Here is a 272,176-nt window from a genome sequence, read left to right as displayed (position 1 = left end):
TTAAAAAATCGACATAAATCTGTCTGTCCACTGAATCATCATCTCAGGATACGTGATGTAGATAACATCTGCTTGTTTTGTGGAAATGTTGGTAAAACATTAATTATTTTAGTTTCAGAATTGAATAATTGAAACATTTTTGATAACACTATATGTAAGTCATATTTGTTACTATGACAACATATGTAAGACTTAAGAATATGTTATAATTGTTTTCATCAATGTATCTATTTACCTTTTTGCTTATTTTAATAGTTTTTTATTTTATGTAACTATTACTTCATTTTATATATACTTTATATGGTGTTCAAAATCTTATCAGCTCATATACCTACTGTATTTGATACATATGTGATAGGTGCACTTTATTTTATAAAGTTATGAAAAAGAGAGAGAGAGAGAAGCCAATCAACAGCAGTTTGGCAAACAGAGTGACAACTTTCACCAAATGAAAGTATTTCCCGGTGAGTCTGTGGCATGTAATACTTTGTATGGCTATGGAATATAGAACAGAAATAGTTAGAGCACTCCCTCCAACCTGTTATCAAATGTTTTCCTATCATCATCACTGTAAAAATAGATCTCATTACCTTCACACCAACACAGCCATGTTTCCTACAATGGTTGTTAATTCAGTCTGAGGCCCATGCCTTCCTTCTTTGCCAAGTTCATTAAAAGACCTACATTGTTTGGCTGAATTCCAAATAGCATGTTGATCCGTCATAACATTATGCGGGTCCAGCCTACTCATGGATAGCCTCATACTTCTCATTCTGTCTTCTGATGTTCACGTCTGTCCTCTAGCACCACCATGAGGTTCACTTAAGTTCTTAAATCCCAAACTCTTACAACCGATATTTGATGTGGAAGTAAATAAAATAAAAAATAAAATAATTAAATATATATTTGCCTTTTGCAACTTCCTTAGAGTCCCTTTTAGAAGATGTAATGTCTTTTAAAATTTTACGAATATCATATTGCATTTATAAAATATAAGGTGACCGCTTGTCTTTATAATCATAAACATATTAGAGCACTGAAAGTTGATAATTGTAATCAGTGCTTGATAAACTGTACAGGGGATGGACAAATTAACATAACTACGAAAACACTTAATGAAGGTGTGCTTATGACAACAATGCAAGTTGTGTATGTGTTTGACATAATGTGATTTTCTAAAGTGTTACCTTTCTCAAATTTACAAACGTAAACTTCTTTGACTTATGCTGAACTGCAGTTTATGTTTCATTCAAAAAATCAAATATTGAAGAAGCGATTGACAGATTTCAGTTTGACACTTGGCTGCAGCCTGAACTGCTTCTAAGCAAACCTTGCAACTGCTTTTAAGTCACTTTTTAGATTTCACCCACTGCATTAAACAATAATAAATAAAATAAATAATAGGGGATTAATGGGAATCCTGTGGAGCACATTGCATGATGTGAAGCTGAATGTAATTTTATGGTTGATATGAAATTTTGAAATTGCTTCTTAATGTGTTATCAGTGTATTTTGGTTCACTGTGCGTGCCACATGTCAAACCCTTGGAGCAGTCTTTTAACCTTGAAAACAGAATGGACCTGTATCACAGAGATGATCTGATAGGTACTTAGGTCTCACTGCCCACTCTATGAGCCTCTCCACCACTCAACACATACACACTGGACCATTAAATATAATCCATCGTCTTTACTCTCTTTCAGTATTTACACATCATCATTTTACAGCAATATTACTTTAGATTTATGGCATTTTAACCATCTTTTGCCTATCAAAAATATACAAAAATAAAATGGCATCTGTCTCTTCCTATATCACAACTGTCATCAGTCCGTTTTTCTGCTGCATGTTAGGAAGAGGTATGTGATTTCCTGTTCCGCTTTGCTCGCCGTATGGCCGGAAATCGGATGAACTCAAAGTGTTTGCTTTGGTCCGTGTTGGGGAAGGGAGGCGGGCCCGTGTGCAGCCTCTTGATGAAATGGACCTCCCTCTGGTTCTCCCTCGTCCTGGAGGCTTTGATGGGCCTCCCTTTCCTGGTAAAAGCCACATACCGGCCCTCATACTTGGCATTCTGGAAGGCTGTGTAATTGTTCTCCAGTACGATCTCAGTGAAGATACAATCCCTGCTCCGGCCGTTGGGCTGCGTGAGAAGACAGAGAAGGTTTCTTTTGTTAAAACTGGACAGACTGCTGGACACAACGATAAAAGCATTCATTCCGATTCAGTCATACACACATCAAACTATATAACTTCTAAGTCAAAAAGCTAAGTTATATGATCTCAAATAAGCCAATTAACAGAGTTTTATATTAATACAAACCATCTTGAAGTGAGACTACTTAGTTTTAGAAAGAGGAAATGACACATTCTTTCCGTTACAAACAAATAGTTGAAGTTGGAGGCAATAAACACAGAGCTTTTGGAGGAAGTTGTCATGGGAAATATACAAAAGATTCTTTAGCACACCAAAAACACAATCAATAAAACCTGAAAAGAAAGCAAATCATTCACATGTATTCTTGTTCTGCCCATTATTAAAAACTTACTGCCAATTAATTAAAACCACTTTCATGAACTTTTTTTAGAACCATAACGTATAACTAGGGGTATCACAGCCTGAACTCACAACAGAAATAGACAGATATCTTTCCAGGATATGTAGGATTGCAGCTATGAAACAGATGGCAAGGAAGTGGTTTAAACCTGCTCCACCTCCATTAACACCCGGAAGGTATATATAAATATATATATATCGTTGTTTGTTTGATTATGATTCTTTGTGTTTAATCCACTTGTTCCACATACATACATCTCATATGTGTACTTGCACCAGCTCTGTGCAGGCGTTAATTTAGGATTAGATTGTATCGACAATACATGTGAAAATTAGAGCTGATGATGCAGAGGCAGAGCAGAGGCAGAGCGGCGGATGTTTGCTGTTAGCTGATCAAGTGTTGAAATGTTTTTTGAGAAAGTGTGAGTCGCCCAACCACCAGAAGTCCTTGAGCCTGCAGCCTTAACCGGCAACCCAAAATATGATGCAGTTAGCAGCAGCAGAGTGTTAGGTTAGCCATGGACAGACACAGAGGTGCACACTCACTCACACACGTGCACGATTAACCTGGCAGAGATAATAATATAAGGTTTCAATTGATTGGTGCAGGCAGTGGACAAACTACCAGGATCCTATTGACCCAGAGCAGTGTCTTACAGGCAGAGGATCACCTGCCATGATCTTATTGACCCAGAGCAGTGTCTTACAGGCAGAGGACTCACGACCAGGATCCTACTGACCCAGATCTTTGTCTGACAGGCAGAGGACCAACTACCATGATCCTACCGACCCAGAGCAACGTCTGACAGGCAGAGGAACAACTACTACTATGTCTTTCTAAAAATGAGTAATTTCATCTGAACTTATGTTCTGTCTCTCAGGCTCTCAAGACTCAAGAGCTGTTTGGCAGAGTGAGTCTCTCTCTGAGTGTAATTGTTCTATCTAGTAACAGACATTACAGCAGCCACAGTTTCTACACGTCTGATCCACTCTGAGAAATAGTATGACATGTCACTTTTGGCCAGATGTGTGAATTCGTCTTTTCCATTTCCATGAAGGAAGTGGAGAGTTGACTTATGACCAAACACACAGGCGATGCATGATGGGCGGGTACATTCCTTTTACTTCATTTTGTCATAGCACTGATTCCATGCCATCAAAACTCAATAAAAGGATTCAGCCAATAGTCACCTTGTTTCACAAATAAAATAAATCCAGAAATGAAGTTTGTACCTTTCCAACAAGTTTTCCCTTCCGGTTCATGCAGAGGTAGCGCCCACTTTCTGCACCTCTGATTCTCACTCGACTGCCAAAGGTATCCGTCTCCACGAAAAGACGAGCTGCCAGAAAGAAAGAGAGGACAAGGTCAAGGAGCTGAATGGAAAAAAACTGTGAAGACAAACAACGTAAAAACATAGTGACATCACCAACTGCAGACTAAAGTCTTCAATTTAAAATAAGATTATTTTTTTTTAAGGCTTCCTTGTTACATCCCATACAAAACATACAGCCAAATAATAGCATATCAATACTAAACACTAGCAAATATCATTCGGACTAGGCATTTACCTGAAATTTAGACCATGCAGTCCGTGTTACATGCTTGTCATTTGGGTTATTATGTTACTATAACAATTAGCTTTTACTTTGTAATAGATATAATTTAGTAAGTGAATTGTGTTTTTTCAGTGGATGATATCTATGTTGAGCTGAAACTACCGACTGACACTAGAAACCGTTGAGTCAATAAGAGCCCAGGAAGCCTCTAACAAATGACTGAACAAATGTTATCACTGAACATTAAAGAGCAGAATATACATTCTCAATTGAATTCGTCCTGCAGTCAATTGTAGCTTTTGGGCGTTGCAACAGCCTTGTGTATTGGGGCTGTAGAGACAAAGGACTTGTCTTAATCAGCCGCTAATTCGCCAGACGATGGCTTCATGGATACAGCAGGGAGGCCGAATTAACATAGAGGCCTGAACACAGCTCACAGAGGGAGGGACGAGCAGGCCGGAGAAACTGCTGCTTGTGCCTGAGGACATCAGTCCACCGCAGGGGCTTTGAGGCTCTACTGTCAGGGACAAACACTGTCTCCCATCCAAGATTTTCACTTAACTACTGTAAAGAATCTCTTAAATATGTTGCCATTTATGGCAGGACAATCTCTGTTCACCCAGTTAGTGTTTGTTTGAAAAAACACATCAACAGATTTCCTTGCAGATTTGACATTCTGGCAGTTTGAGACTGGATCAGTGAGATTTGTCCTACTGGGGGTGTTGACTGGCAGGTTAGATAAAAAAAAAATCTACCATTACATACATGTCACAGAGCTAAGCAACGCAATTATGAAAAAGTATTTCCCATCAATATCTGAAACTCAGAAAGGTCAATAGACAACTCCAAAATGTTTCCAAAAATACTCCTCCAACTATCAGGATGAATTAATAGTACGTCAACTGCATGATGGAAAGATTTTAAACCAGACAAAGATGGTGGCTGGAAATGTCACATACCTTTGCCCAATTTGTACAACGTGAGTTACATGGACATTTGTTATTTTTCATACACATAATTAGTTATGTGATTATGAGATTATGTTGTGTTATTTCCAGCTCAATTGATTATGATCAGTTGCAACTTGAGAAACAGGTCAAACATATTTAATATATTTTGTAAGATTGTGTAAATGGCTTTAAAGTATGGGTAGGTGATCTTCCTTTAGATTTTCCAGTTCAATGAAGCACAATCTCGTGTCCCAAATAGAAATAAAAAAAGCTGACTGTATCTTTAGATATTTTATAAGTGCAATTTGGACATGCAGTGGTGGAAAAAAAGGACCCCCCTGGATGTACAAATCCATATACAAAAAAAAATGCATAGCCATACGTCTACCAAGGTTAACAGCGGGTCTCGGGTCAGCACTTACCGAACATATTTCCATCCTCAGCTGTGGCGGTGACCCTTTTGCCCTGAATCTGGACGTGTTTCCCGCTGGTGCGACTGTAGAGCTGGTAAACCCTGACCTGCCTGCGGCTGAGCTGGTCCGTCACTGCGCCCTGCGTCCTCACATACTGGTTAAAATTAGGAGACGGGTGATTCTCCCCCTTTTTTTATGCAAAGGGAAAAATGAAATACATAATTTTTTTCTTTCTAATCTGATAATCTGGGATAAAGAAAGGTGTAGCCAATTGTATAACTTCCTAAACAGGCTGAACAAATCCAATTCTCTCTACAGTAAGATTTTAGTGATATCCGTAATATTCATATTCAAATGGGATCATCAGAATGTAGTTATCACAACTTTTGTTATTAACTTTTTTTTCCCACTTCGTCAAGCATTCTCAAATTGTAAAGTTTGAAGTGCGCTTACCTGAGCATGACACCACAGCACGAAAAAATTAAATGATCTGCAGGAGTAACAAGAATGAAGAGTGGTTATGATGAAGAAGTCATTATGTGGCAATCATACAAACACAGGTGCAGCCGTTCGGTCGTCTTACATGTAAATGCAGCGCTGGTTTATTCCATACATTCTTCTGTTTATTTCATCCGATCAATAGAACGCGTTCTTGAGTCACACAAGTCCCAGGAGGATGCGGTGAATAAATCCCAAGGAGCTCCCACAGTGTTGCATATATGCACTCCTGACCTGTCCATCCACCCCAACAGAGGCTGAGGAAATAACCACCTCGGACTTATTTCACCTCACATCTATCAAAAACCTGATCCGGCGGTCTGAGTGCTGAAGAGCTCTTCAGAAGATCCGCGCAACGCACCGCAAGCAGGTCCATCCATCACAAGGAGCTCGTTAGATCGTGGAGGACATCAGTGCGGGGACGGAACGATCCTCGGCTCGGTGCAGGTCTGCTTGGGGTTACTTCCAGGTTTTGAAAAGCCCTCTGTCTCACCGGGATCAGGCTGCTCACTGGTTAAATGTTGAAAGGCAAAGTCCCTCCCTGAAAGCGTTCTATTGTGGGTGGGCACAGCAACAGGACCCTAATGAGGATTCACTGGAACAGGGAGACGCAGATGTGCAGAAAAAGCTTTCTGAGAAACATCTAGATGAGCAAAAATAAAAATAGAAAAATGTGAATTCCAAATCCAGATCCTAAAGTTACAAAAAGAAACGAAACTGAGACTGAAAGAGTTTGATCTCAACTTTCATTCAACACTATCCCTCTGTCTGCCCTGCTTTAATGTAGGGCATTACTGCAGCATTGTATTTAAAAGTGAGTAGCCTAATGGCACCTTATGGGTGTGGCAATTACGTGTTAAAGAGACCACTGCCCCACCACCACCACCCCCTCCCCTTTTATCTTATGGTAACTGGTCACACTTCCAGCTCATGTTAAAGGAGGCCAAAACAAATCATGTAGACAAAAGGCCTGTTTCATCTTTACATAATACACAATCAACATCCAAAGATGAGCAGGATACTGTCCTTCCTCCGCCTTTCAGAACAATCCGTTTACAGACAAGAGAGGAGAGGAGAGGACAAAAGAAACGAGGAGAGGAGAGAAGCAAAGAGAAGAGAGCACAAGACAAGAAAAGAGAAGAGAGGAGAGAAGACAAGCAAAGAGAGTAGAAGACAAGAGGAGAGAAATAGTCCATATGATTACAAAAATCTGTTTCCATTGTGGGAGCTGCTGAGTCCAGATGAGACATATTTTGTGTCCATGGACAGCAGTGTAACCTGAAGCTGCCTCCTCGTCGTCCCCTTCTCACGTTCTCTTGACCCGTCGCTCCTTTCCAGGCAATAAAGCTGTGAATGCAGCAGTTAGGCATTTGGGACATGTTGATTAGCTTTAGACTGGCTGACAGGAGGCAGCAGCAACTGAGTCCACTTGTTGATGTCACTTACTGTGAGACACAGTCAGCCCATCTGGTTCTGTACTGAGGGAGCCACGCTCTGACAGCATGACGGTGCATTTAGCTCACTGCATGATGCAGCAGATAGACTTCCCATTCTGGATAACGTTAGGTACTTTCAGGCCAAAGAGAATGTGACGAGCATGGTCATATCTGGTTCAGTCTGTACAGTTAAAGATTTTTAAAAATGTACAAAACGCTTTATGCAACAGTTAATGTTAACAACTTTATGTTCTTCTAATGCGTCTTTATTTTTAGTAAAAAAAAAATATTAAAACTGAAACTATACTATTAAAATATAGCAATGATGAAATTCAAAAATATATGTATATTTCCAAATCGTCAAATTTTTCCATTTTGACAACTGGTCAACAATGAATATTTGTATCTTTTTATGTGCATTTACGTGCAGGAATGTATATCACACTGAGTAGCAGCTTCAGAACACCACCACCAATAAGCCTTTTTCACAGCAGACATCAAACATGTCTTAGATAACAAGATAACAAAGGTGCAGTCCCAATTAGGTGTCCCAGTTAGTCTCCATTACAGTGAACCACAATGCACAATGGGTCCTGGAACAGGCTCACCCAAAAGGAGTACAGTCAATACTGATGTTATTAATTACACCTATACTTTTGTACCTGTACCTGCTCTGAAAAAAAAGGACTATTTAATATTAGAACATCATCATTAGTTCACCGTCTTTAGTTTATAAAAGTGTTTTTATCTAAGTGCTTTGACAGACAAAGCAGCAAAAGCAAAGCAATAAAACATCAGAACAGTGAGGCCCAACAAAGCAAGACACAAAACTGAGGTAAAAGTTAAACCCTGATAAAACAGTACAATAGATGAAACATAAAACCAATATATGATAATACATTTTTTTTACTAATAAATACAATAAATGTAATTAAATAATTTAGTAAAATAAAATAATAACATCAAAAATAAAATACAGAAGTAAGCGACGACATCACATAAAAGTCAGTCTGTAAAAATGTGTTTTAAGAAGTGATTTAAAAGAGGTTACTGATTCTGCGAGACTTATCTCCTCAGGCAGGTTGCTCATAGCCGAGGGATCCTGATGGGAACAGCACGGTCACCTTTAGTTTTAACCTCGACTTTGGAACAGCCAGAGGAGCCCCACCTGAGGAATCTAAGGTTGAGAACGTCACGTCACAACTCAGAGACCTGGAGCTTTCTGAAAATGATCACTGCCGAGGTCATGACTGCCACTAAAGGGGGACGTTCATATTGACCTGGTAAAAAACCCCAAAAAACAGTACTTTTGCATGACCAAAAATAAAAAATAAAAAAGTCGCAATTTCCCCTTTACAGCTCTGTATTATATCAAGGTAGCTAGCAAATGTGTTTTTCCTGTCATGTTGTGCCTCATAGGGATCGTATTAATGGTTTCATAGAAAGAGGGAGAATTGAGTTGATATTGTTAGCATGTCCTTCAGCACGTTACCAGCTACAAGCTCGTTCATTTCCCTCAGAATGACAGTCCAAAACCGTTTTGGAGCTGTAGTACGGCTTTGCTCCACACCATCCAGTGTTGTGGAGCTCTGTGTTTACACGTGCTTCTTTGTCACAGTGGACGCTTTGCCCACAATTTACATTTCACTGTGAAGTTATTGTAACGTCTGCTTATTTGAAAATGTGACGAAATAACTGATTACTGCAAATTAAATCAAACTAAAAAGTACTCAGAGTACTCGCTTTATCCCCAACACTGTTTGTTTTCCCCACATTAACTGTGCTTAGTAACTAGAGCTTCACACATAAGCTTAAATAGAACTGGACTAAAATTACTTTACAAGTTACTTTTTATGTTGCTGTGTCTCATGACTGAATAGGAGACTATAGCTGTGTAACTGCTGTGTTTAAAAAGAGTTAAACAACTTAACCGCCATCAGAATCCCTGGTGCAGGGCCCGTTCTGAGCAGGCCAATGGCTTGCCTTCCAGTATTGCTGCTTGCATCATCATGCACATCACTTGTTGCCTCCAGGGTAGTGAAGAAGAGCTCGGTTGTAATGTTAGGATATTCAGCACACAGCAGAAAAAGTGAACTGCAGTCAATGAGCAGCGAACCTGGGGATGTTGGACTCAGTCCACCAGCCTAATGTTCCGCTCATTATCTGTAACCAGTGTAACGTTAGCATGAGAACTTGGTGAGATTAACAAACTAAACTAAAGCACATCGCTGTCTCCAGATAATCAGTCATTATCAGTGAATCAAAAGATGATCTAACGTGCTGATAGCTTGAGGCGAGAGCAGGCTTGAGCTGTGCTGTGGTTGTAATGCTACACTGTAGTTACAGAAACAGTAAAAAGGATAGATACTGTGCAGAGAGGTGAGGAGGGGTCTGATTAGGAGTGTGCTGACTTACTTTTATTTCATGACATAGATTAGTCCAAACGTAAGACTCTATCTCAGAATTGGCCTTGAAGATTAGGGCTGTTTCAAAAGAGCAGATGGTGTTTTGAGACATTGTCAACCATGAAATGCCGATTTTTATAAATTTGTTTAGAAATGTCAATATTAACACCAGCATTGATGTAAATGGTAAATGGTTGTGTGCTTGTATAGCACCTTTCTAGTCTTCAGACCACTCAAAGTAACTAACTAACTAACTCACACACACCATAGGCATAGCTTACAGGAGCAATTTAAGGTTAAGCGTCTTGCCCAAGGACTCATCGACATGGACTAGAGGAGCCGGAGACCAAACCGCCGATCCTTTTTGATTCATGGATGATCCGCTCTACCTCTGAGCCACACACTCTTCACTTTGATGTGTTTCATCAGAGTCAAGTCATATCAATTAGTTTATAGCTGAAATACAGGTTGAAGTGTGCAGTTACTCTGTATTTAGGAGCCTGTGTACATAGCTGCCGTAGGAAAGGCTCAGCCCCTTAACAAATAACTATAAAATCAAGAAATGCTTTCATCATTGGTATAATATTCCAACACCAGTATGACATAATCTGATATGCATATTATGATAGATAGATTTAACCCAATTAACTGATGAAGCTGCTGTCATTAGCTGAAACACAGTGTTTTATGTTGAGCAAAGAAAATGTGAGTGCCTAGATATAGATAGATAGCCATGCAAGATGACCTCTTCAACTTCTCTGTCGCGGGAGCTAATAAGTATATATTTTTTGATTTGAGGGTATGGTTGGCTGTGTCGATTACTTTCTGCCGTAGCTGCTGTCATCTCCATGGAGTTACCAGATCTCTGGCTGTGCTGTGCTGTCAGCAAGATGTTAAGACAATGCCATATAGAAAGGAGATAGGGCCTCGAGAGATGTTGCATGACTCGGCCTCCTACTGCCAACTTTAAGTACATAAATACACTGTGATCAGACACCTGAGCAAACAAATCAACTTTCCTTTTGTAGCATTTGAATATTTTCCTGTGGAACTTTAATGGTTGTCAAACAACTGCACGATGGTTCAAATTTAATTACATAAAAGACACAAAAGGCTAACATGACATGTCGGTAATCCTTGTCCAGCATTAGGGTATGTCTGTCTTTTAGCTGAACCCTACATGTACAGACATCTAGACAAGTGCAATGTGGATGAGCCACCCAAAAGTGCAGCCGATGAGGCTGCCCAAGACAGCCCAGTTTCCGAGGTGGGGCAGGGGAGCAAGGTTCAAACTCAGACCTGTGGGCCTGTCTTTCAGCTAACGGCAAAAGCAAGAAACATTAAGAGGTTTCATGGGTTTGTTTACCGTGGGTTTTCTCTGAATGCTCCTGTTTTTTTTCACCCACACTCCGAAGAGTCAGGTGAATTGGAAACTCTAAGTTGCCCCACCATTGTTTTTCTTCCATCCATCCTTCCATCCATTTACCACTTAGAAGTTATCACGCCAGATGAGATATGTAATCAGTCTTCCTCAGGGTGTCCTTCATATGATCTCCACATCAATGCGTTCAGGGAGCATCCTGGTCAGATGCTCCCTGGCGCTGCATTGGAGCGCTGAGAAAAAGGCCAGCTCAAAAGTTTGAGGCATCAGCTGTAGCTTCATGTCACCGGCTTCCCTTGAAAATGACTTGAAGCTGTTGCTTTGTTGCTCATAGTGTGAATGTACAGCCTCACAAACTTGTAAGCATGGCTGTATTGTCAATTTTAAATAAAAAAATATAACTATCTTCGATGTAAATCGATCACTCCACAGGCGTTTACTCTGTTATGATGTTGTCAACACGATTCCGAGGCAGAACGGATTACCAAGCAGGCGAAGCATGGAACTGCTCCCTTAGGTCAGAGTTTGTCTATGAGGCTATAACTTTGTGGTCATTTTATGAATTACAAATTGCAGCTCACTTTTGCCACAGGATCTCCAGTTTTTTAAATCAACATATTGAAGTCATTTTTTTGGATTCCTTTTAGTTTACGTTTGAAAGATGCGTGAGGCAAATACACCTAACATTTCTTTAATTTATTAGTTTACATGTACTGTTAGAATTCATTTTTCTTCATATCGACGATCATTTTTGGGTGCCATCCCAAGTTTTGATGGAAACAAATATTTCAGTACAGTAATTAAAAATGAATCATCACAATAAATATGTCTGTTTATGAAATTTAATTAATTAACCACATTATAGTTGTGATAAAACAGGGAGGAAAAAGTGCTTTATAGACTTTTGAGCAATTGCCAAATTTCCCAAGACTTCAAAACAGTGAAACCCATTTCCCATAGAGCTCGGGCCTTCCTCGGGGCTACTGTAGCTCCAGTGACAAGTGAAAGGAGAACTGGTGGTCTCCAAACAGCTCTGACCACATCGTAAAAATCTACGCCATAAAGAGCAACTGGCCACTCTTTCTGACCCTGCAAAAATAGAGGCAAGGGTTCAGAAAGTGGGTGGTCCCCTTTATGAATGATCAAAAGAACAGAAAAGTTAAAAAAAAAAGGAAAGAAAAAAAGACTGAAGGATTCACTTGGACGAGCAGCCTGCTCTTCATCAGCAGCAGCGGGGCTCTTCTTGTCCTTCACGCCACCCGAACCCAAAATCAGGTCAGTCTTCAGCGCTCTCAGTTGACTGATTCAGCAGCCTGGGAATGTTACACTCACAATGTGAACATAACAGTCATCTTTGAATGTACTTTTGCACTTTTTTATGTAGATGAACACTTAACTTACACACTGAGAGGTGAAAATGAACAACTCTGTTCTTATTACAAAGGCTGCTGACCCTTAGGTATCGCCCGGCCATTTGCAAGCTGACCATTTGAGCTTGCCAAATTTGACACAGCTGACGCAGGCAATAAATTTGAACTAGTTTCCCCTCCCCCTTTATCCATAATGAGTGCTGCCCTGAAAAGCCTTTGAACAGACACACACAAACACACTCATGCACACATTCCAGCAATGATGTGATAATCATAGGATAAAGTTGAATTTTATGATGAAAGACTCAAGCAATCTCCAAAATCATAAATCTGCTGACGTGTGAAAATGAGTAGTGATGTCTAAAAATTAACATTGCCAGTCAGACTGAGGTGTTTGAATAACTAACGAGGATATGTAAGAGCTATTGGGTGACAGACAACATTGTCAGGGTGACCAGACTGTGCAAATCCTCGAGTCCCTGAGCGCTGAGATGTCCGACAGGTGAAACCCAAGTCGCTGATCCGTGATTAACGCTCGCCAGTTGCAGACAGGCTCTGACTGCTTCATCTACAGGCCAAGAAGCTGAGAACATGTCAGACTTCAAAACTAATAAAGTGACTCACACAACTGCCCTTCTCTGAGCCGCACACACCGACAGAGAGAGGGAGGAGTGGTGGTGACGAAAATAGCCGGACGTACAGCTACACCGAGGCTACAGGGACAGAGTCAGACAGGGCCCAGCATCTGTGTTATTTTTAAGGAGCAAAATGTCACTGAGCAATGAACATGCTCAAGGCGCATATCTAACAGGGTTAGATGCAAGGTCACGCCAAAGACAGATCGCTTTCTGAAGACAGACGCTTTTGTAAATGGTGGTGACACACATGCTACTGCTTTGAAGGTGTAACCGAAGCCTTTGAAAAATTAATTGTTAGCTTTTAATCAGTTGTACTGGTATGTGCACATGTGCCCTCTCTCAGTTGTTTGCAGACTAAAGAAGCTGTAATGATCATTCAGAGCATTGATATAGCAGTAAACAACTATATCATCTATATAAAGAAGTCTACCTGAAATCTCTCTCCCTCTGTGTGTGTTGATATCAGAGCTTCTCCTTCCTGTGTTCAAACAGCCAGCCATTCTTCCCATGCCTTTTAGTGCATGCTAGTGCATGTTAGTGCCTTTTAGTGCATGTGAGCTCACGGCCTCCGCCCCGCACTGCGTAGCACCTCCCCTTCCTGTTCCCCCCTGAGGTAAACCTGTGTAGTTTGCACTGTTAGCACCGTTAGCTGTGAGGCGCTGCCATCGCGTTTGTCATGTTGAGATCCGTTGAGTAGCAATTGAAATGCTCCCAATGTCTGATCTTGCACTTTTAAAGGTCAATTCTGTTTTTTGTCAACATGGTGCACGTTCGTCAGATTTCATCATTAACACACTCCAAGCCCCTAAAATTGCCATATAATACTACCTGTTCCACTCTGTGTGGGATTCATAAAACAAAAATGGTGCCAAAGGCAAAGAAGAAGAATTTCACGCCTCCTTCTGTTAGGAATCGGCAAAACGCTAAGTCAGATGCTAAGGAGAGAATTTGTTACACCGTTTTATAAAGGCTATGCTGAATATGCCATACTAGTTGCAACCTAAAACATCCTCCCACAAGCCAAAAAGTACTCTTGAGAATATGTGGCCAGAAAAAAAGCATGCAAACAATTTGACCTCTGAACACTAGCATTTGGAACTGGCCATTTATTAGGAATTAGTTATGGATGGAAAAACATGTGACCTCCTGCCCCAGAGGACACATCAGCCCATTATACTTGACTGGTTTGGAGTTTCAAGGACTCATTGATGGCCATTTTCAAGATATATTCTGTCATCAGTTGACGGCAGGACTACAGACATATGTTGCTGATGTCACTGGGCCTTGCAGTCAAAACACGCCAAAGCAATTCTTCAGAGAAACCCTTTCAAATAGGAAAAGAGTGTGTATACAACTGAAGCCAGGAGGAAAGTTTACTTTACTACTGGGAGTAGTAAACAACACTAAGGACAATGCTATAGAGTTAGACATGAAAGGGCACCAAACAGACATTTTAACTGTTATGAAAGATCAGAAATGTGCAAATAATAAAACACAAAATGTAGCAATTTTCTTTTATCAACCTGTAGGCTTTACCTCACCCTTAGGCTAACATGTATACCTTGGGATTGAAGTTACCAATAGCAGATTTACAATCTCTGTCTGACTATTTCTGTGGTGAAAACTTTTTCCTACTGAATATTATTCTTGCCATTGTGGAAATCACACTATTACTAAAATTGCAATAATAATCTAGAACTAATCTGATTAATATGTCTCACATTCATTTTAGGTCCAGGTCATTTCATAGCTTAATTTTACTCAATCGCCCCTTAGCTAAGATCTGCCCTTGCTGCTACTCTGTCAAGCTGTCAGAGCTACGTTACCATGGAGCCACACTGTCATTTACCACACTTCATCATGAGGAAAAAATATCAGATTTTTGGAAAAATTCAAAAGTGATTTCAGATAGAAGAAGACAACATGTGTGAAAATGGGCAAAAAGATAAAGGGTAAAAGTGAACAACCACATCACCTGGAGATTGAGACAGAAGACAATGAAATTAAGAAACAACACTGTTTCTCTTTATTCACTGTTACAATCATTAAAATACATGCAGTATACCTTCAGTAGCTAGCATAGCAAAGAGGTGCTAACGGAAGTTAATGATGTGTAAAAATACTCAGCTAATGTTAGCTCCATAGGTGTTTAGGTAAATACGTAACATATTAGAATCCTTTAGAGCAGAGCTGGCTGATGCTATGCTGTGATTAGCCACTCTGAGGGTGGGACTTAGTGAAGGGTAAATACAAAAAATATAAACATTATATGATCTGCATCTAGTGTGGCTAATACTGACTGGACCGTATCTCATTATAAATCATCAGTGGCAAAGCCCCATGCTTATATTGTTCATACGTAAAAAGGCCTTCAACAGGTCGTAAACAATGATGTCGTTCGTATGCTCACGCAGGTTAGCAACAGAATACAGTTGTCAAGCTATGTACGGATATTAGCCAGCAAATATGGCGAATCCAACATAGAGAAACTGTTAGCCGTTAGGGAGTGGATAGAATATGTAAGCAGGTGGCCAAATATTCAGATATAAACATGTATTTGGATGAAAAACCTAGAGTGTAACGTTACACCAGAGAGAGATTACAAGCTACAAGACTAGATGATCAACTCTGTTAACTGTGTTCATGGAGAGAACGTCAAACACCGTGACAGAGACTCAGAGGTTCCACTTTATTACCTTTTAAAATGGACAGTGGTAATCAACACGCCTGATAATCTGCAGGTAGGTAGCTGAACATGTAGAAGTCTTCATAAAAGCTTTCAATCTATTTTAAATACATACTCATCTGTGTTTATTATCTACCAACCATTTAGGTAAGTTACTAAATGAATCCACAGACACATTCGGGTTTAAGTCATCAGTTAACGTGGACACTGTTTAAATTGGAACACCTGTTGCTCTGAAACGGTTGTGATCCTATCAGCATTCTGTAGAACTTGAGATGATTCTGACAACCAAACATGCAACAACCAGACATTTTGCTGCTGGTAACAGTTTTAATTCAATATTTAAAGCCTCCAACTTACCTGGTTGGCTGGGGCAAAACGCCACATCCCTTGCCAAACATGCACTCACATATCTTTGATGATTTGGCTTTTAAAGAGTCAATAGGAATAGTGATGGATTTCCAACAAAAAACATACAATTATTGTCAGCAGAATGATGCATAGAGCCATTAAAACGTGTATGATGTGTGTCTGAGCATATAGAATATTTAGAATACTTTCTTCACTACTACTTGTGGGTTTGCTGATAGTCCAGCCTGGCATGGGGTGAGGTGTCAAATATTCCACCGCTGGGTGCAGATAACACAATGTCAGTCATTTTGTTAGCAGTAATATAAACTTTATTGCAGTGTAAGACATACTGCACAATATATACACATGCTTTATTTTCTTCTGATATAACATATCCCAGGGTGAATTAGAAGTTAGTGTTTTTCGGATCAAAATCAGCATTTAATATAATGCTCACAATTGCCTTAATGGATATTCCACTCTGCATGTGTGTAACTTATGTGTTACATTCACAGAAGCACATATTTGTATTCTATTCATGTGGAATTCAATTTTTCGCAATTGTTGGGCTGCTTTGTGGTATTACAGAGCTGCAACACAACAAAAAACATTGTCATTATCTTTTAATGTGCAGATTATACAGTAAATTCATTGATTGGGTCAAATACAGTCCAAAACACACAGCTACGTAACAAAAGTTTACTTTCACCTAACTGCACATTCTCACAATTCAGAGGCTTGAAATAGCAAAACAATCAAAAAAATTGAACAATCATCATCAAAATAATTAATGGGCCATTAATTAATGCTCGAATGACAATAAGATCAGATGGCTCTGTAATGATCTCTGTGCAACACCACTATTGCTGCAGCAAACAGTCATGTCATCTAATATCAAGAACATGTGCGATTTAACAGCATATATAACAGGTTTTTTTGTGTGTGTGTGTGTGTGTGTGTGCATAAGCTGTTCTTAAGTCCATACACTCGGTCCACAGACGTATTCATCGTACTCAACATTCCCAAAATGCACAATGTATGACATATGTCCAAGTGGAGGAGAATTGACGTAGTTCCCCTGCCTTGCATTCATCTTTCCCTGAACACCCCCCCTCTCTAGCATGGCTGCCATGGCTGGTGTGGTGGAGCCGGGGCCCCTGGTAGTGAGCGCTGGGCCTCAGTCCCAGCTGGTGTGCTGTAGTGGAAGGGCTTGATGTGGGTCTGCAGCAGCTGTCTGCTCCCTCCGCCCCTTCCTGCTCTGATCTCTGCTCTGCAGTTCACACCTGATCAACAATGACTGCACTTCACACAGGAATTTTCCATTTTCTATTTTCTGTCGCCCTCAACAGCTCTCCCCCACCCCTACCACACAACGGCCCCCAGCCCAACGGCAAGACAAGTGGTGCCCTACAACTTGGTGGCGACAGGGACACCCACACCAGCCAGTGACACACCAGCACGGCTGGTATTTACGGACCACTTCCATGACTCGGTTGCTGTGGTGGGAATGGGGAGTTACTGGTCCTCTATCGTCTTCTACAGCCACCAATGTTAAGATATGACATGGAAACTTCTGGAAACAACAAAGATCCAATTGCATGTTAACTTATATAATCAGTATGATTATTACCTGTCAGCGAGGGCTTTTCTTTGCTAACAAACACCACAAATAACAGCTTTAAAAAGGTGAAGATGTTAGAATAACCTTAAACTTTTAGGTAAAGAGAATACTGGTATGTCCAAAGGTTTCATTAAACTAGTGCTTTATGACACCAGAGAACAACATCATTAACCTTTTGTTTGAATGCTTAATATTATCTTTGTTTATGTTTTCCTGACAAACCTGTTGTGGTTTCACAAATAATGATGCCCTTATTCTGAAATAAAGGTGGATGTAGCGTGATGTTGGATGGTGGATGGTTGCGAACCCAAAGCATCTCACACAAGCCCCTTTCACACATGCAATGCAACCCCAAACTTATCTAGACATTATCTTTTCAAGGTGTTGTATGTGACAACGCAAATGTCTGAATCATTCAGACGGGACATTAAACAGACTTTACTCTGTCAGCTCCCTAGTTTGTGTAAGCGAGCGAGTGGGCGTGTTGGTGACGTTTCTATCATGTGACTTGCACGACAACAGAAGACAACAAATATCCGAGGGCGAAGAAGACACAAAAACTGTCTAACCGGAGAGAAAGTGCAGACACATTCAAGGAACAGCAAGAGACTCTGTTGTTTCAAAGATCTTCTATAACAAAGATGACAGAACACAGGCTCCATCAATGGTTTAAAATGGCATACACTTCCTGTCTCCTAAGTGGTCATGATGTGTGGTCATGATGTGTGTGTCCCGCACCCCATCCACCCAACTCGTTTGGAGGTGTAGTGAATGTTGTGTGGATGGATGGTAGCAGATTGAGTTATATTTGGATGAGAGGTTCATATTTTCTGTTGCTAACATTTGCAAATGATCATATTTAGCATTACAAACGTTTTTTAGCTTGTGCGTTTATAAAGGTTAGTTGTCAGATCTTGCAAGAGTGTGTTGCTGAGACATAGAAAGGTTCATTTTGTTCAGATTTCTCTGTCAAGAAAAATTGATTTCAGTGGCAGAATATTGAGGTGATAAGTGGTTGGTGAAAAATGGGTCCAATGTTTATATGGAGCAAAAGAATCCTTCTCCTGTTAGAGTTAATAGACTCTGGACCTGCCCCTGTTCTTCTAAAGAAGGCGGTGCAGAGGTGAAACCCATGTGACACAGAAACAGGAAACTGTCTCTCAGTCACCTTTCTGTACCGTCTCTGGTTGTTTATGACACAATTATGAATCGGCTATTAGGCTGAGGTGTAATCTGCTCATGTCCTGCATCCTGCAAAAAAAATCCTAAAGGTTTTCAGACTAAAATCATCCCTGCATTAAGAAACACCAGAGGCTGCATTGGTGGGGTCGTGTTATCTCAGGTACCAAAGAGATAATGAAAGTCAATCAAAGAAGGCCCGTTTGAGAAACAGATCCATGAGTTTGAAGGCTATCAGACACCAAAACACTGCACAGTGCTTTATAATATAGCAAGGACCGGTTTACAACTCTGGGAAGTCATCACGACTACATTCATTTTATTCTTTGTCTCAGTGATTCCAAAGTGATAGAATTACAGCATTCATATTACGATGCAATCTATTATGAATGTGTGCTTGCATGTTTTTTGTGCATCTCCGGATGATATTACATTGTGTTTTGTACGTATTGTGTACAATATGATGAGGAATTATCTTACAAGGTGATACGGTCGTTGCTCGGTGACTGAGTAAAGTGTGGATGAACACTAGGCTTCCCTCTTACCTGGCTGTGACCTCAGCGAGGGCTGCCATCAACCCCTGTCCATCTCTCCTCGCTTCTCTCCTCTACCGGCCCCTTGTTCCTCTAAAAGGCCCCTTCTCAGCCAATGGGGGCCTGCATGGGCTCAGTGGCCCAGCTAACTGTGGTGCTGGGCACAAATGCATAGAGCCTCTCAGAAAGCCATCAGTCACATGTTCCACAGACATAATGACATAAGCAAACAGGGCCTGGTGTTACTTCAACAAAGAGGAGTGAAAACTGCCATCACATGGTGGTAGCAGTGATTTGGGGATCAAGACAAGCAAATGTCCATTATCATTCTGCTCCCTGTCTGTCTGTAGTCTTCAAGATAAAAGCAGAATTCAGAGCTCCATGGGACACGTTTAGATAACTTTAAGTAAAACCATTCAAAATCTGCTCTATGAAATGTATTTTATTGTTGCAATACTGAAACTTATAAAACTTTTACATAGAGTATCTTACCTGTGCAGGAAGGGGGGGTGGGGTCAGGTGGTGTTGGAGGGAGCAGCGTAACAGGACACTTTCAAAGACAGCACTTAAACACTTAAGAAAACACAAGTGCGTCTCTTGTTTCTGCTCACCTGCGAAGTCTCGGCGTCAATCCCGAGCAAGTCGCTACAGAGCCCATCACAGCGGCTGCAAGCACAGAAGTGGCTTCAACGCACCAGCATCGGCCTCCCATATCATCCCTGAAGGGTCTCCATTAGGCCTTAACAGGACGGCATCAACGCTCTTAGAAGGTTGGATCTCACTTCTTCAGTTTGTGGTGGTCGAGTGGCCTCTATCTGTGTGTGCTCTGATAACAGCGTTTGATCTTGTTTGGTTGAGTAGAGAGCAAACACTGGTGGGGGTCAAAGGCGTTTCAGTAATGCCATTAGCCCATTCAGGTGGGTCACAAGTGCATGAACTAATGCGGTGATGACAGTGGAGCTTCAAACAGGCCTTAGCACACTATTATGCAGCGAATAATTGCTTTTTAATTATACTCTAATTGGGTGAAGCTGTTTTTCATGATAACCATGTCACCTAGTAGGGGGGAGGATTAAGTACCATGTATCTGCCAAGAGAAAAGAGGTAGTTAAGGTAACATGCTTTGTCAGAAAAAAACAAAGGGTTTCATTTTAGATTTAAAGTGCTGACACAATTAGTCCATTGACAGAAGTTCTATCAAGGTTTTTGATAATGAAGTGTATATTTCATAAAATAAGCATCAGGAGGAGTCTACAGCCATGTCTCTGTAATGGTAGAACATTGGTACTTTTAGCTTAATACTATGGTGTTAGCAATGTGTAAGCATGCTGAAAACACAACATCATTTGGTCATAAATCAAACCAAAATGTTGACCTGATGATCTCACACATCTTCTGGGAAGCAAGAACGTCTGTACAGGTTTTCATTGAAATCCACTGCGATGGTGGCATAGCCATTCCTACGGCCATGCTCTTTTATTTTCTTTCATATTAAAGACCCATTTTGATAATGAAAATAGTTATTCATTTAGAAACATTTCTGTTATAAGTGGGATCCCCTGGAAGCCTCTAATGCCCAGTTCACACTACACAAATTTCAAAGTGATCCGATTGCTGTACTGTTCACACTACACAACTTGCTGTCTGGTAATCGGTGGTGTTGAAGTCGTTTTTAAGTCGAACTTTAAGCCTTAATATGAATTAAACATGATATTAGTTTTAGAGACCAAAGCCATTTTTTGTACCAGGCTGTAAACATGTTTATTTCTGCTGTAAAGTTGGGCATTTTAACATGGAGGTCTATGGGGATTGACTCGCATTAGGAGCCAGTCTCAAGTGGCCATGTGATGAATTGCAGTTTTTTGGCACCGCCTTGGCTTCGTTTCTCAACATTGGAAGTTGCTGGTTGGTTTTGATGATGTCGTCATGAACGTGTTCACATTATAGCCTGTTTCCAGACGTTTCCTTTACGCTGATCAGTTACTGTGTTAGTGTGTTATGTTTGTTCAACATCCAACACACAGGTAGGCTACAGGCGAGGTTTCCCTTCAACCCTTGTCTAGCTCTCTCATTGGGCGTAGGTCCCCGACAGTTCCAGATAGTTAGAATGCTAGATGTCTGGAATCCGTCTGCGTGTCACTGGAGAGACTTTAGGCTCGCATCTTTAGCCAGTCCACACATGGCTGAACCAATGCGGAAAAATCTCTGATCTGGGGATATTCTTTGGGAGTTTCAAGACTGTCAGGGAACGGAAAAAACATATAGTAGCCCTGAATATCCCCAGACCCTTAAGAGCTGCTAGAGCAGTCCACTGTAGTGAAACCACAGGGGTTCTTACAAATGTTTATTCATCCAAATGTCCTGATCAAAATGTTTCTAAAGAGGATGCAGGCGGGAGGATGAGCTCTACAGCAAGGCTCTCAGGTTCAGACAGGAGGCATGAACAGACTGAGGGAGCAGTCAACAGCGGAGCGGAGATAAAGCCTGAGATCTGACAGCGGATACGGTTACATGTCACTCTGATAGCTCCCAGCATTCCTGAGAAAATGTCTGCCTATACCTCACTTCAGCACTCCAGCCCCCTCTCCCTCCTACCCTCTCTCAGGTTGACAGGCTGAGGAGCAGACACAGGGGTCCACAGCAGGGTGTGTGTGTATGTGTGTGTGTGTGTGTGTGTGTGTGTGTGTGTGTGTGTGTGTGTGTGTGTGTGTGTGTGTGTGTGTGTGTGTGTGTGTGTGTGTGTGTGTGTGTGTGTGTGTGTGTGTGTGGGGGGGGGTGATGGACAAGCATCACCCCCCTCCCCATAACTCCCAGTATAGATCCAGTCACACTCCAGTTGAAACAGAAGCAGCTCCCTGCTCTCAGAGCTGGCTGGGTGCAGACAGCAGGTCAGTCACAGACAGAGAGAATCAGACACCCGGCCTGACACTGTTTGTCTTTTACACCAACGAAGAAGAAGAAGTACGAGGAGAATCTCTAATCCATCATGGCTGTTTGGGGTTGTTGGGAGAGAGATGTTTCAGAATAGATAAAAGTTTATATTCTTGCAACGATAATAGAATTTAAAAAAATAGTTTAGTGTATTTTATTGTATGATTACAGGTTTTACCCAAGAATTGTGTTACAGATGTTCTATTTCATGAAATATGCATTTAGAGGTGGTCTTTATCTCAGATGAGACAGCTCACCCTGGATCATATACCTACAGTTTATGCATATAAACTACAAAAAGTATAAACAGGAGGGAAATTTCTCACATTCACATCAACACACACAGAAATCTTGAACGGTGACTAATGTGGTCGGATACAATCACCGTTCCTCCCCCTGTGACGGAGGAGTGGTGAGCGTGTCACCTCCAGACAGCTCAACAAGTCACTGTGTTTATCCTGCAGAGCAGCGTGGGAACACAGGTTACGGCTGAATGGCTTTTTTGGCAACAAAACACTATGTTTTAATGTGTTAGTGCTGACTGCATTTTTTAAAACTGATTCATAATTGTAACCAAAACTTCCAGACCCAAGATCAGTTTGTTCCTGCAGGATGTCCCTCTGATCAACACAAACACCAGTCAAACAGTGTCAGTAACCCTCCAACACCAAAACATCCACTGCTGCCATTTACTCATTATGATTCTACAGCCTTTAATGCACAATCTGTTTATATATGTACATTTGAAGTGACCTCTTCTGTCGATTGAGGTGATGGAGAAATTTAGGGTTTTCTCTGTGAATGTGAATGCTGCACCACCTTGAGCTATACAGTTTGTATATTTATATATTTGTTTTTCTTCACAACTAACAGAACACTTTTATAGACCTTTTATTCTTATCTTAATGTTGGTCATTGGTGCTTTTTATATATATTTACATATTATTTTTTCACATACTGTATCTGTCCAGCTTTGTTTCCTTGTTTCTGTAATTTCTATGTCTAAGTACATCCAGAGAGATGATCAAACGGAGTGCACTAAAGCTGATTGTGATTGTGATAATTGAGCAGATACTGTTCTCTGAATGAGAAATAGGAGCACAGCACTACACCTCTCCACTGAAATCCTGATGAAATATTTCCAGAATCACAAAGTCTTCAAAGAGAGACACAGACCCACCCATTGTCCTCCACACAGTTGACAGCACTATGGCCAAAATGCAAGCTTCGCCCTCCACTGCTGCTTGTATGTCAGTGCAACAGGTCCCTTTGCAGGGGGTGGCAGCTAAAATCACACACTGGACATCTGGACACTTGCTGCAATCTCTGATGAAATTCTTGCACCAGGTATTTTACCAAATACATTGAGGCATCATCACCCCCCCCCCCCCCACACACACACACCACACACACACCCTCCATTTGTATCAATGAGGCTAAAAAATAAGAGAAACAACTCAACAGCTGGACAGCACCACAAACTACATCCTCAAAATGATCACACGCTTGAAGCAACACCTCTTTAAAGAGCTGTCCTGAAGACATTTCCAAATTGGAGTTAATGGATGATATCATAGCCTTTGAGTTAAAAAGAAATATTGCAAAACCACAACACAATGACCAAACAAAAATATATTTTATATCATGGAGGACTCTTCATAATATTGGCAGTTGATCGCATTGACTGGCTTGCTGTTATCTGGCGTTAGCACTACCTGCGATAGCAGAACTCTGTATCGGTCCAACCATAGACCAGAGGAACATTATACTCTTGAGAAAAAAGACAAAGTGAATGTTGCCGCTCCATCATTACACACATCTGACAGGCACACAGTCTTTAGGAAAGTCATGCATTTCATGTCTTGACAGTTGTATAAGCCCCCAAAAGAGTTCAGAAAAGGAGAAAAATGCAGGACAGTGGTGAAATCCCCACACATGCATACACACCCTTTTTTAACACATTCCGGAAGCCTCCGATGAATGACATCCTGTGAGGTACTGTATCCGTCGGGCCAACCCACCCACTGCAAATTCTGACCGCCTCAATACACAAGCGCACCTGAACCGTGAAAGGAAGGTGAAAATTAAGTCTACTTCGGGGCATTAAAAAAAAAGCCTGTGGCTTATCTCCCGGCTGGAACGATGCCTTCCCCTATCTGACACACAAGGAGGCAGGGAAGCTGCCCTGAATGGGAAACAACATGGCCCCTTACAAAGGCCTGTTAGAAACAATTAGTCCTGAGTGCCAGGGTTTTGATTTGACCGTCTAATTGCCGGTTCAGGGTTGAGAGAGTGTGTGAGGTGGCTGGGAAGGCCGGGGAGCTGTGAGGGCCCTGGGGGAGAGCCGCTGTCACACAATAGCAGCCTTTATTTCACATTCAGCCTCCACAAAGTGGGTGTGCTCAAAAGATTTAATCCCACATTCAGCCCCGACAAGAAAAGTCATTCATATTGAAAAGGTGGGTACAACACAGTTTCAGGTACCTCCCGTCTACTTCCTACCCTTACCCCACCCTCCGAAAAAAGGAGAAAAAAATAACTCCAGTGTAATATTTGATAGTTTTTTTTACTTCTAGAGAAGAACAAGGTGAAGAGGGAACCTGATCCTTGTCAGGATCACCTCCGAATCCTTCACTGGCACTCCTCTCAATGGGCTTGCTTTCTCACAGAGGCCAAATTGACCAGGATCCCATTCCTGACTGCAGTATGTGTGAGTGATGAGTGGCTGACACAAATAACAGTAGGCCATGCATGTAAAAGGATGGCACTGTGCTACAGGATTACAGGAGCCCCATCCACAGTGGTTTGAGCCTCATACTTTCACCTCTTAGCACTGCTGGGATCCCCCCCCCCTCTGTTTCAAGAAGTCCGTCCTCACATAACAAATCCCCCCCTACTCTTAAATATCACCTGCTTTCTGCTCCTTTAATCACCTCAACAGGCATTCCTTCATGCAGTTAACAGCAGTCTGTCGTGCAGGTAAAAGGGGAAAAAAAATCTCTCTTTCCAAACAAAGGTGAAGCCATCCATGCAAGCTGTAACTGCAACCACTTCTGGACGAGAACAACACTTCACTTTGAAAACATGCATGAAATAGATATATTAGTATGAAAAACCAAACTGATTCCATCATCTTGAGGTTTAAGATAAAATGCCTGTTACAGCAACCACCGCATTCCATGCTTCTTTCATATTAAGGGAAGTTAAGGTTTTGTACAATTTGGGTCTTATTTTTCTAATTTGGTCTAATAATATTACAAAAAATAACATTACTCAGCAGATAGTTGACAAGATCTGTGATAGCTGCAAACATTCCTCAGATGGGGCAAGAAACATGAGCAGAGAGATTAGTCTGGTTTTAAACAACCATCTTCTTTAGAAAGGAAGACCAACGGTGCAATTATAACCAAACTGTGGAAACATCCATCACAGTCAACAAACTGACTTCCTTCTTCAAATTGGACCTATCATAGTAATGAGAAGACACAGTGTCCCTGAGAGTGATTTTATGAGGGATTATAACCCACATTTGGGGTGCTTACAGTTTACCATTAAAAAAGCAGTTTATAACCAAAAGTGTATACCCTGCTTTTTGGTCTATTTGACTCTAAATGGACCGTAATTTACTAAATGAACATCATGCTGTATTGAAGAAGACTTGAAACTAGAGATTGAGACCATAAACTCATGTTTACAATGTTTACTAAGGGAATAAATTAAGAGAGAAGTAGAGTCATTTTCTCATAGACTTCTATACAATCAGAGGAGTCGCCCCCTGATGGACATTAGAGAGAATGCAGGTTAAAGGTACTTTAGTATTGGCTTCACCTCTCAAACTGCGCCGCTCTAGGTCTGCTGTTTGTCAGTTAGTTTGTGATAAAACACACGTATGTTTAAAAAATATGCAATGTATACACATAACATTAACTGAAATATTAAAGGTATTCAAAGGGCAATCCTGACATTTTCTAATGTACTACCATAAAATTTAGGAAAAAAAGAAGAACAAAGAAATTCAAAGTCCCTTGTGCGGGTCCAGCTCCAAAAATAATGGTTCCCTCATTTTCCATATTGCAACTCACTAGCGTCTACAGTTTGTCCCTCACTCCCTGATAAACATCCATGTCTTCAGAAAATTGTTCTGTTCACATTTCAGAACCGGAGGTTGCTGCCTGCTTCCAAGTCTGCTAGCTGTAAATCTTCCTCTCCTTGTATTTCTCAAGCACATTGCTACGTTTCTCTGCACCAGTACACCACACAAACATTATGAGGGCCCTCTTATAAAGAACATTGTTCCAAAGCTCAACTAGTGGTCAAAACCCTAGTTTGAGCCCAAAATGTCATCTCTCACCACATAAAAAACTCTAGGCAACATTTACATCAACCTACCCTATTATTTAGGTGCTCAGCACATGTTCAAAAAATTGTTAGAAACTGACTATACTTAATCACCATTGTCTTTGACTGAATCAGTAACTTCTACCAGTGGAGCTCCTCACCGGTGACTGACAGCTGTCAGCTCAGCTGTGCTTCACAGTACATTGCCTCCTTGTTTAAATCTTATTAAAAGTCAGATTAAGCCTGTCATAGTCTGACGTAATAGGCTGCTGAGCTGTTTATCTACAGACCTTATCTACACTGTTAGTATAGGCTTGTTGTGTAAATCACCATGCCATGAAAAAACTCCCTTTGATCCATATGAAGTGGTGTCATAGTTTGAAAGGTTTAGGAATTAGGCATTAGTTTGGTTATAACTCACAACCCCCATCTGACTTTGTTGTAGTGATGTCACCATGTCCCCAGATCACAGCACTACTGTAATGAGCACAGTGTTATTGTCACTGATAGAAATAATTACTAAAATATGAACCGCGGAGTTATCCTTTAATTTATAGTCCAAGAACGAGCTCCTCACTAATTACAATAGTCTTTTTGACTGTTATCATATTAATGTCACATTAACCCTTACTTGTCTCTAAAGATAATCTCTCCGGGTCTCCAGACCATATGCAGCTCAAGGTGGTGCAGCATTCACATTCACAGAGAAAACCCTAAATTTCTCCATCACCTCAATCGACAGAAGAGGTCACTTCAAAGCAGGGCCGGAGTCACAGGAGCAATAGAAGCCTGGGACCGACAAATGCACCAGTTGTAAAACTTAACAAGGTGTGAATGCCCTCTGTGTGCCCTGGCTCTTCAGCATGCAGGGGCAGTCTGGGGAAGTTCTTAGGGCTGGTAGTACACTGCAAAAAATGTTGATTCTGACTAGATGGAGTCTTTACAGTTGTAATGTACTACTTGACCCACTCCAATTCACATTTGGATTGAAACAATTTACATCCATTAAGCCAAGCTTTTGATCAACTCATCTGCTCTGATGAAAGTCTTGTATATTGAAAGCTTGGCTAAATGGATGTTTCCTGATCAGATGGAATGCTCAATAGATGTCAACTTATCAATTGACATCTATTTGATCATCAATTCACACCTTGAGCAACACAATCAACAAGTGGCAACAATGATCGACTGGTTAAAATAATGAATGTGTGAACCAAACTGTTTTCAACAGCTGTTGAGATATTTCAACTACAAATTTCGACCTCATGGTGGCACTAGAGAAACATAAGGGATCACGAAAGTAACTGGGATTTATCCTCTAGGGAACATGAATATCTGTTCAAACTTTAATGGCAATCCACCCAATAATTGTTGAGTAACATCGCCATAACTGGAAAGTGAATGTAAAAAGAAGTATAAACTGGTTAGGGGTAAGTGTCATAATTAATAACAGGTAAACGGTAAGTGTAATAATAAAAACAGGTTAGTAAAGGTGTCATGATTATAAACAGGTTAATGGTAAGTGTCATAATTATAAACAGGTTAATGGTAAGTGTCATAATAAAAACAGGTTAGTAAAGGTGTCATAATTATAAACAGGTTTATGGTAAAGGTCATAATTATAAACATTATATAACGTCATGTATATACATGTCGTCATGAATATAAACGTCATGAATATAAACGTCATGAATATAAACGTCATGAATATAAACTGGTTGATGGTGTCAAAGTGTCAAACTGATTAATGGTCAATTTAAAAAACTGTATGAAACTGACATGAATATAGAATGGTTAAATGGTGTCATAAATAAAAGATGGTCAACAGAAAAAGTCATAAATATAAACTGCTTAACAGTAATTGTGAGAAATAGTAACTGGCCAACGGTACTGTCATAAAAGTTAACAGGTAAAGAGCAAGTGGTAGAAATATGTGTCCCAATATAAAAAAGGTTTACAGCAAGTGTATGAATGAATAATGGTAAGTGTAACAAATACAAATTGGTTAAACCGTGAGTGTTATAAATATAAACTCATGACTATAAACTGGTTAATGATAAGTGTCACAAATATAAAGTAATTAACATTAAGTGTCATAAATATAAATTGGTTAATGGTAAGTGAAGTAAATATAAAGTGACAGGAACATTATGTGTCATCAATATAAGCAGGTTAACAGTGTCACATATATGGTTAACTGTAAGGGTCATAAATATAAATTGAGTACCAAGGCGGACACCTTACCACAGCGTCCCGTAATACAGCTATATCTATATAATGCCAACATTAAATAGCATTAATATAACTTTATTATGTTGACAAATGTTTGCTTTATTGCTCATGTATGCATTTTATTCATTTGCAAGAGGATGATTGTGTTATTTCCTCATTTAAAAGTCTTTAACAAAAGTACCTTGATATGGGCTTAAATGTCACAATGGTTGAGGTGGACCCTTTTTTTTTTTTTACAGTGTAGCAGCTCCTGGGGGAGGAGCGAGTGTTTGGAGAGGAAACATCAGGTGGCTGCTTGGACCACTGGGCCTGGACACTTCTGATTTATCTGTGTATTCCAGAATTATGTTGCTGACCTCTTCACCTCACTGCCATTTGTGTCACCCCCCAAGTTCTGTTCAGGCAATCACCCCCACCCCCCACACCCTACCAACCACAGAGAACACCCGCCCACTACAAGCTGCAGTGTCATATACTACTCAGTGAACACACATACACACTTGGTCAAAGATAAATACTAGTCATGCTAATTCTGGACACACAGAGTCAGGCTTTGATCACCTCTATCCAGATCTCAGCCAGCTGAGGAACATGCAACACGTTTTCTCTCGTTTGTTTTGTGTTGGGCTTTATTACAATAACCATTAACACACAGAAAACAGCTACCAGCATATTTATTATATATGATGATGAAATGCATTTCAGTTACAGATTTAGTATAATTTCTCAGTTTCAGTCTTCAGTGTGTTTGGAGTGTGTGTTCTTGTGTTATGTTGTGTTAAATAAAGGAACAGTGTCTTTAATATGTAGTTTATGTAGTTGCATATCAGTAAACTCATACCTAAATCTTTAAGAAGAACTATAAAAACATTCAATTCTATGTCCTATTGTAACGGCCCTTCAGAAATGAGACTATAGCACACTCTAGTGGATGTAAATGGTTAAGACCACAAGATCTCACAAAGGAGATACCACCTTTAATATTATGAACAAAACGTCATACGTGTTTTAGAAATAATGTAATTCAAATTAACTGTAATTCATTCAAGTTGCTTTGCAAAGTTGCAGAGCTGCATTGCATGGTAAGAGAGAAGCGCAGAAAGGAACAAACCTAGCCACATCCTGTTCACCCTGCTACGTCTGAAAGTATCAGCACCACCACAATTTTTTACAATGTCAATAAAATGACCTTTGGACCTTGTTAAGAAAGACACGTTTGGCTGGAATAAAAAAGAGGAGAAGAAATGGAAGACATTATTAGATAAAATCGATATTAATTGTGAAAGTTGTACCACTAATCACTTAAACATCAATGTTGGAGGCGCCTGGGAATCGGCCTCTGAGAGGCTCAAAAATGACATTGTCAAACTGCAACCAAAAGTCTAGAACAAAAATAACTAAATTTTACTTTGACAAAGAACAGCTGCAAATCCTCACAGCTAAGGAACTGGAACGGAACAGGGAATTTCTGGCATTCTTTCTCCCAAAAATGGCAAATAAATAATGAAGAATCAGAGCAGTCAAGCCCCTGACATTTACATGCCTATAAAAAGTATTCACCCCCCTTGGATGTTTTCCCCTTTTGTTGCTTTTATACATGAAATCATGGTCAATATAATTTGGCTTTTTTGACAAGAATTTGCAAAAAAAGCTTTTTTCATGTCAAAGTGAAAACAGATTTTTACAAACTAATGTCAATTATTTAAAAATATATAGTGTAAAATAAGTGTTTGCATAAATATTCACCCCCTTTAAAGTGACTGACCTAATTCAACAGAGGTCCAGCTAGTTGATGCCAGCAGTGTCACAATTAGTGAAATGGAGATCACCTGAGTGCAGTTGATGTGTGTCAAGTGATTGTAGTATAAAAACATCTGTGTCTGGGAGGTCCAGCCTCTGGTTCATCAGTATTCCTGCTACAATTGCAACATGATGACAAAAGAACACTCCAAGCAACTCAGAGAAAAGATCATTCATTCTGTACACATGACATCTATTGCATTCTGTCCATCCTGGGAGAAGGATCCCTCCTCTGTTGTTCTCCCATAGGTTTTTTCCTTTTTTCTCCCTGTTAAAGGGTTTTTTTTAGGGGAGTTTTTCCTGTGCCGATGTGAGGGAAGGACAGAGGATGTCGCATGTGCACAGATTGTAAAGCCCTCTGAGGCAAATTTGTGATTCTGGGCTATACAAAATAAACTGAATTGAATTGAATCATTGAAAAGTATAAGTCAGGAGATGGCTACAAAAAGATTTCCAACTCACTGGACATCCCACAGAGTTCAGTTAAATCCATCATTAAGAAATGGAAGGAGTATGGCACTTGTTTAAATCTGCCTAGAGCTGGCCATCCTCACAAACTGAGTGACCGGGCAAGAAGAAGACTGGTGAGGGAGGTCACCAAGACACCTACGACCACTCTGAAGGAGTTAAAAGCTTCAGTGGCTCAGATGGGAGAGACTGTACATACAACTGTTGCCCGGTTCTTCACCAGTTGAAGCTGCATGGGAGAGTGGCAAAGAGAAAGCCACTGTTGAAAAACGCTCATATGAAATCTCGCCATGAATTTGCCCAAAGGCATGTGGGAGACTCCAAGGTCAATTGGAAGAAGGTTCTTTGGTCTGATGAGACAAAAATTGAGCTTTTTGGCCATCAGACTAGAGGCTATGTTTGGCGAGCACCAAACACTGCACATCACCACAAACACACTGTCTCCACCGTGAAGCGTGGTGGCAGCATCATGCTCTGGGGATGCTTCTCAGCAGCAGGCCCTGGAAGGCTTGTAAAGGTAGAGGGGAACATGAATACAGAAAAATATCGCCAAATCCTGGAGGATAATCTTGGGAGAAGATTTATTTTCCAGCAAGACAACGACCCCAAGCATACAGCAAAAGCTACACAGAAATGGTTCAAAGACAACAAGGTGAATGTTCTGGAGTGGCCAAGTCAAAGCCCAGATCTCAATCCAATCGAGAATTTGTGGCTGGATCGAGCTGTTCACGCCCGATCCCCGAGCAACCTGACAGAGCTTGAGCTGTTTTGCAAAGAAGAATGGAGAAAAATTGCAGTGTCCAGATGTGCCAGCCTGATTGAGACATATCCACATAGACTCAGTGCTGTGATTGCAGCCAAAGGTGCATCTACTAAATACTGACCTGAAGGGGGTGAATATTTATGCAATCATTTACTTCACCTTATATATTTTTTATTGACATTATTTTGTAAAAATCTGTTTTCACTTTGATATTAAAGAGTTGGTTTTTTTGGCAAATTCTTGTCAAAAAAGCCAAATTATATTGATCATGATTTCATGTATAAAAGCAACAAAAGGGTGAAACATCCAAGGGGGTGAATACTTCTCCTCCCCAGGTTGTGAAGCATAGTGTGTATCATTGTGAACGCAGCCCTCAGGCTTGCTCCTCCCCCAACCAATTCCCTAATCAAGGCCATCTAATAAAAGGTTTTCAGGTTACAGGTATGTATTTCATGGGATCAGTTAGCAAGCCAAAGTTTGAGATGCAGCCACCTATTTTAACACTGTTGGCTGAAAATTGTTTTAGAAATCACTATCCTTGTCATGCTCTTGAGTGACTACACATGTAAATACCCCATATATGAGGTGGTAAGTAGTCAACATCTTGATTTGTAGTATTTTGCAGCATGGTGAGCCCTGTTAATCATTGTTTTTCATTTGTAGGTTCACCTGCTGCTGTTTTGCATGGTTTGGTTTTGCTGTTTTTCTTGGTCTGTTTTGCCTGTTTAACATGATGTTATATTGTTCAACCAACTGGGTTTGTTTGTTTATTTGTATATATTCTTTTTAGTATTAGTTCCCTTTTTCTTTAGGTTCAGTCGAGTGCCATTGTTGGGAGGCTAGTTACCCGTGGTGAGTTCCCTACACTGTATGCATGCACGTGTAAACACTGGGATAAGAGTTGAGTATCGCTGTGTTGCACCTGAGGTGAGTTACTGGTAGCACCCCTGGGCACGCATCAGTTTAGTCTGCCTCTCCACCAGTGGCCTCAACTTAACTCCCACCATTTATGTTGGATAGGACATTTTAGAATATTAGCTTGTGATCTAGTTTTAGTTTTTAGCAAGGTATTTTAATGTAATAAAGAATAACTTAAAATCCCTTATTGGTTCTAGTATTTTTCCTTTTTCCATTAATGTTTTTTCCCCCGTAGCTCCCTTCCCTGCAAATTTGATTAGTTTTCTTTGATTCCTTAATAAAACCTTTGGTAAATTTTATGAAACATGTCTGTCTATCAGTAACGAATCTGTGTACTTTAATAATTCTTAAACTTGTATTTCCTGGGGTGTAATTCCCCAGGTGGTGTTGTTGGGTTCCTCTCAATTCTCCCCTAAGGCCCTGCCACACACTTAAACGTGTATCAGTAAAAATGTATTTAAGTAAAAGTACTCATTATGAATGGCCCATTTTAGAATACTATTGTATGATTTAATTCCTTAATGATGTCATAATGGGAAGTTTTGAAAATAATTAAGGTTTAAAAACAAAAAGCCTAATAGAGTTCAGAGTCTGAAATCTGAAAAGTGTTTTCTAGTTCTACCTCTTTGGTGAACATTATTCTGTCTGCACTGATGTCATTTGCCACTTTCTTGTAACTAAAATGACCTGGAGTGAAACGAGAGCATTGTAAGCAGCTGATGTGCTGCCCTGCTCACCTCCACACTGCAGCTGACGGTGTGTGGCGCTCAGTTGGTGGAGGAGGGATTCCTTTAAACTATGACAGAAAAGAAGACTGAAAGAGATACAATTATCCTGGAGTGAAAGATTTACTTCACGCTGTTTCATTTTTGTAGCGCAGACTTTATAGAAAATAAATGTTTAATGCAACTTGAAGAACAACCATTTTGACTTAAACGTATTTACTGAAAAGAAACTACACTGTCTGGCAACTGCTTCTAGAGTGATAGAATAAGCCCACCAGTTTAAAGAAGAAAGTGAGCACATATCAATTATTTTATTTTTACAGTCCCAAAGTAAAAATTGGCTCCAAACATGGAGGTAAACAATCAGAGGACAATATTGAGCTGTACTAATGAGTAAATGATAAGAGGGCCTATAGGAGGGAAGTGGTGCCATGATAACGACCTCTCTCTGGATGTCAATACAAAATAAATCATTGTTGACTTCAGGAAGATCGACTCATATTGTCGTCAGTGGGACGTCCATTTTGAAATTGTCATTATCTTTAAAGTTCTCACACGTCTCGGACACCTTCACATGGTCTCTTAACACCAACTCCATCCATCCTCAGAGCCCGAAAGAGACTGAACTTTATTAGGTGTTGCAGGTAGTTTGGTATGAGCACCGGTACACTATGAACCTCCATCACTGTGCCGTTGAGTGTCCCTGTGTGCTTTGGAAAGCTGACTGGTGAGGTCGGGAAAGACAGCAGGAACACCATTTGCACGGAAGTACCTCCATTTCATGATTACACCACTAGCATCAGGAAAGTCCAGCACATCAGAAAGGACACCAGCCAGTGTGCTCATGCATTGCATTGCATTACATTACATTGCATTGCAGTCATTTAGCAGACACTTCTTTTATCCAAAGCGACTTACAGTCAGTAGTATATTACATATCATTCACCCATTCACACACTGATGACAGGCTACCATGCAAGGTGCCACCATCAGACTCTAACTAACATTCATGCAACATCCAGTCCACAACTTGTGGTTAAGTGTCTTGCCCAAGGACACATCGACTGCCGAAGCCGGGTATAAGAGTTAATATGTTGTTGGCATCGAACCACCGACCCTCTGATTGGAGAACTACCTTGCTCTCCACTACGCCACAGCCGCCCCATGCTCTGTTATCACTCCTTCCATGTAAAGCATGTTATCATTGAATCACATGCACTGTCTCTGTGACAGCTTCTTTTCCTCAGACAGGCAGGCTGCTGAACAGGTGACACATTTATCACTTTTAATGATGTGAACAGAATTTCACCATTAGCATTACATCTATTGGTTGCCAGCTGTTTTATGGGCTATTATTATGTCTTTTATATTTCTGGGGCATTTATATTTGTTGGCAAATTTTCGCTGAAGTATATTTTCTATAGTTTGTCCAGCAGGTGAAAAGCAATATAAGAGTTAATATGTTGTTGGCACTAATCAGTCTTAAGTCTATGTGGATTGGTCTGAAGAGGAACTGAACTGACGCCCTGCTACACTGTGAATAACACTGTAACAGCTGACGTTTTCCACCAGTGCAGAAAGTCAACGAGCTCTTATTATGAAATGTCATTTCATTATTCTTAATCTATGTTTTATTTGGTATGTTATGGTCTTTACAGAGTGGTGACCAGAGGATTGAATACGATACGTCATTAGAAATTCTTATATGCCATTATGAATTACTAAATACTTTTGCATGATGACATTTTGAAATCAAAAATGTCTGAAAATGAATTCTCCAAAAACTGAAAATGATGATTCCGATAGATTATAAATAAATGATTAAAGAAAGTATTGTTTCATTTACATAATGTATTAATGTTATTATTCGTGTATTAATGACTGGTTGACTTATTCAATATGGAACCCTTTGGGAGACCCATACTAAACAGCCGTTTCTTCAACATCACGTCCATCACACGCTCGTGTGAGAGGAAGCGGAGCATCACACTGAAGGGTTTGAACGTGTCAAAAGTTCAGACCGAACCAACAGCCGCCAACTTGTCAGTGCACGCCCTTTATTTCTGTGGGTTACTTTACTGAGCATTAAGCGCCTTTACACAGAGCTGCCGCGAGCATCCGAGCGCACCGTCTCCACAGCATGGCTCCCTGCTGCTGCCAAAGCATCCCTGCGCTGGTGCTGCTGTCCCTGGCGATAGTCGGGATTCTGCTGGTGGTCCTTCCAGCTAGAGAGATGGAGACACCACCTGAGAACATGGTAATGGAATAATCTCATAATCTCTACTGTAATATGGAACAATCTCATAATCTCTGCTGTAATATGGACTAAACGAAAATTTAGATTTTCTCATTTCATTGTTTTTTTTTGGGGGGGGCTGAAGTTGACTTTCTGAGGCGAACGTCCTCGATTTCCTTTCTGTTTCAGCCTTCCTGTGCTGTTTAACAGTGTGCTTTGCCATATGCAGAGGTTCTGTCTCTGTGTCAGGCTTTTTATTCATGTATACACGTAGTTAAACAAAGGTTACAGTAAGATAAGAAAGTTTAGATTTGGGTCCATGATTTAGAAAGTTGTTCCAATTTAATAGTGTTATACTATTTTAAAATGTTGCGGGGCAAAAGGTGGGGGGGGTCAAAGAAAGATTGCCCTTTACATAAAATGGTCACAGTTATGAACCTCTTGTCCTGATCTGAACCTGCTCAGCCACAAGTCTGTGTGTTCGCTCTGAATCTAAGGTGCAGCTCTTCCCACATCGTTAGCCTCGACAATGAAAAGATGCTTTGAGGAAGTAAGTAATTTAGAGCACCACCGAGTAGACAAGACAGAGAAAAACAAAGAATGCGAGGTCTGTGTGCTTTTTAAAAAAATAGTCTTTCCGAGAATGTTATTCATGTGCTCTTCCTTTTGTTCATGTTCAATCATTTGGCCTGCCTTCACCCTTTGCCAACAGAATAACGCTTGAATAAAACTTGCTTTGAAGGTGACATTGAAAAGGAGCAGACAAAGGAAGACAAAGTCTACATTGCTGTATGAGTTCGGTAAACCTGTACCTACTAGTCTCATGACAGGATATGGCTTTGCAAAAGGAATGAGGTCAGTGATAAAGGGCCATAATGTGAAAAAGACGTTCAGCGGTTGTGTAGGCAGGAGTCACAATCGTGTCAACACCACTGAAGGTTCAAACACAGTTGTTACATTGGTTTCCACTGCTAATGCAACGCCTTTACTAAATCCAATGTACACAGGAAATTGCACATTTCACACATTATTACTTGTGAAGTCAGTGAAGCTATAAGAGTTGCACTGAGATATTCCGGATTTCAATATGACACGTGAGCTAAGATGTATATCATGGTTTCTTTTTCCAGCAGCATTTTCAACAGCTGAGATGTATAAATGAGATATAGAGGCATGCTGTATAATAATAATAATAATAATAATAATTAAGCCTTTATTAGTCCCACAATGGGGAAATTATTTCTCTGCATTTAACCCATCCCGGAGGAGCAGTGGGCTGCAATGAAGCGCCCGGGGAGCAACTTGGGGTTAGGTGTCTTGCTCAAGGACACCTCGGCATGTTGCTGGTAGAGGGGTTTGAGCCACCAACCTTGTGGTTGCGGGACAAGCGCTCTACCTCATGTGCCACGGCCGCCCCGAACTGTAAGGTTCTGATATATAATGCTTTGTCTGTTTCAGTATGGAATTGTTCTGGATGCAGGCTCATCACACACCGCCATGTACATCTTCACATGGCCAGCTGACAAGCAAAATGGCACTGGTATTGTTACCCAGCACAGGGAGTGTTCTGTAAAAGGTGAGCTCCTCCCGGTGGGTGAGAGAAGGCCGGCTTAGCAGATGTTCCATTGTGGATTTGAATCAAGGTTTGCCTGCTGCAGGTTTAAAAACACTGCATTTGATTGGCAGAGCTAGTTGTGGTTAGCTCGACTTGTTGAGGACAAAAAAAGTATGCCGTAATGCAGGGAAACTTACCGTGTTCACAACGTTGAAATTTGCAAATTCGATTTTCAAAAATTCCATTCACCTTCAATGCAAATCTCAAGATATCTTCTATTTATTTGAAGATGTATTTTTCCAAACATGGTCAAGTTAAAGCAAATTGATCTGTGTAGCTTTCTACCACCAGAGATAAGTGGGGTACCTGAATGACCCTTTCATCCCAGACTGTCCTGGTGGTAAAGACTCTCACTTTCACTTCCACCTCATTCTACAGAAGGTCATCCAATGATCTTTTCATGCTCTACTTCCTCATCACAACATTTGAGACACAGTTCCTCATATGTTTCTGGATTGTTTTCAGAGTTTCCTTAGAAACGCCATTCACAGCCTTAATCCCAAGAGCTCAGTCTTCCTTTGAGATAGGGAAGTTCAGTTTTTGAGAAGGTCAGGCTGAGTTCTTTGTAAGCCGGACTACTTTCTCTTTCTGTCAAGGTGGAGGGATATCCAGCTATGCAGGTGTTCCTGGTGGTGCAGCAGAAAGTCTGGAGGTCTGTCTAAAACAAGCTGTGAAGGATATCCCCAAATCCAGGCACCACCAAACGTCACTCTATCTAGGAGCTACTGCAGGCATGCGACTGTTGAAGTAAGCATAAATTCCTATTTAAATATAAATAATTTACTCTACGCTGTTGTAAGCCTGCAAATTTCCCCGCTGCGGGACTAATAAAGGATTATCTTATCTTATCTTATCTTATTAACACAGGATACTGCACTAATATTACTACCGCACTCCTCATCTATTATGAATGAATACATTGAAATGGATCTTAATACGAATAATTGAATAGTGTTTCATTCCCAATTTAACTCTTTAAAAGCATAGTGAATGCCACAGAGTCCCAGCGGTTACTGAAGGAAGTGGAGAACAAACTGCGGTCTTACCCTTTCAAATTCAAAGAGGCAACCATCCTGAGTGGACAGGAGGAGGGGGCATATGGCTGGGTCACAGTGAACTACTTACTTGAAAACTTTGTGAAGGTGAGCTTTGACTTTTCTGTTCAACACATAGAACGTCACAAACACTGTTACATTAAAACCTCATTGTGGAGAGTTTAAAGTTTCTGACTTGTGCAACATACGTCGTGACAACAGAAGAAGTTGCCAAGGTACATTACGAAAGTTGGTTCCAAAAACTAAACTAACAGGCAGCAAAAAACTGAGGAAGCAGACAGAGGCATATAAAGTACAAAGGAAAAAACAGAACTAAGAACAAACCAGTATGCCACGAGGAACTCAGGCAGGAAATCCGACAAAGAACACTAGCAACAAATGCAGATGGCCTGACATATGAAAGAAGGAACGCACACAGACTAAGTACACAAGGAGAGCACAGTTGTCCATCCTGTCCAAAGTTATTATAGTTGTCCCAAACTGCTATCTGAAGCCTCGGATATACTCACAAACAGATGCGTACGCGGACAGATGTGGACACCACGGACGTATAGTTCTGTTTATACTGTCCACTTGGAGGACATGTTCCATGCATGCGCAATAGATCAAGACAGCTGGTAGCGTAGCATTACGCAGATAACTGGGGACAGTCTGTCAACTGACATTGCCATAGAATCAAGTTGGTTGCACTATTAAAACATTTGACACATAGGGGCTTTGGAAGTTGTTTCTGGCTGTATGTTCTCCTCAGATTAAACTGTTCAGTAATGGAAAATTTATATTTTCCTACATCAATTCAAGTGTTATGCTTTGACCTGTCTTTTCTTGTCATTCAGTGCGGTTTTGTTGGCCAATGGCTGAATCCAGGCAGACAGACAATTGGAGCTTTGGATTTAGGAGGAGCTTCCACACAGATTTCTTTTGAGACCTCTGAGAAGGTGGAGGACAAGGATAATGTGATGGATCTGAAGCTTTATGGACAAACCTACAGACTATACACCCAGAGTTTCCTGTGCTATGGCCAAGACCAGTTCCTGAAAAGACTGCTGGCTCTTCTTATCACGGTACTGTTAAAAAAAGTGTAGAGACTAACTGTTATATATCGCTGTTGTTGAGAAACATCCAGATATTTACAATTTTTTCCTTAAGGATTCTGTTTCCACTTGGACATCTGTGAGATCAAAAGGTCAAGATCAGCTCAATTAAATCATTTCTGGACCTCTTAGGAATTCAATGTATGGCTGCAGTACACTTGCCAATGAGGATATTTGAACCAGAGTGCCCAGTGTGAATTGTGTACTCCACACCTACTCCATCAACCTGCTGCATCAAACCTAGGTCAAACTTAGCTCAAAGGAATAGTACAACCTTTTGGAAAATAGGCTCAGTTGCTTTCTTGCAGAGAGGTAGATGAGAGAATCAGTACAACTCTAATATCTGTCCTTTGAATATTATGCTGGAGCCAATTGCGGTTTAGCTTAGCATAAAAACTGGAAACTTCTCATCAAATTCACTGCATAATTTTTTATTATAAATATACGTATACTAATTAGAAAAAATTGTATTTCCCAAAATGTCAGAAATGTCAGAACAACCTGGTACTGTATAAGTTGTTAAGTTGAGAAATGATCTATATTGTTATATGTTAAGTGCACTTCATTATTTTCGAAAGTAACCCTGTTTATTAGTCATTCTCAAAATGTTGTAGGCTGGCAACGTAAACTCAAGCTGTTTACTGAAATACATAATGTTTGATTGCACATAAGGAGTACAAATATTGCCAGCCACTGGCACTGAAGTGCTGGTACATTGTGAACGTTTTATCTATTCTACCATTTTACTTGGAATTATACTATATTATAATATGTGAATCATATTTACCAGAAGAATGTTTTACTTGTATCTATTGTGGCTCTTTCAGACTGCAGGTGTGAAGCCCAAGGTGGCTCATCCCTGCTACCCAAAACAGTTCAACATGTCTATCAAGCTGGGGACGGATGTCTTTGATTCTCCATGTACCAAGAGCTTCAGACCGGCCCGGTTTGACCCCCAGATGAGTGTATCAGTAGTGGGCACAGGAGATTACCAGAACTGCCTGGAAAACGTGAAAAAGTTGTTCTCCTTCGACAACTGCACTTACTCAAAGTGCTCCTTTAATGGAGTCTTCCAACCCAACGTGAGAGGAAGCTTCATGGTGAGGGAGTCTTTTAAACAATATAGGCAAAAATAAATGTTTTTCACTCATAGACCAGACATTTAATGTTCACCTTTGTGCTATTCCTTTGCTTTTTGGATCTCTCAGTTTTACATCATTGAACGATTTTTTGCGTGTTGTAAAAGTTTCAATGTTTGTTAATTCTCCAAAGCATACTGTATACCTATTTAACAGTAAATGTCAATGTGTAACATGTATCATAACACACACAAAAAATAATGACAATGTTTAATAATGACATAGAAGTAGGCTGTTGAAGATCATATACAATACAACCTGCAAGTATCAAAGTATCCTACCACAAACTCTGGCTTGATGGTCAGTGGTGTAGTGGTGGGTACGCCGTGGCTTCCATCCATCCATACCCCACCACCAGATTTGTGGATCATGGAAAGAAAGGAATAGAGCGGACTGTTCTTTGAGATTATCTGTTAATAGGACAGTGATCTCTACAGGCATGGGATATGCGAAATGTTATCAGTTATATATGGCTAGCTATGCTTGTTAGCCATGCTAAAAGCATGGCTGTAGGGATGTCAGTCTGATGGTCCTCCATTTTGGTTTATGTGCAAATATGTGCAAAACTGATGAGAATCTTAGCATTGCATTTGAGTTATACTTGTGAAATATCAGCATGCTTGCATTGTCTATCTGAGTATATTAGCATGCCGACATTAGCATTTAGCTCGAAGCACCGCTGTGCAAATGTACAGCCTCACAGAGTTGCTAGTTTAGTTTTGGTAGGTAGCTCTGCTGTAAACCGTCGCTGTCCACCTCCTTGACTTCCATCACTCTGTCTCTAACACACTTTTAGCTGTTTATTTGGAAGAGTTGCACTTTCAATTTTGAAGACATCTAGCTCTTGTTCCTTTTGCATTGGATTGCACACATTGTAAGTCACTTTGAACAAGATAGTCTACCATGTAGATGGCAGTATTCTGTATCCCACTCAGTATTTGCTGTCAATTATTTTGTTATTATATGATTTGTTATTTGAATTACTTTCAATCTGAACAAGATGTTTGTCTGACAACTAATCATCCCTCAGGAAGAATGTGAGACTCTGATTGACTCAGTTTCCCATCATGTCCACAGGCATTCTCTGCCTTCTTCTTCACCCATAACTACATCAACCTCCTCACCAACATCGCCATCACGTCCCCCAGTCGACTGAAGGAGGCAATTAGACTCATCTGCAACATGACCATCTCTGAGGTACTCTTGAGAGCCCAGCAGCTAATGAAGAAGGATTCTCAAACCTTTTCATGTTTAAAACCACCAAATAAAACTAAATAAAAATCCTAACCCCATTTATTTCCACTCACAGATGACTGAAAAGACAAAGCAGGATGAGAAATACATGAAGAATACCTGTGCCGTCTCCAATTTTGTCCAAGTCCTCTTACTGCAGGGCTACAAGTTTGATGAACGCTCCTTTCCCTCCATCTCTTTCCATAAAAAGGTCAGGAGTAAAGGAAATCAATTAAACATTTGTATTTCTCATTTGCTGAAATTTCAGTCTGTCTTCTAACTGTCAACAGCACTGTCTGCTGGATCAAAATCAGAGGGCTTGTCCATGCGATGTTGTGGTTTCAGTTGGTCCCCTTGTGTGGTTTTGCAGGCAGGAGGAGCATCTGTTGGCTGGGCTTTGGGGTGCATGCTCACTCTGAGCAATATGGTTCCAGCAGAGAGACTAGGGCTGATGAAGGCTCTGCCCCCAGGGCCCTGGGCTGGCATTCTCTTCCTCTTCATCACCCTCCTCCTCATTGCGTTGGGATACCTACTGTGGATCTACAGAAACACCAGATCAGAAGACATGGTGTTATAGCAAGGGTGACATGCCTTCATATTCCCTTTAGAGAATGCATATGTCTGTCCAAAATTTTCCATATATATTTTTGTTTTTACGTGTCCACTGTGTGTAAGTAAAATCAGCAAAGCGTTAAAGTGAGGCCTTCACTATTTTCTTTGCTAATCCACTAAACTTCCTTCTTTTTTTTTATTGACTCACGTCAGTGTGTGTAACTGGAAACAACAGAATAAACCAAGTTTTTTTGTAATAGTTTCAGATTCAATAAATAAAACCGCACCCACTCACACATTCCACATTAGAGCTGTGCGTTCCCTGTGTTCTCTTGGGGGACAGCTGTGGCTCACGGCTCATCTTCCAATGGGAAGAAAAGCAGTTCCATATCAGTGTATAAATGTGTGTGAGTGGGTGGATGAAATGTGTGACAGCATTTCGATGTGTCCAAAGACTAGAACAAATAGTCCATTTACCAGTTCTCCTTTTGTGACAGATGCCTGAGTCAACGTTAGCAGACACAGTTGCGTAAAAATTGTGTAAACATAAAGTAACAAAACCCAAATTTATTTACATTCTAATGAGTTCTCAGCTGTGGTCGTAGCAAGCTAACTGTAGAGGCAATTTTCTCCAAAAGATGTTTTGGTTTAGTTATTTATTTTAATCAGTTAAATACATCTGTCACCTTTATGTCATGTATGGCTAGAGGTATAACTAGGACTAGTTGGATGCAGATTAATGTTTCTGGGCTCTCAATTTTTAATATCTCAAACCATCCACTGTGGCTGCCAGGACATGTGTGCTGTTTTTTGATCCTCAGCGGCAAAATGGCTTACTGGTCACCAGTAAAGCAATTAGGCTTCCAAAAGGTCCCCAGGTGCTTAAACATATTTAAAACCGCCAAACAACAATCAAATTGTCATCATTATTATTTCTAAACTCGTTAATCAGTCATAAACACAAATACTCCTAATGAGTGACACATTCAACGTTCAGGATTCAGCCAATACAGCAAACCGAGCGCTGTGTATCTCTCTCTCTCTCTCTATATATATATATATATATATATATATATATATAATATAATTATATATACAGTACCAGTCAAAAGTTTGGACACACCTTCTCAATCAACTACTTTGAAGAATCTAAAATATATGTTTGTTGAGCATTTGTTTGTTTACCACATAATTCCATATGTGTTCCTTCAGAGTTTGGATGTCTTCAATATTAATCTACAATCTAGAAGAAAATAAAAAATAAAGAAAAACCATTGAATGAGAAGGTACTATATATATAGGACTGACTCTCGAGTGCTGTGCTTTTACTATAAGGTAGGTACTATATATATATATAAAAAGGACATATACATATATATACACATATATATATATATATATATACATATATATATATATATATATATACATATATATATATATACATATATATATATATATATATACATATATATATATATATATATATATATATATATATATATATATACATATATACATATATATATATATACATACATATATATATATATATATATATATATATATATATATATATATATATATATATATATATACATATATATATATATATATATATATATATATATATATAGTGTATATGTCCTTTTTTCCCGCCAGCGTGAATGAGGCGCGGAACAGATTACCGTCGCTGCTGTTTCTGACGGACTGTTTACACAGTTGCAACACAGGAAGTTTCCTTGACTACATGTAGCGTAATGTGTTGGAGTGTTGTGTAGCGAGCTGTATCTCTTGAGCTAAACATTCATTCACACGTAAATCTTTAAGGCTGATGCTAAACAGAAGCAGGATGTTCGCGGGGCTGCCTGAGCTCGGGATCTCTAACGGAGAGGACCTGAAGGAAACGCTCACCAACTGCACGGAGCCTCTGAAAGCCATCGATCAGTTCCAGGTACCGTTAAACGGGGTGCTTGTGTGTTAACGTTGAATTCCGAATAATAATGTCGGAGAGGACTAACGCTACTCTGTGTTTTGGAATTGTCTTTCATGCTTTTGTCTTGTAGAAAGTCTCTTTACTAATAGATGTTATTTAGTTTAGTAGCTGGAGAACAAAACGATGTTCAATGGTTCAACTGAAAGAGACAAGGGTCCTCTGAGCAACAATTAAATAAGAAGAGAAGAAATCAGCAGTCATTGGTAAAATATACTGGAAGCTTAGATTGAAACAGGAACAGCTTCCTGTTTCAGTGTCAAGTGTTTCACATAAAAGCATCCTAAAACAAGCTGGAGTTAACGCTCTTCTTCAGACTTCACCATAGACATATAGCGTGATGTTAGTCTAGGACTAGCACTGTTATCAGATGAACTGATCGCAGTTGAAACCTCTTCAATCAGAGAGACTCACTCAATACAGTGGGGCAAAAAAGTATTTAGTCAGCCACCAATTGTGCAAGTTCTCCCACTTAAAAAGATAAGAGAGGCCTGTAATTTTCAAATTGAGGAAAAAAAAACTTGTTTGTAGGTGACCAAATACTTATTTCACAGAGGAATTTACCAATTAATTCATTAAAAATCCTACAATGTGATTTCCTGGATTCTTCCCCCATTCTGTCTCTCATAGTTGAAGTGTACCTATGATGAAAATTACAGGCGTCTCATCTTTTTAAGTGGGAGAACTTGCACAATTGGTGGCTGACTAAATACTTTTTTGCCCCACTGTATGTAGAGCCCAGGTGCACCGTTATGCAGTAGGCATAATGGAAAGTGTCCGATGGGAGGCCACTGTGGTCCAGCGGCAGCCACACCGGTATCGCCTCCTGATGCATTATGCAAAGGTCATGCAAGTTAGTTTGTTTTACGACCAGTGGTGCCGTAAATGTATATATTTTCTGACTTAATTGACACTGTAGTGCATCACAGCGTCGTAAATACAGGACTGTATCTATTTTCTTTCGTCCATGTTCTTGTTTGGATACATGCAAGGCTTTTGGAATGAAGATAAAGTGACTTTGTATTTCCTGATGTATCCTTAAACCGATAATAAAGCTAGCATTAGCCTAAGCTAAGACACTTCAGCATTGGCTTCACTTTTCAGAACTGGGGTTTGCCGCCTGGTGTGACCCCTACACATAGAAGAAGCAGGCTGTTGTTATCCTCAGAGACAACCTCTGCATGAACACGAACAGTGCTGTAAAGTGTCCCAAACAGACTTCAGTCAAACTCCAATACAAGTGGCAATGCAACGACGTTCAAGCAATGGGCTGGATGTCGAGAATGTGAGATTAGCCGAAGACAAACAAAGATGGGCACACTCGATCAGTCACGGACGCTGAGAAGCACACAGTCACACACATGACTGAACACATTATCTCTCCTCAGGCTTACACCTTATACTCTTATTTAGGTTTTGCCTTCTTTCTTCACTTTTGTCTTCTCTTCCTCTTTGCGTATTCATTTTAAACTAATATGACACAACGTAAAGACATACAACCTCATGATCCTTTCCTGCTGATCGATACCATCACTGTTATACATGTTCCCTTTATATGCCAAATTATTCAAACCATTTGGTGTGTCAAATGTCCTCATTTGTGTTTTAGCTGATATCTGCCGTTGCAAATAAGCATGAAACATTGATCTGCTGGCTCTAACCAGCCGCAGCTAGAACTAATCCCTGATGAGTGTTTAATGCGTTACGTGACTGCAGATGGAAAATGGCATCCTGCTGCCGACCCTCCAGTCCGCTCTCCCCTTCCTCGATCTACATGGAACGCCTCGGCTGGAGTTCCACCAGTCCGTGTTTGACGAGCTTCGAGATAAGCTGATGGAGCGAGTCGCCACCATTGCTGAGGGCAAGGAGGAGGACAGGTGTGTCATTGGTTGTTTTGGGACTATGAGTAATGTTTAGAAGGAAGCAGCTTGTTGATATTATGATTTGTTTTCCTACAGATATGGGAAGCTTGAAGAGCTGCTGGAGAAGAGCTTTCCTCTTGTCAAAATGCCGTCCATTCAGCCGGTGGTAATGCAGGTGCTGAAGCATCTACCCAAGGTAAGTGTCTTCAGGGCCATTGCTTTCCTGTTGAAGGCTAACAAGAGCAATATATTACACGGTGTGAGCAGTGTGTTGCTCACACTGTGTGGAGGTCACCACACAGAGCTCCACAGAGCTTTGTTGTTTTTTTCATTATTAGGCCTGTATATGCATTACCCCAAAATTCCCAAATAGCCCATGCCATAAGAAGTAGTAATCAACATCACTTATTATAATAGATAGATAGACATCATTATTTAATATGTGGCTATAGTTTACGGTTTATTTATTTATTCATTTGTTCATGATTCATATTGTTAATTCTTCATGAGTAAAGTTTTTATGCGCTATCGCTGTAATTTGTTTGATGTGATTATTGCACATTTTGTAAAAGTCTTCATCTCAATAAAAAGCCAAATCTCTGAAGTTTTAATCCTCATCTCTCATTAGACAATAATAGCAACGTATTAGTCACTATGAAATAGCTGTCGTTGTTGACGCAACACATTAAACTCTCCACTCAACATCATCACAATAAATGGGAATGAGTTTTGGAAAAAAGCTGTTCATCCCTCCATTGGAGATCCATACACTTGAGGAACGTGAGGCTGTTCTAGAGGCCTGTTGTGGAACAACACACTTACATTCATTTGTAACCCCTCTGTATCTTGTCATGAACGGTAGTGACTATACTCAGACCCTCTGTGAACCATGAATGTGTCAAATGTCATTAGGTGTTATTCAAATATAAAGCTTAACCAAAGCATCCCTTAATCTTCATCACGTGCTCCCTCCTGCAGGTGCCAGAGAAGAAGCTGAAGATGGTGATGGCTGACAAGGAGCTGTACAAGGTGTGTGCGGTGGAGGTGAAGAGGCAGATCTGGCAGGACAACCAGGCTCTGTTTGGGGACGAGGTGTCCCCTCTCCTGAAGCAGTACATCGTGGAGAAGGAAGCCGCTCTGTTCAGCAGCGACCTCTCCATCCTGCACAACTTCTTCAGCCCTTCTCCCAAAACGCGGCGCCAAGGCGAGGTGAGTCCGTCATCAGATTAGATGTCTCTAAAACACTAAAGAAAAGTGGATGGATGGCGGTGTTGAGCTGTCCTTATGTTCTAGGTAGTCCTAAAGCTGACACAAATGATTGGGAAGAACGTGAAGCTGTACGACATGGTGCTGCAGTTCTTGCGAACCCTCTTCCTGCGAACGCGAAACGTCCACTACTGCACGCTGAGAGCAGAGCTGTTGATGTCCCTCCACGACCTGGACATCAGTGAGATCTGCTCTGTGGACCCCTGCCATAAGGTGAGGACACAAACGCTGATGGCGAATCACCTCAGTACACCATCATACCACGGAAGAGCCCCAAACCCAGTGCTCTCTGTGTTCTAGCATGTCTCTTCTCTGTTGGGTTCTGTGTACAGTTCACGTGGTGTTTGGACGCCTGCATCCGTGAGAAGTTTGTGGACGGAAAGCGAGCCAGAGAGCTGCAGGGTTTCCTGGACGGAGTGAAGAAAGGACAGGAGCAAGTCCTCGGGTAACGGAGGAGGGGAAGGGTTCTTCAGAGCTGTTCACCTCTGAGGAATGGCTGAATTTATCTTTCTGTGCGTTCCAGGGACCTGTCCATGATCCTGTGTGACCCGTTTGCTTGTAACACCCTGGTTCTGAGTCTCATGAGGAACCTGCAAGAACTGCTGAGTCAGGACGCTTTACCCAGGGTGAGCATACTGTGCACGAGGACGCAGGTGACCCGATGCTCAACCATGACGATGCTGTTATGTTGTTCTGCTGACTGACTCGAGACAGTGATGCAGCAAGAAACTTAGGAGGAACTTAAAGAGGAACTTTGGTATTCTTCAACCCAGCCCCTATGTCGGCCTTTTGCTTCCTCCAGTCTGTTTGCTATTGTGTGTCTTTCCCTCTCTCCCCCCTCTCCCCATTGTGGCTGTCATTTTCCCCCAAAAAACTCTCTGCCTTTTAGTATTCATAGTGGCTGTCATTTTTCAAAGGTGTTATTTTTTTTTCACAGTAGAGTTCTTCTCACGCACACCCCGTTGTAAGTTGTTCTATCTGTGTGTGTTGAACAGGACAGTTCAGACCTGATGCTGCTACTGAGGATGCTGTCACTGGGTCAAGGGGCGTGGGACATGATTGACAGCCAGGTCTTTAAAGAGCCTCGTTTGGTACGTACAGTATACACCTCATACACTCACATCCAATTGCTACCTTGTATTTCACCCTATTCTCATTGCATTCTAAACTACAGAAACAAATTGATCTTGTGTGACCTTTCTGTCAGGACTCGGAAGTGGTGACCCGCTTCCTGCCCGCCATGATGTCAGTGGTTGTTGATGATCACACCTTCATTGTAGAGCAGAAGCTTCCCAGTGAGGAGAAGAGCTCGTTGTCTTACCCCACCACCCTGCCGGACGCCTTCAGCAGGTAAAGCCCTGCAGGAGGAGACAGGAGGACCATCACCTCCACGGTGCTGGGCTCAGAGGTGGAGGGACGCGGGCGTCCTTCATTGGCCCGACCATAGTGTACAACCTGTGATGTGCTTCAGTCCATGTTGCTTTGTTTGTTATGATTACTACTATAGAGGCAGCTTTATGTTAAGACAATATGTCATGTGTGCAGCATTTGAGACCAAGACATATGCCACTACTGGGACAATAAAGTATATTGTGTCATATTTTAAATATCACAGGTGAAAATTTGAGAACGGGCATCAACAACAGATTATTTTATTCAGCTGTTACTCGAGTCCCACAAAGTCACTCATCTTTCTGACTAACTGTGAGACAGCCCAACAAAAGAATAAAAAACTACCATAAACAGGAAACTGAATGCACTCTTTGTAGTACTCCTTCAATTACGTTTTTTTTTTTTTTTATTATAAATGATGAGAAATGCCTCGGTGACAAGTATTTACTTTCTCTCCTTCAGGTACCTGCAGGAGAACAGAGTGGCCTGTGAAATGGGTCTCTACTACGTCCTCCACATTGCCAAGCTGAGGAACAAGAACGCCTTACAGAGGTTGCTACCCGCCTTGGGTGAGTATCACTACCGACCTCAAGAACATGTGAAAACGTATCATCAGACCACAGCCTCTCAAAGGTTCCAACCTCAACCAAAACTGCTGTTTTCTATTAAACAATGTTTACTTTTATTGACCAACACATTCTGGTGTGGGAGTTTCTTGGCACACTGTTTATCCTTCAATACATGTTCATGTTTGTTCCATGTTCCTAGTTAAATTGCTGGTTGTTTGGTCACTGACACAAAGGAGTTGACATGTGATCATATGTGTCCTCGTCAGAGAAAAGGCACCGACACTGTATGGGTTAGCAGATTGACACTTTGAGTAGGCAGTGAATGACACCACTACAGTCAGGAGTCGACTCCAGTAGGAACTACATGACTTGTCAAAATAAGAGTTGTGTCTCTGGTGCTCCCCCACAGTGGAGACCTACAATGACATGGCCTTCGGGGACATCTTCCTGCACCTGCTGACCGGACACCTCACCCTGCTGTCTGATGAGTTTGGATCAGAAGACTTTTGTTCAGTGGTCTTCGATGGCTTCCTTCTTACTTCTTTTTCCAGGTGAGCTGATTCTAGCAGAGCCGATGATATGACTGACGATGGGCATGCAGGTAGACACACGAGTGTCCAAACATCCACACATGGCATTACGCAGAAGGCTGTTCTTGTTATATTTGTCTCCGGCGGGTCTCGTGACCGAATTAATGTTTTCTGTCTGAATATTTCCCAGTAAAGAGAACGTGCACAGACACGCCCTCCGGATGATGGTGCATCTACATCACAAACTGCTGCCGTCATACATGGAAACCTTGGTGAAAACTCTTGAACCTCCAAAACAGGTTGGTTTCATTTCCACCTTCAGCTTGTTCATAGAAATGATCCGTAGTTGTAGAGATGGGAAGAATCTGGCATTGAGTTTCACAATGGCAGTGCATTTTAAAAAACCTCATACACATGAAACATTATGAGTCCTGACAGATCCCTCGTAAGTATCAGTCAACTCCTACAATGAAGGGAAACGTTAAAGTAGTGTGAAATGGTCTGTATCAATCATTTGGTGACAGCTAAATAGGTACTGTTAAATTATACTAATATTAAAATTCATACTGAGCCACCTAGCAACGGAGGTCACATAGTGTTTTCCACAGCAGATCATTGTCTTTAACTGAACTTCTAGGCCATAGGGGGAAATAAGAAAAAGTGGCTAGAAGGTGATTTTTGTTCCACACCCTGGCCATTACTTTATAAATGTGTTTTTGCAGAGACAATACCTTTTTTATGGATTTTGAGTTGAAAGTTCTCCGCAATATAACCCACAGGTTTTTATCACGACCCATAAATGTGAATATATGTGAATAGAAAAAACAAAATACTTATGTTGCTGATTTTGCTTGTACCTTAATTTTCTATTTATCTGAGTAACACAAAATATCTCCCGAACTGACGTACCTAAACATCTAAGACAAGAATTGGTGCATTAGTATACTCAAGTGTGAATTTAAACCATGAAATATGGCAAATGTATTAGAAATATTGCTTCAACTTCAGTGATTGGCATCAAACAAAATCAAGCATACATATGGTAAATTTAGTGGTTCAAATAACCGCCAATAAACAAGCTACGAGGTCAATGCACAGCGTCACTGTAACGTTAAGTCCAGGAGAAGTGCTTGTTGATGCCACTGACAGGAGTCTGTTTACGGTGTATTCTGTTTTATGGAGTCACACAAAGAGATATCCCAAACTCTCTCTGTAAAAATCTTTGAATCTAATATGTCAACAAAATGACACAATCAATTAGAACCTGGCTTTATGTGGCAATGTACCGGACATGTATGCAAATATGTAAAAAAAACATTTAAAAGAAATGTCATCTACATATTCATGAAACATGAAATCTAAGAAAACTTGTAATACACAAAATAATTGTCTCATTATTTATTAGTTTACATTTGACCCTATTAGCCTGTTGTGTCTCCTGTTAACACATTGTATCACATTATGGATACATATCAGGAAAATGATTTCTAAATGACATAATAGAATCAGAATGATCTTCAAACCAGTGAACTGCGTCCTCTTACATGAGAGCACATACTTCATATGTGTAAAATATAATTTTAAATGACAAACTATCACCCAGTCCTATACGTGTACATTGACTCCATCAAAGAGAAAACATACCTGTGGTATGCATAAGAGAAAGTCAGTGTTTAGTGTTGTATGTTCTGACACTCTGTGTGATGCTGTCCCTGGTGACCACAGAGCAGCGAGCCACTGAAGGAGCTCTACACTCAGCTGACTGAGAAGCTGGACGCCCAGAAGAAGAGCCCTCCACCACCAGATGAAACTCCGTCCCTGGACCTGGGGCTGCACCCAGTGACTGTCCCCACTACTGCCTCCACCCCAATCACGCCTCTCTGAGGCACAGCGGGAGCAGAGAGAACCCCAGAGTTCTCTGTCAGTGACTGAGCCATCAGCTGGCTCATATTTTTCAAAAAGACTAGACATTTTACATGATGCTTTGCTCTGTGATTTCTTTCATGGAGGTCTATTATCTTTAGATGTTTGTCTCTGAGAGGCTCTTCCATCTCTGACATCAGTTTTTCTAAACTTTGTGTTCTTGCATTATTGTCAGAATATACGTTGTCTTCATATGTCATTTGACTACCAGTGTGTGAATTGTCAGTAGTGCAACAAACCTGTAAATAAATGATTATTTAGAAAAAGAAAGTGGAGTCATTGTGTTCCAGCCTAAGTGACGAGTTGCACACCACATCTTTCTTCAACACCTCTGTGCTGATTTAGTCACTAGATGAGAAACACTCGACTAAAACGTCCAGTGTCCATAGACCTCAATGGGCAGCTCCACATAGCCACACATGAAGGCAGCGGTTTTAAAACCTGCCACATCATTAAGTTAGGCTCTGTATGAAGCGTGTATATATAGTAAATGACAGGAAACCTCCCTTTGGGTGTGGCGTTGCTAATCTTATATATACAGTGATACATAAGAGACAAATAATCATCTTTTATATGTTCTCTTTATCAGTTCCTCAACAATACTAAGGGTGTGTGTTTTTTGCTGTAAAGAGGGACCAAACGAAACATTTTTGCACTTTTTGTGTTTCCATCGTTTTAACAAAAAGAAAAGGCTCAAATTTAGCTTCATTATGACAAACTGCATATCTGGCACTCCACTCTATCCTCTCACATACCCTACTAATGCTACATTAAACCCAGTCTATTTAAGATAGGCCTACTAATTGATAAACTAAAAGAAAGTTGTTTTTGTCCTTCAGACATATAACATGGTAAAGCTCCTGAATCGTGACTCTTTCATGTAAGGCTTTGCTTAAAGGGAGCAACCCATAATGCATAGCGTTGTAGCATCCAAATGACAATGACAGTGGATTTCTGATCATCAAAAAAGATAAACAAACTAATCATGGAACGAATCGAAAAAAGATGAGAATTTGTTTTTAATTAGAACTCTGTATGTGTCGTTGTTAATCTTATGATGGCAGGATGTGTACTCATTAAACCACACAGCCTCACACACAGACTGAAATGCCTGTGTAGGTCAAATAATATCCCATCATCAAACAGCATAAGATCCATCACACACCAGTGTAGAGAGCCAGAGGTAAAAAAAAACATTGAGGGGGAATCTTTTGGAAGAATGCTGCTCAACGTCCACGATCTGTGACGATCAATCAATCAATCAAATATTTGTATTAAACCATTCATATAGTTTATTGCCATTCAACGTGCTTTACAGATGACTGACAATACTTTAATTGACTGAAGGGAGAATTTTTACTTATTTTTTAAGGTTGATTTTAGAAATACTTTTTAAAAAACACTTTAAAAAGTGTAGAGAGCCAGAGTTAATAAGGAAAATGTTGCAACCTAATGCTTCATCCCCACACACCAGTCACAGAGTAGAAAAGCTAAATTCTCATTTTCTGTAACCAGTGTAACATTAAAGCGTTGGTGGAATAGGCAAGTTAGCTAGCTCTTCCCTAACAATAGAACAGGAGGAGTTTTTTCCTGCATGAAGAGACCAAAGACAACCAGGACAAAATACCAGGAACAACGTACAATATACAATAATACAAATAATACAGAAAGGTCATTGTATAGCTCTTTGACAGACTGTGCATTAGAAGCTATTTATTGAATGGGTATATGAGACATTTCTTGTACACTAGCAACATTCAAGTTATTAAATATTACATTACAATTATACAAAAACATCACAGCTGGGAGGATTCAGAGAATGTCCACTTGAAGAATCTGTGAATTCTGTGAGTTTCCTTCTGCAGGTTAAAGCTGGAGCACAGGGCAAGTTCTCCGTTTCTCCTTCAGGATCCAAGTGTGTTGATGAAAACAGAAACAGCCTATGTTTTTCTCTTTTAGGCACCAATATTGTTTTAACTCCCAGATAAAACAAATATAAGGACTGTCTTTTTCTCATCTACGTAATGTTGCAAAAATCCAACACTGGCTCAAACAATGCAGAACAATGTGTCCATGCATGTGTTACTTTTATACCAGATTGTTCTTAATTATCAGGCTGCTCTGATCCAGAATGCTGCAGCACATGTACTGATAACAACCTAGAAAATAAATCATATTACTCCTGTATTAGCTTCTCTGCACTGTCTCTATGTAAAATCCAGAAATTCATTTTAAGTCCTTCTCCTCACCTACAAAGCCAGATGGCCAGGCACCATCCTATTCTGGTTAATAATCGTGAATACCATCAAACCTTGATGTTTCCTCTGACAATAATCCTGATATCAAAATTCCATATGGTTACATCCCTAATTGCAAATTTAAATAAAACCTTTTGGTAACAATTGCCTCTTCAGTTCACTAGAGGGTGCTGAGTTAAAAGTCAGCCGGATTGAACCCTAGACTGTAGTTTGTAAGGCGCCTGATCCAACAATAATGACAAGATTTTATGACAGTGTTGTTCAGTGTTTGTGATTGACAGACCAAACTATTTTGGTATATATCTTAAATGACTGAAGAGAGATAAACTGAGTGAAAACCTTATCTTATTAGAGAAAGCAGGTGTTGACAAACTGCATAATTGCAGCTAAAGAAAGGTAATATTAATTGGGCCTCTGGTTATTCACATCCCTGCTAGTTATGCTATAACCCCAGACTACCAGGGGACTTCCAGTGATACACTGAGCTCCTCTCTCCTCCTCTTCCTCTCCATCTGTATATATTCATGTTTTCTCCCCTCACAGGTTTGATGGATCGTGGTTCGACCTGGACCTGGTTGTGCTTGCTGCCGTGGCCCTGCTTGACATCCACTGCTACTACTATTATTATTAGTATTAGACACATTTATTTTACATTATTATTCTATTATATCCACTGTTGCTGTTATTATTTGTAGTTATCATTTTTCTATTTTTGTTCTTTCAAATTTGTGATATTATATTGTGATAGTAAGCTATACAAATAAATTTAAATTAATTGAATTTTATTTTATTTAATTTAAATGAAAATTCTCATATACCATCTATGGTCTGAGAACTATCTGCCCGTGCTCAATAGTCTAGTTTCAGATCGATCCATTTTCAGGGTTGTTTGTCAAAAGGGTAAATGTATACATGCGCAATTCTTAAAACAATTCATTATGTGAAATTTGTCAACAGCAGGTTTAAGGTTTGTCATGTAACTCAAGGGCTTATTATTACATTTGTGATTACAGAATGCCCCTGTGTTGTTCTAAACAAACTTCTCTGTCTCTTCAAAACACAAATGAGAAGGTGCTGTGACAAAACTAATTCAGAACAGTTTCTGGATAAGCTCCACAAAAGGTGCATTTAACATATAAGTCAACCAATTTGAAAAGGATTGTGTTACATGGGTAAATGTTATTCAAGATTGTAAAGTGAATGTGTCTGATCTAATTCCAAACACAGAACTGGAAGCAGGGGCGCCGCTAGGGATTTTGGGCCCCATGAAAAGAATCTTTACAGGGCCCCCAACACAGCGGCAAAAAGGGGGAAGGGGAAGGGGGGGCCCTGCAGGGGTTGATGCTTCCAAAACAAATAAAGGAATTGTTACCAGGACATGGAAAATAAAACATGTGTGATTATATGTTAGTTAATAACTTAGTGTCATTATTTTTTCTGTATTATAATTTCATCATCATTAGGGGCCTCTCTGGGCCCCCTCCATCATGGGCCCCTAGAATCCGTCTCCTTTACCCCCCTTTTCGGCGCCCCTGACTGGAAGGGGCATAACCAGTGCTTAAGGCCAGAATTGTGGTTTTCCATGTTTCACATTGCATCACCTCAGTTCAACCTGTGGGAAAATACCTCATTACTGATGCAAACTCTCTGTATTTCAACTGAAAAGATTTGGCTCCAAGGACATTTTCATAACAATACAGATTACCTCAATCATCAACACCCCCTCTCGGACACCTCAATGACGTCACGCTAAAAAGGGGCGGGGACAGAGAGAGGGGAGGAGGGGGGGGGGGTAAATGCGCATGTTGTTTGTGAGCTCAGGTGTTCTTCAGTCACTTTTGCTGCGGTCGGGGGAAAAGCATGGGGAAAGTTCAGGAGTTTGAGATCACGTTGGACAAAAACAAAGTGGTGTACACTCCGGGGGAGTCCATCACCGGAACCGTGTCGTTCAAACTGGGCCAGCCGCTGCAGAGTAAAGGTGAGACCGGCCGCTAACACCGCTCTTAGGAGCACCTTTGCTCACCTGGTGGGAAAACGCCGCCGTCGCTAAACAAGGAAGTAAATGGTTTCCACCGAGATGGGGTGTAACGTAGGCCTCCTGGACTCTTACTTTTCTTGTGGAAATAGCTTGTCTTATTTGAAAATCACATTCATGTTGATATGGACGCGTTTGGTGGTCTGTGTCTGCAGCAGTGATGGGTGAAAAGCGGACTGTTTATGGCATTGTAGGTCATTTTTCCTACAGCATTACTACACTATAACGTTAGTGTAATACTCTTATAGAATGATCATGGGTCGCAGTGAGAGATTCCAATGGGACCGTAGTGACTAATGGGTTGGTATTTATCCGATCCTCATGATACTAGAGACTGGGAGTTTTAAAGAAATATAATCACATCAAAAATAAACTACCAATTACTTTTTTTAATTAGATTTTTTTTTAAATGCTTTTGTAAACTGTTAGTCTGAAAGCTTTCACCTTTCATCTTAGAAAAAAACTGTCATGTCCTTGGGGACATTATGCCTTTCAAATAATCCAAAGTGTTTTTAAATGGTTGTTTTGGTATAAATGTTGGATGAATTTCACAGCCCAAAACAAAATACTTAACCTTAAGGGTTTTTTTTTAAGAACAAAAAGATACATATACACTGTCAGGAATTTAAACATTTTGTGGAAATAATTTGACTACTATTTATTCACCTAAAAAACATTTATAAAAGTTCAAATGTAATATAATATGTTAACTCCCCTTAGTTCTAAAAACTTCGGGATATACTGCATATTCCTCTATGTGGCATGTGATCTTTATATGAGCCTACCACAGCTCTTTGTAAGCGTTGTTTACAGTGTCTTTGTAAGCTTACTGTTGTTGTGCTTTTCTATAGTGTGATGCTCTTTTGGGTTGCATGTTTGTGCCAGTCGGGTCTGCTGGTTCAACTCAATGATCAAATGATCACTCATTTCAAATCTATAGCACTCCACACATGGTACTCATTTACCAGGTTTCCACCTAGTCTTTTTTAACATGTTACTGTGGATGTGCTGGAGCCCATTTTGCCCTAATTATTAAGTCCAGTGTTCCGTCTCTCTCTTTGTTATTTGTTGACATGCTAAGAGCAGCTTTTATGTGTTTAGGAGTTTCGGTTTGAATACCTTCGGCTCCTCCAGCCAGGTTACATTCTTCTTCTGGTAGAGCTGGTCTGACTGTCGCGTCACAGAGGAAACAAACTCACTCCTCATGCAACTCAATCACTGACGGATTATAAATTGGGTTGGGCCCTGAGACATTACGGGGCAAATATTGACAATGCAGTAAAAATCAAATATGATTCAGTCATCGCTGTTCACCTCGGATACAATGGATATGATAAAGGTTACTAAAGGTTACTGTTTCAGCATTCCTTTCAATATTGTTTTTAGACTGAATAGAGCTCCCTTTTAATAAATGTGTGTATTGTGAACATATACTGTTGTTGTTCTGGGTCAGTTTATTCAGGGTTTGTTTCCAATGAAGGGATATCTTCATGCTTCACCCACCAAACAGTACAATGACATTTTAGATAACAGAGTTCCTCCAATTTAGTGAAAACGGCTTGTGTGTGTCCCTTTCCTGTTAAAAACATGGCATCTATTTTTGGACTTATACTTATACTTATCAATATGTTTTAATCGTGTATGTGCATTACACAAAATATCGTCAAGTAAAACTTCATGAATGGTCTTCGAAGAGCAACTTTTACTAATCATCTTGCCGATATGGCAGAGACGACACTGTAGGCACTGTGGATGAACAACGCTCTTTTTACATAGTTTCAAGGGGAAAAGTAGACATAATAACATTAAAATACATAGTGGATCAAAGTAAAGTACACCTTTTGGCCAAAACTCTGCAGTGATATGTTTTGAGTCATGATCACATTGCGGTGTTTAGTTGCTGCAATCAGCACTAAAACGGATCCAAAACCCAAAGGTGAATTTAGTCAAGTTGCTGGATTTATGCAATTAGTTCTTCCTCCTCCCCTAAGACCAGCACTAGTGGGGCTCAAAGATGATTGGAAGCTTCATACAGCAATGTTCTCTGGGACTGGAAGTGTATTTCGTATTGAGCCACTCAACAACTTCATGTTTGGCCTTATGACATCGTTTTCTTATGAGAAGTGTCTTTAATGGTGCAGCTGATATGTATTTCTGTGCTGTAGAAATGGCTCTGTGGGTAACACTCAATCCTTGTATTCTTCTTTGCAGCCATCAAAGTGAACTGCAACGGTTTCTGTGGTATCAACAGTAAGGCAAATGACACTGCCTGGACCCTGGAGGAGCAATACTTCAACAGTACCGTGTCCGTGGCAGATAAAGGTACGCTGCCAAACGATTGAAATGTTTGCTACCAAACTGACCCATCTATCCATCAAAGAGTTTTCCTGCTGTTAGTATTGGATAGGTGCAGTTTACCACATCATAACAGTTCATATAGAGGCAGTCTAATCTGTGTCCAGTCACAGATTGGATCGCTCAGATGGCCTTAAATACTTGCTTGTGAGTTTGTTTGCCAAAGGAAATGTCACAATACACAGGGGGAAAACTATCCACACACTCAAATATTTAACAATTAAACAATCGTTTTATATTCCACAATGTAAAGGTGAAAAAGATAGTGTGGGGAAAATAATTGAAGTGTAAGGACTGTAGTAGTGAAGGTCCCCATTTTCCACTGTGTATACTGCATGCAGCCCACAGGCATATGTGCCTGGTGGGAAACAGCAGGATGATTGTTACTGCTTCAACTGACGGATGTTTCTGTGCTCTCTTTGTCTCGTACAGGAACCCTGAAACAGGGACAACACACTTTTCCCTTCAAGTTTCTCATACCAGGTAGGAGCGTGGAGTGATGGGATGAACACTTGTTGCTGCACATTCTTTCCTATGTTTGTGTATGTTTTTGACAGACATGTCCGGGCATGTCTATATTTACTCTACTTCTGTTGTGGTTCAGCTGCAGTGAGGATGGGGCTCTTATTCCGTCATTCACTGGGGTTTATGAGTGTTGTGTGAAATATTGAACTAATTCAAACAGGCCAAACTTGTTATGCCGTGGCGGTACTTTGAACTTGAGTATTTTATTGCAACACTTAATAACTGCTCTCATCAATAAAACAATGGATCCAATGACCATGTGTAATGGTAGGTCACTTATTTTAAATGACAATTATCCCTACTCTGCAGTTAATCTCAGCTGCACAGAACTTTTAGCCCTTTTTAGCTCATTGTTTTGGTTCAAGAGGCCACAGCAGCAGTTAGCGGTATTCAGTGAAAAAGCTCCGATAAACCCACTGTACACTACCTGTTCTGCATCAAGCTGCAGACGGACACAGTTAGATACTAGCAGGGGAACATAATGGAGCATTTTGCATCTAAGGAGACCATTTTTTCTCAGGAGTTGGTGAAGAACAAAATGGAACTAAAAGGAGAAAGTGCTCCTAATGAATGCCTATGTTAATCTGTGTCTGCTGGATGTAGATGGTAAATGGAATTGTATAGCGCCTTTCTAGTCCTACAGCCCCACAAGCACTGGGTCATTCACCTATTCACACCCAGATGACAGGGGCTACCATGCAAGGTGCCACCTGCAAATCAGACAGGAACAGCCTAAGGGACTGGAGAAGCCGGGAAGCAGACCGCCTATTTTCAGATTGAAGGACGACCTGCTCTACTACTGAGACACAGCCTCCCATTGTTTGCTACATGGTCGCCACATCAACTTATCAACTGATGTTACGTCAGAGTTGTGTTTACAGCTTGATTCACTGTCCCTAAGCAGGAGACGCACCCACAAAGCCATCCCACCGGGCGTTTTTTGGATGCCATCCCCAAAGCACACAAACAGCTGTTTAGCTTGGCAGATGTGGGCCGTAAATTCAGCACAACATGCCAACGCACAAACTGAGTACAGCAGATGTAACTGCCTCCCTGTCCCCCACATGGGGTAGAAGACACAAACTGAGTACAGCAGATGTAACTGCCTCCCTGTCCCCCACATGGGGTAGAAGACAAAAAGCATCCTGTTGTATACCTTCAGCCTGAAAGGACTCCTCAAGTTCTTGGGTACAAAAGGAGGGATTTGGTCTGAGGGTAGTCCTGCTACAGTCACCAAGGAGCAGCAAGCAATAGGTCGACTGAACCAGTTCCAGGAACTTGATGGTTTACAAACAGAACGTCTTGCGGGCAATGCCAGTTTAGGATGCAGCCATGGGGGACGTGAATGGGGACAAAAGACACAGCCTTTTTCTGTAACAGGTCCTGGATCTCTGCTGGGAGGTGATCTCCCTCGTTCTGGGAGGGTAGATTCACCTTCTTGGCGCCCCCATAAACAGAGCAAGAACGCTGTAGAACTGGAGGAATTAACCAGTCTCAGTGTCCTGTCCATCCATTCTGTTAACACACAGTTGAGTTACCACTACACGTTAAACTGTGTTAGAGGACGCAAAGCAGATGATCAGACAGTGGGCATATTATTATATGCTGATGATGTAGTTTTACTTGCTGAACAGGAAAAAGATCTGCAGATTATGCTGAACATTGTTGTGGAGTGGTGCTGGAAATGGAGGCTAGTGGTAAACTAAGACAAAACACGAATAGTACATTTTAGACACAAATCATTACAGAGAAGTTCAGTTGTTTTTAGCTTTGGTTCAACAGTACTATCTTACTCTGAACAGTATAAATACCTTGGCATTACTCTCGATGAGCACATGACATTTAAAGAAGCTGTCAATGTTCTAGCTCAGTCAGCGGGAAGAGCACTAGGATCTGTACTGAACAAAGTCAAACACTGTGGTAATTTAGGATTTCATACATATACACAACTATATAACTCATGTGTATGTCCTGTGTCTGACTATGTTTCCGGTGTTTGGGGTTTTGGTGAGCACACAAGTTGCAACACTGTGCACCACAGAGCGATTGGATCATTCTTGGGAGTTAAAAAATCAACATCAGTTTTGGCCATTACTGGGGACATGGGTTGGGAATCACCAAAGATCCGACATAAATGTCAAATGCTTCGACTTTGGAATAGATTTGTGAACATGTCAGATCAGAGACTTACAAAAAAGATATTTCATTGGGACATTTTGCATGGCCATCCATGGGCTAAGGGTTTGAAATCTCTGTTTTATATGATTGACCTGTCTTTCATTTTTCAGAATAGGTTACTTTGTAATATTCAGGATATTAGGACCAAACTGTTTCTTATGCATAAAGAAAAATGGTCAGTTGACATATGGTGTAACCCAAAGTTACGAACTTATTGTCTCATAAAAAACAACTATAATTCAGAACTTTATGTTAAGTATAATTTAAACAAAAGACAAAGATCCCTATGTGCACAGTTACGCTCAGGAACATTACCATTAGCCCTAGAGGTTTCATTCCAGTCCAGAGGAGGACAGAATCTGTTTGTTGTATGAGCTCGGGGAAATTTAAAATGAGGTGCACTTTTTGTTTTACTGTCCTGTTTACGAGGACATAAGGGATGTCCTCTTCAGTAAAATGACTTCCATTTATGTTGATTTCTTTTGGCTGGATGATTATGAAAAACTTGAGTTGTGTTTTAGGAAAGGAACCTTCTTTGTAGCAGTTTTTATTTGCCAGGCCTGGGAGAGAAGGCAGAATGTTTTGTTTAAGATGGAGCGGTGAAGCAACATGTCATCTTGTAATCAAATGTGACCTGATGAGATGTGGATCCACTGCAGCTGTACTGTATGGTGTCTTGTAAACCCATGAGGGTTGGGCACGTTTTTGTGCATGACACGAAAATAAAAAAATATCTATCTATCTATCTATCTATCTATCTATCTATCTATCTATCTATCTATCTATCTATCTATCTATCTATCTATCTGTCTGTCTGTCTGTCTGTCTGTCTGTCTATCTATGTTCTGTGGAGTCCACATTTATTCACATAGACATGACCTGATTGGCCGGTTTGGCTTATGCAGATTTTCATTGGGCAAAGGCTTGCTTGTGATTGGAGTAGAGTAACACCCATAGAGTCAACTAGAGGGGATAACATTGCTTCGGTGAATGCAATGTCATATGTGAACTGGAGAGAAATATCATAAATCAAAAATAATGTGTTGTTGAATAATGAGGTGTTCTACTTCATTTTCTCATATTGTAATGTGTTCTTTATCCCTCTATTTGATATTCAACAAAGCTGAAAATTGTTAAAGTCCATTGGGAGAATTTTTACAGTGATATTGTCTGTGTCTTTAGAAAGTTGTTCCAGATTTTTTTCCTGGATGACCTTTATTATTTTAGAGACACAAAATAGGATAAGTTATTGAAATGATCTGAAGTAGCATTTAAGTAAAAGAAGTAAGGGGTGTGTCCCTTATGCCAACCTTTCTCCTTAAGATGTCCATCTGCCAACCCCTACCTGTCACCTGATGTCCACAGTGTAAAGTCAGCAACTGTTTGTTCCACTTACTTATGTCACTGCAATCTGTGAGAGCACTCCCTGTTGACATCAGGAAATGCTTGACTCTAAAACAGTCGGATCGTTTTGATTGTAGTGAAACAGGAGTTGGTTATCCTAAGATACTGAGATATTTAGTTATGAAATATTATTATATTATTTTTAATAATTGGTTAAAGATAATGACACAGCTAAGTGGGATCATGAGAAACATTTGTGTCTTTTGGTAATAAGATGTGTACCTTGTGATGTCTAAGTAACTTCCTTTAAGACATTTGAACAAATGCGTACACTTTGAGTTTCTCGCCACAAACATCAAATTTTATTTTTTATTTTGTTAGGCATTTTTTGGCTCATCATGATCATTGATAAACATCATGATTCTTGGATAATAGTACACCTTGTCCCTCCCTTGCTGTCTACACATGGTTGCCATGGTTAAATGTGTGTGTTTAGACTTTGTTAGGCCACTTATCTGCTGGAGTTTATTTTTCCAGGTAAAGCCCTCCCCTTAGTGTGACAAGTTACACCACAAAAACCCAAAAGCAGCCTAACAGGTTTTTCTACTGCTGTCAATCTAAACTTGTCTTCCATCTGATTTGTGTGTGTGCTTTCACCGCTAGAGTCCCTGCAGGTGTATCAGGACACTCTCTAGCTTCATGTTTTTTTTAAAGATTATTTGTTTGCCTTTTATTTGACAGTGTGGATACAGAAACTGGAAATGGGGGGAGAGAAAGGGGGGCGTCATGAAACAATGGTTGCAAGGCTGGAATTGAACCATGGATGTTGCGGTTAGACGGCATGTGCTGTAACCGCCTTGCTCACAATTTTTTATTTTTTTTTTTCATGTTTACATGAAGAGTCAAGATAATAACTGGTAATTTGTCAGGTTTTGAAAGGGTATGGTTATATGGGAGTCTGGACATTTTTGTTGTTGTTCCGCCTGTATAGCATTGTCATGTTGTACACATGTGCAGTAATTCTCATTGATATAACAGTATTCTGTTCCCACGTCGGTGTAGTGTAGTCCATCCTTAACTCAAATTTAATGACATTATCCCCCGGGTATGACGTCATGGCTCTGTGTATATCTGTTGATATTAAAAATATAATATTACATATATATACAACATTGCATACTCTTCTCCCTCGCCTTTCAAAAACTGTTTAACCTCCCACACCCACCTGTATTAACAGGGTGGTTGATAAGCAATCTAACAGTACCATAAATTACATTTATATAACCACAATAAGACATATTTTTCATATTCAAAAACCTCAATATAAGCTTCAAATGTAAAAATGACAGCCCTAGTCTGCATTCTGTGTATAGATAATGTGTGCCTCCTGAATTTGCATCGAAGATCTTTGTGATAGACAAAACTCAGCCTCCATAATTCTCGACCGTGAAAGAGGCAGTCAAATTCACAGAGAAAACTTTGCAAAGATTTCTGAGATACTGATCAGAACTTCCTCTTTGTTTGGCAAAATATGACAGGTCATTTGCTGTATCATTTTTACTTTACAATTTACCGACATGGCAGATTCTGATTATGTGATAAAAATCCCAAACGACCACAGCAATTATTACAAATTATGAGAGGTCTCTAGGTAATACTTGTCCCATGCAAATAGGGCTTTAGTCTCCATTTGCTATATGTGGTACATAATACACATGCTAATACATATTTGACTTCTTTCCCACAGAATCTGCTCCGACATCTTTTGAAGGCAACTATGGTAGGATCGTTTACAGAGTGAGAGCTTTTATTGACACACCGCGATTTGCCAAGGACTACAACACTGAGAAAGCTTTCTACCTACTAAGCCTTCTGAACCTGAATGAAGTGGCAGACATATGGGTGAGATATGATCAGATGTGTGTATATGGTCTATCTATGTATTGTAAGACTGATATAAAAGACTGATCTAGGTCTTCAGAGTTCAAGAACACACCACCAACATTGTTTCTTCTTGTTCATTTGATCCCTACATCCAGAGAAATGTGAAACAACAGTTCATGGTTCAACGGTTAGTTTTTGGGTTGGAACTATTTCTAGATAAGGACATTTTATCTGCCAGAACTTCTGTGGGCCTCTGTCAGTAGTCTGGGTTATCAGATACGTTTGATGAGCCCTGACAATGTGGGATGGATTTAGGTTTTCTGGTGGACCGATCCCATTGTATCAACATATGTGTGTGTTGATAAAATACACTGACATTCATTTTGGTATTTGTACGGGGACAATGGTACCTAACTTGGCAAAGAACCTGCTGACTCAACTCGCAAGTCAAGATCAACAAACAAGTCTCAAGTCAGTACTTAATTCTGTGTTCCGAGTCCTAAACAAGTCTGTATACACCCTATATCAAAATAAATACATTTCAAACAGAGCAACAGTTACTAGAAAATATCTAACAAAAATAATAAATTGTTTTAAAATAAATATTTATCAATTTTAAATAAAATCGAAATCATCAGGTGTGTCTTAATATGTCCTTTTGTCATTTTATCTAATCTGAATCTAGTTTTCATCCCTTTTTCATCCACCAGTCCTCAAATTTGAATAGATTGAACAAATGTTAACCTAAAACACAGGTTTATTTGAGGACTTTTTGTTGGCAAAGAAGGCATTTTGAAATCTCACTACTGATTTGGCATACCTCATTTTCTTTTTCATAACTGTCATGCTGATTAGCTTGATACATTGATTTGACTTGAATGAGTACAAACCTCAGCTTGTAGAGCGCTCATTAACCAGACAGCCAAGCTTTTTATTTTCTGGCCTTTTGGCAAGTTATGTGTGCCATTATGTTAATTAGCTACAGTTGTTAAGATGTGCTGCCTAGGAATTGTGTTATTTAAACTGGTGAAAGATTAGAAATTATAAATCTGCATAGTTCAACATTTTTATCCAACTGTGATATGCACTGTCAAATGCACCTTTCTCCCGTGCTTGCGCAGCTGCCACAGTCAGATTGATATAAAGATCATCCATTGACATGAGCATTGCTGCAAAATAACATAAAAATAGTAGTTTTAAGCTTATGTAGGATGTCAGGCTAGCTGTTTTCCCACTGCCTCTGGTCTTAACTCCATGTCTTGACTCCCTATTTGTACTTAACCCACACACGAGACTGATCTCTATCTTTCTTGTCATCTACCTCGTAATATAACTAGCAAAGAAATCAACAAAGCGTATGTGAATTTTCCTTTAGCAAAAGTGTATAAATGTCAGTCTTATTTAAAGGCCTGGTGCTGTTTTGCTGCCCTTCTCCGTGCAGGGACCCTGTTCATCTGCAGTGAAGCAGCAGTTCACCTACATGCTGATGAAAACAGGCACAGTGGCGTTGAAGGCCCAGTGTGACAAGAAGGGTTACACACCAAACCAGATCATCCAGTTGTTGGTCAACATCCACAACCAGTCTGGGAAGACCACAGGCAACATGGCCGCCAGCCTCATGCAGGTAAACACTTTAGTTCCAACCAAACCTGTGAGGAGCAGGTTATGTTCAGGCTTATGGACCCAAACATACAGTTTCAAAGAACTACCTCGAAATCGTAGTAATCCAAACTCCTATTATAGGCAATTATACACATTTTACACTCAATTGTAATGTATTGAATTTATGATTTGCTTACTGTTTTATTTTCATCTTCTGATATCTCTTTTTTTGTGGTGTACCTTTAAGCCAACGTTCTGTGAAAAGTATACAAGCTACTGTGAGATATCAAGATTAGAGATGTAGTATTCAATATTTTATATTACCAATGGATCAATAAGCCATGTTAAAATTGAATAAAACCCAGAGAGAATTACCACCAACGTTATAAGGTGACTATATGCCAATGTTTTATATGCAGCCAGTAAATAAATTGAAATTAAAATATTTAGTAGAAAACAGATTTATAAACACTGGAATAATTGAGGCCTCAGAAAGCAGCTGGTATCCCGTATGTCCCTTGTGTTTTTCAGATGAACAGCCTTTGTATTCCTGTGGTCACCATGTTCTCCAGTTTAGGAATCTTCATGTCCACATGTGTTTTCAGAGAGTTACCTATGAGACGAAGAAGCCCACCCATGATGTCAGGACGATAGCAGAGGTGGAGGGTGGTGTGGTAAAGGCTGGCAAGGAGGTGGAGTGGAAGGAGCAGATCATCATTCCTCCTCTTCCTCAGTCCTCCCTGGCTGGCTGTGAACTTATAAAGATTGAATATTATGTCAAAGTAAGAAATGCTCATCCTTTGTTACACTTTCAGGACTATTTTCTTGAAAAGTGGTCATGTTTAGCATATTTGAGCCTGTTCCCATTCCAGGGCTTCAAAGAACAACCTTTGTCATTCCCCTCAGTGTCTGATACAGAGGCACAAATCAGCCTTTACTGTATGAGACACAGCAGGCTTTCAAAAAACTACAATATGAACCCATATGTGTCATTATTAGACACTCAGAGAAAATACTCTGGGAGTTTATATTCTTTTTATTTTACTGTTTTACCATGATCAATTTATTCAGTGTTATATTTTATTTTTGCTATATTCTTAACTTAATTTGGTGTGCATAAGTCTCTCTTTTTCTCCATTTAAGTCGTGTTTCTGTATAGTCAAACATTTTTAGATCACTTTTTTAATTTATTTTTTATTTTTTTTAATTTATTGATTAGGATCATAGACCTTTTGTTTATGCACCTCCTTTTGTAAATGTGTTGGAAATTCTACATGTCGGTTTCATGGCTGAATAAGTGCCAGAATCCCTTTTTTCAAAAAAGTCCCAATGGAAACCCTCACCCAGAAAAAGAAAGCAGATAGAAGAAACCACCAATGATGCCATGCCTGAGAATGGCTTAGGTTTGAAATCAATCTATAGAATATATAGAAAATAGAACAAGTATCAAGTCAATACAATATTTGTTAGATGTGCTATCTAGATTCGCTGCTTTAACACATATACATACTGTATTCATTCTGTATTCCTCCAGTAAATCTAACTTTCTCTTTTCCTGTGATTATCAGGTCAGTCTAAAGTCTCCAGAAGTCATGGTGACATTACCCATCCACATCGGGAACGTCTCGCTAGATGAAAAACTGCACTCTTCCAAAAGAGCAGCTCCTCCGTCCTCTGCTGCAGCTGAAGATACACTAGCATCTGCCTCCACCCCCAACACCTCCACCAGCTCCCCGTCTCTGCCCCCTCGTACTGGCCCAAAACCTGCTCCCCGTCCCAACCTTCGCTCCAGGATGTCCTCCCACAATTCCCCCAGCGCTCCTCCAGCTGAGTACCACCCTGGAGCAGAGGGCGGGACTCCGATGAACGACGGCTTCCCCAACAAGCGCCAATCTCAGCTGGTGTCACCAAACGCTTTCAGCTATGCTCCCGGCCTCTTTTTCTCCCAGAACCAGCAGCACAATGGGCCCAGCACCGTACCTGGTGAGCCTATGCTCAGTGGGTCCACAGGAGCCACAGCACCTTACCCCACTGAGAACAGTGCTAGCTCCATGCCAACACCGCTCATCCTGCCTCCAGACTACGGCGCCTCAGCTTATCCACAAGGTCAGTGGTCAGCTGTCACTCTGCACCGCCCAGGCTGCTCAGTGTAGACTGGATAAGGTTGTTCATAGGGAAGAACAAGGCTGTAACTTAGGACTGATTTTAACACTTATTCATCATCTTTAAGGCACACAGTGCTAAACAGCTTTGTCGTAGCTTCAGTTCAGAAAAACATGAAAGCCCAAAACAAATTAAAACGTCGGAAAAGAAATGAATCATTGTTCCTACCAGACAAGTTCTACATTTACTGTTAAATGACAAGTAATACGGAACACAGAGTGATTGTTTATGCATCAGTATGGTCTTCCCAGGCATTATATCACAGACATACACTCAGTGGCCAATTTCTACATTAAAACCTGTACAGTTTATACAATCCTCTACAACAGCTCGGCCATGAATTCAATCTTAAAATGTCCAGCCAATGGGGTTGACAAAACAATAGACACACCTGTCAACATACTGCAAAGGTGAAGGTAGAACTTAAGTCAGATTGTGCTGGATTCCATTAGATTTTTTGGGGCTAACCTTATAAGAGGGCCTTTGTATCTTTTTCTGGCGCTGCAGTTCTTAGGAATGTGTGCCAGCTTTGCTGTGAAAGATTCAATGATATTATGATATCTAAACGAATGATTGGGCCAATGAGAGGCACATTGTTAGGTGCTTTGGATAAAAGCACTACAATACATATATGCAGCACATTAAAAAAAGAAAAACTGCCAACGATGCACCTTTCTATATCTGCACACTGAAATGACACAATCTATAGTCTTCCTCTTTAACTTTGGCATAACGGTTTTACTGCTAACTCCCATAATGCTAAATTTTACTATTTGCCATTTATCTAATGTTTCATCATTATTGATTTATTTGTAATCCATTACTTTCTCACAGCTGCAGTAGACTACTTAAGCATTGCCCTTCCCTAAAGATGGGGTACTCCCAACAATAGTTAAGAACTTTTAGTCCCTAAAATGGGTTAAGCTCAAAAACTTCCTATATTTCCCACAATGTTACTCACTAATCATTTGGTAGACGCCTCTTTTAATTCTAACGAATCCTGACATGAATAAAATCAGCCTAGTGTTATTCATTTAAAAGTTACATGCAACATTTCAGTGAGATGGGCTTCATCAGGCACTCATTTCTTTTCCCCTATGCTAATCCTTACTCTGCTGTAACTCTGCTGTAACTCTCTGGGGATGGTAGTCCAGACGGGTTAATAGTTGACCACAATGCTGACCCTAACCCTAACCGGGCGCGACCATTTAGTGATTTTAGTGCAGTAAAACAATCTTAAAATCTATTCTAAAACTAACATTTACATCACTCAGTGCTGGAAAAAAAGCCAATTTAGTTTTGTGGGGGGAAAACCATTTAATAATTCCAGTTAATGTTCTCCTTAAAACATGCTAGAAGTGACCGTCGGTTAAAGACAAGAAAGTAAAGCTCAGAGGTAGGTCCTGGTATAAAGACACACCTATAACATTATCAGTCACAGCTGTGTACAAGTCGCCACTCATTAGGCTCATAGGGTCATCTGGTGTACCTCCTCACATGTGGAGAGTGTAATATGTAACAATTGTTTGTATAATAACCAGCTCATGGTGACTGTGTGTTACAGAAGCTCCTCCTTCTTATGATGAGAGCTTCAACACATGAAGTGGATGAAGAACCAGTGACCTTCCACCAGGAGGACCATCACTTCTCTCTGATGTCCAACAAAACGCTGTCATGCCATTTTAACAGGTTGTAATTTACTCGGACAAAATGATTGCAAGACAGGAAGGTCAATGTAACCTGGTATGATGAGGTTATTTTAGGTTTAAGTCTAAATGTAAGAGAATCAGCATTTTGAATTGAAATGAACATCTGCTGCCCGGTGAACAATCCCTTCACCTATCTAAATCTCCTAATCTCCTTCAAACCTGCCTCAGCCAATTAACTCTGTTCATTTTAGGTTTACTTTTAGCACTTTGAGTGAAAGGAAATACAAGGGGACTATGCAGAATGGAATTAGCTGTTCTTTGAACAGTAACAGGACTCATGCTTTTAGTTGTGGGTTATTTAGTAATCACTTGGATGGCATCTGTGATGTCAAGTTTGAAAGTTGTATGTATGAAAGCTTGTGTAAGACAAGCCTATCTCATCTGAAGTCTAAGTCTTAAGTCTTATATACTTTTTTTCAGAAACCAAGTAAGAAGTGAAGCAGAATATTTATTATTCTAAACAGGGGAAATACTCTCCATTCTTCTGGAATATTTGGAAAGCCCTTTTTTTACATGGCTTTGATTGGGAGGTTTTAATTTTACGGTGATAATGAACAATACAGATATTTCTACATATAGCTTTGTAAAGATATAATGCATGATCCATGTTTGATCCTTTGTTAGCTCCATGTCCTTGAACTGTGTGGTAGTGACTGTTGTCTGCTTAGAGAATGATGCTTGTGTAATCTTCTTCCCTTACTGAATGTATGTTGTGTATATACCAGACATCCCCTCTGTCTCGTTTCTTTTAATCACTCTGATTTGAGGTTTTTGGGGGTAATTCTTGATCTAGTTCACAAATGTATTTTAATTATAGAGTTCTGGTATTTCTTGATCAAGTTAAATCCGTCAAACATGCAGAGAGACAACGTTTTATTTATTTATTGTTTTGCGTGTTTCCAACTGCTGTCTGGAATTCAATAAATCTGTTCAAATCACATTTGTCAAACAATGAGTTTTATATCTGACTCTGGGTTGTTTCATTAACACACAAGTCTTCTTTCTGATGCTATTTAAGTTGACCCTTGGGTTTTTAAAGGGATGTAACTTAACTTATTGAAATTGATTAGTAACATGTCTGTACATTAACATACTTGTTTGTAATAGTAGTGGTTCTGTTTTGCAAGGAATGTGGCAAAAAGGCCCAGTTTGTGATGTACAAAAGGACTTTTTTCATCTGACACATTGAGAACAGACACAGGCCTCGAGTGCTGTCAGTGTCTCGTTGTAGCTGCTGGAAGCTCTTCAGAACCAGCCTGTAATATCACAGATGGGTTTAGTACAATGAGTGTTATTAGAATCAACTTTGGCCATGTATATTGGCACAGGAAGGAAGTAGTTTCTGGTTGTCCGCAGCTCTCAATGTGCTTCTACACATACGACATTCTACACAAAGATAATCGCATTCACAGTGTAGATAACAGTAGCCTACAGTGTTCCACACATTATACTTGAGTTCACAAATCTGAGCTTTAGTATTCTAGTTTCAGGATTTGGGAGAGAGTTTTTTTTAAACCAGTTAGTTGATTTAATTGCCAGATCTGTAAAACTGAGTCCCTCCACAAAGAAACACACAAAAGCATCACTTTAACTCTTGTGTTCACCCTGGCTATGCTCATGCGTTTCTTTGATTAAGTGATTCAGCATGAAAAGCATAAAAACATGACTAATCGACTAAAGAAATCCTAGTCGACTTAGACCAAAACTACCGATCAGTTGACTTAGAGGAGGCAGTCCTAGCAGGGACAACATTAAAGGATAAAAGTTGATCTACAGGAGAATAAATATTTGAAAGCAATACAGAATACTTGAGAGCCTTACTGCATTATGTGAACAGTGTTACCACGGTGTGGGACTCAGCAGCTCACAGCAGTCTTGGAAAGGGAGGAGTGAGCGGAGAGGTATTCAGTTGGTATTCAGTTTTTTGGGTTTTTTCTGCATAATCCTCTACACCCAATCTCAACCTACACACTCATGGACGCACAGTGAGGCTCACTCCTGCAAAGTCCGTGGGAGTTTAGGTCTGTCGGTCAAATCATTGAGTGTTTGCTCTCTCGCAGACATTGTGAGCCTTTTATTACCACTTTTCGTAAATCCACATTCCTGCAGACTTTGCCTGAGGGAATTACCCACAATTCATAGCAATGTGACGTTAAACATGGGGTTACCAGTGGAAGCCTGGAGACGTAAAAAAAAGGTAAACATAAAAACAGATGAGATCACAGGAATGGAAGCAGAGATTATATTAGACAGAATTATTCATCAAACATTTAATTTTGTTATAGAAGCTGTTTAGAGGAAAGAGCCTGGAAGACGTCTAAATCAGGGAGTAGAAAGTTTAAAACCCGGAATTGTACATCATACTTTTTTATGTTGTCATGGTAATATGATATGTTGCAGCAACGTGCTGTTCCATTGGTATTAACACCATTTCAAGCCCTTACAGTCTCTCACACTCAACCATCTGCCTGGTGATGTCGCTAAGTCCCTGGGGGTTCAGGGTTTAAGGCCTTAAAGGGGACATTGGGATTGAGCCCTAGAGACCCCCATCTGGCAACCCCCTTGAGGGTCCAGACCCCCAGGTTGAGAACCATTGCTTTGACAGAATGAAACAGCAGAAGGGACTTTGCTGCTGCTTCCTTCTGTTGAGTGATTGAGTCCAGCATGACTGCTTGCTGCTATATTGATTAAGTGACTTTACATTAAAGCATGGCTACTTTTCCTTTTTCTACAGCTGATGTTGATAATTACAAACAACTAGTTGAAGTATGGCCCATCGTCACATCAGTCACAGAGAACATACTGCACAGATGTGGTCGAATAATGCCTCTTACTGTTCAAATCAGGGCACTGCTGCTGCACTGTTTGACTCATTTTACTTTTATTACTGAATATACAAGACGTCTTCACGAGAGCTAAAGACCATATCAGTTTTCTGACCCTTTTTTACACACTGACATCAGAATCCAGAAACCTGGCAGTCATCGGTCAAATTTGCAGGGACCCATCTTTACAAAAATTTGAGCTCCAACATACATTTGAGTTGTAGTATTAAAAACTGATTTTCATGTCATGGGGATATAAGATGGAAATAAACAGAAAAGGAGGTGGTAAAGCTGTTCAATTGGTTTTTAGTAAAGTTAAGATGGGAAATGAAGTTAACCAAAAAGAAGAAAAAGGGAAACTCAAGCTAACTTTTTATTCATTTATTTTTTAAATTAAGCACTTTAAGATGCACATTTTTCAAAAGGTTTGTTATGCATTTTATTTAAAATGAAGCCTTCACTTAACTTTAAATGAGAAAAAAACATGCATTTATTAATAGAGGACTTATTATTTATAATCCATCCAGTTCAACGCAAAAATGCTAATAAATATTGTTGAAATATTTATGATTTGTATCATTTTTATTTTATTTGACAGCCAGCTGTTGCTACATACACAGGTCCCTCTGCCCCCTCTGAGTTAAGTCACTGTTCTAAATTATTAAGTTGAAATGGAAAATCAGATGTGGTGGAAGAAGTATTACGATCTTATACAATAAAAGTAGCAAGTAAGTAAAAATACTCTGTTACAAGTAAAAATCTTATTTAAGTAAACAACTAAAGTGTCAAATATGTAAATATCCGCGTTCGTCTGTATTCTGGCAAACGTAATTGAATTATTTCATTTTTTGGAGTAAAACATTTGTCAGATTGTCCCGGTACAGTACCACTGCAGATTTATCAGCTGCTCAGATGAGGGCCATGCACGCATTAATTATACAATATAAAAGCAGCACCAATAATCTATCAGTTACCAATTCAAGCTGAACACCTGAAGAGGTGTGAATGTGTATATACCCATTGGAAAAGAGAGGCAAGCTGTTCATGTGTGTTAAATTCCAGAGTATTAATATTATATAAAAGTAGCTCGCCTTCTTTTCCCCTCTCTCTGGCAATCTCTCTCAAACACACGCATGTGGCGCATAGTTTTCAGTCCAAAATCAAAATGTATTGGAAAAAAGATTAATGTGATCATTTCCAAAATTCACAACATGTTTCTATCTGACAAAATGTTGGCGTTTAGCCTTTTGAAGCATTTTTTCCATGCAGTCATAAAACTGTTTTGCTCTTATTAGTAATAAAAAAATGAAAATTGTACATTCAGCACAGCACTAGTTTCAACTGATTTCTACATTACACTGCCTTTATGAAAAAGGCACGATTTTATTGATGGATATTACATTTTACAAATAGTACAGTTTGTCAGTTGTTGAGTCTGGAGAAACTTTATAAACTTTGTGTAACACTGTCTATGAAAAAATTCATAATTAGATACTTTGTTTGTGTAAAAATTATTATCAGTTGGTCCTAGCCAGTTACAGTACCACAGCAGATGAATCATCTGCTCGGATGAGTGCCGCACACACACTTATTACTTGCTGGAGTAATTTCCCTCCTATATTTCCTTCAGGGTCTCGGTATTTTACAAAAAGCTTCAACATCCTCATGATATGATCACTGAAAGATAATAACCATTAAAAGTAGGCTATGCCCTGAGTGGGCAGCACACTCACTCATACACGACATATTGTATTTCAGGCTGCAGTAAACAGATTCAGCTTTGTGTAAATGCCATAGGGGTGTTATGTGATGGCCCCTTATTAATTACTTCATTGCTGTGGAGCTCCTTTCAGCCAACGACCCGGCAAGGTCCCCGCGAGACCCGTCATGGAGCCGCCTGGGCCCCGGGTAGTAGGGAAAGGTGACTGCCTTTGAAAGATTCATGTAATAATCAATATAGTACCTAGCATCCGATTAGTACAACACTCATTCTTAATCAAGTCAGGTTTAATTCGACATCCATTCATCCGAAAAAATGAATGAACATTTTTATAAAGACAAGCCTATATCTAAATATCAACAATCAATCACAAAACATAATTTAGGCTGCAAGCAGTGATGACCAAGCACGGACGATGGGCCTTACTAGTTTGCAGTTCAGGTATTAAACCACGATGGTAAAATTAAATTATTTAAAAAACCATAAGATAAAAGCAATCCAAGAATTGGTAAAAGAATAGAGTTTAAAGTGTCTTTTAATTGTCCGAGTGGCGTCAATGTTGGGATTTCTATAAATGATTTGAAGTTACAGTCGATTGCTCTCAGTGTCCTGTGTGTCAGAATGTAGGATTGAACTTCAGAATATGCAGTTAACTCAACCTCTCATTTACCAATTTGTACTTTTCAATGAAGCACTGATTGAGGTTCAAATTGATCAAAACTGATTGGTCAAATGTTGTATGAGTGATTATCTGTGAACAGATACACAAACGAGAATACAGACATGAGTACACCGATCACACAACCAAACTCATAAATGTCATCCGACAGACAACACTGTGAGCTCAAATCCCAACGAGAGCTTTTCTCCCTCACAGTCACACTGTCACTATAAAGTGATTATTAGCTGGAGGGCTGTCTGTGCCGCTTTTCTGTGTTAAGAAAAAATAGCTACAAAAGTAAATGCTTCTTAAACGCTGACATGCTGTTTGGTTTGGTAGGCCCATGTACATATAGACAGACAACGTAAAAAACTCCATCACATATTACGTTTTTAGTAACATTCAGCTCATTTGGGTAAAAAGAGAGAGGGAGAGTGCATCGCAGAGTGGCACTAGATGGTGACATGTCAGAATTTATGGAATGACTTTATGACTTATGATTCTGAGCAAATGAATCCTAATGACAAATATGTTAAGTGGTTTCTGTAATTGTGCTTTTGTTAATGTTTTTTTGATGGTTTTAAATATAAATGTTATACATATTTTATCATTTTAACAGAATAGCTGTTAGAAACTGCAGGCTGATTGCCCTCCTCTCCACAAGAGGCACCAAGAGATGTTCACTACACTTATGGTAGAACCTCCCATGTTATAAATAGAGGCCTAGGTGAGGACTTCCTCCTCTTTGTCTCCAAACACCTTCACCATGATAGTGTCTGTGTTCCATGTGTCTTTTGAATTACCTTCAATGTAAGTAGCAATTTATTTCTATTATTGGATTTATGACATATTTCAGATGATGAACGGCTCATCTTAGAATCTAATTTGTTTGTAAGATTATGATTTGAGCAAGATGTTGTAATCTCTTTCTTTCTTCATGTAGAACCATGGAACCATGATCAGCAATAACCTTCAAAATAACTTCCTGGCAAAATAAACGGCATAAGTGACTGCAACCTTGTTTCCTGGTGGTTTGTGGCTCCAGTTAGAACTTTAAATCCGTATCAATAGCATAACACTTTCATACATAGAGTATGGAGTGACACTTCTGCTTATAAAAGCTGAATAATAAACAAACAGGTTTTTACATGAAATTATGGATTTTGGGCTGTATGTCTTTCTGTATAAAAGCTCAGCTGTGATTCTATGACCCTGTTGATGTGAAAATCATATGATGAGTATAGATTTGAAGCTTAGGCAGACACAGATCATTATCACCATGTATAAGACCCTAATTTGTGATGTCTTAATCATTCAACATTATAGCCAATCAGAGGCTATTATGCAGGGCACGGGCATACAAGGGGGCAGGAGTTCTGTAAAAATGTTGTTGCTGCATGTGTTTACGCTTACTGTATTTTGCCGTCAATTACATGGTTGTTTCTCAAAGGCGTGGTTGTGTAGCTGCTCTGTTAGTTAGTGGTTGTGTGAGTGGCCTTATTGTTAACAATATTAGCCTTGGTGATGTGAGTGCCAAACGTGTCTACCCTTTGCATGCATCAATGTTATCTTGTGTATTGTGTATTCAGTCTGTTGAGCACCAGATAGGGGGAGCCCTTGATTGCCACCGGGTATTTCCTACACTGAGGTACCCTGAAGCAACTCATAATGTAATATCTGTGCAAATGTAAGATAACCATGGCTGCATAACAGTTTGGTGCGTAATGTAATAAATTCTAACATGATGAGAAAATCGACTAGTACATAATCTTCACGCAAGCTTTGTATATGTAAATAACATTTCCTATCATGTCACATATTCCCCCTTGACATTCAACATTTATATTCTAACAGTAATACTTTAGTACTAATCCATTAATTCATACTGTTTGTGGGTACATTATGCCCCAAAAAATTAAATGTTTATTTTAAAACAGCATGTCCGGACAGGATTATCTTGCTTACAGGGATATTTCGTGTTGTCATTAACTCATGTTAAGGACCATATCTTAAAGCAGTCTTTTTATGTTTTGTTCACTTTAGAGTTTCATTTTTCTTGCCCACACAACTGTAATTAGTTATGATTGTCAAAGTTTTTCTACATGTCAATTGCAAATGTCAAAAAAAGTATAAGACCAAAGAACATTCAACGTGCTCTTTAGGTCCAGAACCATTTCCAAACAGCCTAGGATATTGTGTTAGTCATAGAAAAGTTTCAGGCCTCAGCTTAATATGCTGCCACGTAAGAAAGTAAGGATGATACAACTGTTTGAGAGTGCCATGATCTGGGAATTAAAAATGTCAATCTCAATAGGAAGAGGCTTAAACAGGCCTTTAATCAACACAAAAAGGTGATAAAGGTTTTACTTTTAACATTGAAATATTAATAAATATCTGATTATCTTCAAACAGAAAATCTACAAATTACTATGTAATTTCTTTACCTTTAAATTTTTCCCATGAATTTGGCTACATTTTTGTCTTTATTTGTTGTTCCTGTGTTTATCACTAATTGCATATGAGAGAACATATACATCAACAACTAAAAGGAAGCGTGGGGATTAAGTGCAGCTGACTTTGAGACGATCACCGCCCACGGCCGACCAATCAGCCAGACCTGCTGGACCAAACTGCCCCAGGGAGGAGAGCCGAGATGGTAGCTAAGCTGACCCAGCTAGGACCTAAGGCTACTCCACTACCCCGCATGCTCCTGGCTGTCTGATGCCAGGTCACAGAAAAATAAGATGGATGAAAGCAGCAAGAGGTTGATGACCTTTGAGCCCACATCTTCACAGAGACCTGGATCCATCGTTCATCTTGGATCAAGCTGCACTTGACGGGCAGACAGCAGGACAGAGAACAGGACTCCGATGGGACCAGAAGAGGTGGACTCTTTGTTTACATCATGATGCTTGGTCCTCAAACACAGTCAAAGTTGATGGACTTTGTTTACTCATGTTTAATTTTTAATGTGAAGACGTCGGCCATATTATTTGCTCAGAGAATTGTTTTTGTGGCTGCTGTTTACATTCCTTATGATGGAAATTCAAATGTTTTGTTTGTCATGTGTTTGTTGCTTGAAAATGGGATACAACTGAATTTGAATTTTAACCGTTGTTAATCCCCGTGTTGCATAATGATCCTTGAATCCTTGAGTACTTATTTCTAAAAATCTTTACTCAACTCTGTGGTTATTTGATAATGTCGACAACTTGAGGAAACCAGACAGGCAGCTGAATCCATGCAAAGCATCATTCAGATAACTAGTGGACAGCTTGTAGTTCAATGCCATCCATCCCAGACATCATCTGAACAATGGCTCCTGTGTGGTCGAGCAACCTTAAACATGGCCAGTGATGGTGGCTAGTTGGTTTCACTTTCACCCCTATACAGCCTATATGTCTTTACTTTATTCACGGACACAGACAAAAATGAAAAAACTGTCAATCAAAGTTCAGCTTTGGGAAGGCAAGAGATACGGGACAAGATGAGGAGACAGAGAGAAAAGAGAGAGGTGGTCATGTCCCTGAAACCTAACTCCAAATTGCTCCCAAAGACTGTACCATCGCTGTGTGAATGGGTGCGTATTGTTAACTAACTCTGATGGACAGGTGGTACCTTCCATGGTAGCTGCCATCAGTTTATGAATGGGTTTGACATGTAGTTAAAGAGCTCTGAGGGGTCTGAAGACTAGAAAGGCACTATACAAGTACTGTGCATTTAACATGCAGGTTGTCAACTACCAACGTGTAGTCCGGGCCCTCGACCCATATATCAAACTCTAGAATGATCAAAGTAATTTATCCAGTCACTTCATGCTAGTCTCCTCAGATTAAAACAAGCCTATAAATAGGTGTTATGTTGGTGTACCACGACAGGGGATCTGCTCTACAGATCAAAGTCCATGACTTTAACAGCGCCCTTAAATATGTTTAAATCCTGTTCTTTATCCATCCATCGATTATCTGTAAGAGCTCATCCTATTAGGGGGCTGGAGCCAATCCCCCCTGACTATCTATCACACATATTGAAATTTTTTTGGGACTGTGGGGGAAAACCTGTGCTGAGAACATGCAAATTCCACTCATAGGGGCCAGCCAACAGGTTCAAACCCTTATTGCTTTGAGGCAACACCATGTGCCACCCTCTGTTCTTTATTCTCTGTCCAAAAACATTGTTACAATATATCAGCATGATGTACATTATACTGGATTTAATTCAGATTAGTTATTCTGAGTTCATTTAGAGGAAGATTAAACCCTGGGTTTGCATAATTCAGTTTTTGTAAATGTGCTGGGAAAAAAAATCTTATTTATTAGTCATTGTTAATGTTAGCCTACTTGACTATTAAGGTTCTGCAAAAAGAGACAGTCCATCTGCTGTTAAGTGTATGCATGAATCCTAATATATGTTTTAGAAAATTATTCGGAGAATATTAATGCAAAAAAACAACATTAAAATCCATAGCGGCCTCTAGACTCACCCCAGGTAAAAATGACTCGAGACTAATTGCAACATCCCCTACATCTATTAAAAGTATGTTTTTCCTTAGATATGTTCTTCTGGTATAGCCCCTCTTTGAATTTACAGGACCATTTTTTCCTTTATTTGATTTAATTTATGCCTGTTCCAACTTTAGTATACAGTAAATGAAGTCCATCAAAAGATCAAAAAAGGCTCCATTACTGTCAAAAATATATTTTGTGCTTATATATACACACACCATTGCTTTATTTAAACTAAGGTTTAAAAGGATAACGTTTTTTAACAGCTATATATTTATTTCATTTGTGTTAGATTTCAATTATTGTATAAATATCAGTATATTATCACCTGCTAGCAAAGAGTGGAACATTGAGACCTCAAACATATATCTTTTCAAGATTCATTTAGTATTTTATTGTTCTGAGCCCTTTTAATCAAATAAATAAATAAATGAATAAATACCAAAGACAGTAAATAAAACCGTTGTGCCGAATCATCAGCTGGCGGCTAGAGCACTCCCTGTTTCCTACTTCCGTTTTCGCTTTGATCCCATTTGTTTTAACCCGCTAAAAAACAAACTTCTGTCTTGTCCTTTTAAAGTTTGACATATCTTGGCGGCTCAGATTGATATTAAAAACTGAACTGGCTATATAGACAACGCCTTTTGCTGCAGTTAACTTTCTGTTGACGTTTTTTCCGAATCAGCGAGGACATGAAAGCGGAGCACACAGTGCGCGTCACGTGTTTTGTCGGTGGGGGTGGGTGCGGAAGTGAAAACTCGTGTCTTCCTGTCCCGTCCCCTCGCTCCACACCTTCCCTCGGATATAGCTACACCGACTGGAGCTGGTAGGATGCAACTCTGCTGCATTAACTTTTTTTTTTTTTTTTTTTTTTTTTTTTAATCACCGCGGCCTGGTCCAAAGTGTCGCTGGTGTTTGTTCGCTGTGCTCGCGCTCACATGAGTCCCCTCTCCTGGTGCACCGGGCTCAGCTTAGCTCTGACGGTCTTCCATGTTTAAGCCACTGCCCGTGAAGAGATGTGATAACTTTGGAGCACTCTTCACTGTTGCATGTAGAATGTGGCATAGATACACAGACTGTGTGCACTGTTAAATAAGGACAGAGCTCGGCGCGGTGGTTTGAACTCGCACAGTTGTGTTCTGACTTTTAAGTAGTAAAACTTGTTCAAACTTCTCAGGTGCGGCCGTGCTGAGTCCTCCTCAGTCTGACCCCTCAGGACCGAAATGGATTACAGCGATGCCGGCGAGCTGCCGGGTCGAGGCAGAAGACCCTCCAGTCAGTCCTCTGGGACACCCGTCGCTGCCGCGGGACAGGCAGCACAGAGCGGCCAGAGGCCCAGAGTAAAGATAACTCCCTTCCACAGCTCACCCATACTCGGTGACGATGCTCTCAGCAGCAGCAGCAGCAGCAGCAGCAGCAAGCGACCAGGACCAGGTTCTGGGAGACCGCTGGCCACTCCGGGTAGCCGGTTTCTTGGCACACTTGGACGGCTGACTGGTCCACATGTCAGGGGGAGACTGTCTGCTGCTGGGAGCTCAGAGGAACGACCTCCCAGTTCAGGCTCTGTACTGGTTTCAACAGTAGAAAAAGCACAAGTAAGTCCTGTCGTTGTCAAGGTAAAAGGACATGCTGAGGAAAGTTTGAATGAGTGTTAAGCAATGGGGAAGTGTTTCCAGAATGACTGGCTAATCTGTTAAAGTTCCAAGCACATGTAGTATTTCTTCTTCTGTTGGCCAGTACATTCTCACTGATGATATAAGAGTGAAAGTTCAGACTGAATCATGTGGTAGAACAAATGTGTGTGCATACACTGTGACATGATAAACAATAGATATTCAGCCAACCACAGCTGTGGATGAATCCGACACAATGCCAGTCCTATGTGATTATTCAATTCAATTCAATTCAGTTTATTTTGTATAGCCCAGAATCACAAATTACAAATTTGCCTCAGAGGGCTTTACAATCTGTACACATGCGACATCCTCTGTCCCGGAACCCCATTATTCATGCGAATGCAAATTATTTTTGAGGAAGTGCAGAGAAGAGGATCCATTTTGCTATACAGTTTGTGCTTTAGCAGTCAAAAAAGAAATTGTAGAATTGCTACCACACTGTAATTGTTCAGTTGTTTTCACACAAAAAGCTATATATACAGTGGGTACGGAAAGTATTCAGACCCCTTTAAATTTTTCACTCTTTGTTTCATTGCAGCCATTTGCTAAAATCGAAAAAGTTCATTTTTTTTCGCATTAATGTACACTCAGCAACCCATCTTGACAGAAAAAAACAGAAATGTAGAAATTTTTGCAAATTTATTAAAAAAGAAAAACTGAAATATCACATGGTCATAAGTATTCAGACCCTGTGACACTCATATTTAACTCACATGCTGTCCATTTCTTCTGATCCTCCTTGAGATGGTTCTACTCCTTCATTGGAGTCCAGCTGTGTTTAATTAAACTGATTGGACTTGATTAGGAAAGGCACACACCTGTCTATATAAGACCTTACAGCTCACAGTGCATGTCAGAACAAATGAGAATCATGAGGTCGAAGGAACTGCCCAAGGAGCTCAGAGACAGAATTGTGGCAAGGCACAGATCTGGCCAAGGTTACAAAAGAATTTCTGCAGCACTCAAGGTTCCTAAGAGCACAGTGGCCTCCATAATCCTTAAATGGAAGAAGTATGGGATGACCAGAAGTCTTCCTAGACCTGGCCGTCCAGCCAAACTGAGCAATCGTGGGAGAAGAGCCTTGGTGAGAGAGGTAAAGAAGAACCCAAAGATCACTGTGGCTGAGCTCCAGAGATGCAGTAGGGAGATGGGAGAAAGTTCCACAAAGTCAACTATCACTGCAGCCCTCCACCAGTCGGGGCTTTATGGCAGAGTGGCCCGACGGAAGCCTCTCCTCAGTGCAAGACATATGAAAGCCTGCATAGAGTTTGCCAAAAAACACATGGAGGACTCCCAAACTATGAGAAATAAGATTCTCTGGTCTGATGAGACCAAGATTGAACTTTTTGGCGTTAATTCTAAGCGGTATGTGTGGAGAAAACCAGGCACTGCTCATCACCTGCCCAATACAATCCCAACAGTGAAACATGGTGGTGGCAGCATCATGCTATGGGGGTGTTTTTCAGCTGCAGGGACAGGACGACTGGTTGCAATTGAAGGAAAGATGAATGCGGCCAAGTACAGAGATATCCTGGAAGAAAACCTCCTCCAGAGTGCTCAGGACCTCAGACTGGGCCGAAGGTTCACCTTCCAACAAGACAATGACCCGAAGCACACAGCTAAAATAACAAAGGAGTGGCTTCGGAACAAGTCTGTGACCATTCTTGACTGGCCCAGCCAGAGCCCTGACCTAAACCCAATTGAGCATCTCTGGAGAGACCTGAAAATGGCTGTCCACCAACGTTCACCATCCAACCTGACAGAACTGGAGAGGATCTGCAAGGAAGAATGGCAGAGGATCCCCAAATCCAGGTGTGAGAAACTTGTTGCATCATTCCCAAGAAGACTCATGGCTGTACTAGCTCAAAAGGGTGCTTCTACTCAATACTGAGCAAAGGGTCTGAATACTTATGACCATGTGATATTTCAGTTTTTCTTTTTTAATACATTTGCAAAAATTTCTACATTTCTGTTTTTTTCTGTCAAGATGGGTTGCTGAGTGTACATTAATGGGGAAAAAAATGAACTTTTTCGATTTTAGCAAATGGCTGCAATGAAACAAAGGGTGAAAAATTTAAAGGGGTCTGAATACTTTCCGTACCCACTGTATATGTATATATATATATAGTCTATATATTTGTTCTGACACCAGTCTGTGCTTCCATTTAGCTTGTTTGTCAATTAATAACAGCACAACCTACTGTTCACAATCTCTATTCTGAACGAATCATGTTCCAGAAGTCAAACATAAGATGTTCCCCTAAACCATGCAAACAGTGTAATAATATGTGCATGGATTGCAAAAGTTCTGAATTTCAGAATAAGTTTGAACTCCTACTCCTCGCTAGAGGTATACTTGTTTTGGGTTGTAATTGTATTGCATTCATTATCATTAGATTATATATTTTATGCAGAATTGAATTATCCTTGGCTGTTTGCCTGTCAAATACTGTGAATCTAAAACTCTAATTCTCTTCATTGATTCACAAGGCAATAATTATTGGAAGACTGTGGACAGTCTTATATATTACCATAGTCAATTTTGGATGCAAATAATAGTTTTCCCTTCATATTGATATGGATATAGTTTTAAATAACTTTAAATGTAATGACTGCTTTAGGCTTGCCTTCTGTTTTCTCATCTGTTCAATACATAAATAAGTATACACAAAAAACACAATTTTAAGCAATACACATGTCTTTATTGTCATGGCATGCTCATGTTAGACCTAAAACCAAACTCTGACACGTTCCAGTATCAAGTCTTTGTCAGGGAGTAGAACAGCTGGAATAAGAGGCCATTTTACAGTTTTATACCTCTGTTAGGAAACATGTAGCTATCCCCTAGAAAGGGTAGATAAGTAAGTATGTTGTCTTCATTTTTCCTCTAAAGCTTCCTGCCATGAAGGCACCGAAGTTAAGTACTGAGCTTCGCCTGAGCCGCGTAGGCAAAGAGAGCAGAGCCGTCTCCACCTCCATCAAGCCTCAGTCTGGTTAGTTACTTTCTTTTTGCAAACTTTATTGATTTGAGTCTAACTAAAGGTGTTGCATTTTGACTACTTTTGAGCTTTGAAAAGTGCTCTATCAAAAAATTGAATCATTATTATTAATATTCAATTTGAACAGATCATTCTCAGTTGTGGTGATCTAAAGGATCCACTTTAGACTGTCTCCAACTGGTGAAATATTCCAACAACTCCATAAATAACGTTATTCATGGTTTCAACCGAATTGCCTTGCTAGGCAACAGCTAGGGACCATGTTTATTTCCTGTCAGCTGACATCATTCAAATAAACTGCAACTGGGACACATTTTGAACGTTCCCGTTTACAGCTGTGGAGTTGTATTCTACTCCAGTGTCTCTCCGACCTCGTTTCTGCTCAGCGTTAGCTAAGTCTTCCCTCTGCGGCAGATTTGTGCTCATTAGTCTCCTACACTTTTCAAATGCATACTCCAGAGACGGCATTATTTATTTATTATTCATCACATGAGCTGAAAAACATTTGCTAGCTTACTGGTCCCACGGAGACATTGCAACAGTGTTCGTCATGCATTATAACGTAGACCCAACTAATGGATAAGGATGCACCGATACTGATATCGGTCCGATACTGATTCAAATAGCTGGATCAGGTATTTGTGACGATGGGCCAGTCATGTATCTGATACCACTTTTAAAATTAAATAACAATTTGAAACATTTGTATCTATGTATTTATTTGCATTGTGTTAAAAAAATGTTTTCAAAGTTAGTAGTGATGTTTAAGTCAAGCCTGATGTTGCCTTACACAAAATATTTATTGGGTCGGCCGATACCCAAAGCCCAGGAAAAAAGTTGTATAGGGGCATCTCTACTAATGTTTGTTAGTTGGGGAATCTCCTTGATTTTTGAAGCTGCAGTTGTCAAAATTTCTCAGTAGGATCAATAATTCTGAATGTTTTAATGCATCATCTTCCCATTTGATAATGTAAGGAGAGACGAGTGCTCTTTATTAAACGTCTGTTGTTTTAATAATAATAATACAGGGGACAAGATTTATTTTCCTTTTAGGTTGTCACCACCTAAACTCAGTCTGTGTGCTTTTAAGCGTCTTTGAGAACTTTGAAAAGCGCTCTCTAAATAAATAAAATGTATTATTATTATTATTATTTCCCTAGCTGTGAAGAGAAGGAAGAGGAAGATGGGAATGTACAACCTGGTCCCCAAGAAGAAGGCCAGGGCCCTGAAGCTGCAGGTCCATTATTTATTTATTTGTTCCTTTTTATCAGACTTCTGACAAGCCCACTATCAGTAACCCAATATTGAAATGTATTCATGTAGCATCACATCATATTATTTTGACACTCTTCATATTGAGCAGGACTACACCATACAGAGACTGGACATTCCCTCATGAACAAGCACACAGGAAACGTATAGAGAGGTAATGGAGAGAGAGGATCTCAGTGTATCAGAGGAAGTCCCCCAGGAGTCTGGACTTATAGCCCTAACTATGAACCCAAGCCAACCCTAAATATAGGAGCTATCAAAGTGGAAAGTCTTTAGCTTACTCTTTAATGTGTTTAATTAGTTCCATGGCAGAGGAACTTGGTAGCTGAAGGCTCCGGGTCCAGTTCTACTTTCAGAGACTTTAGGAACCACAAGGTAGCCTGCATTCTTGGAGTATAGTGTTCTAGCAGGGTAACAAGGTACTATGAGATATGATGGTGCCTGGCCATTTAGGGCTTTGTAGATGAGGGAAAACGTTTTTTAAATTCTATAGAGACTGTAGTAAAACTATGCTTCTATGCTGAATTGTACATGGAGCCAGCACAGATGCTAATACATGGAGTCATATCACTGTCAATATCTGCGAGCACAAATGAGATCTACACGCGTGTAACTCAAACAGCCGCGTACGCAAATTACTTTTGCGGGTGCTTTCATATTTGTAAAAACTGGCAATATTCAAAATCTACACAGTTGGAATTTCCCCTAAAAAAATGATCAGAAGTCTGCCCGACCATTCACCCAGAACTGGAGATCAGTATGGGCAACGTACCGACGGTGAACTGGTGACACATTACACTGACACAAGGTTCAGTCACAGACAGAGAGTGTAGGGATTGTGTTCAGAAATCTTGTGAGTCACTGTTTTACTGCTTCATTTTTGTGGAACATGAGAGTGCATATATGAAGTAGCACCTCTTTTAAAATAAAGACAAATATCTAAATATGATAACTTTACTCAGTAGGTTGCTTTCCTCCTGCCCTCACCATTTTTATAAGTCACCAGCCACCACTGATACAAATGTCGTTCCTTTTTTTTTTTTATCAGAAAGAGGAACCAGGACCCAGTGTGAAGAACAGTGCGGCACCAGATGAGAAACCAGGGATTCTACCAGAGACTCAGAAGGCCAGAGAACAGACAGCCATCAAGAGTGAACCGCTGATGGAGATGGAATGTGGAGAGAGCTACCATGTTGAATACACAGAGCTGGCCTTGGACTGCCTGGATCTGAAAGCTCAGGAAGAGCTGCTCTCGCCTCCCTCGTCAGGTGACAGCAGCATCTCACTGACTGATTTGTCTTTACAAGATTTATCCAAGTTCCCTTAAATCCATCATGTCCCCCCTTTTCTTCTACACAATACCTTTTATAGGTCACATAGGTCAATTTCCTGCTGTGATTTTGGGTGAAATAATGGGATGTGTGTGTGCAGGATTAGCAGCTGACTCTGAAGTGACAGAAACAGACCTGGCTGAGGAGTTACCGCTGTGCTGCTGTCGTATGGAGACGCCTCACAGCGGAGGCAACATGTCCGCTCTGGATCAGAGCTGCATGGCCATGGAGAGCATGGATGGAATGGTAACCATCAGCTGAAGTAACAATGATATATATATATACAACTGATATATTGGCCACTTGTTAGAAATCAGATTTGCAATATCAGGTACATATCTCATCCAGTTATCAGAGAAATGTTCAACTGATTTTACTGCAGTTTCCACAAATAGAATACTTTGTGCGCTTTCATCAGAAATAGACGCATCCATGGAGCAGGACAGGCAAGAGTTGAATTGCTCTTTAAAGCAGTTTTTATGGGGTACTCCTCCAGACAGACAATCATTGCTATGCGTTCCAAAGGAGCACATTTAGTGTCCCATGAACTAAATCTGCTTTTCATCCTGGAAGCCAGGAGTAGCTTTGTTAGGAAAACACTGAAAGCTTTAGGGTATTTTTATCAAACTGGAAAATATATCAACAAAAGATGGGTAAGATTATTCTGAATCCAAATACACCAACAGTACTGGAACCCCATTGGTTTTAATGTTGTACAGTATGATTATTGTTATCTTCTCTCCTCAGCTGATTCGTTGCCAGAGGCGAGTGATGAAGCAGGAAATGATGCGACCCTCCAACACGGTCCATCTGCTGGTTCTGTGTGAGGACCACCGGGCCGGCATGGTCAAGCACCACTGCTGCCCTGGCTGTGGGCTCTTCTGCAGGGCGGTGAGTGGAAAACAGCACACTGACACTGTAAACCATACTTTACGTGTTTGTGGTCATGTATGTACAGTAGAATGGAATCAGGAGTACACTGGTTATCTGTGGAAGGATTTTAAGTAGAACTCAGATTTGACTTCTGTGTGTGTGTTTCAATATCATCCACCAGTTCAAATGTCTTTAAGCTTGTTCCTCCACGACATATGTTGGTCTTTTGAACACTCATGTCTGCTTCACTCACCGACACGTAGTGGGTGTGTGTGGCTGTGGCGTAACTGTCTGTGCCGCTGTGTGCCGACATAAATCTATGATGGGACGGCACGTGTGTGTGTTTATGTGACCGGCAAAAAAAAGGAAACAGCCAAGGCTCTACTGGTCAGTAGGATAAAGTACAAATTCATGAAGGGCAAATTCATATTGGTGTACCTTTTTATACCTTCCACCCCTAGACCCAGTGGTATTTGTTCAGTGTACTGAAGTAGCATATCACATGACATGGCTGAGTTTCAGTCAAATAAATAGAGCGGCTGTAAAAGCCTCCTGAGGACGTCATTAGGGACCGATCACACAGTGTTTCATCTGGAACAAAATGTTGACTTTGCCAGAGCTCAAAGGTAACTAGCATGGTAGTAATCATTGGTGGAAAGTAACTAAGTACATTTACTCAAGTACTGTACTAAAGTACTTTCTACTCTACTATTTTTCTTCATGAGGAAATGAAATACAATGCATTGTGTTACAGTAAATGAGCCAGCCATAAGTATTAAAGAATGAATATTATTTGCTCTATTGCAGATGCAAATTGCATCTTATGTTTTAGTGCATCAATTATAATAATGTATTAACTAAAGAGCCCATGTGGCTGCACAGTGAGTGTGTGACTCAAAGTGCATTTTAATGATTATATACTAACCTACTGGGGATGCGTCGATTTATCAGCCCAACATCACCCGGACAGCTGAAGCAGTGAGGAGCTCTCCATCCGCTCCCCGCTCATGCTTCTACTAATCCACTAGTTAATTGATCCCGGATGTAAAAACTAATTACAAAATGGGTTGCCAAATACTCTTGGGTTCACAGACCTGGGTGGCCCATCCAAGTACAGTCTATACTTGGGGAAATACTACTCATGTTTCAAAATGCTTGCACATTTACCTTACATTTAATTTGTCACAATTTGTTGGCCTATGTACTGAAACATGCTTCTCATGAGAAGGTAGTTGTAGAGATGCTAAAAGGGCTTTGAAACGTTAAAAAATAAAATAAAAAAAGAACCGTATTCATGTGTGTGGTTATATCAAAGTGTTCGACTTCCTTTGTAATCTTGAATTTGTGCCCATAAAAAGACAGTGTAATGAATTGCTGAATAATTTTTAAACAGCTCAGTTATTTATTTTAATATGAAGAGGTTTTTGTGTACCTGACACCAAGGGGGAATAAATAGCAGCACAAACACAGGCATTGACTATTGGCCTAATTGTTATTTTAAACATTGGTATTAACACCGACCTAGAATTTCACAAGCGATGCATCCCTGTGACATACTTTTACTAAATTCACATTTTGAACACAGGGCTTTACTTGAGTGTTCGTTTTTAAATCGTACCATGAATACTTTTACTTAAGTTAAAGATCTTAGTATTTCATCCACCACTGCTATTCATCTTTGACACGGGCTTAGTCACTGTCTTGAGTTGTATCACGGTAACAGTGATGTCTGAGTCAGAATCTCCTCTCTCCTCATTTTGCTTGTTAAAAGAATCAGATAGACCTCTATATATATATATATATATATATATATATATATATATATATATATATATATATATATAATATATATATATATATATATAGCACAGTAACAGCTAAAGGGATCGTTTCGTTTTCCAGTTCACACGCAGAGCACCGCTACGATTACCTGTATGGTGTTCAATGATGAGGTGTGAAAGCATGCAGCACACTAACATCAGACACCTCGCTAGCGCCTACTGAAATCGTATGAGATTCCAACAAACCTCTGACCGCACGGCAACATGTTAGGTGATGCAGTACGTGTGAGAAAAGACCCATCTATTGTCTATAAATATTATATGCTGATTGTGCATGTTTCTTACATCATTATGTGGCCGTATACAGCTCCCTAGCTGTAGCTGCTCCGAGCAGCAGGATCAGCACCTTGGAGAGCGACGCCCACTACTACACAAACATACGACGGCAGCTTGGCCCCGACTCGTAGTGAATAAAAAAACGACTATCGACACTGTTATTAGTTTACTTTGTTCAGAAGGAGGACTTCAATTTAATCTTACAAGTAAACCGAAATATCTGAGAGAATGACAAAATACATCCAAAAAGTCACATACCCCATGGTGTAATAGTGGTGAAAACAGAGCTTTCTTTTAATTCTGGTTTAGGCGTGGAGGCGTTTGCTGCAGTCCACCATATGAAAACATGTTCAGCACTTAGCACTCCTACCTACACACACGCCTAGTTATCAGTCAAACTGTAAGGTTAGGGCTGTGACTATACACGTATTTGTATTAAACCGTTCGGTACGAGGCTTTCGGTTCGGCTGCTGTTTCGGCTAGACGTCAAGGACTACACAGAGCTACCTGGCCTCACCAAGGAATGGGAGATGAAAAGCCATGTTGTTGCAGCTTCATTGTTCAAAGACAATACTTTATGATGCTAGTTTTAATGAATACAAATATTTTAAAAATCCAGGCAATTTCTGTAGCGTGTCTTTTTTGCTGTATTGAAAACCGTGAATATTTTCAACCGTTACACCCCCGCCTATGATGGTGTGCTGAATGCTTTCACATCCCTACGCGCTCACACCTGCTCAACGCTCCCTTGTCAAGTTGACTTTGGAGGTGGGATGGAATAGACAGTGGCTGATGTCTGCTCTTTTGCACGGGCACCAATGAAAATGATCATCATGCACTCGCATGAATGCAACCAGGTGAAACTTTAGCTCCCACACTCGGTTACTGGTTGGAGCCCTGAATAGCTAAAAGCAATGGATGCATTGTGAAACAGACAAACAATGTTTACAAATGGTTGACACTTCTTTCACTCAAAGCTAGTAGTAGTGCCAATTCTGGGTAGACCAAACCTGACCTGAGCATTAATAAATGTGAGGATGTGAGATCATGGCTGACATCAATTCAAATGGACCCACCTGGAACCTGACAGGTGGTGTAGGGGCACTCAGACCGGTTGGGAACCCCAGTTCTAAATGTCTCTGATGTTGTCACTTTTGATAACTCCATATTTATTATATGATATATATTAGAATAGATGAGATACTGCACTTCTAAACCTTAATCCGGTGTTCTCCTGGTGCGTCCCACAGGGCACCTTCATGGAGTGCAGGCCGTACGGCAGCATCTCTCACCGCTTCCACCGCGACTGTGCCTCCATCTTGAGGGATCTCAGGTTTTGCCCTCACTGCGGAGAGGATGCCAGCGGCGCGAAGGAGGTCACGGTGTCCAGGGCTGACCCGTCGCCCTCTGTACCCAGATCAAACCATGGGCCGGCACTCCCAGCTGCGGCCCCTGTGGCCACCCTTTCGTCGGTACCAACCACGCCTGCAGTTCCAAAGATACTCAGAGCTAAGAAGACCAGCGAGCCCCAGAGGAGCAGAGACGAGAGTCCGAGCAGGTAACCTCTTCTCACAGAGAAAACATCACTAATATCACGGCTATTAAAAGGTTAATTCCAAGTTGGAAATCTCTCTCCATTGTTGATAGCGGGGCTGTGTGTGCTGCGGAGAGACAACCTAAAGAGTCACTGGAGAGCATCCTGATGGCACTGGATGATGAGAAGTAAGGTTAACCATGGGATGTTTGGCTTCAGTTTGCTAAAAAGTGCAGTGTAAGAACATAGTTTGCATCTTTTTATTCTTTTTTTTTTAGCTTGAAACCAAAGAAAGTGAAGTACCCTCCACGCCAGCTGTACATCTCTGCAAAAGAAGGAGAGCTCCAGAAGGTGGTTCATCTCCTAGGTAACTCCAATATGTTACTGGACACAAAGCGGCTCCGCTTACACTCACTCATAGTATGTTTTTTAGCATTTTTGTCATCACACTGACTGACCAACCTTTGTACATTGAAGTTGATGGGAAGGACCCCAACTTTTTGATGGAGGGCCAAAACAAAGGCACCCCTCTTCATGCAGCCGCTGCTGAGGGTCACCAGGAGATCTGCCACATGCTGGTCCAGGTGAGGAGACTGACTTCACTACAGGCTGCTCTTCAGGGCCTGGTTTATCAAGCGTCTCATAGTAGAATTATTGCCTATACACATACAGTATTTATCTGTGTCTATCCAGACACATAGAGTTTAGGAATAAATAAAAGCTTTTTCACATTTAGACTTGTATCACTGAGTAGTACTCCAACAGGAACCACAATGCATCATCATTATTTCTCCTTTGCTAATAAAAAGGGTGCAGAACATGTATGCTGTATACATTTGGAAATTGTGACCCCTTTAAGTTATTTGAAAAGTACCCCAGAAGATAAAATGCAATATTATGTAAGTAACACATTTTTGTAAAAATGTAATGTATCCACAATTTTCAATTAACACAAAGATTGTTATCAACGATATTCATTTAAACAGAATCCTAAAAAGATGATGATCACAAATATATTTCTGATGCACTCACAAATATTTCCCGTTTTAAAATTACTACCAGGAACTTTCCTTTCTGCTGATTTTTTTGAGGTACTGGATGACAAATATGTATTTGATGGACATTTCAAATCCTTTTAAATACATATATTTGTGGATTTCTATTTCAAGCAAGAAATGTTCTTGTGTGCATCGGAATGTATTTGTGAATCTTTTTTCATAAGTGGATTTTCTTTACATTCATATATAATGGTCACTATTTTTATGTGCATTGAAACATATTTTGTGGAGAGAATCATTGATATATAAATCCCAAAATACAGTTGTGAATCTTTGTGTGTGCAGTCATTGATATTGAGATGTCTTTCTAAGTGGGGTTGTTGGGATGGTGTGTTTGTGTGTGTTCATACTGTAGGCTGGAGCCAACCTGGACATGTTTGATGAGCAGCAGAGAACACCACTGATGGCGGCCTGTGAGAACAACCATTTGGACACGGTGAAGTACCTGCTGAGAGCTGGAGCAGCTGTCGGCCACAAGGTGGGTCAGGGGTCAGGAGTCCAATCCTATGTCTTCACTCTTCATTCTGTCCAGTCTGATTCTATCACCTGCTGCCACCGCTCAGGCCTTCTGTACTACTCAACATTAATAGTAATAATAGTTATTACTACCTCCTGAAAAACACATTGCTCATGTTGATTGCTCTGATGTAGCAGCATATACTAAGTTTAGCAGTTTACATGGGCACCTTTAATCAGAAGACAAACATCTTGTCTTTTAATATCTGAAATTCAAAAAGGGAAAAGAAAATTGAAAAGCAAAAACATTTCAATCTAAAGCTTGTAGGTAGTTTAGGGCCATAAATGAAGACAAATCAACTGAAAATAAGAATTAAATAGACTATGAGGGCTAACTAGTATTCATTTGTAAAATAAGGTTAAATGAGAGAATCAAGATAGCTGTTAGGATGGGAGGGGTTTGCTGTTAGCACAAAACACTGCAAACCTTTCTCAAGAAGATGAAAGCAAGAAGAAGTCAGAAGAAAGACCGCTCTTCTGCTCTGGATAAAAACGAAGACCAGGTCTAAAGAAACCAGAGGAAGCTGAACCAACTGCCCCATAGGCGAGAAAAGGGAAGAATGGGATCCAAACCAACTACCATCATCCAACAAGATCCAAGAGGCAGAGATGTCCACAGAGGAACAGCCACCACTACACATAACCTCAGATAGTGATGTGATAGACAGATCAGTAAGCTTTAGAGCTAAAGTGTAGGATCGTTCTTTAATTAGAACTCGTATGAAATTGCTTCACAATCTTTCTTGGTGCTTCTCAAACCCTCAACCGCTGATTGGTGCATAAATGATTTGAACCAGATTCAATGCAAATTGAATTGATAGACATTAATAAATGATGTTAGACACTGAATGTACCTGGTCATATGTAATCCTTTTCATTTATATGGCTCATCGTTATTCATTGGACTCTATCATATTCTTTATTAATACCATTCATTTGTTCTTTTTTTTATCGTTTAATCATTAATTTTTGGATTCCATAGCAACCCTGAGACTTAATTGATTAATCTCAAATTTTGAAGTTTTTCCAAAATTGGGTGGTTTCCTCAATTAAATCTTATGTCAAATTCTGTAACTGAACTGAATGGTGTCTTCTAGTAGAGGCTGATTAAGATCATCTTTTTTTATACTAACGGAATGAATCATGTCACCATCCCAGGATATCATTGGTTTCACCTGTCTGCATCTGGCAGCTAAACTGGGACATTATGATATTGTCCATCATCTGCTCTCCAAAGCATCCAAATACATCAACTGTCAGGTAGTCACACACCGCCACATCCACTCACTGCTGCTAACAGCTAATTTTGTGCTATGTAATTATATTCATATGTTAGTATACATCTTTGCATGGGATTTACAGCCTGTTTGTATGCAGGATGACGGGGGATGGACTCCCATCACCTGGGCCATTGAGTACAAGCACAAGGAGCTGGTCCACCTGCTGCTGTCCAGAGGGGCCGACGTCAACATCAGAGACAAGGTCAGTGCACACGGTACGCTGTTCACTGTAACACATGTACCACACACACACACACACACACACACACACACACTCACATACACAACATAATACTGTTTTCCTACAGCATTGTAGCTCATCAAGGTCAACTGTCTGACAACTGTGATCTCATGGATGCATAGTGTTTCCTACCTGTTGGCGGCTGTAGCTCAGAGGTAGAGCGGGTTGTTCTCTGTATCGGGAGATTTGTAGTTTGATCCCGGATCCTCAATCCACATGTCAATGTAAGGGACTTCACATCCCTAACATTGTGCTGTATACCTATGTAGTTGGCATTATTACAATACGTTTGAATTAAACGGGCCCTATTATGCTATTTTCCGGGTGCATATTTGTATCTCAAGTTACAGTTACAACATGTTTACATGCGATAATGCTCATAATCCGCCTTGTTTTTCTCATCCTGGCTGTCCTGCAGCACCTCTTCCCACCCTCTCTCTGAAACGCTCCGTTGTAGCGCTTGCTCCTCCCTCCAGAAAGCAAAGTCTGCTCTGATTGGTCAGCTAGCCCGCTCTGTTGTGATTGGTCAACGTTTCACATTTAAAAAAACTCCTTCCTCCAGAGCTCCAGCTCCGTCTCTCTCTTTTGTTGTTTGAGGGCGGGCCCAACTAGCCGGAAGGAGTTTTACGTAACCACATCATAAAGTTACGGAAGTGAAGGAGAGAATTCAATGGAGCCGTTTTGGGCAGCTCAGGAGCTTCTGAGGGGGAGGGTAACTCCTTTTAGGCGTGGACTTCAGGTTTTACACTCTACGGACCTTTTACATGTACAAAAATATATATATAGCACATTAAAGGAGAGGGAAAAAGTTGTAAAGGATAATAGGGCCACTTTAAGTAAAACATATTATTAAGTTTATTAACTTAAATTAAACAATCCAAAAATAAAATGCTACTTTAAGTGATCAAATAAAAGATTGTGTGTCATCCAGGGAACACTGATACAAAAAGATACTTTATGAAGTGGAACGTACAAGTGAGAAAGTGGAATATGAGGCATTCACCAACTTTCTTGTATTTATGTGAAGGGAGAATGTGATCAGCTGTACTGAAACTCTGACCCACGCGTACCAACAGTTTGGAGACACAGATGGTGAGGTGTTAAACTGAAGCCAGACTGTAGAGATTAAATATGAGAGGCATCATCACAGGTATGATGATGCCTCTCACATTTCATTTCACTTCATCTCTCACGTTACTTTGCACTTATGCATTCTCTTTATCATAAACCGCTGAACCAGCAGTGTTATTACTAGGAGCCATAACTAATAGCACATTTCAGTTGTAAAAGATTTAAACCAACTCAAACCTCAAATCAAATTCACTTAATATTACATCAGCGCTGTCTGCTCTCCTCAGCTCAGAGGAGAGGGCCGGACTACTAACACTGGTGGTCAGCTGTTGAAAACACTGCAGCAGATAAAACGATCATCATCTGTAAGATAACATCAAATATCATTAAAGGACTGCAGAACAGAGTGTCAGTGGTTTTTAATAATCTTCTAATACGTTGAATAAATCACCAAGTACGATAATAGTTCTCATATAGTTTTTGTGAATTCATAGCCGCGTGGAACATGACCTTATCAAGTCCTTTATGGTTTATTCCATTGGGATGGATACAGTATACTGTACACAGACAAACTGAAAACAGCTATATGATGTATCAGAGCTCACTGGAGTTACCATGGTGACCATAACACACTTTCTCCAGTCACCTCACATGGCAAATCTTCACAACCTGCACATAACGATTGTGTGAATTAGCAAAGTGTGGAAATAAAGCCAGTGACCTCGATCTCTGCATATCTTGCTTATCAGTCCTAATCCTAATGCTATAAGAAAACATTCATGTATTAATAAGCTTTGTTCCCCTGTCAAACTTCCTTTATTTAAAATGATATCCAGGTGTCTCAATCATTTTGGATGCTTTGAACGTATGTAGACATTTAGTGTGGATCCTATGCTTTATCAATGAGACTCCTGGCCTGTTCTATTCCTTCTAAGGGCTGTAGTGAAGGGAGCCCTGTGCTGACCCCTTATCTGCTCCTTGTTCAGGAGGAGAATGTCTGCCTGCACTGGGCAGCCCTGTCTGGCTGTGACAACGTGGCCCTGGCTCTGCTGGAGGCTCGATGTGACCTCAACGCTGCCAACGTTCACGGTGACTCAGTGCTGCATGTTGCTGCCAGAGAGAACCACCTGGAGTGTGTGATGTAAGTGTGTAGTCTGGGAACAGGGTTCATTTGGGTTCCACAGACCTGTGTCTAAGTCAGATCAGTCCATTGTTAATAAGAGATGAATACTATACATTCAGGGGCAGGTCTAGAACATTCTGTTGGATGGATCACATTCAGTTAGTCATATCTACATGCTGCTGGTCATGTGAACATGCTTCATGTTGAGTTTGCGTTCTCCTGTACTGAAAGTTTAGAAAATGCTTCATTTGATGAGGAATGTTTTCAAGTGTAGGAATATGCTTTAATTCAAATATACTCTGATTTCACACCGACTGTCAACACAATTAGTCACGTGATCTTTGAAATAAAAGGTTCAGGTAATCATATTTGTTTTTCCTGGCGTCCCATACCAGATGTGGACCGGACAGAACCGGGTCTAGATTTACTGTCATGGGCGCCGTAAAGAAAAGGGGGCGATATTCCGCTCAGAGGCATCCAGAGGCCGACACGTCTCCCAGAGTGTGCATGCACATTAAAGGCATTTCTTTTTGTTCCACCTAGTCCTGCCACACTGCTGGGATAGCCTAGTACTGGCTAGTACTACTGTGCTGTGATAGCCTAGTACTGGCTAGTATTACTGTGCTGTGATAGCCTAGTACTGGCTAGTACTACTGTGCTGTGATAGCCTAGTACTGGCTAGTACTACTGTGCTGGGATAGCCTAGTACTGGCTAGTATTACTGTGCTGTGATAGCCTAGTACTGGCTAGTACTACTGTGCTGGGATAGCCTAGTACTGGCTAGTACTACTGTGCTGGGATAGCCTAGTACTGGCTAGTACTACTGTGCTGTGATATTGGTATAGCTTCAAGGCCCCATTATTGGATCCTTTGATACACCAGTTTATTGTGTTTTCATACCTTGTTATTTTGTTGTTAAGTCACACATAACACAGAAACCTTTTGTAAACCGAGTCACCAGACGTCTTACCTCCTCATCGTCCGTCCGCAGGTTGTTACTGTCTCGTGGAGCTGACGTCACTCAGAAGAACAAGGAGGGAGAGACGGCTCTGGACTGCTGCGTCTGCGGATCCAAGGTGTGGACGGCCCTGAACACCAACAAGAAGCTGACTGATGCCAGGAGAGGCAGGGACAGTCAGGGAGAAAGAATGCTCAGCAGGTACACAGCATTACTTGTGTGTGGGGGTGGGTGGGTGGGCGATCGCGGGCTGGGTTATATAACAGTGTGAATGTTTCTTTTCTTAAACCATATTGCTGCTGTCTGCTCTCGTCTGTGTCTGGGTGTTCCTCTGTGACTTGAGACATGTCTTCCTGTCTTGCTTATGAAACACTTTCAGAACACACTTTCAAAATGAAAAATGGAATATGAGGTGTATGCCTGTGGATTATTATATGAAATGTTTCAGTTAGTTATTACTTATAATAATTTGAATGACAACGCTATGAATGAAGCTTCAAACTATTGGCTACAGCCCTTGTAATAGCCTGTGTAACCCTAATTCTAGCAGTAAAGATGTCCGCTCTTGTTAGCAAAAAGAATGTTAATGAGCCTTTTTGGTGACTTTTGATTTTAAACCAAACCAAAAGGAGAGCTAGAGAACGTGAACACAGATTTTTAAGCTGTGCGATAAACAAGTCAGGACTAAAGCCGTAAACACCATATCTACGTGTATCTCTGTTTTTCTAGACTTTTTTTTTTCTTACAGTAAAGCTTTTGATACTCTAATGAATAAAGTCTTGTCGGTTTTCTTATCATGTTTTCATTACTTTATTGTCCTATTCTCTTGATGCAGACACAGATATATGCTTTTTCTTTCTTTTTACCCTGCATATTAGAATCCGATTCTAAAAACCTTTTCTCCTTCTCCTAGGGACATCTCTCGGGGGTACGAGGCCGTTCCTATCACCTGTGTTAACGGTGTCGACAGCGAGCCAAGCCCTGACAACTTTAAATACATTCCTGACAACTGTGTCACCTCCCCACTGAACATAGACCGGGACATCACTCATTTACAGGTGAGCCTCTCTACATTCTTCATCTGTCACGGTGCTCCAGAGAGAGGAGAACAAGACGCCCTTTTCATATCTCTGTGTATTTTAAGAATAAGTCTGGTGATATTCTATATTAAATCACAAACCAACAATGAATGTATCTACTAACACGTATTGCACTCTTTCCTCCTGTTCGAGTGACACATGATGAGAACTACAGTGATCAGCTGTTTAAGAAAATGACTGAACTAATGAACTTAATAAAATGTGACAGGGCAAGAAAGTATTGAGAGATGAGCCAAGGCTGTGGTTCCATTTATCAGAAGGAACTGCTGTTCACCAAATATCCAATATCTAATTGTTCTTTGTCCTGTCCACATTAAGAGCAAAACACTCCATAGTGTGAGTGAACTGCTCAAAGTAGACTCTGTTTCTGTTTTTTCATATATATTTTGAACATTAAATTACACCAAAAACAATACAGCAATGTAAGCTGCAAGATGTCATAATCCTTATACTTATTAATATCCCCCTCATTGTGTCATTCAGCACTGCAGCTGTACAGAAGACTGCTCATCTAGTACTTGTATGTGTGGTCAGCTCAGCCTGCAATGTTGGTATGACAGTGTAAGTACACACACACACACACACACACACACACACACACACACACACACACACACACACACACACACACACACTGGTTAAGAGATTCAGCTAGATTTCTGTGGCGTTATTTCAATGTCCATTACTTTTAACCATATTACAGTAGCTTGTTCAGTGTCCATTTTATCATAGGTTTTTTTTTTTACTCTCACTTCCACGTTGTCACATGTCTGTTTGTGCCTCCGTGCCGCCCACAGCCCTGGGTGGAGGTGATTAGGTTTCAGCTTGTCCGTCCATCCATCCATCCATCCATCCGTCTGTCCCATTCTCCTGAATGTGATATCTCACCAAGGCCTTGAGCAAATTTCTTCAAGTTAGGCACAAATGTCCAATTGGACTCAAATAAACTTAGATTCTGTTGGTCAAAGGTCAGGGTCACTGTGACCTCACAGACAGGCTTGTGTCCATAAATCTATAATTCAAATGCTTATTCTGAGAATTTTACACAAATGTCATAATATTTTTAAATTCTGAAGTGAAAACATTCTGGACATGGATGTGAACTGCAACTTGGCTGGTTGGCAGTTATTTTAGTTTTTTACAAATATGTTTCTAGCTAGGAATACAAAATCCATCATGTGGTTCTGTGAAAGCACAGATAACTTGTCTCCCCTGTAAATCTGTGTTTCTATCCCTTCTAGCAGTTTGTAACTTGTCCCTTGGTGTGTATGCAGGAGGGTCGACTACCACTGGACTTCTGTCAGAGGGAGCCCCCTGTGCTGTTTGAGTGCAACCACGCCTGCTCCTGTTGGAGGACCTGCAAGAACCGAGTGGTCCAGAACGGACTGAGGTGACCTATTCCACTCTCGGGAGATTTCTCCTGCAGCTCTCCATCCAACAGCTCCCTGTGGTTGTTTCTTATTCTACCTTTCCTTCCTACAGTCAAAGCCCAGAGAAAACAAAGCCCTCTGGTTTCCTGGGGGAAAGGTTTTATATGGAATATCAGCAGCAGTGCACAGTTTGAACTAGCAAATGTAACTCCAATGTGGCTGCTGGGCAGTAGATCAGAATATAGTCAGCAGGGTTTCCTCCAGTCATGGAAAATGAGAGACAAAGTGCGATATCCAGGGAAACCTTGTGTTGTCCTGGAAAAGGAATCAACATTCTCCTATTTTCCTTTAGCTGAGAATGAACTACGGGCTAACTGTCAGAGCATGTTTTGGTTCAGTTGCTAACGTTGACATGCTAGCTTGTTTGGGCTAAGTTTAACGTTTGTGGTTATAGACCGATCAACACAATGAATGGGAGCCCAAAACAGCAGCTAAATACTGGCTAACGGTACCTTTTCCTTTGCTGCATTCATAAAATGGACCGTAACATGGTGTTTGTAGCGGTAGCTCACCGATAGTGTGATTAGCCTTGTTGAAAACTCCACTTCATTTTACAATGGGTTAGTTTGTTTGGGTTAATGTGTTTCAAATGGTTTGTTCGCATTCACTAATCACACAATCCTGTATTAAACCAGCCCTGGTTCTAAATGACAGAAGACCGGAGTATTGATGAGCTCAAACATTACTCTTGTTTTTTATCAGTACTTTATAATGTTTTGTTGTACTTTGTCATGAGGCTGCAGCGTCTCCTCTGCTCTCTGTGAGGAATATTATTTATTTTATTGACAGTTTAGATTTGTTACCAGTGAGATATTAATGACTATATAGACACTTTTTTTTTTTTTTTTTTTTTTTAAACATCACTCCTGCTGCTCTAGAGACAATATTTAGTTTATTTATTCTTGTTCTAAAAAAATATATATATATTAAAAGGCCATAATTTAGACGGAAAAAGGAACGATTAAAGATATTGATAAAGACCCGAACAGTTAAGGAGCACAGATGCTAGCAGTAGTACTGATAGAATGGTGACGACACCCATCCCCACACACAGTAACACTAATGCTGGGCTCAGGAGCAGTGGTTGGGTTCTCGTCACTGTGTGCAGAGGTGACAGTGTGCATACAGACGACAGGGCTGGCACACCTTCATACCAGGCCAGAGGAAACATGACTCAACCTCCTCTTCCAGTAAAGGACCAGCTCTCTAAGTTGTTTTTCTCTCCTGAAACTGTGTTTTCTTGAATCAAATCAATGTAATTTCTTTGTCTTAATGTTCCCTTTGCTGCTGCTGCTGGTCGAGATAATTGCCTTGTTGTGGTTGTTGTTTGTTTCAGAGCCCGGCTGCAGCTCTTCAGGACACAGAAGATGGGCTGGGGAGTGAGGGCCATGCAGGATATCCCTCAGGGAACATTCATTTGCGAGTGAGGAAGGACTCTCATCAGAGAAATGACTGAATTCAGTGTTTTACAGCATGAAATATTGATCAGAAGCTGCACTCTGAGCTCCTCACCCTCTAATGCTTCCACAGGTACGTCGGGGAGATCATTACTGATGCAGAGGCAGATAAAAGGGAGAATGACTCTTTCCTCTTCACCCTCGACAATAAGGTGATTGAATTGGTTTACATGAATTTGGAACGGTGTGCTAGTAGAATGTGCGTGTTGGTTCTGAGACATAATAGAACAAAAAGTGTTGTCAAACATGGCTGTTGTGTGAGGTGAGAGCAGAAAATGACGGGATGTTAGAGACCAGCTGGCTGCTGGTTGGATGCTCAGTGAGTACTCTGATTTTCAGCCATGACGACTCCTACAACTAGTAGACTAAAAACTACTAAAGGACGAGTTAAAATGGAAGTTCAGAAAATAGTAACGTTTAATGTGTGGGTTAGGATTTAGTCGAGATTCAGTCAAGTTTAGCCTGTTGTGGGTTTAAATCTCACTCAGTAGCCAGCCAAATCAAATGATGGTGTAATGTTAGTACTTTAGGCCAGTAAGATAGCAGAAATGTATGTATGTTCTTTTATTCAAGTGTCTCACACCTAAAGGTGTCCAGCCCTCATGGTCTCACCTCACCTTCAGAGACAAGAGAAGACACAAGCAGCTCCATGGTTCTGTATCCATGTCAACGACATCATATCAAATCACACAAAATACAACACTCTCATATGTTGACACAACCTGAGCTACGTCAAACGCCTTGTGTGCAAACATGCACTACAATCTCCATTCTACTGTCCTATCAGACGGACACGCTGCATGTGCTCATATGTTCAGTCAGTAGGGGGCACTGCAGAGCTCCTCATCCATACTCTGCTCAGTCTGTCCTCAGCCAGCAGCACTCCTCATGGGTGTACAGAGTGAGGTTGGTCTGCTGGTGACAGCTAGTTGATACGAGCAGGGTGGACTCGTCTCTGTGTTCTTTAAAAATATCTTAAAGAAAGATGTTCAAACCCGACCTGTTTCATTTATTAATGTTGCCTCCTTATCCTCATTCAGGGAGGTGTGAGGCTGCATGCATTAGTTAGCACAATCATTCTCAAAGACTGGGTCGGATCCCACAGATGATGATTATCAAAGTCAATAAATAAATTAGCTGAATGATTCAAAGTCTTTCGTTTTACATTTCAATCTGCAGTACATCTTTGAGCCACATGGTGGAGCCTGAATTTTCATATTGTTCTGATAACACTAGCCTCCTAACATTGAATGTGATATGAAAGGCCAGCGTACACTCTGTTTGGGAGAGGAAATGAAATAGTGAGACAGCTTCTAAGACTCAAATGTATTTGGGCTCATTTATATAGTACATAACATGTGTTTCCAATATCACACGCACACAACTTATTGTGATTTATCAAACATATATATTTTCTAAATGGCTGCGTTACCTATTCAGGATAAAATAATGGGATGAGGAAATGGCAGTAAAAATGGTTCCCTCTCAGGATTTATAGATGAGGCTTATTGTGAATTGGGTTGCTTTGTCTTTTTTGGATGGATTATTAATGACCTTTCTGGTGCTCTCACTCTCTGTTTGACCTCCAGATAAAGAACGTGTGACTGTGACTCTTTTTGTTAAATCATCTCGTGCAGGTGGGAGACGTGCATTGCATCGATGCAAGACTATTTGGCAACATCGGCCGCTTCATCAACCACCTGTGTGAGCCCAACCTGCTGGCGGTGAAGGTGTTCACCATGCACCAGGACCTACGCTTCCCCAGGATCGCCTTCTTCTCCAGCAGGCCCATCAAAGATGGAGACCAGATAGGGTGAGTGCTGGAGAAAGGACCCACTTGAATCGTTCGACAAAAGATAATATGTTGACTGGTGCCTCTTCCTCACCAGGTTTGACTACGGCGATCACTACTGGAGGGTGAAGAGCAAGTACTTCAGCTGCCAGTGTGGGTCTCTGAAGTGTCGCCAATCAGCCGGTGGCAGATAGACACCCACTGATCCCTCTCGCTGCCTGGACATATTCTGTGGCTTTGAGCCCCTCGATGTCAGAAACACTGTCTTCTGAACCACATGACACGTAACAGTGATGCTTTAAGCATGTGAACACCTATGGGATTTTCTTGAATTCACAGTTTTAAAGAAACTTTCCCAAACATGGTGAACGTTGCTTTAAAACTGGGAATTTAAGAACAGGATCTAATTTATTTATGCACTTAGGGTTAGGTGACCCTCACCTAATGAGGTCCCTTTTTCGTTTGAAGGACCCTATAGCTCTCCACCAGCCAGAATTACTGTATGTCAGAGAATATTTAGCCAACAATCAGGTAAAATCTCTTCTACGTTCATGGACTGTTCCTTTAATACTGCAATTTGTAATATTTGTGGATTGATGAAGTGAAATAATGTTTTGGTAGTCTGATCTCTTCTATGAACGTGCTTTTTACTAAATGTTTAATTACCAATTAAACACATTTTAAAGCTTTTCTCTCTTTTTTTTTTATTTTTTATATTTTATTAATGAACTTTAGTTGTCAAGAGACAGTAGAGACACAGCTTCAGGATTGTCGGTGAGGTCCAACACCGATGCTGGGTGATCAGGTCTGGCTCACAGCCGGAGTTACCGTTTAGCCCAAAGGTCTTGGATGGGGTTGAGGTCAGTCCTTCAACACCGGGCTGGGAAATGATTTCTGTATGGAGCTGACGCTGAGTTAAGGGACATTTTCATGTTGAAACAGGAAGGGGACAAACACACTGTTGACACAAAGTCTCTATTGTCCCAAATATTGTTGTATGCTGGAGCATTAACATTTCTTTTTATTGGAACTAATGGACCCAAACCAGGAAAAACTGACCTAGACCGTAAGTACACACAGTATACTGTATGTCCACATACATTTAGCCATATAGTAGAAACACATGTGACTATATAACTCTAGTCCAAACCAGGAAGAACTCCCCCGACCAAACGTACATAAAACTATGTGGACATTCAGCGTTTACTTACATTTGGCTGTATCGTGTAGTCTGCACATTTAAGTGAAGATATCCGAACAACAGACCGTCTACACTGTGTGAAATTAGTCACTCTTCTAGGTTTTCCACCTTTACTATATTTCTGGTGAAACTAATTACTAATCAATTATTCCTCATTTTAATGACAACTGCTGGAATCCCCTGAAGGTTCCGAAACTCTGCCTGGACCTCAGTGTGAAAACCGCAGATTACTGGTCAAGATTTCTGCCAAATTGTTAGGTTGGCAAATCCAAATGCAGGTCCTTTTTTACGTTGCTCCTTTTTGACATGGTTACTCAGGCGAAACCTTCAGGATCTTTTCATGTCAAGTTAATTCACCATACGCTGGTCTAATCATCATCATCATCATCATCATCATCATCATCATCATCACCAACAATACAAAGCTCCTAACTAATGGACATGTAATTTTAAACAGTTTATCTTATAGTTCAATTACATTTTGCTTTGAGTCTTACAGCATTTTTTATTAAAGTACTTTCATTCCTGTTTAATAATTGTTTATTTTTTATGTTTTAACATAGGATATGTAGTCTGTTAGTTTCAAATTATTTCCATTGCTATTTAGCTACATGCCATTTGCTTGATGGAATAAATTGGCTTTTTTTCATTAATAAAGCTTTATTTTTTATTTTTGTGGTATGGGGCTAACATTTTCCACCAAAAATAGTTTTACTTTGAAAATTGTTGATATACACTAGTTTTACACGAGGCAGATATTTGACATGATGTATTAGTAAACACAAAAAGAAAAATCGATTGGTTTCCGCTCCGTTCGGCATGCTCTTATTTTGAACGTCATCACGGAAGTCCTCTTTGTTCCGTGTAACTTGACCGCGGTGAGGCTCGTTCTCCTCCCTGTTGCTGTGGAAACAGGGCACGGTCCAGGTGGAGCCACTGGTTGGCGTCCTCTCCGTCACGTGGGGGGTCTGGATGAGGAGCAGTGGAGAAAGTAGTGTCTCTGCATTCTCATCAGCGGCGGGTCCCCGGGAACGAGCTGCTCAGCCGGGTTTTCTTCTCCGTTACCGATTCAAAGAAAGTGACGGCGGCGGCTCGTCGGACCTTTATCCGGGGCATAGGAACGAGTCTTTAGGGGAAAATTAAATGTTTGTGGACGTTGTCTGGAGGGAAACGTATCCAGACTCGTCAGGCTGACGTTTTCGCGGCATTTCCTCCGCTGAAGTCTTTGATGTTAAACTGACATTTTTCTTTCAAGGATATTGTGGACTTGAACTGGTGACGCCACTAACATCTGGGCGCCCTCTGAGGACCGGGGCCGCCAGCCGGAGAGGAACACCCATGAAAAAAAACAACAATGATGCATCATGGAATGTGATCATCTAAACTTTGAGCTACATTTTTGACGTCGGGGATGGTGACAGCATGGCGGGCAGCAGAGACGAGCGATAAGAGGCTGAGGTGGATGAAAAAAAGAGACTCCCACTCTTTGTTTACTTGTGAATGTTTGACTCTTCTGTTCGTGGACGTCGCACGCACCTGAAGGACCTGAGGGACCTGTGGGACCTGAAGGACCTGGGGGACCTGTGGGACGGGGCGGTGTGTGTGTTGTGATGCGCCTCTTCCTTCCAGGCTCCAGCTTTGGTTTCTCCAGCGAGAACTGCGCGCTCCCACAATGGCCCGCTTCGAAGACGGGCTGTCTAGCCGCTATGGAGGCAGCTGTCCCGCGGGCCCGACCAGAGGGGCCAGCCGGCCGCCGGGGCAGTCGATGGCCCAGAGAGCCAGGACCATGGCCATTTACAACCCCATCCCGGTCAAACAGAACTGCCTCACCGTTAACCGCTCCCTGTTCACCTTCAGTGAGGATAATATCATACGGAAATATGCCAAAAGGATCACAGAATGGCCATATCCTTAAAGTCCCGTCTCACCATCACTATTATGCATAACGCGAGATTACTACGCCGAACCGCGCGATTAAATATGTCCCTTAAAAGGTCCTCACTACCCAGCAGACGCGTATCCAGCTAACGGTGCATTATCCTAGACGGAACGACAGTATAGACCCGTTAACTCGGCATAAGTACAACATGAATAGAAGTGTTTATATATATATATATATATATATATATATATATATATCACTAAAATGTCAAACTTCTACAGTTGGTTGTCCTGTTGTTTCCACAGGCTTCATTCTACAGCACAGTGCTGCAGCTTATGCCTACATTGAGAGCGCCCCTGGTCAGTTTTGTGAATAATGATGCTGTTTTATTCCAGAAAAAGGTCTTGAAACATTTTCTTCAGTTAATGTCGGCTACGACTGTTGACAAGAAAGAGAAACGTTGTTTTTCATATTTTGAACTTCAATTATTACCACAATGATGCTTATTGTCTTTACTTATGGTTCACTTTAGTTAATGCCAAGTTTTCCATTACAGGGGTCTCCTCTGAAGGTATTTCTATTCTTAGACTGAGATTTGATAAAGAGCGTGAAACCTTAAAACATTTCCGTGGTGGGCTGATGGAGGGGAGCCTCGGGTCAGAACAGGCATTGTGCATTCTATCCTCATGCTAAATGCATGAATTGGTTTGTGTCATAGAGCGCATCAATGTTTAACGTGGCCACCGGTAGATTATTGTCTGTGATACATGTCTGCTGTAGTGAGCAGACGGAGCTGTCCATGGTGCTGAACTCCCAGCAAACTGCAGACTAGCCTCCGCGTCGAGGCGGTGGCATCCTGCATGGGTGTGACAGCACACAAACAGGGCAGAGCAGAAAAATGCAGCAGGATGCAGGCTTCAAATCTACTAACAACCACATCGTCTTTCGCTGCTGCAGATGTGGATACTTTCTGAGGAAACATTAAGTTGTGATGTGGGCTCCATTACTTAATCCACTGGTTGGTTACCCCCCTGTTGCTGAGCAAACATTTATCATGCTTTGACGGGTGCGGTGCATTACTGAGCCCTTTATGCAGAGCAATACTGGCAACACTGCAGGGGGATCTAATGGGGCCCAGAGCCTCTGGAGGCTCAGTGGCTGAAGTCCATTGGCCAGCTTCCTCTCCTGAGGATGTCCTTCTCCTGGAGGACCTGAATGGTCCTGAGGGGAAGCGGAAATACCCAATCACCTACTCAAGTCTGTGTTTAATGTCTTGGAAAAAAAGAGTAATAAGAAAACTCTGCAGAAATGTTTTTTTATCTGACAGGAAAAGAGAGGATGTGACTGTGTTTCAATGGAGGACTGTATCTGAGGATAGATTCCACTAGCTAGCCAACTCGTTTGTGGTCATTGAGATAAAAAGGACACTTCACATTTACACATTCAGTTCAGTTTACTTGGAGGAGTACTAGTCAGCTGGTGAAAGCTGTCTAGTAATGTCTTCTGTGGATCTCCTAGGGAGCTTTCTAATGTCTGAAACATAACCCTGGTGAGGGTTATCTCAGCCTGGGCTCAGGACTTCAAGGAGCTGCATTTAACATTCTGAACATTAATATATCATCAAACAGCTATCATCTATATAAAGATATAGAGATGTAAAGTCTCTGACTCTCTCTCTCTCTCTCTGATATCATCACAGCTTCTCCTCTCTCTGTTCACCTCGTCGGCCAGCAGTGGGTCTTCTCGTGTTCCACTGGTTAGCGTGCGGCTGCCGCTCTGCACCGCTCTCATACAGTGGTCACAGCTGATAACGCCGTCCAGACAGACAGCGTCTTCCTGGAAGCATAGCACCACCCTCTAGTTTCCCCACTGATACTGCTACATCAGCACCTGTGCTGTAGTTAGCACTGTTGTTGCTGTGAGCACTGTTAGCTGAGAGCCGCCGGCTTGCCTCCAACATATTGAGCGCCGTTGAGAGGCAATGCTCCCAATCTCGTACCTTGCACTTTAAAAAAAAAATAAAAATTGACGAAGAAGTCCGTAGCATAACTGTGGCTGTGGGCTTTTAAAGAAGGCAGGGTTAATGAGACAGGATGGGGGCTGATGGGGTAGGATGTGCTATGCAGGATCATGTTGGATTGCAACATGGGAAATGTAGGACCCAGTGTTTTGGAGTTTGATCCATCGGGACTAAAAGTCAGGATACCTGGACCTCTGCTGCTCCCATTAATCCGTTCCTTTTTAAACCGGTCTCTTGTGAATTCTCCAACTTTACATACAAACTGTATACCACAATAACTATATAATATACTTTACTGTATGCTGTTTTACAAGTTATTATACAAGACATTAACATACTTTGCCATTTAATACTAAGTTGTACAATGTGTGCTATTGGCTGTCAATCAAACTCAGTCTTAAGATTGCTACAGACAGTTACAGTTAGCATCCTAACATGAACACTAATCTTTTTTGCTGTTGTTTTCTAAGGTGTTCCTCGCTGTGAGCCGCTGCTCCATTTCATTTGTGCATTGCGGTAGAATGGACGGGTGTTCATCTGAACATTTACGTTCTAGTGTGAACACTCAGCATACCCAGGAGCTGCTACGATCTAGTCTGTAGTAGGAAATGGGAGCTACAGTATGTTCAGGATTTCACCTGGTTTGACTGACAGAATCTGTTCTCTTCTTCTTTGACTTCAAACATCTGACAGTAAAGCTGACATTTACCAATGATGTGTGAGCTAGCCAAAAGCCGATCTGGTGTAAAGTTGAATTGTAGCTTCTCTAAAAATGTGTGTATGTTATACTTTATGTCTTTACATTTGTTGGAAAGATGCACCACCAAACACCATGCAGCACTTGATGTCCAGGAAGTGTGGTCCCAGTAGTGCAGTTTAAGAGTTTAGGGCGGACCTTTCTGTGGTTTTGTGTTTGTGTAGCAACCTGTGAATGTATTGTCCTTAACACTTTCACTCCATTTGAGTACATGATCCTGGCCACCATCATAGCCAACTGCATTGTGCTGGCCCTGGAGCAGCACCTACCGGCCTCAGACAAAACACCGATGTCAGAGCGTTTGGTAAGTAGCATCTTGCTTTCCATTTCCTGCTGTACCGCTCTTCATGTGATGCAGAAGAAAAAGATAAAACACTGTGATGCTTTTGTGCCTTTTTCCATGGATTAAAAAAATGTCGTTGCAAAAATGAATGCTTTCATGAATCTGCCATGAATCCCTCCACGTTAAATTTATTTTAAGATGGTTATGAAAACAGAGTAGGATAACAGCTGACCGTGTTCTCAGCATCAGAGTGGGCTCCTCCTCAGCTCAGCAGGTTGAGCAGAACCCTGCGAAGCTGCCTTTGATTCCCCCTGTGTATCATTAGGTTCGTTCGAGTTGACTGCGCCTCGCCTCGAAAGCGGACGAGAGCAGGCGGCAGCAGCAGGGGGCGTTGAAAAAAAACTGCGATCAAGTCGAACAGTTTTCAGCCGCCTTCAATAAAAACACAGGAAGTCATTGAAATGTTTACATCCTGTTCGCTACATTTTTAGGCTACCTGTTGTTTCAGACTACGTTTGGGTTTTATGGTGTGTCCATCAGTGCCAGTGGTTCTCTCCTTTTAAAAGGTTTTCTGATGCTTCACATCATGAATCTATGGACTTCACACATTCCAGTTCTCTGACTGAAAACATTTTGACATCAACATGGAATTAGGCTTCTCAATAAATATCTTTATTTACAGATACTAAATAAATAACCTTATATATTATGATAATAATAATAATGATTATTATCATTATTATTTTCACACATCATGCACAACGTGAGTCCACTAGCCAACAATCTAGCGTCAAATCTTACATTTACACAGAAAATAAGAATTTTCTACAAAACGTGGTGTTTGTTGTCAAAACTAAGAGCCAATCAGATCTTTGATCAGGAGACAGCCAGGCGTTTCCCATCATGCAGTGGGCCATGCAGTCGGTGGAGAGCAACTGCAGCGCCTGACTCTAAAACTTGCAGCCGCTTCGCTCTCGTGACATTATCGTTGCCCACGTGTTCATGACGTCAGAGCAAGTCGGGATCAAGTCGGACACAAATCTAACCGGGATGCATTGTGCGGTGATCGGTTCTGCGCAGGATTGGCTTATCTCGAACGAACCTATTACCTCAGGTTACCCCTGCTCCGCCCTCCCTCCACCCACCCCAGACCGCCTGTCAAATCTGTCCATTAAAAGACGCAAGTGCTGGGCTCTTCTGCCCAATCAGAGAGCTGGTGGTGGCAGGGGGGGGCGGGGCTGTTATAAGAACTAAATGTCCCTCCTGGAGATGAGACGCTGGAACCCTGTACAGCTTCTCTACCTTTACCCAGATGGCCCTGGTCCACATTCTGTAGACAGATGAGTTTGTCCAACACCTGCCAGGGAGCTGTGGGCCTTGTGTGTGTGTGTGTGTGTGTGTGTTTGGGCTGCACCCAACAATTATTTTCATTATCGATTAATCTGCCAAATATGTTTTCTAATCATCAATTCATTCTTTAATCTAGTAAATGTCCAAAAACTTGTCAGTTTGTTTTATCTGATCAACAGTCCAGACCCTAAAGGGACTGGGATTACTACCATGCAGTTTATATGGCAAAGAAGAGCAACAGGTCCTGTCCTTTGGAGCAACATTCAAACAACATTTTTCAAAATCGTTTCCGAATCATTTTCTGTTGATTTATGGATCAATTTAATGGGCTTATGATTTCAGGTCTACCTCGTGTGCTCCTGACTGCTCTTTTTTGTAACATTTATGATACAACGATACAATAAGCTTGAAGCTTAATCTTTTACTGTTCATTGTTAAGGCTCTAACTCAAAGCCGAGTACAGAACAGTGCTAACATAACATAAATAAAACCTCAGTTTCAGTACTGACACTGTTTTCAGCTCCTTACCAAGCATTTAGATGGAAATAACCTCCAGTTGGACAGAGATATACGAGTACCATCATGTGAAATGTTTTGGCTGGTGAGGCTCAGTAAAAGAAAGAAAATCAATTGTAAATATATAAAGACATATAGAATATAATACAATAAAATATACTAACATATAAGAAGCAATGAAAAAAAATCCATTGAATCAAAAGCATAAAGAGGCTGCATACAGAGAAATTAGTAACAGATCCTTCAGTTTGAAGGCTTATTGATGCCAGAACACTCTCAGAGGTTTACCATGGTTGGAGGAAGGATTTTACAAAAAGTACACATGGTGACCATCATCTTATCCTTCCTCTGAAGGGCTGCAATGTGAATGGTGAATCCAGTTAGCCCGTTCATGTTACATGGTAGCCAGGAATACATACTTGCATGTATCTGATTGGCCAACACAGAGCCTTGCCGGACGACCTTGCATTGCATTGTGGTTAAAGCAGATCCAGGTTCAACAGTTTATTTATTTTTTTCCTTAGCCCCTCTGCGTCAGTATAGCTACTGCAGCGGTCACATTGAAACGCTAGCAGTGCTAATGTCAGTCTGAAAACACACTCTATTAAACCCTCATCTTAACTTAACAAAAGAAGCCTGAGTGTTAAATGGTCCTTTTAATGAGACATTTGCGTATAGAACAGTCTGAAATTGTCAAAGTGATGATTCCAATCAGGGAGAAAGTAATCTGGTTCAAAGTCAGCTTTCACATCTAAAAGTCAGATTAAATAAAATCTCAAATTCTTAGCAGACACCAAAAAGAACGCCTCTAAACATGTGTATGTCTGTAATGCCTGTATCTATTTGTGTTGTTGTTTTAAAAGGATACACACTGAAATACACTGAATCTAAAAATACTGGAATCCCCGTTTAAATACACAGCACGGGTAATAGTTAGATAGAAAATCAGCGTTCGTGACTTCAGTTGTTCCTGAGGGTTCTTCAGGGTGACGAGACATTAGCGACAGCTCAGGAGAGGCTCATGGGACAGTGCATGTGATAGACCTGAAGCTGCTGAAGAACAATCCTACAGACCTTCATTTCATTGGAGGGCCGTGACAATGACTGGCCAAGATCACATTTCATTGTCAGATGGAAGTAGTTTCATGAAAGCTCTCACTCTGCATCTGCTTTTTCTTCACAGGACGACACGGAGCCCTACTTTATTGGAATATTTTGTTTCGAGGCTGGCATCAAGATCATCGCCCTGGGCTTCGCCTTTCACAAAGGCTCCTACCTGCGTAATGGCTGGAATGTAATGGACTTTGTGGTGGTCCTAACAGGGTGAGTAGCACTAGCCTAATGGCTTCCACAGCTGCAAACTGACAGAGCTGATGGGCAGCAGCGATTAATGAGGGGAGGGGAGCTCTCTGATGTGTGTGTGTGTGTGTGTGTGTGTGTGTGTGTGTGTGTGTGTGTGTGTGTGTGTGTGTGTGTGTGTGTGTGTGTGTGTGTGTGTGTGTGTGTGTGTGTGTGTGTGTGTGTGTGTGTGTGTGTGTGTGTGTGTGTGTGTGTGTGTGTTGCATTTCTAATGATCAGTCGAGGCGAGCCAGATGGCTGGGTGTTTTCTTCCTGTCTGAATAAACAGATTCTTGAGAAGGTGGTGCTCTCCACAATGGGTTTTCTGAACACCACATGCAAATCCTTGGATGTTACTGCAACACCAAAATACAGCAAAATATTATTTGTGGTGCCCCATCACACATTTACAAATGATGAAAACCATGCACATTTTCCATCAATAGTTTGGCCTTCAGTTAAAGTCGTTATTTAACTTCCCCAGTGGCTCCCAGCATGCTTTTGTTAGACTCAGCACTGCAGTCCTGCCAGATTAATTCAAGTACAACAAAAAAGTATACATTTTCATGCAACGGTCGCTTTGGTTACGTTTGCATGACCACTCAGAGTGACAAAAGCTGGATAGCTCAACCGTTGAGCAATGACTTTCAGCTACTAACAACATGTATACATTACTTTTATCCAGTGATTGAATGAAACAAAGCCCACTAATGTACTTAAGTACAGATTCAACGTACTTGAATACTATAAGTTATGTGGTTCCATTTGTTGAAACTTTGTACTTCTACTCAAGCACATGTCAGAGCTAAATCCAGTCTTTAAAAAGCCTTTGGATCAGCTGGGAAACGTGTCGTCACAGAGCTGAAAACAGGCTGTTGTTCCCAACGACGCTACAAACATATGATGCTCTGATAGATTACGATGCATTAATGTGGATTAAACCAGCCAACAGGACATAAAGGAGTTAACATGCAACATACACATTAATGCAGCAGGAATATTCAAACTCTGACAGGGAACATTTTACTGCACTATTGATACTTTTCATTTAAGAACTTACATACTTTTACTTCAATAAGGTTTAGAATGCATCACCACAATACTGGCAAACTCTGCACAACATCAGCCCGGCCCTTTAGGGGCCTCATGAGGAACCATTACAGCCTGCTGGGTTGGTTCTCGTTGGCACCCTTATCAGGTGGAAAGGTTCTTATAAGAACCTCCAAAGAGCGTTCTGGTTGGAACCATCACACCATAGAAGAGTTTTTTGTAAACTTATTTTAGGGGGTTGTCAGTGGATCCTTTCAGGGATGGTTCTAGATATAACCCTTTTCTTTGGGTTCGAGGTAGAACCCTCTGAAAGGGTTCCAGGTGAAACTTTTAAAAATACTAATTGTTTGCCAAAGTAATATATTCAAATTTATACACCTACAGTCAAAATCCCCAAGTTAACAAATTCCTATTTTTGAATAACTCCAATTAAATGTATAGTATTTGAACTGATAAACCCTTTAGGCTGTTATCACAGTTATGGTTGATTAATACTACTGAATTATTGTTGCAGCACGTTGTAAAGCTGACGTGGCATGTTTATGATGGGTGTGGACTAATGGAACCAGGGCGATGTTGACTGCGATACTCTGCAGCTGAATGTTTCTGTTCACACCTCTGACACAATATTGCCATGAAATATTGGAGAAATGACAAGCAGGCTTTTAAATAGAGCTAAAGCAGCTGTAAGCTCTGTTTTCATTGGTCCATCTCAGATTGTCTGTTGACTAAACAGAGAGGATCCCTTGGTATTGGTACTGAGAAAGCTAGTATGGGAATTGGGCTGTGTGTGTGTGTGTGTGTGTGTGTGTGTGTGTGTGTGTGTGTGTGTGTGTGTGTGTGTGTGTGTGTGTGTGTGTGTGTGTGTGTGTGTGTGTGTGTGTGTGTGTGTGTGTGTGTGTGTGTGTGTGTGTTTGGGGGTAGTGACAGAGGATGCTGTTACGCTGCAGAAAGTCCCTTGGTGCTGGCTGGTTCCACCAGGAGACGGCCCCTCTTACATAATGATACAGAGATGTATTTGGGGCTCGTGTCAGGGACCTCATTGCGATAAACAGGGCCTCCTCCAATTCCCAGAGCTCTCATCACCAGGCCGGCCCCTCCCACAGGAAGTCACTAGGAGTTGCTGAACCTTTGTTCTTGTTGGCTGAAATAAAAAGAGGAGCAGTCATTTGAAAAACATGATCAATGTTTTTATACTACCTCCCATGCAGTAAAGTGTTTCCATTCAATTCACTAGTGTGAAAATATACTTGCAGCCAATTTCTTTACGCCGATTTGACAGTACTAATAACGGACATGTGATGATTTCCTGCCTTTGACCACTTTTTTTTTCATCTACTCCCATCAAAAGACCAAACCAACAGTGAATGTTTCCACTAACAAGTGCTGTGTGTATCACAGCCTGACTTCTTCTTCTTCCTCTGAGCCATAGATCTCCATTAAAACACACACAGTGTCACTGGGTGACATGTTCCTCCATCACCAGGAACACACACTGTCCTTTATTTTGACTCAATCGCACACACACCGTCCTACAAATACCACATGTTGATAAATCCACCGTGAAAAATAGTCCCTATACCCATGTACTACTTTTTCCTGTTTGAGTAAAGTTTTAATAAAAATCTCAGTGACCAGCTGGTTAAGGAAATGACTGAACCTTAGAAGAAAAATAATGAAACTGTATATTTGTGACAATCAGGTCATGAATATTAGAAACAAGCAGGTGTTATGGTCTCATAATAGAGAGGTGGCCTATATGAGCTGTCACTTAGGTTTGGACAATTTAGAACTAACAGATAAATCCTTCGGGTTAGCTTAACTCGGCCCTCCCAGCAACGTCCATCTGTCGGTGTTCAGAGAGAGCGTCTGACCCTCCAGCGTCTTCCATAGTTTCTCATGTGGTGTAACACAGCTGCAGTAGGTGTCTAAATATTGTGGTGAGACTTTAGAATCTATAGGGTGGCTCCAGTTCTGTCTTTATGCTGAAAGCCTAGCAGCTGAGTCCTTGGATTAGTTGTGGTTGTAGAGTTAGGAGGCTGCTGTTTACAGAGTCAGCAAACCGCCTCCTCTCTGTTCTGTGGCGGAGTGATTATCCAATCAGCTCGCCTGCTCCTGTCCATGTGTATGACTGAGCTTAGTCTACTGCCAGGTCATTCTCTCTGCCAGGAGAATCAAGCAACGGCTCGCAATGTGTGCATGCGCTGGACCGTGACTGGGTGTGTGAAGTGAGTGTGCACCTCTGTGTCTGTCCATGGCAAATCTCACATTCAGCTGCAGCAAACTGCATCGTGTTTATGGTGTCCGGTTCTGTCTGCATGCTGAAGGACCTCTGGTGGTCCCAGTGACCCACACGTTCTCAGAACACTTTTAATTGCCCGTTTGATGCAGCCACTGCCTGCTGACTCCTTTCCTGGCAACCAGGTAGGAGTCTCACTACTCCCTGGGGGGACTGCTTTTGTTTTTGACCGTGTGTTAGGCTAACGGCTAACAGAGCTACACACATAGCTGACTGCTCTGCGGCTGTTTTGCATCTACTCTAAATCTGCTCTATGGTTGCCCTATGGCTGCTCTGCAGCTGCTCTGCATATCCTCTGCAGCTCTGCATATCTTCTGTGGCTGCTCTGCGGCTGATCTAGCAGCTGCTCTGCGGCTGATCTGCGACTGCTCTGCATCTCCTCTGTGGCGGCTCTATGGGTGGTTTTGCGGTTGCTTTGTGGTTGCTCTGCATCTCCTCTCCTTCTAGTTATGGCAGGTAATAGTTCAATCTGATGGTGAATTTTAAGAGCAATCTCTGCTGGATCACGAGGAAACTACTTCAGACGTCATTTCATTTCAAATATTTAGTTTTTTCCCCATGTTCATGTTCCAGTAGATTTTGAATACAAAGTAACAGCCATAGTGTGTGAAGGACACAGTAAACAACTACATGTATGATTTATATATAAAAAAAGAAAGGCTTACAGATGGCCAGGAACATTTCTTCTTCTATGTTTGTGAAAGTATGTATGAGCTGTGTGAGTGCACATGTGTGTGGGTGTATGTGAATATGAGCATGTATGCAGCATGTGTTCAGGCTGCTGAGTGTAGAGATGAGGGCTAGTGACAGTTATCCTGTCTGCAGACAGGCTCCTCGTGTGTGTGTGTGTGTGTGTGTGTGTGTGTGTGTGTGTGTGTGTGTGTGTGTGTGTGTGTGTGTGTGTGTGTGTGTGTGTGTGTGTGTGTGTGTGTGTGTGTGTGTGTGTGTGTGTGTGTGTGGTGTGTGTGTGTGTTTGGGTGCGGCCCAAGCAGGCCTGATTGAATTGGAGCTGAGCAGGCTGACATGATAACTGTAATTGAGGTGCTGGGTGGAGGCCATTACAGCAGCAGTCTGGACTTCCTATCAGTGCCTCGCTACACTGCCTGGTGCAGCCGTGTGTCAGGGTGGATACTGAATAGCTCATATGAAGTGTATGCAGCTGAATGAACTTAAACATGCATGTACACACATGCCAACAAATCACTTGTCCATGATGATGTCCATTTCCTGCAGGATGTGCTGTACAGGAAACCCGTAGCTGTTAGGCATTAGCAATGACTCACTGCATTCAGCTCACTGACAGGACTTCAAATATCAGCTCAGCTACTTGTTTGTAATATCAGTGTGACGTTTTCTTTGGCGTTAAGGAAAAGATCGGGCGGGTCTGCAACCGCTGGGACCAGTAAGAAGAGGGTTAAACATTACACTGTACAGTGGGTTAATCCCAGCTGATACTGGGTACGGGGATTCAGCCTTACAGGGAACGTCCAAACACAGTGAGCTCCATGAAGCTGCAGAGCTGGGGGAAAGCACCCCCTTTAAAGGAATACTTCAATATCTCGGAATACTTTTTAGGACAGAGCAGGAGGCAAGACGTGGGTAGCCTAGCTTAGCATATAGAGTACTGTTATCAACCGCCCTGAAATGCACTATTGAATACGTTAACACATTATTCAATTATACACAAACAGAGAGATGTGGTTTTAGGGTGGAGTTCCATTATCTAGCTGTTTCTTGATGTACAACATCCACCAGAGACAATGTACTCTCAGATAAGAGCAAATTACTATGTTTCACCAAATATTGGACCGTTTGATATACTATATATAAAGAAAATGTTGATCAGTTGAGTTTAACATTGTGCTGTATTTGATCAGCCATGTTATAATCTGATTCATTATACTCTAAAGGAGTGAACGTGTCCCCCAGTAGTGATTCTGCTAGGTGTGGTCACTTTGCCTTTTACAGTAGCCCACTGCTGCTCAGTGATACCTCTGCTGGTCACATGACCCTCATGGTCCACTCCGTAGGGCTCCGTTGGGAGCCTTCCAGGACTTGTTGCATCATGAATCGGTGGTATTCAATGCAGGATGTCTCTCTTATTTCATTTGATTTCAGTCTGCCGTGCTTCTACTTCAGTCAGTGTTTCCATGGGTTTCCCACATCGCTTTTCATAAATCCCCCAAAAAAGGGAGGTGAACTCTGCCGGCCAATCAGCTGTTATTTGTACACATCTGGGGAGAGAGCGACAGTCATGGCAGAGTTACAGGAGGGGAGCAGGAGTTTCCAGGGAGAAGATGGTGAGGGTCATGCTCCTGCTGGTTCTGCTGTACTGGTGACAGCAGAACCAGTATGATAATGGACCAGTACTTACTGCATGTGTTTTCCATAGCATCTGCTGTCATACTCAGCCAGAGCCCCAGCATGACTCTGCCTTCATTCATTAGCTGTCGGCTACTGCAGTATTTCAGGGTGGGGTTTCCTTAAAATAGTAATTCAGTTTCATTACAACTTGAGCTGTGCACTCATTATGATTAATAATAATGTACTTATCTAGTTATCAGCTGAAATCTGGGCACATGGCAACATTAATTAGCCTATAATGTCAATTGCTTCCCATACTCTTTTCTGTAAATGAAAGGACAGGCCCTGTATGTTTTCTCCATCAAATTAAAAAAGGATATGATAGCTGTGTCATATATGTTGATTATGGCCGAATAGTTCGGTGGGCTGCATGAACACGAGCCCTGATTCAGGTCCCTAGAGGCCAGACTGGACCTCTCCCATGCTCCAAAGAGATATAGAGAGTTGCTAATAAGAGCATGTATCTGCCTCTCCGTGCTCACACCCAGATCAATAGTGTACTGAGCTCAATGCACAGGGAATAGATTCTCTCCAGCACACCTCTTTATAGCTGGATGGATGAAAGCAGCTGCTGCTGGATGTCTCTGCAGTGGTCGGGTCTCCTACAGAGCAGCCTGCCCTCCCCACTGCCACACACAGCTTAGGATAGCACTGCTCGGTTCAATGGAAATGCTTTTCAATAACTTATATGTTATTGTCTTGCCTTATCAACAGGAATAAGGTGGCTCAGTTCTAAGAATTTCAAATGTCTTGTGTGTTTAGTGGTTGCCATGCTGTGGCAGACTTTGCACAGACGAGCTGTTATTCTAATTGGGTGTAAGTGAATATTTAACGGCTTGCTATGACATAACTTAAAACATGGCATTTTAATACGTGCTTTGCATTCTTGCAGCAACGCAGAGTCTCTACTCGGATAGATTAAAGTTTAACTCGTACTGACATGTTTCTTCCATAATTGCTTGTAGGATGTGTGGTAGTAGCGGTGCAGTATTTCCATTCAGGCTTCCGAAATCCCTAAAAATAACATCTCAAGGTGGTGCTCCACTTGCAGTGTCTAAGAGATGGTGTGCATGTGTTCCTCGATGTAGAGTCACAGTCTGTTCCTTTGGCTGTCGTAGACTATTCCACTCACCTTACACACAGAGTAAACCACCACGAGGAGAAAGACCATCAGATCTCAGTATCCACTGGACCCAGTCGGTAATTCAAATGATCCAAACGAAGCCTTTTGGCAATGGTTTTGGAGACACGGGGTCCACCTAGTGTGGTGAGAGTAGGCTGGTTGGCCCCCAGGATGAGCAGCTGGTCAGCATCCATGGTCATTCTGGTGGGAACAGTCTTATCTCAGCAGGCCTTGTGGTAATTAACTAGGGACACCAATGTGTTTTCAAAATATGATTCGGTTCCTTTTGGATGATAATTAATCTCAGGGTCAAAATTTGATATTTCTTATTGGGAAGCAAATACAAAAGTACTATCTTACTACCTCGGTGTACTCTTGGCTCTTTGTACAGATCTTGCCACGCAATAATAAAATAAATGATATACATGAATGAAAAGATCAGAGGCAGTCAGGGTTAGTTTTATTGTACATATATGGAAGATTGCAGTGAGGATGTCAACTCTTGTGAGTTGGACTCCTGAGCTCAACTTACCAAATTTGAACTGCCAAGAACAAACTTTAGACAGATACTGCTGGTATGTAGGTGACATTACTCTTACAGTGTGGAACTGTTACACTACACGTTACATGTTACAGTGGTTTTAAATGTGTAATAAAACCGCTGTAACATGTAACATGTAAAGTTAGCATAGCTCAGGAGAACTGTTTGTCGTCAGCCACTTGTAGTTCTACTCCCAAGAGCTGCTGCTGTTCAGATCCCTCTCTTATCATCCACATCAGAGCTTTGTCACTGGTCTAATGGCCCTGCTCTACTTTTCAACAAAAAGAATCATGGCCCAATATTTTATGCTCTGCTTGTCTTTCTTCTAGCAGTCTCAGAGTTGTTGTCCTTCCTGCATGTTTGAAGCCAGACCAAGATGTCTTATTTAAGCTATTACATGCATGGCTACTAGTTTTGTAGTCGGAGCTATCGGGTAGTTATGGAGGTGAGATGTTGGAAGTAATTCCAGCCAAGCCTCAGATTCCACAGCCGTGCTCTCTAATTTCTGGTAGAATTTATTTTTTTGTGTTAAAAGCAATAGAGAAAGCCCCTCGTCTGCTTCTTTCATCACTGTAGTCTCAGACGTACTGTGGACTGGCACAGCCTTAGAAACAGGCATATTGATATGATTATGATAAGAGCCAGCTGGTGTATTTGCTGTGTGAATGCCCTGTGATCACCAGAGGATCCTGGCTCCCTCTCGGCAGCATCCACAGCTCCCCCTGAACCAACACCAGGAACTGCTGGCTCTCTGTGTTTGGCACACCGGCTCACAGTGCCGATGGTAGTGATCTGAGTGTGACACTCCGCAGCTCTGTAAATACACACCGAGAGGAAAGGAAACCAAAGGAGAAAACACAGGATAGCTGGATGCTAATGGCACTACAGTAAACCACTAGGGGGAAAAAACTGATGAAATCAATATGTTTTGTTCCTCTTCTTGAAAATAAAGATCTAGAAGTTATTTGACATTAATCTTAATCTAGGATTTTAGGAGAGGAGACATTGTGCTCATATTTCATTTGAATTCCTCCTATTGGGCTGCTCTCTCTCCCCGTGTATATCTGTCTCTTGGTACACCTTGTGTGTGATCTGCATTTTAACCTAGAATATTCCAACCTGTCGTCTGAAGGCTTGCTGACTTGAATATGAGGCTATACTTTGCTCCTGTAATGTATGCTCGGTTGTTTGACACTGTGTTGTCGCACAAAAAGAACCTTATTCATACCGGTTCTCTCAATGAGACACCTGGTCTCATTCTCAAGAGAGACGTAGTTAGAGAACAGACACATAATGATGCTGTAGCTTCTTTCATTTCTGCTACAGGAATGGGGTTATTTTATTATTTTTGGAATATTACAAGGTCTTGAAAATCAATGTCAGCTGAAGGTTTTATTAGAGATATTTTTATTAAACCCGATAATAGCTGGTTTTAAATTAAGTTAATAAAGTTTGTATCAAATTATACTTCACATTTACAACAAAAATCATATATTACTACTAAATACTTATATTGTAACCTACAAGAGAAATAAAAGTAAAGACTAGTTAAATATTCTATCTTGATTTTGATCAGTTTAAATGAATTGTGGTCACTTGGGGGCAGCGCAACAAGCTGTGAACACAACATTGATAACTTTTAAAGTTATTATAGATAACATGTTGCCAAAAGTTGCCTGTTTGCAGACACTGTGTTGTTTGTGTGCACCAATACTCACTCTCCTTTTAGCTCCGGTTTGGTCTCCAGCAACTCCTGAGAGAAACATCTGGCTCTTTAGCTGCTAAATGTTCCACTAAGTACAGTTCAACATTTATGCCCAAAAGCATTTTTACAAATAAACTGTTTTTCTTTTTTAAGTTGTTATTAAATAAAAAAAAAAAGTTATTTGTCCTGTTAAATCTTTATTGAGGTAAATGAATGTGGAGAACAGAGGTGAGGAGGAAGCGAGGTGTCTCCTTTTTACTCTTTTTGGGCAGGGGAGTTGCTCGATTTACCAGCTGGTCTCTGACTGGCTGGTAGTAGTGGTAGTGTACAATGTTTTTTCAGAGCTTGCTGCCTGCTGCTCCTCAAAATGAGGTGAACACCGGAACAATGAGTAAAAAGAGGCTTTACAGCGATGCAGATCTGTAGGGAACTGAGATAAACACCGCGAGTAACAGCTGACACTCTACACATGAATAGGCTCTCAGCTAAGCCAAGCTCCCCGCTGCTACTCTGTCACTGTCACTAATCGCACTCCATGAGGAAATGTTATCAACATTTTGGAAAAACTATAAAGTGATTTCAAAGAGAAGCCGGCAGACTGTTACAATCATTAAAATACATCAGTATACCTTCAGTAGCTAGCATAGCATAGAATTGCTAACGATAGTTAATGTGCTAACCTTCTCTGCTAATGTTAGCTTAACAAGTGTTTACGTAGAGGCGTAACATTTAAGAGTCCTTTGTCTCCTTTCAACCTCTCTGGGTAACGAGTATCACTATGAGAATTGTCGAGGGGTTTTCACTAATAATGACTCCTTTAATATTCAAGTCATTTGATCCATTGTTAAATGAACACAGTGAAAAGCCAAAACATTTAGACCAACATGTAGCAGATTCCCATAATAAAATGATTTGACAGTAGAGGAAATATTGCCACACATTTAACTTTTATATGAAGAATTAGTTCATTTCAAACATCATTGATTTATTAAATAAAAAGCATAAATGTGCTAATATTGAGAGGTTAAACAGTCCAGTGTGGTGGCTACACTATCATCCAGTGTATTTCAGATCCCATGTGACTGAAACAGTGTCATTCATTTATTATTTTTGCTTTGTGTAGTCAGTTGGTTGAACACTGAACACTGATATCAGCCAGCTAATCAGGTGTTGTGGCTCCAGAGAGATATGGAGGCTTATCAGAATCTACTACTGTCCTTTGTGATGATGGCTCTGTGGTCAGGGCTAATGCACACGGCCCACCACAAACCTCTGGAGAACAGCACAGAGAGCTCCTCTAATCAGACCCTCTCTGAAGAGAGAGACTGGAGCAGAGAAATAAATATTTGATTAGGTTTCACTGTGGATGAATTAGCCCAGTTCCAGAGTGCCTTTCATCCTCTCTGATAAGCGCCGTGCACAGTACGAGTACAGAATACTTTACCTTAGGCACATCATACATTACGCTTTACAGTCTTGTGATATGTCCAGTCTTATCCCACATTATGTACTGGAATGCTAAAATTGAACTCGTCTTTTGATTCTCGTGCCATTAACTTCTTTCAGTCAGACAACTCACCCATGGTCTCTGCTGTCGGCGGTGAATGGCATGTCTCTGGCTGTCCACTGACTCCTGGTTGATGACCTTTGACCCCTTGCCAGTAAATGCTGTGAGCGGTTTTGGTCTGGTGTTCACAGACAGCTGATGCCTTAATATTTATTTTTGGATTTTAAATGAGTTCTTCTTGCTGTAGAGTCCCCTGGAGGACATTAACATCGATACCAAAGCCCATCCTTTAACAGAGACAGGAGTTACAATGTCTCCCACCATGTACAACCACTTCCTATTGTTTGATCCACTTAAGTGATGGGAAAGCAACTGAGTCAGGTTGAATTACTGAAGAAGTCCTAGTGCATAAATCCCAAGCCATGTCGGGAAAGATTGTAGACAAAATATCACAGTGGAGAAAAAACTCCATCCAACATCAGTAAACATGGTTGCTCCTGTTTTCATTTTATAACTTCAACCCTTTCACGGTGTGTTTTCACTTCATAGAAGTAAAATGTGTTTTTCAGCGTTCGGTTGATCTTAGCTCCGCCCTTCCGTTTCACTTTTGACAGTAAAAAAACCAAGATGGTGACGGCCAAAATGCCAAACTCGAGCTTCAAAGATGTAGTCAGCAACAAGCTGGTGACGTCACGGTGCCTTTGTCTACTTATTATATACAGTTGATGGTTACAACATCTCCCTTCCACATTTGACATGAATTTCATGTCAGCTTAATCTCGTTTTTCTAAGCTCTACCTTTTTTAAAAACAAAAACAAACCCTAAACCTAATATTTTCACTTGAAACAAATCATTCACCCCCAACCCACCAGCAGACAGATGGACTTTTAGAGGTTGTCAATTTAATCAATTAAATACGTAGTGTTTCACACTGCATGCTGGACTAGCCTGATCAATGAGCACTGGAATATTTATTAAGAAAATGAATGAAACATTCTAAATTTAGAAAATTCACAGACATGTTCTGACCTTTACGTTACAGGCTTAATGAATCCCATCATGAAACAGATTTTGTATGTAAAGATAGTGATGAAGCTTTTTGTGAGGTCTCAGAAGGAGAACTGTGGAAATTTGTCATTTGTTTTGGAATTTTTGGAATATGAAAAACGTCAAAGATACTGAATATCAAAATGATTGTGAGCTGCGGGATCCGTACTAAAATAATAGCAAATAACAGACAAATTGTATTGTACTTAAACTCTGTGCTCGGAGCAGCGGTGGAGAGCCCTGATGGGAATTGAGGTGCTTGACTGGCATCGATGTACGTGACTTTCCAGCCATTTGTTTAAATGGACTTTATTCTCAGGAAGTGGAGGACCATGCTGGGAAACGTGAGCCGTGCCTCTGACTCCCTTCATCCCCATTCGCCAATACACAACAGCTGTGGGGAGAGATGTGACTGCAACACAACAGAAACCATATCAGGACACTTCCCTTCAGCCCCAGCTTTAGTTTCTGTTCACTGGAAATGTGGCTTATTTAGAGAATACTTCTAGAATCTCTCAGTTGGTTTTATTTGTGAGTGGTGGTGCAATCAACAGAACTAAAAGCTGTCAGCAACAGCACAGATATATTTCACTGCTACTCAAAAAGGTTGGATGACCATATTCATATTATTTCTTCTATTATCCACCGTGTTTATGCATGCTAGTTACTGTGTAGACACAAAGTGATGACTCTTAAGTTTTTAAGGTTATTCTTTAGGTTTGTATTGTTGCTAAATGGACTTGCATTTTATAACTCCTTTCACTCAAAGTGCTTTATACAACATGTCCACATTCACCCGTCCACACACACATCCATACGCTGATGGGAGAGGCTGGGTCCAGAACTTGCCAAAGAACACTTTGACATGCGAGCTGGAGCAGCCAGGGATCGAACCGCTGATCTCCTGAACAGTGGATGACCCGAGTAGCCTTCAAAGGAGGAGATAACATTCTTCGTTGTCATGGTAACTTATAGAGGACCATTCATTTGCAAACTTTATGCTAGGGACCTTATATGTGTCACAAATGATTTATTGGCTAGTCGCTGTTATTGTTGTCATTACTCACTTTTCTTTGAACAAATGTATTATAACATCTCGTTTCAGAGTTTCTTATTGTGATATGTGTTAAATGTGAATCCTCAAGACTTCATCTTTTTAGGCAAAGTCTTCTTCTGGTTGAACAAACGCGTTGTTCTGACAGCATCGGCTCTGGTATTAGCACTGGCTCTGTGTACCTCTTCTACATGGGATGATGAGGCCAGATGAGCTGATGTGTTTCTTTTTTTCGGACTAATGTGTCTGAGACTGCCGATCTATGACCTAGAAGGTGTCTTAAGCCCCCCCCCCTCCATCACCACCACCACCACCACCACCCTCTGCAGAGAGCTGATTGATCTGAGAGCTGGTTGTCAGGGAGGCGGAGGACAGTGGGCAGCCGGGCCCTGCTGTCTGCACTCAGCTACCAGCCGTGTTTCTCTGCATGCTGCCTTGCTTACACTTTCATCTGTAGGTGAGGTGTAGGGTGAGCCACAGCCAGAGAGCATGCTGGGAGAATCAGCTTGAGGCTGCAAAACTTGAATGAGTGTACATATACATACAGAAGGATCAAATGAACCCATGTGTCTCATGTATTCTGGCTGTATTTGAGTGCCACACCCAAGTTCCAGTTCTTGAAGAGGCTCTTTCCAGAACTGGTAAGCCGTGTTATGTTTTTGTCTCGAGGCCAGACAGCGATGAGTGTAGTTTATTGAGCGTCGTCTGTCGTTATGTTAAGCTGATGTCCATTACATGAATACTGGCTTTGGCCCCGAGCTCTGACTGAACTCAAAGCATTGATTTGCACTTACTCTCTATCACAGAGACGGACCGGTCTCATTGTATTGCACCAGCACAAAATAAACAGTATGACATGTTTGACTGAAGAAATCCTCCAGATTTGTGGCCCTGCATGTATGTGATTGGTGACACCAGAGATAAAGGGAGGAGCTTATCTCTCAAGTGGAGCAGAAAAGAGTGGCTGAGAACGATTCACCTCAAACAAAGCAATGATCTGTCAGATCAGGGTTTATTGTGTCACTAATGGTTTAAGTATATTTTATGTCATAGTACACAGCCCCCTGTTGTGTTCGTCTCAGCCATGTGGTCCAGGTAGGCGTGCACACACTTTCACTGCTATTGAGCGGTGACTGCTGTATATGGGCCAGCTGACACGCCTTTGAAACGATGTGCACACTCTGCCGACTAACGCAACACAGGCGTACGCCGGCGTGGTAATGGAGCGGACCCAATGTTCACCGGCTTTGTTTTGGACTTTCCCAGCTGTTCTGTTTCTCTCTGTCAGTTCACCGTGTCCCCTGTCCTGCCCATCTCATCCAACCTCTTATCTACCCTGAGTCCACTTAGTTTATCAAAATTCACAACAAAATCTTTTATTTGACATTTTGAAACAATAGGTAACTAATTGGCACAGTGATACTATCGTAATATGTTGAATATTTTACATCAGGTTTGAACTCAAGGTTTGGCTTAACCAATCATAATCACAGATGTTTTGGACACCTACCACACACACACTCGCACATTTTATTTATGGGGTGTGTGTCACAATATCTGTCAATTTAAACACTTTTGCAGTACAATATTTTGTACAAGAATTAATTTCATATTAAGGAGACCTAATATAATATGAAACATCTCCAGTAGGCAGATATTTTGGGTGCCTTCCACTGGCCTATAGCTCAATACTAGGAGAAATAATAATAAGTCATATTCATTGGAAAAAGAAGTTAGCTGTCTGATGTGCAGATTTGCTGAAAAATACTTGGCCCGAACAGTGAAAAAATGAGCAAGTATGCTAATTGGTCACTATTTTGTTCTTAAAAATGACCTTGGCATCATATTTCACTTTTGTCATGTCATTGGCTTTAAGTATTAAATATCTTAACTGTCTCTTAAGGTGTGTTTTGTCTCGAGATGTCTGCAGCGTTAAACAGTTTATCCATCACGGTGTGGAACAACTAGTTTCCAAACTCTTCAGGACCACATACCCCTCCATGTGTGACAACAAGAAGTAGTTCTCCCTTTAGTTTGGTTCAAAACTCTTTCCATGGCATTACAGGAAAGACACCTGAACTGGCAATCTGATACACCTTAATAGTAAGTGCGAAATGACTGTAATGTAATGTAATGTAATGTAGTAGTCCAGATCATTATCCAAGTACTACCAATCAACAACTGTAGATATTTAATTACACATAGCACAAGAACACGGCGCTCTGTCAGGAGCTGAATAGTTCTGATTGGTCCTAATCTGCTCCCTGACCGTACCGTATATGTGTAGATATGGATATGTGTACGTAGAGAAGCACACAGTCTGTTACCTCTGTGAGCCAGCGTGTGTCTCTTGGCAGTTTGTCTCTAATGAGATCAGTGGAGCCTCCTTTGTTTCTATGGCGACACCTTCAGTCGTCTCCTCTGTGGCTTCCCCTCTCTCAAGCATCCCTCTCTCCCTCCTTCTCTGTCTCTGGGTCTCTTCATCTGCTGTCTGTGCTTCCTTTGTATCCCCTCCTCTCATCTCTGTCTGATTCTCTGTGCTTCATCAGCGTCATCAGCTACTATACTATCTATATCCTCAAGGAAATGTGTGGCATCAGCCTGTGTGACAGTAGTACAGACAAAGTAGTGCAGAGATGTTCAGGTGTAGTAAACAGTGTTGCGGGACCAGCATGTGGTAACAACCACAGTTAGGAACTAACATGAGTTGTATGTTCAGATTGGAATAACAAAGGTTTTACTGCCACCCATAGGACAAAATAACCAGAGTATGTGTAATGGATACATGGATACCACATCTGTAGATCTATAGGTACTTTTTACATTCAGATTTTGTATACATAATATACTGTACAAGAAACATGAATCTTTCTTTAGATGAATAAAAAATCTCTCCACTTTTAATATCTCAAACATTGAAATGTCGTTTACACATTAACGTATATGTAACACAGTGGTATAATATGTGGAGTAATATAATAAGGGGACACACTTCATATTGACTGCTTTTAAAGAAGAAGGCGCTTAGAGACAGCTCTCTGACTCTTGTTGACTGTCCCTTTACTTCTCTGTCGTTGGTCCACTCGTGGTAAAGACTAAATGGATGGAGCACGTCATATCAATCGCCAAAATAAATTCATACGCCACGTCAGGACAAATTCTTTATTTGGGTGTTTCGTCTCCTTTGTCTGGAGTGGAAAACACTGGAAGCTGCTGTCACAAGTGAGAAAACGATTGGCTGATCAGAAGACGATTGTCTGGACCTGACCAATCAGATGGTTTCACTATGTACACTCTTAGTCTGGGACACCCCTACTCTAAGTACACTCTGCTGCTACTACTTTGTCTATATTTACTTATAATAGAACACATTTTACATGGTGCCATGTCTATGTTAATTTAAGTTTAGGATTTGAACTTGATAAATTCTTCCTCCACTGATTTCCTCATCAGTTCCTGTCAAGCCCACAGCAACACGTACTGACTTAATAATAATAATAATAATAATCAATCCTTTATTAGTCCCACAATGGGGAAATTATTTCTCTGCATTTAACCCATCCCGGAGGAGCAGTGGGCTGCAATGAAGCGCCCGGGGAGCAACTTGGGGTTAGGTGTCTTGCTCAAGGACACCTCGGCATGTTGCCGGTAGAGGGGTTTGAACCACCAACCTTGTGGTTACGGGACAAGCGCTCTACCTCATGTGCCACAGCCGTCCCACTTAGAGCCAGACTTAGAGCCAGAGATGATCTGACGCTTTGTGCTGTGTTCAGGTTTTAGCAACCAGCTAGCTAACATGAGCAGAAAGCTGAAACCAACGTAGCTTTAGAGTTTGGTAGTGGTGGTAGGACAGATAAAAGGCCTGACATTGAATGTCTCAATGTTCCACCGTTGGAGTGTAATCATTAACTCGTGGCTGTAGGCCTGCTGTATTTTTATGAGTAAAGCCTTGGAAAGTAGTATGACTGTGATTAATACAGATTTCTAATTACCACTGTTGGTGCAGTGCAAAGGGGAATTCATCTCATCTAATGTCTCCCACTGTGTTTCTATCTGCTTTGGTGTTGTTATCATTATTCGATCCAGTTCTTGTCTGTGATTCTGTCCGTCCCTCCAGACATCGTCCTCTCAGTTCAGATGGAGCTTTCCTTTTCTCACCCTCCATCATTCCTTGTATCCACCTTGTCCCTCCTTGTCTGCAGCCTTCGTCTCTTCTCTGGGGATAAAAGACAAGTGCAGTCAGAGCAGAGCAACTAAGGCACCGTTAATGTGGTCTGTCACCGAGTCTGAACCCTAGAAACCCCCCCCTCTTCTCCTCCTCCCTGCAGCTCCGGGATGATATTTTCTTAGCACCAAGCCAAGTCCCAAGTATGGCGCTGTCATGAATATTCAAAAGAATATGACATTTCGGGGTCAGTGGGGACACAGCGCGCAGCTTTGGGCGTCGAGCTCTGCCGGAATCACAACACTGCATCAGGTTCCAGCTGAAAGGAGATCTGTGTGACTGTAAATACAACTCAGTGTTCAGTGATGGAGCCTGAAGGTCAAGCTGATCCGTCCACAGCTCAATTAGAAACAAACTGGACTTTGTGGGGCCGAATCTATTCTGAGGAGAAACCCTCCTCTGTACAAAAACACAGCACATGCACAATGAAAAACTATTAATCCCAGTTATGTGTAACACGCTAACTTTGATCCGTTAGCTCTACCAGACATGTCATGCCCATTCAAGTTGGGGGTCACATGCCCCACCAGGGTTTTAATATCTGGACGGTTGATATTTATATTTCATTTCAGATTATAATTTTCTATTAAATGTACCTATGATCACTTTAGATGATGAGTCCAAGGTATTCTTCTAATTATGTCAGAGATCATACCCTTTAAAAATCCATCCCTCAATGCCTCGCTAACCAGTCGTGACTTGTGATAGCATGGCATCTTATTTAGTATTGGTAAAGGAGAGCTGAGTGAAGATGAGAGTGTTCGAAACTTTCTCTTCACTCCTCCAACCCCCACCCCCTCCTCCTACTTCCTCCCTTCTCCCTGATGATTTCGCCAACTTCTTTGACAAGAAGGTAAACAATATCAGATCCTCCTTCTCTCAGCCCCCCTCTCCCTGTCCACCCTCTCCCTCTCTACCCTCTCCAGCTCTTCCCCCTCAGCTCCCCCTTCCCTCTCCACACCCCATCTTACCCTATTTTGCTCCCCTCTCCCCTAACGAGGCCCTCGACCTTGTTACATCTAACCGCCCCACCACGTGCTCCCTTGACCCAATCCCCTCCCCTCTTCTTCAGTCTATTGGGACTGAACTCCTTCCTTTCCTCACCCACCTCATCAACACATCTCTTGTTTCGGGATGCTTTCCCTCGGCTTTCAAGACTGCCAGAGTCACCCCCCTTCTGAAGAAACCATCACTTGACCCCTCTGATGTCAAGAACTTCAGACCAGTTTCTCTTCTCCCCTTTCTATCCAAAACACTTGAACGTGCTGTCTTTAAACAACTGTCTTCCTACCTCCACCAGAACAACCTCTTGGACCCCCATCAGTCCGGGTTCAAGGTGGGTCACTCGACAGAGACAGCCCTCCTTGCGGTGACAGAGACGTTTCACGCCGCGAGAACGAACTCTCTCTCCTCTGTCCTGATTCTCCTGGACCTGTCAGCGGCGTTTGACACGGTGAACCACCAGATCCTCCTCTCCACCCTCGAGGGGATGGGCGTCTCAGGCTCTGCACTCTCCCTGTTTGCATCCTACCTGACAGGCCGATCCTACCAGGTGACATGGGGGGGCCGTGTCGGAACCATGCATGCTGACTACGGGGGTTCCACAAGGTTCAGTTCTGGGCCCCCTTCTCTTCTCGCTCTACACAACATCTCTGGGTTCTGTTATTCGCTCGCATGACTTCTCTTACCATTGTTATGCCGATGACACCCAGCTGGTCTTGTCATTTCCCCCCGGTGACACTCAAGTGGAGGCACGCATTGCTGCGTGCTTAGCTGACATCTTGAAGTGGATGGCGACACACCGTCTGAAGCTCAACCTGGACAAAACCGAGCTACTGTTCCTCCCGGGGAAGGGTTGCCCGCACCGAGACCTGTCCATCACCATTGATGATGCCGTGGTGACGCCAACTCGGGCTGCGAGGAATCTGGGTGTGACCCTGGACGACCAACTGTCGTTCTCAGCAAACATTGCATCGGCCACACGCTCCTGCAGATTCCTCCTCTACAACATCAGGAGGATTCGCCCCTTCCTCACTGAGGAGACGGCGCAGGTGCTCATCCAGGCTCTGGTCATCTCCCGCCTGGACTACTGCAACTCACTACTTGCTGGAGCCCCGCGTCGGCCATCAGACCTCTGGAGCTTGTCCAGAAAGCTGCAGCACGTCTGGTGTTCAATCGCCCCAAGTTCTCCCACACAACTTCCCTTCTCCGTTCTCTACACTGGCTCCCTGTAAGAGCTCGCATCCAGTTTAAGACTCTGGTGCTAGCCTACAGGGCAGTGAAAGGAACAGCTCCTTCCTATCTCCAGGCCATGGTCAAGCCCTACACCCCCGCCCGACCACTTCGCTCTGCTGCCCCGGGGCGACTGGTTGCCCCGTCGCTCAGAGGTCCCTGCGGCCAATCGACCCGGTCACAGCTTTTTTCTGTCCTGGCCCCTCAGTGGTGGAATGAACTCCCCACTGACGTCAGGACAGCAGAGTCACTGCCCATCTTTCGGCGCAGGCTGAAAACTCACCTCTTCAAGAAGTACTACCCTGAGCCTTCCTCGTAGCACTTATTGCATTCGTATTAGTTTGTTGCAATTATTGTTTTCGTAGTAATTTGCTTCTGCACTATACTTTTGCTCTGGTTTATGCTTTTAGATGCCTGTTTAAGAAAGGAGATGCACTTATGACTTCTGGTGACTAGTAGTTCTCTTGAATACCTATGTTGAATACACTTATTGTAAGTCGCTTTGGATAAAAGCGTCTGCTAAATGACTGTAATGTAATGTAATGTAATGTGTAGCTGCAGACTGGAAACAGGATCAGAGAGAGAGGTTTGACGTGCAACATGTCATGGAATCGAACCGAGGACGTTGTAGTTGCATGGCATCGTAACCAGTCGGACACCAAGCTGCTCCAGAGCTGATTTATTTTTTGTTTTTAGTGGTGATCAGGCAATTTTTGAGGAGACGGAGCAGTTTGGAGAAAAACAAGCGTACTCTTGCTCAGTTTGAGCTTTTATTGGCAGTGAAGCAGACCTAGCTATGTGACGTCAGCACGGTCCCATCTCTACTCATGTTGCTTCCTATGCATTGTTTTTTTTTTAATAAATAACAGCCTTTACCATTTTGGCAGCTTGCTTTCATCTATGGCTCCATCAAGGTGGTTATCTTTTTCTCTTTGGTTTGTTTGACAGCAGGAATACAGAAAAAACTACTGGCCCAATTCTGATGAAACCTGGTGGGAAAAAAAAAGAAGGAAGAAACCAATACATTTCTGAATTATGGACAAAAACGTACATTCATTTTCACTTATGGAAATGGTCTGCGCCCCCTGCATTCCCAGTTGCATTTGCCGCTATTGTGTGTATCAGATTGCGCTGCTTGTGTCTGGGTAAACGCTCCTCAGGGTGGATGAGTGTCTGTAAGCCTTTCACACTAAATGAACATAGGTTTATCAAGGTGAAGGATATATGAAGCGCATCACGTCGCACACTGCTACATCCAAATGGAAACAATGACAATATTGATATACAAACTTGGTGCCCTTATCTTATGTCAAACTTTTTGCCGTGCTTGAGATTCTTTTTAAATCGTAGAAGAGTAGAGTTACTTAAGTCCCAGCTCAGTTTGGGAAATAGTGTATGAATGCAATCTACTGGATCGAGTCCAGGGACAAGAATTGTTTGTTTTTTCTGGTTGCTCAGCACGAAAATAATTTTAATGGTAAAGACATTAATTAAATGCATCCACGTGACTAAGCAACATTCGGAGCAAGTTACATATTTAATGATTTCCAAACAAGACTTCTAAGGTTCGACTGTCAACCAGGAGAGCCGTGTTCAACAGTGCGTTGGTGCCTAAACCTAAGAGTTCGATTTGATTCATAAACCTTACTGTTTGTGGATTTGTTGCATAAACCTCACTGTTTCCAGCCATGATTTTTTTCCTTAACTTAACAAACTGGTTTTGTTGCCTGAATCTTTGTTGTACCAAAAAGAAAGTCGTGCCGAGGGACACGAAAAAAACACGCAATTGGTGAAAAAAACCAACCATAAAAACATCGGGCCAGGTGGATCAACCGCTTTTCATCAGGAAAAAGACCCAGAATGTAATCTGTGTTTGAGGGTTCATGGAGAATCTTTAAGGACACCTGCTGCTATCATGCTACTTCGTTGATTGGCATTGAAAAAAATGCTGACTATGTATTAGGAAAAATCACTTAAAGTCAATATAATGGCATAATAATACCAAAGTATTTCCTAACAATGCACATCAGATGCACGACATAGTTTCTTTTAACGGTGAATTTATTTCTCACGTCCACTATATTTTTGTCCGATTCCCAAGCTTATCAATGCATGGACTCATCTGCATTCTGGTTCCATGCGTTTTTCCTGACTCACACCAGACCGCTAGTGGAGTCACAAAGAGGCTGTATGCCCATGCTCAGTGTCTCTGTACGGTGAGATCATGAATTAAACACATGAAGAAGCGCTTTGCTCAGTCGCACTCATCCTTCACCTCACTCCACTGACTCCATGGCACAGGATGTTTCCATGGGTGCTGCTGCCTGGCCTGCTCGTCTTTCCCGGATCTCAATCTTTGGTCTAGCCCCCGGGGAAATGTAAAGGGCTGAGATGTTCTGGTAGCACTGGTGGACTCAGGGGGAGGCAGGGGCCTAGTAAAGCTCTGGATCCACAGTGGCTAATAGATTTATATGTGAGGCAGCTTGGTGCATCATAGCTCTAATCTACTTACACCAGAGTATCCTTGAATGGCTGTTGATTCAGGCCTTTCCTGCAGAGCTTCAACAGAGTGTAGCGCATGTTAACATGTGTCCTGTGTTTTTGCACACGTGCATGAGCTCGATGTCTCAGATAACTGTCTGTTTTCCACTTCACCTGCTGCAGTCTGCTTGCTAGAGGAGCTTCCAGGTGGAGCTTGTGCAGGAGGACGCTGGCTGAGTGCGTGATGTTCTTTTTCACAGACAGAGTGAAGCAGTTATCTGAAGCAGCCTGCGTCACAGGGCTGGTGAGTGTGTGTGTGTGTGTGTGTGTGTGTGTGTGTGTGTGTGTGTGTGTGTGTGTGTGTGTGTGTGTGTGTGTGTGTGTGTGTGTGTGTGTGTGTGTGTGTGTGTGTGTGTGTGTGTGTGTGTGTGTGTGTGTGTGTGTGTGTGTGTGTTTTAACTGTGTGTGGAGGGTTTTCCCACACAGCAGTAATTACAAAGTCAGTGAACCTCCCCTGAAATGCAAATAATGGACTTGTAATTCATGTTGAATGAGTTGTTGGACAAACTGGCAGTGAGCCGCATATTAAACACTTGTATGCCAGGGAAATACTGTTGCATGTATCAAACCATTCCGCAGGTAAGGCCCACTAAAAACCATCTTTAATGGATTGTGAAGATTGCGCTTGTTCACTAGAAGTGCAAAGCGTTCAGCTGTGATGTCAGACTAAAGCCTCTGAACAGAGAGGATGTGTTTGTCACAACACACGGGATATGAATACTGTAACAACAGGACAACAATATACTGCACACTCAGTTGCAGATGTTGAGTTACATTCAGGACTTCTGGCCTCTCCTCCTCTCCCTCCTCTCTCTCCATTCTTTCCTGTCTCAGCTGTAGCACTCCATGAAGTAAAGCACTTGATTCAGCAACCTCCAAGAATCAAATCACATAAGTCCCGTTAGACATCGTCACCCTCCCCTCCTCCTTCATTTGATCCAGATAACCTGAGCCTCATCATGATCATCATCACACTTTCTTTTCCTTTCCAGTCAGTTTACCGGTTCAAAAAAATAATAATTTGAACAAGATAAGTGTAGAGGATTTATAGTGATTAAAAAAAGTGTGCTATGTAGGTCTGTCAACATTGGCGAACAATGAGAATATTCATTCTAAAATAAATACGCAAAGATATTGGCTTTTTTGTCAGATGTTAAACTAACATGTGGCAGAGATAATTGAGGTTGCTGATAAGAATACAAGAAGACAAGGCAAACCTCTAGTGGTGGTAGTAATTATCACAGGAGCAAAGGAGGAAGTCAGGCGACGTTGTATAAAAAGAGTCAACAGCTGTGTCCCAATCCAGCGGCTGCAGCCGTCGGAGGAACCAGCCTCGACCGAGACCGAGCGGTCCTCGAAATGAGGATGAGTCTGGTCTACAGAGGATTTCCGCGTCACCAGCTTTTCGCGCCTCCACCCTTTTGCCGCTCCCATCTCCTAGCAACCAGCTGTGGTTGTCATAAAAAAGTATAAAAGAAGTAAAGCTAAGTTTAAAGATTAAAATGGACGAGCTGCTAGAAATGGTGCAGCGGCTCTCGGTAGCGTCAGCTGGTTAGTTAATAGCGTCAGTGTGATCTGATCAGGCCCCTTGTTATTAGTTTTACCACTTGTATCTGTAAATATTCACGTGAGTTAAAACCCAATAATTATATTTAAATGTGAATTCTCCCGTTGCTGGTCCACTAGTCGCCATGTCATTAAAAAAAAAAAAAAAAAAAAATCAACTTCACCGCCATGCAATGAATCTTGGGATATGTTGGGCCGTGAAGGATCCATCAGTTGTATCCTCCAAATCTGGGAAAAGTAGGCTGCATTTGTCGGCCGCATTAGAAGGAGTCTTTGAAATGGGACAGCCCTGTCGCGGTCGCTGTGACGCAATCGGTCTACAAATGCACCCTCCGAAGGATGCAGCCGCTGGATTGGGACACAGCTAACGTCTGCATGGGATGGTGTTTGGTGCTGATGGATGAGTCAAACATACACAGGACTTTCACCCAGGAAACCGCAGCTGTGTACGGTGTGAAACCAAACGTGGTCTTTGCCTTATCTTACTAAACTTTTGTTATAAAACGTTACTTACTTATTTGAACCCAAATCACGATCATTTTTTAAACTTAACCAAGTGGTTTTATTGCCCGTCCCGCTCACAGACCGGCTCCGGAGCAGCAGTCAGTGGTGAGGGAAAGATCCTTCTCTGACAGCCCAGATACTTGTTGAGACAACGTGATCCTTTTTAACCTTAGTCTTAATCTGACTAGATCTAATACTTTCTCTAATATTTGTAAGGATAGCCTTCCAATGTTTGTTGTTGAGAAAGCATGTTGTTGAGCGGTGTTTTTTTATTTACAGTCTTCTTTCTTCTCTATCTTCTTTATGTCTTATTTCACCACGAGCTGTTAGAATCAATAGTTTGATCCAACAGTTTCATTCTGCACACTGTTGATGAACGCAGTACACAGTGTGTGTACTATATACTGCATCCTGCCTTTGTCAGCAGTATACGTAGGCGGGTTCAAGTAAGGCCTCTGTGTGTGTCAAACTGCACTAATTATAATAACTCTCAGTCACATGTGTCTGTCTGGCAGCAATCAAGCAGAATGTTTGCTGTGGGGATAGTAACCTTTAATGCACCTGTCAAACCCTTGGCTACCAGACAAAAAAGGACATCTGCTGCATCAACGTTAGATTCCTCTAAATTCCACACACTGCTCATTTAAAAAAAAAAAAAAATGACTAGCAAGATGGACAAGCTGAGTCTGACAAGCAGAGCAAACATCATGCTTGTCCATTCTACGAGCATGATTGTCTGTGTATTGTCTGTCATCTTCTACTGAGCCATCCCATTGAAAGGAGAACCAGTCTTTCCTCTGCTGCCTGTGTTGTTTCAGACAGGAGCTGTGAGCAAACAGCTCTTATTAACTGATAATGGAGCTCCTTTATTTGATTTGTACGTTTCTTTCATGTCATCTAAGTTCATGAATGCGACCAGAATGCTTTATCAGGCCGTCCCTAGGCTCAGGGTTTGATGAATACTTTGTTCACATTATGAAAACATAATATTAACATATTCATGTAGTCTTTCACAGATCTATTTCTATATATATATATATCCTTATGTTATCAAGTCATTTCTCGCCTGCGGAGAAACATTTGGATTTAACTTACTGTTCTCAGTGTTTCCCTTCACAAATATATATCATTTAATCAATAAAGATCATAATATTTAAAATGTTTGTCTTGTTCGCTTTAGTTTTTCCCTGATTTAAATGTAGCTTGAAGTCCATCTGAAAATGAATAGCATGTTTCTTTTTGCTACAGCATACATGTCCCCTTTGTAGAGCGCTTTGCCTGGGCTCTCTTTTGGAGAAAAAAAAAAAATATATATATTAACACATAAGAGGAGAAAAAAATATATATAGAGAGAGGAAGATGGCAAGATTTGATTGTAAGCTCCAACTTAAACACAGTATTAGCCATTAGCCATTAGCTAGAGCCAGTGGGACACACAGAGGGAGCACATGGCTGGGCTGGGCTCAGTGGCGGTATTTGCCAGCAGCAACATTGTTGGGGTGATAAGTTAGTCTGGAGAGGACGTAAACTATTTGAGTTGCAATGGCGGAGTGGTGCTGTTCCTATAGACTACCTGCTCGTTGCCTCCACAGAAGAAGAGCTATCCAGCATTCATGTAGCGTTAGCAGGCTACATTAGCATCCAGCAGCGGTGTATCTACTCGGTGTAGACAAGCTGTTTCCCATAACACCAGTGTCTCATATCTGCATGGGATCACGCCACCAGGAACAGAGCCAGGTTCTGAAGCAGGTTTAACATAGTGGCCTGTAGGTGATTACAACTTCTGGGTCTGTCACGTGATTCCACTGGGCCAAAAATACTCATGGACCTTTGGGAGAGAGACGTCTGTAACTCAGACACAGATCTTTTTTTTTTTTTTACCATTATGAAGACCTGAGTAGCACTGATTTAAATCATTAGGTTGTAAAATACACTGATGGCTAAGTGTGTTTGCTCTTTGGAACCACTGATGTGGAAGATCGCATGAAATATGGGGTACATTTATATTTGGAAGTCAAATTTGTTTGCTTCATGCGCCACTGAGTCCCTTCATATAGGAGTGAACAGGCCCTGCCTCCAACGCTGTATCTTTATACATACATGCATGGTACCATTTTGTTCTTGTACAAAATCAGTTCACTCACAGTCATTACCATAGTCTCATGTGTTTGTTTACCGACCCCCATAATGATTAACTGATGTTTAAAATGAAACACCTCCAATGATGTTTTCCTGCACGTGTGTTTTGGTCCAACAGCTGCTGACTATGAACCGTTGCTCTAACCTTCTCCCATGCTGCTGTTGTTGTTGTTGTTGTTGTGTGTGTGTGTGCAGGATCCTGGCCACTGTGGGGGCCGACTTTGATCTGACAACACTGAGGGCGGTCAGAGTGCTGCGGCCGCTCAAATTGGTCTCCGGCATTCCAAGTAAGTCAACTTCACATTTGAACATGTTTTTATTGCAATTAGTGTAACTACTCTCAGAGCTCATCCCAGACTGGGATTTAGAGCCCGGCCGAGTACAAAGACTGGACACTGGCTTCAGTAATTTCTACATCAGACTCCTGCAGGGCTGGACTGGCCTTCTGACAGTTTCCCGTTGGGCCTTGTGCCTTTTGGGCCAAAACAACTGTCTTTTTTTTTTTTTCATATAGACTGGCCCATTATATTTTATTCTCAATTGCCACCGGGCTGACCCAATCCCATCACAAATTGAGAATCCCTGCCTTCATTAAACAGCACACCTGCAAAAAAGAATGCCAACATTGGGTAAGACAAAAGCCAACGGATGCTCGGAGAGATCAAGGAGCGAGGAGTCGTCAGACTCCCACTCTCTAATTGGACTCTTAAGCACTCTGTTCTGTGCTTAAGGAGCTTTTCTCATCCTTGATGATATTTATATTATTTACCCTCATTTGAGCTCCTTCACCGCCTTCACGTCTGATAGGATTGATACATTAAGTCTCCAGTAATTAAAACGATTCTTACTCATATCTACAGTAGTGTAATAGGATTGTGATCAGGGTTTCAGTTACCGTCTCTTTGCCACGGCTCAAAACGTTGTGTGTGTGGATTAGAATAAAGGGTGGAATCCATCCCTCTAGGGTTCTTCTGTCTCCATGGATCAGTAAGACCTAAATCTTTTATAATACTATTTCATATTTTTCTGCGATTGGTCCCTGTTCCTGTGGCAACTTGTCTAATTTGACATTCTGTACCGTACTAAACTCCTCAAACATTAATATCTGCCTCTTCATGAAGGGCACAGTTATTGAGTATGGAGATAGTTATGTCTCCTATGGACCCAACAACCATTACACACCATCCCATATTGAAACATTCTATCCAGTACACACCCATTATAAAATCTGAAACTTTCCCAAAATGTTCCTAAAACTTAAACAGTGACTTTATCAAAACTGTGCTTGCTATCAAAATGCCCATTAGGCAATAAAGTCCAGAGTTTTGTTAACGTCTTCTGGGCCCAAAGATTAGTGTTTTTATTTTCTTTCTTCCAAACCCCCACGTGTGTGTGTGTGTGTGGACATTTCTCACGGTTTTTCGTGGTGAAATCTGTAAAGGCTGTTAAGCTTTGTTGCACCACAGGCACACAGAAATACCATTTTTTCTAAATACACGTTTCTCTTGTCTGCATCAGGTCTTCAGGTGGTATTGAAGTCCATTATGAAAGCCATGGTGCCTCTGCTGCAGATCGGCTTGCTGCTCTTCTTCGCCATCCTCATGTTCGCCATCATCGGCCTCGACTTCTACATGGGCAAGTTCCACCGCACCTGCTTCAGAATCGACACAGGTAAGCAGGAGGAGGCAGAAGATGATAGAACCTCAATCATCCCTATGTTATAGGGGCATACAACTGACAGAGGTCTGCTTTAATGAAATATTTAGCTACATCAGGTATTTACTCTGCTCCAACTGTCAAAAACACCCTATTGTGAAGTTACTTATTGAGGCTTCTGCAAAGCACCAGGTACAGACACATTTTGAAAATGATCCTGACAGATTTTCATACGAACAGTTTTTAAAGAGGGTGCCCCACTTCTATGATATGTTCAAAAATATTATATGATTCTACACAAATGGTACAAGTGGTAGAGTTGGGAATGGGTATTGGAATTGGATTTTTTTACTTCATATATATATATATATGTAACATCTGTGAAACTCTTTGCAAAAGTCACTGTGGTTGAAAACAGGATATTTTCCTTTTTCTCTAGAAAGAGTACTTTTACATCATCCATCCCCAGCCTTGTCTAGAAATGTCTCGGTGTGTTAGTGTATTTCCAGTATGTGATGGTGTGTGGTTGTGTGTTTGTGGCTATAGACGTGAAGGCAGCGGATTTCCCCTGTGGCCTGGAGGCTCCAGCGAGGACCTGCGCCAACGGCACCACCTGCAAGGAGTACTGGACCGGACCCAACTATGGCATCACCAACTTTGACAACATCCTCTTTGCTGTGCTCACCGTCTTCCAGTGCATCACAATGGAGGGATGGGTGGACATTCTCTACAACGTGAGTCCACTTCTGAATGCTGTTTGAAAGCACCGTGGGGGGCACAGCCAAGTTTTGTGGGCGGGACCAACAGGACACCGTCTTCATACATAGGCATGCTAGCTGCATTCCTGATCCTACGTGCAGATTGTGGGCTGCTCACAAAGGTTGACCTAACCTCCAGAAATAACAACTTTTAATCAGCATATTCTTTGAACATCATGAAAAACGATGTCAGCTGTTCATATCATAACAGCTCCCGTATCAACTGAAATGCCACGCTGGCGCTGGCGAGACCGATCCGTTATTTGCTGCTTGTTGGTTAAGAAAAAACTAAATATTCCTAATTATATCATCTAACATGAACATGATGAATAAAGTTTCAGCAATATACCTTCTACTATTAATGATAATTACAATTGAGCAGGTAATCAAACAGGCAGGACACCGAGAGGGACAGGAAGTGGTGAGTAACAAAATAAAACAGGAAACCAGGAAGGACGGAATGCAAAAACAAGACCAACATAATCATTACGTAACGGCTGGTATGCTAGCACTGGGTTAAATTCCTCACTTCACAGTGACGGAATTTTTATTTCTGTAGAGGTCTGATAACATTTAGTGTCCTTCCCAGCCAAAGAAGTTAAAACCAGTCTGTAAAGTATGTCAGTGAGCACCAACACACTAGTCTGCCTCCTTTCCCCTCCCAGCCTTCCTCGGGGGATGATGATTAGCGGCACACATGAGGAGGATGACTCACACAAAGACAGAGCTCCCATCAGGAGCACACAGCAGCAGCTTTACTGTTAGCATGAAACAAATCACAGCTCCCTGCCATTTGCATAAAGTCAACATTATATCATGCCAAGGAAACAATTATGCAATAGGTTAAATTATTAAACAGCTGTAGTGGGAAAATAATGTGTGTGAGTTTGTGCTAGTAGGGTTGAAAGAGGGCAGCAGAAACACTCAGTGAGGGAGGAAGTAGGTAATAGAAGAACAATAGTAGTTTGGAAAGGCGTGGTAGTCAGAGGACGCCGCTCTCATGTCCCTACTCTAACACTTACTCATGTATTGGACAGCTGGACTGAGCTACAAATGAACCCTTTTTTTTACCCAAAAGCAAGAATGTAAGCACACTGAGCACAATGGGGGTTTCCAGTACCTCAACCTAGACTTCAACATTTACTGTATCAAACACTTTTTTTTATTATTCAGTATTTTTAGTTTTTCAGCAAGAGCGATTGGATACGTTTACATCCGAGTCCGGATTCCAATTGCCAACAGGCATTATGGGGATTCACAGGAAACGATGTGTGCACACAGCTTGTAATGTGAACTCTTGATCTGTTGAGCAGTCCTGTACTGTAGGCTACCCCTCTAAAGCTGTGTGATGTCGGTCTCTTTAGCGGCTAAATGCTCCACTATGTTCAGCAGATACTGACTGATAATGACTGAGTCTGTGTGCTGTTGGCTGCTGAGCAGGAAGTGAACATCAGCTTTAGCAGAGCTTTTACACTGAAACTAGCTGCTACTGCTGCTGCTGGAAACCAGGTTGGTGAGAGAGAACCGCAGTAAAAAAGATGTTTCACTTCCTGGACTGAAGCATTACTGTATGTATTTGGAGAAGACAGTGTCCAACAACTCCACTACACAAATTCACAAACATACACTTACAATACCCTTTGCATTTAAGAAGTGCACAGTCATGTCTGATAACAAAAGGTATTTATCTGAATCAGGTTGTTGAGGCTTCAACGAACAAAACAGCTTGTTCCTTGTGGCATTACAGAACCATTTCAATCAGGAGAGACATTTCAGATTAAGAAAAGATAATCGTTTATTATTAACAGACGATATGTGATGATAAAATCTTGACAGAGTCTTTGGAGTTTGGACTCTACGAGGAGATTTGTTATCGAGGGTTGTCTGCCCTGAGCAGCAGCAAGATAAACCCCCGTGGAGTCCAGACACTGGTGGTGGATGATGAGGCTGGTAGAATGATGAGTTGATGAAGCTGATGAAGAACAAAATGTTTCATGTGGATGATGAAATAAAAGGGAATGGCCTCACATTTGTATCAAGGTAACACCATGTAATTCATGCTAAATCATTTGCTGCGATTATAAAAAAAAATGTCCCCTCAGTGCAGCATCGGTATGCAGTATGCCTATATTACATTTCAGTCATGAGCTGCTATGGGAAGGCTTGTGAACACCAGTGAGTACTCTGTTCAGACAGTACAGAGGATGGATGTGTGTCAGTCTGCTGCTTGTTAGCTTGGCTAGCAGGATGAATAATCCCCATTAGAGAGAGGTGTTAGTCCAGAACTAGTCCATATGGGGGGTAAGGGTTGTGGGGTTAGGATCACTCCTTCATCCTTCCTTACACAGCTCCTCTCCTGTCTTCTGGATGACGGACTGGTAATGCTCTCTGACCGCTCAGGCCTGTTTGGGCTGAATATGATTGGTGAATTCTCTGATTGAATTGTCAAGGGAGGAGTGACGGCTGTCTCATTTCCTGTCGCTGTGGGACGGGGCCGTGTCCTCCGTATCCGAGGGGCCATCCATCATGGCAGGAGGGGCCCTCGTCTGTCTCTGCCAAAGCTGTGACTCTCTGATGGGATGAAGGAAATTCACTCATTAGCAGACCCTGTTTGACCTGTTAGACTGTGTCATAGCTGTGTGTGTAGAAAACCTTTAAAATAGCACCGAGACACTAGAGATGAACATACAACCTTTAGAGCAGAGTGCACTAATCCGAATAAAATAAATTCCACATAGCTAATAACCAACAGGTAACTGTAGTTTGGATTCAGCCATCACACCGGATGGATTCTCTGTGGTGATTGTACCCATGATGTCATAGATTTACACCTGGCATTAACAAGTCCTCTGTATCTGGGTTAAAAGATGGATACATTATTTTCAAGTCTGTCTTTAAACAATACTCACTCTCCAATGATTTGTTGTTTGTCTTCAGAATCCACAGTCCTCATTCTGTGTAGAATGCATTCAATTAAGTTAATATGAGGATTAGCCGTCTGCTTTCCAGATCAAGTGAATACCTTCCAAAGTTATTATTAAATTCTCTCTTGATACTTAAATGACTTTAAGGTTGAAAGATCCCCTCATGCTTTGTGTGGTTCAGCCTGCTGATGACTCTGGTAAGCTTCAGATACAGTAAAGAAGAACTGTGGATTTGAACCCCATCTCTAACATAGAAACGCATTCGGACAGGATATCTTCCAGCGAGCTGTAACTATTTCAATGTAAATATGGGGCTGTGAGTATTGTAAAAAGACAGACTTTAAAGAATTTGAACCTATCCTTTAATGCAGGTGTAAAGCTGTTCGGATCCACATCTGGAGGGGGTCTGGCTGGCAGCGTTGTGATCAGATCTCAGTCAGCTGGAGATGCTTTCAGTACAGTCAAACCACATTCTTAAGAGAAACAAAAATCCTCCCCACAGGTTGAAAGGTCACCTAACTTCCTGTGATCTCAAGCTGCCCGTCAAGAAACTACACAGGAGGGGTCTGTTCTAATATGCATACTAACACAATATTAACATACTAATCAAGACATAAAACGGAGTGTGCAGTATGTTCCAACTACCTAGTATGTGGATTGTGTGCATGTGAGAAAAACACCGATGTATATTAGATTAGCATGAATTTCTGAGTATGAGTCAGGAGATTACTGGACAAACTCAACAGTCCTGAAATACATTGTGGATCTTCAGAGTATTGAATGGAGGACGGTTTAAATAACGAACCGTTGGATAAAATAATAAGAATGAGGGCGAGTTCACATCTATAATGTATGTAGAAAACATATTCAAACTATAATATGCCTTGATATTCATTTAACTTTGAATAATGATGGAAAATATTACATTGAGTTAAAGAAGTCATGTTGATTTACATTTCAGTCGGGAAAAGTAAATGAAGAAAAGAAAAGAGTTTATTGTAACAGATGATGTGTAAAGATTAAGTCTTGTTGGAGGGGCCGTCGTCCCTGAGCAGCAGGAGAAATCAGGACCCTGGAGCCGGTGGCTGATTCAGCTGGGACTGATGAGTCTGATGAAGACTGGGCAGTGATGGGGAGGTGGAGGGGCGTGTGTAGCAACGACATGAACGTGAGGAAGAGAGACAATTGTGTATAAAAAGACACAGCAGTAAGATGATAGGCTCACTATGTTTTCATTAGTGTATAATGACATGAAACTAAGAATCGTTATAGTTTCCTTACCTTAGAAAAACACGTCTACATAGGGAGCAGGTCCTCTTCATGGAGCTTGTCATGTTGCACCTCCATGTTTCTACAGAAGCCTAGAGGGGACAAACCAAACACTTTCATGTTCCCACGTTACATGAAGGTAGTGATGGGAACCCAAACACAGTAATAACAGCCCAAATACTAAATAATTAAAGACAGGAGTATTGATAAGCTCCTACATTACTGCTGTTTTTTAATTAATATTTGTTAATGTTGTGTTGTCATTAATGACCATGCTGCGGCATCTCCTCTGCTCTCTGTGTTGTGCTGAACACACACACACACACATAGACACAAATAATTCAATTCAATTCAGTTTATTTTGTATAGCCCAGAATCACAAATTACAAATTTGCCTCAGAGGGCTTTACAATCTGTACACATGCGACATCCTCTGTCCTTCCCTCACATCGGCACAGGAAAAACTCCCCTAAAAACCCCTTTAACAGGGAGAAAAAAGGAAGAAACCTATGGGAGAACGACAGAGGAGGGATCCTTCTCCCAGGATGGACAGAATGCAATAGATGTCATGTGTACAGAATGAACAGCATAACAGAGATACAACACATTCAATGTATATGACATAAATGATTCATATAATAAGACTACTTATAATAACAGCAGCAATTATTACAGTAGAATTATAGTTATGAAAATAGGGATAGTAATGTGATTAATAATAATAATAATAAACACACATGGAACAAAGTCAGCACAGAACAGAGAGGCTGCGGTGGAGACAGTGAAGTGAACCAGGTGAACTGAAGATTAACAACAACAACTACACTCCTTGTTAATGCAATAAAACATTTAGGAGTCATGACTTGTTCTTCCCTGATTCGTATGCTGCTAGAAGAAAACAAACAACAGCCCTGATTATTGGTTGACTACCAGGGTTAAATAGACATGAATAACAGGTTGCAGGCGTTGCTGACCGTAATTTTTATTCTAGCCGCTGTTGTGTAGTTCGCTTTAGGGAAGGCTTACTGTGATTGACAGGTCGCTGCCGCCACCAAATACGTATATGGCGTCTCTATGTCACTCACATAATCCAAGATAGCGACAGCGAAATGGACAAACTCGAGGTTTCATAACAGCAGTCCCCAAACCAATGGGTGACATCCCAATGACTACGTCCACTTCCTTTATTCAGTCTGTGGTCAGGGCTAGTTAGGGTCAGTTGGGTTGAGTGCCCCCCTCCCACAGTGACGGCATATCCACTCACCTGTAAACAGCGGGCAAACTGTCAGATGCTATCAGACGGAGCTCTGGGGAGCAGGATGTTTACAAGGTGGTGAGAGGACAGACACAGTGCAGAGCATACACTCCCACTTGTACTGCTACAACCCCTGTCTCACCCGGTCTCCTCAGCCTGTTCACTGACGCATTGGGTGGAGGAAATCTGTAATTCTTTTAAATGAAAAAGATCATAGACATTTATTTTATTTCAAGTGTCAGCAGTCCTAGATTAAGTCCAAACACAGCTGCTTCAGTGTGTGATTTCCTGCTCTGTAGGTCTCCCTGGCAGTATGGGCGTGGCATTACTGGTGATTGATGGCTAACAGTTTTAGGGGCAGATCAGCGCTGCTAATGGCTTTTCTATTGCCTTGTGTGCTCTCTGCATTCTGTTAGCCGAGGTCTGAGGCAACCTCACCCCGACACCAGATAATGTGCTACTATGCCCCGCCCTCTGCAGCCACTTTAAGCTCAGAGATACATCATGATCAATGATTCCACCTTTCTAATACAGCGCCTCCTTCACTGGCAGCAGGTCAACATAGATCACACAACCCCTTGCCCTGTTACTGCCTGTCCCCATGTTTTTTGTTTTGGAGTAGTGTTTATCTGATCCCAGATCAGTTCCCACACAGAATGATCTGTAGGTGAGAGAGCATTGATATGTAAGGATGAGAGTCTGTGAAGGAAATTATCTGTTGTGTGATGTGATATGTGTCTTAAAGATGCAAGTTCCGAGTTTGGGAGTATTTTGATTGTCTCTGTACATGGCCACGGTGAGTCTGCGGCCGACAGCTAATGGTGCTAACGGCACTAAGAGTGCAAACTACAGTGAAAGTGCTCACAGAGCTAACAGTGTTTAACTGCTAAGTTACCTCAACGACACTGTCTGTCTGGACGGGTTTATCGGCTGTAACCGTTGAATGAGAGCAGTGTATAGTGGCGGCCATGAGCTAACAAGTGGGGCACGCTCACGTGCACTAAAAGGCACGCGGTCAGTCGGCTGAGAGGACTTTGTAACAACAGAGAGAGAGAGAGAGAGAGACTTAACAATGCCAGGGGTACTATTTGAGGGGCACATTTTTTTTTCCAGTCTCACATGTCCCCTTTAATGGGAGTTCAAGATAAAAAAACAAAAAAAACAAAAGCCTGATCTCGGACAAAATGCTTGTGTTTTGATTCGTAGTGTCGCTTCACATTGCTGAACACAGAGAGGACAAGCTCTGATAACAACACACAGAGAGAGATAACAACACAGAGAGAGAGAGAGAGAGAGAGACTTCATTCTCTGCTCAGGTAGACACTACTCCTCTATGCCTTTACATCGATGGTAGTTACTGGTTACTGATGATGTATTAATGCTTTGATTATTAAAGACAGTTCCTTTAAATCTTTTTGCTTATTACTTATCAGGATGAGAGACACTTGAAATGACAAGTGTAACAGGGTCTTAGGTATTCAATTAGCTTCTCCTTATTTCCTCAAGTTGTCCACTGATGGTTTTATTGACAAACTGCTTGGCTCTCCATCAGTCCCCTGTATATGTATGTATGTATGTATGTATGTATGTATGTATGTATATATATATATATATATATATATATATATATACATACACACACACAACTGGTCACATTCCATTGTTAACATTAGAGCTTCAGATGGTTTACATCTGCACATAGCCTGTCATACATTTAAGCAATAATGACATGTGCACAGAAAATATGATATTTATTTATTTATTCATTCATTTATATAATATTCAAACAATAAAAAAACAACGACAATGACAATGCAGATTTTCTTTTACCATGTTTACCATCTTACTTTAGTGTGTTAGCATGCTAACAATTGCTAATTCAATTACATTTTATTTGTATAGCCCAAAATCACAAATTACAAATTTGCCTCAGAGGGTTTTACAATCTGTACAACAAACGACATCCTCTGTCCTTAGAACCTCACATCAGAAAAGTAAAAACTCGAGGAAGAAACCTCCAGGAGGACAACAGAGGAGGGTTCCCTCTCTAAGAATGGACAAAGGACAAATAGATGTTATGTGTACATGAATAAATAACATAATAGAATAACATGTTTCATATAATGAGAGAAGTAATAGCAGAATAATAGAAAAACAATGACTACTAATAATAACAGCAGCAAAGGGACATAATAGAATGATGATGATTATAAAAACAGTCAAAATAATAGTTATAGAAATGTGACTAATAACAATAATAGAAGCAGTGGATGTCAGGACCACCTTCCAGGTAGAACCACGATCCACTGAAACCTGAGAGGAGAGAAAGCAGAGAGACTCTGGTGAAGAAGCCAAGTTAGTAATTAGCCCTCAACACTAATTACAACAAGCGCTGATGGGAATGTCATTGGTTTAGCAGATAATTGGTCATAATCTGAAATGTTTACCTGATCATGGCCCTAGATGACTCATCCTCTGAATATCTGAACCTAATTTTGTTCCAATCCATTTAGTAGATTTGAGATATTTGTAGATATATAGCGGAAAACGTTGACCTGCCAGTGGCTCTAGAGGAAAAGTCAGAGGATTACCAAAGTCAATAAGCTCCATCCTCTAGGGACCATGAATGTTTTGCTCCTCCGAGTATATTTGCTAAAAAAGAAATAACACAAAGTTTATTGAAATGAATTTAATCTCCTAGTGTTGAGTATGAATTGATATTTAATTGATTTAACTACACTAAACAAGAATTCTTCTCCTTCACCTTGTTCTAAGACTTCTGGTAGCTGGAAATCCTGACTTATTTAAGAAATCATCTCAAGCAAAAATAATTGACTGACCTGGCAATGAAGTGAGCTTGTTACAAGCAAAATAACGCTAATTTCTAAATTGTTTTCACTTAAACTTGATAGCCCGTTTTATATTGATTTCAGGTGATACCGCCTCGCCCTAGTTATCACAACACGGTTGATCCATCCCACCAGAAACAACCACAGCATCAACATTCAACAGCACTCACAGAGCAGTGTGGGAATGACCACTTTCCAGAATCATTATTCAGATTGTCCGGTTACAGAGAATAGTAGGGGGCTGAGTGGGCAGACCAGAAATCATGTCCATGTGTCAAAGTGTCTATGAGTTACTCCTGATGTGTGTAGGTGTGAGGTCACTACAGACAAGTTCCTCTCAAATGAATGCACACACACACACACACACACACACACACACACACACACACACACACACACACACACACACACACACACACTTCAATATGAATACATGAATACCAATACTTCTGATGATGATATTGAAATGAAAATGAAAAAATCGTTAAAATATTATTTATCTATCAAAGTTTTGAAATGTCCTTTGTGCTATAGAATAATTCACAACACAGAAAGCTGTGTCCACATGAGTGTTGTAGCTTTAATGATCTTAGTTGACTGCGTTAGTTAGTTGACGGTGTTAGTTTGGGAAAACTTAGATTTCACCTTTTCACATAAAGGTACAGTACTTATACTGAAATATAATATATTGCATAAAAGCATGTGTGAGCATATCGCCTGTTTGAAGGAAACACATTCATGGAAAAGGCTGAAATCCTTAATGACGAGAGTTTTCTGAAGATTTTTATATCCATCACGTCTTACCCATAGTGGGGCTAAAGATAGTGAAAGTTGAATTCGTCACATTACGAAATAATCTTCTGGTGAACACAGTAGTTATCTACATAATGATTGAGGAGAGGCATAAACAGTTGTGACAACCAGACTTCTGATTATTCTTGATACACAAAGTTTGGGTCAATACGACCAAACAGCATCCACTACATTCCATGTCAACTGACAAAAGCAGCCACCTTAAAACAAATCAAAATGATTCTTCACTGAGTTACTTATCCTCCTATCATGTGTACTCAGAGGCATGCATGCCACACTATTGAAGCATTTCACCTCTAATTACAGTAAGCTGCATAATATCTCTTTTGTGCAGAACGAGCAATTATAGTGCTGCTTAGTTCAATAAACGGTAATGAGACTCCTCCTTTATCTGGGAAAACAACAACAATCTGATGGGAAGGCATGAGCAGAGTGTGTGTGTCCGCTGTAAAGAGTTCTGTAAACATAAGTAGAGTAGAGTAGAAGGCCCTCGGGCAGGGTGGAGGCAGGGTGGAGGTCACAATGAGCCTCAGATTGAGACTGCTGCTTCTGTCATTACTGACTCAACAACAAACAAGCTCATCTCTCCTCCACACCAACACAGAGACCTTTTTCATACCCATCATCAACCTATTCTTCTACGTACTTGTGTGTACTGGTAGAGTGGGACTTCTTCATGGGCCGGATCTCACTCAGTATGGAGGTAAAGCTCAATGCTTCAGTGCTACGACATTTGAGATAACAGTTTGTGTTTGTCACCAGCTTCACAAAGAAGTGGTTCTCTGTTCTGTGTCAAAGAACCTGACTTACCTGCACAGAGCCCTGAGCTCAACCTCATCCAACACCAATGGTGGACCTCACCACTGTCTGTGGCTGAATGGGAGCAGATCTTTGAATCTGAGTTCCAACATGCGTCAGAAGTCTGAAACAGAAGAGTAAAGGCTACAAATATAGCAGCGCATCAGGCCCATGGTTTGGAATCACAGATAGGGGTGATGTCGGCTTTCAGCCATCTAGCATATAGTTATTGTTAGTTAAGGTACAGTTTATGAAGATAAGTAGTCCGCTATGAACATAAATCATAAGGATATTTTCCATGTTCTTCTAACGTTTCTGTCTTGCACTATCTCACATGTAATGGCAATAGAGATGTAGTTTGTAAATGGTAAAATGGACTGTTCTTGAACGTGTACCACTTGTAGTGCAGTTGTATCAGTTTTCTTCATAATATCAGGTGCTCATTTGACTTGCTCTGTTTTTAACACTCTCTGGATGACAGTACTTTCAATGAGCCACTGATTTGCACTGGTGGAATGTGCCTTTGACTTTATTTTGACTCAATCCCACATACACCACCCTGCTGCCACAAATACTCCTCTGAGCACCAACTGTGTATTTATACGCCACTCATGCACTATTTTCCTCCTGTTTGTGTAAACTGAGTAAAGTAGAGCGACCAGCGGTTTGAGGAAATTACTGAGCCCTTTAAAAAAAATAAAACTGCATATTTGTGAGCCGTTTTCATAGTACATTAGATTTAAGTCTTCAGCAGGAACCAGTGTGTTTGGGGCTGAGAGCCACAGACAGAATAGGGAGGTCAAATACATTGTTGGTCTTTGGCTCAGAAGAATATAAAAAATACAGCAGTCCTTTCATTGCAACAACACTGTTAACAGCTCTGTTCTTTGTCTCTGTGTGGTTATGTGTTTAGGCCAACGATGCTTCAGGGAACACGTGGAACTGGCTCTACTTCATCCCCCTCATCATCATCGGCTCCTTCTTCATGCTCAACCTGGTGTTAGGTGTGCTGTCAGGGTGAGTACAGATGTGAGGATGGCCTGAGCGGAGCATTTCAACAGATGTCCTTTACATTTGACCAAGATTTACCCCTCTCTTAACCACACCTGTTGGACCAACGGGGGCTCCATTTGCTCAAGAAATAACAAAATGAGAATGTGCTACGTTTCCACAACAACGCTGTCTGTCTGGACGGTGTTATCAGCTGTAACCGCCGTATGAGAGCAGTGCAGAGCGGCGGCCATGAATGAACCAGTTTGGGCACGCTCACATGCACTTACATGCACTAATGTGCACTAAACGGCATGCGGCCGGCCGGGAAAGAAATGCTCTGATATCAACACACACAGATTCTCTGCTCAGGTAGACATTACTTCTCTACATCTTTATATAAATGATAGTTATTGATCGAATGTTACATACAGCAAAAATGTTGTTGTGTTTTAAATCATATTTATGAATCGGCTTCTAGACAAAGGTTTAGTGAATGTTTGTGCAAATCATCTTAATAAGCTTTTCTTTTAATATCAAGCTATTGTGCTTCTGCGTCACATGGTAAGCTAGTTGTACCAGCTTTTAAGAACCTGATATCTGCAGTGGAAGTGGTAGTGTTATGTCTGATAACCTATGGCAGGCTGTGTGAACCAATCAGGAGAATTGTCTATAGCTGGCAATAACGACTGGACGTTAAACGAGAAAATCTGAAATGGAGCAAGTACAAAAATAGCTGGGCCATATTTTGGTCAATAAGGAGATCACACTTAGAAAAAAGCAAGACTCGTTCCTATAGTTACCATTGTTGTGCCTTTTCTTTAAATTACAAGAAGAATTTACAAATATTATAAAAGTATACAGCACATTAGACATAAAAGACTTACACAGACAATACAAACAATTAGAACAACATGTTTATGAAATACATAATGATATATAATAATACTTATTTAGGCAGAATAAATCATTTAAACTATAACATAAATAAGCCATGGCGTTGGTACAATGCAAAAATGGTATAAAAATAATAAAATACTAAAGACTCAATAAGCAATTGTTAGTAATTGTATTAGATATATTTCTCGTAATATATAGAGATCTTTGCTATATTTAGGTTTCATTATTTTCAAGGACCTAATATAGAGCTTGAACAATGTTGCCTGATGAAAAAAGAATTCGGCAAAACTTAGTAAAACATTTATTATTAGGTCAGCTTTTTTTGTCTTTGCATAAAACACCAAAAATAATATTATTCTGATTAATAGTAAGCATTGCTGTGGATTTGCTTCTTAACCACTGGTATGGCAGCAGGAACCATTGTTTCCTGTCCAGCTTTCTATTCTCAAACGGCACAAACAGTGGTTGCAAATGTTTCACCCAAAACTCTTAGTACTTTTTTCCAAACTGAAAACCACTGAAACCCCCTCCCCCTAAATGATCATTATGAACATAAACAACTAACATGGCTGCTGTTAATACTTACACCTGTTAAGCTAGCAGCTTGTAGAAGACTCTGGTGATGGACAATTAGTGAATGAGCTGAATATGAGCAATTATACAGGCAGGTAGGTAGACAGGTAGGTAGGTACACCAGTAGGTAGAAAGGTAGGTTGGTAGACAGGTAGGTAGGTAGAGACAGGCAGGTAGGTACACAAGTAACAGGTAGGTAGAAAGGTTGGGTAGACAGGTAGGTAGACAGGTAGGTAGACAGGTAGGTAGACAGGTAGGTAGACAGGCAGGTAGGTAGACAGGTATGACAACAGGTATGTCATTTTTTATTGGGGTAAGAAACACTGGTCATAGATCAACACTCTAACAGAATCCCCTTCACCTACAACATAACCTCCTTAAATTTCTTCTTCCTCAACCGTATGAGTAACTTGTTGTCAAAACAAGAAATGCTTTGTGTATGTCTTGTAAAGAAACAAAATTCAGATTATATATTTTTTCGCACAAATGCACTTAGGGTCTGACATACTGGTTGAATTCCATTCCATTGGTCTTGCAAAGCCCACAATGTTTCCTGTGTTTCTATCAGCTGGCAGTCCTCCCTTTGGTTCTCTGGTGTATTGCTGCCCTTTATGCTGAATTACTGCCAACATCTGATATGTATAATTGCATGAAAGAGAAGAACGTGATACATGTTCTTGTCCATACCAGACATCCCTCTTGTGTATAAGTGAATTTTTACAAACCCATGGAGGTTTATATTTGATGTTAATGTCAGGCTTGTGTCAACTCACAGAAACGTACACTTATGGAGTCTATTTCTCCTACAGCTCCATCACCTTTGTGTTTGACTCTAGATGGGGGTGTGGTTGCACCACTTAAACCTTTTAAATGGATCAGTTAGATTTTGCTGTCTAAGGTGGAACAACCAAAGTATCTGTGGAAGACAAAATGTAATGTTGACAACTCTTTTCCGATGAAACTAGCTAGCTCTAGCTCTAACAGTCACTAAAAGTCACCAGATGACATCCTCCACTGGTTTGTGGCGTTACACCACATCGTTTTGATGAAGCTTAGTGATTGTGTTGTTGCAGCGAGAGAGACACTGCCATGAGGAGAAGGAGAGACCTCGTGCTGTTGACTGAGATCACTCTGAGCAGCATTGGGCATGAATTACATATATCATATTTTTGAATATATATCTTACTTTTTCCCTGATGGTCTGAATAAGTCATTACATGTGTTGCTAGTAGGGCTATATTTTAGACATGTTTAGTTAACCTCATAGCTATTGCATCAGTCAAAAACCTGCTCAGAGACATGTTGGCCTCGCTGTGTCGTCTGCACCACTAGTGTTCGAACCGTCAGCCTCCAGCCCAACGGTCTCGTCTCTCACCTGGACATTCCTCTACCGTGTTGCTCCTGCGGCCTCTCTGTGAGGCTGCTGTTATTCCTGACTTTTCTTCATCTATGTGAGCTGATTCAAATGGATGAACACAGAACTGCAATCATCTCCACTGTTGTTTAATCTTAACTTCATTTATTTTTTGAAAGAAGAATGTTCCAGCTGGCTGCTCTCCTCTCGCTGATATGGTAGCCCCTAGACTGTCCCTCAAAGACTTAGTCATTTGTGGAACATCTTTTTTCTTCTTCTTCTTACCTTTCATTTCTGCAGCTACTTGCAGGATGGCAATCAACTGATGCCGACTGGAGAAGAGTTTAATGACTAGAGTGAACAAACTACAAACTGTCTGCTTCACAGGGCCGTCAATAAATCTTCTTTCACCTTGCAGTCAGTTTTATGCCCCTCATTTTCCTTCAGGTTTGGTCAAGTTTATCTCTTTTCATGTCGAGTCGTAAATGAATGCTCCTATCAGCTCATCACAAGCTAAACCAAGTGAGCAAAAGGCAGCCATGTACAGATAGTTACATTCAAGCTTTCTCATTAAATGTGATTATTTAAGTACAAAAATGACTGGTTTCAGTTTTAAATGCCACATTTATTCCAGTTCAGCAACACGTTTTCTTTTTCGTTGCCATATTGTGGATCATTTTGGATTTATATGTCATTAACCACATTGTCACATTGTCTTTTTTGCTCTATGCGTACCACTTGCATATATTACATTATTTATCTTTAAAGACATACATAAATAATGTGCATTGTAAATTAACCATGAAGAAGACAAGAATGAAACGCAGAGCATAGCCACAGGAAAACACAGCACATAACTATTCTACCTAGGCCACTAAATGTTACAAAGACCAGCCAGTTAAAAGAGTCAACAATGATCAGGTCCTCGGACTCAGAGGGTCATACCACTCTGTGGCCATGGGGGACAGCTTGTTCAGGGGCCTCTCTGTCGTTTGATTTAACCAAAGACATTTGAGAACAGATAAAGACTCTTGCAGTTGCTGAAGGAAGCGTCAGATAGAAACAATCTTAATGAGATTTACCCGTTAGTAAATGTTGACTTTAATCAACAATCCAGGATAGTTTGAAGAAGTTCTGACTAAATATCTGAAGTGTGTTAGTTCATCAGAGAGGCGTTGGTCCACATTACTCCTTCTGCATCTAAATTACATCTTCAGCATTTTTTTTCTTATTTAATTTACATTTAGCAGAGCCAGTAGAAGCTGGGTTTTACATGGTGAAATGGTGGTGAACACTTCATTTCCCATGCTCCAAGGTGACAGAAGCCTTTACAACAATGATTTCGAGATCATTTTATTCGACAAGATAACACTTTATTCATCCTGAGGGAAACTGCTGTGCGGCAGTTGTAATACAAGCCCACTGAAGCCCACTGAAGGCCACCACCCATGAGTGACTCAAACCTGTTAACAATCTAAATTAGTTTTACTGTCCAGCTCCAGACCACCAGCTCCACAGCCCTGTCATAAACACCATAATCCCGTCTCTGCTGCAGAACAAGCTCTCCCAGCTGCATGTGCCAGACTCCACCTGCAGATGGATCACAACTTCCTGTCTGACAGGAAGCAGCAGGTGAAGCCTGGGAAACACATCTCTGACTCCAGCACCATCAGCACCGGTTCCCCTCAGGGCTGCGTTCTCTCCCCTCTAGTCTTCTCCTTGTACACCAACAGCTGCAACTCCATTCACCAGTCCGTCAAGCTCCTGAAGTTTGCGGATGACACCACCCTCATTGGACTCATCTCTGGTGGGGATGAGTACAATGAGGGTGGTGTCATCCGCAAACTGAGTCTTCCTACAGGTGGGAGATTGACCATCTGAAGACCTGTTGTAGGTTGAACAACGATGACCCCTCCCACCCTGGATACAGAGCCACTCTCCTCTGGCAGGAGCCTGAAACCTCACACCACCTAAACGGTTTCTTCGCAGTTACAGTCGGCCTCATCAACAAGACCTGGGACCCCCACTGACTCTGACATCAACAGGACCATGATTTAACTTTAAACGCTTTAAATACAGACTTTTTTTTACATTTTACATTTTTGTATATTCTTGTTTATTTGTTTGTTTTTAATATTCTATTGTAAATGTTCATATTTCTATCTTTAATATACTATTATAGTGTGTTTATTGGTTTGGACCAATCACCAAGTCAAGTTCCTCGTAAGTGCAAACTACCATTTTTTTTATTGTGAAGTGGAGGGAAGATGCAAAAATATAAATGTCTAATATAGTAACAATAAGGTGCAAATCAAAAAAAATGCACAATAATACAATGCCAAAAACAGATTGACAGTATGGATCATGAGAATATAAGCAAGTTAATAGTAGGGATCAGTCTGTCAGGTTGCATACAGATATATATCAGAACTGAAGTATAGGTAGCGTAAGAGAATATGGTTAATACAGATGTCTTGCCTTATTTGGCTTGCTCCATTTATATGATCCATATCTTGTTAATAAAACAATGCTTTCCCCCCAGATTAAGTCACAATGGCACCTGTGGATCAGGATAAAGTGATCCTTTTTGTAATCAGGTGGGACTTCTGTCATGTACCTATTATAAGATCATTTTCCTGGCTAGGCCCACAAAATTCAGCACCACAGGTCTTTCAAGGAAGCATGACCGCATCACCCCTATCGACTGATTTATTTTGGATCAATTTTAAGTGTGAGTCATCGCATTCAGTGGAATACAGGTCTGAATGTCTGAACTCATTATTAGCCAGCTGACAACCTGAGGTCCTGCCCAGGTTCTCCTGGCTGTCTGCGGTCACGCCTCTAGAGCTGTTCAATCACCGAGCCATTCTGCTTCTCTGTCAACTTTCAAGTCCCTTTTTCAGCGAATTTCTACTGACTCCCTTTCAATGTTTACCCATTGATGTATACACTGTACATCCATACAGAGAGGAAGCCATGACCAGAGCTTTGGAGGGCAGGTAGCCTTTAGCCGGCCCCTCTGTGGCTATCTTGTCCACTCTGTTTACTGCTCTCTTCACAGAGGTGTCAGATGGCTTTACAGTTACTGGGGAGGTGTAAGGTCACTGATGCTGTCTGGCAGGGGCGTGCGGGGGCCATGTCATTGTTTAAAGGCCACGATCTGAGCTTCAGCGCAGGCAGGAGAGCAGATACATGCAGGGTTGAGAGGCTGCAGACCCCCGTGGGAGGTCAGGGCCATTCACTCAGCTTTCATCCCATCAGTGTGGGCAGGACGAGATGTGGCATCATTGTAAGGTGGCTGCTATAGCATTATCTTTTTAGTTTTTTAAAGCACATCACAACATGTATTACATCATTATCCAGCTCCATTGAGAGAAAGAAAATAAGATACATTTATCACGAGGGAAAAGTAGGAAAGAGTGCAAATAACAAAATATAAAAAATTAAGATTATCAATAAGATGCCCAGAAATCACATGTTGCCAGAAATGTCTACAGCTTAACAGTACGTGTCAATAATGGTAAGGTGCAAGTTCAAAATATGCACATTTTCAAAAATATAACAGACTAATGCATGGGGGGCCCACTGGTGAATTCATTAAAGTAAACTATAACTTGAAAATATTTCTAATAAAGGGCACTATATACACAACGCACTTCTTATCATTACACCAGATTCCATTTTGAACAACTACTTGACCTCCATTGATTATTAGTTAATGAAAGCATTTACTGCAGTTGATTAGGTAAACATGGCGGAACCTCAATTTTAGGAGATAGAGAAACGTTGGTAAAATTATTGCTTTTTGTGTTTGCTTAATTTGCAAAGAATCTGTTGCCCTAATGAAAGAGTATAATGTTAGAAGACACTATGGACCTAAACATCTGGTCCCGAAACACTGATTCTCTGTAGTGCAACTGGTAGAAAACTACACATTTCCTATTGTACAAGTGACTCCTTATATTTTTCTTTATATGGCCCACAATCAAAGAGGTTTGTCCACCCCTGGGTTAGAAGTTAGGACCACAGGTATAAATTAATTGTGGCATATGTATAATTTAGTACATGTAAGTGTTTATGGGTAATTCCAAATGTATAGTGATTAACACTTTTTTTCATCACTGTACTACACTGTATTAAGTGTTAAAAGAGGCCTCAGCATCTGCCTCTGGCTACAGATGTGGTGCTGTGTGTTCCCCATCAGAACAACAGCATCATTTCCTGGAGAGGCTGATTCTACATTTGTTGAGCTGTTGTCATGCGTCACTGTGATTACCTATGGACCCATAAGACATATACAACACATGTTTTCATATGCTGTCTACACAGTTTACATACACACTGTGTTGTACGTATGCAGTGCAGTTTGGTTTGATGATCATGATGATGTGTCTTCCAACAGAAGTGCAGTAAAGCATCTTTTGAATGAGAATTGTGGAGTTTCTGTACATATTTGGTGACTGTGGCTTAGTGAGGCAGGGTCGTCCTTCAATCAGAGGATCGGGGGTTCGATCCCCAGCTCCGGTAGTCCATGTCAATGTGTACCTTGGCAAGATACTTAACCCCAAAATTGCTGCTGTAGGCTGTGCCAGTGGTGTATGAATGGGTGTGAATGGGTGAATAATGACATGTAGTACTAAAGTGCTTTGAGTTACTAGAAAAGATATATACAAGTACAATCCATCTAATATATATTGCATATTTCAATTGGTGTGACTGTTTTCAATGATCTCATGTAGTGTGGATCTGAGTCTGTGCATGTTTGTATTTAAGATGGCATATGTATCAGTGTGTACGTGTGTGAGGAGGTGTGAACGTGTGGCTGTAAGCTGCTACTACGCTGGGAAATCACACACACGCACACACTAACATATACACACACACACACACACACACACACACACACACACACACACACACTGTACACTAAACCAGGGAACACATGGTTGCACTGCACACACATTGAAGTGAGAAAGCCATGTAGATATGTACAAAATGAGCTTTTGATACTCTGGCACTTAAACACACACACACACACACACACACACACACACACACACACACACCCTCAGGAAGCAGGCAGACAGCCACTGCAATGCAGAATAGAGCTCCCCTCTGCTGGGTGGGAGACACAGCTATCACTGTCCCTGGCTCTGTTGTTTCAGTACTCTCTCTCTCTTTCTCTCCCTCTCCCTGTCTCTCTTACTTCATTTCTTACATATCTCATTTCCCAGCTCATTTAAATGAACAACTGCCATATTTGCATGACATAACCGTAACCCTTATGTTATCAAAGTAATACAATTGAGTAACAGAAATGATTTAATATCAGTGCCAAAAATGTTATTATCTGTCTCTGTGTGACTAGCCCCGGGTGGTTTCATAACACTCACACACTAGAGTGAGAAGATGATCCATGTGTCACTGCCTGCCACGCACAACGTTCATTAACAACATGGCTTTTATTTTCTAAGTTTCTACCAAAAGTGATTGAAGTAATTGCAGAAACTACTAAGAATTAGACTCTAATCTTGATTCACATGTCAGTCTCAAGTCAAGACCAAGTCACAAACTTTGATCTTTGAGTCATAAAAATCATAATGTGGCCCTCAACAGATGACGTTTTAGAATACCAGTTAGTATGGTGGTACAGAAATAATAGACGCTTCTATTTGTGTTACTACTTTCAAATAAACTGAAAAAACAGATCTGAGCATTCAGTGATGCTTCCTTAGCATTTTCTCATAGATTCTATAAGCCTCCATCAGTGATAGTAGAGATGGCACACACCCTGGTGGTAGAAGCTCCGCCTCTTGGCTTATTGTGGTTTTTATGTTCTGAATGGAGTGCTGTGGTGTAAGCCATACTTGCTATGAAATACAAAAATGATAGTGACTATGGAGAAGATAAAAAAGTTTCCTCACATGGTAAATGGGGCTGTGAGAAACTCGAGCCATCATTAACCAGAGATCTCTAGATCTAGGAGAAAAACAAAATGAGAACAAAGGGCTCCAAATACAGTGTGAAGATATCTCTTTTATTAATACTTCTTCTCAATTTAGATCTTATCAATTTATTGTTACATGATAAAGTCACTCATATGCAAATAAGCATCTGACGGCATCAGCATTCATGAAAGGCTTTTTCTTTTTGGGAAGAACTGATGTTATACAATTACAATTATTATATCCATCATTTCTGGACCAAATGTTTTCATGTTTTTGTAGGTTTTTTGTTGAGTCCTACTGTCAGACAGCATCCTGCTGTTGAGTTCTATTCCACACTAGTTGATGAGGACACTGACTCTGTCTTACCTGCTGGGGTGCTCCAGGGTCTGTGTTGGCTTGTCAGATCAAATAAACATTTGTGTGTGTGTGTGTGTGTGTGTGTGTGTGTGTGTGTGTGTGTGTGTGTGTGTGTGTGTGTGTGTGTGTGTGTGTGTGTGTGTGTGTGTGTGTGTGTGTGTGTGTGTGTGTGTGTGTGTGTGTGTGTGTGTGTGTGTGTGTGTGTGTTTTCTACAGGGAGTTTGCCAAGGAGAGAGAGCGGGTGGAGAAGAGGCAGGAATTCCTGAAGCTCCGCAGACAACAGCAGATAGAAAGAGAGTTAACTGGGTACCTGGAGTGGATCTGTAAAGCAGGTCAGGAAAAAAAACACACACATTTGAAATTGAAATTAAAAAGTATTTGCTGTACTTGACATTGACGCAAATATGATGGGATAATGAGCATGAATTCAGGTGAGGTATTTGTGTTGCAGAGGAGGTAATGCTGGCTGAGGAAGACAAGAACGCAGAGGAGAAATCTCTGGATGGAGCGTGGTACAAAAAGAAACACAACAACTCTGGTGAGAACTGCCATCTTCACATCAAACTATGTGCCAGGTTTAGTGCCATGTTCAACCTAAATACACCAGAACTAAACCGACATACGTCTTCAGAAGGCAAGACCAATGATTTAAGACTAACAGGGGTCATGTCACTTTGCTTTGAGCTGATCATGTGACGATAGATGATCTGTGAAGGTACATTTGTTTTCTACTTCCTAGTTGGCTTAGCATTTGTTTCTTATCGCCGCATCACTTCTCATGTTCTACGGTGCATTACTGCCACCTTTAGTCAGCAGACAGTTGCATCACGTCCTCTCCTTTCTCAAATATTTGTGCGTCCACATGTTTGTCAACCAGATTCAAAGAACGCAGCTCTACAGTACCAGTCGTGGGTTCTTTTAGAGTGCTTCCACACCTGTATGTAGTTCTGTTCCAATGGAGAGAAAAATATCCGTTATTGCCTTTTAGCTCTGGTTCTGGTCATGGTCACACTGACTTATTACAAACAAAGCCTGGGCTGTGAACATCACTATTGTTGATAGTTCCAACTGTGATTATCCTGCTTTGACAGGGAGAAATGTCTGCTGTTAAAAGGCTCTATTAGCTGGCGACCACAGCATTAACAAGGGATGTAGACAGGTGAGACAGATCTTTAGGTCTCCCCTGTGAAGATCCAGATCATTTAGCTCCCACTGGTCTAGTCACTGCAGTGTTAGTCCAGGTCATCGTGGGCCATTTACAGAAAAATATAAGGAGGCACTGACCAAACTAACGTAAATGTGTAGTATTCAACCAGGAAATCAGTGTTTCTAGGAAAAACATTCTATCAAACTAACTACACAGCAGTACACAATACTTAAACTCGTATACAGTGCATGGCCTAAGCGCCCAGCTCAAATACTACAAGGTAAATGTAAAAGTAAGATGTCAATGTGTGAGTTGGAAATTAAGACGTAACAAACAGAACAGGGACGATGGAAGATATAGCTTAATGTGCCAATACATTAAGTCAGTAAAGTAATTTTCAACTAGTATGTGTAATGAACATACAGTGCAATTTATAAAAAATAGATTCATCCATATTCTAGATTATATTAAAGCTAGGTGCCATTTCCAAAACGGGGCAGCAAGCCGCAGTTGGCCATAGTTTAGCCGTCCCCAGTCCTTTTAACCCCAGGCTTTTTTCATGCACTTCACTAGTATTCTATTAGTATACAGCGGGTAAAATAAGTATTGAACACGTCACCATTTTTCTCAGTAAATATATTTCTAAAGGTGCTATTGACATTAAATGTTCACCAGATGTCGGTAACAACCCAAGTAATCCATACATACAAAGAAAACCAAACAAATAAGTTCAGAAATTAAGTTATGTGTAATAAAATGGAATGACACTTGGAAATGGAAAACTCTCAATTGGTTTCAGAGAAAGAAAATAGAGCTGCTAGAATGGCCCAGCCAATCACCTGACTTGAATCCAATAGAAAATCTATGGAAAGAACTAAAGATCAGAGTTCATAGAAGAGGCCCACGGAACCTTCAAGATTTGAAGACTGTTTGTGTGGAAGAATGGGCCAAAATCACACCTGAGCAATGCATGCGACTAGTTTCTCCATACAGGAGGCGTCTTGAAGCTGTCATCACCAACAAAGGCTTTTGTACGAAGTATTAAATACATTTCAGTAAGCGTGTTCAATACTTTTTCCCTGTGTCATTCCATTTTATTACACATAACTTAATTTCTGAACTTATTTGCACCATGAAAATATATGCACTGTTGCAACTAATGAAAAAAAAAACATGTCAGTAGTATAATTTATCCATCACAGTTCACAGAGCCCAAGTTGACGTATTCAGTTGTTTGTTTTGTTGACCATCAGTCCATAATCTAAATATAGGAATAAAAAGCTCCATATATACAGGATCCCTGAGAGAATATAACACCGGGTTCTTTGTAGTTTTATGGTCCATACTATACATAGAGTATAACTACATCAGAAGATACAGGGATGCAGTCCTCATCATTAGACCTTTGCTTTATTTTGAAAATCTCTGCTTCCCTTTTATGACCGTCTTTACCTCACAGGAGTATGCTTTTTACATTGATTTCACCTCTGTAAAGCATTCTGTTTGAGAACTGGCATATTAGAATCCAACAAGAAAGGATTCATTAAACATAAATATTGTTACAATTATATAAACAAAACTTTAATGAGTGTCACAGCCTGAGGAAAGACTAATAAATAAATGAGTACACTGAACTGGTTATTAAAAGTTCCCTACATGCAGAATAAAAGAGGGGTAAGAGTAGTCCTTATTGAACATCAACTTTATGACTTGTGTGATTGATTTCTTCTGTATTGTCCTCACAGTGCTGAAAAGAGCCAAGAAGAGTAAGAATGACCTCATCAATGCAGAGGAAGCTGAGGACCACTTCACTGACATCTCATCTGTTGGTGAGGACCATACCTGAGACACAACCTTCCAAATGTCTTGACACTGTTTGTTAAAGAACACTCAAACATGAGGTCACACTGCAGGCAGCTCGGTGGATGGGGTGGTCCCCTGTGACAGATTGTCCCTGCTATAAAAGGGGCTCTCATAGTGAGTTTAAGTAGCGTAGCACAAAGCTAACTAGGCAAGATTAAGAACATCTTAATTCTCCAAACACAATTTTCACTTTGCTCATGAAATAACATCAGCACTAAAGTTTCTTAAATGCAGCTGCCTCGATAGGGAGGGATTTCTTCTTCCTCGTTATTGGAGGTCACATTATCCCGCAATTCATTCATAAAACCAAAGATTCTCTCTATATCTGACCCCTCAGATTTGACACACCAAAACTGACTTAGAATAAATAGGATCTTCATTCCATGTTGATTATAAAACTGATAAGGTAAACATCGGTAATATAATATTTTGAACATAGAGTGAGTTTGTATGAGGAGCCCTCTAGTCTTCATGTGCTAGTAATGAAACTCTTATAGAACATGTTTTTCTCCTTCTCTTTGTATCCAGTCCCACTTGACATTTGGGCTTAATTTAAGTTACAGAAGGTTTAATATAGTTCAGGCTTAAGGGAAGTGGTGAAGACAAGGCACTGTAATCTAAAAGGCTTCACTTTGCTGCATGGCAGATAAAGCTCACGAGAATATGAAAAAGTTAATTACATATTATCATTTCAGTTGATTGTTTTAACTGTGCCAGTGGAGCTCCCCTCTACCATGTACAGGCTGGACTGTACCGGAGTGCCAACCTCAAGCTGACGAGCACATTGCTCTGCAGTTATTTTCATGTTGACAGTAGCTACACCCTGGATCCTTTGAGACCGCCTCAGTTTAAGACCTGGTGACTTTATTGCATTGTGTTTGTTCTGCTCCAACTGCCCCCCCAGGGTCCCCGTTCACCCGGACCAGCTTGAAGAGCAAGAACGAGAGCTCGTCTTACTTCAGGAGGAAAGAGAAGAGGATGCGCTTCACCATCCGCCGTCTGGTCAAGTCCCAGAGCTTCTACTGGACTGTGCTGTGTCTGGTTGGCCTCAACACGTTGTGTGTAGCCATAGTACACTATGACCAGCCTGATTGGCTCACCTTTGCCCTCTGTGAGCTCCAGCAGTTTATTAACAGTGAATAATTGTCATGTAACCCAATATTCTTATATGCCACTATTTATCTTACCAGTATTATTATATTTGACCATTCGTTTGAATATTCACAAACACAAACACACACACACACACACACACACACACACACACACACACACACACACACACACACACACACACACATACTTAAAAGATACCTTGATTTATAATTGCATAGAAATTTTAAATTAAAAAGTTCAATTCCTAATCAATGAAACCCACCATTCCTGGATTCAATACACTTTGGCTTTTTCGCACTGCAGCCTAACTTGACCTGGTAAGGCCTGTAGCTTATGGCGGCTATTGTTAGCAAACTTCAGCTAAAGATTGCATGTAACTAATATTACTGAGTCTCTTTGCTGAGTCATTCTGCTGCTGATAAATAACATTTTAGCATAAACGACACCTGTAATTGCAACAATATCACTTTAGGATGTCACCATGTGACAGTAGAAGGAGACTATGATAGCTAATGAGTGCTGGTAGAGGGCATAATTCACATTGCATACAAAACACAATAAATAAGTGTTTAGTGAACAGAATATCACAGCAGGATTATGTTACATGAAAATGAAGTTGCTTCAATCATTGATTTATAAGCTTGTGTAAGTCATAGCCAGTTGTTAAAGCATCTATTTAGGACCTGATGCATTATTGCATTATATTGTATTTACATTCTATTTAAATTCAGAGTTTTTTTCGTCAGACAAAGATAACAAAAATAAGTCCAAGACTTTTGTGGGCCTTGAATCAAAAACAAATAAGTCCAGGTGACATAAGGCTACCAAAAAGCCAAAGCAATGAATATATACATCTATCATCATTTAAATAAAGCAATAAATAATTAAATAAATCACTCATTTACATGTAAACCAATAAGACAATCTTAAAAATGTCATATACTCCATATTTTGAGCTTCTTCTGAAAAAATTCGGTGGTTACTTATTATTTGATTCAAAACAGGGAAGGTATTCCTAGCAGCACAAAATGTGAAAGAACAGGTACTCGGGGTATGAAACCAGGTCAAGCATTAGTGGACAGCACCAGCTCCTCTCCGGTGGGCATGAGTTCCACTAACAGTACCAAGGCGGTGCTGGAGGTTCCAGGTTCCAAACAACTGGATCAAAGTCCCTCATCTTCCCCTTCACTTGTTGAAAAGTTTAGTTTTCCTGACTACAAGTCACTGTAACGTAACCTTGCACACATGCTGATATTGATTCAACCTGCTTTCTCTGTAAGTGCTACTCTAATTCCTGTTTATTTTCTACTCTGCTCAGACTGATAAAAACACTTTGGTGTCCTGATTTAGATAGGGAGACAGATGTGCAAACATACATCACACAAGTACTATTGTGCACTTCACCATATACACCTCACACACTCCATCATGGCAGTGCACAGCATTATTTCCTCCAACAATAGACTCTTTCTCCGTCTTATTTGCTGAGGGAACAGCTAAAGGCAGTAGTAGCTGCTCTATTTGCTCTAGGCCCTTTTAAACCATTGCATTGATGTGCGTGTGTCCTTATTGTCCCTGGACAGACCTAGCAGAGTTTGTCTTCCTGGGCCTGTTCCTGGCTGAGATGTCCATGAAAATGTACGGCCTCGGGCCCCAGAACTACTTCCACTCATCATTCAACTGCTTTGACTTCGGGGTGAGTTCAGCTGGGAGTTCAATCAATCCCCAGTGGATTTTTAGAGTGGTAGTATGCATAGAGTAATTCAAATGTTTCAGAAAAAAATGCCTGTGATTATGGCCGGAACAGTAAATACTGGAGCATTTGGAAATGAAAACTGTGTTTGCAGGTGATCATTGGCAGTATTTTTGAGGTGGTCTGGGCCGTCATCAAACCCGGGGCCTCATTTGGGATCAGTGTCCTGCGGGCTCTGAGGCTGCTCAGGATCTTCAAAGTCACAAAGTGAGTCTTCAGAATGGTCTGCCTGTGTGCTGGGGACCCTGGTTATGAAAGAATATCGCTGTACATATTCATATGTCTGTGTTTAGGTACTGGAACTCCTTGAGGAACCTGGTCGTATCCCTTCTCAACTCCATGAAGTCTATCATCAGCCTGCTGTTCCTCCTCTTCCTCTTCATCGTGGTTTTCGCTCTGCTGGGCATGCAGCTGTTTGGGGGCCAGTGAGTAATTGGTTGCTTCTGCTGCTGCTAATAATTCTAGCGTTTTTTTAAGTAAGCCTTTGAACCTGATTGACGCAACTTGGAAAAAAATCAAAGTTTGAACTCAGCCCATTACCTTTTGCACCTTATGTAAGGCAAAATGATTAAACCGTCAACAGATTTTTGTATTCCTGAATACACTGAATCCATGAATAGTTGTACAATTTGTACAATATATGTTTACTCACCTAGTTATTATTATTATCATTATTATCTATAAGAAATAATAAAAAAGACACCTCTAATGTACAGTAAGATCTTGCCTAGTAAGAGTAACAGTAGTCCATCTTATTGTCTTCACATCCATGGTTACAGCAAAAAACAGGAACAGACAGTTGCTAAAAAAACTTAAAAAGTTGAAAAAACTGGGCAACATGATACTTTAAGCTTAGCATGATTGAGATCCGCATAGCAAAATCTCCAAATATATCCAGTTGATAAGAAAAAGACAGACAGAAGTGACAAAATCTGTGAAAATGTGAGACTGTTTTGACATTACCGAGGCTCAGAATCTCCCAGCGACATGCTTATTGTATCCATGGAACACTGACACTCCTTTATCCAATCATATACAGATATTTAAGGTTTGTTGAAAACCTGTGGATACACAGGTGAAAACAAATTCAAATTGCATAAAACATTTTAGAAATTGAAACTGTATCCGAAGTATCACTGACAGGCCAGTTAGTGACATTTCTAAGTAGGCTTCAACCTATTTTGAAAAACATCCATGAAAATTGTGAACATTAAGCAAAAGCAGTCAAGAGTTTAAAGGGTCAGAGATGAGACAGATGACAATTTATATTTATTTCAGAAACATGGATATAACAACAGGTGTAAACAATTTAAGCCCAGGATAATAAAAGGGTCTTAAACTCAATCATAAGGAAATAAAACCTGCTGAAACAAATGCTGTGCTCTACCTCTACTGTCTGTGGATGTCTTTTAATGAGATCCAGACTAAAGAAAAGCTGTCTTTGAGAAGGCCCAAGAACAAATACTGCTACCATTTCTACCGCCTCCATCTGCATTCCTCACCTCGGGCCGTGTGCTGTAATTAGGTCCCGGTAGACGGACAGAGATACAAAATGTCAGCAATAGCAGAGCTCATCTATTTGAGAAGAATAAACACTCAGAGATCAGCCTTAAGGTCACACAGAGACTCAGATGTAATTGGCATATATTGTGCTGCAGCGTAATGGAGAGGACAATGAGCTCCTCCATCCTCCAGCAGGTGGAGGAGGGACCTTGACTGTGTTGTGGCTTTCAATCTTGATTACATGCTATTCCTCCCTGCAGATTTAATTTTGAAGACGAAACGCCCACAACCAACTTTGACACATTCCCAGCAGCGATTCTCACCGTGTTCCAGGTAAAGGTCAACTCCGTCATGCTTCTTGCCCGCTCTGCTTGTACCGTGCCACTGAACTGGACTCAGGAACCTGAGCCTGTCTCCCCCTTTCAGATCCTAACCGGGGAGGACTGGAATGCAGTCATGTACCACGGCATCGAGTCACAGGGGGGCGTCCACAGGGGAATGTTCTCCTCCATTTATTTCATCGTCCTCACTCTCTTTGGAAACTGTATCCTGCTCTCACTATCGCCTTTGTGGTCGGCAGTCACACCATGAGAGGAAGTTTGATTGATTTAAAGAACAGCCACGATTGTTAATATTGATTCTGTCTCTATCAATTATTTGATCTTTTCCTTAGACCACAAATAACCAGACACGCTTCTCAACGTATTCTTGGCCATCGCTGTCGATAACCTCGCAAATGCCCAGGAGCTCACCAAGGTGCAGTATTTCTTCATAGCTTGAGGTATTCTGGATTCATAGCTGATTACAGGAGGAGGTAGAGCCAGCAGCACCGTCTCACCCACCACATCCATCAGTACAAGTACTTCACCTTGCTGCTTTTGCGTTTGCTTACACACTTGTTGTGGAGTTTGGCTCAATGCATCAAAACTCTACACACAAGCCAAACAAGACACTTGGAGAGAAAGATTTCACTTCTTTGTCAAAATAAAACTCATCAGTCCAGACCTAACAATCCTTTTTCATAATGTCATTTTTGCAACAAAATAAAAACACACATGCATCATTTGAATTATTTTGTCAAAGCAACAACAACACACTGCTGTCTTTAAAAGATCGTTCCAGTACAGAACATCTACTCACATTTCAATGAACACAAGAACACAAAGGCCTCAGGAGAAAAATACATTAATAATTCCTATTGTAGTTTTGAGAGTAAAATTACAGTATAGTGATTATTACAATATGTTACTGTGAACTCACCGAAGCAGTAATAATGACTGTAAAATGATTGTAATGGACGGAGGAGGGTTTTGGATCCCCCCTTCAGTCAGGGTCTGGCAACATCTCCTCATGCATACGTTTTACATTTTGAATAGAAGTGTTTTCCCGATGATTGCAAGAGATTTCATTTTCTTGAAGATGTGTGTCTAATGTCAGAACAGTGCGTAGTGTTTTGTGAGAAGTGTGTTGCAAAAATGTGTTTGTACTTTTGGTGCCTTTGTGTATGGCACGCTTACCAAAGGTAAGCTAAGCATTCACTTTCAGTGTGTAAGCACTCGCAAAAACAACCCAATCGGATCCCACATGCACATGGACTTTTATCCCCTTTTTCACAAGAAAGTGAAAAGAAAATCCATAGGCTATGAGGGTACCTTGGCTAACTGGTTTAGGTATTCCTGTCCACTGTGGAGGACGGGGCTGTTGTAGTATGACTGATGTGGTGCCAGGTCAGTAACTCTCATAATGAACTGGGAAGATCATTTGCAGCTCTTAACTCACCACTGAAGCCTGTTAACTAGTATGTCATTGAATTTCTTAAGAATTTGTTCTATTTGTATTCATCTATCCCGCTTCACTTGTGTTTACACGTCTTGTCCAGTTACAAATCCTTGTGATTAGTAGTCATAAATTACTTCGATCTCTAAAAGTGCTCTTTAGACAATGACAAAGTCTCAGCACAAATAAATAAAGGCTGGCTTCTGGTAAAGGCTGGTCAAAAACCTCCATTATAATTTACATTTCCACACTAATTGCATCAGTTTCTTTTCTTTAAAAGAAATACTGTTTTCATTCACTGATTATTTTCAGTTACTTTCACTCTCATCTAAAAGACTACCAGTAATAGAGGAGAACATGCCAAGTGAGTTGCTTGAAGACTTTTATTGTGAAACATATTTGCAGAACGTGTTGAGTTTCACTTTACCTAAATAGAAATTCAAAACATGGAAGTGGAAGTAAGAAATAATTAGTGAATACAAAAATATTCTGTGAAGGGAAAATGTGAGCAGTAAAGTGGTGAGTATGATAACTCTCTTGTTGTACTGATGGAATTAGTGCTGTAGAAATAAGATAAGATAAGATAAGATAATCCTTTATTAGTCCCGCAGCGGGGAAATTTGCAGACTTACAACAGCGTAGCGTAAAGTGCACACAAGAGACATAGTAGAAGAAGACAAGCTAAAAATAAAAAATAAAAATAAAATAAAACAAGTATTATAAATAAGCAATAAAAAAAAAAAACAGTAGAAAAAAACAACAATAACTGAAATATTATATTTACAGACAGAGAAAAAAACAACAACTATTTTAACTATTTTTAACTTTTTAACTATTATTGCACAGTGTAATGTGTAATGTATTGCACAGGTTTTTATTGTCATGTTATTATTGTCATGAACATTATACTGGATTTATAACGATAACAATACAAGTCGGTTTCAAAGAAAGGTGTGCTTCTCTCTGCCGTGTGGATAAATATGAGATCTGAGAATTGACAGGAGGATATATGAGAATCTGTTTGGCTGGTGGATCACTGAAACCAGTTCAGCTGTGCGTCTTAGTCTACATGTTTGATAAGTGTCCACGCAGCCGCTGAACTCACTCTATTGATCATATCTACTGGAAATCTGTATTGATGGTGTTACTCATCATGTGGATGAAAGCAACCAACTCTGCTCCACAGAGGAAGGTCTTTATGGTCTTCATCCTGTGTATGAATGTGTGTGTATGTATGTGTGTATGTACGTACGTGTGTGTGTGTGTGTGTGTGTGTGTGTGTGTGTGTGTGTGTGTGTGTGTGTGTGTGTGTGTGTGTGTGTGTGTGTGTGTGTGTGTGTGTGTGTGTGTGTGTGTGTGTGTATGTGTGTATGTATGTATGACTGTGTGTGTGTGTGTATGTATGTATGACTGTGTGTGTGTGTGTATGTATGTATGAATGTGTGTGTATGTATGTTTGTGTGTACGTGTGTTTGTGTATTTATGTATCTATGTATCTATGTGTGTATGTATGTGTGTATGTATGTATTTATGTATGTACTTTATGTGCGTGTGTATGTGTGCGTGTTTGTGTGTTTGTTTTTCCACATACTGTTCAGGATGAAGAGGAGCAAGAGGAGGCCATCAATAAGAAGATTGCGCTCCAGAAGGCCAAGGAGGTAAAGGAGGTCAGCCCCATGTCAGCCACTAACATTTCCATCACAGCGTAAGTCAACCTCTCCTGATGTTAGTCCTGTCTCTATCCCTCAGCACACAACCACACAGACGACAGGAACTACAGGTCCTCTGTTGTACAGCTATGATATTCTGCACATGCTAAAGTCCAGCTCAGCATAATGCAAATACACACACTGTGCAGGTTACACATATACATTTTTATATGTAAATCCTCCAGAGAACAAATACAGAAGAAAGGCAAAATAAATAACAGCTGTGCACATGATAGTTCAGTATTTCACTATAGCAACACACACAGGGAGCTATAATATTTACATTATTCTGATGGCCTTAATATGTAGAATCTCTACTTGCTTGTCATTTCCCCTGTTTATTTCTGTGAAGCTCTGTTTCTCTGTCTATGTTTACACAAACATAAATAACTAGTCAGTGTTCAGTCGTTGATACTTTCATGCATGGTCTCTGTTTGATTCAGCTCTTGGGTTGCTTTCCCACAGGACCCTCAGTGTAGTTCTTAAATGTGATGATGATGACATAATGTTTGACTAAGCTCCTCAGAGTCAGTGTCCCAGTGAAAGTCAATGTGAATCTCCTCTCCTACACACACACACTCTTTTCTTCACAATACAGAGCCATGTTTTCAGTCTCCCAAATGTCTCTCCAGTAGATTACAGCATGGTCCAGAAGAAACATCATTACATCAACTGCAGGATACTACACCAGAATAGAGTGACATACATTTTACACCTTCTTAAAAAGCTTGCATTTATGCCCCATAATATTTTTGACATTGGGACAGATAAATATATATATATAAAAAAACTTAGACAGCCAAAGATACTGTTCTGTATTATGTTTTGTATTCTGTAGCAAACTGTGTTATTATGCATATTAAGTCGTATTTGTATTCATAGAGTCTGTGTGATAAAAAAACGTGAGAGTGCTGCTCTGGAGGCATTAATATGGTCATTGGAGGCATTGCTCCTCAGGGAGCAGAATCAACAAGACTTCAGAGCACATGGTAGCTACCCTATGTGGCAAGGGGGTGAATGGTAATAACATTTATTGCATTTATATCGAGTCCTTTTAGTCGTCCTACTACTCAAAGCGCTATACGCTATGATGGTACACTGACTTTAACCTCTTTCTTTCTGGTCTTTAGAGTTGCACTAATCAATATTGTATATAAACAACAGATCAAATAACTTTTAAGTCCTGCAAGTTCTTCATCAAGGTATGTTTTCATAACCTAATCCAAACCTAATGCAAGAGCTACTAGACAGCTGGTTTGAAAGTGGAAGTTCTGGCACATTTAAACCAGTTAAATGAACTCTAATCTTAAAAATTGTCGCGCACACAGAAAAACAGAAGGCCATTTTGCCGTCAGTTAAAATAATTACATACAAAAGATTTTAATCAGAACATGACAAGTACACCTGATAGATCATCGGTAGTTTTGAGATGACATGATTGGCCATAACAGCACAATATACTCACCACATATATTACTGGCTTCTGCGACATTTCTGTTTTTTGGCACTGAGCTCAATATTTGGCCAAATAGTTACCAGCTTCCTCCATGGCATTATTGTTGTATCCAGAGCAGCTCTACCTCTACAAATATTCGGAAATGATATTAGCTTTTTGCATCACTAGTTAAGTGAAATGTTGCTTGTTCAGAGATGTCAGTATAACCTTTCTCTATCATATCTGAGATTAAATGTTATATCTTGTGCTCATTTAGCATCGAAAGTGACCTCACTGTCACCATGGCAGTCAGAGTTTCCCTTACTGTTTGTTTGTGTGACATTTCCTTTCTGGTCCAGGCTCTAGTCTTTGTGTCTCTGAGCTTTGATTGTCCATGGCATTGAATTGTGATGGGAGACTAAAGGACACAGAGAAGATGGTGTCCAGCTGTTTTTCTGACTTCAATCCTATATGATGTTCCCTCTCCCCCATTTTTGTTTTGTGCATGTACAGTTTTCTAACACGCAGTCGAGGTAACGCGCACTCTAGCAGCTCATCCATCTGCAGCGTTAACTCACTGTGAGTTAAAACCTCTCTGTTACAAATTTTGAATCCTCCCGTCTCCCTCCTCTCCCTCCTCTTCTTCTGCTGTTTAACCCTGTATTCTTCTGGTGTCATCATGTCATTCTTCTTTATGAATTGTCCAAAAACAACATGACCGCTGCTCTGTGATCACACCTTCTGATAGAGTTGCGTGAGTGTTTTAAAATTTCCATTCCTGTGCTCTGTTTTTACTGTTTCCATGAATGTGTGTGTCAGTGATTGTGGTATATCTGACTGTTTGTGAACCACATCCCTCGGTCTGAGATTGTTTTCAATAACTGCTCCTCTCCTGTTGATTTGAAGATAGTACATATCATTGTTCACACTGTATGTGTTGATTTTGTATATTTTCAGTTGTGATTCATTTTCCCAAGCCGGTTGTAAAATTGCATTGTATGTTATTACTGCTGTGTCAGCTTTGGGCTTGTCTTATGCAGATGAAGACATGAAATTACTTTAAGACTACCAAGATTCTGCTATCATTTCTGTAATATGCACAACTTTGTTGCCAGCAAGCAAGGGAGTGTTTAACATCCAAGTCTTAGATCAGATCAGACATCACCACTCTCTTATTATAAAGCATTTGGGCACATTGTTGTAATTTTGTTTGAAGAAAAATCTAATTTTCATAGATAAAAATATCTGTAGGTCAAACAACTGAGAGGGTTAGATAGTGTAGATGTATGCTCTGGAGTGCAGATTTCAGGTACATACAGACACTGATGTCACCTGTAAATCAAAAGAAAAGCTATGAAGAACAGCTTTAGGTTTGTGAATAGCAGCAGCTCTCTGAGAAGCATCAGTGTGATGTCCCACTATGCGTAGTAGTGAAACATTGAAACAAATGTTATGAAAACCAAACATTTAGTATCTGTGTCTCCTGTCCCCATTATTTCCCTGCTTCTTCTCAGCAAAATGATTTCTTTTGGATTTTTGTATATATTTATTTTTCTGAAGCTTGTTTGTCCCCTCTGTGCTTCTGTCTGTAACCTGTTTCTGTCCATTTGAAGTTCCTTCTCTCCCTCTGTTTGTTGCTCCGTTTTCGTGTTTGTAGGAGTTATGTCTGCACCCCAGTCCATCACTACCTGAGGTAAACCAAACCGCCTGCTAGCAGGGTGGTCCATGATGATAATCACATGCTTAAAAACATACTTTATCATGATATCATTATTTACATTCATGAAAGCAATACCATGTAAATAAAACACAGCCACCCTGCAGTCTTGTCATGCACACCATGGTGGGAGCTTTTCTGTTCACTCAGTGAGTCCAGTCACATAATGTCCATCCACGTCTTATCAGGAGTTCTTACAGAGGCTAGGGCAGTGCGTTGGCTGTCTAAGTTTACACATGTAGATGGTGGGAACGATGTATGCTTCTTTGGGCAAAGTTTAGTGAACAGATTGACTTAAATGACTTATCTCATAAAGAGATGGCATTACAAGATATAATCTCCCACTGTGGACAGATAGCACAGCTTTCTTTTCACACACTATTAAAAGAGCATGCATTCAACCATTTCAAAGTACTGTAATACGCACAGACCATGCGGTCAAAGCATGGTATTGTGGCCATGCTTGGCCATGGACGAGCTCTCTCAACAGTAGACCATGGACCCAGTGGTTTGCTGTGCCAGCAGCTCCATTGCACCTTGTTCATACTGTAAATCATTCAGCATGTAGGGACTACATCCTGAGATGTGAAATTAAATATACTACTGGTATTATGTGCCATGAAGTAAATTCATACTGAATGTGTCATGCCTCTCAGTGTATCCATTGTCATCCAAATGCTTATTCCCTTTATAGACATGACAAACTGTTTTGACAAAATTGTGTTGCTGACCCTAAAAAAGTGTTTTTATGGTATTATGACTCTGAGTAGTTTTGGTTTGTCTGCTTCTTCTGCCCCTCCCCTAGTAAGGAGCAGCAGAAGTCGTTGAAGACCATGTCAGTGTGGGAGCAGAGGGCCAACAAGCTGAGGTGGAACAACCAGGCAAGCTGCAAGGCCCTCCACAGTGAGATGGAGCTGGAGGACCGTCTCCGCCTGTCCCCGGCGCTCCACATCCGGTCAGACATGAAAACCCACCTTGACCGGCCGCTGGTTGTTGAGCCTCGCGAAGGGCCTTTGCTTGCTGGCCACCAGCACCACCATCACAAGCCCTGCATGCCAGAGGCAGCAGTGACTGCCACCGACCCTCCTCCTCCTGTGCCTCACCAGCCTCGCCGCCACCACCGCCACAGAGACAGAGACCGAACGAAGGCGAGACAGGATACGAATGATAACAGTGGCGCCAGTAAGGACGGGGGCCATCATGTCCATCACAGCCACTCCAAAGACCACGAAGGCATCCGGGGCCAGGAGGGGAAAAGCGAGAGGTCCCGCAGCCGAGAGGGAGGCAGGAGACATAACCATCAGAGCTCAGTGGATGACAGCGGAGGGGGAGGAGTCAAGAGCGAGAGAGAGCATCGGCATCATCATTCACACCGGCAGTCCAGAGGGGGCAACGGGACGGTAAACAGCGGAGGCAGGGCAGAGCGAAGATCCCGCCACAAAGATGGACGATCGTCTAACAGGGATGGGGATGGACATTCCAGAGGAGACAGTGGAGCCACTGGAGAGAAGAGGAGACATCGGGGTCATGGATCCAGGGGCCAATCAGTTGAAGGAGAGGAGTCAAACGACAGAGAGAAGACAAACAATCACAGGTAAAATGCATGTCCCATAAAATGAAAGAGAGAAATTGTGTTGTAAACTTCTATGTATAAATTACATGTCACATATTTTGCTGTGTATTTTGGTTTCAGTGAAAGCAGCAAACTTAATAAAGTAACCAGAGTCCCCGCGTAATGCAGCCGCTAGAAAGCTCCTTCAAAAGCTGCAGAATAATTGGGACACTGTCCTTAAAGATGAAAGTCATCACTCAAACTTCATAGTCACTGTTTGAATGGAGAACAGTAGAATTCAGTGACCCTGCAGTATTAGATAGTGGTTCCACGGGTCCGTCAGCCTTTGTTAAGTCAAACTGAATGCCCCAGACAGTGGTGGCAAGAACACTTTCAATGTTTACCCCCCAGGCCATCAGTATGAGACAATATTTGAGAAAGTACAGTACATTAATATCTTTTCAGGGACAGGTTTGTTGACTCAGAGGGGGAGTCCCTCGCCTTCTCCCCCCAGCAGGGCTCTGGGGGGGCCAGCTGGCCTCCTGATCAACCAGAAGACTCAGACAACCAGAGGAACGTCAAAAGAACTGGCCAATCCTCCGTCCAAATTCCTCCTGTGACGATCACCTCCCCACCTGGAGACACCACCTTCATCCAAAGTCAGTACCAACAGAGGCCTACAGGATGCACTCATAATTTGACTTCCAGAGCAGCCATTATATTGAATGTCTTTTTTTCATAGCCACATAAAGTTAAACCAAGTAGGGAGGAGATATCACTTATTGTGAAGAAAGCTACGTGATAAACTTCATAAACAGCTGAGTGTCTGCAGCGTGTGCCCTTTGCACATGCAGTGAATTTTTGTAAAGGGGGCCCATGCGTGGTGAAATCTGACATCATCAGTCATGATCCCTCTAAGACACAAAACCGAATGTATTTCAGAAGACAGATGTTAAGCTAATCTAAATACAGGTAGAGGTGTACAAGGGAACAGGGTTACAGGGATGTAGGGATACATGGTTGATAGGGATACAGGGATGTAGGGGTACATGGGTACAGTGTGTACGCCTTTCTTAAAAAATCATCCTGCTATAGGTAGTGTTCTCAGCAATACACTTAAACACCAAAAGGTAAAAAATAAACAAAAAGAGATAAAGGAACTAATCTAATGGGTAAGGATGATGGAATGAAATCTGTATGTAAATTAAAAAAAGTTGAATAAAATGGTTGGTCACTAACAGGAAAGAAGAAACCACAGAGTTAAAGATGACTCATCTGATGAGAGAAATTTTCCCATAATTCAACCTGAAACTAGGAGATGATCCTCCTTTAAACTCATGTACCCATTTTGGGCACTCTATCAGTAGAGAGATGACAGGAGATGAGGGGAAAGGACATTTAACAAAGGTCTCAGACTGTACATGAACTGGGAATGGTGCTCTTCATGGTTGGTACCTTAACCCCCATCCGCTAGACTGTGATACTCCACAAATATTTTTTTATTAAATTTACAGAAAGCAATGCAGAAAGTATCAAGCGTCAAAAAGCCATAAGGTCTTTGACAGTGGTTACAGGTGGTGAGATTGTTTGGTAGTGGGATACAGACAACAACACAGCCACACCTTGTTGATCATACTGTTCTTGGCAGAGGTGTAAGAAGAAATCTAATTTATTCTCCACTGGTGTTTCAAGGACAATAAATAGATGTGACCATTGTCGGGATTGAGATTGAGATTCAATGCCACTTTGCCATGTCGATAATTAAATAAGCTCCCAATTTAAATGACCTAATGTGTTTGGAGAAGACAGAGGCCGCTTAGAGAGAGTTAGATGTGAATGTCATGAGCCTTGCCTGTTCTGCTGTAATCAAACTATCTTGTCCCCCCCAGTGAGCAGTCTTGCCTGTGAGACCATGCCCATGAATGAGAGTGGACCCAAACCCATCCTGCCTTACAGTTCTATGTTCATCTTTGGACAATCCAATCCGTAAGTCACCTCGAACTCTTATGCCCACTCCTTGACCTCCTTAAATGACCACCCACATGTTATGGTAGATAGACTGTGGAAAGATAGGGATATATTTGCTCTTTCATGTCATATCTATGGACTATCATCAATACTTAAGCCTCAATACAATCATATTTTGCGATTATAAACATTTTACGAAGAGTATTTCGATAATATATCCTGTGATTTATTACCTTTTTCAACTGCAAATGATGCAGTGAGTCCACATCTGTTTTCTATATATTCATCTCACTGTAGTCATTACTATTGTACAAAAATTGTTTTTTCAGTCAAGCACACAGACTGACCAACACTGTCATCAAAGCTTGTCATAATGTTGCATCATCACCTGACTAATTGACTGTGTATAACAGTCTACAGAGTCAACCTGCTGACCCTACCCATGACCTCACTAGAAAAAACTCAGCACCCTCTAGTGGACTGAAACAAGCAGTCGTTAGCAAAAATAGCAATATAAATAGTTTAAATAATAAAATAGCGATACTTGGCGCCATGTATGGATACAATATTGCCACGCAAAATATTACTATGCTGTATTGATTTTTTCCCCCGCCCCTATAGCTCCTCAGTTTCTGTGATACAGTATGTTGCTGTGTCCAGTATGCTTCAGACATAAGCAGAAGAAATTATGAAACGGCATTTTTTTCACGTGAACTTGCATGACGACCACAGGTGTTCTATTTATACATATGTGCTGTATTTGCTGCTGCTACAGCCTTATCTCTGTTATACATCTGTGTCCCCTGCTTGCCGTTTCTCTCCCTGCCTCCCTCTCCTCAGGGTGAGGCGCTTATGTCACTACATTGTGACTCTGCGGTATTTTGAGATGTCCATCCTGGTGGTCATTGCTATGAGCAGTATTGCCTTGGCTGCAGAGGACCCTGTGTGGACGAACGCCCCTCGCAACAATGTGAGTCACATTCTGTGCTTGAACTTTACGCGTTAACACATGCAGTCAAATATTATGATAGAGTATGAAAGTGTGTTTTATTCTGATTTATTTTGTTGTCTGGAGTTAGTATGGAGTTAGTTAATTAAGTTAACTAAAGCTGAGAACATTGATACTACATCTTCCCCTACTAAGTTGTTGACTCTGGTGTTGAATGCATCACATCATCACGTAGTGCCTAAAACAGGCAACACAAACCTACAGACTGGTATGATATCAATGATGATATTTGCTGTGACCCCAGAGGAGACATGTCTCTCCATTTGTGAGTCTGGTTCAGGACTGATTGAGTCTCTCTTTTGCAGGTACTCAAATATCTGGACTACGCCTTCACTGGTGTTTTCACATTTGAAATGGTGATCAAGGTAAGCATGCAGGAAAATACACATTACATACACTGATGACTCCATTGTCTACACTGCGCTGTGACGGCAATGTATTTGACTAAAATTGATTAGAATGAAGATGCTGACTCATTACAACGTCGAATCACTGAAAGTACTTAAGTGATGAATTACTTAAGACATTGAGGCGGTCAGTGACAGGGCATCACCTCATTGTGACCAGTGTGGTGTACTCAGGATATCAGGCTGCATTAATCTCCTTTTTATTTATTATCCACTTTATTTTTAGATTAAATGAAATAATTCACCATACAGGTTTATTACTACAATAATCACCATATACTGTATAATATATAATAGACTCACTGAGTACAGGCCTTATAACATAGTTCTATTTCCAAAGGAAGTTAATTAGAAATAGCACAGAATTAAACAGCATAGAGTACCATACAGAAAATACCAAATACAAAGGCATAATGGTGTCTCTGGTGTAGATGGTGGACCTTGGCCTGTTGCTTCATCCTGGAGCCTACTTCAGAGACCTGTGGAACATTCTGGACTTCATAGTGGTCAGTGGGGCGCTGGTGGCTTTTGCATTTTCGTAAGTACAAAAACTCCTTTCTCTTTTTGTCTTAACTTTGTGAAAAGTTCATTCTGATCATCAGTTTTGGAGGTTACTGGTGGTCTAATCTGTCAGGTGTAAAATATAAACCAAACTTCAGTTAGGAACATGTAATGTGGACTGTGGGGGGCAGAAACCAGTCTTGCAGCATCGAGTCTGCCAAATGTTCACTAGAAAAAAAACTGTGTATAAAGCTTTTTCCCTAATGCTATTCTAGAGCGTGTTCTTTCAGTTTGAGAGCGTGATTTATTGATATCCCTTCAGATTTTGTAATGCTCTCCTCAAAACATCTGTCCTCACACTCTAATAGCCACTGCTTGCTCTTGGATTTATTGGCGGGTACCATTTAACTTGGTCCTCCAAGGCTTCATTATGTACTTTCACGACTTTCTCCTCAACTTTTGCAATGAAATACATTTCCTTATACCATAATAACAAAATCTGAAGTATATTCCATAATTCATAGTGTCAAATAGAAAGAAGACACACAGATTGGGATGACATAACACAGTGTTTCCCACAGGACTGTGTGGGACCTTGGTGGATAGACCTGGGACCCTCTATGGGTAACGGGAGAAAGCTCTAGGCTAGATCTAAACGGAACGTTGTGCCATAGTATATCATTTAATTATCAACGATATGAATGGGGATGACACGGCAAAAAAAGTCACACCCACGAAGCATGGTAAACGAGACAGGTTGGGGGTGTTCCGACACTGAGGCAGGTGTTTAAACAGTGTCGTAGGTATTCACACAAAATGTCACGGCACAAATGAATGCAGAGGGATTTGTATCTGTGAATCTGGAAGGACGAAAGGTCTCATTGTCCCCCTCGTTGTCCCCCTTATCCCGGGCCCACTGGTGAACTGCTCCTTTCTTACTGGACCCCTGCACTCATCCCAGGTTGGATGGCTGAGCATGCCTTATGTAAATGCCATCCTATAGAACCACAAGGGTGAAAGAGTTGGAAGCCCTGCCTGTGTTCTCAGAGCTAGAATTATAGTACACGGTCACCAACATGGTGTTTAACAGTTATATGAAAGATTTTTAACATTTGAATGAATATTATTATTTGATATTATTATTCTTGGACTCTACAATGTAATTTCATGTTGTTTCAAATTTGTATGAAAGTGCTGAAATAATTTGTTACTGTTATAGGTTTATTTTAGGGATGAAGGCTGATATAATCATAGTATAAGCTATTAACTCAACAGCCCAGTGAAACCTTTACTGCCACAGCTCTTTCCTCTTGGTCTGCACAAACCAGCAGGAACACGGCAGCAGAACACAAACCTCAAACAGAAGCAGATGAGAGTCAGAACTAGAACTGTGATGAAATCCTGATAGAGCAATAAGTGTGTTTGTTTATTGACATGATCCTCTCTCTGTTTCTGTGCTGGGTTCCATTTGAAGGAGCTTCATGGGGTAATGCCTCCTCTACCTCCCTCATCTTGCCTGTCCGTGTCATTATATGTGTGCATTTATGTGAGAGAAAACATACGTACTAACACCTACGTTGCCAAGACAAGTGATTTCCTCACATATTCTTACTTCTTGAAATGTATCCAGGCTTTTTTTAAAGGCGTGTCATGGGAGGAGGACTTCAGCTTCATATTTAAATGTTTAAAGCACTCATGTGACATTTTTTGCACACATATAAGTTGATTTTTTTAGGAAATTACAATAACAAAAATGCATAACAAACAATCATCCCTCCTATGCTCAAGATATAATTTATGGGGAAAAACGTATACAAATATACTTGTTTCTTACATTCAATTGAACTTGCCATGTTCTCCTCCAAAACACAACACACACCCCACATTCACCGGCTTCTTCAACGCCATGATTGATTATGATTATTAGTGCAAAATGATGATTGAAACAGCAGTCAGTTCAAAAGTACAAGATGCATCACCTTCAGCTGTTAAGATGTAGTTTTCCTTTAAAAGCCTGTAAGACATTCAGTATATGAAGTATAATTGCTTGTTTTTGCGTGGTGCACCATCCCGTCTTCCATCTCAGACCTTCCTGTACTTGATCATGTGCTTGGCTAAAGGTCTCCTCTGCTCTAGAGGGGCATGTCACCCGTGTGTTCATCACCCTTATCTTCACTGAGCCTCTGATGGGAGCAGCACTTTGCCTTGTCACAGCTCTGCTTAGACTGTAATGATACCATCAATTTCACATTCTCTATCATTTATTCACCAGAAGCTCACTAAGGTTACAAGCCATCCTCTGCCAGAGGGCATGAGTAGGTCTCCGGGGAATATCGATCTTCTTTGTGATCTAAGCATGCACGTTAGATTTACTGTTAGATTAACAGCTAAAGCTGTTTAACGACTTCCCGATGACCATAATGTCACATAATTTCCATTCACATGCAGTTTGCTCTACACTGCCCTACTTAACCTACTCAACCTTTATCTGTCTGACTCAGCATCACACTGTTGATGGGGATAAATACTGAATTTATGGTTTGGTTCCACACATCATCAAAGAAACTCATATACAGTACTGTTCATTGGCTGACAACCTGTATAATATGGAGACACAATGTCCAATATTGAATAGATAAATTAATGAAATAATGCTAACGAGCTTATCTAGTAACCTATCATATCATCAACAAACTGCATTAGTTTGTGGGTTTACAGGTTACATTTGAAACAGCCTGGGTGTTGCTATGGTAACACTCCAGCAACCCCAGCCTACGTTAGCTGATACAAACTACTTTGCCAAATTTGCAAAGTGCACTGTCACTTGTAATGTAATAAGTGAAAACATGCTATTTAAATATACAAACACGTATGTATATATATTTGCCTGAAGGATGGATCATCATCATCAACTACCTGGGACATAGCTTTAAACTCTGTCTTAGCATAGCTCTAACTAGTCTTAGCATAGTATAACGTATGAAGCATATAGACCCCTTTTACGATATGTTTATTTTAAAATGAATTAGTGTGAAACATTAAAAAGTCTGCTGGAAACAGCTTTGAACGGACTTGTGGAGCCACTTTAGCTTGATGAGCCAGCTAGGAACAAGCTGAGGGAAATTGTTAATTGAGAATGTTAATTCTGCAGCCGTTATCACTGGAAACTGCATATTTGCCATGCATGAATTTACAGCCATAGCAACAGTAACTAAGGAAGGGTGGAGCTTAGCAAACACTCTATTACATTTTTTCATTCAGCCTTTATTTAACCAGGCAAATCATTAAGAACACTTGTTATTTACAGTGGCTGCCTGGCAAAGGCTAAGCCCCTTGAGGGGAGGGGGGAGGGTGTACACCAAACTGTTTTGAGCTCACGTCACATTTCTCCCCAACGACCATTTAATGTCATAATCCCACATTTCATTGCAAAGTTTTTGTCAGTGATGAGAAAAAGGGCAGAGTTATGATGATTGGCTGCTGGCTCATTCAGACCGAAGCAACAGTGACTTTGTTACGAAAAGTTGCTTTTCAAAAATAATGCTCATTTATTTCAATTTGACCTGCATTAATCTCTGTGATTGTGAAAAGAACGTCCCAATACACAATAGTGAGCTGAGTTTTAAAAATGTTACTGTATATTTAGAATTTTATGATTATATTACATATTTCTTTATTGACCTGTGAATATATATTTCATAATTCTGATTCATTTATTTCATAATGAACACGTTGGATCTCCATAGCTTTTATTCTATCTTGTTCTCATTCACGAAGTCACACGTCTGATGCTTGAGCAGCTTAAATCAAAAGCAAACCCATTATTTAATAAAGGCTGTTATGACAGACAGAAAGTCTCGTTCGATACACAGCTGTCACTCACTCATGCATGTCTCCGGAGCTCGTTCTGCCTGAAATCCATTTGCCTGTGGCAAGGACGACCAATCACAGCATCCCATCAAAGCCGAATCCGTGTCTGAGATTTTTGGGTGCATTTAACATTTAATGCTGCAAACTGCAATCTGAGTCTTCATTTTGGTTGTTTTTTAAAGTTTGAAATACATTTCTGTTTGTTTTATTATGATTATAGTGTTATTATTTAGAAAATATAATCTATATACCTATTTTGTTGGCATTTGCTCTTTTTATTTGATGCTTTGGTTGAGACTGATAAGAAATACCTGTAAAATAAGTGCCTGTCATAATCCCCAACAGCTTTGGTTTGTGTGTTACTTCAGTGATAGGCTACTTCCAAAAATAACAGGCACATTAGCACCCTCTGAATTGAGTTGAAACCATTGTGTAGCCTATTCTTTGCTGGGATTTACCCATCCAGGTCTGTGCTACCAATCAAAGTACATCAAATCTTACCTCTGTTAGACAGTAGAAACTATGACGTTGTCATTTGATGCAACATATGCTCTATTTTGTTTGTGTGTGTGAAGCATCCATAAATGTGCTGTACCTTGTTTTACCACTGTTTTCCCCCAAGTAGATCGCAACAAGGTGTGACCAGGTGGGGAACCTCCCTATGCCACCATAATCCCATACCTCACCCTAAACCCTTCCCCAAACCCAACCCTCTCTAACTGCCATTCTCCTTATGCTTAGATCAGCCTCATGTAGAAAACAAGTTAACCCATTAACCAGTGAATCACATGCCTTTGTAACACAACTGCAACCTTTGTCTGACAGCTTTCAACTGAAACCTGCCTCCTCCTACCAAAACCACTGATGGTTTTAGCAGTTGCATTCTAAAATGCTATACTACCCTTTGGCTGGAAATCAAACTTAGTACTTTCTATTTTCTAGGTCATAACTTCAAAACACAATGAATAAGAGTTCTTTAAAGTACCCAGGTCATTATTTTTTGCATCAGGGCATGGACGTCGTTGCATGTGGTTGTGATACGAGTAAAGGGATCTCTTCAGGGCACAGGGAAAGACAAAAGCTCCATCTTTATATCAGATGCCACGCTGTTTGTCAACCCACAGCCCGTTGCAGTGGTTCTCAAAGTGGAGTCCAGAGTTCTTTAGGGGCTTTGAGAGAACCACAGTCCTCAATCCATTCTAGGCCCACCCACTCTGAGGTTGTCTAATCCAAGGCAAAGGGTTTCCTTTAAATCCCTCTTGTAACTGTAAACGATTCAAATAATCTTTTTCACTGGGGAATACTCACAGTACAGAAGATAAAGACGCTCTGATCTGGGACTTTAACGACAGTATAGTCGTGATGCACATTGCTCGTCCTGGATATGAGGTTCGCAAATCGGTCAGCACCCTCTGGTATAAGCTTAAACAAGAAAGCTAAGCAGGGTAATACCCCTTCTGTCCCTTTAACCACAGCTCCTAGTCTGCCACCTCAAAACAGCCCAAACATGTCCAGCATCTCAGGGCGAATCACATCCACACAGGGCAACTGGCTGCTGAAGAGCTTCCTAACTACCTCAGAGCCCTCTGTCAGGGGTATGAGGAAGGCTTCTCCAGTCATCCAACTCTGCATCCTCCACATAGGACCTGCAGGTTGGATTCAAGAGCCCTTCATAGTGCTCCTTCACTTGCGTCGTAAGACCTGCTGCACTGTTGCAGCTGAAGAGGGCGGTAGAGATAGCACGAGAAGCTCAGAGTAGAGCCGTCCGAAGGCTTGTATGTTATCTACGTAACCATGAACGAGGAAGTATGAAGACCTCAAAAACCTCCACGGTGCGGGTGGGAGGGAGCTGGATGAGTCTAACTGTTTGCATGTAGAGAGCCTATATTAGTGCTGCTAAGCATAATTAACCTGATATTTACTAGTGAAAGACTTCAAGCAGGAACAGTTCACTGATAGGTGCTGTGCAGTTTTCAGTCAGGGTTCATGTTGTTGAAAAAGTATTTGTACAATTTTATGACATTGGGTGATACTTACAAAATTGTACAGTAGTCAGGATACAGAGACCCCAGAGTTTGTAGCCGACTGGGGCAAGAACACACAATTTCAGTCTCTGTAACGAATCCTTAATCCCATAAATATGTTCTATTTTTATAAACCCTTATATTTGCTTTTAAAGTAATTGGCTTTTGCACTTTTAATGCAAGAAGGCCAGATGTTACCTATGACATTTGCACATTCTGTTTGAATTCATCCTCAGAAATGTGTTTCTTAACATTGTTTTCCGTGCTTATCCCAGCAAAGACCTATATGAAGCTGTAGGCCCGCACTATTTGACTTTCTTGGAGGTTTGAAAGAACTCTCAATATAGCAGTAGATTTTAGGCTTATTCCACTGAGGCTATGACTTTCTGCTGCCATTTTTGCCATTTGTCTTTTAAGGCATTCTGCTCTTTATCCACATCGTTTCAATCTATTCCTCAATTCCTATACTCTATAGAAGTGTTTCACTTGATTCTGTTCCCCATTTCATTCTGGACTGGCACATATGTAGAATTTGAAAGCACGATTTTATTCATTTTGTTACTCCAGGAAATCCGCTCAGTATCACTATACTGCTCTCAAGGGAGTCCTGGGACAAAACATTAAAAACAAACAATAAAACAACTGTATAATATCAAACAGTGTTACCAGTCCATGCAGCAAATCAGAGAACTGTACTGGTGCTCAGATTCAGATAGTTGCACCACAAGGGGGTCAGAACGCTTCTAATGGAGGCTGAGCAGCTGCCCCAACACCTTTATGTCAGGATTGGTGAACAACAGACAATCCAACAGACGTCCACTCTACACAGTGATGGCCAGATGTGTGGGATGAGACAGTGGCCGGGGTCACTTCTTTTTGTTAGGATATCGTGAGGTGTTATAGACGCTGTGTCTTTGTCCACCAGTATGACTCAACTTTAACAGTTAGTTTAAGTTGAGTAAAAGACACGCATTGAATTTATTAAAAGTTCAACTGGGCTAATATGCTTCCTCAGGACTTTTTGAGTGTGGTTTGATCAGATTGGATATGCAATACAAAGTAAAACCCCCTAAACTCTAATCAGATTTGATTCAAATATTGCTGAACCCTGATTAGTTCTCCAGCTGGGACCTGCCGTCTTCAAACCAGTAAAAAGAGCACAGTCAAAAACCAAAATACATTATGTTATGAGAAAAAGCCAAATCTTTTCTCACTAATGCAGAAAATTGTTTATGTTCATGTAGGATCCCATCACTCATAGTAAGAAGCCTTATGAAACAATCGTTTTTTAAGCCTTTTCAAGTATCATAATAATGTTGTAGGGAGAATACTTATAGGTCTGTTTGGTTAACTATTACATAAAAACAGACTTTGGTACAAATAAGCTGTTGGTACTGTTAGCACTTTGGATAGACACTGTGCTGAAGCGTTAGCATGTCCTAATCAACATTAGACACAATCAGTCTATATAGTATTAAAATATAGGAGAAGAAACTGTTTTACCTTACTGCACAGTGGTAAGTTAACCATTTTGTGGCAAACTTTCTGCCTTTCACTTGTCATGAGAGCAGAAAAACTGTACAGATGAAACAGTGAAACTCTACTTTATTCAAACATCTTGATGATTAAGATCCTTAATGCACAGTCTTAATTGTGACCATATTTGCATGGAAAACAATGTATTAAAATTGAGTTCTCTTTTACAAAAGGACAAAGGAAACCTTTATGTGATTTAATTGATTGATTGCATGAGATTTCACACTGACTTGTTCATGTAAACCAGGATTACATGGTACACAGAGCTGACCCTTTAGGAGATGCATGTCCTTGTGAAGTGTGTACTGCTCAGTAATAACATGACAACCAATCCCACATACCCCAAGTAGTGTCATTGACATGTTTTCCCTCCACCCCTATACACATACATATAGTGAAGTACATGTACTACTTTACAGCTTACAGACTGAGAAAAAATGCATATTGCTCTTGATGTTTTGTTTCTGATAGAATCTGCTGTTCGGCCTTTCTACCATATTTGTTTTACAAGAGACTAAAATAGTTGGTAAAGACAAGGACTGTTCTGGGTTGATGTCTGAATACTCCTTTAAACATGTATTATTTTTATTTGTCTGAAGTCAATATTAAAGTGATAGATAGATTAAAATGGAAAAATATTTGGCAAGAAAAAGTAATGATGTCTTGGCTGGGCACAGTGTAATAAATGTTGTTATGGCTATACTAAAAAAATCAAAAAAGATCAGTCTTATATCTCTGTTTTAAGTACAGAGTTGCAGTCAAGACAAAAACTTAGCATGAAACCTGGAGGCATGCAGACTGCTGCAATAGCAGGTCTTCAACCAACCAAAAAACAGCTCATGTCACTCCACTCATTACTTTCCACTGGCCCCTTGTAGGTCACTGATGCTCATTACCGCGTAGCCACTAGCAAGGCAGCCACCCATCTGAACTCCTTCATTCAGGTTTATGAGTCTTCTCATTCACTACAATCTGCAAATAATTTATGACTAGTCCTACTGTCGTGGTGAGGTAGGTAATCTCAATCCAAACCTATCTCCTGTGTGCTCCATGCATGGATGGATAAAGGATACAGCTTAGGATGCGGCACTCCGTGCTCAGTGGCGCATTTATCAAAAGTTCGACTTGAAGTATAGAATTCCGATGAAAATACCAGGATCTTTCGGCGATCTTCCGCATCCATGGGCCCATAGAGCAAGCACACTAGTGTTTTTGCAAACTCCCAGTCCTCAGTCGTATTAAGTCTTAGCACTAAGTCCCCGTCCATATTACTTGCCAAGAAAGTTTTCCCGGGTCATTATGATTGCTGTTTACATTCCTCCCGCGGCTAATGTGTTGCGGGCTGCTGACATCATCAACTCTGTGACCACGAGACTACAGACTCTGCACCCAAGTGCCCTCATAGCAATCTCTGGGGATTTTAACCACATCGCGGTGACAACAACCAGCTGGAATTTAAACAGTTTGTGGACGGCAATGCTTGGGGGAAAAAAACTGGGCCCGCTATATGCTCATGTTCAGAAAGCATACAGCCCCATAGCTCTGACTCCCCCGGACAAATCGGATCACGACCTCGTCTACCTGAAGCCTCTCAGTAAATCTGCATTCCAGCTGCAATCAGTGATTAGCAGAACTGTCCAGAGGTGGTCACAGGAAGAAGAGGAGACTCTCCAGGACTACTTTGAGGTGACAGACTGGGATGTTCTCTGTAAGGCACATGGGGAGGACATAGATGGACTCACAGACTGCATAACCGATTATGTAAATGTTTGTGTGGCCAGCGTAATCCCCACCAAAACAATGCACTGTTTCCTCAACAATAAAGCCTGGGTAACTGAACAAAAGAAAGCAGCCTTCAGGAGTCAAGAGGAGGAGATGAAGAAGAAGTTGATGAACTGAGGGGAAAGATTGCAGAGGGAAACAAATGTGTTACAGGAGGAAGCTTGAGAGGAAACTCCAGCTAAAGAACATCTGGGAGTTCAGGAGTGGCATGACCATGGAAAAAAGACAGAAGGAGTCTGGATTGGGCCAATAAGTCTGTTCTTTCACAGGTTTGGCCATGTATCCTCTGCCCACCCTCCCACTAGCTCCTACTACCATCCCCCCTCAGCTCCCTCTCCTTCTTCCTTAACATCCCTGCCCATCCCTCCTTCCGTGAACTCACTTCCCCCCCTGTTCCCGTGCACTCTCACCACACCACCCCTCCTCAACAACTCTCCTGGCTCCTGTGCATTCATCCCAGCCCTCTTGTTCTCCCCCATCTGGGCTCTCTAACAGATCTCTCCTGGGTCAATCACAGCAGAGGATGTGAGAAGAGAGACTATGCCAAGGTAGGGCTGCAGGGCCTGACAGCCTCAGCTCCAGAGAGCCCAAAGGATGTGCTATTCAGCTGTGTGCAGTCTCTCAACACATCTTCAACCTCAGCCTTAAAGTCGTCCCTGTCCTGTGGAAGTCATCATGCCTGGTTCCTGCCCCAAGAAAAAGCAACCAAACACCCACAGTGACTACAGGCCAGTGGCTTTGACTTTACATGTCATGAGGTCACTGGAGAGGCTAGTCCTGAAGCACCTCTGTTCATTACTCAAGCCATCTGGGCTACTGAGTCTCAGTGGTAGAGCAGGGTCGTCATTCAATCAAAAGGATGACCCTGCATCGACATGGTCCCCATCTCCTCTAGTCCATATCAATGTGGGGTAAGACACTTAACCCCACATTGACATGGCTCCTGCTCCTGCTCTTGCTCCTGCGGTGTAAGAAGGGCAATGAATGTTAGTAAGAGTCCTGATGGTCAGGTGGCACCTTGGATGGTAGCCCCTGTCATCAGTGTATGAATGGGTGTGAATGGGTGATTGATGACATGTAGTGTAAAAGCACTACTAAAGTTCTGAAGACAAGAAAAAGCGCTATGCAAGTAGTACCATTTACCATCTCTGGACCCTCTTCAGTTTGCCTACCAGCCCCACAGTGGGAGGCGCCATCATCTTTCTGCTGCACCGAGCTTACTCTCACCTGGAAGAGGCAGGCAGCACTGCAAGAGTCATGTTCTTAGACTTTTTGCTTTTAACACTATAAGACCTGCCTTGCTCAGGACTAAGATACTGGAAATGCAGGTGCATGCTCCACTACAGGCCTGGATCACCAACTACCTCACAGGTCGGCCACAGTATGGGAGTTTTCAGATTTTGGATGTAATTTGTTTAATTTTCAGATACATTTTTAAGATGTATATAACCATTATAACCCCTCCATAACCCATGGATTCACTGAAAAATGACAGCACCGTACAACTAATATAACATCACTGTAAAAATAAAATAAAATCACAGTACAGTAAATATAACATCACAGTACAACTAATATAAATTCACAGTACAACTAATATATCATCACACTTTTTCTGCTGCTTCCAGTCTTCATGCTAAGCTAGGCTAGGCTGCTAACCTCGTCCTGTTTCCAGCTCTGTATTTAACATGGACTTCTCATGGATGTGTTGTTGTTGATAGTGAGACAGCCTTTTTTAGTCTTCCTCATTAACCCGTCCCGTTTCAAACATAGTTACAAGTGTGTCATAATGACAAACATCATGTTATAGTAAAGTTTGGAAACCAGTTTCTCCTATATGTGCTGTTTATTAGTAACATTAGTAATGGTGAAAAAGATCTGATGAACTAAATAATGCTGTGTGGTCTAACTGTGTTTGCTTTCCACAGGGGGACCAAAGGCAAAGACATCAGCACAATCAAGTCACTGAGGGTTCTCAGAGTGCTCAGGCCTCTCAAGACCATCAAACGCCTGCCAAAACTCAAGGTGTTTGCTTTATTTGTATTCATTGATCCAGGGAAGCAGGGCTAGAATAAGGAAGGAATCCTTGCTGTCACAGGAGCGCTAGTTTTTGACTGCTTGAGTATGACTCAAGTGACCTACCTCGTGTTTTTCTGCCAATGAATACTTTTTGACTGTTACTTACTCAAGATGCCTCAAAGAAAAATCACAAATATACAGCCTAATTTTCCAAAAGGCTCATTTGTTTCCTAAAAAAGTAGGACAGTTAGTTGTTAGCAAAAAGAAGGAAATTGTGCAATTTTAGGGGACTTTTTTTAGCGGCAGATGAATCCACCTTTGTGTGTAGGTGTGTGTTCACGATAATGAAGAAACATGTCAGCCAGTGCAGCAGTATGGCTCATTGAAGTGTTTTTAATGATGCTCGATGGCACAAAGAAGAAGATGAATCTGACTCTGATACACACACAAAACTTGTTATAGGATGCATTCATTGTTGGTGTCGGTCTGCACAGGGGATTTGCTGACAGGATGAAAAATTCAGATTCTCATCAGCCTTTTCTTTTGATTATAAATCCAAATATGTAGCAGTGATTTTTGCTAAGAAACCCAGTCATTATAACTTCACTTTAAATGAGCTTAGCATACACCTCATCAGATGTTAACAAGCTCACTGCTGTACATTCATGCTTGTCTGAAATGCAAATCTCTAAATATTTTATCTGTACAGTTACAAAGAAGGCAACCAGTCAATTTATGAACAGGTGAGGGTTGGTTTGTCTGTCTCCCTTTGAAGAATCCACGGTAGCAGTGTCTGCGCCCTACACTGTGTGTATACAGCATCTTACTTTATGTCCTGATGTGATTTCATTTTCTTAAAACATTTAGTCACTCTGGAGCAATTTAGTGTTTATGTTGTTTTGCTTTTAATAATATAAGGTTGTAGGTTTTTGTGACTACATGGAGCTTACTTTTTTTCCTGATAGACCTGATATCATGGTGAACATAGTGTTTCAGTAGTTTACAGTATTCAGCTTTTTCCATTTTAAGGACCTTTGGATTTTTTATTTCCTTCCTCTCAGCTCCATATTACTTTTGTTTACTGTCCATCTTGTGTTTGAATATTAATTATAAATATTATATATTATCTGTGTGCCTTATTAATTACATACTAATGCATCTCACTGAGCTGGACCCACGAGCAGGCCAAGCCACAAAAAATCCCATTCTGATTCAGACCATGAGTACAACTTCAGCATCCTGGCAAGCAATATATGCTCGTTAAAAGATGATATTGTTAAACTATATTCAGAATGATTTATTTTCACTTCGCCCCTAAATCAAATGTGTGTGTGTTTCTCTGTGTCCTCAGGCGGTGTTCGACTGTGTGGTCAATTCTTTGAAGAATGTGCTGAACATCCTCATTGTTTACATCCTCTTCATGTTCATCTTTGCTGTCATCGCGGTCCAGCTCTTCAAGGGAAAATTCTTCTACTGCACAGACGAGTCTAAGGGCCTAGAGAAGGACTGCAAGTTGGTCTAAAATCCCCCACTTCCTCTTATTTCAGAAACCTTTAAGACATTGGTGTGGTCAAAACCAGACCTGGTACCTGGCTAACCCAACTCAGCTTTATGTATGCCCTCATGTCTTTCAGAGGGCAGTTCCTAGACTACGACCAAGACGAGGTGGCCGCCATGCCCAGAGAGTGGAAGAAATATGAGTTCCATTATGACAATGTGCTGTGGGCCTTCCTGACCCTCTTCACGGTCTCCACCGGGGAGGGCTGGCCAACGTAAGTGCAGCTGACTTGATTCCCGTCTTAAAGTTACAGTATAGACATGTTTAAGGCTGTCATAGTTGAAACTATGCCTATCTGTGGTGGATTTGACACCCTGAACAGGTGTTCCCAAACATTTGAGCCCCATGTGCTAAGGCGGGCACAATCTTCATGGTGCCGCCAGCCTGTGAGCCCACGACAAGCATAGGCATAGGGGTCAGGTTGAATGTGAGCCGGGCTGCGAGCAAGGGCGTGGACCTAGGCGTGTCGACTCCTGGCATCGCAGACCTGCTCTTGGGACATGGAATGCAGTTCGCAGTACGGAGTACCCAGCCTTCTTGGAGTCCCCGGGAGACGTTCTGGGTGCCAACTGGGGACTCTATATATTTCTGCTGGGGGACTTCAACGCTTATATGGGTAACGATGGAGAAACCTGTAGGTCGCTGATTGGGAGGAACGGCTTCCTGATGTGAACCCGAGTGCTGCTTTGCTGTTGGACCTCTGTGCTAGTCATGGATTAGCAAAAGGCAAAAGTACTGTGATGGACTTTGTGGTCGTATCATAAGATCTGCGACTGAATGTCTTGGGCACTTGGGTGAAGAAGTGCCCAAGATGATTTTGGGTCTGTCTGTGGCACTGACACCTTGGAGAATAGCATTACGGGCTGGATATGTAACTACATCTCACCTCCTGGCTGTTGTGTTCTGCTCTACTCTCCCTGCAGTGTCTTGAAGCACTCTGTGGATGCTACCTTTGAAGACACGGGTCCCAGTCCAGGCTACAGGATAGAAATGTCCATCTTCTATGTGGTCTACTTCGTGGTCTTCCCTTTCTTTTTTGTTAACATCTTCGTCGCTCTCATCATCATCACCTTCCAGGAGCAGGGAGACAAGGCCTTGTCTGAGTGCAGCTTGGAAAAGAATGAGGTAAAGCAGAGACATGACAGACCACTCTGAGCTTCATGTTGACAGTATTGCTTACACAATGCTGTTATCACTATCTACATCAACACTTTCTACTCATACCTCTGTTTTGTTTGCTGAATATTCCTAAATGTTATGAACAGATTATCATGAAACATTTAGGGAAGGTTTGTCCTGTCACTGGAGAAATTTTTTATGGTAGGATTAAAAGGAGACTGAGGAGCTCATATTCTTTGGGATAGAGCCAAACTGTCACTTTTTTCCAAACACATGTTGTGTTGGCTCAAATGTTTAAATATGGCTACAGTTTGAGTGAATGATTCTAGACCTGCGTGCACCTCTTTTCATACCAGCCATCTTTTGTGAGTCCAGCAAAGTGAACACATCACATAGTTAAAACCAGTAAGCAAAGAACTAAGTATAATAAATAAATAAATAATAAGTAAGAGAATACAATATTGTAACCCCTTGAATGAGGCTAGTTTGTTGATGTTTTGGTCCGAGGACCTTCTTCAGAACAGTCAAACAGCTCTCACAGGTGCTGTGAATATACAGGTTGGTGGTAAATGATAGGAGAACCATAACATGTTAAAACAAACCTGTTTTCAATTATTGTTGCTAGGCAACCACATTCAATGAGTGCTAACAAAAACCATGAACTGTATGCTACCTAATATTTCAAAGTTGGCAACAGTTGAAATGATTGAAAACAACTTACCTTAAATCTTCTTTAACACACTGCTCTGCCTCTTGCTGTTTTCTGTTCAGATCATGGTTACTACGGTTATCCAGCAAATGTCACCACCATGCCAAAGAAAAAGCTAATGACATTGGGCACTTTTACGCTCTGAGTTCAACTTTTTTTTATCTCGAGGGTGCTCCGTCAAAAGCGCGAGGAGCTTAGCAATGCAAAAGCATCGTCCAAAACACTACAGACTTCACGCTCAATGAAAACAATTACACAAAGCCACTGCAGGCTGCTAAACTGAACTCTGTCTTGTCAAGGCCTAACTGTGCTGCCAAGCAAATAGCGTCTCGGTGCTCCTTTGATATTTGCATGTATTACAGTCATATGCAGACTCATTGCAGAAACAGTGCGATTCACAAAGATCAGCGCTAAAGGCAACGTTCAGTTACAGAGAAAGTATCAGCGTCTTATGGACCTGAAGTGCATTAGGAGCTTCGTCGGCTCTGACTCATTTATTTTGGGATGAAATGACGTTGTTGTGTCATGAACAATAAATAAATAAAGCTCCCCAAAATGACATTTCTGAAAATACATAAAAAAAATGTTTTGATTCAAATCATCAATGAAGTTACGCTGCTGTGCCTCCTGCATGAATGTGCTCCTCTCTCATATTGGAGAAACACTCTTATCGTTCTGCTGCGCTTGAATCGCTGCAGGTGTTTAATGAACTCTAAAAATGTCCCCAAAAAAATCTTCAAAGAAGAGAATTCCATTAATATTTTCCTCATTAATGATTGAGGTATTATTTCACCCAGCAGCATATGCGTTCCCAATTAAAGGAGAGAAATTAAATGAGCAATGAGTTCAACAGGAATGGACTCATCTTGCTCAGGCTGACCCTCACCAACCGACACATTGGCCTCAAGCACAGTTATGCTTTGCCACATGGATGATTGCAATCCGTTCTTTGTGAGTTTGCCCCTGAGATGCTCTTATATAAAAACATAACGGTGGTTTTGACAGACGTGATGATTTTTTTAGTCTTGGAAGCAAAAAACGCAGCACATGCTGAACAACAGAGTTTACACTTTTGGTGATAGACAGCCATCAGAATCTCAGGGACACATGACATTTTTTTTTCTAGCTTTTTAAGGTTTCAATAATCTATAAGTCTGTTCTTGGCTTATCAACTTTCACAGCGTCATGTTCATTTAATACTTATCAATGATCCATAATATTCATAATAGCCCCTTGATGTATGCATGTCTGTTATCCAAAGTTAACAAAAACACAGTGTGCATTTTGAATGATCAATACTGAGGTTTGACAGCAGTTCCTGTCAAATAACAAAGACAGTGAAGCAGTGATGTGGTTTCTCTCTTACAGAGGGCTTGTATTGACTTTGCCATAAACGCCAGACCTCTGACCCGCTACATGCCCCAGAACACGCAGTCCTTCCAGTACAGGATGTGGAAGTTTGTGGTCTCACCTCCATTCGAGTACTCCATCATGATCATGATCGCTCTCAATACTGTAGTACTCATGATGAAGGTAAGAACTTTTGAAGAGGATATTAATAATACACTGCAGAGTTTTGTGGATTTGAAGTCAGTTCTGGATTCCTTAGCTAAGAAAATAAATTGTTTCACATTTTGAGAAATATGTTCATTGATACCACACCATACATCATGTCTGTACATTAATTATAAAGCTACCGCCAGCAGCATGTTAGCTTAGCATAACATATTGGAGCAAACAGCTAGCCAGGCTCTGTCCAAAGATAACATCCGAACTAAAAGCAATTTATTTTATGTGTGGTTATGATGGCCAAGAGCTAAGATACTGTAAGTCAACAAGTTGCTCACTGTAGCTTTATTTTAGAGAGTGGTATTGATCTTATTAAATAACTTTCAGCAAGAGAGCTAATAAGCATTACTTCCTCAAATTAGACACAAACTTGACCATTTGCCTCTGCCTTTCAGTTCCATGGAGCTCCAGACTTCTATGAAGCCATGCTTAAGAACCTGAACATAGTGTTCACCACTCTCTTCTCTCTGGAGTGTGTCCTCAAGATCATTGCTTTTGGTCCGTTGGTGAGTAACATTTATGAAAGAACTTTAAATATTCATAATAATAAAGAACAGCTAATGATTTTCAACTGTTGTTTCCCAGAACTACTTAAAGGATGCCTGGAACGTATTTGACTTTGTCACAGTGCTGGGCAGCATCACCGACATCCTGGTGACTGAAATCAATGTAAGAGCACCTGTCTCCACCCACTTCACCCTCACTTCAACAAGGCTGAATGCATTGTATCCATACCACACAGCTGGTGAAATAGTAATGAGCTAACATCAGCAAAGACGACCACATGGCAGCGGTCCAGACAGCTTTAGACTGCAGAGAGGGGGGGGTTATCATAGAGGGAGCCGAGGATGGAGGGATATTTAATGTGTGGTTTACAGTGGAGCAGTACTCTGTGTTGTTTGACAGTTTCTTTATTCAATCCACTTCCTTACTTCCTGTCCGTGCACTGACCTGTATATGTGTGTATTGTGAAGTAGCTTTTGGTTGATATACATGTGTGTCAAAGGAGGCTGGTCCATAGAGGAAGAGGAGGTTGCTCCTCTTCTATTTTTTTTAGAGGCAAGTAAATCAAAATATGAAAAAACTGAAGTGGTTGAAACAAACCATTAACAAATCTCCGTGTCATTTATGAAGTATATTTCATCTCTTATTTTGGAAAAAATTTGAAAATGATTTTACCCAAATGAGGATTTTTAAAACCATCTTTTATTAAAGCATTTTAAAAGGAATTGGAGTTCTTTGTAAAATCCTCAGAAATGTTAATAGTGCCTTTATCAGTAAACTATTTGTAACAGTCACACCAAAAAACTCTGAGCAAGCACACACAGCCAGCACCTTGTTCAGAAGAACATAATTCAGAGGTCCATGAACAACCACCATGACAACCTTCAAGCTGTCATTTTTCTGCTGACTTCACCATGGCAAGTATAAACGTCTTCTGTCAAATTAATGCCATCCTGGTTTTATCATGCCAATCTGTGATTGGCTAAAACAAGATAAAAAATTGACGCTCCGAGGTAAGACATCCTCTCTTTGGGTCGCGACCAATCAACAACCTGAACACAATATTGACATCACGTTGGTCAAATTGCAATATTCAGTTGTCACCTTCATTTCCCAACCACTATATTGAACGTGACGAACTGGTAAAGCTTAACGCCAAAAGTAGAGAGATAGTGAGTTGTGAGTCACAGTGTTACTGCTTTTTAATTGATCAATAGAAAGTAAAAGTAAGTGCCAACTAGTGAGGTAAAAAAAATATATTTTAAAAGCTTTTTAAATGCTTGCCAGATTAAAAGATTTACAAAATTTTAAAATAAGTCAGAAACCCATGTAAACATGCATGACGGGACATGTGGTTTTCCTCCTGTCAGCCGACAATGTGTGTATTTGTTGAACTGTATCAGTTTATGTTGTGCAATATGACTGTTCCTGTTCTCCTTCCTCTCAATCTGTTCTCCCTCTCAATCTGTCCTCATCTTCCTCTGCTATCTGTCTCTCTCTACCTCTACATTTCCATCGTGTTGGTTGTCATCACCGGTGTTGCCATGCCCTGGTCTCAAACATCACTAGACTACGGTGAGTGACTCTCTGTTGCCGATCACTGCTCTAAACGTTCTCATATATAAGATGTTATGGTATTTTGAATGTGATTTAAAAGAGTGCTTTGTCAAGTAAGTATTGCCCTTCCATAAAGTTGGGAAACATCTGAGAGACAAACTCAGAAAAATGATATTTGAGAGGCCGAGATATCTTGACTTAATACCTTTCAAACAGGCAACCTGGTCCATAAAGTAAATATGATGGCAATTTTACATGTCTGAAATCCCCAAGTCACTTTTATATGAACGTCTCAATGGTTTATCTGAATATGTCAGATCTGTAACATTTCTGTAACATGTTCACTATATAAAGGACAAAGTGATCTGTATGAGCTCATTTGAATGTATTAAGGAGATCCCTCTGATGCCAGATCTGTCTATATACATAACACATTCTCCCCTTGTGGTAAATGGGGGGAAATAATAATACAATCACAACCACAATAACCAGACTGGGACTCCCTCCCTATCTGTCATCTATGCCAGCTGCATGATGACATGATGAATATCCAGCGACACACTTGAACTCCTACTGCATGTGAACAAATAGTATTCAATGAGTCTGGACTTAATGTTATGTAATTTAGTGTTCTCTTAAACAGGCAGCCACATTTTAATGAATTACGAAGTTGATTAGAAAATGTATTGGGGGATTCACAGCAGGCAAGTATCCCTCATACTCCTGAGGGTCATTAACAAAGGCTCCATCAGCAACATAAGTTCTTAAATACATCAGTGGTGGAGCCTGTGGGAGATTACTATTTCACCTTACAGTTGTCACACTGCTGCTTCTCTGCCCCACCAGGTGTCAAATAAAGTTTCTTTGTCCTGTCATGTGTAACTAGAGCCATAAAAACTTAAGGCTGAGGGATATGAACAACAGACGGCCTGCACCCCAGTATGCCTGTAGTGGGGACCAGTGTGTGTCAGACTTTGCCAGAGATGGTCATATAATCTGTGTCTGTCTTTTTACAAGCTCCTCTTGTTTTGGTTGGGCTGGGTCTGAAAATAAAGACCCGCCTCTACTCGGGCAGCTGTGGCTCAGACTTTTAAAACAATTCAGCCCTGAACAGGCTGTGTTTATCAGTCACTTCTGAGGAGATTTGATGTCCTGTCTGTGTCTAACAGGACAGGCTGCTGAACCTGAGCTTCCTGAGGCTGTTCAGAGCCGCTCGGCTCATCAAGCTGCTGAGACAGGGCTACACCATCCGCATCCTGCTGTGGACCTTCGTCCAGTCCTTCAAGGTGCTCACATACATTATCACTACACACCGACGTGCAATTTCACAAACACACACCCATATACAGTAACTTGCAAGGTGGCAGCTGGACCAATCAGTACAGAGTATGGACCGGTTACTGGAGACTTGCCAGGTCACCTCCTTGGCTCTGCCAGAACTGGTGACCTGTAGCAAGGCACTGAAGCCCTAAAGCCAGAGATGTACTTGCTTTTCGCTCCACCTTTGCATGATGGCTGCCACGCGTATCCTGTGTCTGTTTGGTGGAGAATTGGTTGTGAACTTCCTCAAAGTGGCGATACACTGGATCCGTTGCATATGAAGAGAGTCCTATTTATTTTCTATCGAGAGCAGGAGATCCAGCCGGGCGTTGCATGATGGATCCTGCTCGGGGAGTTGACTAACAGAAATTTGCACAGTCATGACCCGACCTCAACTTTATGTAATTCAGGTCTGTCCATATATACCATGGATATATAAAGGGAACTGGATACAGCGTTGGAGGCAGGGCCCCCTTCATTCCTATGAAAGTTGCTCTTTGGCGTATGAAGCAAAAATGGCTTAAGTATAAAATTAGCCAAATCTTCTGGTGATCTTCCGCATACATGAGGCCATAGAGCTTGTGAACTGGGGTTTCCTTTAACCACTTCTCCCAACCCTCGGACCAGCCTCGGTCTCATTCACATGAACAGAAGAAGGAATATAACCCTGGATTCAGCTATCACCTATTTTGCAACTTTTAGGACCTAACAATTTAAAAAAGGGCTATTCAGGGTTCGCACTGGGAAGTTGATTTACCTCAAAAGAAAACTATACACTGAGTTACATGCTTCTCTTTCCCAATGTAAGTCCATGGGAAAGTCCTTGGGACAAATGAACGGTTGGCAGTGTCGAAGCCATGGCGTCCTGATCTCAGAATTAAACATTTAGTAATCTACTCGAGTTGGCCCTGTTCATTGTTTACGTCTTTGATCATGCAAATGTGTAATCTCTGTACGGTCTGAGTTCTCTGGTGTGCCCTCTAGTGGAATCCTCCAGTAACACCTGGAGTATGAAGGTAAATATCTGAAGTTGTCCGCGTCAAAGCGTGGTTAAACAGTTAGGCTGCTGCTGCTAACTGTTTTGGGTGTCTGACCAAGTGCAGTCCCATCACACCAACATCTCTCCACAACAACATGCATGTGTATGGGTCCAGTGGTGTATTTCAGTCAAAGAGTGATTCCATCCATCCATCCATCCATCCATCCATCCATCCTTCCGCTTATCCGGGGCCGGGTCGCGGGGGCAGCAAGCTAAGGAGGGTCCTCCAGACGTCCTTCTCCCCAGCAACACTTTCCAGCTCCTCCTGGGGAACCCCGAGGCGTTCCCAGGCCAGACGAGATATATAATCTCTCCAGCGTGTTCTGGGTCTACCCCGGGGCCTCTTACCAGTTGGACGTGCCTGGAAAACCTCTAAAGGGAGGTTTTCCACAGGCACCGTACCCGACTTCCACGCGACAGTGAAGAGACGTGTCAACCAAGACAGCCCAACAATGTCCAGAGCCTTTAGCATCTCCGGTCGAATCTCATCCACTCCTGGCGCTTTGCCGCTGAAGAGCTTTTTAACTACCTCAACGACCTCCGCCAGGCATATGGACGAGTCTTTCCCTGAGTCTTCAGACTCTGCCTCTTCCAAAGAGGACGTGTTGGTCGGGTTCAGGAGTTCCAAAAAGAGTGATTCATGATGATTAATGTTATTAATTACATGTGTTTCTGTCCTTTAGGCCCTGCCTTATGTTTGCCTTCTGATTGCTATGCTGTTCTTCATCTATGCCATCATTGGGATGCAGGTGGGTGATGCCGCTCTGCTGTGGTCACAGAGGCCATGATATTCATATAGTGGTTTACCATTTAAATGTTTTGGCCTGAACGTGACGGTAAAAATCCATTTTTCTCACTGTCTCTCTGCTGCAGGTGTTTGGCAACATAGATATGAATGAGGACACAGCTATCAATCACCACAACAACTTCCGTACTTTTCTCCAAGCTCTCATGCTGCTGTTCAGGTATTAGAAACCTTCTGAATTTGGGCATGCGATATATATATTTATATATATATATATATATACATATTTAGCATGCCTAGATAGGCTTGCAGCCATTTAAGGAATGAGCAACTACACCAAAATAATAGTGCTATTCAAAGATTACAATGGACCAAAACTAGAATTATTATACTGACCCTGAGGCAGCAGAGGATGCAGACTTCATCTTCCCACCAATCTTAAGAGAATTATCAACCAAATATACTAATATCAAAGGTATATAAGTACTACTGACGCATTCCCATGTAAGAAACATTTTAATGTTGGCTGGTCTGATTAGAGATGCTTAGCCCAGCACTGTTACTGGGTTTCATTTTGATTTTAGTTTCATTATAAAAGCATTAAAGGAGCCCGAAACCTTTCTTTCTCGATCCGATTCTTCCTCTGAGCCATGAGGTTTTAGTGCTTTCACATGAGAGATTTTTCTTTTTCTATCTGCGCTCTTCTTACTGATTTAAAGTTGGCGGGCTATTATGGAAGAGTGTGTGCTTCTGAGCATTAATCAGAATTAAACAACTTTCTATCTAAATCTTTTTTTAGTTGGTGGGTTGTTGCTTATTTTGCCATGCTGCTGTCAACCAAATGTGACCAAACCACATCCTCACCATGCTGCTGAATCAGAGAAGCTGAGTCTTTGAGTGTTAAACTCTTATAAATAAATAACACCTAAGAATGTTTGATTGTTGCTTATTTAATCATGAATATTTAATAAAGAACAATTTAAGCTTTAAGAAAGACATTATTGTAGCAACATTAAACAAGGTTTAACAACCAAGTAAATTTAGCTACAAGCATACTCCACACATGTTCAATTCAACTTCTGTTGATTCTACATGATCTGACTTTTTCTTTTTCACGTGTAAGTAAATGATTTCACAGCACAGAACCAACCTTGTCTGTGTGGTGTTGTTGAGGTTGGACTTTACGTCTCTTGTTTCTCTCTTCCTGTCTGTGTTTTTATGTGCATCAGGAGTGCGACTGGCGAGGCCTGGCATGAGATCATGTTATCCTGTTTGAGTCACCGAGCCTGTGACGAGCGCTCAGGGAACCATGGGAAAGAGTGTGGCAGTGACTTTGCCTACTTCTACTTTGTGTCCTTCATCTTCCTCTGCTCCTTCCTGGTTAGTGCTTAATTGAATGTAGACACTGTAGCTGTTGACCTCATGTATGCTGTCAGATGTGGTGTTCTTGTAGGAGTGTAAATAAATGTAATTTGACTCAGTGTATACTCACTTTAAGGTAATTACTATATTTTCAAATGTGTTGTTTTATAAATCTATAAACCTTAGAGTGCAATGATCAAATATATATATTTTTTTAATTCTTGATAAGTTTACTTTTTGAAAACATTAGATTTGAAGGAAAAATGTTTGATGTCATTTGTATATATCTGGCAATTTCCATACAGTGAGTAGCAATAAATGGACAATAGCAATGCTAGTAATCAAGGTTGAGAGGGTTTCTAATTACCTGTTCAAAAATCAAGTCAGTAACCTATCCCAAGAATCACAATTTTAAAGCAACATAACTTGATTACTTTCTGTTACTTTTGGATTACCTAATACCAAATATGTAAACAAAGGCAAGAGAAAAGAACAATGCAGAATTTTCCCACGTTATTAAGCAGCTGATGAAATCCCTTCATCATCAGTTAGTCCATTATCCATTAGTGCTGCTGGGTTCTAACTTGAAGCATCAGAATTGAATGAAGCCATTTGTCTTGTGTTATGTTTGCTGGACCTGAAATTAGAAGCGATTCTGTCAGCAAAAAGAGAATGTTGATGAACTGAAAGGTGCTCGAACCATCCTCGTGGTGATAACTTACTGGGATGTTGTTGCCCTGTTCTGCTTCACATAGTAAATAATGAGGAGGCATTTTTCTCACTAATGTCGGAGGCCATTGAGTGAAAATCTGCATGCATGTGCAAAGGGGTAAATGGTAAATAGACTTGTACTTGTATAGCGGGTTTCTAGTCTTCTGACCATTCAAATCGCTTTACCACTTCATGTCATCATTCACCTATTCACACCCATTCATACACTGATGGCAGGGGCTACCGTGCAAGGTAAACCTGAACTTGACACAAAGATTAATTTGTTCTTATTGGCAGGTGGCACCTTGCATTCAGTTAGTATGTGCTCCTTTTTATTTAATTTGTACTCCTGCTAGTTGGTATTCTGATTACGTCTTTACTTTCTGTGACAGAATAGTTAACCTTTTTTGTATCCTAATACATAACTCCGTTCTATGTATTCCAATACTCTCTGAGCCTGTCTGTATATAAGTTTGGCCTGCAATACTTTAATGAGAAGTCAGCTGACACAGTCAGGAGTCTTAATGTGAAGTCCTTCATACTACTACTGTGATGATCATGATGTCAAAACTCCAGTTACACCAGAACGTATTACAGCTCAGTTCAGGGTGGTGCTAGGAGCTTAGACACACGGTGACTTCTTGCAAGACTAGCTGGTGAACTACTGTAAATGGCCGGCTAACGGCTAACCAGCTAGCCAGCCAGGAACATGCCAGCGCTAGTCACTCACAGAAGCGCTTTAAGCTAGCTGGCTCAATTGGTAGCCCATAGAGCTCGCTGGCTTACTAGAGCATGATGGGTAGCTTTTTTCAAGTGACAACTTCATTTAAGCAATGCGACTGTGGCTCAGATGGTAGAGCGGGTCGTACATCAATCAGAGGATCCCCGGCTCCGCCATTCCATGTCTATGTGTCCTTGGGCAAACACTTAACCCAAAGGCTGAGCCATCGTTGTATAAATGGGTGTTAACGATGACATGTAGTGTAAAAGCGCTTTGAGTTGTCGCAAGACTAGAAAGAAGAATAGAAGAACAAGTCTATTTACAATCCCCATGCATCTTTTGTGAAACAGCTTATACTCCGACGGAGCAGGGTAACATACAAGTGGATGGTTCAACACAGCTAAAATGCTAAAATACAGTGCTGGATTTAATTTGCCTCCACTAGCGGCTCAGCTGATCATGCTAGTGTCATTGAGATCAGTTTACTTAAATGAACTATTTACTGTTGTATTGCTTCAACCGGGTCAAGGCATAAACTCTACGTAATGGTTGTGTTCCAGATGCTGAACCTGTTTGTGGCCGTCATAATGGATAACTTTGAGTACTTAACCAGAGACTCCTCCATCCTGGGGCCTCATCACCTGGATGAGTTCATCCGGGTTTGGGCCGAGTACGACCCGGCTGCATGGTATGTTCACGCCTCCCTCTGGGCCCCAGAGAATGGCATACAAAGTAAAGCAGGGTGAACAGATAGCCTAACTTTACTCCTCTCTTTCCTGTTCCGGGTGACTATGGTGACTAAATGAGGCGTCATGCACAAGTCTTGTTCCTGTACCTTGTTGTATGCCAACCCACTTAAGATCAATGATTTATTTTAAAGCTGTCTTGAACGTTTATGTATTTATGTGCTTGTTCTTTTCCACAGCGGACGGATTTCCTATATGGATATGTACAATTTGTTACGCATTATCTCACCCCCCCTTGGCTTAGGGAAGAACTGCCCTAATAGGGTAGCATACAAGGTTTGCAAATACCAGACGTTTCCGTCACTAGGGTGCTTTGTGTACTTCTATGCCAAAAGACTTAACTGAATGGCTGTGCACCAATGAAATCGCCTTTACACGAGCACCCGCCCCTCAAACTGACTGGCTTTGGTTGATGATGCCGGAGTGGAAACAAAGCTTTCAAAGCCACAGCATTGTCCAACATGCTGCCTGCCATGCATACTCTCTCCTGTCATTGGAGGTCTAAGAACAGAGACAGTCGTATGCTGTGAAGATTCTAAAGCCTTGAGGCAGTTTTGTGTTATGTGGATTTGGGCTAGATGAATACAAATTGATGACTTGTCTTTAAAAAAATGGAAATTAGATCAAAAGCCTTATGAAGGATGCCATTTGATATTTTCATGAAACCAGGCTATGCCCAACCAAAGCTTGGGCTGGCATTGAAACCTTTGTCTCCGTGCACCAGTGGGATGTCTGCTAGCATGCTGAGGCAGACATCCCCGTTACAATGCTGTCATTTCTCTTCCCTCCCATCAGCATTCTGTGTGTTGGGTCAACCCATCCTCCCATCTTCTCTTCCCCCCTCCCCACCCCTGCCAAACTCACTATTTACCATTCCATGTTTCCTGTCAGGGATCCTGAGCTCCACATTGATGCATCCCTGTGCCCTGAAACAGAGGCCGAGGATGACATCCACCTCACATCTCACTCTGGGAAATCTATTAACAACAGATTTCTGTTTTTCCCTTCCATGAATCTCTTTTTTTCTACCCTTTGTTCCTCTCCTCCTTCTCTAACTCCCCATCCTTCTCTGTTTGCGTTTGGTTTATCTTTGATTTCCCACCCTTTGAAGTGGCCGTATCAAGTACCTCGATATGTATCAGATGCTGCTCCACATGTCCCCACCCTTAGGTTTGGGAAAGAAATGTCCACCAAGAGTCGCCTACAAGGTAGACCCTCCTCTTCCTCCACCTTCTTCCCTGTGCTCAACATTTTCTCTCCCATTGGCGTGAACTCAAGCCAATGTCTGTGCTCTGTAGTGTTCCCTCGTTTCTTCACTTTGTTTTGCTAGCACTCTGATATTTTTTGTATAAGCCCCTTCCTCATCTTTACTGTCTTTACTGTTTCTTTGTGTGGGCTAATACCCATCACTTATGATAATAACATGGAGCTAAACTAAGAAGACCTAAAGTTATGTTAATTAGCATATCGTATTATGTTTATGGAGGAAATCTGCTCCCTTGTGTCATATGATTATTATCATTTCTTTTGAATGGTACGCCCTAGGTGGGATTTTATTTTGTGTGTGTGTGTGTGTGTGCGTGCGTGCGTGCGTGCGTGCGTGCGTGTGTGCGCGTGTGTGTGTGCGGCTTCTGTTGCTTTTCTGTGGGAGCAATACTTTCTCTGTGTGCTTTACACTTTGTGGTTCTGTCTTTGCTCATTCCCTCTCATTCTATCTGTCATCTCATCACAGTCTATCCACTGTTGGAAATATTTCTGTGTGTGCTATTGCGTGCATTTGTTTTTGTGTATTAGAATGTCCGTGCTACACAGCATTAATACAATTTTTTTTTATGCATTTATTTATTTTTGGCTAAATATTGATTGAGATAACTGAGAAAAAGACAGCGTTTCCACCTGATAACAACAAGTGATCGGTATATGGATATCTTATCAATGCGATAACCGTCATCAACATCTCGCAGTGGTCTGGCTACATTGCGATCAGATCTCAGACAGAAGTAAATGACATTTGGACTCTGTGATCACATTCTTAAAAGTCTTAAGAATGTGATCAGATTCAACAAGTTGAAAGGTGAAATGTGTGAGACCAAGGGCACATGACTGCCAGCTGCAGCCGAGCTAGCATTAGTCCTAGCAAGCTTCTCCAGGGACTGCGATTAGCTTCTTACAGTAGAGGGAACATTAGCCTGCTGAAGAAAAGATAACACTTTATTGATCCCAAGCAAGAAAATATAGTAGTTTTGGAACAGCACAAGGACAGTATCGAGAAGTATAGAGAAGTATACCGATGTGACCGTTTCTTCCCAATTAAAGCTTACTTTTTGAAACATGCTAAAAACTATTTAGGCTTCCACTCTTTTGGGACCATAGAGTATGGCAAATAGACCACCATGGAAATTATTTACAGATAAAGCTCTTTGAGACTTTGTAAATTGGATTCGACACAAATGATGAAATTCTGTCATTACAAATGCTTTTTGACAATCAGAAAAAACTATTCTCATGGCGTTGTGTTCTGTTCTGGGGGGATTTGATGCCTCAGCTGTCTCTGCTGACATGTTACCCTTGCCTTGCATATTGTTGTTGAGATTCACCATGTTAGTTGACAAGTCCACAGGCTCCGCCTACCTAATGATGCATGCTGAGATCTACTCACAATGTAAGCAGAATGGAGATGATAATACCAGGTGTAAATGTGGTGGTTTAAAGCCCATGTGGACACAATGTGGCTGTAAAGATTTGATTTAAGTAAAATATAGGACCTCGTTCTCTGTGAATTTTTTCGACAAGCATTTGGTCTAAGACACTTTCAAATCAGTCTGGTATCACAGAAATACATGAAATGACAACAACCAGCACATGATGTTTTGTGGCACATAATGTGTTAAAATGAACTGCAAAACCACACATTACTTGCCACAACCATCTAATACGCTGTTAAGAGACTGCAGTCATTTCAAGTATTTCTGTGAGATCATGATGGTCTGTACTGCTGTCTTTCTAATTGGGCAGTTTGCAGTTGTGCGTCTACGTATGTGTTGGTGAATGTGTGACCACATGCAGATTGGCGTGGTTGTACAAGTGTGTTTGAGTTTGTCTTCAGCTCTTCATCCCTGTCTCATTCTGACTCTGGTCTTCCTTACTTTCTGCACTTCCACTGATAGCACATGTAGGTGAATGCTTTTTGTGTTCAGGGGAGCTCAACTCTTACAACAACAATCCCACAACATTCTATATATGCTTATAGTGGTGCCATTGGTTCTGTATGAACCAAGTCTTCCTGCTAAGGCTGCCCAGGCTTGGTGGAATGGACACTCTTTATTGCTAACTGCCACTTTTCACGTATAGCATACTCAACCCTCTCAACTGCAAGTTGACGATTGTTAGGATGGCAACCACAGAGTCGAGCTCCTGCGACTGTCGATGCACCTTCATGGTTATGCGTTACATGCCTACTCTCCACCTTTTTTTCGGTCAATGTCAGTCTTGCACCAGTGCACTTTGACTTGCAGCGTAGTGCATACTGTAGCCAATAGCAGTGAATGTGAATGTCTAGTTTGTCTCCTCTGTACGTACTAGCAGAGAAGGCTTTTTGTGTGCTGAACCAAGTCCCTGTAATATTTGATCAATATGGCCAAACTTGCACATTCTTAACTAAATTTAGCAAAGAACCTTTACGTACTTTATGCGTAGAGAGTGGAACCATTGACGGTTTTGGATCACAGCAGCACACAGATGGATTTCTCTGGGTGAATGGTGTGTTGTGATGGGGCTGGGTGCTGTCGCTGAGTGATCTAAAGTCTCGCTGTCACCACTCATCTCCTCTCCTCAGCGCCTCGTCAAAATGAACATGCCCATCGCTGATGACAACAGCGTCCATTTTACCTCCACCCTGATGGCCCTGATTCGCACTGCCCTGGAGATCAAATTGGCCTCAGGTCAGTTAAAAAACACCACACATCATTAGAATAGAGGGATTAAAAATGACTAGAATAGACTAATGTAATGACCTGTTCTCTCGGTTTACATCCTACGAAAAGACAACATATGAATAATGTTGGTTTGAGAAAAAAGCATGAACTATAGATCTAACAGAAAAAGCCAGTCAGAGTTGTGTAGAGTTCGTTTTTTTTAAGCTTACATTTAAAAGAAAATACAGGAGTAACAATGACAATTTTAGAGTTTTGGTTATATGACAGGAGATACACGGTAACCAAGGTTACAACTCTTGACCTACCAAGAGCATTTTCTGCTGAACTCTGCATATAAATATATATGTTGAACATCTTACAAGTGGTCAGAAGACTTTCTTGAAGAAATGTGAAGACGGCAAGGTATTCTCCTCTCTCATTTCAGACCAATTAAAGATAAGGGAGTGCATTTGAGCATTTTTCCGTTGAAAAGATGTTTAGAAAAGGACTATGGTCACCAGCGAAAAGACGTTCAAAACTGGTTCCAAAGTGATTTTTTTTAAAGACTATTTGAAGAAGTTGATTCAATGTTCACATCTAGACAATAATTCATTGTAATTGCAATAATTCATTTTTTCATCCACTACATTGTGCTTATAGTAACATATCGTCATTTTAGAGGCTTACTAAAAAAACACATACACATTTTTCATTTGAAAGCCAATATTGCAAATATCGGTTAAATATGTTAAATGTTTAATCAAAACCTTCAAATAGTCTGTGAAAAAATTCTTCAACGTATTTTAACCATAACCGTGTTTTAAGCTTAAAAATCATCAGTAAAATATGTAGCAATTAACATACATAGTCATACTAACAAATCAACAGTTTCTTCTAAAAGAACAAAGAAGAGCATGTGACACAGGTAACAATACTATTTTTATTTATTAAGCAACACTTAAAATAGAACATGAACAATGTTCTTTAAATACAACTACAATGAAATAGAAAATACATAAATGTTGGCAGTGCAAACAATAACAAAATCTCCCTTTCCTTCTTTAAATGTCTTTGTCATCTTTTTACCGTTGACCATAGCCGTTATTTAAACTTCTCTTCAACGAAAAAATGCATACTGGGATAATACACAGTATAATACTTTACACTGTTTGTATGTTGCTGTTTGTCAAACAACAATCTTTTTTTTTTCTCTTGTTTGTTCATCACATTGTTTCATATTACATTCATTTTATAACGTTGAGCTACAGTGACAGCCCATAGACAGTGGCTAACATTAACTTACACTCATGTTTATGTTTACTGTTGGCCCATGCTGCAGTATGCTGCAAGCTAACATGCTAACCCTACAGGCTAGCAGCCTAGCCCACATCGTGAGCAGCATAAAATTATACTAATGGTGCTAATTTCGGATTGCATTGTTGGAATCCAGCAGTTCAAGTACCTACAAAGTAGTTAGCGTGAAGCCTCACGTTTATTCCTTCAACTCGTTCACCTCGCTCCACAATCCAGACCGGTGATGCATTCAAAGTAGTAGAAGCAGTCTGAGACAAAGTATCTGAGCTTGTGTGTTACAGTAGTAAGCACACTCTTATTTTACATGAATGTATAGAACTGCTCCCATCATACTGTCGTAAAAGCTTCTTGTTGGCAGCACACAGTCTATATAGTTCCAGATTTATGACATTTTATATGAAACATTAAATGTGTTTAAATCACGTCTTTGTGTAATATGACTCCGGAGAAATGAGTTCACAAAAACCAACATAGTCTCTTTTTCAACCCACAACTGAACAAATCCTTTTAGATTTATAGATTTTAAAACTAATTTGTGTTTTACAACACACGTTCAATCCGAATATCACCCAGTTTTCAAATAGAAATCAACGTTTAGAAATTCTGGTTGGTGCTCCATGGGAACCTAGATAATGGTATACTGCAAATGATGGGGGACCGGAAAGTGAATATGCATCTTATGATATCTTTTATCATATTTAAAACCATGTATGCCTTAAATGGGTACATAATCTGCAGTTTTAAGATTTAAATCTGGTGTCATTTAAGACAAAATGTAGGCTTAAAACATCAGGAGAAAAACTAAGATAATGCTTCCATGACCAAATGTAAGCAAACATTATGTGTAAGGTCATCCATATGATTGACATCATATGAAAAACTAAAATGGTATTAAAGGTTTAGACAGGTTGTTTAACATTGCAACTGTAACAATTAATGCCATTTTTTGCATTGCATTTAAAATGTTACCACGTAACTAATGGACTGAAGAAAATGAATGTCAAATGAATAACATATTTCTTGAAATGATGTCTTCAAACATCATCTCACTGTTATGTTATGTAAATTGGTACCTTTAGCAGCCAGCCAGTCCCAGCCAGAGTGACAGAAAGCTGGCTGCTATTTATTGTTCCCAGAGCTGGAAATAAACAGATCTTGCCTACATTTGTGCTCATTAGAAGGTTTTGTGCTGGGCCGCTGGAATTTTTTCTCCTGGCTTCACAGCTTCTATCTGCACTTTTAATGAGGCTTTCTCATTGTGCCTGGCCCCTGGAACAGCTCATTCTGCTTTGCTTGCTTTGTGTCATATATCAAAATAAGTTGGAAGATGTTACTTTTTTTGTCTATCTTTTCCCCCTTTTTATTTAAATCACTTTATATGGTGCTGTTACTGGCAGTTGACATGTGTCTTAATAAACAAGGTTTAAAGTGTCTCTCTGTGGATTTCCAGGCATGGTAGCCCAGCGCTTATCTGACGCTGTGTTAAAGAAGGATTTGTCTACAGTGTGGCCCAGTCTCTCTCAGAAGACCATGGATCTGTTGGTGACACCACATAAACGTAAGCATGTCACCATCATCTACATGTTGAACTCTCTGCTTTTATCTCAACCTGACTCTTACGCAACGTTACAAAGATTACAGAGAGTGATCTTTTTTTAACAAAAGTAACAGAAATGTTTGCACAACACATCATGAAAAGGCATGTGATGCATACATCAGTGTAATGTACGGTGTGCATGGAAGCTGAGGATGGTGTGTTAGGCCAACTTTAATGGCGGGGTCGCCACTCTCCCAGAGAGACGTGTATTGTTATTGTGTTGGATAACACTACAAAATATCTGTCGGGGCATTTTTTTTAAACAGGTTACTTATTTTACAGTGTGTTCACTACAAAAACTTGTTGCTTCCTTGGAAAGTGACATGTTGTGTAACAGCAAACAAATCAACAGATCAGATGCAAATAGTAGCTCAAACTTCCCTGATCTGCATGACCTGGTATTAGGTATTTCCTGTAAGTTCTGTCAAGATGCTTTTGTTTACCTTAAAAATCTATTTTAATAACTTTATGTGAATTAATCAAATCAATCTCTGTAAGAAGTTCCTTTTTTCTAAAGATTTTTTTTAAGTAATCATTAAGGAGACAAGCAGGTAAATCGAGATGAATCAAGGAGAAAGGAATGAGTCAGCAGAATTTCCTTTCTTCTCTCCTCTCCTCTCTGTACTCCGAGACGCCACCTATATCTATCCTGTAGGGAGTGAGGATAGTCCCGCCGCATAAAAGCTTCACCGTGGAGGACGTTTTGTTGGCTGTCAGTGAGCAGTGAGGACATGCTTTGCATCAAGAATGAATGAAGCAGTGGTTGTGTTCTTGAAAGATCTGCCTCATGTCTATGAGCTGATAGAGAGCGGCGTGTTTATCAGGAACATATTTGTGCGGTTCTCCCCGCTGTCAGCTCCCTCCACGCAGTTCAGTCCGGTGTTCCGCTGTTTATATCTAATGTGTCGTTAGAGAACGAGCTCTGTAGGTTTGGTAAAGTTGCCAGTGGATTTAAAACAGTGAGTCTAGGATGTAAAGATCCCAAACTGAAGGACGTTTAGTCTCTGAGGCGGCAGGTCTTCATGTTTTGGGACTCACGTACGCAAACACTGGAGGTGTGTTTAGGAGTAAAGCATGGTGATTGTTATTACCTGGTAAAGTACAAGCACATCCAGCAGAAAACAATGAGGAAGAAGCTTCTACAAGTGTAGCAGGCAGAGATCTCACTGTGATAAGAAATGATAACAGGGTTGTGTTCCCATCAGGATCAATTCATTATTGGTGGTGAATCTAACTGCACTATAGACTTCACTGTAAGCAGGACAAGTGGATAAACCCCATCCACAGTCATCTTAGAGCCTTAACAGTATCATCACACACCTGGACCTGTTGTATGCATCGAGAGTCAAACATCCACAATCCAGACAGTACACATGGGTGAGGGTCTGCAATAACAGGGTGAGTATAGCCAGAGTAGACAAGATCTACATTTCTCAAAGTCTCAGCTCAGGATTAGTTTACATCAATATAAGTCCCTTTGGCTGACAACCACCTTGTCACTATGGATTTGATAATTTCACAAGGTGCAACGGGTTAAGTCCTACTGGCTTTTTCAAGGACAAGCTCCTGCAAGACAGTCTTTTCTGCCAGAACTTTGAGTCCTTTTGGCAGCTGTGGAAAATCAAAAAGCTTATTTTTGTTCTTTGAAGCTGTGGTGGGAGTTTTTTTTGCCAGTAGTACACCTTACATTCCACTGCTAAGATCAAGGCAGCAGTTCAGGAGCTGGAGGGCAACATTAGGGTTATTGAGGAGGGGCTACGCAGAGAAGCAGACCCTGTGACCAGTCAACTGCTGCAGGAGAAGAGGTTGGAGTTGAGCTCCTTTCTTTCTTCTTCAACCTGGAGAGATCAGTGGCATAGAGGAAGCAGATGACCTGCATTAGGCTTTCTGGAGGCAGGGTGAACACACCAGTCCGGGCGAGATTAGGAACCATGCCATGGAGTTCTACGCTGACCTCTTTGGGGCGGAGCAGTGCAACATGGAGTGTCGGCAGGAGCTCTTGGAGGGGCTTCCTCAGCTCAGCCCGGAGGAGAGAGCTGCTCTGGATTGTGAGCTGACTCTGGAGGATCTGACAGTTGCTGTCAATCAGATGGCAATGAGACAGGCACAAGGGATTGATGATCACCCTGCTGACTTTTATAAACGTTTCTGGAATAACCTTGGACCTGACTCGCATAATGTTTTGTTGGAATGTTTCAGATCAGGATCTTTTCCTGTCTGTCAGCGAGTGCAACTTTCGCTGCTGCTATCAAAAGGTGCCCTGGCGTTATTCAGGAACTGGAGGCCAGTTGCCCTCCTCTACTGATTATAAGGTGCTTTCTAGAGCAGTATCAAATAGACTGAAGGACAACCTGGACTTAGTTGTACATACAGATCTTAGTTGTACATACAGATCAAAGCTATTGTGTACCTGACAGGACAATTATGGACAGACTTTTCTCATGAGAGACACTTTGGGTTTGTGCGTGAATGACAATGTAAACTTTGGGATTGTGTCTCTGGATCAGGAGAAAGCTTTTGACAGGGTGGATCATTCTTATGTGTTTTCTGCACTCTTTTGGTTTTGGTGGTGATGGTTTTCTGGCTTGGGTTGGTTTATTGTACAGTGGTGCTCAGTGTTTGGTGAAGACGGGGGCAGGGCTGGGTCAGCCAATCCCTGTACAGCGAGGGACAGGACAGGGTTGTCCTATTTCAGGTCAACTTTATATCTTAGCCATTGAGCCCTTGCTGTGCAGGTTGAGAGGTCGGCTCAGTGGCCTCTCATGTCCTCTAGCCATGATCGTATTCCTACTGTATCTGCTTATGCAGGTTATGTATGTGTCTTTTTCTCCAGTCCGGAGGGCATTCATTGTCCAGGACACCTCTTCTTTGTATGAAAAGGCCTCATTGTCAAGGGTGAACTGGGCAAAAAGTCTTGTTGGTGGGACGGTGGAGGGATCAGGCAGTGCCCATTCTTCCTGGTGGACTTGAGCGGGGGAAAGAGGGACTGAAAGTGCTGGGAGTGTTTTGGGTCAATGAGGGCTTTCAAGCTAAGAACTGGGAGGGAGTGAAGGAGAAAGTGTGCACTCGGTTGTCTAAATGGAAGTGGTTGCTACCCAAGCTGTCATATAGGGAAAGGATTCTGGTTGCCAATTAGTAAGTCGCCTCGACTCTCTGGCACAGACTCATTACTTTGATGGCAAAAAGAGGCCTGATAGAGGACATGCATACTTTTTTCTTGTCTGGCAGGCACTGGTTACCGGGTGCAGCTCTGTACCTGACTGTTGATGAAGGGGGCAAGGACTGATTGACATCCATTCCAAAATAGCCTCTTTCAGACTCCAGACAGCTCAAAGACACCTGTACAACTGTGGCCCAAGCTGGCTCGACACAACTCGACTGCTGCGGAGGAGAGCTGGGCGGCTGAGCTACGATAAACAGCTGTTCCTCCTGCAATCAGAGAACTTGGACCCTACTGGACTAGCATCTTTTTACAGCTCTGCACTACAGGCAATGCAGATCTTCAAGACCACACGTGCAAAAATGTAGGTTCCCGAATGTGGTTGTTTGAGGAACCTTTGATTTTTAATAACTTTAAACAGACTCAGACACTGCAACCTGCCAGCCTGTGAGCCGGTCTCAGAGAGGCTGGCTGCACCAAACTGGGCCATCTGATGAACATGATGGTGATATTGTTGGAAACCCTGAGAGAAAACAGCAACATTACCTCAGTCAGGCTGATCAACAGAGTGGTGGAGGAAGTTCGGGTCGCCCTGTCGATAACCCAGATGAAAGAGTCGAGGTGGACTGGCAGCTGGCTGTCTCTGTACAAGGTCCCTGTTGAAAAGCTGACAACAGACGGAGGACGGAGGGTTGTACACGGTGCAATAGCTACAAACAGATACAGAACTCACCTTGATCCTGAAATGGAGGAGGGGTGTTTTTTTTGTTCTCAGGGTGAAAGTCTCTCATTTGTTCAGTGTCGATTGTCAGCTATGTTTGAACTTTTAAAAATGTGGTTCCAGGGATATGGAAAGGTTTTTCGTTTGGTTTATTTATTTTTGGTCCGAAATACTCTAAGCTAAGAAGAAAACTATACATAGATTAGTGAACTTTTTGTCTGGTACTGCTAAGATGGCCATTTGGCTGACATGTAGGAACCAGGCCTCGAGTGCTGACAGTGTGCAGCAAGTACTGGATTTGGAGAGACTGCTGAAGGCCCCACTGGTGGAATATGTCTATTTTCAGATGATGGACAATGTGCAGGCCAGCATTTGCATATGGGCTGTCAGGGGTTTTATGCTCTGTGGAGGAGGATGGAGAGCTGACGGTTATTTGACGTTTTTTTGATTAGAAAAACTTCAGTGATATGGTGGCTCCCTGCAATGGTTTAATAAAGGGACTTCGAAAACCAAACCTCTCCTCTCTTCTCATGTCCTTTCCCTGCACCGTCATCCTACTTCACATCATTTCTTCTCTCCTCACCTCCTCAGACAATGAACTGACCGTAGGGAAGGTTTATGCGGCCCTGATGATCTTCGACTACTATAAGCAGAATCGAGCACGGAGGCAGCAGCAGCAACAGGGCGTGTCAGGCTCCAAGGTACAACATCCACACCACAATTGCCTGCACAATGCACATACACTGCTCACACACATACACACAAGTACACTGAGGCACACACACATTGGATGTACTAGTGCAAACCTTTATGCATGCGCCCACATACTGTATATAATGCTTGCACAGACTGATACACACTTTGACTATATGCCTGCATGCATACACACATTCAGCAGATGCTTTTGTATCCACTAGCCATTCACTGGTAGATTACAAAAACCATCAACAGCTTTGCCAATTTCATTTTTTTAAAGTACCCAGTAATTGGTTATTAAAGGCACATTTATCAGCCATAGCCAAAGATGAACTTGCATTTGGTTACTGGCTGGTGTCTACTAATGTACAGGTGCATGTTGGTTTCAGCACACACAAAAACTCACACAGATGTACCACTTACAAGCATGACTGCGAGAAATGAATATTTTGGCCCATGTCTCTACATGTGGGTGGTACTGAGACCCTGCTGTCAGACCTGGGTGCAACAATATTCTGCCTGCTGCCTCTGAATGTCTTCAGCATGTTGCCATACGTCTCTCCTCCACAGTGCAAGGTCGGGGCTCTGTTTAAGCCATTGCTGCCTCTGACTCACATGCAGGAGAAAGATCTGCACAGAGTGGAGCCTCCCAGCATGCATCAGCCCCATGCCAAGTCCCAGCCACAGACCAGACCTAGCTCCAACTCCCTCAACAATGGAGGCACGCTGTAAGTTCAACGTTTCAGGAATTGAAACTCATGGTACCACATCAAGACTAAAAACTACATCCAGGGTAAAAATACCTTCTACCGACGGGGGCAAAAATATCCAAAATACAGTCGTGATTTACCCTAAGAAAAAACTAAAGACTTATAGAATGAAGTTGTTTAAATGTGTGCGGAGGTTTTTATTTGCGTTTGCGGTTGCAATTTGCACATCTTCAGTTCCTGATTTACTAAGAGAGCAGCAGGAAGTTATTACGAAGTCAATGAAGTGGGAAAAGGGGGCTCAACAGGTCCAGTACCTGAGAGTGGAGCAAGTGGAGAGGGCTTGAGATGAATGTTGGTACTGAGGTAAATAAAGCCAAACTTTGACTTAAATCTAACAAAATAAAGAAAAGCTTAGTTGTATATATAGATGTATTCCTGTTTCTACCACAACCTTGCTTGTGGCTCTAGTAACTCATCTGAAACGACCATTTCAAATTGAGTGACCTCCAGCAGCATTTCATTTCCTATCTCTTTGAACATGTCTCCACACTCCCTTAAGTGATGAGGAGAGAGACGCACCATGCAAACACTCAAACAAACGACACACAAAGTGTTTCTCCACCCGCTTGTGACGGTTTGATGAATACAGAACATGTGTTTGAGACACAATTCAACATCTGGGACTGAAAACTGGTGTAATTGCCACATCAAATCTGGCCCCGACACCTAAGAATGCGTTTACTACAGCAAGACAAAAAAGGTAGGGGCCGGTTTTAATTATAAGAGGGAAATAAATGCAGGTTTGTGCTTGTCTAACATGTTTCAGTGACACCTGTGTGTGTTTTGAGTAAAGGCTCAGTAGTCTTCTCTTCTTCAGTAATGCCAAACAGATTTGAGGATCGATTTGAATGAGCGTTGCGACCTAAGACATTAACATGTTCAATTCTACTTTGAATTATAAATTTATTTTAAGGTTGGAGGCCTCCACAGTGGGACCACCTTGAAAGAGAAGCATAAGTCTGCTTTATTAACGACAAAGTATATGAACTCTTAACTTGTATCTATTAGCTTATTGTGAAGCTTCTAAAGTCCTGACTGGCTGGTGTGGACTCCCAGGCAGTTACCCTCTTTGGGAATATTCACACATTTGTTGTGTGCAGTAACGAGTGGATTTAGGACCCAAGAGCAGGACTCAGACAGAGATTTGAAATTGATATACTGCAGGAGCTTATTAGTGGATGGGTCTCAGGTGGACAGCTTGATGGTAGCAGGACAGAGAGATTGAGTGCCATGCCTAGACAGACACACACAAACAAACAAACAGAGAGAGAAGACAAACAGGGGACCAAAAAAGAATCACAAAGAAGTAGAAACACAGAAACACACTAGGAATGAGGGAGAGGTAGAGAAAAATGCAGTAAAATCCCCTCAATTGAACAAAAAAATTGTGCCAAAATCTCTGTTTTTCTGCTCACTGCTCATTATAGAGTGCATCAGAGCAAGCTGTCAAATGATGCAACACGGCCAATGCGTGTTGTGCTTTAGGTTGCACTCACACCAGATAAGGTGTGGCGGGCAAAAACTTCAGATCACTTATTCATTCCAATGTGGTAAGTGCGTTTATGCTGTGCAGAGGGTGCTGGAAAAAAATCTCAGTGGCCTGCAGCAAAAAGTCAAAACAGAATCAACTTTGGGAGAAGCTCAACCCGACGTCAAGCTGATCCATAACTGTACAACTCTGCCATAAGGGGGCAACATACATTAATCACCATGCAGCCGCTTTGTGCTTATGGTCCATTAAGTGACACCCCAACACCCCTGCACAACGCCTGATTCGGTGTGAGTGCAGCTTTGGAAGGGGCTGATAAGTGGTACCATTGATCCTTCTTTGTTGAGGGATGGATGTCCAGTAAATTCCAGTAAGTCAGAACTAAAGAAACTTCTTGAATGAGAGCTGAAACAAAAAAATATTCCATTTGCCTTTGTCTAGGCATTTATAGAACTCCTTAGACCTGGATAACTGAAATCCTGGCCCAGACATAACTGTGATAACCAAAATGATTGTCATTTTAAGACCCTTTCAAAGAGCAGTAAACTGTTAATTCTTATATTCTGATATATTAAAATAGTCCTAATAAACAAAAAAATTATAGAATAAAATCACACAATTAACACAATTAATAAAAGCTTTCAGACCTCAGTAACAAAATTGTGTGATGTCTGTAATAGCAGTGGTAGCACTAATAATAGCAGAAACAGAGAATGATACCACTAGTAATAATAATAGTAGCAGCGGGTGTCAACCTTGGTCCAGGTAGAACCACAATCCGGAAACTTGCGTGGCAAGAAAAGCACAGAGACCCCACAAAAAACTGTGGAAACGGTTCAAGGTTTGCATGTGATATTGTATGTTAAGACAATAGCGTAAAAATGATCGAGGTCATGTATATCATATAAGTTAATCATGTAAAAATAATGGAGGTCATGTCCATTAGGAGTGGGAATCTCTGGGCACTTCACGGTTTGTTTGGATTCCAATTCAGAAGGCTACACTGCAATTATATAATAATAATGATTGATTCATCTTGATGCCTTAAAATGTTTGATTTCTAAACATGATTTAGTTTTTCTGTGTGTCTATCTGCTATTTTTTAAACACAGCATCTGTAATGATTCATAATCAAAAATCTGATGAATTTACTTGCATTATCTTTTATTATTGAATATTAGTAACAAAAAGAAGAGCAGTGACACCTGGAGGGTTACATGATTCCCAGCATTGCAAAAAGAACCAACAAGAAAATATATAAAGTAGTGCCTGTAGCAGCATCCGCATCTTCTGAATCCATTGACATAAAAAGCTGCCCTTATTCACAAATAAACAATATAGACTTATCTTCAAACAAATCCTCCTGCTATAGGCAATAAACATTCAACTCTCATACAACTCTCTGGAACATGTGGTAAAGCTTTTAAGCCGGGGTAGGCCGGTCAGATTGTAACAATATTCGGCTGCTCAAGTCCAGCCGCCCTCACCAAAACTCTGCTACTGTTAGCCTAGCTTAGAACGTAAAGAAGATGCACATGTTTTATTTCTGTTGTGTTCAGGGGCAGCCGTAAGGAACTCACAGCCCGGTGTCACAGCATTGTAACAGGCAACCATAATGTTGTGAATTGAGTTTAAAATTTCTGATTATTGTGTTTTCTGCATCAAGACATTATATTTCAAGCGAGAATTGCAATGCCTCTGAGAACCCATTTTTTCCCCGAACCCTATTGTCCATATATTTAACGATAAGTTCCTGCCCATATATGGTACGATATTATGGTAGGACATTCCATATATCATACAGGGTCATGTCCGTATTGAGTACAATAAGAAGATTTTGAAAAAATGAGCAAGGTCATGTCCATATGTTATATGATAATGTAATAATGATATATCGTGACAGGCTCAGAAACAATGTAATACAGTAACATGACCCCTACAATGCTAAAAGAGATCCTTAATGCAGAAAACTTGATAAGCTATTTTTTCTTTTGTCATTTAACCGAAAATTATATTTAATTACAGAATGTATCAATGGCTATTGACAGTAATTTAAGGTGTCACCCGAACCACTGAGGGTACAAGGTTATAAGGTTCATTAATTGTCATTTTGCAACAGGGTTGCGTACACAAAGGATGAAATGTTATCTAGTTGTCAAAAAAGTTCAATTTTGGCAAGTGAAAATGTAAACCTCTGACCTAAATTTACACTGTGTTATTATCATAATGCTGAGCTGTGACTGCTACGACACACAGGCCAGGTCATGACCACACCATCAAGGAATCATCCTCCTGGGTGATGGAGAAACCCAAGGAAGCGCCCCGAGCTAAGACAAAGAGAACCATGTCCAGAGGTCCATCAGAGGACAAACCGGACATTGCCGTCATCCAGGTACTGTAGACAGACACACTCCTACACGTGCTGTGAATGTCAAGATGTATTTAACTCATTGATGTACAGACGTACGGCTGTGTATATACAAAGTATTTCAAGTGTCTCTAGAGATTTTGTCTGGCTGAGTCATGTGAAGGGACAAATGTTTGTTAAAAATGCAATTAAATAACTGTTATTGTAACTACTAAGTAAAAGTACATTTTAAGAATGAACACAACACTTCGTTTGTGTGTCAGCTAAGTGACAAGTTAAGGAATTTGAAATATTGCAAATGTCACTGAATACATGTACTGTGACCATGTCCTTGCATATGTGGATTGTTATTGCTTTCATAATGTTGCTCCACCTTATCTGTCACCTGCAGTGCCTGGGGCAAATGGGTTTATACTCGCCGTAGTGAAGCTGTGTGAGTGGCAGCGCTTGGTTGTGCACCTCTGAATTTTTGTTACAAGGATTGTTCAACTACGGTTCCACGCTCAAGTATAAACAAAGCTTGACCCTCTGGCTCTCTGTTTCACTGGCGCTACTGAGGGGCCTGGAATCAGACGACCGTATCCAACCATGCAGCTTAGGTTAATTGATTACTCTCAATTGTCCCTAGGTGTGAATGGCCCTGCGATAGTCTGGAAAGCTGTCCAGCCCAATAAGTGTATAAAATAATGATTTAAATAAAGAATAAAATAATTGTAATGATGGTAATCCTTATAATCAAAATTTTTATCATAATAATAAGTGAGCTTCTCTGTTTGATAAAAACCTACTTTCATTCACTTCACATCACTGTTAAGCTTCTGTCAATAAAACTCAATATTTCCTACATAGATATTTCAAATTAAAAGCCTTCCAGCATTTCAAAGGTCATAATCCCTCCAGTTCAGGGGTAGGCTTTTAATTTGAAAGATTTCCTGTTTCCATTCCCAGCATTAGTGTTAAAAAGAGAAAGTGAGAGCAGCAGAGTGTGTGTATGACCTGACTGGTAGAATTACTGCACATACATTATACTGAATTGACCATGTGAGGGCTATTATTTGTCCATCCTTAATTTGAAAATGTATGTTATGTATCGAGTTTGAAGGGTGAGCCGAGTTTGCGTGAACATTGCTATAGCATTGCATTATGTTTCTGGGAGTCTGATCAAACAGTCTGTCCAAATAAATGCTAAATTGTTAAACAGCTACTGAAGAATACTGTTGCCTTAAGTGAAATAAAGAACCAATTAGTCCACCCCACCACCACACACCTAATGATGCTAACCTGATTGGGTTTGTGTGTGTTTATGTCCAGGAATCGGTGGAGATGAGGAAGATGGAGACCAGTGCCAGCAGCACTTTACCAGTCCCTGAGTCAGGTCTGGAGAACCAGGGCAGAGCAGCTTCTATGCCTCGACTCAATGCTGAGCTGCAGGTAACACCTTGTCTTCACCACAGTGTTTTTTATTTTGAAATGTTAATACATCCTGTTTATCTGTAATCATTATCATCTGTAAATTCCGGGTTAAATGTCATGGACAGGATTTGGTCGGGGAACATTTATTGTCATTATGCAACACAGGGTTGTGCAATGACATGCAGTTGTATCCCATTTGCTGCACAAGAAAAACACGACTAACAAAACAAAATGGTAGTTCATTTCTGACGTGCATTGTTTTAATTTGCATCAGGAGGAACGTATACCGCAGCAAAACAATAATTCTGATAAAATGGCTGCTATCTTAACATTAAACATCAGTCAACTTAGACTATATTTGAGCACCAAGCATCATGGTGTATAGATAGTATTGTATAGAATAGAATACTGTAGTATAGAATAGAATAGTATAGTATAATAGAAGTATATTATAGGATAGTATAGAAAAATGTATTATAGTATACTATAGCCTAGAATAGTATATTATCATAGTATAGTATAAAATTGTATATTATAGTATAGTACAGTGTAGTATAGAATACTATAGTATAGCATAGAATAGTATATTATAGTTTAGTATTGTAAAGTATATTATAGAATAGTATATTATAGTTTAGTATTGTAAAGTATATTATAGAATAGTATATTATAGTGTAGTATAGAAAAGTATATTACAGAATAGTATATTATAGTGTAGTATAGAAATGTTTATTATAGTATAGTATAGTATAGTTTAGTATAGAATATATTATAGTATAATATAGTATAGTATATTTTAGTATGGAATATTATATAGTATAATATTTAGTATAGATTAGTATAGTATAGTTTAGTATAGTATAGTTTAGTATAGTATAGTATTTTGGTATATTTTAGTATAGTTTAGTATAGTATAGTATATAGTATAGTTTAATATAGTTTAGTATAGTTAGTATAGTTTAATATAAAATAGTATAGTGTAGTATAGTATAGTATAGTATAGTATATTTTATATAGTATAGTATAGTTAGTATAGTTTAGTATAGTTTAGTATGGTATAGTATAGTTTAGTATAGTATAGTTTAGTATAGTATAGTATTGTATTTAGTATAGTTTAGTATAGTATAGTATAGTATAGTTTAGTATAGTATAGTATAGTTTAGTATAGTTTAGTATAGTATAGTTTAGTATAGTATAGAATTTAGTATAGTATAGTATAGTATAGTATAGTTTAGTATAGTAGTATAGTAATAGTATAAGTATAGTTTAGTATAGAATAGTATAGTTTAGTATAGTATAGTTTAGTATAGTAGTATAGTATAGTATAGTTTAGTATGTATAGTAGCAACTTGGTTAGTTTAGTAGAATAGTATAGTTTAGTTTAGTATAGAATAGTATAGTATAGTTTAGTAAAAAATAGTATAGTTTAGTATAGAATAGTATAGTTTAGTATAGTATAGTATAGTATATAGTATAGTATAGTTTGGTATAGTATAGTATTGTATAGTATAGAATAGTATAGTATAGTTTAGTATAGAATAGTATAGTATAGTATAGCTCCGGTAAGAGCGAACCAGTGGCCAACTGAATTGTTTCTAAAGTCAGGTGTGAGACAGACAACAGAAATGGCCTCCTGTGTAGAAACGCCGTACTGGCAGAGATGTTTTCTTACCAGAGTGTGAGATGCTGCAGCTAAATGAAAGCTATCACTTGACAGCAGGGCACTGATTTCATCAGGAACATGACATATTTATGAATCCACAGAGGCATGCAGGCTGCTGAATAAGACTGCATAAAAACAGTGACAGTTCATCTGTCCATTCGTCCATACTCACATTCTTATTTTTCTGTGCAATTTGTAATACATAATAGTTTTTTGTAGTCAAAGGTAAATTTTTCCATTGTTTTTGTCTTGTTTCATCTGGGAACAGGATTGTCAATTATTTGACGGTGCACCACAGCTACACCTCTGATTTCACCTCACAAAGACACACACCGCTGTGTTTGGAACTGTCTTTAACATGACCTTAGCTAAATCTGGCTCCAGGTAAAAGTTTGCTGTGCCTATATTACTGAGAATAAAACAAAGCGCAGAATCACATAGGAGGTTTCTAAATGTAGGAGCTGGGACTAACTAACTAACTAACTGAAACACTCTAAATGAATATTTCACTAGATCCTATAAGATATAATAAGCTCCTCATTTCCTGAGTGATGTTGATCGATTTATGTATTCAAGGTGCATTCCTTTCACAGCCCAAATGGAAGAGCGGCTGTTGATCCTACTCTCACTGGAGGAAACTGAAGTAATCTGATTAGATCCTGGCGGGCTGCCAGATTTGTCCAGTATTGTTTTTCTCTTGCTGCCAAATGAAAAGATAATAGTGGCTTTGGGCCCAAGATGCAGTGGGAGGGGCAGAGGGTAACTGGGTTACTGAGGATGGGAGACAACGTGGAGTCGGGGATTAATAAAAGGATGTAAGGAATGAGGGCAGAAGGTCCCCCTGTTGACTTGTTGTCTTATTTTTCTCACCTTTGTAGAACAGAGGGCAGGAAATCCTCTAGCCAATTCAATTAATGCTGGCTTTCCTCTAGCTGGAGTACGATGATGGGAACCACACCGTGCAGTCTGAACTCTGTGGCTCCAGCCTCACACACAGCGGTTTATCTTTCACTCTTGCTAGATTGCTTCCCTTTTGCTTACTTTGAGCTCAGCTTTTCCAGGATGAGGACATGACATCTGTTCCAACCTGTTCTCCTCTTTAAAATCCTTTTTTGTGCTGTGGTGTCATGAGAAACCTCAGTGACTCAGTCAGTCTGGCCTCCTGCTCCCACACTGGATTCCTTTAACCCAGCTGATATGGGACCTTTGATCCTCATTTTTGCTAATCCGGTATGTGCAGAGCCCCGTTTTAATTTTCAGGGTTCCTCTCGAGATAACAAGCCTAGAAGGATAGAACAGAAGGAATTAAGGCTGATATGCTCTTCCAGATAAATGTGAGAGTCCCAGAGGCAGACTGTGCTGATAGAAGCACAGGGAGTGAGTTCTGTCTAGAAATACAAAAATGTCTCCACTGCATCATGCAGTGCATCATTTAGTCTTATTGGCAGCTGATGGAACATACAATAAAGATCAGAGAAAAGTACAGGGTTTAATGAAGATTATTTGTAATAAGTAATGCAGATGAAACAAAGTTACCTCATAAAGTAGTGGACTTAAATAAAGCTTTCCCAGGGAGGCTGAGCAGTGTGATTCCCAGAAATTCCACTCAGCTCCGTGGCCAGGTCCGACTCCAGGATGGGGCCCCCGGTTTCTCTGGCCCCTTCCCTGGGACCAATTTGCCTTGAGGAACCCAACCAGGAGCTATTTCCCTAAAAACACAGCTCCCAGGATCTCAGGGATGACTTAAAGCTTCTATGTGTAGGATATGGAAATCTCTGACTTTGGTGCCCACCAGTGGTGGTATCCAAGAAGAAAATATGGCAGACAACAATGACACCAACGTTCATGACAACTACATTCTGTACTAAATACTGATAGGGCATTCATTTTCAACAGGACTGTATAATTTTACTGCAAACAAAAAGACAATATTTATTAAACAATTCTTTACAAAGTGGCTTTAAGTAGAAGACTTGATGGTGATAACGAACTGTAGCTGCTGATCTCCTTTTCTTCTGTTCTTTCTTTCTATTCGTTTGTCCGTCGTCCTTCTCCTGCATCTCAGCGGAGCCATTCAGGCCACTCTCCAGGGATCCATCTGGCTGTATGTACACACTGACACACAACATGTCACACATGTAACACAACATGTCACACAACATGTAACACAACATGTCACACAACATGTCACACACCTGCTTTGTGGTTTATTTGGTCCAGCTAGCTAAACTGTTAAATACACAATACCAATCATTTTAAGGCTAGATGGTAATGTGAGATGATCACGTTGTGCAGTGTTATTTTGGATCATGTGAATGAGGTCATCGTAAAGCCCCTCCCATGTAGCATATGAAATCTTGAGACTCTTAAAACAGTCCCATTTTTTTTATATATGGTGTAAAATTATCAGCATTTCAAAAATGAGTATGCGTTATATGTAATCGTATAATGACAAACAAAAACGCTAGAAATAGATAAGACAAACATTTTTTGAATGGGAAATGTGGATGGTAAAGAAGAGATGGTAAGGACAGCAATACAGATAGAAACATTTTTTATAAAAAATATAGTATAAGGTGTAACGTAGTAACATAGTATCACATATTATATAGAATTATACCGCAATATAACATAATATCATGATATATTTGGATATAATGTAGTAGAGCGACCCACTGCTTTAGTTCTAATGTAGCATGTGGCATTACATTCATTTTTTATAAAACACAAAATATATTTAAATCATTTAATATCAAGTCTAATGCCTTTTATTTAGTCAGTGCCTTTATTCACAAGAAAGACTAAATACAATCTACATATTCTAATGTGTAAACATCTCTTCTGAGTGTGTCTCAGTGAGCGACCCTTCAGCCTACTCTTCACTAACCTTTTCCACAGCACACATTTTCACTCATCATAAGAGAAAACAATACAGGGGAAACTAATTTAGTTAACAATGGCTCAGTTCCATCAAGTGTCCCAGTAAGCTATGACAGTGAGTCAGTAAGCACAATGCCAAAACCGTGGAACTAGCTCACCTAAATGGAATGCAGGACTCAAATGCAGGTGGGAAAGTCTAAGGGCATCTGGTGGATGGATGGAGATTAGCAATGCATGAGGCTGGACTAGTGAGAACTGTGTGGACTGAGAGTGAGTGAACCAGGAGGGGCTTCATGTGCAAGGATCAGTTGTGGTCATTGTATGAAGCTGGGTCTGTGTGATGGTGGATGAAAATCTTGTGTCAGACATGATTGTCACTGAGCCCCTCATGTCTCTACATCAGACTGTTCCTGATGTCAGTCCAATGAAGCGCTCTGCCTCCACCGTGGCCCCACAGCGACCCCAGGAGGTCAACCTGAGGGACTACACCCTGGAGAAACCCAGCCAGGACCGGCCCCACCACCATCACCACCACCACCACCACCGCTGCCACCATCGCCGAGACAGGGACAGAGATAAAGACAGGGAGAAGAGGCAGAGGTCTTTGGATACACCTCTGGGTGGACAGCCACCTAGCTCTGCTGGTTAGTCAGCACCTACACACACACACACACACACACACACACACACACACACACACACACACACACACACACACACACACACACACACACACACACACAGTATACTGACACATACTGGATCCCATTTGTTGGATTTGGACTGCCTCATCATGTCCCATGCAAAGCTTTTGCTCAGCTTAGGACTTTTTCATAGTTGTGACTATTGGGAATTTAAGAGGAAAGAACAAATAAATGATACTGTAATTATCTTATAATTACAATGGTGTATTATGTCATTCGTCCTTGGTTGACAATACAAGCCTTCTATATCAGTGCATGAGAATGGCTCGTAAAGTTTAGATTTTAAATCACAATAAAGCAGAAGACATATAATAAATCTCTGGAGTGTGGGTAGAACTTTTTGGTAACCCATTACTCCTGTGAAATAGGTTATACTATTATTTCTTAACAAGTACTGCAGGATGTCATTGTTGTTTACCAGTACTGTATCCCGTTAAGTACCCAGTACTTACAAAGCACTTACAGTACAAGTCATTTTTTCTTTCCTCTAAAATACCATGTAGGTATCCAGTACTTACTGAAATACTTACAGTATAACTTATTTGTTCTTTCCTTTTACAATTCCCAATAGTCTCCCTTGTTCTGCTGTTAATACCAGTAGGAACCTTTACCTGTGTATATGTACTGATTAATACAACGATAGCGCACCGTAAGTTAAGGGGACTTACAAGGTAGATATTGTGATATCTAGTAGTAATGACATACAATATACTCAAAATCAACGAAGGAAACTTTTAGCTTATCTCCCTCCAGCCAGTTCTTATTTATGTGTGTGTGGTAAAATGAGCAGCTAAAGTCTAAATAGCTCCCCATGTCATCTTCACCAATCAGCTGTTCTTCTCGTCTTTTCTTGGAGCATGTTAGGACGTGTTAGGACACAAAGCCATGGACAACCTATGTGTTTTTACAGAACCTATAATTAAAAGTAATTTTTGGCCAATAACTGGCCATTAACTAACATAGTGAACACGGTAATGTATATACAAGCTTAACATCATTATGTTAGTATTGTCATTGATAGCATGTTAGCATGCTGATGTCACTATTAGCTCAAAGCACTCTTGTGCCTTAAGTACAGCCTCACAGAGATGTTGCATGGCTGCTAACTCTTAGTAGCACAGTAACAAACATCCACTTTGCAGCTATACATGTTCATATTAATAAAGGGTAACAACCATCCGAGTTGTGTCCATGCTGTTAAAAAGTTTTTAATAAATGGTATTAAACATCAAGTGTGCAGTTGTAACTGTTAATTTATAAAGAGTCAAGAGTTCATCTTTCTAATATATACAAAGCAAAAGGTAGTGAATCATCTAATTAAGGATGTTAGTAAGTCATCAAGAATTGGTTCTTACACAGATACATCAATCTGAAGTAGGAGATGTTTTGACATGTCACAGGTATAAAAAATAAACTGAATTATGGCTGAATTCCATTAAGCTGGCTCAGTTTCAAGTTTCATACTGGCTCACTGAAGCCTGACTCAGAACGCAGCCATAATATCTAATGTTATTAGTTACACCTGTAGTCAGAATGCCTGCTTTGCATAATGAACATATATCCTTTGTTTCGTACTGAGCAGAAATAAATGCCTTGGCAAGAACAGTGGCACTCAGAAACATCATATGGTCCTACTTTACAGGTGCACCAGGAGAGCCTGAGTCTGACCCGGCTGCCTCCAGAGACCGAGGCCATGACCGCGGACGCTCCCACGACAGGAAACACCACTCCTCAGCGGATAAGCAGCGCTACTACTCCTGCGACCGCTACTGCAGCCGGGAACACTGCCACACCAAATCTGCCGCTGCCAGCTGTGCCGCCTCCCCCAGCGAGGGGCAGGAACCCAGCAACAAGCAGGTGGGAGGGAACAGGGGCGTAGAGTAGGGACAGACGAGGCTTTAAACCAGGTGAAGGGGATTTACAAAGGGTTACGAATGAGTTAGGAGTTCATCTGACAGTGTTCACTATCATTGAATACTATTTTCATCAGATAAAATAACACTAAAACTCTGAAATCCATTGCTGCTGCCGCTCATAACAGTAATGAGAAAAATATTCATTTAGACCTGTGTGGAACCTGATCAATCATTTAAGGTTGAGGCCTCTAGTGTCATAGCGGCATGGCAGAGTGACATGATGTGGTAGAAGAACAGTACGTGAAACGCCAGTGGTAACTGGAGTGAAGATGTGGAGATAATTCAAGTTAATGAGCTTCTATCTGATGTGATGAACCTCATCACAGTGTAACAGTATCACTTCAGTTCCCCACACACATCCGTGAGCCTCCGGACAATCTAAAACTCTGAGGACAAGCTCTCCCAGAATCAGCTTCTTCAGTGTAGTTTGTTCGAGTGTTATTGATTATTCAGTTGTGTATTTGTCGAACTGGACTAAACTGAATTTCATTGAATAATCAATAAGGTATTATATTATTCAGCAATGCTGCAAGGAACATGTAATCATATTCTGTCCCATAGAGCTTCCTTTTGAAACATAAACACACACACTGTAGATTATTTTGACTCGATCCCACACACACCGTCCTGCGGACACGAATATTCACTAGATCACCATATGTGGATTAATCCGCCACTGAAAAAATAGTACCTAACAAATGCACTACTTCCTTCTTACTTGTACGTGTCACATAAGAACAAATCTGTGGGCAAAAAAAAATAACTTCTGCATGAAGCCCGTTATTGGTTTAGTTCTTTTCATCTGATTTGTTAAGATTGACAAAAAAGTGAAACAACACTGCCTTATGCTTTGGAAAAATAAGTGAACCATTAGCTCACTAAACTCCTAATTTCAACATCTTTTTAGTATTCTGACAAAATTCTTACAGCAACTTCAAAGCAAAGTAAAGCCAGCAACTCTGATACACAACTTGAGAGTTTAAAATACTCCACATATCTCTATGTCTTCATCTTCTGAGTCTTATCTGTCTCCTGTATTGTATTTATACCCTCAGATTATCTCCGACAGTTTGAGATGATCATATCATACAGTACCATACATTCATTATGATATGATGCTTCTCTCATAGGATATCAGTTAAACGTTGTGTCCAGATGCTCTCCAGATAACTCTGAAGGGATTGTTTGTCAGTTGTCCTTCACAAGACGGTCCAAGCTGACCAGTGTGGGTGTAATATCAGGATCACCATAGGCTGCAGATGGGGACAGACCTCTGCCATGTCTTAACCACCATGAAACTAGAGGCCTCAGGGTTCCATTAACGTGTTTATTAATCCATCAACTCCATTGTAAACTTAACTATATCAAAGTGACCACATTGACAAGATGAATAAGAGCCTGTTGTATCAGCACAGTGAGCATTCAGATCATAGTACTCTGTACTGTGCTCCCTGTGCATGCTCTTACTACTGCTGTCTCCTCTGTCTGCCTGTAGTGCAGCCTCTCATGGCCTTTCACTTCTTTTCCCACTTTCTCTTTTCATCATTCTCCATTTTGTCTCTCTGTCGTTACCTTTCCATTAGTGCTTGTTCTTTCATTCTGTCTTCTCTGTCTCATTTGTTTTCCGTAATCTTTCATGTCAACCCATGTTACATTTTGGTGTCCATCCTTTCCTTTCCTCCCTCTGGCGGCCCTGTCCCTGTTTCCTTCCCTTTTCCTTTCCTCTCTTACATAATTTCCTCATCGTTTCAAATTGCTTGTCCAATTTTCATCTAGGGCAGTGGTTGGGTTAAAGGCAGCCCAATGGCACTGAGTTCATCTTCTAGCACGCCAAGCCGCGGACGTCGGCAGCTCCCCCAGACCCCCCTCACCCCGCGGCCTGGGGTGGCCTACAAGACTGCCAATTCATCCCCTGTGCACTTTGAGTCCAGCCAGGCCTCTCTGAGTCCTGGCCGGCTGAGCCGCGGCCTGTCAGACCATGGCGCCCTCCAGCACAGCACCCACCACTTTCCCTGCCCCGTCACTCGTATCAGCTCCGAGCCCTTCCTGGGCCGGGGCCACGGCGAGGCTCTGGGCAGCCTCTACAGCAGCCTCCGGGACCAGCTGGACGTCTTTCAGGATGCGGTGTCACTGACGCCCAGCCCCCGTGCCGAACGCTCATCTCGGACCGCACTGCCTCGTATGATGGGAGCCCTGCTTCCTGCTCCGCAGCAGAACCTTGGGGTGCCCAACGGGTACCACTTCAGCTTCCGGGGAAGCACCAGCCCAGGCTCTGGTGTCAGGGCACACAGGTATTACCAGGAGGCAGAGGAGGACGAATGGTGCTAGCATGGCTTCAAACCAACCTTTTTAATGCATTATCGAGGAATTGTGATGAGTTTTATCATCTTCTTTGAAGGCTTTAGTTTACATCTTCAGTGTGTGTGTGTTTAATGCTGTGTTTTAATCCTAACTTGGAGAGCTGGGTTAGGGAGAACATCTAAAGAGGGAGAAAGCTTGAAGTGGGTAATATTTGAACGTGAACAACAAAAGTCACCTTTATCATGGGGCACGTAGCATTATGAAACAGAACAGTAGACATTTTGCCAATATCCAATGTCCTACAGTAGCTTCTTTAACCACTTTGACTTCAGTGTTTGGTTGACACCACCATCTTGACCCTCAAACAGCAAAATATTTCATAAGACTACACATTAAGATTACAATTTCTCCTGATGTTGGTAAAAAAGGGAAGATCCCAGGAAATGTCTGGATGAAGTAGATAAACTACCAGACCTGCTGTGAGTCTGTATTCCAGGGAAACCACTCACAAACAGACAGTACAGTTCTCTTCAGGGTCATTTGTTCCTGATGACTGAGCAGTGAAGTTTATTCACTTCAAAACATGACGCTCTTGCACTGCGCATGCAGCTTTGCTCTTAACATTCTTTAGAGTCAGTGCATCTGACTATTTGGCTTAATTTGAAGAATAGCGATTTTGTTCTGTTGACCTTCATGCTACAGTGGGAACGTTGCTGCACATAACTGTAGTCACTACAGACCCAAACAGCATTTTGGACTTGGACTGCTTCACTCTGTGCACCACATACACAATAATGGAGGAGGCACCTCCCAAAGATCTTTTTTCATATGGCTTAAGACAACACCACACTTAATGTGAGTTGTGCTCTCTATCAGCTGGTTAACATTTCTCCTCCTTCCACATTATTACCACAGCCAAGAGCACAACATACTGTATAACAGGCCATTAAAAGCTTTGAGTGAGGTTAGTTACTGATGGTTCGGAGCGTTTGAGAGTCAGTATGGTAGTTTCAACAGAAAGTGATAGAAACAGGACAAAAAAAACGGGTCAATAGTTCAGTGAAAAGATTTAGTACAATTTTGGAAAACCTCTAAGACATGACACTGTACAAACAGCTGTGTTGTTCTTCAGTTTAGGACTCTACCATTCCATGATGATGCCTAATCCTTTATGACATTCCCTCTGTGTCAGTCGAACAGATGAAGTGCTGTCACACAAGCCGCGTTGATTGTTTTGCCTGTTAAATGTTTCTTGCAAGCTTCAGGAGAGAAGTAACGCATTGTAGGGAAAAGAACCTGTCTCGTTTGTTTTCTATAAAAATCTCCTTTTAGATGTTCTCTTTTCATTGTGTGCATTTTTTATATGACATAAAAGACAAAGATATGTTTTTTGTGAACTGCTTCCGGTATTCCATCGTTTCAGGTCTAATGTTTCTTACAGACTTTTTTGGGGATGTTTTAAGACAAAGTGCCTATGCTTTTAGATATACTGTAGAATAGGTGCAACGTCAACTGTTTTCTAATGCATCCACACTCGAGTAGATGTTTGGTTCATTCCGTATGTAGCTCTGCAGGAAACCATGCTGTACAGAAAGTCTGCTCTACAGTAGGCTTAAAAGACAGCAATGAAAAAAAACGATCTTATGAAAGTGGATTATTATTCTTGTTTTTGATGAACCATAAAATCATGTGTGGGTGGAGGAACAAGAATCAACTTTATGAAAAGACTATGCGAGCATTTAACAACTCTGTAAACTGCATAAAAATATATCAATCCAGTTACTTTAATGCCAGTAACACATTGTGCATGTTCACATAGATCTGGGTTTTGCTAACGATGTGAAGATGTGAGTATTGCAAGAGTCCTGTATTGTTTGGACTACAGAGTGTGTTGGTCAGCGGTGGTCTGAAGGAGTTGAAGGGTGTGTTCACTGTGATTTAACCCAAGTAGCAAAGGCTTGGCCAGTCTGACTCTTTATGGTCATTGTCCTGTATATGTGTTGATAAGAAGTAGCACTGGTAAGCATCAGCTAATGTGGACACATTTTGCATTTACGGGTCCAGGTTCTTGTTTCTTGGTGTGGTGTTTTTGGTTTCTTTCCATACTCATGGACAACTGGCAAAAAATAGATGTTGTAATGTCAAGCAAAGATATTTCCAGCAGTTACTGTACCATGGAGTTTGGCAGCCGGAGAGTGACTAACTGCTCCACCTACAGTAGCAGAAAACAAACCAAAATACAGTAGCATAATTAGCTTTGTTCATGTTCTGTTCAATTTAATTGGCTGCGTCATTTCATATGGCAATTTGACTCTTCATTTCCAATAAGTACAAAATGATAAAGTACAATGATTTCTTGTATATTAACTGCAAAAACAGTTGACTTCTGGATGTTGAGGTAAGGACTGGTTAAATGTAGTTGTGAAAGAATTGTGACGTGTACTGAAAAGGACATTCTACAGTGTAAAGTCAACATGCCAGTGCTCTCTGGTGGACAGACTGAATGAGTTGAAATGTTCCTCGGCAGTTCTGCACATTTCTTGTTTATTGAACGACATGCTGATACTGCTTTATATCAGTCGATGTATCTCCAGTACATGCTGTATGTTTTATGGACTTGGGACACAGCTAATATGTCCACATTAACGTTTGGTTGAAAACAAGAAGCTCATGCCTTTTTGGACGGGCTTGTTGAAATGCATTTTGGTAAATGTAAGATATCCCTTTAGAACTGAAGAACTGCAGCAGAAGTAGATGGTGGTGATTGAGGGATTATTGTCTAGACTCCATTCCAAAAGATAAATTACAACCCAAATCACAAAACAACACCCTGAATCTGGTGGGTATCTACCAATGGGCAGGAGTGGATTTGACCGTACCTGAGAGTGGATTTTTCCTTCAAATAGTCCTTCTAACCAAAACCTGCCCTGCTGCCTCATTGATCTCTGCTTCAAATTAATAAGAGGACATCCTCCAGCTGTCTCAGAGCTTAGGAGGACTGTTGATGACTGAAACTGTACTCTGCTGTAGGCCGATTTACTTACAAACAATATTTGTTATATTGAACATGCTGGATACACATGACTGGCATCAACATCAGATTGACTTTTGGGATGTGTTGATCTATTGCTGTGCTTTAAAATCACAGCAATCTTTAACATGAGGGATAACTTGAAGCTAGCAGCAGCTGATTGGGCTCTAAGGTGGTGGAGGATTTCTTGAGACCTTGACCCCTCAGCCGGTAGTAGGAGACCACAGAACACACACTACAGGGGCCAGACACAAGCTTAAGACAGAGAGTAGGGCTATGCAACCTAACAAACCCATATCTTCATCCATTCTGTAGCTTTACATGCTGGTCTCTTCAGATTCAGGCTTCAGCATGACTGTGACCAAATGTTTTATAGAAAATGCAATGAAAAAAACATGCAAACAAAAAAACTTAAAAAGTGCAAAGGTACATAGTGTTAACAAGAAACAGATCGGATATTTAGTAACAGCAACGTTTCACATATATTTGCATGCATAACATGTATCCACTGGGACAATATTAAAAGGAGATTCCATGGCTCGGAGTGGGAGTGGATGTGTCCAATAAAAGGCTTTTTATAGATCAACCTTGAATACTGTCAGAGAGATTCTTTCTCTCAAAGACAGGAACTTATTCTTCTTACAATGTATTTATCATTTCAAAAGTTATGGCAAACTATGGCAAAAAAACTACTGAAACATTTGTACCTTCTTGAACTATGCGGTCTCTGTATTGAGTCAAAGGAAACGTACCTTCGCCCAAGTCTGGACCAATGGGCCACCAAACATTAGCAGCATCCAGTTGCTTTATTTCTGCATACCATAGGCAGTGCAGATGTGGCTTTTACAAAAAAAAACTAATGTTTGCATGTTCTGACAATGTATGTGCATGTAGAAAACTTAGTACTTTTAGATACCATGTGTTATTTTGTTGTTGATTTTTAATATTTGATATAAACTGTGGGATTACAAACAGTATTGAACATTGTTGACAGCAGAGCTGGGACATTTCTTTATTAGGGTCTTGGGATTCAGTGACATGTTTGTTTGCTTGATTTTATGTTTCTTGGCCAGACTTTGAATTCTGCAGTTGTTTCTACATTAAACATTTTGTATGAAGCAAAGTTCCTTGAAATAAATAAGAACGAAATAAATCTGCCTCTGATGAGCTGAATGATTTGAGTGTTGCATTTAACCTGCTTTTCTGAGTCTTGTTTAAACCGTTAAAGACATGTTGGAAAGCTCCAGAAAAAAGAAGCTAGTAAGTAGACCTTGAGGTAAGATTATTTTGTCAAACTATTGTTGGAATGTTTATTTAATTTATTGTTTTTTGTTTAACAGACATGTGAAAGCAGCAAACAAAAAAAGGTGCATGTAAGTGTCGGGATCAACACTAGATTATTGATATCAATAATATTATTAATATCAATAAGAGAAGAGAAAAGAAGAGAAAGATGGCGGTCATAATCTTGTAAGTGAAAACGTCCCGTAATACAACACAATGGCGGCGAGGCCGCGATTATTTGACGGAGACACGCCAAGTACATCAAAAATAAGCGTGTGTACAGCCTATATGTGTGTATGAGTACGTAGCAACAACACAGCAGTCATTTTACACAGCACTGAACGGATCTGGGCGGTCCGTAAAATTACACAACACGTTATCAGTACGGTTAACTTAAAACAAAACAAACAAGGTTACAAGGACACACTATGACCTACCTCTGCCCACACAAAGCCTCTCACTTGAGATTGTTCAAAGGTTCTTGGTGGGTTCTTCGGCTTTCCAGAGGAACTTCTCTCTTTCTGGAACATATAAACTAGCTTTGCTCTAAGCGGCAAACAAATCCTTGCAACAGCTTGGATTTATTTTTCGGACTGTTAGATAATTTCTCCCCTCTACGTCCGCTACCCGTACCACTCTGTATCGATGGGTTAAACAGTGAGCTGATCCTCTACCAGCGCCTGATTGGGTTATTTCCCAATATTTAACTTAATGCATAAAATTAGGCATATAGTTACTGTGTTGTAGTTACAGGCCTCAGGCCATTTTACATCGTCACATACAGTTGTAGATTTCGAATTTTGGACATTTACTTAGAAATCAGACTCTCAATGAAATTATCTGACTGTAAATGCAGTGTGCTTTGATGTTGATATGTGATATGTGATCAGTAGGCTAGCATTAATAGTTGGAAGATTAGGAATAGTAACAAAAAAAATAGTTTCTACAAGCTAGCTAGCTTCTTTGGAAAATCAATCAGTGAGCGTTACACCAGGTGATAATCATTAAAACAATTAGGCCAGGTGTCCAAAGAGGAAAGAACTAGAGCACAACAAAAGATAAGCACAGGACCAAGGCATTTTCAGCACAGAAGTACAACATTGATGATGCTGACAAGGTGAGAGTTACTATGGAAACAATAATTTCTCATACAAAAAAAGTGTCCACTTTGAGTATTATCCAAGTCTTTTTAATATATGGCTGCTGTTGTATGACCTTAAATATCTGTGGATACTACATGTATTGGTGCTTCAGTAAATCACAGTTATACACATAAGTAAGTCATTTCATTATTTTTCACATGTGTTTATCACTCAGGAGAAGTTAAGGACACTTCTAAAAGGGTCGCCTGGTGAAAGGCAGGTGCTGGCCAACATCAATGGAAGGTTTCCTGTTTCCATACTGGATATCTGCAGAGTCTGTTGTAATGGCAAATTTAGGTTTTAGTTATACTGTGTGATTTATATTTGTGTATGTTTGAAGATATACTGTGTAACGGATTTATGTCCACAGGCCAGGTGCAGGGATGTAAACACCTCTGTACAAAAGGTATTCTTCTTCCCCTCTGACCTTCACGCCCCCTCCCTAACCTATTCCTTATCCTAAGCGCCAGTAGATATACTAAATCAGAACAGAGTCTGCAGACACTGAATTATAGCCTTGACCACCCTGTCCTGTTTTGTCCTTTATATTCAGAGTGTGAAGCCTTCTCTTTAGGGCATTACTTTGCAGGCTCGACAGTGCATACTCTGTATGCTCTGTATGATCCTGTAAACCTCTGCCTCTTTCTTTCACTCTTTGTCATTTGATTGTTATTTCAAAGCTCACTTGGGACTCATCTCGGGACATTGATAGATAGATAGTATTATTTCCACCACAATTTGGCGTCACAAACAGGATCCATAGAAGATCGTCCTGAGGCGACGGAGGAACGGTGACTGGCCATCCAGGAGGAAAACTCCTGCCTCTACCTTGACATCTTGAGAGACGAGAGGACCGATCCCAGACGACTCTGGGCTATCTCTACTGAGATCCATAGACCTAATTGAGTCCACAAATCAACAAATAACCGGGTGAGACGTTGAAATTCTGATCTTTGATTTATAAAAATAATCATTGGCAACATAAATTATGAAAGACATTTTCATTATTTGCCTCTGCTTGGTAATATCTGGGTCATTGTGAATTTTAGTTAACATAAACTTCCTGATTCTTTTGGGCATTTGTGGCATATTTCGTCCTCCATAAGAGTAAAGGTAATGTGTTAAAAGGAGAACTGGAAAACAGAAATGGACGTTCAGATTAATTAAAATCTGAATGTTGTAGTTTCTTGACCTAAGAAACACTTGTGTAAAGGTGACCGTTGTTCACACAGTGTTTGAGGTAGAAGTGACCGCGCAAAAAAGTGCAACTCATTGTCTGCCTTACCTTTATCTTGGTTAAGCTATAGTGACCTAGGCCTCACGTGGGACGCTTGTGTTGAAAAGTTGTGCGCACGCACCTGAACTCGTCGATTATGGGTTTGGGTGAGAGTAAGTCTCAGGTTTCTCCTCCTGGGGGGGATGCATTGATGTCATGGGGTCCAAATATGGAGCAGGAAGCATAGACTGTGTTGGTGTATGGATAAAGGAATATGGGTTTCCTCAAGGAGGATCCTTTCGCAAAACTCAACTAGAAAAACTAAAAACAAAATTGACGGAAGTGGAGAAAAGAATGAGGGAAGAGAAGAAAATCAAAACTAAGGATTTAGAAGAGATAGAGAGACATAGAAAGTGTTTTAAAATGTGGCAGGATGAAGCAGAGCGTAGGGAAAGAAAGAAATTATGCAAACAAATGTCTAAAGTCACTCCAGACACAGAACCAGGTACATCACCTTATTCTTCTCTGTTTAAGGAGCTGTCTAAAGTGGACCCTGATCTGGACACCCATCCTCCCCAGTACAGCCCTCCACCGACAGGACCACCAGCCGAAGGCGAGGATGAAGGAGAAGACAAACCACAAGCCTGAGCCTCAAGATGGCTGCCTCAAGGACAACAACATCGGCAGTATCAGCCATGGCGTGGGGGAAGAGGACGAGGACACAGACGTGGGAGAGGGGGTCCCAACCGAGGTGGCCCTCCCCTTGCAAAAGACCAGTGCTACATCTGCAGACGTCATGGGCATTGGGCATATGACTGCCCTGATAAACAACAAGGACAAGGAGGAGACGGGACAAGCAGCCAACCTCAAATAATGGCAGACCGACATCAGATTCCTGAGGAGGGGGGGAGAATGGAGTGTGCAGAGACGGGAAACCACCCACCTACAGCAACTGAACAGGGGAGTGACACATGATTGATTTGCCCCATGTCACTGTAAAGAGATGTACCACCCTTAACCCAGCCTCTCTTCTTCCAGGTCTTGATGATGGTGAACCTCACTGTTGTATTGCTGAACTCCAACATGTTTGCTCTCCTCGAACTGATCTCTCTGATGTTCCATTGCCTAATCCTGACCTTGTCTTTTATGTGGATGGATCTGCATCACGTGACCCAGTCACTGGCCTCTCCAGAGCTGGTTACACTGTTGTTTCGCTGTTGTTTCTGACCATGTACTCATGGGTTAGACCATGCGTCAAAAGGGGGGATGCTATCTATGATGACTGAACACTGGTTCACAAAAGGCTTTTCAGTATTTGCTCAAAAACACTGCCAGAGCTGCATGACATGTGCAACACATGTTGTGACACATCAAGCAGCATATCCTCCTCCAACGCGACCATTTGAACACCTTATGATGGACTTCATAGAGCTAAGTCCAGCTGAGGGTAAGAAGTACTGCTTGGTAATAGTTGATATGTGGTCCAAATGGGTTGAAGCCTTTCCTGCAAAACATCAAACAGCAGCCGTTGTGGCTAAAGCCCTGATGACAGAAATTATTCCCAGGTGGGGAATACCGACTAAAATTTCTAGTGACAATGGCTCCCATTTTGTCAACACCGCCATCAAACAAGTCGGTGAGTACCTAGGCATGGATTTGAGACACCACTGTGCCTACCACACAGCAAGTGGAGGTGCTGTTAAGCATGAAAATGGCACGCTAAAGCAAAAACTGGCTAAATGTTGTGAAGACACAGGTCTTCCCTGGCCTAAAGCCCTGCCTATTGTCCTGATGTACTTGAGAATGAGAAAACGGGCTCGAACTAACTTAACCCCCTATGAGTGTCTTTTTGCAGGCTAACCTATTGCATTAACCTTTCTCGTACCCTTTCTGATATCAGAAAACAGGTTGCTAAAGCCCTACCATCACCTGCCAGCACACCTCTGCACAACCTCCAACCAGGTGACTATTTGGTAGTGAAAGACTTCAGGAGGAAACACTGGAAGGCAAAACGTTGGCAGGGCCCCTTCCAGGTGCTCCTAGTTACCCACACAGCTGTCAAGGTAGCTGAAAGAGCCACGTGGATCCACGCAAGCCACTGCAAACGGGTCCCTCTGCCTAGTGAACCCCCAGAGACACCTGCTACAACAGAGGGAACAGCCTCTGATAAAAAGGCACATATATGACCATAATAACGTCATATTTGTGACCAGATATACTTCGTTGATTCAACACAGGACAGGTGTGAGCCAAGCGCCGCCTTGTTCCTGCTCCACTGAAAACACACACTTATACGGTTCCTGAGGGCACACAAATTTCAGACGAACGTCCTCGTTGGAACAAGCTCAACGTGACGTGCAAGCGCAGCTAAACTGCATTTCCTGACTGTAGCAGTATGATGATGTAACTTGAATCCTCTTGAATTGTTATATTTGACCTGAACTTGTTCAGCTACACCTCTTGTATATACTATGTTTGATCAATAGAATGATCAAAAGGGGGGAAATGTAATGGAAATTTATATTTGTATATGTTTGAAGATATACTGTGTGAGGGATTTATGTCCACAGGCCAGGTGCAGAAAGAAAAACACCTCAAAACAAGGTCTTCTTCCTCCTTCATGTCTCCCTCCTCAACCTATTCCTTATCATAGGCGCCAGTAGATATACTAAATCAGAACTGAGTCTGCAGACACTGAAATATAGCCTTGACCACCCCGTCTATGTTTTTCCCGTTTATATATCAGGGGTGTGCAGCCTTTCGAGTCAGTGCATTCCTTTGCAGGCTTTATGTGATCCTGTAAACCTCTGCCTCTTTCTTGCAAGAAATAAAACACCACAAAGACACTCAATTGTCATTTGATCGTTATTTCAACGCTCATTGAGACTCATCTCAGGACATTGATAGATAGATAGTATTTTTTCCACCACACTGTCCTGTGGAACTGTTGGTTGAACAGCATGGGTTATGTCATGGCTCACTGATCATGAGAGTTATATGTATAGTGTTCATAGAAATAGTTATCAAATAACAATAATTACAGTAATATACAGTGTTTCTAAAGATTTCAGTAAATTCAGTATAGATACATATGCATGCGTAGCTTAGCATATGTGATTTTGTTTTTAATGAGGATTAAATATTTTCCTTTGGCTGTCAACTATCTTGTGGCACAGCTTGCCGTGGTCAACTCAAAGGTAAGTGCTGTCACATGGTGACTATAAGATATTATGGCTATCAAAATATGAATGGGATATTTTCTATTGTTATTTAGAGTGTGTATTACAACGGTTTGTGTTTTTGTTGTTTACAGCGTGCAGCACTTGGTCATTTTGACTTCATATTGTGGCACGGAGACTGGATCATTAACAAAAATGTCAAAGACAATCTTATCAGTCATCTCCCTGTAAGTTTTTCACACAAATGTGGACAAAAGCAAGAAAGACAGTCACTAACACCCTTCAACCTAACAAAGTGTTTTTTTTGCCTAAACCGGAGCAAGTGTCTCTGTTTGAATTCACAACTTTAACCACGTGCTTACGGCGACCGTTCACAGAGCGACCCTGTGCGGTACAAAGTGACGCCAAGGGGTCTAACAAAGCATTTGGTAACTTAAGCGCTACTCAAAGAGAGGAGAGGAGGAGGTGGGAGGGCAGTATGAAGTGTGTGATCTCTGTAAAAGGTAAATATTTATTTATTAAAGGTTAAAGCTCTCTGAAAGCTTCCACTTCTCCACATTCGTTGGACACACATAGACCTCGCTCTATGTCCAATGTGTTGTGTTTCATGAGCTTTATCTGAAAAGATTTAGCTATTTTCTACCACATTTTTTGTGTTGCAGTGGTGTTGCCAGTCAGTCCAAGCAAAATCCATACTGATTACAAGCTACTGTCCTCTTTGGTGATGTGTTCAGGTACATTCAGAGCTGTGGACAACCTGAAACAACTTCCTTCATGTATCAATAATAAAGTTGATAATGATTCTGGTTACAATGATTGTACTAAAACCCATCTGTAATATTACAGGCTGGTTCTGAAGAGTTTCCAGCAGCTACAAGGAGACACTGGCAGAACTCGAGACTTGTGTCTGTTCTCTACGTGTACGTGTGCTTCACAAACCCCCAATTCTTGGTTAACACAACCACTATTATTGCAAACAATTACGTTAACATGTACATACTAATATTTTATCAATTAGTAAAGTCACATCCTTTAAAAACATTAAATGTCTAACAAAAGAAATGGGATCAACGAGAGTAATACAATTTTGATGCAGGACTGTGTAAATGTAATGTCTCTGGAGAGATGTTTGTCCAACTATGGCCCAAAGACAGACAGGATGTGGACCAGTAAACACACTGCAGAAAATATTTGTTCATTTTATTGTAAATTTATGTTTGTGTCACTTATTCTGAAAATCTGGCTTCCTGTTTGTATAAATGCATCACAACAACAGAGGAAACCTGTAAAACATCAGGACCACATGCTGTCAACCTGTGGACACTGGAGGACCATATAGGACCAAGGACAGTGTCCAACCTGACGCCCTCAAAGCTCCATGCAAACATGCATTTCTATATTATTGGACTTTATCTAAGACAGGGTTTTGTAAAAGGTCTGAGAGGAGAATTAATTTGTGGTTGACCCCTGGGCAGGTCACATGTCTCTCAAACATGACAGGAGACAGTGAGTCAAAATGTAGTTTTATTATTCGAGCTTATGTCTTAGTCACATGATGGATATTCCTCATAAAGTTGTATTTAGTTGCTGTTTCTGCAGCGGAGGACTGTTGATCTGGACCTGATGGAACTCTGAGGTAAGACCTGTTCTCAGCAGGGACCTGAACATTCCATGGTTGCCATGTTTCCCTCAATGTGCGTCTTTTGGAATGTTCACAAACAAACGTTCTATCAGTCAGAAAAGCAGAAGTTTCTACTTGTACCCCACGATTTCTCTGAGAAGAAAACACCAAACTGCGATTGTTTGCATCTCGACCTCTACTTGTGACCTACTGTCAAAGTTTAGAGAACTTTTTGCTGGAGAGATGTGAGATTTATAAACTTTCTAGACCAACCTTGTTTCTATGTATTTCCCCGTTGAGACTCTGAACGTCCAGAACACACCGATGCTAATGCTAATATTAGTAATATTTTAATGATCACAGTAAATGAATCCTCTAGGACTGACGTTTGACTGTTGTGACAAAGTCTGAACAAGTGTTTCTAAACTAAAGCTGATTTCTTGGTTTGTTTTATCTCGGACCTTCCGTCCAGCATTAAAATATGCTAACAAATATTTAGCTAGCTAAGAAAATATTGTTTTATATATTTATATAACTTCTAGGTGATTCATATCATAAGTGATGCGAGCAGTGGCAATAATATTGATCTTTAATTAATATCATAATCCCCACATTTCCTACATATTTGGGACATGTTTTCATATATCAGGAGGCTATTTTACACCAAACTTGGTTCATAAATGTGTCACTTTGTCAGACCTACAGCCTAATCCTCCATATGCTCATTTATTATGAATACATAATGATGTAGTGAATATCAGACCAGGTCAGGTGTTATTTTATTAGTAGATGAATTGTCTGCAGCAGAAATATTACAGTCAACAGTTTTTCTGTACAAGTAAACTGTATCATATATAAAGTATATATATATAACATTTAACTGTATCAGTGGTGACTGTGAGCTCGTGGGTTTGATACCAGCATCATGTAGACATATGTAAGGCCTCCTGCAGTAACAACACTGTGAAAGAAATGCAGACAGTTTGGACTGTACTGTTTTTATTTACTGCTACTTTAATACAATATGTGATAAATGAGCATGAAGTGCATCAGTGGTCTGAGGGTTGTGTTTGTTTTTACCCTCAGATGGCCCAACGGTGCACCTACAGCAGCGTCCAGATCCCGGACCCTTACCGGCCCGGCGTCTGGACCACCTGCATCAGGATCACCAGTCCAACCTCCCTGATCGGCTCCTCATCCGGGCCCCCACCTGACTACGACCCTGGCAGCAGGGTTACAGTCACTCCAACCAGGAGCACGGTAAGAACACCAAGAACCTGAACATCACACATTTATTGTTGAGTTTCTTTCATTATCTCATAGACAATTGTTTACTGCAGAGTACATTGCACATTTGTAATACTTTTATACAAGTTCCATGTATAAATAACAAAAAATAACTAAGAGACACAAAACTCCACCAAACCAAAAACAAAACAAACAAAAGAAAGAAAAAGAAAGGGTGAGGAACGGGGAGTGTAGGAGAGGTTTTTTTTATTGCATCTTATTTAACTTAGACTGTCTTTGGGGTGAATCTCATTCATGTGATCTCTGATTGTAAAGCTTAATTTTTCATTTAAAACATTTGTTTCTATTGTTGAAAGAATTCATTTAGTTTTGGCGTATTTGAGTGTTTCCTTGTCATCTGCTTCATGTCCGTCACTCACAATGTTAAAGAGATTCATATCTGCCCATTTTTTATCTTTTACTGTAAAGTAATACCCTAAACATTTCCTAATACTAACAGGTTTGTTACCATGATGTGGAGCAGCAGTTTGATGTATTTTATTTTTACCTTCAGGCGGGTCAACGCTTCACCTGGAAGAGTTTCTTCATCCAGGACCCCAACCGGCCTGGCATCCCCCGGCTCATCCTCCGTAGGACCCCAGCCTCAGAACCCAGGACTGGCTCCTCAGCTCTCTGTGACCCTGGGTCTTCTGCTACTCCCCTTTCTCTTCTTACTCCTCTTGTATCTTCTTCTCTCCCTCTTCTTCAAGCTCCTCCTCTAGCTCCTCTTCTAGCTCTTCCTCTAAATCCTCTTCGAGTTCCTGCTCTTGCTCCTCCTCTTGCTTCTCCTCTAAATCCTATTCTGTCTCCTCCTCTTCCTCTTCTTCTAGCTCCTCCTCTAGTTCCTCTTCTAGCTCCCCCTCTCCCTCTTCTTCCAGCTCCTCCTCTTCCTCTTCTTCAAGCTCCTCCTCTAGTTCTTCCTGTAGCATCCCCCCAAGTTCCCCCCAAAGGCGAACCAAGAGACGGTAAGTTTTATTTATTCAGCACATTTTAGCAACAAGGCCATTCAAAGTTTTCATCACATTAAACCAAATCATTGAGACAAAGTTTAAAAGAAACAAACCATAAAATGACATTCAAATGTAAAAGAGCCAAGAGAACAGAAAACTAAACAAGCTAAAATAGAATAAGACTGGAATGAAATACAAGACCAAAAGTTAGAGTGCGGTTTAAGAGAATTATTTGATGAAAGGCAGCGGCGAACAGAAAGTCTTCAGCCTTGATTTAGAAGAAGTGAGACTTGTAGTCAACCTGTAGTTTTCTGGGAGTTTATTCCAGATTAACGGCTGTTGAAATTCAGAGTCCATGACTACACCTAGATTTCTGTCTTGGTCTCTGGTTTTCAACATTGTCAATTTAAACAGAACGTTGACTTCTAATCGTTCCTTCTTGGCTTCGTAAACAACTACCTCAGTTTTGTCTTTGTTTGATTGAAGAAGATTCTACTATTCAATTGTTGATTGGTCCAATTCACTCACTCTGTGCTTCTATTGGACAATAGTCCTCTGGTGATATAGTTAAATAACATTGTGAGTCATCTGCATGATTCTGATCATTTATTTGTTGTTTTCCAAAGCTCCTCTGATCCACCTGAGGGACCAGGTGAGACCTCTTCAAGGTCGAGTCCCCGTAAACGACCTCGGGGACCCGGTGAGCCGTTGAAGGTAAGTCCACCTACACCATCTCAGGTACCTGGTGAGCCGTTGAAGGTAAGTCCCAGTGGGCGCCGGCCGTCATGGGACCACCCTGAGCAGGAGTTGACAAACCAGTTTAACAGCTGGTGGTGCAACAGAGCAACTAAACCTCCAGGTAATGTTAAGCACCAGAAACAACATGGTCCTATAAAGGTTAGTCCTGCTAAAACGTCTCACTTGGGACCCGGGACCCGGTGGACCTGTAAAGGTAAGTCCACCTCAACCACTTCAGGGACCTGGTGGACCTTTAAAGGTAAGTCCACCTCAACCACTTCAGGGACCCGGTGGACCTGTAAAGGTAAGTCCACCTCAACCACTTCAGGGACCCAGTGGACCTGTAAAGGTAAGTCCACCTCAACCACTTCAGGGACCTGGTGGACCTTTGAAGGTAAGTCCCAGTGATGGTCGGCCGTTGTGGGACCTTCCTGAGCCGGAGTGGGCGAGGGACATGAGGCTCTATCTGGAGTGGAGGAACCAGTTCGACAGCTGGTGGTGCAACAGGGGCACTGAACCTCCAGGTAAGGTAAAGCACAATAATAAACACTATTATTCATTTATTTAAAATTAATTAATTTGATTCACTTTTAAATAATTTATTTAAAGTAATGATTAACATGAGTGTTGAATTGTTTAGAGTTTAAGTATCATTATTCTATTAGGTTGTATTAAGTTTTATTAGGTTGTATTTAGTTTGTCTTTAGTTGTTTTAAGTTGTATTAAGTTTTATTAGGTTGTATATAGTTTTATTAGGTTGTATATAGTTTTATTAAGTTGTATTTAGTTGTTTTAGATTTCAGGACGTTGCTGTGGTGAGAAAGGTCTCCTTGTCGCTGCACTGAGACTCAGCAGGGTGTCTGCACACAGAGAGTGGGCTGGAGGGGATATCGTGAACCTCCAACGTGTTTCGACCCCCAGTGAAGCTCCTCTGTGCAGAGAACTAATAGGATGGCCACACCATGTCAGGAGGGTCCACATGTCTGTCGCTGCCCACCCCAGTCTGACAAGAGTCCTCAGTGACAAGGAGAGGAGACAAGAGGAGAGGAGGTGGAGGGTGAGTATGAACCCTTATATAGAAAAGGTGAGTATCAGTTTATTTCTTATCAAAAGTGATGTTGTGATTAATAAATAATCTGTTCACTTGATTTTTAAACTATAACTCTAAAACTCGTGTTTCATTAATCTTTTAGGGAGAGGAGTGGAGGTGATGGGTTAATGTGAACCTCCTCTTTAAAAAGGTAAATATTAATTTCTTTAATTTTTTTCTCATACTGATGGATGCTTTATATGTTTATCCTAATTCTCTAAAGATTTTAAATTTGCTTAACGTCTGAATTTGTTTTTGCCAAGAGAGGAGAGAAGAGGAGAGGAGAGGAGGACAGGAGAGGAGGTGGAGGGCGAGTCTGAACCTTCTCTTTTAAAAGGTAAATATCAGTTTCTATCATTTTTTTCTGATACGGATGCATATTTCATACATTTACATTTTTTCTCTTAAGATTCTAACTCAAATTCTTGTCTGTATTTGTTTTTTACAGAGAGGATATGAGAGGAGACAAGGAGAGGAGAAGAGGAGAGGAGGTGGAGGGCGAGTGTGAACCTTATCTATTTAAAGGTAAATATCAATTTCTAGCATTTTTTATTTGTCACACAGATGGATAATTCCTACAATTATTTTATCTCTGAAGATTTTTATTTTAATTCACGTTGTTTTTATTTGTTTTTATGAAGAGAGGAGAGGAAAGGAGAGGAAGAGAGGAGAGGAGGAGAGAGGAGGAGGAGGGCCAGTGTGAACCTTCTCTTGTAAAAGGTAAATATCCATTTCTGTCATTTTATTTCCTCTTAATGATGGATAATTTACACATTTAAATTTTTTCTCTGAAGATTTTTAATTTGATTCACTTTTCTTTGGTGTTTGTTGGTACCAAGAGAGGAGAGGAGGAGAGAGGAGGAGAGCTAAGAGGAGAGAGGAAAAGAGAGGAGAGGAGGAGATTTGGTTTTCAAAGTCGCTTTATTGAACCATTGCAGGGAGACACCAGATCACTGTCACATCATCAGTTCAGACTAGCAAAAACAACTCATCCAAGAGCAGAAAAAAGTTAATTTATCAGGAATTAACGATCAGCTCTCCCTCCTCCACGGAGTAAACCCCCCCCCCCCCCAGCTGGGAAACATCTGGACCAAAGAACTCAGTCCACCTTGACTCCTTCATCTCTGCTAAAGAGAGCAAGTTCAGAACCTTAATTGAAAATAAAACATGTTTTTAAAGTCATTGTTAGCTCTGTAATGGTGTTATTAAGTGAAATAAATCCTCCTGTAGAGCCTACATCCTATTGTGTATCTAATTGTTCTCCAACTGTCTTCATTGTTCTGAAACCTGAACACAACACATTTTGGGGATGATTCAATTTTTCACTGCTGCCACCTAAAACGAGTCTGATGTCACTATTTTAAGATACTTAACATACATAGGTAGGGTCGGAGATGAACTTATTTGAATAAAAGTCTCATCAGAGAGAGACTTCATATTTAAGAGGGCTGGTTTACTTATCGTTTCTTGGAATGGGAAATCAGTGTTTTCTTTGTGTGAATAAAATAGTTTTTAACCCTTTTTAAAAGTGGTTTTAAAATGTAAACAGGAAGTACTAACAGAGGAGAAAGTTAAAGTCCCGTCCTGTTAGATTGACTGAGTAAGACTATAATTTCACTGGTTCATTAAAAGTTGTGGCCACCAGGGGGCATCTATTAGAAAGCACTCCAGACAAGATGTTCCTTTGAGAGGTTTATTGACTGGAGTCAAACAAGTTCGTTTGTGGTTCTGAAACAGATATACATGAAATAATAAGAAAAACCTCTTTATAATGTAACAGGTTGTTTAACCTAACAAGTCTAAAGTGCAACTTCACATGTCAGCAGAGATGTATAGTTTTATTAGATTCCTAATAATATAATATAAGAGACGGCAGGCAGGGTAACAAGGTGAGCGACTGGTCTGGTATAGCTCATGCCCTTGATCTGGACCACTGCTGTACGGACTCTCCTGTCCATTCCTAGGATGACTTCAGTGCTCAGCTGGTTTGCCTCTTTGTGCAATAAAGCAAACATCCAGGTGCACAGCACGTGTGGTCAGGCACTTAAACAGTAGGCCCTATGTGTTCTTGTGCCGATGGCTTACCTACACTGTGAGTGGGCCCAAAACAGTCTGTGCCTCTGGAGTAAAACGGGGACTTCAGCAGCCTCAGTCTGGAATGTGAGAGGTCTGCCATCCTGAGCACAACTGGAGTGACTCTCCACCTCTGGTAGTCCGGTCAGGAGTGCTGATGACGTTTCACAGCTTCAGGGTCATGCAGAATCCAGTATTTGCGGCGCAGCCCTGCAAAGAGGTGCTCTGATCCTAGATGATGGAGGCCCTGGTCTAAGTCCTAAATGATGAGATGGGTCACTTTATGCCACGGGTCCAGTACCACTGGGTGGATGGCATCTGGTTCTAGCCGGTCCCTGCAGCGGAGCCTTCTCTCGAACTCGGATAAGTCCCACAGTCTTGTCATACTCTGGGGCTAGGGATAGCAGATACTGGTGGCAGATACTGGCTTACTGGCACACAAGAGGTTAAGCTCCTCAGCTAAGTTGTCCTCCTGGGCTTGTTTGAAGACATCTCTCTGCTTCTCGGTAATCTTCAGCAACAGCCTCTGTCAGTGCTCGGAAGGAGGGCCGACGTGGTGAAGCACATGATGGTAGGTTATTCAACTCAGCAGAATCCTCTGTCTCTCCTGTGGCAGGCTGTGTGGGCCGCAATTCAGGTGTCTGCTGCAAGAAGGCAAGGCCCTGTCTCCACCTACATTTACCAGACAGTTCCAACAGTGTTTTCCCCGAGTGAGGTCTTCAGCTGGGTTGTTGACAGAGTCCAGGAACCTCCAGGCCCAGGCGTCAGTCAGCTATAGAGTTACCTATACGGTGGTGGGGTTGAGGTCCTTGTCAGGAGCAGGTTATATAAGGCTGTCAGATATCATAAAGCGCTGTCGCTACCAGGACCACATGCTGCCCGTGGTCCACTGTATGTTAATTCAATTCAATTCAGTTTATTTTGTATAGCCCAGAATCACAAATTACAAATTTGCCTCAGAGGGCTTTACAATCTGTACACATGCGACATCCTCTGTCCTTCCCTCACATCGGCACAGGAAAAACTCCCCTAAAAACCCCTTTAACAGGGAGAAAAAAGGAAGAAACCTATGGGAGAACGACAGAGGAGGGATCCTTCTCCCAGGATGGACAGAATGCAATAGATGTCATGTGTACAGAATGAACAGCATAACAGAGATACAACACATTCAATGTATATGACATAAATGATTCATATAATAAGACTACTTATAATAACAGCAGCAATTATTATAGTAGAATTATAATTATGAAAATAGGGATAGTAATGTGATTAATAATAATAATCGAAGTAGCAGTGGGTGTCAGTCGGCTCACAGCAGGAGGCACGACTACGGTCCAGGTACCACAACGATTCATGGAAACCTGCAGAGCGAGAAAGCAAAAAGGGCTTCAGGGTGGAAGTAAAGCTAAAATGCTTAATGGTACAGGTAATAGTAATAGTAATGTGACTAGTAATAATAATGGTGGTAGCAGTCGGTGTCAGCAGGGCCGTAGCAGGATGCACGACCACGGTCCAGGTACAGCCACGATTTATAGAAGCCTGTGAAGCGAGAAAGCACAAAGACTCCAGGGTACAAGCAAGTCAATAAGCGTAATAGTACAGGCAATAATAATAGTAATGTGACTAATAATGATAGTGGTAGTAGTAGTGGGTGTCAGCAGGGCCTCAGTAGGTGGCATGATGACAGTCCAAATATAACCCCGATTCCTGGGAACCTGCGAGGCGCGAAAGCACAAGAACTCCGGGGCAGAAGCAAAATCAGAATGTGCATAAATAGGAGATTAATACATAAAGATGGAGGGAGAGAAGAGGAGAGAGGAGCTCAGCGTATCCTAGGTAGTCCCCGGCTGTCTAGGCATATAGCAGCATATCTAGGGGCTGGACCAAGGCGAACCTGAACCAGCCCTAACTATAAGCGCTATCAAAAAGGAAGGTCTTAAGCCTGCTCTTAAAAGTGGTGAGTGTGTCTGCCCCCCGGACTGAAACTGGAACCTGGTTCCACAGAAGAGGAGCCTGATAACTGAAGGCTCTGGCTCCCATCCTACTTTTATATACTCTAGGAACCACAAGTAACCCTGCATTGATTGAGCGCAGCTTTCTAGTTGGGTAATATGGAACTATAAGTTCCTTAAGATAAGACGGTGCCTGGCCAGTTAGAGCTTTGTAGGTAAGTAAAATAATTTTAAATTCTATTCTTGATTTAACAGGGAGCCAGTGCAGAGAAGCTAATACTGGAGTAATATGATCTCTTTTCTTAGTTTTTGTTAGAACACGTGCTGCAGCATTCTGGATCAACTGTAAAGATCTAAGAGACCTATTAGAGCAGCCTGATAATAAGGAGTTACAGTAATCTAGTCTAGAGGTAACAAATGCATGAACTAGTTTTTCTGCATCGCTTTGAGACAGGATTTGCCTGATTTTCGCAATGTTACGTAAATGAAAAAAGGCTGTCCTTGAGATCTGTTTTATATAAGAGTTAAAAGACAGATCCTGATCAAAGATAACTCCAAGGTTCTTAACGGTAGTGCTGGATGCTAGAGCAATGCCATCTAGAGAAACTATATCGTTAGATAATTGATTTCGAAGGTGATCTGGGCCTAGTAGGATAACTTCTGTTTTTTCAGAGTTTAACATTAAGAAGTTACAGGTCATCCAGGTTTTTATGTCCTTAAGACATGCTTGAAGTTTAGAGAACTGGTTAGTTTCGTCTGGCTTAATTGATAGATATAACTGGGTATCATCTGCATAACAATGAAAGTTTACTGAGTGTTTTCTGATAATATTCCCCAAGGGAAGCATATATAAGGTAAATAAAATAGGTCCAAGAACAGACCCCTGTGGAACTCCGTGACTGACCCTGGTTTTCATCGAGCTTTCATTGTTTACATATACAAACTGAGATCGGTCTGATAAATACGACTTAAACCAGCTAAGTGCGGTTCCTTTAATGCCTATTAGATGCTCCAATCTCTGTAATAGGATTTGGTGATCAATGGTATCAAATGCAGCACTAAGGTCTAGCGATACAAGTACAGAGACAAGTCCTTTGTCTGAAGCTATTAGAAGGTCATTGGTAATTTTCACCAGTGCCGTCTCTGTGCTATGATTCACTCTAAATCCTGACTGAAAATCCTCAAATAAACTATTGTTATGCATAAAGTCACAGAGCTGATTTGCTACTGCTTTCTCAAGGATCTTGGAGAGGAACGGAAGGTTAGATATAGGTCTATAGTTAGCCAACACCTCTGGATCAAGAGTAGGTTTCTTAAGAAGAGGTTTAATTACAGCTAGTTTGAAGGCCTGTGGTACATGGCCCGTTAGTAAAGACAGATTGATCATTTCTAATAAAGAATTGCTAATTAAAGGTAAAACTTCCTTAAGCAGCCTAGTCGGAATCGGGTCTAAGAGACAGTGAAAGATGACTTAAGATGACTGTCATGTTGTTTGTAATTATTGTGGGTGAAATAAACACCTTTGGGTCTGCACCAAACCTCTGTGTCAAGCCTCCTGCTTTTAAAGTTAAGCCGCTATGTGGCCATCCTAACAGGTATGAATGGAGGGACTTCTGATACGCGTGCAGGACTTTTCAACCAGTAGACCGGTGTTTGAGACTGGAGTAGAGTTATTTAGAGGTTAGGTTAGCTATGTTTGTGTTGTGTTCCTATGTTAACTTGTTACCTGTTTTTGTTGCCTCAACCTGTCCAAGTGTTTCCGTTTGAATTCACAATTTAACCACGTGTTTTACGGCGACCGTTCACCGAGCGACCCTGTGCGGTAGAAAAAGTGACGCCAAGGGGTCTAACAAAGCATTTGGTAACTTCAGCGCTACTCGCAAGAGAGGAGAGGAGGAGGTGGGAGGGCAGTATGAAGTGTGTGATCTCTGTAAAAGGTAAATATTTATTTATTAAAGGTTTAAGCTCTCTGAAAGCTTTGGCATTCCCATATTCATTGGACACACATAGACCTCGCTCTATGTCCAATGTGTTGTGTTTCATGAGCTTTATCTGAAAAGTAACAGCCGCCAAATATATGTTGTGGAGTAAAAAGTAATATTTCCACCTGAAATATAGTCAACAGATATTGGAGAGCAGTAAAGTATAGTTAAAATTGTACTGAATACAGTACTTGAGTTTAGGTATTTAGCTATTTTATATCACATTTGTTGCAGTGGTAGAGTCAGCCAGTCACGTGTACTTGTGCTTCACAAACCCCCAATTCTTGGTTAACACAACCACTATTATTGCAAACAATTACGTTAACATGTACATACTAATATTTTATCAATTAGTAAAGTCACATCCTTTAAAAACATTAAATGTCTAACAAAAGAAATGGGATCAACGAGAGTAATACAATTTTGATGCAGGACTGTGTAAATGTAATGTCTCTGGAGAGATGTTTGTCCAACTATGGCCCAAAGACAGACAGGATGTGGACCAGTTGATCTCTGTAAAAGGTAAATATTTATTTATTAAAGGTTTAAGCTCTCTGAAAGCTTTGGCATTCCCATATTCATTGGACACACATAGACCTCGCTCTATGTCCAATGTGTTGTGTTTCATGAGCTTTATCTGAAAAGATTTACAGCCTACCAAATATATGTTGTGGAGTAAAAAGTAAAATTTCCATCTACTGAAATATAGTCAACAGATATTGGTGATGTGTTCAGGTACATTCAGAGCTGTTAAAATTGTACAATAATAAAGTATTGATTTAGGTAATTATTGCTATTTTATATCACATTTGTTTCCAGCAGTGGTAGAGTCAGACTTGTGTCTGTTCACGTGTACGTGTGCTTCACAAACCCCCAATTCTTGGTTAACACAACCACTATTATTGCAAACAATTACGTTAACATGTACATACTAATATTTTATCAATTAGTAAAGTCACATCCTTTAAAAACATTAAATGTCTAACAAAAGAAATGGGATCAACGAGAGTAATACAATTTTGATGCAGGACTGTGTAAATGTAATGTCTCTGGAGAGATGTTTGTCCAACTATGGCCCAAAGACAGACAGGATGTGGACCAGTAAACACACTGCAGAAAATATTTGTTCATTTTATTGTAAATTTATGTTTGTGTCACTTATTCTGAAAATCTGGCTTCCTGTTTGTATAAATGCATCACAACAACAGAGGAAACCTGTAAAACATCAGGACCACATGCTGTCAACCTGTGGACACTGGAGGACCATATAGGACCAAGGACAGTGTCCAACCTGACGCCCTCAAAGCTCCATGCAAACATGCATTTCTATATTATTGGACTTTATCTAAGACAGGGTTTTGTAAAAGGTCTGAGAGGAGAATTAATTTGTGGTTGACCCCTGGGCAGGTCACATGTCTCAAACATGACAGGAGACAGTGAGTCAAAATGTAGTTTTATTATTCGAGCTTATGTCTTAGTCACATGATGGATATTCCTCATAAAGTTGTATTTAGTTGCTGTTTCTGCAGCGGAGGACTGTTGATCTGGACCTGATGGAACTCTGAGGTAAGACCTGTTCTCAGCAGGGACCTGAACATTCCATGGTTGCCATGTTTCCCTCAATGTGCGTCTTTTGGAATGTTCACAAACAAACGTTCTATCAGTCAGAAAAGCAGAAGTTTCTACTTGTACCCCACGATTTCTCTGAGAAGAAAACACCAAACTGCGATTGTTTGCATCTCGACCTCTACTTGTGACCTACTGTCAAAGTTTAGAGAACTTTTTGCTGGAGAGATGTGAGATTTATAAACTTTCTAGACCAACCTTGTTTCTATGTATTTCCCCGTTGAGACTCTGAACGTCCAGAACACACCGATGCTAATGCTAATATTAGTAATATTTTAATGATCACAGTAAATGAATCCTCTAGGACTGACGTTTGACTGTTGTGACAAAGTCTGAACAAGTGTTTCTAAACTAAAGCTGATTTCTTGGTTTGTTTTATCTCGGACCTTCCGTCCAGCATTAAAATATGCTAACAAATATTTAGCTAGCTAAGAAAATATTGTTTTATATATTTATATAACTTCTAGGTGATTCATATCATAAGTGATGCGAGCAGTGGCAATAATATTGATCTTTAATTAATATCATAATCCCCACATTTCCTACATATTTGGGACATGTTTTCATATATCAGGAGGCTATTTTACACCAAACTTGGTTCATAAATGTGTCACTTTGTCAGACCTACAGCCTAATCCTCCATATGCTCATTTATTATGAATACATAATGATGTAGTGAATATCAGACCAGGTCAGGTGTTATTTTATTAGTAGATGAATTGTCTGCAGCAGAAATATTACAGTCAACAGTTTTTCTGTACAAGTAAACTGTATCATATATAAAGTATATATATAACATTTAACTGTATCAGTGGTGACTGTGAGCTCGTGGGTTTGATACCAGCATCATGTAGACATATGTAAGGCCTCCTGCAGTAACAACACTGTGAAAGAAATGCAGACAGTTTGGACTGTACTGTTTTTATTTACTGCTACTTTAATACAATATGTGATAAATGAGCATGAAGTGCATCAGTGGTCTGAGGGTTGTGTTTGTTTTTACCCTCAGATGGCCCAACGGTGCACCTACAGCAGCGTCCAGATCCCGGACCCTTACCGGCCCGGCGTCTGGACCACCTGCATCAGGATCACCAGTCCAACCTCCCTGATCGGCTCCTCATCCGGGCCCCCACCTGACTACGACCCTGGCAGCAGGGTTACAGTCACTCCAACCAGGAGCACGGTAAGAACACCAAGAACCTGAACATCACACATTTATTGTTGAGTTTCTTTCATTATCTCATAGACAATTGTTTACTGCAGAGTACATTGCACATTTGTAATACTTTATACAAGTTCCATGTATAAATAACAAAAAATAACTAAGAGACACAAAACTCCACCAAACCAAAAACAAAACAAACAAAAGAAAGAAAAAGAAAGGGTGAGGAACGGGGGAGTGTAGGAGAGGTTTTTTTTTATTGCATCTTATTTAACTTAGACTGTCTTTGGGGTGAATCTCATTCATGTGATCTCTGATTGTAAAGCTTAATTTTTCATTTAAAACATTTGTTTCTATTGTTGAAAGAATTCATTTAGTTTTGGCGTATTTGAGTGTTTCCTTGTCATCTGCTTCATGTCCGTCACTCACAATGTTAAAGAGATTCATATCTGCCCATTTTTGATCTTTTACTGTAAAGTAATACCCTAAACATTTCCTAATACTAACAGGTTTGTTACCATGATGTGGAGCAGCAGTTTGATGTATTTTATTTTTACCTTCAGGCGGGTCAACGCTTCACCTGGAAGAGTTTCTTCATCCAGGACCCCAACCGGCCTGGCATCCCCCGGCTCATCCTCCGTAGGACCCCAGCCTCAGAACCCAGGACTGGCTCCTCAGCTCTCTGTGACCCTGGGTCTTCTGCTACTCCCCCTTCCTCTTCTTACTCCTCTTGTATCTTCTTCTCTCCCTCTTCTTCAAGCTCCTCCTCTAGCTCCTCTTCTAGCTCTTCCTCTAAATCCTCTTCGAGTTCCTGCTCTTGCTCCTCCTCTTGCTTCTCCTCTAAATCCTATTCTGTCTCCTCCTCTTCCTCTTCTTCTAGCTCCTCCTCTAGTTCCTCTTCTAGCTCCCCCTCTCCCTCTTCTTCCAGCTCCTCCTCTTCCTCTTCTTCAAGCTCCTCCTCTAGTTCTTCCTGTAGCATCCCCCAAGTTCCCCCCAAAGGCGAACCAAGAGACGGTAAGTTTTATTTATTCAGCACATTTTAGCAACAAGGCCATTCAAAGTTTTCATCACATTAAACCAAATCATTGAGACAAAGTTTAAAAGAAACAAACCATAAAATGACATTCAAATGTAAAAGAGCCAAGAGAACAGAAAACTAAACAAGCTAAAATAGAATAAGACTGGAATGAAATACAAGACCAAAAGTTAGAGTGCGGTTTAAGAGAATTATTTGATGAAAGGCAGCGGCGAACAGAAAGTCTTCAGCCTTGATTTAGAAGAAGTGAGACTTGTAGTCAACCTGTAGTTTTCTGGGAGTTTATTCCAGATTAACGGCTGTTGAAATTCAGAGTCCATGACTACACCTAGATTTCTGTCTTGGTCTCTGGTTTTCAACATTGTCAATTTAAACAGAACGTTGACTTCTAATCGTTCCTTCTTGGCTTCGTAAACAACTACCTCAGTTTTGTCTTTGTTTGATTGAAGAAGATTCTACTATTCAATTGTTGATTGGTCCAATTCACTCACTCTGTGCTTCTATTGGACAATAGTCCTCTGGTGATATAGTTAAATAACATTGTGAGTCATCTGCATGATTCTGATCATTTATTTGTTGTTTTCCAAAGCTCCTCTGATCCACCTGAGGGACCAGGTGAGACCTCTTCAAGGTCGAGTCCCCGTAAACGACCTCGGGGACCCGGTGAGCCGTTGAAGGTAAGTCCACCTACACCATCTCAGGTACCTGGTGAGCCGTTGAAGGTAAGTCCCAGTGGGCGCCGGCCGTCATGGGACCACCCTGAGCAGGAGTTGACAAACCAGTTTAACAGCTGGTGGTGCAACAGAGCAACTAAACCTCCAGGTAATGTTAAGCACCAGAAACAACATGGTCCTATAAAGGTTAGTCCTGCTAAAACGTCTCAGGGACCCGGTGGACCTGTAAAGGTAAGTCCACCTCAACCACTTCAGGGACCCGGTGGACCTGCAAAGGTAAGTCCACCTCAACCAACACAGGGACCTGGTGGACCTGTAAAGGTAAGTCCACCTCAACCACTTCAGGGACCTGGTGGACCTGTAAAGGTAAGTCCACCTCAACCACTTCAGGGACCCAGTGGACCTGTAAAGGTAAGTCCACCTCAACCACTTCAGGGACCTGGTGGACCTTTGAAGGTAAGTCCCAGTGATGGTCGGCCGTTGTGGGACCTTCCTGAGCCGGAGTGGGCGAGGGACATGAGGCTCTATCTGGAGTGGAGGAACCAGTTCGACAGCTGGTGGTGCAACAGGGGCACTGAACCTCCAGGTAAGGTAAAGCACAATAATAAACACTATTATTCATTTATTTAAAATTAATTAATTTGATTCACTTTTAAATAATTTATTTAAAGTAATGATTAACATGAGTGTTGAATTGTTTAGAGTTTAAGTATCATTATTCTATTAGGTTGTATTAAGTTTTATTAGGTTGTATTTAGTTTGTCTTTAGTTGTTTTAAGTTGTATTAAGTTTTATTAGGTTGTATATAGTTTTATTAGGTTGTATATAGTTTTATTAAGTTGTATTTAGTTGTTTTAGATTTCAGGACGTTGCTGTGGTGAGAAAGGTCTCCTTGTCGCTGCACTGAGACTCAGCAGGGTGTCTGCACACAGAGAGGGCTGGAGGGGATATCGTGAACCTCCAACGTGTTTCGACCCCCAGTGAAGCTCCTCTGTGCAGAGAACTAATAGGATGGCCACACCATGTCAGGAGGGTCCACATGTCTGTCGCTGCCCACCCCAGTCTGACAAGAGTCCTCAGTGACAAGGAGAGGAGACAAGAGGAGAGGAGGTGGAGGGTGAGTATGAACCCTTATATAGAAAAGGTGAGTATCAGTTTATTTCTTATCAAAAGTGATGTTGTGATTAATAAATAATCTGTTCACTTGATTTTTAAACTATAACTCTAAAACTCGTGTTTCATTAATCTTTTAGGGAGAGGAGTGGAGGTGATGGGTTAATGTGAACCTCCTCTTTAAAAAGGTAAATATTAATTTCTTTAATTTTTTTCTCATACTGATGGATGCTTTATATGTTTATCCTAATTCTCTAAAGATTTTAAATTTGCTTAACGTCTGAATTTGTTTTTGCCAAGAGAGGAGAGAAGAGGAGAGGAGAGGAGGACAGGAGAGGAGGTGGAGGGCGAGTCTGAACCTTCTCTTTTAAAAGGTAAATATCAGTTTCTATCATTTTTTTCTGATACGGATGCATATTTCATACATTTACATTTTTTCTCTTAAGATTCTAACTCAAATTCTTGTCTGTATTTGTTTTTTACAGAGAGGATATGAGAGGAGACAAGGAGAGGAGAAGAGGAGAGGAGGTGGAGGGCGAGTGTGAACCTTCTCTATTAAAAGGTAAATATCAATTTCTAGCATTTTTTATTTGTCACACAGATGGATAATTCCTACAATTATTTTATCTCTGAAGATTTTTATTTTAATTCACGTTGTTTTTATTTGTTTTTATGAAGAGAGGAGAGGAAAGGAGAGGAAGAGAGGAGAGGAGGAGAGAGGAGGAGGAGGGCCAGTGTGAACCTTCTCTTGTAAAAGGTAAATATCCATTTCTGTCATTTTATTTCCTCTTAATGATGGATAATTTACACATTTAAATTTTTTCTCTGAAGATTTTTAATTTGATTCACTTTTCTTTGGTGTTTGTTGGTACCAAGAGAGGAGAGGAGGAGAGAGGAGAGGAGAGGAGAGAGGAAAAGAGAGGAGAGGAGGAGATTTGGTTTTCAAAGTCGCTTTATTGAACCATTGCAGGGAGACACCAGATCACTGTCACATCATCAGTTCAGACTAGCAAAAACAACTCATCCAAGAGCAGAAAAAAGTTAATTTATCAGGAATTAACGATCAGCTCTCCCTCCTCCACGGAGTAAACCCCCCCCCCAACAGCTGGGAAACATCTGGACCAAAGAACTCAGTCCACCTTGACTCCTTCATCTCTGCTAAAGAGAGCAAGTTCAGAACCTTAATTGAAAATAAAACATGTTTTTAAAGTCATTGTTAGCTCTGTAATGGTGTTATTAAGTGAAATAAATCCTCCTGTAGAGCCTACATCCTATTGTGTATCTAATTGTTCTCCAATTGTTCTCCAACTTCATTGTTCTGAAACCTGAACACAACACATTTTGGGGATGATTCAATTTTTCACTGCTGCCACCTAAAACGAGTCTGATGTCACTATTTTAAGATACTTAACATACATAGGTAGGGTCGGAGATGAACTTATTTGAATAAAAGTCTCATCAGAGAGAGACTTCATATTTAAGAGGGCTGGTTTACTTATGGTTTCTTGGAATGGGAAATCAGTGTTTTCTTTGTGTGAATAAAATAGTTTTTAACCCTTTTTAAAAGTGGTTTTAAAATGTAAACAGGAAGTACTAACAGAGGAGAAAGTTAAAGTCCCGTCCTGTTAGATTGACTGAGTAAGACTATAATTTCACTGGTTCATTAAAAGTTGTGGCCACCAGGGGGCATCGATTAGAAAGCACTCCAGACAAGATGTTCCTTTGAGAGGTTTATTGACTGGAGTCAAACAAGTTCGTTTGTGGTTCTGAAACAGATATACATGAAATAATAAGAAAAACCTCTTTATAATGTAACAGGTTGTTTCCTAACAAGTCTAAAGTGCAACTTCACATGTCAGCAGAGATGTATAGTTTTATTAGATTCCTAATAATATAATATAAGAGACGGCAGGCAGGGTAACAAGGTGAGCGACTGGTCTGGTATAGCTCATGCCCTTGATCTGGACCACTGCTGTACGGACTCTCCTGTCCATTCCTAGGATGACTTCAGTGCTCAGCTGGTTTGCCTCTTTGTGCAATAAAGCAAACATCCAGGTGCACAGCACGTGTGGTCAGGCACTTAAACAGTAGGCCCTATGTGTTCTTGTGCCGATGGCTTACCTACACTGTGAGTGGGCCCAAAACAGTCTGTGCCTCTGGAGTAAAACGGGGACTTCAGCAGCCTCAGTCTGGAATGTGAGAGGTCTGCCATCCTGAGCACAACTGGAGTGACTCTCCACCTCTGGTAGTCCGGTCAGGAGTGCTGATGACGTTTCACAGCTTCAGGGTCATGCAGAATCCAGTATTTGCGGCGCAGCCCTGCAAAGAGGTGCTCTGATCCTAGATGATGGAGGCCCTGGTCTAAGTCCTAAATGATGAGATGGGTCACTTTATGCCACGGGTCCAGTACCACTGGGTGGATGGCATCTGGTTCTAGCCGGTCCCTGCAGCGGAGCCTTCTCTCGAACTCGGATAAGTCCCACAGTCTTGTCATACTCTGGGGCTAGGGATAGCAGATACTGGTGGCAGATACTGGCTTACTGGCACACAAGAGGTTAAGCTCCTCAGCTAAGTTGTCCTCCTGGGCTTGTTTGAAGACATCTCTCTGCTTCTCGGTAATCTTCAGCAACAGCCTCTGTCAGTGCTCGGAAGGAGGGCCGACGTGGTGAAGCACATGATGGTAGGTTATTCAACTCAGCAGAATCCTCTGTCTCTCCTGTGGCAGGCTGTGTGGGCCGCAATTCAGGTGTCTGCTGCAAGAAGGCAAGGCCCTGTCTCCACCTACATTTACCAGACAGTTCCAACAGTGTTTTCCCCGAGTGAGGTCTTCAGCTGGGTTGTTGACAGAGTCCAGGAACCTCCAGGCCCAGGCGTCAGTCAGCTATAGAGTTACCTATACGGTGGTGGGGTTGAGGTCCTTGTCAGGAGCAGGTTATATAAGGCTGTCAGATATCATAAAGCGCTGTCGCTACCAGGACCACATGCTGCCCGTGGTCCACTGTATGTTAATTCAATACAGCAGCAATTATTATAGTAGAATTATAATTATGAAAATAGGGATAGTAATGTGATTAATAATAATAATCGAAGTAGCAGTGGGTGTCAGTCGGCTCACAGCAGGAGGCACGACTACGGTCCAGGTACCACAACGATTCATGGAAACCTGCAGAGCGAGAAAGCAAAAAGGGCTTCAGGGTGGAAGTAAAGCTAAAATGCTTAATGGTACAGGTAATAGTAATAGTAATGTGACTAGTAATAATAATGGTGGTAGCAGTCGGTGTCAGCAGGGCCGTAGCAGGATGCACGACCACGGTCCAGGTACAGCCACGATTTATAGAAGCCTGTGAAGCGAGAAAGCACAAAGACTCCAGGGTACAAGCAAGTCAATAAGCGTAATAGTACAGGCAATAATAATAGTAATGTGACTAATAATGATAGTGGTAGTAGTAGTGGGTGTCAGCAGGGCCTCAGTAGGTGGCATGATGACAGTCCAAATATAACCCCGATTCCTGGGAACCTGCGAGGCGCGAAAGCACAAGAACTCCGGGGCAGAAGCAAAATCAGAATGTGCATAAATAGGAGATTAATACATAAAGATGGAGGGAGAGAAGAGGAGAGAGGAGCTCAGCGTATCCTAGGTAGTCCCCGGCTGTCTAGGCATATAGCAGCATATCTAGGGGCTGGACCAAGGCGAACCTGAACCAGCCCTAACTATAAGCGCTATCAAAAAGGAAGGTCTTAAGCCTGCTCTTAAAAGTGGTGAGTGTGTCTGCCCCCCGGACTGAAACTGGAAACTGGTTCCACAGAAGAGGAGCCTGATAACTGAAGGCTCTGGCTCCCATCCTACTTTTATATACTCTAGGAACCACAAGTAACCCTGCATTGATTGAGCGCAGCTTTCTAGTTGGGTAAGTGCAGAGAAGCTAATACTGGAGTAATATGATCTCTTTTCTTAGTTTTTGTTAGAACACGTGCTGCAGCATTCTGGATCAACTGTAAAGATCTAAGAGACCTATTAGAGCAGCCTGATAATAAGGAGTTACAGTAATCTAGTCTAGAGGTAACAAATGCATGAACTAGTTTTTCTGCATCGCTTTGAGACAGGATTTGCCTGATTTTCGCAATGTTACGTAAATGAAAAAGGCTGTCCTTGAGATCTGTTTTATATAAGAGTTAAAAGACAGATCCTGATCAAAGATAACTCCAAGGTTCTTAACGGTAGTGCTGGATGCTAGAGCAATGCCATCTAGAGAAACTATATCATTAGATAATTGATTTCGAAGGTGATCTGGGCCTAGTAGGATAACTTCTGTTTTTTCAGAGTTTAACATTAAGAAGTTACAGGTCATCCAGGTTTTTATGTCCTTAAGACATGCTTGAAGTTTAGAGAACTGGTTAGTTTCGTCTGGCTTAATTGATAGATATAACTGGGTATCATCTGCATAACAATGAAAGTTTACTGAGTGTTTTCTGATAATATTCCCCAAGGGAAGCATATATAAGGTAAATAAAATAGGTCCAAGAACAGACCCCTGTGGAACTCCGTGACTGACCCTTGTTTTCATCGAGCTTTCATTGTTTACATATACAAACTGAGATCGGTCTGATAAATACGACTTAAACCAGCTAAGTGCGGTTCCTTTCATGCCTATTAGATGCTCCAATCTCTGTAATAGGATTTGGTGATCAATGGTATCAAATGCAGCACTAAGGTCTAGCGATACAAGTACAGAGACAAGTCCTTTGTCTGAAGCTATTAGAAGGTCATTGGTAATTTTCACCAGTGCCGTCTCTGTGCTATGATTCACTCTAAATCCTGACTGAAAAGCCTCAAATAAACTATTGTTATGCATAAAGTCACAGAGCTGATTTGCTACTGCTTTCTCAAGGATCTTGGAGAGGAACGGAAGGCCCGCGTTAACATGATGGTGACGTAGCCTATCGGCTAGCCTTTAAGAAAAAGATAGCTTCATTCATTCATTCATTCAAAAGTGTTTTATTTAAAGAACGTTTGATTACATCATTATATAATATGAACCATTTTAAAAGACATTCTATCTACTTCTTAACTTAGGGTGAAAGTCAACAAGTGAACATTTCAGAGATAAAAGGTAAACATGAGTGGAACAAAAAGGAGGAAGCTTACAGATTTCTTCAAAAGGTGGGCAGCTGCTATCCAAGACATAATTTTGAAATAATTAAGCTAGGCCCGTGTGCAGAAGTCACTGTAACCAAGCTGTGATTTGTTGCTAGATCTTTTCATCCTGATAGTGTGTCTGTCATGTCTTAAGTGCTGTCTCTTCCTCCACTAAACTAAAAATGCAGAGTTGAACAGAACAGGGATGAGGATGGAGCTGAGGGCAGAGGAGATGAGGCTGGACAGGGCAGAGGAGCTGAGGATGGACCGGGCAGAGGAGCTGAGGATGGACAGGGCAGAGATGAGGACACTGAGGGCAGAGGAGGTGAGGATGGACAGGGCAGAGGAGCTGAGGATGGACACAGAGGAGCTGAGGATGGACAGGGCAGAGATGAGGACACTGAGGGCAGAGGAGCTGAGGATGGACAGGGCAGAGGAGCTGAGGATGGACAGGGCAGAGATGAGGACACTGAGGGCAGAGGAGCTGAGGATGGACCGGGAGGGACAGGTGCAGATGAGCATGTAGGTGCAACTGACAACTTCCCTGACTGCTGGAAGAGACAGCAATATGATTATTTTAAAAAAACCTACCCATTTCTTGTGGCAAAAAATAAAAAATTGGGATGTGAAACATGCAGTGCGGCATCATCACTTGGGGCAGAGAGAACAGGTAAACTCAGATACACATTTTCCAGTGAATGGCAAAACTGCAGAGTAGGTCCATATGGCAGTAGTACAGAGAAGCAAATGAAATCTTTAAGAAAAAAATAAATGAACATAGTGCCTCCCAAAGTCACAAAATTGCAGAAGATATACTGAAAAAACAAGGTGAGCAAGCTCTTGAGTCAAGTTTTTGAAAACACAAGGTGAAATTTTAGCATCAACTCACAATGTCTTTAGGACAGCGTACTACCTGGCAAAGGGCAACAGGCCTTACTCTGATCATCCTAACCTAGTAGAGCTACAGAGGATGAATGGTGCAAATGTTGGCCGTGTACTCCATTCCAACGTCACATGTGCAGACATAGTGCATTTCATATCTGTAGAGATGAGACAGGCATTACTGAATAGTATTAAACAGACTCAGCCAAAGCTCACAGTTATTGTGGATGAAAGCACCTCATTCAGTAAGAAATCGTGTCTCATTGTGTACCTCAGAACATCTGTCCATGATTCTGAGCCTCTTACGTTCTTCTTAGATTTGCTTGAATTAGAAAGTACAACAGCAGATGGAATCACTGGTGATTTACTCAAATGCCTCTTAAAACATGGTCTTCATGAGGATTTTCTAAAAGAATGTCTGGTGGGTTTCTGCTCTGATGGAGCTGCCGTAATGGTGGGGAAAAAGAATGGAGTGTACACACAACTTAAAACTAAGTTCCCAGGTCTCATTGGTTGGCACTGTCTGAACCACAGGTTGGAGTTGTCTGTGTCAGATGCTGTGAAGACATGCACTGAGACCAACCACTTTACAGCTTTCCTTGACAAGTTGTACTGCCTATACCATCAGTCACCCAAGAACCTTAGAGAACTTGATGCTGCAGCTTCTGAGGTTGGTGTGTGTCTTAGGAGAATCGGTAGAGTCTTAGGGGTAAGGTGGGTGGCTTCATCTTTCCGAACAGTGAAAGCCATTTGGATGATGTATGCTGCACTCCACAGTCATCTCACAGCTGCAGGTCAAGATGTTAACAGAACATCAAGTGAGAGATCTATGTATTCGGGCCTAGCTGTTAAATTGAGTTCGGATGCATTTCTGAGGAACCTGGGACTAATGATGGATGCACTGGAGGAACTCAAAGACCTGTCTGAGGCCCTGCAGGCCAGAGACATTAGACTGTCTCAAGCAGTGAACCTCATTAAAAGACAGACTGATGTGTTTACCGCCATGAGTGAGGATCCAGAAAATGGCCCCTTCTATAGAAAGGCATGTGAGGCAGTGCAGCAAGGGTCTTTCAATGGCATAGCACTTCATGGTGATAGAGGGCAGAAGGTCATCAACCCAACCAAGTTTTATGAGGCCTTATGCCAGAGCATGAAGGAAAGAATGGTGAGGAGTGAAGAGGAGTCTCTCTTCACCAAGATTAACATCTTGAATCCCGAAACATGGCCGAGCCCTCTACCTGTGATGTATGGGGAAAGTGAGTTGAGGGAACTCTGTGACCAGGTAAAAGTTGGTTTCACTGGAGTGAAACAAGCTTACCGTGAGTACAAAAACAAACCAGACACAATGCAAAAGGCCCTTCTCACACTTAGACATGCCGTTAATACCATTTCTGTCAGCAGTGCAGAGTGTGAGAGGGGGTTTTCAGAGATGAATAATGTTGTGACTCCATTGAGATCCAGATTGAATGTGGAGAATGTGTCGGCTTTGATGTTCATTAAGCTGGTTGGCCCTCCTCTCAAATCTTGGAAGCCTACCAGGTTTGTCAGAAAGTGGGTGGCAACCAGAAGGTCAGCTGATCACTTGGCCTGTAGGAAAAGGGAAAGTAATGATGTGGTATCTCCATATCAGACCATATGGGAGGTGATGAATTAGATGTACATGATGCAGTGTAACTAGAAAATGTAGTAACAAAGGGATTACCATTGCCCATTATTTGTTCAAATGTTTGTGTTCATCCATGTCAATGTACCTTAAAGACATATTGTTTTTGTTGTTTGTTTTTGTGAAAATAAAATCAGCTCTTAATGTGACCTCATCAAACACACTCAAAATCTACAGTGTACATATTAAGCAACATATAAAAAATGCTAATTTCTTTAATGTACTAATATAACGACTATCATGGATTTTTTTTTTTTGCAACCTTAATTTTGGCTCTGCGTACTCTGCGTATGGGGAGCGGCGGCCCCTCCGGATCAGAGCCCCCCACATAGAAAATCCCAATTTAAAAAGATGACTTAAGATGACTGTCATGTTGTTTGTAATTATTGTGGGTGAAATAAACACCTTTGGGTCTGCACCAAACCTCTGTGTCAAGCCTCCTGCTTTTAAAGTTAAGCCGCTATGTGGCCATCCTAACAGGTATGAATGGAGGGACTTCTGATACGCGTGCAGGACTTTTCAACCAGTAGACCGGTGTTTGAGACTGGAGTAGAGTTATTTAGAGGTTAGGTTAGCTATGTTTGTGTTGTGTTCCTATGTTAACTTGTTACCTGTTTTTGTTGCCTCAACCTGTCCAAGTGTTTCAGTTTGAATTCACAATTTAACCACGTGTTTTACGGCGACCGTTCACCGAGCGACCCTGTGCGGTAGAAAAAGTGACGCCAAGGGGTCTAACAAAGCATTTGGTAACTTCAGCGCTACTCGCAAGAGAGGAGAGGAGGAGGTGGGAGGGCAGTATGAAGTGTGTGATCTCTGTAAAAGGTAAATATTTATTTATTAAAGGTTTAAGCTCTCTGAAAGCTTTGGCATTCCCATATTCATTGGACACACATAGACCTCGCTCTATGTCCAATGTGTTGTGTTTCATGAGCTTTATCTGAAAAGTAACAGCCGCCAAATATATGTTGTGGAGTAAAAAGTAATATTTCCACCTGAAATATAGTCAACAGATATTGGAGAGCAGTAAAGTATAGTTAAAATTGTACTGAATACAGTACTTGAGTTTAGGTATTTAGCTATTTTATATCACATTTGTTGCAGTGGTAGAGTCAGCCAGTCACGTGTACTTGTGCTTCACAAACCCCCAATTCTTGGTTAACACAACCACTATTATTGCAAACAATTACGTTAACATGTACATACTAATATTTTATCAATTAGTAAAGTCACATCCTTTAAAAACATTAAATGTCTAACAAAAGAAATGGGATCAACGAGAGTAATACAATTTTGATGCAGGACTGTGTAAATGTAATGTCTCTGGAGAGATGTTTGTCCAACTATGGCCCAAAGACAGACAGGATGTGGACCAGTAAACACACTGCAGAAAATATTTGTTCATTTTATTGTAAATTTATGTTTGTGTCACTTATTCTGAAAATCTGGCTTCCTGTTTGTATAAATGCATCACAACAACAGAGGAAACCTGTAAAACATCAGGACCACATGCTGTCAACCTGTGGACACTGGAGGACCATATAGGACCAAGGACAGTGTCCAACCTGACGCCCTCAAAGCTCCATGCAAACATGCATTTCTATATTATTGGACTTTATCTAAGACAGGGTTTTGTAAAAGGTCTGAGAGGAGAATTAATTTGTGGTTGACCCCTGGGCAGGTCACATGTCTCTCAAACATGACAGGAGACAGTGAGTCAAAATGTAGTTTTATTATTCGAGCTTATGTCTTAGTCACATGATGGATATTCCTCATAAAGTTGTATTTAGTTGCTGTTTCTGCAGCGGAGGACTGTTGATCTGGACCTGATGGAACTCTGAGGTAAGACCTGTTCTCAGCAGGGACCTGAACATTCCATGGTTGCCATGTTTCCCTCAATGTGCGTCTTTTGGAATGTTCACAAACAAACGTTCTATCAGTCAGAAAAGCAGAAGTTTCTACTTGTACCCCACGATTTCTCTGAGAAGAAAACACCAAACTGCGATTGTTTGCATCTCGACCTCTACTTGTGACCTACTGTCAAAGTTTAGAGAACTTTTTGCTGGAGAGATGTGAGATTTATAAACTTTCTAGACCAACCTTGTTTCTATGTATTTCCCCGTTGAGACTCTGAACGTCCAGAACACACCGATGCTAATGCTAATATTAGTAATATTTTAATGATCACAGTAAATGAATCCTCTAGGACTGACGTTTGACTGTTGTGACAAAGTCTGAACAAGTGTTTCTAAACTAAAGCTGATTTCTTGGTTTGTTTTATCTCGGACCTTCCGTCCAGCATTAAAATATGCTAACAAATATTTAGCTAGCTAAGAAAATATTGTTTTATATATTTATATAACTTCTAGGTGATTCAGATCATAAGTGATGCGAGCAGTGGCAATAATATTGATCTTTAATTAATATCATAATCCCCACATTTCCTACATATTTGGGACATGTTTTCATATATCAGGAGGCTATTTTACACCAAACTTGGTTCATAAATGTGTCACTTTGTCAGACCTACAGCCTAATCCTCCATATGCTCATTTATTATGAATACATAATGATGTAGTGAATATCAGACCAGGTCAGGTGTTATTTTATTAGTAGATGAATTGTCTGCAGCAGAAATATTACAGTCAACAGTTTTTCTGTACCAGTAAACTGTATCATATATAAAGTATATATATAACATTTAACTGTATCAGTGGTGACTGTGAGCTCGTGGGTTTGATACCAGCATCATGTAGACATATGTAAGGCCTCCTGCAGTAACAACACTGTGAAAGAAATGCAGACAGTTTGGACTGTACTGTTTTTATTTACTGCTACTTTAATACAATATGTGATAAATGAGCATGAAGTGCATCAGTGGTCTGAGGGTTGTGTTTGTTTTTACCCTCAGATGGCCCAACGGTGCACCTACAGCAGCGTCCAGATCCCGGACCCTTACCGGCCCGGCGTCTGGACCACCTGCATCAGGATCACCAGTCCAACCTCCCTGATCGGCTCCTCATCCGGGCCCCCACCTGACTACGACCCTGGCAGCAGGGTTACAGTCACTCCAACCAGGAGCACGGTAAGAACACCAAGAACCTGAACATCACACATTTATTGTTGAGTTTCTTTCATTATCTCCCAGAAAATAGTTTACTTCAGAGTACATTGCACATTTTTATGCTTTTATACAAGTTACATTTACAAATAGCAGAAAACAACTAAGAGACAGAAAACTCAACCCAAGCGAAAACAAAACAAACAGACAAAAGGGGGAGGTATGGGGGAGTGTAGGAGACTTGTATATTAAAAGTCTTGAAGTAAGTTAGTAAGAAGTAACGTTATTAAAAAAAGACTGTATCCGACTCCTAAATTAAAGCATCTTCTACGTAGATTGATCTTCAAGTAAAAACTAGTCTGATACACTTAAAGAATATTTGCCAATATTGGGTTGTATTCATTGAATCATAAATTACAGCAGTGGTTGTTGCACACACACCTGGCAGAAATCTGAACCTTTCTAGGGTTTACTGCACACACTTCTATGCTTTTGCTTGTGTATAATTTATGTATGACATTTACTTTCAATGAAATATTACTGCTTAGTGGCACTGATCCTCTTCATTCAGTATATGATGTGAGAAAGTCCACATGATGTAACAGCCCATGGTTTGTTTCCATGATGTGGAGCAGTGGGCTGATGGTAGTATTTTTTTTTTAACTTCAGGCGGGTCGTCGCTTCACCTGGAGGGCTTTCCTCATCCAGGACCCCAACCTGCCCGGCGGCCCCCGGATCATCCTCCGTAGGACCCCAGCCTCAAAACCCAGGACTGGCTCCTCAACTCTCTGTGACCCTGGGTCTTCTGCTACGTCTCCTCCTTCCTCTTCTCACTCCTCTTGTATCTTCTCCTCTCCCTCTTCTTCAAGCTCCTCCTCTAGCTCCTCTTCTAGCTCTTCCTCTAAATCCTCTTCTAGTTCCTCCTCTAGCTCCTCCTTCAGCTCCTCTTCTAGTTCCTCTTCTTCAAGCTCCTCCTCTAGCTCCTCCTTCAGCTCCTCTTCTAGTTCCTCTTCTAGCTCTTCCTCTAAATCCTCTTCTAGTTCCTCCTCTTCCAGCTCCTCCTCTTCCTCTTCTTCAAGCTCCTCCTCTTCCTCTTCCCGTAGCATCCCCCCAACTTCCCCCCAAAGACGACGCAAGAGAAGGTAAGATTTAATTATTCAGCACATTTTAGCAACAAGGCCATTGAAAGTTCTTTTCACAAAACATCAAAAGCATTGAGACAAAGTTCCAATAAAACACTCCACAAAATTAAATTACAATACTCTGTGCTTTTATTGGACAATAGTCCTCTGGTGATATAGTTAAGTAACATTGTGTGTTATCTGCATAATTCTGATCATTTATTTTGATGTTTTCCAAAGCTCCTCTGATCCACCTGAGGGACCAGGTGAGTCTTCAAGGCTTAGTCCCCCTAAACCACCTCAGGGACCAGGTGAGTGTTTTAAGGTAAGTCCCAGTGAGCGTCGTGGGCAACCTGAGCCAGAATCGAGAAACCAGTTAAACAGCTGGTGGTGCAACAGGGGCACTGAACCTCAAG

At 41.1% G+C, this 272,176-nt stretch overlaps 7 protein-coding genes and 2 long non-coding RNA genes across 10 annotated transcripts in view; 8 read left to right on the top strand and 1 right to left on the bottom strand.

Annotated features, from left to right (window-relative positions):
* Positions 1-1,845: 1,845 nt before the first annotated feature.
* Positions 1,846-6,089, bottom strand: fgf17 (fibroblast growth factor 17). Its single transcript, XM_054611299.1, has 5 exons — positions 6,058-6,089; positions 5,928-5,964; positions 5,484-5,661; positions 3,788-3,894; positions 1,846-2,140 (listed from the first exon to the last, which is right to left on the bottom strand). Exons 1-5 carry the CDS (start codon positions 6,087-6,089, stop codon positions 1,850-1,852), a joined length of 645 nt encoding a protein of 214 aa, XP_054467274.1. The 3' UTR covers positions 1,846-1,849.
* Positions 6,090-35,843: 29,754 nt separating this feature from the next.
* Positions 35,844-43,713, top strand: LOC129101112 (ectonucleoside triphosphate diphosphohydrolase 2-like). The gene is made up of 9 exons (XM_054610764.1): positions 35,844-36,004; positions 37,442-37,559; positions 38,195-38,345; positions 38,581-38,740; positions 39,490-39,717; positions 40,575-40,847; positions 41,964-42,083; positions 42,196-42,330; positions 42,490-43,713. Exons 1-9 carry the CDS (start codon positions 35,888-35,890, stop codon positions 42,694-42,696), a joined length of 1,509 nt encoding a protein of 502 aa, XP_054466739.1. The 5' UTR covers positions 35,844-35,887; the 3' UTR covers positions 42,697-43,713.
* A 626-nt stretch (positions 43,714-44,339) lies between these two features.
* nelfb (negative elongation factor complex member B) lies at positions 44,340-52,442 on the top strand. The gene is made up of 13 exons (XM_054611265.1): positions 44,340-44,625; positions 46,381-46,541; positions 46,623-46,722; positions 47,505-47,735; positions 47,820-48,005; positions 48,125-48,237; positions 48,316-48,418; positions 48,788-48,883; positions 49,000-49,142; positions 49,647-49,753; positions 50,163-50,304; positions 50,474-50,582; positions 52,009-52,442. The coding sequence occupies exons 1-13, from the start codon at positions 44,506-44,508 to the stop codon at positions 52,165-52,167; spliced, it is 1,770 nt and encodes a 589-aa protein (XP_054467240.1). The 5' UTR covers positions 44,340-44,505; the 3' UTR covers positions 52,168-52,442.
* A 3,823-nt stretch (positions 52,443-56,265) lies between these two features.
* On the top strand, positions 56,266-71,147 carry arrdc1a (arrestin domain containing 1a). The gene is made up of 8 exons (XM_054611268.1): positions 56,266-56,442; positions 58,711-58,821; positions 59,287-59,337; positions 64,649-64,803; positions 66,227-66,409; positions 66,993-67,169; positions 67,956-68,493; positions 70,115-71,147. Exons 1-8 carry the CDS (start codon positions 56,325-56,327, stop codon positions 70,150-70,152), a joined length of 1,371 nt encoding a protein of 456 aa, XP_054467243.1. The 5' UTR covers positions 56,266-56,324; the 3' UTR covers positions 70,153-71,147.
* A 9,295-nt stretch (positions 71,148-80,442) lies between these two features.
* Positions 80,443-104,467, top strand: ehmt1a (euchromatic histone-lysine N-methyltransferase 1a). Of its 2 annotated transcripts, XM_054610619.1 has the most exons (23): positions 80,443-80,796; positions 81,148-81,565; positions 84,540-84,639; positions 85,806-85,882; positions 86,966-87,185; positions 87,349-87,494; positions 87,996-88,139; positions 91,489-91,796; positions 91,886-91,960; positions 92,051-92,139; positions 92,250-92,356; positions 93,186-93,308; positions 94,505-94,606; positions 94,724-94,828; positions 96,925-97,079; positions 98,053-98,220; positions 98,933-99,077; positions 99,603-99,680; positions 100,394-100,509; positions 101,886-101,972; positions 102,080-102,158; positions 103,644-103,819; positions 103,896-104,467. In XM_054610619.1, exons 2-23 carry the CDS (start codon positions 81,194-81,196, stop codon positions 103,990-103,992), a joined length of 3,069 nt encoding a protein of 1,022 aa, XP_054466594.1. In that variant the 5' UTR covers positions 80,443-80,796; positions 81,148-81,193; the 3' UTR covers positions 103,993-104,467. The 2 variants fall into 2 exon arrangements, with proteins under 2 accessions (XP_054466594.1, XP_054466596.1); XM_054610621.1 differs by lacking the exon at positions 80,443-80,796 and having other exon boundaries at positions 80,846-81,565.
* A 2,204-nt stretch (positions 104,468-106,671) lies between these two features.
* Positions 106,672-232,774, top strand: cacna1ba (calcium channel, voltage-dependent, N type, alpha 1B subunit, a). The gene is made up of 52 exons (XM_054611009.1): positions 106,672-106,904; positions 109,857-109,962; positions 112,991-113,130; positions 139,239-139,330; positions 140,562-140,714; positions 141,246-141,433; positions 152,279-152,382; positions 161,704-161,819; positions 161,939-162,025; positions 164,380-164,463; positions 165,402-165,608; positions 167,197-167,309; positions 167,461-167,573; positions 167,660-167,791; positions 169,130-169,202; positions 169,296-169,413; positions 169,558-169,625; positions 172,244-172,350; positions 174,303-174,368; positions 175,447-175,482; positions 176,312-177,100; positions 177,524-177,717; positions 178,948-179,044; positions 179,867-179,996; positions 180,341-180,400; positions 180,874-180,980; positions 182,418-182,429; positions 185,436-185,459; positions 192,084-192,180; positions 193,526-193,686; positions 193,809-193,946; positions 194,656-194,857; positions 196,929-197,093; positions 197,525-197,635; positions 197,715-197,798; positions 199,203-199,208; positions 200,360-200,476; positions 202,233-202,298; positions 202,423-202,514; positions 203,524-203,674; positions 205,649-205,776; positions 206,946-207,042; positions 209,670-209,775; positions 212,513-212,620; positions 217,132-217,241; positions 217,807-217,964; positions 221,752-221,887; positions 223,175-223,294; positions 227,005-227,043; positions 228,223-228,463; positions 230,166-230,380; positions 232,216-232,774. Exons 1-52 carry the CDS (start codon positions 106,672-106,674, stop codon positions 232,765-232,767), a joined length of 7,149 nt encoding a protein of 2,382 aa, XP_054466984.1. The 3' UTR covers positions 232,768-232,774.
* A 15,085-nt stretch (positions 232,775-247,859) lies between these two features.
* Positions 247,860-248,803, top strand: LOC129101741 (uncharacterized). Its single transcript, XR_008531692.1, has 4 exons — positions 247,860-248,272; positions 248,382-248,429; positions 248,542-248,615; positions 248,727-248,803. It is a non-coding gene; the product is annotated as an uncharacterized LOC129101741 (long non-coding RNA).
* A 10,971-nt stretch (positions 248,804-259,774) lies between these two features.
* LOC129101837 (uncharacterized) lies at positions 259,775-260,461 on the top strand. Its single transcript, XR_008531700.1, has 4 exons — positions 259,775-259,930; positions 260,040-260,087; positions 260,200-260,273; positions 260,385-260,461. It is a non-coding gene; the product is annotated as an uncharacterized LOC129101837 (long non-coding RNA).
* An 8,600-nt stretch (positions 260,462-269,061) lies between these two features.
* The window catches only part of LOC129100646 (uncharacterized protein DDB_G0271670-like), a 3,318-nt gene continuing 203 nt past the window's right edge, over positions 269,062-272,176 (top strand). The window contains exons 1-5 of the mRNA XM_054610084.1: positions 269,062-269,420; positions 270,490-270,663; positions 271,309-271,781; positions 272,001-272,026; positions 272,072-272,176. The exon at positions 272,072-272,176 is cut by the window's right edge and continues 203 nt beyond it. Coding sequence (XP_054466059.1) covers positions 270,490-270,663; positions 271,309-271,781; positions 272,001-272,026; positions 272,072-272,176 — 778 coding nt within the window. The 5' untranslated portion in view covers positions 269,062-269,420. The remainder of the gene's footprint in view (positions 269,421-270,489; positions 270,664-271,308; positions 271,782-272,000; positions 272,027-272,071) is intronic.

The sequence above is a fragment of the Anoplopoma fimbria genome, chromosome 13 (assembly GCF_027596085.1).
Source record: "Anoplopoma fimbria isolate UVic2021 breed Golden Eagle Sablefish chromosome 13, Afim_UVic_2022, whole genome shotgun sequence".
Lineage (NCBI taxonomy): Eukaryota > Metazoa > Chordata > Actinopteri > Perciformes > Anoplopomatidae > Anoplopoma > Anoplopoma fimbria.
This window is presented reverse-complemented; position numbering and strand designations above follow the sequence as displayed.

What these genes read in the sequence shown, in the direction of transcription:
- fgf17 (XM_054611299.1), bottom strand. Translation starts at nt 6,089, where the DNA reads ATGTATGGAATAAACCAGCGCTGCATTTACAT. An exon ending in AACCAGCGCTGCATTTACAT is followed by an intron (nt 5,965 to 6,057) that starts GTAAGACGACCG and finishes TTACTCCTGCAG; the next exon opens with ATCATTTAATTTTTTCGTGC. An exon ending in TGAGGATGGAAATATGTTCG is followed by an intron (nt 3,895 to 5,483) that starts GTAAGTGCTGAC and finishes TCTTTCTGGCAG; the next exon opens with CTCGTCTTTTCGTGGAGACG.
- LOC129101112 (XM_054610764.1), top strand. Translation starts at nt 35,888, where the DNA reads ATGGCTCCCTGCTGCTGCCAAAGCATCCCTGCGCTGGTGCTGCTGTCC. An exon ending in ACGTGAGAGGAAGCTTCATG is followed by an intron (nt 40,848 to 41,963) that starts GTGAGGGAGTCT and finishes TCATGTCCACAG; the next exon opens with GCATTCTCTGCCTTCTTCTT. An exon ending in GCAACATGACCATCTCTGAG is followed by an intron (nt 42,084 to 42,195) that starts GTACTCTTGAGA and finishes TTCCACTCACAG; the next exon opens with ATGACTGAAAAGACAAAGCA.
- nelfb (XM_054611265.1), top strand. Translation starts at nt 44,506, where the DNA reads ATGCTAAACAGAAGCAGGATGTTCGCGGGGCTGCCTGAGCTCGGGATC. An exon ending in AAGCCATCGATCAGTTCCAG is followed by an intron (nt 44,626 to 46,380) that starts GTACCGTTAAAC and finishes ACGTGACTGCAG; the next exon opens with ATGGAAAATGGCATCCTGCT. An exon ending in GAGGGCAAGGAGGAGGACAG is followed by an intron (nt 46,542 to 46,622) that starts GTGTGTCATTGG and finishes GTTTTCCTACAG; the next exon opens with ATATGGGAAGCTTGAAGAGC.
- arrdc1a (XM_054611268.1), top strand. Translation starts at nt 56,325, where the DNA reads ATGGGGAAAGTTCAGGAGTTTGAGATCACGTTGGACAAAAACAAAGTG. An exon ending in CTTCAAGTTTCTCATACCAG is followed by an intron (nt 59,338 to 64,648) that starts GTAGGAGCGTGG and finishes TCTTTCCCACAG; the next exon opens with AATCTGCTCCGACATCTTTT. An exon ending in CGCCTCAGCTTATCCACAAG is followed by an intron (nt 68,494 to 70,114) that starts GTCAGTGGTCAG and finishes TGTGTGTTACAG; the next exon opens with AAGCTCCTCCTTCTTATGAT.
- ehmt1a (XM_054610619.1), top strand. Translation starts at nt 81,194, where the DNA reads ATGGATTACAGCGATGCCGGCGAGCTGCCGGGTCGAGGCAGAAGACCC. An exon ending in ATGGCACTGGATGATGAGAA is followed by an intron (nt 91,961 to 92,050) that starts GTAAGGTTAACC and finishes TTTTTTTTTTAG; the next exon opens with CTTGAAACCAAAGAAAGTGA. An exon ending in AAAGATGGAGACCAGATAGG is followed by an intron (nt 103,820 to 103,895) that starts GTGAGTGCTGGA and finishes CTTCCTCACCAG; the next exon opens with GTTTGACTACGGCGATCACT.
- cacna1ba (XM_054611009.1), top strand. Translation starts at nt 106,672, where the DNA reads ATGGCCCGCTTCGAAGACGGGCTGTCTAGCCGCTATGGAGGCAGCTGT. An exon ending in CCTCACTCTCTTTGGAAACT is followed by an intron (nt 169,414 to 169,557) that starts GTATCCTGCTCT and finishes ACAAATAACCAG; the next exon opens with ACACGCTTCTCAACGTATTC. An exon ending in TCGCAACAAGGTGTGACCAG is followed by an intron (nt 185,460 to 192,083) that starts GTGGGGAACCTC and finishes TGCTTTCCACAG; the next exon opens with GGGGACCAAAGGCAAAGACA.